This window comes from Cucurbita maxima, unplaced genomic scaffold, assembly GCF_002738345.1.
Source record: "Cucurbita maxima cultivar Rimu unplaced genomic scaffold, Cmax_1.0 Cma_Scf00004, whole genome shotgun sequence".
NCBI classification, from domain to species: Eukaryota; Viridiplantae; Streptophyta; class Magnoliopsida; order Cucurbitales; family Cucurbitaceae; genus Cucurbita; species Cucurbita maxima.
This window is the reverse complement of record NW_019272020.1, coordinates 5,680,335-5,958,526: the sequence shown is the minus strand read 5'-3', so window position 1 is coordinate 5,958,526 and position 278,192 is coordinate 5,680,335. Positions and strand designations below refer to the sequence as shown.

The following is a 278,192-nucleotide window of genomic DNA, read 5'->3' as shown; positions in this document are numbered from 1 at the left end:
TCATCTTTTCCCTTGAAGTCCTGGTCATGTTGTGAAGGTTTATCTTGACTTCTAAGGCACCATTTGTTAACTATTTTGTTTTGGGTTTTTAAGAATTAAGTTTATAACCACTCATTGATAAGTTTTTTTTTGTTTTGTTACCCCCTTTTTACCTGTGTTTTCAAGAACTAAACACAGTTAGCTATTTGGTTTTTGTTTTAAGATTTACCGAAGAATTCAAGTGTTTCTTCAACAAAAGTGAAAATCATAGTCCAGAAATTAGGAAGAAACAAACATAAATTTCAAAATTATAAGATAAAAAATGAAATCGTTATCAACAAGGCTTGATTATTTGTGGATATAATAGGATTGTTATTTGAAAATTTTCGTGCACTTCTCATCGTTATGAATACTTAAGCATTTCTACTAACTTTATTTTATTCCACATTTTTAGGGATGTAAAGACTCTTGTGGTGGAAATGCTAGAAGCTGCTAAGCCTCAAGCTTAACCATCGTCACAGGAAGATGTCCACTATGCGTTCTCTGTCTAATGCTTATATTAAACTTGTCACAACTTTTCTGAGCTTTCTCTTGACATCTTTAAGCCTTAACAATACCTCTCATAAAGTAGTTTTAAGTTATACATGGCATCTGAAAAACAACCCATACATGCAGAATTTGATTACAAATTTAAATGATCACCTGTAAATTCACTTTATTTTTTGTGAATGAAATGGCAGGGTAGATTTGTTGAGGGGCCATGATGATCATCAAACGTGATAAACATGTAAGGATTCTCCAGCCCCCTTTTTTTTTTTTGTTCAGTCATTTGTTTGATACACCTTTTTTACTCAAATTTGAGTTCTGATTTAAAGTTGAGCAATTAGATTAATTGAAAGATATTTGGCTTTCAAAACTGATTAGGTTGAATTTCAAAACTTAAGTGTTTAAGTTTTAATTTTATATCTTATAAGTCTCTAAACTTAGTTTTATATGATTTTTTTTATTTTTGGTCTAACATATTGTTGACATGTTATACTCAAGATATGCAAATTAAAAATTTATTGTTTCATTCGACAAAAAGTTAATTTGATATCAATTAATTAGTAAACTTTTAACATTTTTTGAAATGTATCGAGATTTATTAAACATTTTTAAAGACTTAAATGTAAAGTTTAAAATAAACGAATCTATTTTGAAATTTGGGATTCGGTCCGGTTTACTTTATTAAAGTTGAATAAACTTGAATATGTCAAATTCAAACCATGAGGCTGCATGCATTTTCATTCTAGTTATTGAGATATTATTATATCAAGTTGTTTAGAGAGTGCTATCTTTGCATCACTAGTTATTCTTTAATCATCTACTTGTGTTTTTTCTTATATTCAACTTCAAAGTTCATGATTATTGGAGTCATCTTAAAATCTCGGTACGAATTGAATTGTTTTGGGGAATTTATTCTACCTCGAGAGGGAGAAAATGCTCATAAACTTTGCATACATTATAAGTTTAGTACCTGAATTATGAGATTAATGTTTCTTTGATTCATGAACTTTCAAAAGTGTGTAATTGATCCTATACTTTTGAAAGTGTCTCAATTTTGTGCATGATTATAAGTTTAGTATTTGAATTTTGAGATTAAATTTATTTGGTTCGTAAACTTTTAGAAGTGTTTAATTGTTCTTACCATTTCAAAAGTGTCTTATGTCTATCTAGTATCTGAATTTTGAGATTAATACTTATTTAGATCATTAAAACTTTCAAAAACCTCTTAAATTTTTAAATTTTTTGATCTTGTGTCGGAATAAGTTCTTGACAATTTTATTGATAATTTATATATAAATTATTATTTATTTATTATTATTTTTTTTTTTTGTTGAATGGATTCCTAATTTTTAATTTTATTCTAATATATCTGTTATTTTTTTTTTTTAAATATTAAGTTCAGTAAAAATTATAAATCATACAATCTATGGGGACATTTTTATGGGTATAATTTATATGAATATATACATATTCAACATAATAAAAATGCATTACCAGTTGTTAATAATTAATTATAGCTAATCAATATCTATCTTAATCAGCATATGATATAATTATAGGTACGGCAATAGCTTAATGTATCAAAAGTCTACGTCAATTCTATAATTTAACAATTATGATATATTTCATAATAAAAAATAATAATTATAATATATAATAGACTAAATTAATAAAAATACGTTGTCTTTTAAGAAATTCAAAAATATATTTTTATTTAAATTTTAATAAATTAAAAATTCTTATTGTCAATAGATATTTTATAGATTATTTCTATATTTTTTAATGTTATTTTTTAAATTTTATACGTATTTTTGAAATGTGGTATTAATGGTTCCTGCTTAATTTAATTTAAAAAATTAAGATATTTTTTAAGTTTTTTTTTTTTAAATCGAGAGTTACTTTTGAAATTTATTGAATACGTAGATATTTTTAATAATGGTTTCCATTTAAAATTAATTTTTAATTTTTAAATTTTTTTTTTCATATTTTGTATACAAGTATTATTCAAACTTTAAAATTTAAGAATATATTTTATTTTACCAATAAAATAAAATAAAGTAGCTTCATACCATCCACTAGAGCCATAGGATAATATTTTCTAAAAAAATTCATAGGATTAATACTTTTTAAAAAAGTGATAAACATTTTATAAAAGCCTTTAATTTATAATACTTCAGGATGAGAAATTTAACTTCCATTCATTACTATCATTATTACTATGGTAATTTTCAATTTTTACCCTTCTCAATTTTCACTTTAAAATTTTAATTTTTATTAAATCTAATTTAATTTTATTAATTTACTTACCTTAAAATAGATATTAGCCTACCGAAAAATTCATATGTTATATTTGAATTTACGCTACTTTAAACTCAAGATTCTGGGATAGTTTAAATCTGTTTGGATTTAGAAGTTATGGACCCTTCTTTATAAAAGTAACTTTTTACTGTATGAACTCATTTCGGTACTAAGAGTCGACTTCAACTTCCACATACAAAGACATTCTACCTAGTAACGGGAATACGACAGATCCTGCTTGAAAGAAATAGAAGATATCGTTGTTAAATAGTCGAAAATATTGCACGATAGTTTATGCTGTTAAACCAACTCTCCTACGAGCTCCCGAGAGTCCATTCATCTGACCGTAAATTAGAGCCACTTTTGATTCTTCAATATTTTCTTCATTAATTGCTCCAAATTCTTTCATTTCCTTTCCGAAGTATATTTACATACTACTTTTCAAATACATATACTGACCTACATGAGCTTTGATTAGGAGAGTTCAAATTGTAATTTTTTTAAAAAAATTTATGATTAAAATTGTTACCCAAAAGTTTAGGAATAAACATTCCATTTTACTCCAAATTACTATGATGAATTTTCTATAGAAGGGTAATATAGTAATTTCATAGGTTGCGAACTTTCTAGACTAAGGCCCGGCCCAGCCCATCTAGGATCCAGACCCGATTCGAAAAGCCCAAATCGGACCATACATAGAAACCCTAAACCAAACGTGTCGCCATTAAATTGTTCCCGCCCCCGTTCATACACATCGTGTCCCGCCCCCGTTCATACACATCGTGGATTCACTGCAAAATTTCTTAGCAATGAATTAATTCTCTCTGTTTTTCTCTCACATTTTGTGTTCGTCGCCTGTTTCTGCAAGATCATTCTTCTAATTTTACTAATGGTTTTCGCTTCTTCGTTTTGGGAGAGAAAATGATAATGGAAATGGATTCCGTTTCATCAAATCAGCCTTCGAATAACTAGAAGGTGCGAATTATTATCAACACCGTCTGGTTCAGACAAAGGCTTACATCAATCGATCGGAATTAATATTATTCCGTTTCCGAATCTGTTTGAGGGAGTCGAACGCTTTTTCTTTCGTTCCTCTCCTAGATAGCTTCGGACATATCTCTTCCTACCCCAATATCTTTTGAATCTGCGTCTTTTTAGCTCTTTTGGTAACGAATTTGATGTGAATTCTCTTAGCTTTTTGCGAATCTAAGCTATCTGAATTGGATGTTCTTTTTTTTTTTTTTAGGTGAATGTAATCTATCTGTTGCGAATGCTTAAAACCGAATAGTGATTAAATAAAGCTTTGTAGATTAGTGATAATGGTATTCTGTAGTTGGATTTGTCCTAAGAATTTGATAGTCTTTGCGTATATGATTGTGATATATGGAGTTGATTACGTAAATGGTTTGCGTTGTTTGATACATTGGAGTTTCGTCAGCAATATAATTGGCCAAGCTTTGTTATGTTGTCAAGTTGTAGTCTTGGTTAGATATTTTGTGACTGGTTCAAAACCCACCACGGATCTTTCACTATTTGAAGTGGGTCATAATTCATGAATCTCTTTCCCTTCCATTGTATTCCAGATTTCTTGAATTATTTGATCTGATGTATTTAGTATTATTGTTCCCTATTCATATCTAGAAAAATGAATAGAGAGAGGACTCTTTTAGATTTTTCTTGCTCTATTGTTCAGTGGGTCAGTCTCTCAATTCAATTCCAATATTTTGCCTAGCATTTCACCTCAGTGGTTCAGTATTATTGGTTGTACGGGATTCTTGCCCCTCGACGACTCATAACCAAGATGAGTAAATGGGTAACAGTAGCAACATCTTTCTTGCCCATATACCTAAACTCAAACTCGGTCATAACTCAATTTTCTTTCCCAGGGCAAGTTTTCTTATATTCAAGAAATCTCCGGTCTCTGTATGAGAAATTGATGCTTTAAATACTGGAAATTGGTCCTACGATTGTGGTTTTTCCTGCTGAGATCGTCAGGAAACAAAGGATTTCAGAGAATTTTTATGGTAAACTCAGATTCAAGGCACATTTATTATAGTAGTACAAAAGTTATAAACCGTGTTTACAGGAATCACTGTATATGGACTAAAATGGTGTTCTAAGCAATAAATATTGTACTACTTTTCCAGAATGACCATAATGGAAGACACAACAAAACCATACAAGCCCGTAAAGTTCTTAGTTGAACAACACTCAGTATTTTCAGACACAGTAGGAAATCATCCAATTTCATCCAAGTAGCATTCCTAAACTATTTTTTGTTCTTAAAAGGTATAATCTTTATGTACAGACATGTTTAACTTTGAATAAATTGATAGAACTAGGTCTTGACTCTTCCTTGAGGAAAGACTCTGAACTCTTGGATTCCTTAGAGCCCATCGTAGTGGCCACCACAGGTTATGTGAGCCCATATCTGTGGACGTCCTCTTGTTGCTGTGATCGCTTCATTTAATCTAGTAGCCTGCTGAACTGCCTGCTTTAATTTCTGCAATCAAATGCAATGAAATAAGCTCTTCTGCAGTTTATGGGATAACATTTTCACTGAAATTCCTAAGAAAATTTTGCTTATTCTATTACTGTGTGAGGTAAAAGTTTCATAGAAGTTTTGAATTGCGGACCTTATCATGGGTATAGATCTGGATTCTTAGCTTATGTTGGCTGCCTCCATGAAACAGAATACAAATAGTGGCAGCTGCAACACCGAAGGAGCAAATGGCACCAATCCCATTTAAGCTCCACTTGAATATGTTTAGCCCACCGTTGGATCCATCCCAATTCATCTCGTCTTTGTTGCTTTTCTGGCTCATCAAATTCATTCTGGGCGAGTTGGTCATGTTGTTCTCTGTACCCTCGCCCCCATCATCAAATTGATAATGCCCAACATCAATTTGAGACTTTGTTCCCTTGTTACTAGATCTGGGTGAGTCTATTTTCATGTCGACGAATTCATTTTCCTTCATTTTCTTGAAGAAAACTTGAGTAACAGGATCTTGATCGGTGGCTTCCACACCTCCTTTCTGATCCTTCTCACTCATGGATGATGGCACAACACCGATCACCATGGGCTCCTTGTCTTTTTCTCTCAGTGCCATTAAATCATCTGGGACTTTGATAATTGGGGAGTCCAGTTGAATATGAACAGGAATCGGCTGTTTAGGCAAGAACCCTGAAGAACTCCTTGGCGGTTGGGTGATATGCTTAGAATCCATTGATGGGCACAGGAAGTAGTTCATGTCGAACACAATATTGGCATCAGAAGCCGAACTTCTGTTGGCCGAGACGATCTTCGTCTTCCGATCATCTTTGTAATCAAGCAACCCATCATCAGATAGGATTTCCCAGTCATGGAGATCCATTTTTTCTTTTTGTTTCTTCTCTTCCTTCCACAACAGGGGGGGGGAGTTTACACGGAAGAAGAATCAAAATTTCAAAGCCTCCGGTGTCTTGTAGCTCTTGGACAGGGGACTGCCAAAAGCAAAGAACTTGATATTGCTTTGAGTGCTTATCCCTTTTATTTCTCCCAAATAGTAATGACAAAAGGGTTGATGGGTGAGTTAGGGACCCACCAAGAACTCAAATGATAAACCTTCTTGGATTCTAGCTTCTTATGTTCTTCATTTGTGAATATATTTTTGATTCAATTCAGAGGAAGAAAGATGAATTGTTGACCATTGGAGGTGAATTTTGAGAAGAGGTGATTCTAAGAAGCCACAGCCTCAGAGGAATGGAGCCAAAACAATTAAAAAAGGGTGTCGGTTGCTTGCTGGGATTGTCTAGAAACCATAAGCAAAATAGATAAGTTTCAGTTTCAATCACTTTTTTTTTATTGAATATAATTTTTTATGACAAGGAAGAGGAAAGTTGGAGGTTTTGTGTAAATGCAGCTGTCCATAGCTCTAAGGCTAAGGCCTAAGAATCTTCTCATTCACATTACCTTTATTGATTGCTTTTTTTCTTCTCTCTTTTATTCTTTTATCTCTTCTCTTTACACTACCTTTGATAGTTTAATAGTTTTTTTAGGTTACCTCTATATTTAGTATTGAATTTTTTATTTGGTTTTTAAACTTTTGAAATTAGAAACGTCAATGGGATGAGTTTGGAAATGGTGTTCGTGCTTCTTTGCTTCCTATTTTAACTTAATTCCCTAAAAAAATTTCGCTTATTGGTTAGAGCAAGGTAAGATTGATTCTCTACCGGGATTTAGCAAGAACTCTCTCCGTTGTGAGGCGGACGATGATATGTAATGGGCTAAAGTAGATAATATCTACTAGCGTTGTTTTTGAGCTGTTATAGATAATATCAAAGTTAGTCTCCAATGATACGAATGTGCTTGAGCTGTTATAGATGTTGTCAGTCACTGGAGGGTGTGGCTTGAGCTGTTATAGATGATATTAGAGTCAGTCACTAGACAATGCGGATGTCCTTGAGCTGATTAGATGATATCAGAGTCAGTCACTAGACAATGTGAGTGTCCATGAGTTGTTATAGATGATATCAGAGTTACTCACTAGACAATGCGGGTGTCCTTGAGCTGTTATAGATGATATCAGAGTTAGTCACTAGACAATGCAGGTGTCCTTGAGCTGTTATAGATGATATCAGAGTTAGTCACTAGACAATGCGGGTGTCTTTGAGCTGTTGTAGATGGTATCAGAGTCAGTCACTAGACAATGTGGGTGTCGGGTGTCCTTGAGCTGTTGTTACAAATGATATTAGAGTCAGTCAACTGGTCATGAGCCCAATGAATTTTTTTCCTCTTTTTTATATAAATGAATCTCGCCTCTATTTGGCTAACAAGAAAAATCTTTTCTCTTTCCCCACTCTTTCTCCTCTTTTTTACATTTTTCTTTTTAAATATAGTTTTTTTTGTTATAAGCTTATTTCTTAAATTTAAAAATTGATGTCTTATATATATTTTTTTTTCAAAAATGTAATTATAAAAATAATTGCAACATGTTGTATGTTAATTATTGATGTGGTAAGGTCTGTGGCTAACATATTATAATTCTAAAATAATTACGTAAATTTTATAATATTTATTATTACAAATTTATTAATAAATGTTTAGTTATGACTATGGTTATTTCTATGGGTTACTTGTGCAACAAAAATAAATAAATAAATAAAATAAAATAAAATAAAATAAAATAAAAAAGGTCTATTGTTTGTCCATATATTATATTACTAAGTCAATTTGAATAACTTCTAAATTTAATGGGAAACACATTTTAAATCACTAAACACCCTTTGAATTGTTCTTACTTTCATTTAAAATAATAATAATTCCCAAATTTACTCCATTATTAATCATTTTTAGTATTTTCAAACTTTCATATTTCCCGTAAATTTGAGTTTGTTAATATTTCGTTCCCTGATGAAAAAGAAATCCAATCTCGATCTCTGAAAGCATTTTCCTTCCCCTCCCTTTGTCGAGCCTTTAATGGTTGGGGGAAGCATTTCCTTATCTGAACTTGGCGGGCATTCTTTACTAGCCTGATTCAAAGAAAGAGGGGTGTGAACATAGGCGATGATTTTCAGGTCTTAGGTCATGCGTTCAATACAAAAGAAAGCTGCAGGGATGACAAAAGGAGGTTTCCTGTCTTGCACTGAAAAAGAAATACGGATTTCTAGTTATCAATGATATTCCACATGATCGAGAAAATTGGATAAATCCCGTGAATCCAAAAATAATAATAATAAAAAAAATTATGTGGATCATGTGGAAAAGAATAAAAATATATATTTATAAATATCTTTTAAAAAAATTAAAAAAAAAACATTTTAATTAATCAGTATATGGACAGCTATCTCTCGAGCACAGGTTTAGGTTCGGCCTCAATGGAAAAATAAAACGGAGCACCTAACAACGTATCTGTTAACAAACCCGCTTGTAATTGCAACAAAATTTAATGGCAATGGTCGCAAAGTCAAAGCTCCCAAAATACAAACACTACTTGATTAAGCTTTTGGCATTTGGCCTCTTGTACACAAAATATCTTCAGTCACATTCATAAGCTTTCTAAACAATGGGACCGATAACAATGGGACCGATTTCGACAACGATATTGTTATGATCCGACTGACTATGAACTGACCCGTCATTTAACAAACAAAGTAGCTAACTTGGATTTAGACGATTTAGACATGTTTCGATCGTGTGTAATGTGTAATCATACCATATAATAATAGATAATTTGTACATGCCTTCACAAGAGGAGGCAAAATAGCCTACCCACTACACTCTACTACCTCTAATTGCAAGAAAAATACGTGTTTGACAAGAGAGTAAGACGATTCTAACATCAAAAGTTTCGTTTTTTTTTTTTTTGTTTTTACAAGGTTTTGGGTGAACTTATGTCGATCTCGAAGACGAGGATTCACCCAACGAGACAGATGCCAAAGACGATGCCCAAACACGAGCGTTCCTTGCTCCCTTGTGGAAGTTCTTCGTCTTGTATAGCCTTAGCTTGGCCCACGCCCTTCTAATATCGAGCATGTGAAGGATGCGTCCTATTAGTTGTCGAGTTTCGCCAAATATTTCCAAGTTCAGGTGGGGTATGTAAGATCTGCATAGATTGTTTAAGTGATACAACAAATGTGGTAATTTATAGATTGCTAGACGGAGACAGATGAAAACGAAAGAGAATATCAATAACGGTTCGTCTTCGATATGTTGTCGTTGGATAACTGGCTTTCCAATTCTCTCTATTGTAGCTAAGTCACGGTCGCTATAGTACGGTATCGGTTTTAATCCTGACATAACCAAACATGACTCGCTTTAGCAAGAGCACACACACCCACCATATATGAAAACACGAGAACCTTACCTGTTATTCGGCTATAAAAACGAACAAGGGAAAGTATATCTTTTTGACCGTGATATCGAACACGTGATGTACCGTTCACCAGCAATATAGATGGAAAGCTGTGGATTCCATATTTTGAGAGTACACTATAACATGTAAAGGTAAATGTTTAAGTAAAGATACTGTGAAGCCAAGTTATTATAATTCATTGCTCGAAACCCTGAGCTATTACAAGGAGTCGAGCAAAAGAAAATTCAAGAGACTTTTACATTGCATCTTCAAAAACTTAGCTAAAGAAAAATTTTGAACCCCGGTTTCTTAATAATGTTATTTAAACGAGTCAAGAAGATAATAGTGTGAAAATAACACTCGGAAAAGTCGGGCCCAACGTCGTTGCTGGCACTCGTTCCCTCTCCAATCTATGTGGGATCTCACAATCCACCCCTCTTCAGGGCCCAGTGTCCTCGGTAGCACACCGCCCAGTGTTTGGCTTTGATATCATTTGTAATGACCCAAGCTTACTGTTAGCAAATATTGTCCTTTTTGGGCTTTCTTTTTCGGGCATCACTCAAGGTTTTCAAAACGTGTATGCTAGGGAGAGGTTTCTACACTCTTATAAAGAATGTTTTGTTCCCTTCTCCAACGGATGTGGGATCTCACAATCCACCCCCCTTTGGGACCCAACATCCTCGCAGGCACTCGTCCCCATCTCCAATCGATGTGGGATCTCATAGTTATCATCAAATTTTTCAAAACGACTCAAGCACAATTATGACAATCGTTCATCGAAATGAGATGAATGCATTCAGCACAGAAAAACAGAGCACAAGAACAGAATTTACAATGAGAAAGAAAGTCACAGACTACTTACTTTGGTAGCGTAGAAGATTGCTCAACCAGCACGTGTTCGATTTGAGGAAACATGAAACTGAGAGCTTCAAATGTGTGTCGTAAACGGAGAGAAAACGGGCACCACGAAGCATAGAAGAGCACGGAGGTGTAGCCGATCGTCTCGTAATTAGTCAACGTCCCATCGATATAATTCCCATCAACCTATAAACCAGAAGAGGGAAAAAGAAATCAATATGAGAAGAAACAAATATGAGGCAAAGGGGTTCACAAACTTCTTAGCAAAATGTTAGTAATATGACACTCAGCACTGCCCATTTAGTTCGATCTAAACAAAAGCTACCCAAAATAGTTTCAAAACGGGCGAAACTACATGCAAAATGATTCTTCGAGTTCAAGCAGGTGAGAGATTCGAACCTCTTATCGAGATCAAAGGTACGTGCATCCTCAGTACGAGCACGGGGAGGCCCCAAATTTGATATTCATTCACTTTAAATATGCAAACTCCGACGCTAAGTAGAACAACCTAAACTAATCTAACCTAACCCAACTTAACCTGTCTTCAAATACATAATTCGAAATTGAAACTCGAATCGTTCAAATTAGATTAGGTCTTTGTATTGACTACAAACACGGGAATGCCCCAAATTTGATATTCATTCACTTTAAATATGCGAACTCCGACACTCATGGAACAACCTAAACTAACCTAATCTAACCCAATTCAACCCGTCTTCAAATACATAATTCGAAATAGAAACCTCGAATCGTTCAAATCAAATTAAGTCTTTGTATTGAAATCAAAATTCAACCCAACTCGACCCTTATCTGTTCAAAGTTCGAATGAAAAACTCTAGTCATTTCGATCGACTCTCGGGCTAAAAGAACACTAATCATACCGATTCAAGATCAATCCATCCCATTTGATTTTCAGTTAACACTTGAAAATTTCACAATCAAAAGAGAAAAGAACAAATCTGCATAGATTTCTTCATGTCCCTTCACCTTCATGTTCATCATGTTCATCAATATGGAAAACCAAACACCCAAATCTCCAAGATTTCCAAAGCTAAAAACATAAGAACAACAAGGGAATCCAAACAAAGATTCACAAACATCAACAGCCTCCACAAAAGTTGGAATTCCGACAAGAAAAAAAAAAAAACACGACAAAAAACAGGAAAATCAACACAAAACCAAGAAGATAACAGCTAAAATCATACCTGTAACGGCGAGCTGGAAATCTCAGAGAAAGGGCATTGAGATCGAACACCATAGAGAAAGAAATCAGATTCTTTAGGGCAAAATGAAGATCGGGAAAGGGATTTTGAGGACACAAACCCTAAAGAACAAAGGGCAAGAACATAGACAAAAAGGGAAAAAACAGCCATGTTTGGAGAAGAACACACGAAGAACACGAAGAACACGAAGAACAAGAAGAACAAAGAGGGTATTATAGATTAAACAAAACTCGTGATAAATCCGAAAGGAAAAAGTGAAAGAACAGACAAACAGCCCCAAAAAAGTGGGGTTAAAGATTTGTAATGTTACTAAAAAAAGGGGGTATATTTGGATCTTCTTTATCTAGATCATACGGTGCCCGTGGCAGCGGTGGCAGCGGCGGCGGCAGCGGTGGAGGGTTTTGTTGAAAATTCAACCGGCGTTGTTTCGATCTCCGTTTTATGGGTTATTTTGGGGGGTTTCTGTTCTTCAAATGTTCCAAATAAAGGCACGATTTTGAAGAAAGTCAAACCAAATCACCCATTACAGTAGCTCGCTCCTCGAACACATCCATCCAGCTGAGACTTCGCTGATTAATCTTAAAATATCCGAAAGGATTGGAACCCAATTGAGATTATGCTTTGTTTATGTCTTCCTATGAATGTGGAGTGATTTCTTGAAAGAATTTGATTGGAAAATGAAGAACTTTATTCGTTTTGGGCTTATGATTCATTGATTGTGATGGGATTTTGATAAGAATCTTGTTGAATTAAGGTGTGTCAATTAATACATTATTGATTGCATATAAAAAGCTTTGCCTAGGAATGTTTTATTATTTTCTTATTAAATATCAAATATTTAGGTTAAATTATTTTTTGTCGGAAGATTTTAACTCAATCCGAAATTGGGTTCGGGTTGAGCTAAACAAAAAAGAAAAAAAAGGGAAGGAAGAGGATCACTATGTGAGTAAAGAAAGATGATCACTTGCAATAGGGAAAAGATGTAGAAGCCAGTGCAACTGACGAGAGTGGCGATGCAAGACGACTGGCGAATGACAATGACAAGTACTCGAGAAGGAAGTAGGAAATGTCATGTCTTTGTTGACTGGGAAGAAGTACTTACTGATGTCTTATGAGGACAATCTCACTGTGTTGTGCAAGGAAGAAGAGTACAAGCAGGTATTGTGTAGTGTACTTACTCTACTAGGAGGCTCGAGAAGCAATCGGGTTGGCCTTATAAATACTATACGTGCTGGGTTGTTGTCCAAGGCAGAAGACTGTAGGTTGGGCCTGGTCTCAACTTAGTATCTTTTTTCTTTTTTTAATGTAATCGGATTAGGTCGGGTTGATCCAGTCCTTTGTACATTGTACTTGTACTCAAGCTGGATCAGATTGGGTCCTAAAAAACCAATCCAACCCAACCTGAAATTCTATCTAGCCTAACCCAACCCTTATAATTTAGGTTAGGTTGGTTCGAGTGGTTGAGTTCAATGTATACCCCTACTAAATAAAATCGAGTATTCTTTCTTGTTATATAAATTTATTCATAAAAAATTATTTAAATTATAAGAATTAATTTGTTATCATATTTATATTTATATTAATAAATAAATAATAAATTACCGCCATTAAAATTAACTCTAACGTTGTCCAACAAAAATCAATCTTAACTCAAACATGTTACATTACACATTTTTGAATTAGAGGTGCCCATTTCCTTCCTAAGGTCGGGATCTGCGTAGATTCACTCTGAATGAGGTGGAAAATCTCTGTTTAAACGAAAAATTGGAGTAGTGGAACGGGACAGAGAGTATAATTCTCCATCCCCATCTCCACCCATGAACAAATGATATGATATTGTACACTTTGAGCATAAGCTCTCATGGGTTTGCTTTGGACTTTCCAAAAAGACCTCATACTAATGAAGAGAGTATTCTTTGATTATAAACTCATGATCATTCCCTAAATTAGCCGATGTGGAACTTTCATCATCCAACACCTCTCCTCGAAAGACGACTCATTTGGAGTCTTAGTCATTTTTTACTGCCTTCGAGGAGGCTCGACTCCTTTTCTTTTGGAGTTCTTTGTTCAACATTTGAGGATTTACCAATCTATTGGCACGATTAAGTTTAGGGCATGGCTCTAATACCATGTTAGACGAACACGACTCTCCACAATGGTATGATATTGTCCACTTTGAGCATAAACACTTATGGCTTTCCTTTGGACTTCTAAGTCGTAGTCAACAATCATGTTGGTAGGTGGGTTAGTGACTTCAAACCATATTAAAAGGCTTATAATATGGGTTGGTTGGGGTAATGAAATGAAACAAAAGGGTTGGACCCATCAAAGATGATTACGAAACGATTCTCTAATTAGTTGTAAAGAGTATCGGTATTTATAAAGAGGTGGCGTTTCTCTATTGGATTTACTAAGTCAAAATGGGATTAAACGATTTAAAACTTCTGACAAGATGGATCATTTTTATACTGATAAGTTAAGACGAACATAGTGGCATCAGTTAAGGCTTCTATGATTCTTGATTTCTAAGTGGCATTATTAAATCTGTTTTCGAGGTTTCAACCTTCAATGCTCTTAGATATGTGAGTCTTTTCTCGATCAGACCGAATTAAACCTCCTTTTGAGTAAGAATAATGATTAGTTTTTCTTTCTCCCAATCTCCGAGCAGACAACCCTTGGAGAGACCATCCCGAGACAGGGTGAGGAGTCCCCATTTAAATAGAAAATGGGAAGGGAATAGAGATAGGTTGGTCTCTATTAGTTAAATGGGGCTCGAGACGAGGATTATTTCATGTCTCATCCTCGAACCGGATAAGAAATTCACATTCAAATAGAAAATGAGAAGGGAATGAAGAGAGATTTCTCTCTATTAACTAAATGGGGTCAGAGACGAGAATTATATCCCATACACGTCTCCGTCCCTCGTCCCCCGTCCCCACTTCCGACTCTTGCCAAATCTTCGCCCCTCCCTGCTTAAAATTTTATAAATAAATAATTTGCGAATCTTGTTTTGGAAAATTCCCGTCACAATTTCTATAAAAATAATGTGCGAGAGAATTGTGATTGAAATATGAGGCGAAGACGGAAAGACCCTATCTCGCTCCACCCACTGGACATCTCTAATTAAAGTACAATCGAGGGAACAACTCGCTGAATAAGAATCAACAAACAAGCAATCTCCCAACGTATCTGTAATGGAAACTTGTCTATTTTCTCAAGAATATTCCAAAACCAAAGTGTAGAAGCTGTCACACCATCTCGACTTGCATCCCCCGAACTTCTATGGTCCTTCAACGGATTAAAATAGGGCCTAACAGAGAGTCCAAACCCGTTTATTCTTTCACTAAACCCTATGCAAAATTGGATTTAAAAAAAAAAAAAAACAACTCGACAATCCAATTCAACTCAATCTAGAAAATAGAAGGTTGATTCGGGTTGTAACATCTATTCAAATTGTTCGATCACCCACCCAATCCAATCCAACCCAGCTCGTGTATACCCTTTCGGATTGTTGTACAAATTAACAGAACAACGAGCCGAGCGGAGGAAGATCCCAAATGGATTCAGAGGCCTCATGAACAGCCTCCATATACTCATGAACTCCATTCATAGCATACAAACAACCTGAAATTTGCCTCTCAACTTTCATCCTCTCAAAATCACAAAACTCCAAATCATCTGAATTCCAAAACCCATCAACAAATCGACAAGAATCCGAAGAACAACACGAACCCATCTCTGTTTTCTCCGAGCAATTCGTCATGTCTGGTTTATAATCTCCGTCCAACATCCGACCATCCTGAATTGTTGGAGCAGGGACGGCGGCGGCGGAGGCGGCGGCGGGATTTTCGAGGGACTTTTTGCTGTTTAAAAGGGTGCGGATTCTAGAGGCGATTGGAGAATTAGTGGAGATTTGTGGGATGAAGAAATTAGTTCTTGTGTTCGAACCTCGGAGAAGACAGGCGGCTTCATCGTAGGCACGAGCGGCTTCCTCGGCGGTCTCGAATGTTCCTAGCCACATTCGGATTTTCTTTGTCGTGTCTTTGATTTCCGCCACCCATCTGCCCGACGGCCGCTGCCGGACTCCGACGAACTTGTTGCCGTTGTTCCCTCTGGTTTTGCCTTTAAATTTGCTTGTTTTGACCACTGGTACAGCGGCTCCGCCGTGGGTCTCCGGCGACTGGAAGTGAATTTCCATTGAAGAAGAAGAATATTTGTTTGAAATTGGGAAATGGGGATTTATGTGAAATCGAGATTAAAAGATTTGACTTTTAATTTTAATTTTTTTTTTTTTAATTTTTGGAATTCAAAATTAGACTTTGAATTTTAAAAAGTTATTTATTTATTTTGTAAGAAGGGAAAATCAAATTGGGTTGACTAAGGCTTCTAGAAGGTATTTTATACCGAGTTGGTAAAAACGTAAGTGTTCGGTAATAAAATGATGTTTGGTTTACGTTTTGTTCAAGTTAAATAATATGATTTCTATGATATTGTCCACTTTGAGCATAAGCTCTCATAGCTTTGCTTTGGGCTTCCCAAAAGGCCTCATAAAGGCCTCATATCAATCGAGTTAGTATTTATCACTTATAAACACATGATCATTTCCTAAATTAGCTGATGTGGGACTTTCATCATCCAACAGATTCAACCGATAAAAATTGGTCAAATTGATTGATGAGAATGCAAATAGTTTATGTCCATTGAAGACTCGTCCTAAACGGGTGAAAATTCTCATTTAAAGGTGGAATAGTGAAAGGAAGAGATTTATCCTCGTTACTTAAATTAGGTCAAAGACGGGATCACACACGCACGCATATATATATAAATTTGAGTTCGTAAAAATCATACAGAACATCATATTATATCTTTGTTTATGAAATATTATTGAATTTATTAGATGTTTTAAAATTTTTAAATTATTAATTAAAAGTTTTTAAAACAAATATTTTATATATATATATATATTTCGTAGAAATAAAAATTGAAATAGGAGACGGGTACGGAATTAGGATTTCCCATTTCGCCCTTGGACAACTCTAGAATTTTGCATACAACTCATATATTCACCAAAATAATTTCACAAAGTGATGTAAACACCAAATGACTTTTATGGTCGGAGAGTCAAAGATTGACCAAGAATAATAATACAAGGGCAAGAAAGTAATTACACAGTTTCTCTCTCCTGACCTGAAACCAAGTCAAGCATTAGAGAGAGAAAGTCATGGATGCACAAAATGCTGCCATTTGGATGCCTAAGAATGAAATTTCAAAATATCTCTATAATATAATATAATATAAAATAAAATAAAAATTAATAATGAGAATAAGGATAAAGAAAATGGTACTACTTTCTTTTTATTATTACTATCGTATTAATCCATTTAATTAGATCCACGTTGAGGTTCTCTATGAAATGAGACATGGAACGGAACCACTACGAAGAAGTCCGAGAGTTACGAAGGAAACCTCGAGCTCATATTGGTCATGAATTGAGAACGAGAATTAAACCCTCTGAAACCTAATTGACTATGGTTCCTCAGTAGCTCAGTGGTAGAGTAGTCGACTATTAACTGATTGGTAGTAGGTTTGAATCCTATTTGGAGAGATTAGATTTAATCGAACTTTAGGCTATAAATTAGTTTTCTCGGGACTATAGATATAATAATTATTAAAAATAATTGAAAGAATTTATAAATTACCCATTTTTTTTAAAGTTAATATATGATATTACAATATGCCTAGCTTCCACTTTATTTAACATAAATATTTGAAATTTATTTATAATTAATGGAGTTGTTAAATAGATATTTTTGGAAGCTTTTGAAGCACCTATCAATCCTCGTTTGAAATGTTGGATTAAAAAAAAACCTCAAAATTAGAAAAGGGTAGAATCGTCATTTGAATTAATTTAATTTTGAGTCAAATCAATAGAGATGTTCATGGGGCGAGGCAGGTCCCATGTGTACGTAGTTATTCTTGTTCTTAGCCGTCATTCGGCTTGAGATAGAGAAGGTTGAACCAAAGTGAGTCATTCCAAGCTAAACGAAAGAATAGCACGTTTGTGATCTCGCAGTAGTACCTTCCTTTCTCTCTACTCACTCGTTCTCCATTTAAATTTCATATCACATTATGGGCAAGTCCCCGTCCCCGTCCCCGTCCCCGCTCACCATTATGTATTTAAATTGGGATTCCATATCCCATTGTGAGCGGGTCTCCACTCCCCCATTCTTCGTTTAAATAGAGATTCTACCTCTTATTCCGGGCAAGTCTCCACAAAACACATTGTAATAACCTAATAAGCAATTAATATAAAAAAAATTAGGTACAAAAACCAAGACATTGTGGCAAACAAATAATTTCTTAAATTTTTAGAGCTCAAAGACGTGACGCTTCGACCTCACTCTTCTCCAAAACTTCAAAGCCTCAAATAACAAATAACCACTCGACATTGTTTTGCTTGCTGCTTCACTCTTTTCCTTGAGAGTAGGAACTGGTTCACCAATGATTTCGTACTATACACAAACTATATATCAACTCTATAACGTAGCGCTCAGACCGTGCAAAATCGATGCTTTAAACAAGCGCACAAAAAATAAAATATTAAATAAATTACGGGACGATAAAAACACTCGACGCCAGTGCAGGAGCAGCAGCAGCTTTCTTCAAGGGATGACCACCACTGTGCTTGAGCAATGCAAAAAGGGATGACATTGTTGGGGTAAAATGCTTCCAAAAATACCAGAAAACACACACAGCCAACCCATTCAAGAGATGTAACCAACCAATTCAGGATTCGACACAACAATCTGGAACAAAGAATGACCTGTCTTGGCAATCCAAATTACACTAGGATGAGAGGATTGATTGAAGTGCAAGCTGCTGTTGTGGTTGCAAAGACGACCAGGTCGATGCTAGCGTGGAGGGTGGTAGAGTTTGCTGAAGCTGCCTCAAAAGGTTTACCATTCTACTTGCAGTTTGCTCCGTCGCAAGATCCTTACCCGCGCATAGAACCTAAATCAACAGCGCCCCAAGAATTGAGAAATCAAAGCATACAAAACATTCGTGTACTCGGGCAATTACTTTCACCATATTTTAAGATATAGCATACATATATACATACCTCAGCAAAAATGGAAACGATTTTGGGAAGATATTGATTGTTGGGACCTAAGAGTTCTTTATCGGACCTGTTAATTAAATGGAGGAAAACATCAGGCAATGAATTAGGCGAATAAAATTGAATGCTACAATGTCTTGTGGAAGCAAGACTTCTACCTTTCAACCATTGAACAGAGCTGATCGTGCACTATCTTTGCCTCAATTAAATCACCCTTGATAGGCAAGCAGCCTAGCCAAGCAGGAACCAACTGCCAAATAAGACACAGAAATAAGTGTACAAACTACTTATACAAATGCCGTAAAAGCGTTGTAGTTCAAAACAGGATCCATTGATGCAATAAATAGAATACGAGTTTCGAACTTGGCATGTTTTATGACAAACGAGAACACAACGAAAAGCCTAAACTTGAGGTATTTCGGTTGAGCAATCGATCCATTGGATAGCTTCGCAGAGTTTGGGGTAAATATAAACGTGTTCTTTTGAGTTACAACCTAGACAGACAATCCAGATTATGGTGTTTTGCATATTTCACAGAAATGCACGAATATAAACTGAAAAAACACCATCATAAAATCTCTATCTAAACATTTACGCTAAATGAAAAGAAAGAGCGAGTTCATTTGAAATGAATATGAATGAATTTAGTTTAAAAACTATGAAAGAGATGCTGACTGAAGACAGACACAAACCTGAGATCCATTTATGCTATCTCTGTGGAACTGACATATCTTTCCAAGAGCTGAAACAGCATTGTCATATGCCATGATGTTTTCAGAATGTTGTGCATTAGGGTGCCGTATCACAACATCCAACCTGGAAAGGGCCTCTGCACAAAAGAAAGAAAAGACAACAAGTTCATCCACCATTTAAAATGAAGGGAACTCGACAACTCAAAAGACGACGGAGGTCCTAATGAAGCCAACCTTGAACAAGTGGTTTGAACACAGATCCACCAAACTCGGCACAGACACCAATACCATAAACAGCGGCCTGTAAATAGAGTACTGGCTGAATTAGATAAAGCTTGTCAGGTAATAAGAAAATCATCGCTTACGGTTATTCAAAGGCAGAACAAACCTGACGGACATCAGGATTCTCATCATTGCAAGCCTCCAACAAGAAAGGAAGGTAGGTATCATAATACCTGATTCACATTTGAAAAATTAAGATAAAATGCTCATAAGAGAGTAAATTACGAGGAAATGATTACCTGAGGGCCGCTTCACGGCAATGCTCAACAAGATCATCAAAAATACATATTGCTATCCTCCTCTCCTCTGCTGTTCTATCCTTACCCTGCAAACCGAATATCTTGAATATTAGAGGTTAAGTACTTTCAGATACACTTCAAAAAATAAATTTGTTTCCACAACCCAATATGTCCGAGTTGCAAATCAAAAGAACACAACATTCACTTTTGAGGTCTAGCTATAAACAGTGAATGATGAAGTTGACGGAATAAATGGGAGAAGCCTCACCTGATATATAACATATTTTGGAATCGCCAACTCAAAAACAAACTATGTCATTTTTATCAAGTGATGTGATTGACTACTTTGTGCCCACAACTTGACATCTTTGTAATATATAAAAACAGAAGTCTTTGAACAAAAATCGTAAAGAATGAAAAACTCGTGTATATTCAGAATGGTGGCTATTTTTTAATATCAAAGTTATGAAACGTTATAGAAAGATGAAAGTTTTCAAGAAACTTACCCACATAGGTGTCAAATAAGATGAAAGCTCATCAAACATAGGCAAGAATGAGGCCTTGAAAGTCTTGATCAAAGTTCCCAAACAATCACCAACCTGATCAAAATACAAAAATGAGGTATACGACCTTATTCTCAAACTGATCCTCAAATAGACCTCAAAAAACTACTAAGTAGCATAAGATGGCATATCCATCACAATGAGTTACCTGATCGAAAACTTCTTCCTCTTGCTCATTTTCTTCGTCCAGCAATTCTCTCTCATCTGCATCAAAATCTTCTGCTTTTGTCCTCTCCATTCTTTCATGCTTTCTTGTTGAACTAGCAGTGATGACATGTTTGATCTCATCCACGATGCACCTTACTTGGCTTTCATCAAGAAGTGGTCCAGAGATCTAACAGAATAAAAAGGTTATATTTAGTTCAGCAATGCATATGATTCATACTTCGGGGTGAAACAAGCTAACTTCAGCTGAGTATCTTCCAAATCCCTCCAACTACCACCAGAAAAGGCAGAAAGGAGAAAAGAAATAAATGAAGTAAGAAAAGAAACAAGACCAATGAAAGAAAGAAAGAAAGAAAAACTCAACAACATGGTATAGTTAAATTGAATTCTTAGGGTATAGATTAGCATTTCCTTGCTCAATGAGAATTGGGAAAATAGAACACAAAGACCTATTTAATGGATATACATAAGCGTTGTAATCAAATTGGAGTGACATATCACATATGTATGGGGTGGCTATGAACTGTAAAGGTTTATAGATTTTGTTAGTTTTTTAGACTCAATGACTCATATTGGAGTTCCTAAAGTATTAATTTTCTTAGTGAACAACTCGAATTCCTAAGCTAGAGGAGGGAAAAGATTAAGGCTGCAGAAGCACCGAACTAGTTTCGTAACAGATATAGAAAGATTGATCATTGACTCACATGATTCTCACTCCTGCACACATTATTTCATTTTTACAAAATATATTTGACAACTATATTTGTTTAGCGATGAAGATATACATCTCAACTTCATCATACTAACCTGTATGCATTCATTCAATGCATCCAACATACTGGCACATATCTCCACCTCAGGCTCCTGTAAACCATTTGCGGAAAAAAAAACATAACTTAGCATTCCTCACTCTCGAGTACATAAGAGCACTAAATAACAAAAGGTGGATTTCAATTTGAAAGTATAAAGATCTATCCCTGCAGGAACAAATCTAATCAATAAGAACCTTGTGTAATGCCTCCACCAAAGCTGGTACAATGTAATCTGACAGCTGCTTTACGTAGGATTCATCACGACCTTGAGATTGCCCTTTCTCAACAGCCAATTTTGCTGATCGCAGGAGCTCCGGCATGGCTTTATAAATAATAATCAACAAGTGTAAAGAAGGTAATTTAAATAAAACTCTTCCAATGAATTTGAAGTAGAACAAACGCATATAGAATAAAAAGAACAAACTACCTACCTGAAACAGCAGCCCTTCTAACTTCTTCGTGGAAATAAAATTTAAGGAGTGGAACTAGAGTGGGAGCAACCTATGTAATATAGAAGAATCATTAGTACAGCAGTAAACAACAGGCTACATTAGAAGATCGAAAGTGTAATTCATTAAAGCAACCTGATCAATCCAGACAAAAAATCCTTCTTTTAGTTCATCAGCATAGCAACATAGCATGTTGCAAGCAGTGGCTTTTTCCTCCAAAACACTAGTCTTGATGCCAATCCTTTTGTCACCGAGAGTTATTGTTTCAATGCTGAAATAAAGACAATCAACTTTTATTTTTTTTTTATAAAGAAACGCCTTGATCAAAGAACTAACTGAAAACTGGTGAAAATTTGAACACACCCAAAAGAAAAGTAGCACAAAATATGACATTACATTAAACATGCTAGTTAACATAAGATAACAAGTATGCTTCCACAATGTCTTGGATGTATTCCATTTTTTAAAAAAATAAACGAGAAAAAAGGAACCTAAAACATGGATGAATACTGCAGGGTACACTCACTAGAATTTAAATTGATTTCATTCCTATTAAAACCTAAACAAAAAGTCAAAAACCGAACCTATCATCATCATCATCAATATCAGCATCTGAATCAGCAGATGTGATCGTCACATCAGGCTTCAGTTGAGCAGATTGAAGCAAAGGTGGCATCACAACACTCATGTAAGGAAGAAAATCCTGTCCCAGGCATTTGCAGAGTCTAGCCCATGCCTGCAAAAGAGGTAAGCAATTATTGTTTATCTTTTTGGACCAATAAATTTAAACCAAATTCATACAACAAATCGAATTAGAGATAAAAGGTTTACTTGCAACATGTAGCTGGTTGTAGGATCGTCTGCTTCCATTGGAGACCCTTGTAGTGACAACAAAACATCCATGACCTTCAAAATGGCATAGATGATAAAATGTTCAAGTCCACTATGTATGCAGAAACATTGATTGGAACAACCATTTGATTTAAAAGACAACAACAACAACATTCACGATAACAAAATTCACTTAAGATAACACAAGGCTAAATAGAGTAAGCAAACAACGGATAAATATTATCGAAAATAACCTGCTTGGCATCATCCTTAAACTTGTCTTTTCCAACAGCCATGCCAACCAAACTGATACACTCCATGGATTTGGCACGAAGCATACGATTGGATTTGTCACTTGCATTTACAAGAATAGCTTTTAAATAAGGCATTACAGCATCATAATACTTCTGGAAGTGCTCCTGTCCAAGTAAAAAATAAAGCTTGACATACCCACAACAAAAGAGCGACAAAATATTTAAAAAAGATTTAAGAGTAAACAAACCTGAGAAGAATCAGCAACGGATGCAAGAGCTGTCAACGCACCCTCCTGAACCATCTGCTTTCCATTCTGAGATGCAGACAAATGATTGGCACATTAACAAAAAGTATATGAAATACTAAAATCACACCATATTTGCAACAAATGCAACTACACATAAAAAATACTTTTTAAAGAAAGAACTTGAGATGCATCACCATTATACCTCAAAAACAAACAAATAACATTTCTCAGAAGCAGGAAAAGGAAATTTCAATCAAATGATTTATTTGAAGTAACAAGTAGTGAAATGTTGATCTTATAAATTGAAAGTAAGCTTCCTCCATTAGTAGAATACCTGCAGTAGTACAAGGAGTTTGCTCACTATTCCATCTAAGTAAGGCGTCAAAATATCTGGGGTGCAATTTTCACTGAAATTGAGGACTGCTGAGGCAGCATGTGCCTGTAAGATTAAAGAGAGAAAAATAGAGCAATGTTAACTCAGAGGAAAAGTAATATACTGTGCACTGTTTTCAAAAGAAAAAAGCAAGAAAAATTCCATTGAAGGACTGCTAATTCAAATAAAATGAAACAGCCAAAGGAACAAAACGTCGCATATATCCATCACTTAACCTAGTTAAAAAGATTAATTTTCTAATCGACTTCATAAAAAAAACAGAATGTAGCTCATCATGTAGTGGTGACAAGTTTCAACATAAGAAAATGTTATCTGACCACATAGAACAACAAAAGATAAAATATTCGTAGAACAAATGACTAACCGGCTGCAGCAATTCATAAGGATAGAGTATACAAACCTGTACTCGTGGATTTTGAAAATCATCCATAGCTCCAGCTAGAGCAGGCACAACTAGATGGTGAAATTTAGCTTGCAAATCTGGGCCAAGATCAGTAGACAACTGGCCAATCGCATTAATGGCTGCCCATCGTACACGTGGATGCGGATGTTGGAATGAATTCAAAACCATAGAGAGTACTTGCTCAAGATTCTTTATCATTACCTGCACAAATAGAGAGAACTATGTGGTTAGATGACAAACTAATGCACCTAGTAGCAAGACAAACAATCAAAGCTCTAAGATCACCAGATTGTAAGTAATCAACGACAAATAATAGCCCAGATGATGATAGATAGATACAATAATATAACATATAGTCCTCAAGTGTTCGAAATTTAATTGATAATTTGCAACTTAATCTATCCAATAACACCACAACACCTTAAACATATAACAATGAAATAAAGCTAGTATAATAAATGCAAACTTTAGGCAATCTAAAAGGTAAAGCAAAGGAAAAGATGAAAATTCAAAGCAAGGGCTAAAACCTTTGAGCAACCCTCTGCAATTTGTGACATTGCAATAAGTGCAGCATGGTGCTTCTGCCATTCAGGTGCAGCGAGGAAGACTGGAAACAGATCAGAGGCAACAGGAACAATAGAATTTCCACCCAATGAAATAGAAAGTCTATCCAAACACTCTTGCCCGAACCCATAATTATCGGTCTCGCCTGCATCCTCGTCCTCAGTATCTGCAGTATGCCAAGCAGGATCGTCCTCGATATCCAACAACATATTCATGAGTATCCCAAACAATCTACTTATAAACTGCGGCAACTTCCTCATCATCCCAGGAGCTCGCTCTCGAGCCTCGGCAAGCGTTATAACGAACTCAATTGCTAAATGTCTAGTGGATTCTTCAAGGGAATCCGCCTCTGCAATCTGCAACATGGAACCAACCACATCAACCAATTGCCTCCTCAAGAATCTGGGCTCAGTCCCTGCCAATTCAATCAACAACTCAAGCGCATCTTTGGCAGTGGCTTCTTGGCCTGAATTCAAAGCCTCAGTCAATGTCTGCATCATCAAGGGTAATAGATTCTGAAACTTGTCCCTATCAGAAGCACTGGATAAACATTGAATAAAATTGATCGCAGCACCCAAAGCCGCAATCCTGACATCGCCAGTCTTAGACGAACCCAAACACTGCGAAAACACAGAGTGAAGCGTATCCAAATGCGGAATTAGGGTTTCTCCAATATACTGAGCCAACTGCGCAAAAATCAACAACGCAGATTCCTGCAACTTAGAATTATCAGAAGTAACACACTGAAAAATAAACGGCATCAATTCATTCCATCCCCCTTCGGGCAAAATCCCAGAAGCAAGCTCAGCAATAGTATCACACAACTTCTTGGAAATAGATTTAGATTCCTCCGTCTGAAGTGAAGAAAGCAATACAGATTTAAGCGTAGATTGAGTGGAAGGGGAAAGACGAGGCCAGAGATAAGAATCATCGCGAATGAGTTGACGACGGAGGAGAATGGCAGACATGGTGCGCGCCTCAGGGTGAGCTGAAGGGTGGAAAAGATCGGCGAGTTTGAGAGCAAGCGCATCTGGGTGGGTTTGTTTGCAGAGGTTGAAGAGGGACTCGGCTTGTGAACGCTGGTCATTGGAAGCGGACATGAGATGGGAAATTAGGGTTTCGAAGTGGGTGCGATCGGAACCCAGAAGTACGGCGAGTTGATGAAGCTGAGCGGGATCGGCAGCCATGGATGGAGAATTATTGGAGGTTTTGGGGATGGAATTACAGAGAGAGAAAGGTGAAGAAGACGAAGGGTTTGTGGCGCCTCCAAACGAATCCCAAAGGGAGGGAAGAAGTTCGCCTTTATTGAGAAAGAAAAATAAGGGTTTTTTTTCTTTTTTATTTGGGTTTCCGGTTCGGGTTTCCATTTCGGGTTCAAATTCCGGTCCGGTTCGGTTGAGATTTTAAAATCTTGACCGAGGATATCGGAAGTCAACGCGAGTGAAAGTAGATATGGTTTATCCGTTGACTTTTTTGATATGGATAAAAGATAATAAATTAATTAAATGTTTATTTTGTTTCGTATTAATATTTTACACCATTAATTACTTTCAATCAACAAATTTTTTATTTACTAAATTTATTAAAATGTTAATTATGAATTTTTATTGAAAGATTTACATTATGGATGAAATTTTATAAATAAGAATAAAATTGTTTTTTTTTTTAATATATGGTCTAGTGAAACTAACCCGAACATTGAAATAGCATTTTATATTAGTGACTCAGAACAACTCGAATAGAGTTCATAACCCGAGATCCGACTCAACTCAAACGGTTTGAGTTTAGTTTAGTTGTCTGGTTGTTCTTTTTTTAAAAAAAAAAAAAAAATTATAATCATCTACCATATATATTATATTAATAATTAAAATCTTATAAAAAAGTAAATATCAAATATTCATCGGTCACAATATAATAATTTTAAAAAATGATCGAATTTCAGTCATGAAAATTCAAACGATTTAAATTGAAAAAATGATGATGATTTTCGCTAAAATTCATGAATTTCAAACAATCCCGACTGAAAAATCAAATTTGGTCACTTTTCAATCATAAAGATATTTACGAGCAAGGGTATAAACGTAATTTTATATTTTTTCATACTTTTAAAATATATATATATATAAAGATTTAGGGGCTATTTTTTACAATAACCCAAAACTAAACCCTTTATGAAAATTTTCGACCCCCGAAATTTTCAAATATAAAAATTTAACTCTCGAATTATGTGATTTGAACTCGTTTTGATCGGGTGCTCTCTCATCTTCTCTTCACTTTCTGATTTTCTAAAACCTACCAACAAGCACGTGATGTGAGTCATTTTCTTCAAAATGTAAGATCTCGCGTCAGTTGTAGAGGAGAACAAAACATTAAAAGTGTTTTAAAAACTATACGAGGATAATATCGGTTTGCAGTTATCTAGTTGTTACAATCATTCTAATAAAATGTAAAAATAATAATAACAATGTTTTTAATGGTAGCTGTTTTTGTTCATTCATCCAATATCGAGATCTCTCTAAGGTGTAAAAACTGATTGGATATCACAGATGGCTCGACTTTCTAAAACCCTAATTGACTTAAATTCATTACTACATGCAAGTTGATATCATTTAAAAGCGTAAGAACGGAGACATGCGTAAGAACGACAACCTTGTACATTAAAAAAATATTTAAACTTTACACCGAACACTTCAAGAATCCGTTTAAGAAAATTTTCACCTAATCCAATTCTTCCTATTGTAATTTTTTTTAGCCCAAACAATCATTTTTAAAACTTCATTCGCCAAGCAAATGATCTTCGTTTTGCAGACAACGCGTCGAGGATGGGGAGGCTGCAAGCGCTTCGGGCAGAGCTGCAAGCACTCATAGTGCAGGCTGTCACCCACGGTCAGCACTAGAAGAGTCCACTCTTTTGTTTAGATTGTTTGTCTGTAGACGCAAAGTAGGGATTCGGAAGTAGCAGTTTCAGTAGCCGTATTTGATGATGTTCCGGTTCAGGAGAGAAGTCGAGGTTCAGGAAAGAGCTAAGCCCAGATTTGCACTTCCTCCCAGATACACAGCTTACATACCCAGGGCCCGGGTACATATTCACCGCGGCATGCTGATCCGCGATTACTAGTGAAGGAGTTTACCTAGTTCAATCAGTCAGAATTCAACCATAAATTTTTTTGGATTGGGTTCGTTCGAGTTATTTTCTTTTTAGGTTTATTTAAACTTTTATTTTTAATAAAAAAAAGTAGAATATTAGTAGGTAAAATATTTATTTATTTATTTTTAGAATATATTATAAAAAAATCAAGTCGGTCAGGTTCTTTCGGAGTATGGACGCGTGAAGTTTGTCATGCACCATAGAGAGGGACGGTGGTAGGACTAGTGCGTACGCTACTAGTCCGATTTGATGTAGTATGTCGAAGGGTTAGAAGAAGCCTGGGTTCAATTTTTCCTTTCATCCAAATCTTTGGACGCCTTTCATCGGAGCCAATTTCAAGAACCCATTGTCGCCTACTTCGAATTTCAAGTTCCTACGCCTTAGGTCGACATAATTCTTTTGTCTACTTTGAGTCATGCACATCCTCGTCTTGTTCTTTTGCATGATCTCATTGGTAGCTTAGACTAACTTTCGTCCCAATAGTTCCCGTTCACCTACCTCATCGCAGCACATCAGGGACCTGCACCATTTTTCGTATAAGGCTTCGAAGGGTATCATATCAATAGTTGTCTTTAAGCTTAGAACGGTACCATATCATTTTTCATGAAAGCTGTTGTTTGTAGGCAAATTCCATGAAATGTAACTTAGAATCTCAATTTCCTATAAAATCTAACACGTATGCACGTAACATTTCTTCAAAATTTTGGTTCAAATGTTTAGTCTACAAACAACCGCTTATATTATATTTCATTTCTTGACCCAACACTGGAACTACTCACTCGGTATTTTTAAATACTCAGTCACGTGCTATTTTTTTTTTTTCCATCTAAAAGTAAGTCATCATTGTACAGACAACTTGTATTAGAGGTCAAGGGTGAGTCGAAGATGACCCCATGGAACGTCGATGCTGCATGAAGGTGATCGAAAAGATTGGGACGATCGTGGAGGAAACAAGTCGTGAATCATTTGATCAAGCCAAGAAGATGCATTGGAATACAAAACATATGTCGAGCCAAAGTTTAGGGAAACTGTTAGATGATGAAAGTTACACATGGGCTAATTTAGGGAATAATCATCACGCTTTTTGAGGAAGTACAAAGCAAATCCAAGAGAGCTTAGGATCAAATTGGACAATATCATATCATTGTGAAGAGTCATATTATTTTAACATGGTATCAAACCCATGCCCTCCAAAAGAAAATGAGTCAAACCTCCTCGAAAGCATAGTATCTACATTGGTATAGCCAAGAGAGCTTACACTCAAAGTGGACAATATCATACCATTGTGGAGAGTCGTGCTCTTCTAACATAAACGAGTTCTAACAGACAATATCATACCATTGTGGAGAGTCGTGTTCTTCTAACAAAAACGAGTTCTAACAAACAATATCATACTATTGTGGAGAGTCGTGTTCATCTAACAGAAACGAGTTCTAAGAGACAATATCAAACTATTGTAGACACCATAAAAAAAAAGTGACCCTTTTAAAACACTAGATGGATAATTAAAATATACACTCAAACAAAAACAAAAACAAAAATACAACCTCAAACACATCGACACACGACAATAAAATCTACCAATTGATTCAAATCACAGATCTTCATAAAAGTGTCTCTTGAAATCATCCATGTGCTTCTTCTGCAGCCGTATAGCTATAATCAACCCACCGTCGTTGCCCGGCGCCGGCATGATGAACGACTTCCCGTCGGCATTCAATGTCGCCGGCCCCACATAACACGGCGGCCCCCAGCCGAAGTCCGCCTCATACAATGGCAGCGACATCCAACTTCCCAAAGACAAATTGGGGTTGCCCCAAAATGGAGCTTCAACCTTAACTTTTGTGTGGTACGAGGTTCTGACCCAGCTGATGTCCTCTTGACTTGCTAGGAAGTCTAGTGCCGACCTCGCGTACTCGTCCGTGATCTTCCATGTTCCTTCTCGAATCTTTCCTGCAGCATAGCTCAATGGTTGAGATATTAGGTCATCGAATTGACACATTGGTGTCACGGCTACTAGAGTTGAGTTTCCGGTGAAGTTGTTGGGGATTGGTGTTCCAAGTCGTCGTCGTACATCGACTGCGACTCGGACCATTGTTGGTTGGGAGTTGTTGCCGGTGCTACGGGCCTTGCATGCACATACCCACATATGGCCTGCAATAGTCTCGTATCGAGTGTATGGTCGTGATGGTAGCTCGTCGAGTCGATTGACTAGGTTCAAATTTGCTCTCTTTTTGAGTTTTTCAACTTGTTCTTTGGAAAGTTTCAGCAATGTGGGTATGGATTCTTTCTTTCGCTCCTCCTGTTGGGAATATAGTAATGTATTAATATATTGAAACAAAAGTAATGGTGTTTGAATTATCATAATGGAGGTTTGACTCCTTCTCGGAGATCTATAGAGCTCTCGAATAATCTCCCTAAATCGAGATTTGACTCTTTCTCTTTGCCCGAGACCTATGGAGCTCTCGAATAACCTCCCTTTAATCGAGGCTTGATTCCTTCTCTGGAGCCTGAGAGCTATGGAGCTCTCAAACAGCCTCCCTTAATCGAGATTTGACTCCTTCTCTTGAGCTCGAGACATATGGAGTTCTTAAACAACCTCCCCTTAATTGAGGCTCGATTCTTTTAGAGCCCGAGACCTATGGAGATCTCAAACAACTTTCCCTTAATCGAGATTTGACTTCTTCTCTGGAGCTCTCGAACAAATTACATCCTTTGTTCAACACTTGAGTCACTTTTGACCGTATCTTCCCGATTCACAATTTCTGTGTTAGACATAATTTGAGGATTCTATTGACATGGCTTAACCAGGGTATGATTCTAATACTATGTTAGGAATCACGACTCTACTCAGTGGTATGATATTGTTTACTTTGAGCATAAGTACTCGTAACTTTACTTTTGTTATTTATTCATTACTTATAAACTCATGATCAACCTCTTAATAAGTCAACATGTGGGTGCGACGGTTCTCTCAATTCTCAACAAAAAGATCAAATTCTATAATAATTTATCACCATTTTTAGTTAAACATACCTTAGCATCCAAGCAACCTAAAAGAAATGGAGGGTTGTCGTATTCACGGTGGTCGAACCTCGGCGACCGCAATGGCTTCTGCGGTTGCAAAACGCTCCGGTCATGAAACGGCTGGACAATACTCTCCACCGTCTTCTCCTTCCGTGCAATGCTCGCCCACGAGTTGATAAACGTAATCGCCGAGACTCCATCGACAAGAATGTGAGAAATGCCGGTGCCGATCACGATCCCACCACAGCTAAATCTCGTCACTTGAATCAAAAGCACGGGCAGCTCCTCAATGGGAGTACTATAATCGACTTTCGGAGCGAGCTCTCGAAGAGCATCAGTGGGAGAGAAATCGCCATAATCGTCGAGCGTCGCAGTAGATGAGGCTTCAATGAGCTGAGCTCCGGCGCTGCAGCAATGAAGCTCAAGACGGCCTCCACCGATCCAGTGGAGGCGGCCAGCAAGAGGGTAGTAAGGGACGAGCATTTGGGAGAGGGAGTTTTTCAAGGAGTCGACGACGGCAGAGGTGGGGACGGCGGGGGATCGGAAGACATAGACGGTGGGGGAGTGAGTCCATGGCTTGATTTGGTCGCTCTCGGAGAAGGAGAGGGTGGTAGTGGGAGTAGGATGGGCGGGGAAGACGGCGGTGGAAGAATGAATGGTTAAGGAAGCCATTGATAGTTTTAGTGGACATAACCTTCAAGCTCCAATTCTACACTATATATAGAGATGTGGCAAGTTGTAAGCCATTTCAGTAATTTCAAAATTCTTTCCTTAAAGTCGGTGAAATGTAATTTTTCTAAATAATTAAAAAAAAAAAAAAAAAAAAACATCGTTTACCTTCCCAACAAAGGTGGGACATCACAATCTACCTTCTTCAAGGCACACTCAGCATCCTCGTGTCAATGTGGGACCTCACCAAATCCACCCTTTTGGGCATACCACCTCGTGTCTACCCCTTTCGAGGAACAACGAAAAAACTGTCACATTGTCTAGTGTCTGACTCTGATATCATTTGTAACGACTCAGATTCTCCACTGCTAGTAGATATTGTTCTCTTTAAACTTTCCCTTTCGATTTCCCTTAAAAAGAGTGTTTTGTTCTCCTCCCCAACCAATGTACAGCATTACAAACTCTATTCGAGTTACTTTTGTAATCAACTCAATCTGTGACATACCACGTTAGTTGGAGCGTAAAATGAGTACCAACGAAGATGTTAGGTTCCGAAAAGAGGTGAATGGTAAAATCCACCTCAGTTGAAGAAAAAAACAAAATATTCTTTATATGGTTGGAGATTCGTTTCAAATTACCAACCAGTAATGAGCTTAAGCTAGCTCTTACTCGTGGACCCATCTTTTAATGGCTCGAGTTTCATGTCAACGGTTACCAAGCCATTTCCTCCTCTTTAACTCCATGGGCCCCAATGCTATAACGGCTGCCCATATCCACATATTATTATTATTTATTTTTATTTTTTACTGGCTTCACCATTTGCCACGTTTATAAACTACTAAAAGAGGACTTATGAGGTGGTGGCGTGTTTAAGTCTATCAAAATTTGAGGTGCCTAAAATGCCACTAAGTCCATGCTTTCCATCTATTTGAATACTCTAACATCCTTTAATGTGCATGTGATATAACTCAGACACGTCGATGTAATTATCGTTGATTCATATATCAAGAAAATAACCACCATTACAAAAGTATTTATTTTTCTTTTCTTTGTGAAGGAGATGTTCATAAGACCCGATGACTCAAAAATCTTGTTCAACCTATCCATCCTGACCGAATGCGTATGGTTTAAGTTGGGTTAGGTTGGGTCGAGTTCAGATTGAATTGGTTAATGGGTTTCTCTAAAACCATTCGAATTTATTGTTAATTTTAAAATATACAAGTTTTTCGATAAGATTCAAGTTTTTCTGTCTAGATAAGAGACGTCACTACATATATGCCTTGACTTCCATAGTCATTCCAGCATTCACCGTCATTTGTGAATGGACGTTTTACCTTTACCTAAAAAATACAAAAGTAGCACGTGACTAGAGTATTTTAAGAAATACAGTTTCAAGTAGAGTTGGATGCGTGATACTTCTCCACACATGACTCACACACGCAGACATGGAACCATCAGACGGATTCGTATACAATGTGCGAGGTGTTTGAAAATAAAGAAATAGATGTTTTTATGAACCCGAACAACTCGAACCAATCCAAACAAAGAAATTTACCGTTAGATTAAATTTGATTCAATATTTTTTTAAAAAAGAATTGAATCGAAAAAAAAAAAATAAATTTAGACATTTTAAAATATGGAGATAAAAATAAAATAAAATTTAAAAGTATATGACAATATTTTGAAAATGTGGAGCATGGGTCACCTCAATTATTTTGCTCATCTCCAATAAACCCTAAATTATGCTCCACAATTATATTATACACTTTTTTTTTAATTATTATTTATTATTGAAAGGGGTTGGTATAATAATTATAATGTATTAAAAAAAATTATAAAATAAAATAAAATATATTTTGAATTTTGCTTATTTTATAATTTAGTCGAGTGTTATAATGTAATTTGGTAGATCTAATTAATATTTTATTAATGATTCTAAAATAAGAACTAAATAAAAGATAATTCAACCCTTAATAGTATGATTAATAATTAATAATATGAAGTCGTAGGTTGTGATATCTAACATATATATATATAGATAGATAGATATAGATAGTGGGTTGATATAAGTATCGCTAGGTTTGCCTATGAGTTAGCATGTACTCACGTTGTTGGAAGCCACAGAAGAAAGGAACGTGCATGCACGTGACCTCAAACGTTTTCAATACCAATGGAGATAGTATTCCTTGATTATAAACTCATGATCCTTCCTTAAATTAGCATTTCCCCTCGAACAAAGTACGTCTGTCCTTTATCGAGGCTCGACTCCTTTTCTTTTGGAGTTCTTTGTTCGACATTTGAAGATTCTATTGATATGACTAAGTTTAGGGTATGACTCCTATTAAGGATATTTAGTAATAAATTATAGTTTACCATATATATTATATTTGATATTTTATTATAAGGCAAATATCTAATATTTGTTTTATTATCATAGGTATCTTTCCATTTATTGTTATTTCTATTTATTACTCTTTCCATATCCTTGTAATTTATTTGATTATAAATTAGACAACTTTCACACCATTTAAGGTGTGGTGGATTAATCAAACATTCACATGGTATCAGAGCCCTTTCGGTTTAACAACTCTTCATGGCTGCCGTAGTCGGAGCCGATTGATTACTCTTCGGCTCCACCCTATTGACCTCCAAATCACCTTTCGTCATACTCTGTACATACAACCTCACCTTTTCCAACCAAATCGGTTTTCCTTTTGGCCAATATAGTCTCTCTCATTTTCTTCCCAATCAACCTTCATCCTTCACATAAACCCTAACCTAAACCTATCAACCTTTTGCAGAGATTTACCTTCGGAATCTGGGTGCCGCACTGGCCTATTCGCCAACCAAGTTGCCGCCGCCCTTCCTGCCAAAATTGGCTTCTTCGCCCGATGAGGCGACTCTTCCGACTGCCCTTCTCGCCAAAATTGGCTCCTTCACCCAATGTGGTGATTCTTCCGGCTTCAACATTGTCTTTGTCCCTTGCTCTAGATTTCCCCTTCTACTTCTTGGGGTTAGAAATATTCTCACCAGAGCCAAGGCAGCATCGTCGCTAAGCGACAATCCCTCTTCATGGGTTAGACATATTCTCGCCGAAGCCAAGGCAGCATCGCCGCTGAGCGGCGATCCCTCTGCAATTTTTGATGGCCAAGAACCGGGTTGTTAGCATCTTCATGAAAAGTGTTTCTCAACCTCTTTGAATTTTTCAGATTCAAGCTTCACGTTCGTTTAAATCCGACGCTTAGCTTGCGGTGGGGTGTTAAGGATATTTAGTAATAAATTATAGTTTACCATATATATTATATTTGATATTTTATTATAAGGCAAATATCTAATATTTGTTTTATTATCATAGGTATCTTTCCATTTATTGTTATTTCTATTTATTACTCTTTCCATATCCTTGTAATTTATTTGATTATAAATTAGACAACTTTCACACCATTTAAGGTGTGGTGGATTAATCAAACATTCACATGGTATCAGAGCCCTTTCGGTTTAACAACTCTTCATGGCTGCCGTAGTCGGAGCCGATTGATTACTCTTCGGCTCCACCCTATTGACCTCCAAATCACCTTTCGTCATACTCTGTACATACAACCTCACCTTTTCCAACCAAATCGGTTTTCCTTTTGGCCAATATAGTCTCTCTCATTTTCTTCCCAATCAACCTTCATCCTTCACATAAACCCTAACCTAAACCTATCAACCTTTTGCAGAGATTTACCTTCGGAATCTGGGTGCCGCACTGGCCTATTCGCCAACCAAGTTGCCGCCGCCCTTCCTGCCAAAATTGGCTTCTTCGCCCGATGAGGCGACTCTTCCGACTGCCCTTCTCGCCAAAATTGGCTCCTTCACCCAATGTGGTGATTCTTCCGGCTTCAACATTGTCTTTGTCCCTTGCTCTAGATTTCCCCTTCTACTTCTTGGGGTTAGAAATATTCTCACCAGAGCCAAGGTAGCATCGTCGCTAAGCGACAATCTCTCTTCATGGGTTAGACATATTCTCGCCAAAGCCAAGGCAGCATCGACGATGAGCGGCGATCCCTCTGCAATTTTTGATGGCCAAGAACCGGGTTGTTAGCATCTTCATGAAAAGTGTTTCTCAACCTCTTTGAATTTTTCAGATTCAAGCTTCACATTCGTTTAAATCCGACGCTTAGCTTGCGGTGGGGTGTTAAGAATATTTAGTATGAAATTATAGTTTACCATATATATTATATTTGATATTTTATTATAAGGCAAATATTAGATTTGATTATAAATAAGACAACTTTCACACCATTTAGGTGTGGTGGATTAATCAAACATTCACAACTCCGATACCATATTCTTCACAATAGTATGATATTGTCCATTTTTTTAGCATAAGTTCTCATGACTTTGATTTTTGTTTTCCAAAAAGCCTCTAGTATTCCTTAATTATAAATAGATATCATTCTCTAATATATATAAATATATATATTATTTCATAATTATTTATTTTTGGATCACTCTTAAAAACAATTTTTTAACAATTTTTAAAAATAAATACAAAAATATTTTATGAAATAATTGAAAACAAAAAAAAATTTGAATAAATGATCAATAGTTGGGTTCATTATTTTTTTTTACCTTAACCACTTTTTTTACCTTTACCAAATCGTTGAAAAGTAATTTTTTTTTTACACTAGCCTAGTGATCCTGTCTGGCCAAAATTAGTGCTGTCTCCATAAATGTCTACCCATGTCCTGTCATCTTTATTACCTTTTAATTCGCTTACATAACCTATATCAATCTTTTATTTTAATTTTTTTTGTAATTTTAAATATTCAAACTTATTTTATTATTAACTTTTTTATTTATTTATCATAATTTAATCTTTATTAGCTTTTTTTTTTTTTTTTTTATATATAAATTTTGGAAACGACATAACGTGAATATGTTTATGTGAGATCTAACATCGGTTTGAGAGAAGATGGAGAATTCCTTATAAGGATATGGAGATATTTTTTAAAATCGTGAGGCTAACGATGAAATGTAACGAGCCAAAATAGATAATATCTACTAGCAGTGAGCTTGAGCTGTTACAAATGATATTAAAGCGAGTCACTGGGGGTAGATTGTGAGATCCCACATCGATTCTTAAGAGAGTAGAGCATGGATAAAGAAGTCGTTCGTCGACTGCTTTCCACGCCAAATATTTGGTGTTGAGTGTTGGGAGGATTTTAACTCTCAAGTAACCCAGAGCACAACATAGTTCCATCCATAGATGTTGAGATCTAATAGATAGAGAATGTGTTATTTATGGAATATATCTTAATATTTTTTTTTATTTTTATAATTTGATTTATAGTATATTTTATTTTATTCTTAATATTTAATTAGTTTATATTTTTCTGGTCGGTAGTTATTAGTTGCTAGTTTGTATCCTATTTAAACTTATGAATATCAATGAGAATTGTAACGACCCTAAATTTCCACATATCTAGAGTCGTCACTAACGTTTCATGTTCCTCTCTAATGCAGAATATAACTATAAAATGCTATCTTTATTAGTGGAAAATTTTAAAACTTTAGAATATATTAAAACATTAGAAAACACTACCAAACTTATGTGTTTCAAACATGGGGCTGGAGTCAAAATAAGATAAAACAATTTAAATAAATGAAATGCAAACACCCTATCCTAACCAAGACTAGGAATTTTAAATATGTGACTATCCTATGCACGTGTCACAGTCTCTGATCATGATGCCGTCGTCAACCGTACATGGGCGTCTTGCCTTTGCATAAAAAACAATTTGGCACACGACATACTCTGTATGTGACCCCACTATAGGGGTCATGCTAATGCAAACACATGCAATCATGAATTAGGAACCTATCTCTGATCATCATAAGGGTGGTCTCCAGTCTCGGACAAATTGGATGTGTAGTACTTCCCTATACATGACTCACATGTGCGAGTGTGAATTCCCAGGGCGCTTGCACACCCCCTGAACCCTCTGGTCAAGCTAATTTGTAACGACGTTTAGAGGTCAGTGGAACCCCATAGTGTCATGCGCTTCATGAACACCCTCATCTGTGTACATTCGCACCTGTGCGTGTCCGTACTCATCATCTCTAAGGGAAGTAACCCTATGCTTATGAACATACAATATGCATGAGGTCTCTCTAAGTTCAATTATACATCTCTTCTGACACAACCCTCTAGTCTCATCTCTTGGTTACACTATGTAACACGTGCTCGTGGACATTTACATTAATATCATCTTCATACTCTTAGGGTTGTGTCCTATGTCGATCTAACGACATGATGCAATATGGCAAACAACATCATAATGCATGTTCAACATGGAAAACATCATCATGTTAATAATATCGTCATGCTAAAAATATCCGTAAAGGATTTTCTTTTTAAACAAATTTGATTTTTTTATAAGATATCTAAAATATAAATAATTGAAAAAGAGATGTAAGATAACTTTTCTATCTCTAAATATCATACAAGATATTTGCGTATAATAAACGGTCAAATATGATATATATGGTAAACCATAATTCAAGGCTAAATATCTTAACTACAAAGTTGATAGAATTTTAATAAATATGTGTAACACCCATATTAACGTGAATATATTCTTGCCACAAATCCGGTTATACACTTCCACTGCAAACCTTCGAGCAGCTTTCACTTTTTTGTCATTAACATCCTTAATTGGAACAAGACCGGAAGGAAACACTTCTCCATAACTTATTTTAGAACACATTTGATAGATAGTTTCAACAAACTTAATTTTCTCGTGAATACTTTGAAATTCGATATTTATAGTTGTAGCTGAACGCTACCTAAATTGATATAGTCGAATCAAATTCTTTAGTTTGAATAATGGTTGCATTGTTTTAGTCCAACAACCGTAACATATACTACTTATTAGTACGATACTTATCACTAGCTGATTGAGCTGGATTTATTCATTCCATGGATTCTTCAATTTTAAAAACCATTTGAATTAGATCCACGAGTTGAAAGCAAAGTACGAGCTGCCTAGATTGTGTGGTTACATTGAACTTTAGGCGAGGTTTTCCTTTGTTAACCGAACATAACTCATGTGGAATCTAAGCTTGTTTGATCATACACATTGTTTGTGCGTATATGTTCAATTATCTGCGACTCTATCCGACTTGTCTCTACAATAAGCCAAGTCATTTGACTCGAACTTGCCTATACTTGGGGTCAACGTCTCTCATGTACAATATCGCTTGGTTCCCAACAACATGACCTTCATGTCATGATGCCACTCCAAGTTTCGAGATATCATTGACCATTGTAGCATACTCGGACATGTTTATCGAGAATAGGCCCATGTGTTGTTCATAGCATGACCTTCTTGTATTGTTCATAGGCTCATGTGTCATGATGCAACATGAATGACAATTTTAAGCCATGTTGGACATTTCTCTATTTTTTTTTTTATTTCAAAATTCTCGATTATTGCCGACTTTAGACTATCAGAAATCTAGGATCGTTACATAATTAATTTACTATTAATATATATATATAGGACCGCTGACACTCCTTTGGAAGATAGACTAACTCACAGGGAATATTTCGACAGAGATAGTTAAATAGGATGACCCACCTTCAAATATTTCTCGGTAAGACTCACTAGATATACTCGAACCCCTGGACAACCTTTTTACGAATAGCTACCCCAATTAGACCATCTCATAACACTATCTGATGAATAGTGTAAAATGAGCTTAGTTCATGTTGGGCTCGACTAGCTATGGTGAAATATGTACTTGCCTAGATAAGCCAATCAGTTCAGCACGCTTGAAAAAAAAAACAAAAATACTTTTTTTATACTTAAAAAATGTAATTGAGATGTATAATATTTATTACATCATTATTTTATTTTAATTTTTTTGTATAAATATTTAAATTTAATTTTTGTATAGTCTAAACTTTTCAATCAAAATTTATTTTTATTAGCCTAACATATTTGATATTATGTCTTTCTCAAAAAATATTATTATTATTATGAGACTATTCCAATAAAAAAAATTAATTATATAATATTAATTTTAAGATTTATAAAATACATGAAATATATTTAAAAAAATTTAAAATTTCGTTCGAGGAAAAACATGAAGTTATTTTTAAGAAAAGGATAATAAATAATTTGATAAATTTCAATTACTCAAATAATTTTAATGGACAAAATGTAAGAATTATTATTCGGTCTAACCAGTTGAATAATAAGACTTTTAGATCTAAAATATGCCAGAGTTTCAAAACGTTAATCACCTAAGAAAAAGTTTTGAAATGAATTACTTTGATGATTACGATCGAGAGTAAATAAAATTGTTTAATTACTTTACGAGATAACTTAATCAAACAAATTAAAAGGAACTAAAAAAAAAAAAAAAATCGAGATGATAGAACCAAATCGAACGGTTGGAATTGAATAGGATCAGTCAGACAAAAACGAGATCACATTGATTGGACTTAGCAACTCACAAAGAAAAAAATTGCGGTGACATGCATGATCTTTAGCTATTGCAGATATGTGAGATCTCATATTAGTTGAATAGGAGAACGAAACATTTCTTATAAAAGTGTGAAAATCTCTCCCTAGTAGACACATTTTTAAATTGTGAGACTGACAGCGATACTTAATGGGCTAAAGCGGACAATATCTGCTAAGGGTGGGCTTAGACGGTTACAAATGGTATTAGAGCCAGACATCGGGAGGTATGTCAGCGAGGACGTTGACCCCTAATAGGGAAGATTGTGAGATCCCATGTTGGTCGAAGAGAAAAATATTTTTTTTATAAGGGTGTAGAAATTTCTCCCTAATAGACACGTTTTAAACCCGTGAGATTGACGGCAATATGTAACAAACTAAAACGAACAATATCTACTATCGGTGAGCTTGCGCCCTACGCATTCAAAAAGAAATAAAGAACCCAAGAGTTTACATTCAAAGTGGATAATATCAAATTGACGGGGATGCTTGTTGCTCTTAACGCCCCCTTTCGATGTTTAACCACCAAAGCCGCCATAATTTTTTAATAATAAAATGACGTCATAAATTGATGCAAAAAGTGACTATAACAACCAATTATTATTGCATTAACAAAAACAAAAAAACAAAAAAACAAAAACAACCCATGATAATACAATAATGACGTAGAAATTCGTTCTATTTTATTCCACTAACGACAATAAAATCTCTCAATCTTCATAAAATAATCTCTTAAAATCATCCATGTGCTTATTCTGCAGCCGTACGGCTATAACTAACCCTCCGTCGTTGTCCGGCGCCGGCATGATGAACGACTTCCCGTCGGCATTCAATGTCGCCGGCCCCACATAACACGGCGGCCCCCAGCCGAAGTCCGCCTCATACAATGGCAGCGACATCCAACTTCCCAAAGACAAATTGGGGTTGCCCCAAAATGGAGCTTCAACCTTAACTTTTGTGTGGTACGAGGTTCTAACCCAGCTGATGTCCTCTTGACTTGCTAGAAAGTCTAGCTCCGACCTCGCGTACTCGTCCATGATCTTCCATGTTCCTTTTTGAATCTTTCCTGCAGCATAGCTTAGTGGTTGAGATATTAGATCGCCGAATTGACACTTTGGTGTCACGGCTACTAGGGTTGAGTTTCCGGTGAAGTTGTTGGGAATTGGTGTTCCAAGTCGTCGTCATACGTCCACGGTGTCACGGTCCTAACTTCTTGACCGTGCGGCGTCATGATCTATACACGCTCACGACTAGCCTTAAGGGGAATTAAGCCCCATATGTATTTTTCGCCCCGACTTTGTGGCTTCGTCGGACCTTAGGCGAGGTTTGTCTTCGCCAATCGAACATCGCTTGTGCGGAATCCAAGCTTGTTCAACCACATACGCCGCCTGTGCGTGTATGTTCAATCCTCTGCGACACATCCGACTTGCCTCTACGCTAGGCCAACTCATTCGGCTCGACCTTGCATCTACTCGGGCCAAGGTCTCTCAATATAACGTCGCATCTCATCTTGTCATATCGATCCCCATCGATAGGGTCCATATGTCTTGACGCCATCCTAAGTCTCGGGATGTCGTCGGCCATCATAACTCATTCGGTCATGTCATCGAGAATGGGCCCGCGTGTCGTTCATCTCATCGGGACTTCCCGATCATCCATCCATCCGGGTTCTATCGAGGCATAGGCCCTCCCGTGCCCATACCGAGTCATTTACGGATACCATCCCGGATAGCGGGTGTATGTAGCAACCTCCAACACGCGGGCTAGGGCGCAATACCGGCACACCCGTGTCGTCCGGTACTGTCCTTCAAAAACCCATTTCAAAGGAAGTCGCCCGAGACACTCGTCTTGGCACGCTCGCCCACACTGTGACACACGTATGTGCTACAGGGTAGCTCACTTAGGCCACAGGGCCCAGGGGTGGTGGAGAGCTAACACCATGTTAACCCCTATAGTACATTTTGGGCCATTTTCATTCTACCAGGTGTAGACATGATTTTGGTGAGGTGTCATACGGTGTCGTGCATTGTCCGTCCAATGTCCGATTGACACCAACCTTGGCGAGCATTCATATTTCATATGGAAGGACTTAACTCCCGAACCGCATGCCCAAATTCCTTCCGAAACCCTGACTTTTGAGGTTAAGGCCCGGGGCCCTACCCGACCCTTCAACAAGCCTATCTTGTCCTTCATGTCTATGCTGATGTCTCTGTTATGCTTGTCTCATGCACATACCCACATATGGCCTGCAATAGACTCGTATCGAGTGTATGGTCGTGATGGTAGCTCGTCGAGTCGATTGACTATATTATTGCTCTCTTTTTAAGTTTTTCGACTTGCTCTTTGTAAAGTTTTTAGCAACATGACGGTGGATTCTTTCTTTCGCTCCTCCTGTTGGGAATATCATAACGTGTTAGCTTAAATTTTTAGATTTCGGTAAGTGAAGGATATGTAAAAAGATTATAAACCATTTATTAAAGTTCAAAATCTATAATAATTTATCATGTTCTAATAAATTTGAGACAGCAGACACGTTAAATACTCATATGTATACTATTTGCAATACAACACAGAGAATTGAAAAGTTATGTGCTTAAAGATTTTTTTGTTCCAAAGTTTGCTCCCCCCAAGTTTTTTTTTTTTTTTTTTAACTTCTTTTACTTGTTTCAGACGTATTTCTATCGTGGGTCAAATTCAACACTTGTGAATTTAATACACATACCTTGGCATCGAAGCAACCCAAAAGAAGTGACGGGTTGTTGTATTCATGGTGGTCGAACTTGGGCGGCCGTAACGGCTTCTGCGGTTGCAAAACACTCCGATCATGAAATTGCTGCACAATACTCTCCACCGCCTTCTCCCTCCGTGCAATACTCGCTCACGAGTTGATAAACGTAATCGCCGAGACCCCATCAACAAGAATGTGAGAAATGCCGATGCCAATCACGATCCCACCACAGCTAAACCTCGTAATCTGAACCAACAACACCGGCAGCTCCTCAATGGGAGTACTATAATCGACTTTCGGAGTGAGCTCTCGAAGAGCATCAGTGGGAGAGAAATCGCCATAATCGTCGAGCGTGGCAGTAGAGGAGGCTTCAATGAGCTGAGCTCCGGTGCTGGAGCAATGAAGCTCAAGGCGGCCTCCACCAATCCAGTGGAGGCGGCCGATGAGAGGGTAGTAAGGGACGAGGATTTGGGAGAGGGAGTTTTTCAAGGAGTCGACGACGGCGGAGGTGGGGACGGCGGGGGATCGGTAGACATAAACAGTGGGGGAGTGAGTCCATGGCTTGATTTGGTCGCTCTCGGAGAAGGAGAGGGTGGCAGTGGGAGTAGGGTGGGCGGGGAAAACGGTGGTGGAAGAATGAACCATTGATAGTCTTAGTGCACACAAACTTCAAGCTTCAATACTACACTATATATAGAGATGTGGCTTTCTCTAAGGGTGATCATCATTATAGTGTATGCATCCGTATTCATGATCATATATATGAACACACAAAATGCATGAGATCCCTATAGTTTTCATCTCTAAATTATCATTATGACACAACCCTATACATCGTTCACACATTACTCTAAGTAACATGCAAGCATTGACCTTCATACATTCATGATCATTAACATCAACTAGAATTGTATCTTTAAAAATCCGTTGTCATAGTGCATCGTGACATTTAATACATGCTACATCATCTTAATATGAAACATCTTCATATTAAGTCATTGCATCATCATACGTCTCACAACATCTTGTTATCATGCATCATCATCATGTCAACATCATATACATCATCACATCATCATTTAACGTCACCAAATCATCATATAACATCATCACATCATCATTTAACGTCATCACATTATCATATAACATAATCACATCATCCTATCATCACATCATCACATCATCATTTAACATCATCACGTCACCATATAACATCATCATATAACGTCACACATCATTATATAACATCATCACATCATCGTATAACATAAAGCATAAATGACACGTGCAAGGGCTATTGGGCACATGTCGTCATACATAAGACAAGTCTTCCGATCGAGCCGATAGTAAAACCACTTACCTAATTAAACTGGTGTCACTCATCTATCTTTAACGAAAGTCTGATTTTGTCTTTTAAAATTCAAGTCTAGCTACGCGAGCCATGACATCAATTTCAATTTTAAATTTCTGACAAAATATGTAGCTAAATTTTAGCATGGTCAATGTGTTAGACTTCAAGACATTAGACACTTTCAAACGTTTATATATCTCTTATAAAACAATTTTGGCGTTTAATTATAAATAGTAATTATTATTATTATTATTATTATTATTATTATTATTATTTTGTTAAAAATAAACAAATCACCAATTATTTAAAATTTTTAAGCATGAAAAATCAAATAAAAAAAACACTTTTAAATATTTTTTAAAAAAATTAAAAATATGACCAAAATTTTTTTAAAAAATTTTGTTTATTTTTTTAAGTTCGTATTTTAAGTTTCATACTTTTAAATATTTAAATTTAATCTTTTTAATTATTAAAAAATACTAATAATAAAAATAAATAAACAAAAACTTGCGTAGCCGCCTCATCATCTCAATTATTTTGCTAAATGGCAGCCTATGCTTCCACGAATTTATTTTATAATAAATATATTAAAAAAATAATAATTATAATAAAAAAAAATTAAAAGCTAAAATCATTAATTATTTATTATTCAAAGTAGTTGGTATGGGTATTAAAAAAATTATTATTTGACGTGTTCGTGGAATTAACTTTGATTAAGTACAATATTTTAAATTAGTCGATCGAGTTAGATTAGAGGATTATTGAAGAGGTCGTTTGTAACTTGTCTCGGACAAAGACTAGGTTCTTTAGGCATCTCAAGTCTCAAGTTAGGTTACGGCCCAGATCCATCGCTAGCGGATATTGTTCTTTCTAGGCTTTTCCATTCGAGCTTCCCCTCAAGCTAGTAGATATTGTTGGGCTTTTCCTTACGAGCTTCCCCTCAAGCTAGTAGATATTGTTGGGTTTTTCCTTTCGAGCTTCCCCTCAAGCTAGCAAATATTGTTTTCTGGGCTTTCCTTTTCGGGTTTCCCCTCAAGGCTTGTTCTCCTCTCCAACCGGCTTTAAAAAACATCTGCTATTGTTCTCCTCCCCAACCGGCTTTAAAACGCATATGCTAGGTGAATGTTTCCATATCCTTATAAATAGTGGTTTGTTCTCCTCCCCAACTAATGTGGGACATTACACACTGAATCTATTTCCTATAGTTCCTTATAGTTTTGCTCAATCGAGTCCCTCATCTTATAGTGATATCTCATCGCCCTGCTTATCAAACACATATACGCATCAAAATTTTGTATGAGATTCTTGAACGTTTTACCCTTTTAGGGTCTTTTCTCGTTTCACCGAGTCTAGTTCCTCATAGTCAGGCCCAAGTGGACCCTAATCTCATTGGAGTTCTATAGGTCCAACTACTATGTACCATTGTGGTCACATGCCCTTTATGGGCAGGTTTTCAACCTAGGGGATTGTTGCAGATCTCTAGGCAATACCATATGGACCCTTTTCGATCGGGATGAGTTGGCAAGTCTCACATCTGTCCTCACATTACAATCACACGATACTAATTATAAGTTTTAGTACAATGTGTAGTAAAGACAATCTTACTCAATGTAGTATCTAACTATGGAATATATGACAACGGTGGAGTGTTAGAGTATTTCTCTCTTCTTTTTTTTTTTCGCTTTAAAAGTACATCTCGGGAGGACTTACTTAAAATGTAATTTTTCAAACGTCTTATTCTAATCGGTTAATTATAGTCATGGAAAAGCCCTATCAAGATTTTGTTAATTTTAAATAACAATAATATTTGCATATTTTTTTTAATTATTTATTAGCAGTCTTTAAAATAATTTATAACTATTCCAAAAGTAATTTCATATTATAATTAAATATTTAAAAATAAATAGATATTTTACGAGTTAACATTTTAATTTTATTAAAAATAAAAATTTGAATAAATATCTCGAACTAACTCAACCTACAAAATTTATGGTCGAGTTTTATTATTTAATAAGGGTTGTTTTAGTTGAAAATTTTACCTCCCGGACAAATAAATTAAGTATAGAAAATGATCCAACCTGACCTAACTCAACCCACGAACACCTCTACTAAATAAATACAAAGCAAAATTTAGAAACTAAATTCGAGTATAAAAATTTAACACGAAAGGAAGATAGTGAAATAACATGGGGAAATCCTATATAACTTTAGTTGGTGAATTTTGGCCGAACATTTTGGATCATAGTGGATTATGATCTCCAACGTACAAAGATATTCTAAGTCTTTATCTAAACAAATACTTTTACATCTGATTCAATTCGTTAAGTGAAAATTGATTTGTTTTCGATCGTATATAGTGTTTATATGATCTTAAGCGATTTAATTTTAAGTTTAAATTTTTTTTTATAATTATAGTTTTTTTTTACTCGACCTTATAAGAAAAAATGCGAAAGAACTCAATATAATAGAGATGAATTGAAAGGTTTTATCTGAACTTACAACACTGGCTTAGCACTCGTGAAATGATAATGCTATAATTTTTTAATCTTCGAAATATGTCATCTTTTAACATAAAATATCATCGATTTGTGTGTATTAATAATGTGATAAAGTTAAAAGATGGGCCAAATTGGACAAGGGAGCGGATGAACATATTCTTATTCTTGTGTGCAGCCTTTTGGGATGGCGTACATATCTACTCGAATGGAACTTATTCCAACATCTATTACCTATAGATATCATCCACATTGTATTGCTCCTCGTATACCGAGCTAAAGAGAGGTTGACAAATGTTAGATAATGTGAAAATCAATAATATTATTAGAGACAAAGTGAAAATCAATTCAACTCAATAATATCATCCAAAATTTCTTGCAAGTTGGGTCCAAAGAAATTCCACCTCCACGTAATTTTGCGCAACTTTATCTTAGTTTTGTTGCGGGAGCAACCCCATTCTCCATTATTAATCGGTCAAAATATGTAATTCTTACTTTTTGCAGAGGATTAGATTCAGTGTCCGGGAGTTTAAGGTTAACCAATATTGGCTTAGAGAAGACAATATGATAATTAATTGAGAAGGCCCCAACTCTTGCTCACAATAGTCGAGTCCTTACAATACCACACCTATATTCTCTTAGCTCGTCACCAAAATGCTTAACTAATCCCAAAATTCTCGCCGATAAAACTCGTTTATTCAGATAATCACAAATCCTAAAGACACAACGTTTAATCTCGTAGGTAAAATCCCAACATATGCATCAAAATATTCATAGAATAATGCATGTTGTTCAGTCTTCTAAGTATCTTTGTCCCTAACACCTCGTAACTAAGCTTGTTCCTCCTTTTGTCACTAAAAGTCCTTAGCTGAACGATGCTTCAATAATCATCATACAAACGCAAGCTTGAAACTATATAGTTCCTTGAGTCAAAAGAAAATACAATATCATACTAATAGGCCATGTAATTCAGACGTAATATGCACTACATCATAAACAAAAAGCAAGCGAAGAAGATGCATCTAACTGAGACACAAGTGAGAGAAAGTGGTAAATGTCTTTAAAAAACCAATCATAATCACATTAGCAAGCTAGAATGAGCATCACAAGAGCAGAAAGAGCATAGAGGGAATCTGATTTGGAACTCACTAAGCTATTGAAAGAGAAAGAGAAAGAGAAAGAGAAAGAGAAAGAAAGGCTGTGAGTGAGTGCAGAGTGGCAAATGGGCGTGTGAGTTTGCATTATATGCTTATATTCTCATATTCACATTCTCTTCACTCAAAATCTGCATATTGGCTCTGCAATTTGATATGGATTTGGCAGAGATTGGTGGAGTAGAAGGATAATTCTTTTGGAGATTGGAATCTGATTCTTCCACTTGTTGTGTTCGTGCTGGGTTATGGTGTTTATAAATGGATACCTAGGAGGGTAGTTCATAGTTCTTCAAAACCCACTGTTCTGAGCTTCTTCTGTATCTCACCTTTTTCCAGCACATTTCCTTTCTGTGAAGGCCTAGCTTCAGCTCTTCCATTTTTGTCTCTCCCCTATCTCTAAAGCTAAATAACTCAAATCCCACAGTGTTTGTTTTTCTTGGAGATAACACTGAGGTCAGCTCTCTCTCTCTCTCTCTCTCTCTATCTATCTATCTATATATATATATATATATATGAGACAGAGTTTCCATTCAAATATGAGTAAACAAATAGCCTAAGGTTTCTCTGTTCTCAAATGGAGAGCATTGAATATTAGAAGAAGAAGAATCTTCATCCATATTTCTGATCTCTTAGCTTTCACTCTGTTTTAATACTTTATTATTAAGTATTTTTCCTAGTCTCAATATTCTTATTTATCTTTTTTGTTCTTTTCTTTTTTCATTTTGCTATGAAGTCCAAGATTCCATTCCACTGAGTGGTTTGTTGTTGTTATACATAGCAGCTGCGGATTACTCTTTCGAGAATACGACCATGAACGCACTAGCAGCAACAAACAGAAACTTCAAGCTTGCTGCTAGACTTCTCAGTCTCGATTCAAAGCTCGAAAAGAGCTTGCTCATTCCATTTAGAGAAATCAAGGCTTGTTTCTTCTCATTTCTTCTATTCAAGATATTTGTTTCAATTGGGATGGATGCTTTTATAGTTCCTTAGTTTTCTGTTTCTTTTTAATCTCTTCTTTTTGGGAGTTCATATCTTGAACAATAATAGTCTATAGTTTCTGCTAAAACTCTTCTGAATATGACAGGTTGAGTGTACCATACCCAAAGATGATGGCACATTGGCATCCTTTGTTGGTTTCAGGGTCCAGCATGACAATGCAAGAGGCCCCATGAAGGGAGGGATCAGATATCACCCAGAGGTTGGTAGTTTTTCTTATTATCTAGAGTCTCTTTTCTACAAAATCTAAGTTTCAAGGGCTCATTCCTTGCATTTTGCTCATGGTCTACTCTCCAATGCAGGTTGACCCTGATGAGGTAAATGCTTTGGCACAATTGATGACGTGGAAGACAGCGGTCGCAAATATACCATACGGTGGAGCGAAGGGCGGGATAGGATGTGATCCTGGAGAATTAAGTATATCGGAGCTGGAACGTCTTACCAGAGTTTTCACTCAAAAGATACATGATCTTGTTGGTGTCCACACCGATGTTCCAGCACCAGATATGGGAACAGGTCCACAGGTTGACTACATATACACAATCAAACTTAGTTTCTAGTAGTTGTATTATTTTACTCTTCAAGTTTCAACTTTCCTCCCTCCTAATTGTGTGTTGATTTCAACAGACAATGGCATGGATCCTAGACGAGTATTCCAAGTTTCATGGCTACTCACCAGCGATCGTAACAGGGAAACCTATCGTAAGTGACTTATAAGGCTCAACTCAGCTCCATAGATCACTATTAAAGCAACTAATCAAAGTTGACTATCACCAAACTAGGATCTGGGTGGATCTCTGGGCAGAGATGCAGCAACAGGGCGAGGCGTGTTGTATGCAACAGAGGCCTTATTAAATGAGTATGGAAAGAGCATATCTGGTCAAAGATTTGTCATTCAGGCACACTTTTCTTTACCTTTCTGCTAGAATTTCTCGTTCAAGCTAACCTTCATATATACTACAGCATGCTAAGTAAAAATACGGGCTGCTATGTTAGGGTTTCGGCAATGTGGGGTCGTGGGCAGCACGACTTATCAATGAAAATGGAGGAAAGATTGTAGCTATAAGCGATGTGACAGGAGCAATAAAGAATGACAATGGGATAGATATTCCAAGCTTACTAAAATATGCAAAAGAACACAAAGGTGTGAAAGGTTTTGATGGGGGAAATCCAATTGATCCCCAGTCTATTTTGGTTGAAGACTGTGACATATTGATACCAGCAGCCCTTGGAGGCGTCATCAACAAGGAAAATGCCAATGAAATCAAAGCTAAGTTCATAATAGAAGCAGCCAATCACCCAGCAGACCCAGAGGCCGATGAGGTGAGCACATGAATGAACAACAAGCTAAATGAAGATAGAAGCAAAAACTGGAAATTCATAATCTTTTGTCATCTGTAGATATTGGCAAGAAAAGGAGTTGTTATTCTACCAGATATTTATGCAAATTCAGGGGGAGTTACAGTTAGCTACTTCGAGTGGGTTCAGGTACAACCCTTTTGTTCATTCATTCACTAACTCCTTTCAGAAAGAGACAACAGATGCACACATATGATATATAACTCAATTGAAACAAACAATACAAATACAGAACATCCAAGGTTTCATGTGGGAGGAAGAGAAGGTAAACAATGAACTGAAGACTTACATGACGAAGGGCTTCAAAGATGTGAAGGAGATGTGCAAGACCCATAATTGTGACCTCCGCATGGGAGCTTTTACACTTGGAGTCAACCGAGTCGCCAGAGCCACTGTGTTGAGGGGTTGGGAAGCCTAAGCAACTGCTTCTCTCAGGTCTGAATAAATGGGGAGATGCTCCACTCCCTCACCTTAGTGCTGCTTCCTTTCCTGCTGTATTTCCTCCTGCATACAACGACCACTTTTTCATAGCGTTAGTTATTTTTATTGGACAAGCATGCAAGGACTACCATCTCAGCTCTAAAAAATGCCAAATAAATGGCGTAGTTTTGCTTCCTCCTGATACCTATTGATAGGAGATTTAAGGATTGATTTCGGATGAGAGGAGTCCTCTCTAGGCTTCAGCCATTCACTTGGCTTACCAACTTCTTGACAGTAAAAGAAATGAGAACAGTTTTCAAACAGTACTGTAGAACTATATGGACAATAGTCATCTTTATTTTGTTCAAAACACGCAACAATAAGAGAAAAACGACATCAAAATTTCATAATCCACAAACTCGATCCATATATTATATCGAGGCACAGACTAGAAAATTTCAGTTGCACTGATTAGTAAGACATTAAAATTAGCGGTAGAATTAAATTAGGTAGTAGCTTCAATAAAGAGAAGTTGAATTCCAAACAAAATACAGTACAAACAAAAGACTCTAGCAAACGCTTCCCAAAATGACATTGCAAATGGAAAATTGATAAAACTATAGTATTACATAATGCTAATTTAGTATCTTCCTCTACCCCTAAAGCCACCACCACGGCCACCACCTCTTGGAGGGCCACCTCTGCCACCTCTTGGACCGCCCCTTCCACGAAAGCCACCAGCCCCACGGCCACCTCTGCCGCCACCTCTGCCCCCACCACGACCTCCACCTCTAGCGGCAAACTGTCCCCTGAAATAATGAACAGAGTTATTTCTATACAGAATCTATCACAAAAACTGTGAAGCATTGCTCAGTAGTTCTTTGATTCTTTCAATTTTAAAAAAGTTATAAAACCGTCTATCAGTTTGAAACATATCAGATGAATAGTGATCGACTACCAATATTTGGATACTGAATAGAAAAAGGAGCCAATAAGGGCAAATCACAGAAGCAGCCAGCGTGGTAAATTCGCAGCAAACTAAATTGTTTCTCATGTACGCAATCCACTGAAGACGTGCAGACCACATAATATGAAGCTATGTTGTTCGTTTGGATTATGAAAATTTGGAATCATATAGAGGAACTAGTTATTAAACACACAATTTAAAACAGCAAATAAAATAAAACAAACTGGCATGAACCTAGCAACCCTATTTTCAGTCACTCGTGATTTTACTCAGTCTGGATCCCAAATTTCAACTATAATAGAATCTTTCACTTAACCACCCATCTTCATTCAAGATTCAATACAATCAAACATAAATACCATGTTAATCTGAATTTATATCCAAGCCTTACATCAAAACAATAAACGTTAGTCGTGCAGTCAAGACATAAACTACGTTTTCTAAAACCACTCAATACAAACGGACATTAGCAATCACTTGAAAAAAAAGACCTCGGTGGAGGTGGGGGGGAGAGATAGATTACGTACTTCGGCTGTGGGAGGAATCTAGCGAGAGGTAAAAGTTTAGCTGGATCAATATAAAATTTATCCCCAGAAGAATATGAGGTGGCGACGATTCCTTCCATCATTTTGATCGAGAAATACTGTAATCAGGTTTAAGAAACAATGATTTATCATATATCAAAACTGTATCCAAAACTAAACAACTAACAAAATCAAGGCCAGTGGACTCACGGATTCATTGATGGGGCCGAAAATCTCATCAACTTTACCTATCTGGGTCTTATTCTGAAGATAGATAGGGGCATTAAAGAAAGGAATCTTCTCATTTGTGAGTTTTGTGACTGCATCTCCCTCACATGCATGAAGGAAAGAAGAAATCTCTGTAACAGAAAAAATCATTGTAGTGAAAAATAAAGTAGAACAAAGTAGGGAAAACAGGGAGCAAATGTAACAAAACTATCATAGAGAAAAGTAGAGATAGCTTGTGTGTATTCAATTTTAAATTGCTAGAGAAAAAGGAAAATTTCAGAAACAAAATCCATTGTTTATACTGATTATACAAACAAAAATACCAGTAACATTCTAAATAGTTCAAGGGAAAATAGCATTGTAACTAAAACTATTTCATTAAACACCTACAGAAAACATCCTAGTAGCAAAGAAGCAAAAGATGAAGGAAACCCCAAATTAATGAATGATTGAAGAAGTAGTGGGAGATACGAACCAACGACTTCAGCCGGAGGACCCTCATCACGAAAACCTCCGCCGCCACGACCACCAAAGCGGCCACCTCCCCTGCCTCGGCCGCCTCCTCTACCACCGAAACCACCGTCACGGCCTCCCCGGAAGCCACCGCCGCCTCTTGGTGGTCGCATTCTTCTCCTCCAGCTATGAGAAAACGAGAGAGCTTTTCTTAATAATCGGAGGAAGGTCGCTTCAAAATCTCGGTTAGGGTTTACCGGGGTTTTTAGGGTTTATATAGGTATGAAATTGACCCCTTCTTCTCTTTCCTTTTCTTTTTTCCTTATCTTTTCCTTATTTTTTTAAATAAATTATCAAAAATACTCTATCAAGTCAGTTTTAATTAATATTGTAAATTTGAAATTTGTTTTAAAATAATTTTAATAAATCTTTTATATTAAATTTATAAATAAAAAAATTTGTATTTAATTATGTGAATAAATTAAAGCATGAAAAAAAAAAATATTATAGACAGGTGGCCCTTCATAAAATAACAAGAAAGCAAGTAAAAGAGATTTGGAACAAGCATGCGGTCATAGACAATATGTCCTGACCAACCAAGATCAGGGCAGCCGGCACGCAGCCACTAACAATATACCTTAAACAAGCATGACATTGACATTCTCTCTCACTCAATTGGTTGACGTCTCTATCAGCTGACTCTTCACATGCTCAGCAATGTAAGATGAGGCTGACTTGAGGAGTCTCCTCCAATCTGTCAGGAACTGTTGAAAATCACGTCTTGGTTCGTCGATTCTTCACGTTTTCTTTGTCGAAGGGAGTAATATCCTAAAGAGTTATGAATAACTGTAATGGAACTTCACAGTTGTTCGAGTAATATTCTAAAGAGTTATGATTATAAGGGTAAAACAAACTTTTGACATAGTAATTATGAACAATTCGGGAATGATTACTTCTTTGTAATGATTATATCAATAGACATAACTTGTCCTACCGTAATGGAAGTTTAATTTAATTAAAATAAAATTTGAAAGGTTCAAATTAATATTTAATTTATAAGATATATTAAAAATAGAAATATATTTATTATATTTTGATACCTTAAAAATTAAAATAATTAATGTATATTAAATAATGCAATAAAATTATATATTAGAAATTTGAATGATATTAAAAATTAATTAAATATATATTGGAATATCTTATAACATCTCAATATGATTTGAATAAGATATTATATTCAAATATATTATTTGGCGAGCATTATTAAGAGTCCGGGTAAACGACTCTTGATTGAGCCAAAATATCATTGATTTCTTGTCCCTTGTCCAATTCTTTGGGATATTTTTTTTTTCAATAACCTTGATCTTGTGTTTGAGTCACGAAGATTCTGTAGAACATGGAATAACAAAGTTCTTGCTCTCGTATTTATTGTTTTCTTTTAATTCTTAATAAAGTCAAAACAGTTTCCAATCCTTCCGCTATATGGATGAAGAGTTCATTCCATTCGATCTGTTCTTTCATTCGAGCAATATAGCCCATCTAGCTATCCTCAAACCCGGAGTCACCAACATTTGTGTCCTTGTCTTCTAGAGCCTCAACCTTAACCATTAATTTACAGACAGGCATTGTCTCAAAGCGACCTATCATATCATCGATCCTGTCGGCTTAGTGGCAATTTCATTCATACGAGATTCCAAAAGCCTCATTCCATTAGGAACTTTACTCAAGCAGAGTAACTGATTTTTGATCTCTACCAATCAGTCAGCTCAGGTCTTGCCACTTGTTTTGCAACAGACATGTTTATGTACTACGATTCAAGGAGCCAACCTGACTCTTATACCACTTGTCATAATCGCAGTCTTGTAGTACGGGACAACGATTGTACTGCACTTATTTTAATCCAGTGAACAAACTAGTCGTACGAAAGTAGAGCTTTGTGGACAACCTTTACATATGGTCGAGCCTAGGGTCATGTTTCAAAGAAATGTTTTAAAAAACGTGAGCGAGTAAATGCATTGAAAACAATTTGAAAGGAATTAGTGTTAGATAAGTTTTAGCCAATTTTGGTAACCGATTATACACCTTCGTATTCATTCGTGAGGGGACTCCTAATGGATTGAAAACCATATCATATTAACGGGTCTTCCATTTTGCAAATAAGGCAGATCTTCTCTAGGCAAAATTTTTGAAACAATACCTTTATTTTCATGTCTTCCCCCGCTACCTTGTCGCCTACTTTGATTTCACGTTTCTGTGAAATATATACACGAATCATTTCTAGATTATACTCGAACCCCCTTTTTTCTGGATCCATCTCACATCAATAACTTGACCCCTACAGCCTATAGGTAATTTTAGATAGTTTTTTTTTGAAGTGGATACCTAAATGCCAAGTATGGCTCGAAATAATCTAGCTTCGGGGGCATACTATCTAAAATTAACATTTTAAACTTTTTTGTCACAATTGCAATTTGATGGCAGAGACTTGCAATTGTGCAGCACTCACTTCACAGGAAGAGCCCACACCTACTCAGGACATCTAGTCTCATAGGAGACGAGCATAGCTACTTGGGGTTACAAACCTGAATCAAATACCAGTTACTTAAGGTAACTTACTCCTAAAAGCAGGAACGAGACAACCCTAGGAAACCTCCAACTGTACATGAGTTCCATAGCACTAGCTGCCTAAACTCAACCGCCAAGAATAGCTACCATGCCTCAACACCATGCCTCAACAAGTTAAGCCTATTCGTTCTGCCTACGGCCAAGCAACATATACTTGATCTACTAATTCTTTGATTCCAGTTAGTAAGAGGGATCTTGAACTAAGAAATAGATTCTAGAAGCTAAACTAAAAAAGGGTATCCTGAGCAATCACACATACAATCATACTCAAGACGAAAGTTTCAAATTTTAATAACTAACTTGTAATTTAACCACGTTTATAATGTTCTAGTATCACATCTAACTCAACTCACTTAATCACAACTTTTGAACGTTCGAAGTTTCTAGATACTTTAGATCTCCAACACGTTATCAAAGAAGGTATCGATGGAAGCGTAATCAGGCAATTTAGCACGAACGCAATAAGTTGAAACGCTCCAAGCAAAACGCAAGTGAACGATAATCATCCGTGGAAGCCTCCAGCCCCTCATCTATACAAAATTGAACACAAATGCTACCATGTTTATGAAACAAAGAAAGAAAGAAGTGAAAATGGGTAATGAAATAATGAAAAGAATGAAAAGAAGCCCATTTTTAATGTAAGTTTAGAGGAGGACTTTACATGGTAAGTAAAAGATTAGAGAGGTTGCAATCAAGTTGTACAAAACTTCTCTTTTTTGGGTTGTTTTGTTTCACTTAGAAGCCATTATGGAAGGTGCCATTATGAGCACAAGAATAGCTCTCTGTTTTTCATGCCATTCCAACAATCATCCTCTTCTTGCATTGCTTTTCCACCACACCATTACAAGTTAAACCAATGGAATGGGGCATTGCATTGCTTTTCTCCCTCTCCCAACAAATCCCTTCTTGAATCATCATCATCAACAACTCTCAACTCTCTCAGCTTCCACATTTCTAAAAAAAAAAAGGTTTGTTCTGTTTTTCACTTTTTGCATCCCCTTCTGCTGGGGCACATCATACCAAAATATACAATCAAATTACACTGTCCATCAATCATAATTAGCAGACTGTTCGCCCGTAACATATCGATGCAATATAGAGATTCTTCGACCACTTCTCCTGCGATGATGATACAACATATATTGCAGAAACCAGCCATCAATACTAACTTAAAAATATTGCCAAAAAAGAAACATTGGGTTCAGCAGTTACCACAAGATTGCTATGAATGTATCACGTTTGAATGAGGTAATCGTTTCGTGGTCTGGTTTTTATCGATGTTATGGTTGAGTACTTCGTTTTCAGAAAGCATTTTCTATTCTCATATGATCGAAAAAAGTTTGATGCAAGAAACTCAAGATTTGAACCATTAGGAAAAGGCCTGGTGAATTTTCTAGTTGTGCTATAAAACGTGTAGGTGTATGATAAATTTCGTTATGAAGGTGGGTTCGTACCTTCACATGGGTGCTGGGAAATGCAGACGTTCGCAGAGTCTCCTGAGTTTCGTCCATCAATTTGCGTTTGGGTATGCTTAATATGAAGGCAGCCTGATCTGCAGTTGCTGCCATGCATGTTATCCTGTAGCCACTTTCCCATCTGCGGTGAATACCTTCGCTTGGGTATAAAAAATCAAGCTCCACAACCTTAAGCGATTGAGTTCATACAGGACAAGAACCAAGAAAGAATTTTCAGAAGACAATCACAGAAAATTGTATGCAAAAGTAAAAACAATTCATAAATTAATACGAAATCGTACCTGATCAGAAAAGCCAGCATTCCTAGACATAACCACGCCCCAGCGACTTCCAGCGGTGGTCATGGACGTGACGTGGAATCCTTCCTTCCATTTTTTATTTATCCACTTGAAAGGAAAAGATTCACTAACTTTATAGGATTGCTGAGTATAAGGTGTTCCTGCAAGATTACGCCGAAGCTCAATAAGAACACAAAATCATAAGCGCCTATTATTGGATCGTGAATGGACGATCAAGAATTCTCCTGATAGCTATAATATCTTTTATTGAAAAAGAAGATTAGCACCAATTGAAGAGAAACCCAGAAGAATCGGGGGAATGAGGAACTAGAAAATAACTTTTAGAAGGTCTCGATGGAAGGAAAAGCAAGGAGTGCTCAAGCATTCTCTCTATAATTGGTAACTCCTAGCGTCACAATTGCACTCTTGCAATAGCGGGATAGCGATTATGCGGCACTTGTTCTAAGCAAGCGAACAAGTCAACAGTGAGAAATTCAAACGTCGCGGACGTCAGCGTATGTTCGGGTCTTGAGTCACGTTGTGAGAAAATGTTAAAAAAACGCGTGCGAGGAAATACATTTGAAAACGGTTTGAAGAATTGAAGAAAACAACATTACATGACTCTAAGCAAATTAAGAAATACCATGGCTTAAATAGCACATATAACTCAGGGTAGGAAGAAGTGACAACTAGTCATATCCCCTATAGTACATTTTGGGGGCTTAGCCTTGACGGGTGCATACATGGTTTTGGTGAACGGTCATACACCCCCGTATTGACCCAACGTGAAAATGTAAAGGCCTATCTAGGATGAAAGCATGTAAAAGGGGTTTGAACAGGCATGCAACCATGGACAATATGTCCTGGACTGGCAAGACCGGGACACTGTCATGCATTCATAGGCAACATGCCTTGGACAAGCATGGCCGTGACACCCAGCATGGAGATGATAGGAGTGTGGCTGCTAGATAAGGGGAGTACGTTTTTCGCTGGAGTCCCATATAAATAAACTTAAAGAAAAAGAAAAACTACGTGCAAAACAGTTGGCACAAAGAGAAGAAATAGAAGAACCACAGGTTCACTAATATCTGAATTAAAATGCAAAAATTTAAGTGCGAAGCCACTGACCTTTTGACATGACAACCAGGGAACTACCATTAGCTGCTCCAGCAATTGAACTAATATAGAAATTCTTTTCCCATTGTTCCATAATCCAATCCTGACAAGAATCCAATTTGATCTAGATGATTTAACACGGTAAAATTACATGGAAACACTGTAAGATACGACGAAAAGTTATCAGAAAACAAAGCACTGTAGTGTTATGTAACCTTGTGAAGGAAGACCGACGATAACTCGTAAACCTGGGAAGAGAAACCTGTTCCAGCATCCATGATTAGGGCCCAGAGATTCGCTGCAGAGGCCACACAACTTATAAGCAATCCATCTTCGTTGCCCTTTTCTATATGTTGGCGCAATCTCGAGTCTGCAACATTGTAGTGATACCTACAGGTCCAGCAACTTACCATGTAAATATAATAAAAAAAACACATTGTATCTTTTCTCTATTGTTTTCTTGTAGAACAAAAACACACACTCTGAAGTTTCAGTATTATTTGAAATATTCAAACTAATATGGTAAAGAAACCATTTCTGGTCAAAGACATTATGCAAGATTATGAAAGCCCCCTAGCAGCGTCAAACTAATCCATAAAACATGATTTGGACCGTGAAACATGTAGCGTCTAAGAGTGGTTCATTTATATTCAAGCATTGTTGAGCCAACGCATTCTTCTTCCCATTGCTAATATACGGTGTTATATCATTTTCTTTACAATCAGAAGCAAAGATTGATGCATCAGCTCCAGCAAAATTGTCTTCGATTGCTACGAAATGTTTTAGAAACAAGAAATATAACTTTTTTCTTCATCACAATAATATCTTTATGCTCCTTTTTTATCAGTGTCAAATTAACCCAATTATGTAATTTCCTTGGTAGCTCATGAATTGTGATTCACGATTTTTCCTCCGGGAAGTTTCATTGACTTCATTCTTTCTAATGTAACATCATTCCAAGGTATGACCAAAGAAAATGGGCCCCCCGTATAATAACTATTTGGTTTTAGGTTTTTTTGTTTTTGAAAATTAAGGTTGAATGGTCGAATATGTAACTAGGATTGCCCTTAACTGTGAAGAACCCCAAATCCTTTTCCGTCTGAAACGATTGTTGAAAAAATAGAAAGAACGTTATCGACATGGTCGTCATATTATACTTCCAAGAGCGAAAGGCTCACCTTAATACAAGCCAAATTGTTCAACCTTCCCACTTAATGCATGTATCTATTCGAAATGCAACAAAAAGTGACTATGGAAATAGAAAGATTATTCAGAAACTATGGGTGGAAATCACACATCTTGTTCGATTGAATACCATAAACCTACTGAAAGGAGGACTTGGTCTATATTTGATAAAGGAGAAGAACAAACCTCTCAGTAAATGGATATTGAGATATTATCAAAAAAGCAAGGCCTTGCAAAAAAACTTATAAAAGCTAAATATACTCCTAGATTATGTACAAATAGACCCCAGACCTTCTGCAAAGGGGTCATAGAAATATATAAAAAAGCACCAATCACATTTACCCTAGGGTGGGTGATGGAGGAAGCACACCTTTTTGGACTACCCTTGGATTGACAATACCACACTAGCCTTGTGGTATCCACTTTTGTATAGACTCTCATGGAAAAACGGCCACATTAAAATAAATAAATAAATAAAAATAAAAATAAAAAATTTGGGATCTGAAGCTTGGCAGGAAAGGAACTTAAAGGATAATAAAGCTATGGAATGGGCCGAAGAGACACATTGAAATGGCTTCCTAGTGCTAACGGAGTTTTCTCTACTAAATATTTGATGATGGACAAAAGGGAAGGTAGAAACAATAAAGCTCACTAGCAAAGACAATATATGGAAAGAAAATCCTAAAAAAGTGAAATTTTTCTAGCTTAAAATAGCGATAAAGCCATAAGCACAAATGAAAATCTACAAAAAAAAATAAATAAATAAATAAAAATAAAAAAAAAAACCTACATAACTCTACTTTCCAAGTTGATGCTCATTATGCAAGGAAGACAATGAATCACAAAACCACTTATATAGGAAGCGCACATACTGATACGCTCATAAGTTGTGGACAAAGATTCTCAATATCTTTGAATAGCATCTCACTTTTCCTAGGGAGGTAAACGAGCTACTAGACATGGTCTTAACGTACCACCCTTTCAAGAATGCAAAAGCTCTGGAATGGAAAAACTTCATTATGGCTTTCTTTTGGAATCTATGGAAAGAAAGAAATCAAAAAGTATTCACGGAAATGACACAAACTTATACTAAGCTCTTCGTGTTGTTTATCACACACTATCTTGGTTTAAATTGTCTAATACATTTGCTTCCTATAGTCATACTTCTCTCTTTGTTTAGGAAGGTCTTTTGTAAGTACCTTGGATAATGCATCACTGTAAGTTTGAAAACAAAAAAAAACAAAAAAAAAAAACCGTTTCTAAAAACATGTTTTTGTTTTTCAAATTTGACTATGGATGCAAATGTTTCCTTAGGAAAGATGGAAATCATAGTGAAAAGACGGTAAGAAAACCAGCCCACATTTTAAAAAATGAAAACGAAAGATCATATAATTATCAAACAGGGCCGAACAAAAGAATATTTTTAATGCAAATTAGTACGAGCTACTTGATACAATGCACAGCTTGGTAGTTCAAAAGTCAAACCACAATACCACTGAGATAAATTCATTAAAAATGGGGTAGATATGAAAGAGGGTGATTACTAAGCAATAAAACAAAAGCAATGCAAGACCATGGAACATTCAAAGTAATCAACGAATAAGAAGAACATCAAACGCACCTTTGCTTCATGGGCCTACGTGCATTATAAACCGAAATCCATTGCGTGGCTGGACTACCTAACCTCACTCTCTTCTTTGGTTGCTCATCTTCTTCCAGATTTATAAGCAGCCTACCACGCTTTTGCCCAACCTAGTACAGCAAGGAAACCGTATAAAATGAGGAAGTCAGTTCCCTACAAATTAAATTCCAACTTGTGCACACATTGGTGGAAAGGAAATTGTCAAAGAGAGGTAAGGTGGGAAGGAATTAGAAAACGATAGGCCACCTTTAACGCTCCATCAATTCGAATTGGCCTGAGTGGTATACATGGATCAATCAGGCCTTCAAAAAAGGATATTAGTTTTGAATAATTTGGCTCCTCGTCGAACTTCATATTTATTACAGCTTCAAGAAATTGCTTGAATGGTGCTGGGCAAAAGCAGCACATCAACTCTGGAGAAGTGACCATCTTTTTCTTACATACAAGAAAACTCTTGTTATCACCCTGCATTTATTTGTCCATGGATAAAGGGGTTAGTTCTTTAATTTGGAAATTTCGAAAATGTCATTGGTCTATTCATTTGTCGGTTTTCTTCCCCAGATTAAATTGCATGTCCTTCTAAATTGTATGCATAAACAATAAATAAAACAAAACAAAATAAAATAACTCATTGTTCAAAATTTTGTTAAACAAATGGTTTTAATCATTAAACTTAAAGAAGATTATACTAGTGCATTAAGAAAGCTGATCGACCTGATATCCTTGCCAAGGTAATCTTCCTTTTATAAGGAATATTAACGTGTAAGCCAATGACTCGAGATCATCTCTCCGACTTCCAGTTCTACCTAAATGTGCATGTACACTTGCATACCTTATCGTCCCCCTGGTGGAAAAAAATATATTTACATTTAAACATATAAATACTTTTTAAATAAATATACATGAAAGTGAAAAGTCCCACAAACCTGAATATGTCAGGCCTTTGATCATATTCAACATGTTGACCACTAGCTACATCTTTCCATTTAGAAGCTGAACCAAACATGATCGTAGAACGAGCAATAAAATAGAGAATGTCAACTATCAAGTAGTGAACTTTCGGTCAAGTACAAGAGATTCATACTGGGAAAATAGGTTGATGCTATGATATTGATGAGAGCATACCTAAACCAAGATCAATAAGATACAGTTTTTTCTCATCTGCTGTCCCCGCTTGACCAAGTAAGAAGTTCTCTGGCTTCACATCTCCATGCACAAACCTTTATTTACAAGACAATAAACGATTGTAAGAGATAATTAGGAGCTTAAACGAGAATGAACGTTCGGGGCTTAATTGGGAATAAATTGTACTTTAGATGTAGTCATGGTTTAAATTATAAAACAAATCTGTAATCCTTTGGAAGTTTTTTTTTTTTTCCCCTTTTTTCCATCCATTTGTTTATTAATTGAATATTTTGTTCTTTTATCAAAAATAATTTATGTTTTGAAGAAAAAGTTCTGGTAATTATATGGAGTTAGGGAACTCACCCCTTCATGTGAAGCTTCTCAAGAATTGATATTGCCTCCACTGCAATGCAAGCAACCATACTTGGAGACATCCTGTTGAAGATGCAAAATTAAGAAGGTTGAACAATAGGCCAAATCTGCATGAATAATAAAGTTCAAGACAGAAATGTCATTTATCTTACGATTGACCAAGAGTGTTCCAGACATCCCACAGGCTTGGCCCGAGCATGTCCATGACCTGGTATCCAGTTACAAAATGTCAGACATAAATACATTTGAAAACTTAGCTGCAAAGGAGCAGTCTAGTTCAAGCCTCACCAGAATGTAGAAATCGCCTTGACGACCCTTGTAATGCACCCAAGGAATTCCATAGCATCCATTTAGAGCACTTAATAAGACAAAAGACGAGAAAGCCATAGCAGTTCAGTAACGTAAAACAATATTGTTAGCTTAATACTAAAACTTAGAAAAAGGTTACCGAATAACTCTTACCTATACACTTGCCATTCATAAGGAGGACCATAACTGCAACCTTTACTATTGTGGTGCTCAAGCTTCAGAGCAACCTGTAAGTTCATTTTAATCAGGAAACACGCTTTGACACGATTAATTCATCAAATCATTGCAATAAGGATTCATGTAGTGATCGATACCTCAATTGCATCCGGACCTGTCTGATCAGTTCCACCACTGACTCTTCTACCAACAAAGACTTGGCCAAAACCTCCCTTGCCAAGTTTCTTTTCAACCTTATATACAGGAGAATTGCCCACTTGTACCTGCAGAGATCAAACGAAACACATCAGTCAAATACTTGTACATCCCAACCACTATAGACTTGGGAGAAGTTGTTAAAAAAAAAATTGATAGTAGAATAAACAAGACAGTGGGCAAATATGTTAATGTAACTGATAGTGAGCCTCCACATTGATGTAACCGAATATTCTAAAATGACATACAACAACGAATGCACGAGGTCAAGAAGACAAGGGGATACCCTGTCAGGAATAGGAGCTGTGCCTGCTTCCTCTTCAACTCCTATTACTTTATCTGGACTTCCACCCTCTATGGCCATATCTTTATTTGCAACAGCCTCAACTCGATTGAAAACAGGCTCTGCTGCCCCAAGGGCACCAGCTTCAGGAAGAACCTCACAAGGTTCAGGATCTAAATCTATCAATCTGATTCCGCGTCCTCTCCGGGCAGCCGTTGGCCTTGCAGGAATTGCCACTGAGGGACCTTTCGCTACGGCTGCATTACCACCTCTTCCTCTTCCACCACCAACCCTTCTTCTGGTTCTATTAGGGGCCGGCACTGCCAAATTCTCTCCTTGATCAAGTGGTTGTGTACAAGGCTGAAGATCATCAAGCCGTCTCGATCTCCTGGCTCCACTTCGCAGTTCAGGCATTGTCACCCCATACACATCACATCCTGCTTTATTTACCCGATACATAGAAGTTATCCAAAAACATTACAAATCCAATAATACTGGAGGAAAAATGATAAACATGTTGCATAAACATAACCTTATATATTGTAACCAATAACATCAATTCTAGAAAAGGAATCTCTGACAAAACAAAAGCCAACAGAACGAGACTTTCTTCTTTGACGATTACATGTACGTTAATATCAATCAGAGAAAGAAAAACAACATAGCAAAAATAAAATACCAGAAAATTGGGGAAATATACATTCAAGAGTAAATGGAGTTGAAAAGTTTTGTTCATCAAAATACCAAGAAGTATGAACAAAATGTACCTAAAAAAGATTGCTTGATCCCGTTGCAAAATTAACACAGGTCCCTACGCTTTCTTGACCCTTCATAACTTGATAAATCATAAACAAAGTCTGATAAGAAAAACAACACAAATCAGGCAAAACGTCGGAGCAAAAGCGAAAATTACAACGAAAAAGGTTTCATCGGGCGATCATACATGAAAAGAAACCCAACACAAAAAGGAAAAAAGAAATCATAAAAATAACAAACCAAACAAATGAAAACCGATCATCACAAGAAAAACACAAAAACACAAAAAAAGCCAAAATCAGTAATGATCCGATTACGATGGAAGTAACGAAAACGGACAAATGGGTCTCAAAAAAGCAAGAAAATCAGAGAAAAAACTTACAGATGGATCCGGAAACAGAGAAACTGATGATCGGCGATGAACAAAATCGGATCTGATCGAAGATTTACCAACAAAAAAAGGAAAAAAAAAAAAAAAAAAAAAAGGGGGGGATGATGAGTCTTTGATGTTGGTGAGTGAAAGGAGAAACACAAAACTTGCTTTTTGATCGTTTGTGTGTATTTTAGAGTTATGGGGTTGGAATCAAAGATAAGCTCTGGACATGGAAAACGCTGGTAAGAAATTTATCCTGCTTGCCCTAAACTTTGGTTTTTTTTTTTTTTTTTTTTTTTTTATATACTTTTTAATATTTTTATCAGGTGGAGATTGAGATTTTCAAGATTTTTTTTTTTTTTTTAATTTGTCGAAAAGGTAAAATTTAAGGAGAAAAATAAGAAATTGTAGAAATGAAAAAATGTGAGATTGTGAATGATGATGATGGTGATGATGATGGTGATGATGATGATGATGCTACACATTCATGTTTTCCCCTTTCTATCCTTTCTCTCTCTCTTTCTCTCTCTAAAATTGTAATTTTTTTTTTTCATTTTTAAAATTTAAATTACAGTTCGGTCCTTTAACTTTTATCTATTTTCACTTTGGTCCCTAACGTTTTTTTTTTAGAATTTGGATTAGTCCTTGAACTTTTTATCTATTTTCACTTTGGTCCCTAACGTTTTTTTTTTAGAATTTGGATTAGTCCTTGAACTTTTTATCTATTTTCACTTTGGTCCCTAACGTTTTTTTTTTAGAATTTGGATTAGTCCTTAAACTTTTGTCTATTTGCATTTTGGTCCTTATAATTTTTGAACTTTGAATTTGGTCGTTGAACTTTGAATTTGGATTAGTCCTTGAACTTTTGTCTATTTGCATTTTGGTCCTTATAATTTTTGAACTTTGAATTTGGTCGTTGAACTGTTATCTATTTTCACTTTGGTCTCTAACATTTTTCTAGAATTTGGATTTAGTCTTTAAACTTTTGTCTATTTTCACTTTAGTCCCTGAAGTTTTAAGTTTTTGAACTTTGGATTTGGTCGTTGAACGGTTATCTATTCTCACTTTAGTTCCTATAGTTTTTTAAATTTGGATTTGGTCCTTGAATTGTTATCTATTTTCACTTTGGTCTCAAAGCCTTTGTGCATTTCGCTTCTAATCTCGATAAATCTACTCAGAATCAATTGGCAAGAGGTCAACGATTACGTGAGTTGCTCAAACAATCTCAATCAGCCCCTCTCACAGTAGAAGAACAAATAATGACTATTTATACCGGAACGAATGGTTATTAGAAATTGAACAAGTAAGAAAATTTCCCGTTGAGTTACGTAAACGTAAAAATGAATAAACCTCGATTTCAAAAAAATAATATCTTCCACCAAGACATTCACTCCTGAAGACCGTTATCTATTTTCACTTTGGTCTCTATAGTTTTTTAAATTTGGATTTGGTCCTTGAATTGTTATCTATTTTCACTTTGGTCCCTAAGCTTTTTGAAATTTGTATTTGGTCCTTGAGTTATTATCTATTTTCATTTTAGTCCCTAGGTTTTTTGAAATTTAACTTTAGTCCTTGAACTCTTATCTATTTTCACTTTGGTCTCAAAGCTTTTTGTGATTTAGATTTGGTCCTTGAACTTTTATCTATTTTTCATATTGGTCCCTAAGCGTTTTGGGATTTGGATTTAATCCATGTGACAACACGGCTAGATGAAAAAAATTTATTCAATGAAACTACTTTTACCGTTTCTCTATCATACATTTAATGGTTCAAAATTGTCGGTTACATTATAACGACCTTCCTAAATAATTTTTCATAAACGAGGGAATTTCTCTTATATTTCTGTTTTTATAATATTACGATACAAATATGGAATTTGTAAATGTAAACACACGAACCCTTAGATGAAATATTTCAGATGAATTTTGAACGGGTTGAAAAATATTGAGTATTATAAATACCTAGTATGTGATTGAGTCAGAAAATGCAAACACATGCAACATGAATCAGAACATTCATTCACTATGAGACTTAAAAAACTATAGTCTCGGACTCGGTTCTTTCTAAATCTATAAAAACCCGTACTTAAAAAACTACCCATCTGCTTATTCTATATGAGAACGAGTCAATTCCACCTCAAAAGATTATGTTATTAGTTTTTTATTTGATTAGATGTTTTCACGGGTATAAGTTCATAACTCACTTAATATTAAGATTAAGTCGTATATAACGACCCTATAAAATATTAATTTTCTCAATTAAAAAATTTATAAATAAAAATTAAATATTTTGTGATCTAGTTTTATACAAACTCATTGTATAGAATATTCACATCCTACATGTCTCCACATGAACAATTTGGATCAAATCACTTTTAATAATTACAAAGTAGATCGTATCAATAGCGTGTTTATAAAACACTTAAGTTATTACTTAAACATGATTCTCTCATATGTCAATCACGTATTGTAAAAGAATATACTGATAATGCCTGGTATGTACACTTTCATACGTAGGTGATATCACTTCTATATGTCCCAATCTTATATTAAATTATTTAATGTAGGTAAGGACCCGAGAAAAGTTGAATAAGAGAATATGAATACATACATAAATGACGTCCCACGACTATAAAGCATCTGTTTTAATACATGATGCAACATCGTAAACATTCTTTTCGTATTTAGGGAGGAGAACAAAACATTATTTATAAGGATATGAAAGCATCTTTCTAACACAGACGCATTTTAAAAACTTTGAGGGGATGCCCGAAAGGGAAAGCCCAAAGAGGACAATATGTGCTAGTGGTGGGCTTGGGCTGTTACAAATAGTATCAGAGCTAGACATTGAGTAATGTGCCAGTGAGGAGGTTGAGCCCCGAAGGAGAGTGGACATGAGGCGGAGTGCTTGTAAGGACACTAGGCCCAGAAGGGAGTGGATTGGGGTGGTCCCATGTTGAATGGAGAAGGGAACGAATGTCAGCGAGGACACTAGGCTCCGAAGAGGGGTGGATTGTGAGATCCCACGTCGGTTGGAGAGGAGAACGAAATATTCTTTATAACATAAGCGTTTATATTTTAATTTGGTAATATTGAATTAAAAATTATTGTTAAATTAAATGTGAAAATAGACTTGTAGACTCATTATTATATTTGAATTGTTGAACAATTAATTTAAATAGCCACCTAACCTCTCAACAAATTATTTTAATTAATTAATTTGGTTTCTATTTTTTTTTTTATAATTATAGCTTAGCCAACACGAGCATTATCATCTTAAAAGCCGATAGTTACGATACTTACTCCTCGTTCTTAAGAGTCAAAACTATTTCCTAGACCAACCCGAATCCTTCTAACATGTTCGTTATAAAGGGTGTTTCGTTCTCCACCCTAGCCGATGTGAGATCTCACAATCCACCATCATTCGGGGCCAGCGTCCTTGATGGCACTCATTCATTTCTCTAATTGATGTGAGATCTCCATCAAATCCATCCTCTTTCGGGGCCCAACGTCCTTGCTGGCACACCACCTCATGTCCACCCCCTTTGGTGCTCAGCCTTCTAGCTAGCACATCACCCTGTGTCAGGCTCTAATACCATTTGTAACGATCCAAGCCCACTGCTAGCAAATATTGTCCCTTTTGGGCTTTCTCTTTCAAGCTTTCCCTTTCGGGCTTCCCCTCAAGTTTTTTAAAATGCATTAGAGGTAGGAAATTCTCAGGAAATCACTCAACATAAAATTGTTCTAAGAACAAACAAAACACTTAGCTATGGAGTTTCCATGACTGAGTCACGAAAAAGGAAGGTACAATTTATTAGTATAGATAGTAACTTTCATTTCTTTCGAGTATTTTTTAGATATCCTATCCTTAAAACCGCTCTTATTTGAATGTAGTATCATCAGTTCATTTATGTACCTCTCCTTTACTCGGGTGTCACATGAACCCAACTCAACATTAAAATTTTTTGTTGAGTTGGTTCAGGTTGTTCGGGTGTCGAAATTTAGTCAATTTATCCTTAATTAATCGTAACATTAGTCTCTACCGTTATTTATGGTTATTTTTTTATTCCAAAAAAATAATTAGTGTATGCCAACATTTTCTCTACAAAATCCATTAAACCTACCTACAAGTGATTATAAACTTACACAAATGTCAAAATCCGATAAAAAAACATCGAACGTGATCAAAAGAACGAACAATCATATTTAAGCTGAATTAATAAAAATACATTTGAAATTTACCGTTTGTCACAAAAGTACCCCTAGATTTTTCAGAAATTCCAATAATATCCTTAAACTTAAAAAAAATGTCTCAACAATACTCTTACCGATATTTTTTTTTTAATTGAAAACATTAATACTTTATTTTAAAAAAAAATTGAATAAAAAGTGTTAATGTTAATTTTAAAATTTTAAAGGTATTTTTTAAAAGGATAAGAGTATTTTTAAATTTTTTTTAAGTTAAAAAATATTAAAGTTTTAAGAGAATTTTTTTCAAAATAAAGTACCAAAATTAATTGTAAATGTATTTTTTAATTTTTTTTTTAATAAAAATATTTTTGGGTATTTTTTATTTTTTTTATTTTTATTAATTTAGCCTTCTTTTGAAATATAATCAATTTATAATATGATATTTTTATCATTTATACTTTCTAAATTAATTATAGTTTGTAAATCTTTTATAAAAATATATTTTTATTTCAAATAAGTAATTGCACACCATAAATAATATCTTTATTATCTCTAGAGAAAAATAGGAATATTATTTTATTTCTACCATTTTTATTTTTTTAAATAGAGAATTAGGAAAGACGTTATATTCTCGACTAACACGTAAGAAATTTAAAACCACACTATGTTGAGCTAAAATTTAATTTCCCGAAAATTTTAATACTTAAGAAGTCGTTTAAATTAATTGAAACAAATATTTAGTGGAAAAAATTAATTGTCATTTTTAAATTTTATTAGTTTAAACGGATCAAACTTAAAAGTTTAGGGACTAAAATGAAATTTAAGATACGTTTAAAATGACTTTTTAAAAAGTTAAAAATTATTTTTAGGCCCTTAAAAAGACACAAAAATTTCTTTTTGGTCCCTAGACTTTTGAATTTAATTATTTATATTTAGTTTCGAGTTTTTAATTATTGCACTTTTATTTTTGAGTTTTAAATTTATTTATTTATTTTTAATTTTTAAGTTAACTTTATGTTTAGCTTTCATTTAGCCTTTAATTTCAATAATTTATATTTTTACTTTTCATTAATACTCACTTTTTGAGTTTTGACATTAATTTAAAATAATTAAAAATTAGTGAAAACTAATTAATTCTTTTAAATTAATTAATAGGCATTAACACTATGGACCAAAATTGATATTTAGTGAAAAATCAATGCTAAAATTGTAAATCTGAAAATTTATGGGCCAAATAGAAATAAAATTCAAAATTCAAACGGTTATAACATTTTGTAACCTATGAATCAAATAAAAATTAAACTCAAAACTGTAATATTTTGAATTAAATATGGAAATAGACTCAAAATCTCGGGACCAAGTAAAAATTAAACTCAAAATTCCGGGTTAAAAGTCATTTTGAAACCTCTACCAAATATGAGAGACCGGCCAAATGAAAACTAAACTTAAATTTAGAGTAAAAATCCAACGTTTGAAGCCTTTAGATCAAATATGGAAGCTAGACCTCAAAACTTACCGACCTAAGACTTAGGGTAAAAATGTAATATTTTTTGAAACTTTAGGACCGAATATGAAAAATGTAAGATCCCATATTAGTTGGAGAGAGGAACGAAACATTCCTTATAAGAGTGTGAAAAACTCTCCCTAGTACACACGTTTTAAAACAGTGAGACTGACAACGATATGTAATGAATTAAAGCAGACAATATGTGTTAGCAGTGGATTTGGACGGTTACAAATGATATCAAAGCCAGACATCGAATAATGTGATAGCAAGGACGTTGGACCAAAAACCTCTCCCTAGTATAGAAACTACAAGCCTAAAAAAACTAAAGGGTAAATGGTAAAAGTGTAACATTTTAAAGCATCTCACCAATATATGGAAACTATACTCAAAACCTACTAGGGTTTTGTCTCATGAATCTGAAATCGAACCGAGTCAGTTCGAGTTTAGAAAAATGAATCCAAACCAACTCAAAAAGCTAACCCAACCCTAATAATTCGGATTGGGTTGATCCAGGTTGTCGGGTTAAATGTACACACCTAAATCCTAGTAACTAAGAGGATATTTCTCTTTTATTCTTAAAAGGGTTGAAAAGTTATTCCAAACTAACTCACGAACTCTTTTTACTCGCTTGCACCAACTTGAGCCGATGATAAGAGCTTGGGCTAATAAAGAAACGTCATAGAAAGCACTGTTAATAGTCTAAAACGCCCCAACCTTTACCCAAAGAAACATATTTAAAACTAAGCATTAAAACTATCTAGCAAGTGATCCTACTTTTGGTGTCGGAAAATGCATACACATGCAATAATCACAAACAACAAAGAAAAAGTCGAGTATCAAAGACACCGAGTAAGTGACTAAATAAACAAAAAAATTATAAACAAATGGACCAAAATGAACTAAACTCGAGACTACACCTCAAGAACGTGAGGATTTTCCAAATCCATCTAATAGATTTGCTTTTGATCTAACTTCTAAAGCCAATTTCAGGAGAGGCAAGAACACTATGTTGGCACAAGATAGGAGCCTTGGGCACGATCATCAATCCACAGCAATGAAGTGAATATTGTGAAAATAAAAATTGAGAACCCACAGACCAATTTCAAACCAGTTTTCTTATATGCCATCTCAATGCCTGTACATTGAGGTTTGAGTTTACTATGACAAGCCACTGCCACAGGTATAGCAGCTTGGACATCACCATGGGCAGGGACACCATCAGTTGAAGAGATTGATTCGGAACCGCCGTGTGATTGCTTGCCATTATTGTTGTCGTCTAAGCTGTCTCCCGCATCGTCTTTGCTCAGTTTCTGATCATCTGGAGAACTCCATTCCAAATTGCCTGATGATAAACTCCTACGTCTGTGTCTGCAACTTTTGCTAGCACAGTCAGAGCTCCCATCGTTTCGATCCTGAAGGGAATGGATGAGCTTTTGAGGAGTGTTGAAGATCGTGTTTTCGACATCTATGTTGTTTCGAGTCCGCTGAGGTACGAGATAGGAAAGATTGGTATAAGCTAATGAACATTATGGAACTAAACCAGAATTGACATGAACTAAATCGCCATCACAATACAAATGGAACATAAACTATCATCATTCTTTCAGGACACGTAACAGCCCAATCCTACAACGAGCAGATATTGTTCTTTTTGGGCTATTCCTTTCGGACTTTCCCTCAAGGTTTTTAAAACACATCTACTAGGGAGAGGTTTCCACACCCTTATAAAGGGTGTTTCGTTCTCCTCCCCGATTTAGCCATAAGTATTAAATGTAAAAGAGTACTGAGTTAAGAGAACTTACAAATGGGCTGGTTGAAGTACTTCTTGAGAGTCTGCGTTTAAGAGGACTCATTTGAAAAAACCCCGTAAAATCATCCGCATATTCTTCACCGTTATGGCCAAATTTGTGATTTCCAGAGTGCACAGACATTGTGTCGGAAACGTCGAATCCACGAGCAGCATCCGAGAACAAAGGCAAGCCATCCTTGAGGGATATATCAACCCCACCATTCTCATAACTCCAAAGCTTACGATTCACGCTCCCACGGTCGAATCCTGAGTTACGAGAAGCTTGTATGGATGAAAAAGGTGATCCAACAAGCGAACCATAATCAAAGAATGAATCAAGCGTCCGGGATTCAGGAGACTCGGACGAGGGAGTTCGGCTTCCACCGTTCCTCCATGGACTTCGCCTGCCATCAATGAAGTTTGATCCAGTCACTGAGCTTGGAGATTTATCCATTTTAGACACTTTATCAGCGGATATCCTCTTAGCCGTTTGTAGAGTTTCATAAGCTGCACCTTTGACATAGGCCATTTGATCAAACTGACAATTCTCCATCTCCTCAATTATAGCCTGAAGCTCAGAAAATATACTCCAAGGATCTAAGCATTTCATCAAGAAATTGATCATTTGAATAGCAGACAACCTTTTCTGAGAATTCTTCTCTACTACCCCACACTTCAAGATCCGCAGCCCTGCCTGCAACAACAATCTAGCATACGGTTCGACGATCCGAGGATTTCTCTTAGCTAGTGTCATAACAAGCCCCATATGAGAATTGGTCTGTGTAGATTGCTCCTCAAGAGCTCCAGCAACATTCTGGCAAACCTTGTTAACCATCTCATTGGAAGCAAACCGCCAATTATCCGAATCCACCAGAGCTTTCAAGCAAAGGGCAGCCCCATAAGTAAGGCTCTCTTGAGAACCCAACAAAGATTCTGAAAGTGGATTGCAAAGAGAGTGAATAACATGCTTTTTCTTATCATCAGGAGTGGTGGGGTCGATCCCATATCTTGCAATCGCTGGAACAACCTTTGAACAAGCCTGCTGAAGAGGGAAAGAGCCAGCACTTGAAGCCAAAGTCTTGATAATAGAACTCATGATCCGATCAATCTGTGGCACGATATTAACGCCATGAACACGAGCTAGAACTTCATAGAGAGAAATGGTGCACTCCCCTGTTAATGCACCAGTTTCTTTGTTCGCAGAAACTTGAGCAAGAAAAACAGGGATAGCCTTGGAGTCCAGTTCCTTCACGTAAGTTTTCAACGCCTTCATCGCAGATCGACGAGTATCAGCATCTTTATCAAGATTAGCAAATTCCCGCCGAAGGATTGGACTCAAATTTTTGCTCATAAATGACCTGAAACAAATCAAAACAAACGCTTCAGACTAAACTACCCTACAGTTTCAGTCAGGATTTTAAACAAACACCTGATGGGCACCTCAAAAAACCAAAACCAAAACCAAAACCAAAACCAAATGTTTGCTCATAAAATACCTGAAACAAATCAAAACAAACGCTTCAGACTAAACTACCCAACAGTTCAGTAAGGATTTTAAACAAACACCTGACGAGCATCTCAAAAAAACAAAACCCCGAAACTAAATCTGTACAGAACAGTTGAAGAAACATGAACTGGAAGCCAAAAATGAAGTGGTTTTGGATTCTGAGCAAAAGGGTATCTGAAAAAAAGCATCAAATCGAAGAAAAAGAAAGAATACCTTTGAGTTTCTGGGGTTGCTTTTATGGCGTAGAGATGCATGACTGAACAAAAACCGTGGAAGATTATGTTGAATCAGTAGCAAAGATGAAGAACAAGAAGAAGAAGAGTGAAAAAGAAAGAAATTAGGGATTTTGATGGATTTGAATTTATGGGTTTGGAGCTGTCTGATTTGTTTTTGATTGGGGGAATCATTCCTTTTCTGGGATTTTGCAAAGGCGCTCTTATTCCTACTATGAATTCAAAATCTTTTCATCAAATTCCACCGCTATCCTTCCTTCTTCTGTGGGTCCCCTTCCTCAGACTTTTCTTATGGACCATATTGCCCTTCCTTATAAGAATAAATTCAATTTTAAAAAAAAAAATAATTACTCTTTTTTTTTCCTTATAATTTGAATTTAGTTTGTTTAATCTTATTTTCCCTTAAAGTTTTGGTTTTTTTTTAATCACATTTAGCCTTTAATTTAAATAAATTTTTTCAATTATATATAATTTCAAATCATTTTTTAGCGGATAATTTTTATTTTTCAATATAATTTTTGTTAAAAGGTAAAATGTTGTAATAAATTTAATAATATTTTATAAGCAAAAATGTAATATAACGTTCAACATAGTTATTTAATAGGTTAATATATTTTTTAATTAATATTTTCTTCTTCCTTTTACTTAATTATTCATCATTTAGATTGAACAAATTAAATAAAAATAAAAAATATATAAATAAGAAGAAAGGTGTTAATTGGAAAATATAAATTTCATAAAATAGAGATGAGAGGGGTAATTTAGTAATTTTACTCTTAGGATCTTCCCTCCAAACCATTATTGGCGCCCATTCTAAGGATTTGAATTAATGTGCGCCCATTATTGGTAATTAATAATAAATACATTTAATTAATGTCAATTAGTGAATAATTTATCTCAATTAATATTAATCTCCCTAATTAATTATCTTTTTTTTTAATGCAAATTTACAAAAATGACCTTGAAGGAAAACGGCAAATCGGTTTATGAAGTTTGAGATTCGGTTGACTTTAACTTTAAAGCTCGTTTGACCATTGGTTGACTAACGGTAAAATGAATTGGCAGTGGACAATTAACTGTTGCTCTTCTTGTCATTTCCTATGTCTGCCTGTCATTTTCTTTTTTCTCCAAGTTTTTGTTGCAGTAAAAGTGTCACAAATGGAGTTAGGAACGAAGAAGAAGCTCCCCGATTGAAAAAATTGTACTTCTAGGGAAAAAAAAACTCGATAAGAATACTGAAAATATAATTTCTAAGAAAATAGACGTAGAACATGACATGGATGTTTTCTCCCTTATTACGTGACTCGTACATCGTTGGGTATTAAAATACTCAATAATTAACATCAGTTCCATATACATCAATCTCATATATACAATGTTTGTACACGTTACTTTCATGTAGTGCATCGTTTTATCTCTAAATTCATGACTTTCCGATATAAAAATCAAGTAAGCACAATGAAATATATTTAAATGAAGTTCAAAAAACGCAACAAAGACCATTGATTTATTGGGTAGATTTGAACTCGAAGATCCAACGTTGAAATATAGTAAATATTTTATTTGAAATCAATCAACTCCAGATGTTGCATCTGCTCATTAGAGGTCGAGACAACTGGGCATTAGAAGAACTGGCAATGGAAAAGACGTCGTAATCACATGCAAAATCTGATTGACAGCTACAGCAATGCTACAATCAAGAGTTTAACCTTCTTATTTTATGACAATAATTAGTCATCATGTAAGTAATACAAAAATCTTAAAACTTAATAAAATACACCGATCAAATACCATACATCTAAATTTCAATCATTCAACGTACATTTGTAACCATCTTAAAAACAAATGAAGCTCTTACTTAAAGTATCAGCAACATAAATGAAGCTCGATACTTCTTAATTGTAGCATTAATTACAACTTAAATTCAACTTCAATCAAACTTGACTTCACTTAATATAACTTGAATTTACCTGATGATAATATGAACAACATCGGTTGGTTTATATTAGAAGCGTACCGCTTGAATTTTCCCCAACTGACCTCTGAAATTTTTGCCTGTGCACCTTCGTTATTGACATTGTGGTAATACTTTGCAGGTTGGACAATACCACTTTCCTTTAAATCTTGTTTCTGGAGTTAGTCCAACGCAGGAATAATGAAACCATTCACCTCCTTGACACTGTCAATGGCATAAAAGTAACCATTAAGATCTCATTTGATATCGGTTTAGTTTTTAGTTTTTTTTGTTGAACTTTCTTAAAGAATATTTGATTTCTTAGTCTACAAAAATAAGTTTAAAAACTATTTTTTAAAATATTGGTAGGAAGTGAACAACACAATAATACCAGAGAGGACTTACATTTTCGTTGTCACAGGCAATCATATCTCCAAATGACACCTACAAAGACAGATAATTGTGGTGCCCGTAAATATATCAGTACCCAGCCATCTAAGTTATAGAAATTACACAAATTTATCTGCTTTGGCCCATTACATATCACCGTCAATCTCACAGTTTTAAAACGCGTCGACTATAGGGAGAAGTTTTCACACCCTTATGAGGAATGCTTTGTTCCTTCTCTAACCGATGTGGGATCTCACAATCCACCCCCCCTTGGGGCCAGTGTCCTCGTTAGCACAATGCCTGGTGTCTGGCTCTATACCATATGTAACAGACAAAGTCCATCATTAGCAAATATTGTCCGCTTTGACCCGTTATGTATCACCGTCAGCCTCACGATTTTTAAAACGCATCTGTTAGGAAGAGGTTTCCACACCCTTGTAAGGAATGTTTCATTCCCCTCTCCAACCGATGTGGGATTTCACAGATCGTAGCCTTGTCTCCGACACAAAATCCAAATCTTTTTTCTCCCTCACATCTCCCTCCTTATTTATAACCACTTACTACATAAAATTCATCTAACCAACTCTAAATATCTCATATATGCACTAACTAATTCATACTCATAACTAGCACTACCCAATCAAAGGTATCACATTGTGTAGATCGAATTTGGTGTTCCATTGTATTATCTCCATCAAACACCAAGCGAAGGAGGAAGATGACAAAAACCCTATAGCTTCGGTCTTTCCTCTCTCTTATTGATCTTTGAAACTAATTCTTTCTGTTTTGCTTTGCCCTTTTTGTTCCCATCTCTTCACTCCGTAATTTCTTGCACCACTCAAGGTACATTATAGCTAAAACCATCCCTCTCTACAATTTCATTCTTGAGCTCAAGACTTGGCCTCCAACTTCCAAAATGTAATATTTTCTGATATGGATTACCAATCTATCTCCCCTGCTTTCTCACTCAACTTTATACTGAAATTCTCAAAAACAGCTATATTTCTTCATCCAATAAGGTCACAATGCTATTAAATATATAAAACCAGAAATAAACCTTTTTCCTTTTACATAGCAAAATCTACTTTTTTCCATAAAACTGTATCTCTTGCGGAGTGGTTGCATGAGATTGAAACTTTCAATTTAGTCCATTTTTCTACACTTTCCCCCAGTAATTATGTAGATAGGAACTCTAGGATGAAAGCTTTGCACGAGGGCTACCATTCTCTCATGCATTACCACTAGACCCTGATTTTTTTAACTAACTCTAACTCATATACCCACGAACTAACCATAGTCTTCCAATCCCTAACAAAATAAATGAATCGTTTAATAAAATAAGTTCAATTTTCAAAAAGAGGCATGCATGAATCCAAAATCAGAACCTGATGACAAATGCAATACGTAGGTTCATTTGGATCAATGGGCTGATCTACATCAAGTGAAGGTGCAAAGTCCTTTTTATGGCTTCCTGGAGGAGGCATGAGCTCAAAATCTCGATCACGCTCCCTATCCCAATCCCGGTCCCTGTAATCTAGCCTCTTAGATTGAGGTACCATATATATTGATTTGCGCTTTTCATTTTTCAAAACTAGTGGCAATGGTGGAAGAATTGCTGGTTCGTCTGGTGAAATTTTTCCCTCTGAAAAATAGTAGGAGGTCATGCATTATCTAAACAGACAAACTGAATGGAAGGAAAAGCCGAAAAGGTAAGCAATTCATAAAAGCATCCAACAATGTAATATTTGTTTGTTTGATAAATTATCACAAATGACTTTGAGGTGTACCAATAATTTGCTCACCTTCAACTCTTCAGATAATAAAGAAATCAACCTTCAAACGTAACATTGTAAAATGGCTTGCATTTCTCAGAGATATCCAAGCTTCTAAGTCTGTGTACCTTGTTTCAGATCTTCTGCAAAGTTGTTTAGATCCTCATCCAGTCGTTTAATATGGCTATCTATCTGGAAAAGTAAAAACACATGAAGCCCTGTAAGATAAGCCTAGAAAATACATACTAAAAAATACATTCTAAAATACCAATGGCATGTAGCTACGTGGTGAACAAATGTTTCAGTACAGCACTTCGAAAATATCAATGATTCAACGTAAAATAATTTCACCATCTCCACGTCCATATCTTCTCAACAGGAAATCTTGCAATTCGAGGTTGCATGAAGATAAGATAATTGAAAGAAACAAGGAGAATTAACAGAGGAAATTGAAAATTGCGGTCCAGACCAAAAATGGAGAAACGAACAGCAATTGAACCAGGCAGTCTGAAATCAGCGATAATTGAGAGATAATGAAATAAATTAAGTATGCCATACCAGGTCGCCAGCTTGACGTGCCAACAAAACCTTCTCAGTGCACAAACTCAATGCGTTATCCTGATTCGCCTCAATATCCTTCCGCAATTTTTCAAAGGCGGTCTCCTCGTCCTCAGCATTACTATTATTAATTCCTTTCTTCCAACTCTGTGTCGACAATCCAAGACAGTATTTCGTCTGCTGCCTCGTCTGATCAATCATCGCTACAACCAAATATAACACAAAAACGCAAAACAAAAGGAAAACTTCAGACTAACGAATCCGAGTACAGACGATCTAAAGATTGGATCAAATCAGAAAACGAGGTTTTTACACTGAGATCGATCGTCGAGTTCTCTAATTGTGTTGAGTAGCCTCTGAAGCTCAGCAGGCAATGTGCTGGCATCTACAAATATTGAAACGAAACAAAAGCAGAAGCAGATTAGAGAAGACAGGATGGGGGGAAAAGTGGAAGCGAAAAGGAAACATACTACATACATTCCAAATAGTCATCGACGTAGACTCCTGTTCGAGCAATCGCCATGATTAAGGTTTGAGATAAGGTCTCGGATCTAGGGCTTGATCCCGGAGAGTCCCCAAATTGGTTCTGACTTTGTGAAAAATTTTGAAACAGAAAACGACGTCGTATTTTTGTATGAATATGATAAAAACTCAACATTGTCACGCTCCTAACTACATACGAGTCCTTTCAACATGTTTTATTCTATCGAGTAGTTAAATTTTAGAATTAGTAGGCGTATATTGTTAGACGACTTTCAACATGTTTTATTCTATCGAGTAGTTAAATTTTAGAATTAGTAGGCGTATATTGTTAGACGAACACGACTCTCCACAATGGTAATAATATTGTATACTTTGAGTATAAGCTCTCATGGTTTTACTTTGAGCTTCCCAAAAGGCTTTATACCAATGGATATACGTATTCTTTGATTATAAACTCACGACCATTCCCTAAATTAACCAACGAGGGACTTTCATCATCCAATACCTCCCCTCGAACAAAGTACGTCTCTCCTTAATTGAGGCTCGACTCCTTTTCCTGACATTTGAGGATTTACCAATCTATTGACACAATTAAATTTAGGGCATGACTCTGATATCATGTTAGACGAACACGACTCTCCACAATGGTAATAATATTGTATACTTTGAGTATAAGCTCTCATGGTTTTGCTTTGAGCTTCCCAAAAGGCCTTATACCAATGGATATACGTATTCTTTGATTATAAACTCACGACCATTCCCTAAATTAACCACGAGGGACTTTCATCATCCAATACCTCCCCTCGAACAAAGTACGTCTCTCCTTAATTGAGGCTCGACTCCTTTTCCTGACATTTGAGGATTTACCAATCTATTGACACAATTAAATTTAGGGCATGACTCTGATATCATGTTAGACGAACACGACTCTCCACAATGGTAATAATATTGTATACTTTGAGTATAAGTTCTCATGGTTTTGCTTTGGGTTTCCCAAAATGTCTCATCCTTCCCAAGAGACTTCATACGAATGGAGATATGTATTGTTTGATTATAAATCAATGATCATTCCCTAAATTAATCAAGAGTTTCATCCTCTAACATATATATTAACTTTTAATTTTTTTTAACGTCTCGATTTATTATACATATTTCATTTGTTTCAGAGTATCATAATTTTAATATTTGTATGTGATCATAATATTTTTAATATTCCATTTAATTTAGTTTATATTTTAATAACTCGCTTTAAATTAATAAAAATACTTAAATAAAATTTAACCCATTAAAGATTTTAAAAATTAAATATTTTGTTAAATATAAATATATGGTTAAATTAATAAAAATAACTAATATTTTGTATTTGTCAAAAAAAATATATATTTATAATTTAAATTTTTGAATTAAAAAAGGAAAAAAGTATTTAAATCCAAAATTTATTAACGGAGGGGTTAGAAAATCCAGCGTCTACAATCCTCTCTAAAACCCCAAATACCTCGAGAAGAATAAATCTCAAGAACCCCATGGGTCTCGTCTTCATCTCCGCCGGCGAAAACATGAATTCACACAGTCCAAATCTCATCAGCGACGGCGTTCAAGATCAAGATCAAGATCAAGAAAGCGTCGAGGACGACGAACGTCTTTCACTAATTAAGCGAAAGAGGAGTCCAAACAAACGAACTCCAAAGCGGCTCAAACTTTTAAAAGAAAGATCTCTTAAACGCCCAATCGTCCAATCGATCGCTTCTCCAGTCCTCGAAGCATCAGCGGAACAACCGGACATCATATTCGACACTGAAACCGAAAGCGATAGTGATGTGAAAGACGATCTAGGTGATTTATTGATCGGTTTTAAGCAGGATGTATACGAATTTGATAGGATATTAGCGGACGGTTTACATCAGGATTACAAGAGTTTGATGATTTTCATGGGAGCGTCGTCGAATTCGAGCCCTAGTTTTTTGCTGCAGAAGCGATTGAAGAAGGGAGATGTGGACGAACGGCGGAATCGGCTTGTGATTCCGCAGAGGAAGATGAGAAATAATTTTCTGGATCTGGAGGAGGAGGAGAAGTTGAACATGGAGAGATGGTGGATGGTGGAGGTCATCGAGCCGGATTGTTCTGTGAGTTTGATGACGCTGAGTAAATGGGAGACGCCGAGTGGGGCGGCGTATGTGTTCATCACGGAGTGGAATGGACTGGTGGAGAGAAATGAGTTGAAGGAAGGAGACTTGATTCAGCTATGGAGTTTTCGAGTTCACGGCGGCGACCATGGGAGGCTCTGCTTCATGCTTTTGGAGATATGTGAAGGAGATGAAACTGATTCTTGAGGATTTTCTTGAGAGGGGTATTTTGGTAATTTCAACTGGATGTAGATATTTTGCCTTTTTTTTAATATATGAGCATTTTTTAGGCTGAATTACCAAATTAGTCCCTAAAACTTTTAAAATTTATAATTTTGGATCTAAAAAGCTTCAAAATTACAAATTTATTTCTTAAATTTGGATATTGATTTAAATACTGTTCCAATTTTTACGGTTTAATACATTTTTTTTCCTCGACGAAAATTATGGGATTTTAATAAAAATTATTATAATGGATTTTGTTGAAATTTCAAAATTATTTGATTTATTTATTCAAATTTTAAAATTTGTTTAAGTTGTTTGAATAAATCTTAAACTTTTTCAATTTTGTGTTTAATTAATAATTTTTTAAAAAATAAAACTTTTTTTTTTTTGTTTGGTTAAAATTACACGTTTACGAGTGTTCACATTCACCACTTAACTCTCGAGGGAAGCATATTTATAAAAGAGAGAATTGGATGTTCAAATATTAGAGATCTCTTGGTGGGATCGTTATCCAAAAAAGTTCTTGTTTGATAACTCTACTCCTACTAAAAAGAAAGAGTCAGACCCAAACCTAATAGTGATATCTACCGTAATAACACACAAATGACAGGACTATATCACAAATAGACGCACAAATGACAGGACCATATCACAAATAGAAAGAAAATCAATGTCTTAATAAAAGCAGGTAATGAGAGAGATCATCAAAATAGTTACTTGAAAAGTTAGATGTAGACTCGAGAAACTAGTGAGTTGACTCGAACAACTACAGTCAAAACCTACCACAACATTTCACACTTACGAAACTGGTGAGTTGACTCGAACGACTACAGTCAAAACCTACCACAACATTTCACATCAGTCATAACAAGGGAATTGTTGTAAAGAAAAATATCGAGCTGAAGGATTGGTATCGTTGCAAAGAAGCGTACCGACAAGTAGCACATCAACTTCTATTATAAGTTTAACTTCGTCGATCGATACTGGAAGCATCCTAACTAGGAGGAAGGAAGGAAAAAAAAAAAAAACTAACCGTTGAAAAAAAAAAGGAAACTAAACGAACTCTCCATAACACCGTATGATCATTCACCAAAATAATATCTACCTGAAAAAAGATTGAAAATGCTTCAAAATGTACCCTAAGGAGTGAGAGGCATGATGTTAGCTCTCCACCATTTTGAGGTGGCCCAAGCAAGCTACTATGTGCACACAATACGTGTGTCTTAGTGAAGGCAAGCATTGTAAGACGATTGTTTTGGGCGATTTCTTTTGAAAGAGATTTTCAAAGGACATTACGTGCAGAGTGTGCCATTATTGTACTCCAACCCAATGTCATGGGTTGGAGGATCATACACTCACTATCTGGGTTGGGTACGGAGTCCATAAACAACATGACCATGGACATAGGAGAGTCCAATACCTCAAACTGTGCCCTAGAGAGGGAGATGTGCATGATGTTAGCTCTCTCCACCATCCCTGGGCCTGTGACCTAAACAAAGCTACCCTGTGCATACATATGTGTGTCACAGTGAGGACGAGTATTGCAAGACGAGTGTCTTGGGCAATTTCCTTTTTAAAGAGATTTTCCAAGGACAGTACGGGAGACACGAGTGTGCCATTATTGTGCTCCAACCCATATGTCAAAGGTTGGAGGATCATACACTCACTATCTGGTACTGAGTCCATGGACACAAGAGAGTCCAATACCTCGATAGAATTAAGATGAATGGATACACGGGATGTCCCGAAATTATGAACGATACATGGGTCCGTTCTCGATGGCATGATCGAGCGAGCTATGATCGCCGAGACACTTCATGACAAGTCACAAGTAGAGGTAAGATCGAGCCAAATCAGAAATCAATCCGTTCTCTTAATACAATTTCAAGAACTTCCAAAACTAACACCAATAGGAACAACAACAACCAAAATAATCAAAAGCAATAGCAAAATCCCCAAACACATACATTTCCTACTACTCCTTTGCAATTCCTTAGCACTCTTCAATTCCTTTGTTCCATCCCTAACATACTGCGAAGCATTCATCACATGATGTTCTATGTTATCCATCTTCTCCCCTTGTGCCTCCACCATCACCGCCATGTCCAAGAACACTTGGTGCAGCTCCAACAAGCTCTTCTCTATCTCCTTCGCCGCCCCGTGTCGGTCCTGTATCTCCTCCACCGTCTCCGCCACCACCACCTTCCCCCCTTGCCCGTGCTCCTTTATCACCCTCCCCAAAAACTCCTCCACGCCATCCGATATTATCTTCTCTATCACCTCCTCATTCGCCTTCTCCCCCGTCACTGTAAAGTATCGCCGTCCTACCGTCTCCTTATACTCCGTCATCATCCTCTGCCTCAAGCTCTGAAACTCCATCATCAGCTCCTTTAGCTTCTTTCGTAATCCGTTCGTCACCGCAATTCGTGTTCTGTAAAAAAAACTAAATTTACTATAACCCATTAACTTAAACGTGTAATTAAGTATGGTAATTCGATCGTACCTGTAAATGGCAGTGCCCTCTTTACTACCCGAGAGACGTTTCTTTGCAGCATTGGCACGGTCCATTTCCTCGAGGTGGGATCGGATGGATCGAGCCTTTTTCAGAACTGTTACAATGTCGATATTGATCGTATTCCGAAGCGATTTGAGGGTTTCAGGTTTATGAGCCGATTTGGTCTCTTCATTGGCTTGTTGAAGCTTCAATAAAATCTCTCTAATCGAACCCATCTCGGTTTTCACCTTCTCGGCCTCTTCGAGAAAGAGACCCATGTCGCCATTGTCGCCGGGAGCGGACGATGCCATTTCTAAACCGGCTTCGAGGTCGATATCTTTCATGGCGGCCTTCTTCAAATCGACATAGCTCGTGAACGATTTGGTCATCAAGTCGTTCATTTTGGGGAATTTTCAAAGAATAAGGAAAGTTTGAGATTTTTCTGAGCTTTAGAGAGAAAAAGGAAGATTGTGAGTTTGGAATGGCTGAAGCTTAGTTTAAAACTAGTTGCAGAAAAAGAAAATATAGTCGTTGTGTTTGAATTTGTAACGGCTATATTTTGATATAGCCGTTGGGTTAGTAATTATTATTGGGCCGGATTCAATTCATTTGGGCCCATTAAGCAGACACATATATATATATATATATATATTTCTATTACTCTAAATAAATTAATTAGAAAAAAAAACGGCAACATAAAATATCAAAAAATTAAAAAGTATATAATTAGCTTTTTATTAAGTTGACTAATGCTAGAAAAGTTTGTGAAATGACGCTTATGCCCTTACATTCAAATGGCATGAAAGTGTTAATACTTTTGTGAAAAGGCATATATGCCCTTACATTAATCTCCGCTTTATAAATTTGAAAAATATAATTAATATTTTTAGTATTTAACTAATTATCAAATTAATATTAAGGATTAATTATAAAATTTATTAAAATTATATAGATATATATTTGGTTGTATAATACCAAATTAAATGAGATTTTAATTATAATATTTATTTATTATAATACCAAACTCAATTATTTATTTATTTTCTAAAAAAAAAATACTAAATTTATGAAACTTATAATATTATTTATGCTTTTTTTTAGTCTTAACATTTTGATTCCCATCCAAAGATTTCATTAAATAATAATAATAATAATAATAATAATAATAATAAATATTAAATTACAAATGGAGTCCTTAAAAAAAAAATTAAATTTTTTATATAAATAATTTAAAAATATAAAGGATATTTTATATAATAAAAATTAAAAAAAAGTTAAATTATAATTTTAGTCCGTAAATTTTGAAATTTGTATCTATACCATCATTGAATTTTTAAAATTAAAATAATTAGATTTTAAATCTTTCAAGAATATATTAATCATAAAATTAAAAAAAAATTGAGATATTTAAATATATTAGACATTTTAAAACAATTTAATGAATAAATAAAAAAATGAACTTGTAATTTAATATAAAATAAAAATAACAAAATATTTTTCAAACACCTTAATTTGAAATACTATTAAAAAAAAAATAATTTTTTTTAAAAATAAAATATTAATGATTTCTATCCAAACTAACAAATAAATCCTAAAAATAATATTTTTGAGATGAAATAGAAAATTTAAGAATATTTTGATTAATTTTAGTATGAAAAAAAAAATTAAAAGACATAATTTTAAAAATGTGATAAATCAAAAGACAATATTTGAACATTGAAGCAACCGAAATCATCCATTTGGCGAAAAATTTCCGAGAAAATCCGGAGTTAGGTGAATGGCTCGGTATCCATGAATCGTCAACAACAGTTGTGATTCTTATCTTCCCCCCAATTTTTCCTTTTTTTTTCTTTTTCCAGATCATTTTTCTTATTTAAGCGCTGTTGATTTCGTTTCCATCTGAAGCGAACCCAGATTCTGAAGAACCAGACGAGAGCCCTGAAGAAATCGAAATCTCCCCTCACAGTTGCTGACCTATTTCCGGCTGCACCTCCGATTTCCCTTTTGTTCAAGTATTTTCCGGTGATAATCATGATCGATGCTATCAAGGCTGCGATCGGCGATGCCGTTCTCACTTCCATGTGGATTTTCTGCGCTTCGTCTCTTGGAGTTCTTACCTCCGTCCTGTACTCGGTTGCCGGTGTTTATGGCATTCCGCTTCACCCGCTTTTTATCACTACTGCTCTCGTCTTCGTTCTTGTTTTCGTTTTTAATATAATTGGCGCTGCCATGGGTGGGGCTAGCTTTAATCCCACTGCTACTGCCGCTTTCTATGCTGCTGGCGTTGGTCCGACCTCTCTTTTCTCCATGGCTCTCCGTTTCCCTGCTCAGGTTGCATTTCTTCTCTGCTTCTCTAGTTTAGTGTGGAATTTTATGGGTTGTCTTGATTGGTTCCGTTTTTCAATAGCATTCTTTTTAATCTGTGGGGTACTTGATGGCATGTACGTATTTGTTGTGATTCCTGAGAGGTAGATCGATTTTCCATGATCGTTAGGGATGAGTAGGGTTTTGATGGAGAAAATTTAGTGTTTTCTTGTGGGTGATGATTGAGGAAGACAGATTGCTCTATCCTTAGAAAGGAGTTAGATACTGGCTTGTGAGATCCCACGTTGGTTGGAGAGAGGAGAACGGACATTTTTTATAAGGATGTGTAAACTTCTCCCTATAGACACATTTTAGAAACTCAAAGGGGAAAGTCCAAAGAGGACAATTCTTGTGGGTAAGGAGTTGATGCTTGATGCTGACTTGTGAGATCCCACATGAGAGGAGAACAAACATTCTTTATAAGGGTGTGGAAACCTCTCCCTAGCAAACCTGTTTAGCAACCTGAATGAGAAAGTCCAAAGAGGAAGACAGGTTGCCCTATCGTTGGAAAGGAGTTGATGCTGGCTGATAATCAAGAAGGTTAGGATAGGTTGTGTGCTTTACAAACTGGATGGTTCTTGTGAGATCCGTGTTAGTTGGAGAGGAGAACGAAGCATTATTTATAAGGGTGTGGAAACCTCTCCCTAGTAGATGCCTTTTAGAAACCCGAAAGGGAAAATCCAAAGAGGACAATTCTTGTGGGTAATGATTGAGGAAGATAGGTTGCCCTATCGTTAGAAAGGAGTTGATGCTGACTGATAATCAAGAAGGTTAGGATAGGCTGTGTGCTTTACAAACTAGATGGCTCTTGTGAGATCCCGCGTTAGTTGGAGAGGAGAACAAAACATTCTTTATAAGGGTGTGGAAACCTCTCCCTAGCAAACGCGTTTTAAAAACCTTGAGAGAAATCTTAAAAGAAAAACCCCAAAGAGTACGATATCTATTAGCGGTGAGCTTGGACTGTTATAGCTCTTCACCCTGGATGGAGCTAGAGATCTTTCATAAGGTTGGATGGGCAAGATCTTAGCTTCAAAGGAGTGGAAGAACTTTAAAATCTCTAAATGCTGACTGAATGATATTCTCCTAAGATGGAATAATGTTGTTGAGAATTGTATTATACATAGAATTCATTGTTGGCAGGCTGCTGGTGCGGTTGCTGGTGCAGTGGCGATCAAGGAGGTGATGCCAATACAGTACAAGCACATGCTTGGTGGACCTTCTCTAAAAGTTGACATTCATTCTGGAGCCACAGCTGAAGGAGTTTTGACATTTCTAATCAGTTTTGCTGTTCTTCTAATTGTACTCAGAGGCCCCTCCAGTCCAGTTATTCAAACATGGTTGCTGGCAGTGGCTACCGTAGCGTTAATCGTTGCTGGTTCCGATTACACAGGACCTTCCATGAATCCTGCAAATGTGAGTTCGCCACTTCGACTAAGCTTTATTCTTTACGCATTCTGATTTGATTACGATTATTGATAATTCGGTCTGGTTTAAAACCGCCATGATTCTATTTTGTGTGCCACTGATGCCTTCATGATTGATGTGTTGGGGGATGGATTTTTCATTCATTGAAGCTGTTGAATTAATGGCTGGTTAAGTTGCTTAGACTACTAGACCTCCTTTGAATCTTGTTGATGCTACTTCAGGCCTTAGCATCTCGAGCCCCAGAGAAGGGCTTGGGCTCTGGAACTTTGACCTTGTTGGGTCGCATTCGCTCGTTTGTTTGTTTTAAAGTTGCTAATCAGCTGGCTTGAGAATTAATCAAGAGGTTAGGTGACATATTTGAAATGGTTAAAAGCATCCTAATTTGAATGCTTCTAAAGGAGGACGGGAATCACCAAGAAAGATTCACTTTTCCCATTATGTCTATTCCATATCATCTTTTTCGAGGTCGTGCAAGTCTAGGATAACAGAGAACTCTGTAGGAGAGCCTTATAATCAGAAACAGTATAGATCTTCCCATCTTTTAACAAAGCAAACACCAGTTTGGATTAAAAAGTATGCCTTGGCCACCTAGTTTTCGCCTTATCTACTGAGTTTTGGGAATGTTTTCGCCCTAAATCGCTAACCGAGCTTATATTTTCACCCAAAGTCGAGTCGATGACTTTGAAACTTGAACATCCAAAGGGCTTTTTGCCTAATTGGTTTTGGCTACAATACTTAGAGCTAATCTCAGTTTGCAAACCTAACTCATTTCTCTCATCACATACCTTTTTTTTCCTCATTGACTTGTCCCGCTGCACCCTCTCCGTTTGTTTCTGTGAGTTCATAACTAGGTTCACGAGTAAGTAGCTTGACTGTAAAGCCAGCTAATTCATTTATTCTTGAACGGTAAAAGAGAATGAATCTTGAGTCTCTTTTCCTCTCACTAAATTGTTTCTACACATGAGATTCTCTCATTAATATGTGTACATAAATACTTCCACTAGAAATATGTACGGTTTCTTTTGTTAATCTTCCTATGCACCTACTCTACTGATCACTATGTTGTCGGTACATACATGATCTCTTTGTGTAAGATCCCATATCGGTTGAAGGGTGTAGAAACCTCTTCTTAGGTGACGCGTTTTAAAACCGTGAGGCTGATGGCAACGTAATGGACCAAAGCGGACAATATCTACTAGCGGTAGGATTGGGCTGTTACACCTAGTGTATATTTTTTTTTTTTGTCACCATTCTCTCTCCACAATAACTCACTTTTCCAAACAAAGATTCTCTCAGCAATTTCTCTCCTTTCACTTATGTTTTTATAATGAAAAGAATGTCGTTAAAAAGTTTAAACTCGAAGTAAACAAAAACATTCATGAATAATCATGTGAAAACCTTTCTTTTTTATCCTGAAACACTAGAACCAAACATGCTGAATGGAAGAAAGCATGAACAAAGATTCAACTCAGCAATCATGGTTGGCTTGATGGTCATTGGAAACAAATATTGAAGGGTCAGACTCATTGTCTTATAAGATTAGCAAGAGATGGATGGTAGGCTTTGGTAACTGAACTATGGAATGATTATATAGTCTGAATTATTGCTTCATCTTATTTGATACTCATTTGTCTGGCTCCTTTGGTTCTTCCCTCGTATATACTAATGTTCGGTTAATGAACGGGTTAAAGTTGTGTTATGAATGTGCAAATTCGAGACCGTAAAAATGATGGAGAAGTCGATATATGTTATTTTGTTTCGAAATGCAGGCGTTTGGATGGGCATATCTAAACAACATGCACGATACATGGGAGCAGTTGTACGTGTACTGGATCGCCCCGTTCATAGGAGCCATTTTGGCTGCTTGGCTTTTCAGAATCATCTTCCCACCACCAGCCCCAGCCCCAGCCAAGCAGAAGAAAGCTTGAAATCGTAGTCGCAATGCCGCTGCTGCTGCTATGTTTCTTTAGATATGCTTTGATGAATCAAATGTAGCAAGAATCCTTGCAGTTCTGTTCTTAAGATAATTGGTGCTGTTTAAAGTTTATACTTTGCAGCTGCTTCTGGATCAATAATCCTTCAATCAAGTTCTTCCCCTCCTTTAGTTATTTATGTTTCAACTAATTTGTCAATGGCCACAGGTTGCTGTTGCCTGCCCTTTTCAGGTTTTATTTTTATGTTTCTGAAGGTAGTTTTATGTTATTTTAGAGTTTTACTATTCAAACAAGGTACTCCAAGATGTGTTACCGTTGTATCCCTAGTAGATGATCCCACATCGATTGGAGAAGGTAATAAAACATTCCTTAGAGTGTGGAAACCTTTCCCTAGTGGATGTGTTTGAAAACTATGAGGCTGACGGTGACACGTAATAAGACAAAGTGGATAATATATGCTAGCGGTGAGTTATGGTTGTTACAAATGGTATTAGAGACAGACACTGGGTAGTGTGCTAGCGAGGACGCTGGCTCCCAAAGAGGATGAATTGTGAGATCCTGTATTGGTTGGAGAGGATGTGAAAATATCTTCCTAATAGACGAATTTTAAATTTGTGAGGCTAACAACAATATGTAATGGGCAAAAGCGGTGAGTTTGGGTTGTTACAGTTATCCTTACGTCAACTCTTATAGTTAGGGGTGTACATGGTCCGGGTTGAGAGATTTTTTGGTGTACATGGTTTAGTTGAGGGATTTTTTTGACCCAACCCAAAAGTTTGGGTTAGTTGGATTGGTAACCCAACCCGAAAATTTTCACCATCCAACCCAACTCTCTATTATTTTCGAGTTTATTTATTCACACTTTATAATTATTTGGATACAAATCTTAAATAAAATATATTATTAAAAGTTCACACACAAATCAATCTATTATTATTTAATAATAATAATAATAATAAACAAATTATTCACAAAATAAAAAATACTAAAAATACTATTAAAATATTTTAATTGAAATATATTTTGTGATAAAAAGCGGTATTAGAAAAATAAAAATATATATAAATTATGATATAATAATGTTGCAATAAATAGAATTTCTTTTCTTGATTTAATAACAAAATCTTTAAATATATTTAAATTAATTTTCTATCGTATAATTTGTATACACTATTTTAAGTATTAAAGAATTTTTAAAATAATTTAAGAATATATTTCGAGTGTGAGTGTCGGACCTAAAAGCAAACCCATTAATACTGAAAGATTTTTATTTTTTAATATATTTATATATTTTTATTTGGCTCAGGTCAACCTAAAGGTTTTGCCCCACAGAACTGAAACCGAACATTCGGGTTCAGAAAACTGAACTCAACCTTACCCGAAATACTAGTTCAACCCAACCCAACCCTTATAGTTTAGGTTGGGTTGGTCCTAGTTGTCGGGTTGGATGTACGCCCCTAATGTAAGTGGTTAAAAACATACATTAGTATAGTTCGACTTAAGTTATTCCAAACACGCCCTTTTAGTCAAATATTACATGTAATAAATTAAAATGATATGTTTTTTCACTTTTTTTTTCTTTTTCTTTTTTTTTTTTTTCCTTCATGTTATCATGAGAATCTATGATACTAGATTTGAGAATATATGCTATTTAGTACACACTTTTTTTTATATTATTTTATCTAAAGGTCCCTTTCTATACCTCGTAAAATAAAGTTACAAATTTCACGTCCATCCTAAATATCTTATCCACTCAATTATATATAGAGACGTCTGTTATGCTCGTAGACATAATTATTCACATAATTATATTTAGAGATGAACTATCCACTTAGCTACGCTTTGAGTTCAAAAACGTAATTATCTACTCAGCTATGCTCAAAGATGGAATTATCCACTCAGGTATGCTCGGAGATGGAATTATCCACTCAGGTATGCTCGGAGATGGAATTATCCACTCAACTATGCTCTATGCTCGGAGATGGAATTATCCACTCAGGTATGCTCGGAGATGGAATTATCCACTCAACTATGCTCGGAGACGGAGTTATCTATTCAGATATGCTCGGAGATGGAATTATCCACTCAGGTATGCTCGGAGATGGAATTATCCACTCAACTATGCTCTATGCTCGGAGATGGAATTATCCACTCAGGTATGCTCGGAGATGGAATTATCCACTCAACTATGCTCGGAGACGGAGTTATCTATTCAGATATGCTCGGAGATGGAATTATCCACTCAGGTATGCTCAGAGACGGTATTATCCATTTAGCTATACTCAGAGATAGAATTATCTACTCAGGTATGCACATAGACGGTATTATCCATTCAGCTATACTCGAAGACAGAATTATCCACTCAGCTATGCTCGGAGACGGAATTATCCACCCCCAACTATACTAAAAAATGGAATTATACACGTACTTGAAAGGGGGAATCATTACCTGCTTAACTATATGGGCAAAAAGTGACATGATTTTTCCCAATAAATATAGGAAGAAACTTACATTATCAAACAAAAAATAAGAAAAATAAATAAATAAATAAAAAAGCCAAAGAACCGTCAAGTGGAAGCATTGATCCGAAACGTAGAATAATGAACGAAATTGTGGCATTACTTACGTTGGATTTCTCGTTTTGGGTTGCCGCTCTGTGAAGCGAATTCGCTAACTGCTCTATTTCTGAATCCAAATCCGCCATTGTTGACACTCCCTTCAATCCATACTTCAAATCCCTTCTTCTCCCCTTTTCCCCTGACTTCGCCATTTCAATTTCTTCTCTTCCGCCGATTTTTTGTTTGTTTTTGCTTCTTCTTCAATCCGAATTTCACTTCAATTCGGCTCCCAATCGACCCCATTTCCTCGATTTTACTGACGGATTCCACCCAGATCCGTCCTTGATGCTGTTGCGAGAGAATCATTAGTCAATTCATTGCGTAAAATTGTCGTTGTTCTTCAGAATAGGAGAGCTGGATCCGACTCCCGAAACACCGCAGTCCTTGAAGGCTCCCGCTGCCTCCAATTCCACTGGAAACGGTCAGATCCGTTACCGATCTCCGTCTTCCGCCGAGCTTCTTGACGGCCAATCGGCGTCTCTTCCACTTCAAGATCAACAGAAACTACTTCAGTTGGAGTTTGACAAGATGCATAAACGTCCCGGGAAGCAACAATCGGAATCATTGTCCAACAAGATCTATAGATTCAGAGGGGTGTTATTGCTCACCTCTCTTTCTCTTTTCCTTATCTTCTTTATTCTCTATTACATGCCGGCCCGTGAGGATTACTCCTTCAACCACCGCAAAGTTTCCCCTGATCACAGGTCGTCTTCTTCTTCTAAGACCTCTTTTGCTGTAATTTTTGATGCTGGTAGCTCTGGGAGTCGCGTCCATGTTTTTTGCTTCGATCATAATCTCGATCTCCTCCCTGTTGGCAAGGACATCGAACTTTTCGAACAAGTACCAATCTCTATCCCCTCCTGTATCTACATTTTCACTTTTTGTTCTTTGAATTTCTATTTCTTTCTAGATGGGTTGTGCTTATTTTCTGTTCTTGTGATTGTTTTTGCATTGAATTTTGTATTTGAATGGACTGCATTCAGTTTATCTCGAGATTGGCTGTGTTTTTGTTTACTTTTGTTTGTTTTCTTCTTCTTTAGCTTAAACCAGGATTGAGTGCATACGCTGACAATCCCAAGGATGCTGCAGCATCTCTACTTTCCCTATTGGAAAAGGCAGAAAATGTGGTTCCAAAAAGGCTGCGGCAAATGACCCCTGTTAGAGTTGGGGTTCGTTGATCTGCTTTGAATTTTTTTTTCTCTGTTCTTAAGAAGAAGCTATGTCCGTTCTTAAAATTTGTTTTTCATGTTGCAGGCAACTGCAGGCTTGAGGGCCCTGAAAGGTGATACATCTGATAGAATTTTGCAGGCGGTAATGTTCCTTTCTTGTTCTTTGGAAGCAATTTTTACGTTCCCTTATCTTGTGCTAATCGACGCAAGCTTTTATTTTCTTTAAGGTTAGGGATCTCCTGCGAGACAAAAGTGACCTCAGGTTGGAGGGAAATGCTGTGTCTGTAATTGATGGAACTCAAGAAGGTTCTTACCTTTGGGTATGTCTATTATGGCTGTGATGCACTCTGTACTTTGTATGTAATCTGGGCCTCAGCTGCCGCTTCTTTTTAGTTTCAATCCTCAAATGCATGTTATTCGTAGCACAATCATGTAATTATTTGATGTTCTTGCTAATTTCTCTATTTTCCTCTCTTAAGTCGAATAATATGAAGCCGTTAGGATAAACTATCATGTTTTTCATTCACACATCTTGCTTCCTCTACAGCCATTTCTTCAAGAAAATCCCCTTTGTTTTTGGTCTTAAGTTAGATTATGTGACATCCCACGTCGGTTGGAGAAGGGAACGAAACATTTCTTATAAGAGTGTGGAAACCTCTCCTTGGTAGACGCGTTTTAAAATCGTGATGTTGACGGCGATATGTAACAAGCCAAAACAGATAATATCTACTAGTGGTGGGCTTAGGCTGTTACAAATGGTATCGGAGCTAGACATCGGGCGGTGTGCCAATTGAGGACATTGGGCCCCCAAGGGATGGATTGTGAGATCTCACGTTGGTTGGAGAGGGAAACAAAACATTTCTTATGAGGGTGTGGAAACCTCTCCCTAGTAGACGCGGTTTAAAACTGTGAAACTGACGGTAATATGTAATGTGTCAAAGCGGACAATATCTGCTAGCGGTGGCCTTGGGTTGTTACAGGTTATGTGTTGAAAACCTACAAATCTTCAAAGCTTAGGATGTGCTGTTCTCTCTCTAGCCCTCATCATTTTTTTTCTAAGTTGACGATGGAGTTGGCATATATGCATTGAGATCACATTTAGCCTAGGTGCTGGAATAGCAGTATGAATGAGGTTACTTAACAGAAGAGGATAACGGAACTTGTCAGCACAATTATTTTTGTGGGTCGAAATGGAATACGGAAATAGTAGTAGCGACATGAAGAGGTTGTCAATAAACTACATACGAACGTTAACCATCAAAAGAGTATTGAGCACAATTTGAGACAGATAAGTTCAATTGGAGATTGTTAATCATTGAGATCTTGCATGTTCTCATCTATTAACATATTACAAGCTTGGCTATCATTTTCCAGGTGACGTTAAACTATCTGCTTGGGAACTTGGGGAAGAAATATTCGGATACAGTTGGAGTTGTAGATCTTGGGGGAGGATCTGTTCAAATGGCATACGCTATCTCAGAAAAGGATGCTTCTCGGCTATCAAATGCAGAGGGGGTATACATCAAAAAGATGTATCTGAAGGGAGCAACTTATTATCTCTATGTTCACAGGTATACATTGTCTCCCTTGTCTCGTTGATTTTACCAGTTGGTAAATTTTAGGCATGACAATACGACTCTGCTAATTCAATCTTCCCCTACTCAATTCATCAATAGCTATAGTTTAATCTTGTGGAATCCCACTATGAGATCCCACATCGGTTGGGGAGGAGAATGGAGCATTCTTTATATGAGTATGGAAACCTCTTCTTAGTAGACGCATTTTAAAACTTTAAGGGAAACTCCGAAAGGAAAAGCCAAAAAGGACACTATTTGCTAGCGGTGGGCTTAGGCTGTTACACCCCCCCCAAGGCTCTAGTGAATGCTTATATTTTTCCTTTCCCTGGATTTTTGAAGTTCTTTTGTATCAATTCTCCTTTGTGATTCGCTTTGGGTTTCCACTAGTTGCTGATGCTTGGACTTTAATGATTGTTTTTTGACTGACTTTATTTGGTTGTTTGTGTTTTGAATTACAGTTATTTGCATTATGGGTTACTAGCTGCTCGAGCTGAGGTTTTGAGTGTCTCAGAAGATTCTAGCAATGATTGCATCCTATCTGGCTACGAAGGTTTGTGTTTTCTTTTCTTCTCTTCCAGATGATAAATGTTTTTTCAATCACCATTTCCTATCTTCATCTCGTGCTGACGTAAGTTGCAACTGCCTGTCTTATTGAGTATAAACTTCTTGTAACTTACCAATTTTGTTGTAAATACACATCTTCATCTCGTGCTGAGTATTCTGGTCATTATTAAATCATTTTTCTTATAATGGGCAATAATTCTGAGTTCCCACGTTGATGAGAGGGGAAGAAACATTCTTTATAAGGATGTGAAAATTTCTCCCTAACATACGTGTTTTAAAAATCTTGAGGGGAAGCCTGGAAGGGAAAACCCAAAGAAGACAAATATCTGCTAGTAGTGGGCTTGGGCTGTTACATATGGTATCAGAACCCGACACCGAGCAGTGTGCCGAGGGTGCTAGGCCCTCCAAGGGGGTGGATTGTGAGATCTCACATTGGTTGGAGAGGGGAACGAAACATTCTTCAGATGTGTTTTAAAAACCTTAAGGGGAAGCCTAGAAAGGAAAGCCCAAAGAGGACAATATTTGTAGCGGTGGACTTGGGCGGTTAGAGTAATACATATTTGAATTTGTAAAAAGTTGCACCAGAAAATCTCTAATAGAAACAAAAGAACCAATAAGAAATATGGAAGGTAAAACAATGCAATAATCTCAAAGATTTTGAGGTACTTTGAACCTCCTCTTCTCGAGTATTCTCACTCGAGCTTAAATCAACTAAACCAATGCCAGCCGTCCTTTCCCACTCAGTCTATTTGTAACGAATTCCTACCACCAAACTTGTTAACAAATTACTAATTTACCTTATTACCCTAATATTATTCCTAGCTTCCCTGATAGCATTCTTATCATCCTCATTCTCCACAAGTAGAAGCATGTTAAGATTCTTATGTAGCTTGGAGGAATGTGTATATAAAACTGTATGTAGTACTTGTGCATTATACATATCTGAAGTATGGTAAGGTACCAGTTCCATTAATAATCATAATTCTGCATAATTTTCTTTTTTCAGCTATAAGCTTTTTCTTACGACCAACAGATCGTGGGTCGGGTGTGTACAGTAACGATATTTTGGATATAACAAATATTTGATAGAGCCTGTTTATTTATTCTCACGAAACATACTCGGGGAGAATTCAAGAGCTCCTTTATCTCTCCGACACCTATAAGACCCGAATAAGTACCCTTTCCATCATAATTGAACTCCAAAAATACTCCCTGACCCACGCCCTTCCCCTCGAGTCTAACTAGCTGGTTATATGGGGTCCCACATCTTTACATTTAAATGCTAAGCTGTTTGCGCGTAAACTACTTGTGATCGATCGGAATTCCCTTGTTCCAATATGGTGTTTATAGGTTATGCTCTTTGAATAATTCCTATGTTCTTTACTACCTTTCTGGATAACAAATGGAGCTTTGAACTGAAGTAGTGTCAATGCTCTCTCTTTTTAGGAGCATACCATTACGGGGGAAAGGACTACAAAGCATCGGCCTCTTCATCAGGCTCCAGCTTGAATGGATGCAGGAGGACAGTTTTGAAGGCCCTCAAGGTTAATGAATCCTCATGTACTCACATGAAGTGCACTTTTGGTGGCGTTTGGAATGGAGGAGGAGGAGACGGGCAGAAGAATCTCTTCGTTGCTTCGTTTTTCTTCGACAGGGCGGCTGAGGTATGATTGGATCATCTAAGTAAGGGTGTTTGGAAATTGTTATGCTTGTTTTTGCACGAACCACTGATCAACCAGGTAAACATGTAGGCTGGTTTTGCCGACCCCAATAAGCCCGTCGCTAAAGTTCGCCCTTCAGACTTCAACGATGCAGCAAAGCAAGCCTGCCAAATCAAAGTCGAAGACACCAGTACATATCCGAATGTCGAGAAGGATAACCTGCCGTACTTGTGTTTGGATCTTGTGTATCAGTACACACTACTCGTAGACGGATTCGGTAGGTTGCATTTGCATCAATACTTATATTAGATGAATGATCGATCAATATATGACACTAACGTGTTTGTTTGCTTCGGTTTGGCGTAGGCTTGGATCCCTGGCAAGAGATCACATTGGTGAAGAAGGTTAAATACCAGAATTCCTTAGTTGAAGCAGCATGGCCTCTAGGCAGCGCCATCGAAGCTGTCTCGTCGTTAGCCTAAAACGTTATTTGGCGAAACCGTTCATCGGAATCTAGAGTGAGCTCTTCTTCTTCGTTAGCAAGGCGTTGATTTATCGTTCATAGGTAAAAGGGTAAGTTTCATTTAGGTTGCATTCTGAATTTGAATTTTGGTTGAGTTCTTGGGAATAATTGGAATATAATGGTTGAATCACAATTTTTTTGTGTAATAACTCACGTTCTATGCCAATTTTATACGAGTTGAGAGAGAGCCATTCTTTTAGCAACTTATAACACACATGGTTGTAAAAGAACATATTGTTGTCGACCAGGGCGTTTAGGTCACCGATCTCATATGAGAAGATGAGGTTTGAAAGTTCGAATCTTTGTTAAGACATCTATTTTAAGGTGTCGGAGGTTCAAATCTCCACCTTCAAGTTTAACCTATGTTTGAATTATTCGTAAAATAACCCTTGAAATGTAACTTTATATGCTTGTGTTGCATCTCATCGTGTAATAGTCCAAGTCCACCGCAAGTAGATATTGTCTGTTTTAGTATGTTATGTATCACGGTCAGTTACGATTGCTAGGGAGAAGTTTTCGTATCTTTATAAGAAATGTTTTGTTTTCCTCTGTACTTTCCAAACAACGTGGGATCTAAGTTGAAACCTAAAAAATGTTATTGTCGTAATATATAAAAGAAAGAACATGTGATCACTTCATCTTTAATGCCGACTCTCTATGTTGTCAAATACCACTGTACTGAATAGAGTTAAATAAGACATGTCAGCGGTTCGAGTCCGCTTATCTCCAACTCGTGAACTTAGCCGATACAAAGCTATATGATAGCACTCCATTTTTCTGATTCGGCAGTTCGATCTATGATTTATCATTCATGGACGTTGATAAGATCCTTCCATTTAGCAGCACCTTAGGATGGCATAGCCTTAAAGTTAAGGGCGAGGTTCAAACGAAGAAAGGCTTATAGTGGAACGGAGAACAATTGTTTATTGAAACTCCGAGCTTTCATCATTAAAGTCAAGTGTGTGGGACCGAGCCTTTCATTCAAACGAAACAAAATATACCAACCCATTATTATTATCATTTCCCACTTTCTTGTCCCTATTTTAAATTCCTATTTTTTTCCAGAAAAAAAAAAAGAAAATTAAATAATGGTATGAATTATTCTAACTAATTCCAATTATATCAAATCAAATTAATTAAGATATTATTTTGTCTCCAAACTTTAAATTACATTTGCTCTTAGAAGTGATATTATAAATGGTGGACAAATTAAAAATCAATTAAAAAAATATTTTTAGGGTTTATTAAATTGGATATAACCAAAATATACGTGACACCATTAAGTGTACATGAATGAGCCGACTCACATTCGAATAAGAGCGTTCTTGAAAATAGGATGACCAATAAAGACTTAAAAGTTACTGCGGTTGAAAGTAACTTTTGTTGAAGTTACTACTTCAATGACTCAATCATAGAAACTCAAAAGTTAAAACATGTTTCGTTTACTTGGAGCATTGGTGTTGTTGAGTGGGAATAATATTTACTATTAAAAGCTAGCATTGAATAATGTGATCATGTCACAGGAATAGTCGAAGCCAGATAAATTTTGAAACTCGTTTTTATATGATTTCTAGGTAAGGTTGACTGTTAGTTGATATACCCAAACAATGAACATAAAATTTACGACTTTATTAATATGTATTATTTTTAAATGAATTGGGTTTTCTTTTACTATCGAGAGATCAAATAAAGCTAATTTCTAATTTGAAGGACCAATTACTATACCACTCTTTTTACGAGTTCAAGAGTAAGCTCAATTATTATTAATATTTTTTTAAAAACTGTATTATAATTTTTTTCAATATAGATATAGCTTAGTAATAATTTTTTAAATTAAAGGACACGAGTGAGAGAATTTGATTCTCTACCTGCACGTACATACTATATAAATTTAGGTCGTATTTTGAAAAATAAGAAATTTGGTAAAAAAAAATGAGTTATCTTATAATATTGAATATAAAATATTAATAACTAATTTATGGACATATTTTTAAATTTATATAATCACTATTTTCCAATATCATATAAATTTTAATACGTATATATATATATATATAATTTAGAACAATGAATTGGGGGTTTATTAAACCTATATTTATTTTTGAAAATTAATCTTTTATAATTATATATTTTTAAATTTAAAATTTAAAATTAAATACTTAAATATATTTTTAATATGACACGTGTATTTAAAATTTTATTTATTTATTTATTTGGCAATAGTTTCTTAGCATACACGTCATTTACAAACGAGGTGCTGGAATTCTAGAACCTACCCATGAAAACGACACGTGTCATAATATTATTGGTTAAATTCTCAATTAAATCACACTAGCAGTCGGTAAAGGTCAGCCCGGAGAAACCACAAAGATCGGAAAAAATGTCCTTCCCGTTTCATCACCACCATCGCCGTGACGACGAAGAGGACGACGAACGTCGTTATCCTCCGCCTGGATACCGTCCTCCGTACTGCGATCCACCGCCGCCAGTGGTTCCTTCTGTCTACCACACTCATTACGACGGGGCGCCACCTCCGCCAATGGTTTCCTCCGTCCACCACACTCACTACGACGAGGCACCGCCGCCGCCTCGGCCGTCTTACGCTGCTTTCAACTCCGATTTCCCTCCGGAACCGCCCGTTCCTGACTACGGCTACTCTTCTGGACCGCCGCCGGCGGTCGTGCACCATCACTCTCACCATTCACACTTCCCCTCGGTTATTCACCACCACTCTCATAATTCCAATTCTTCCTTCTCCAACAAGCCGACCGTCAAGGTCTTCACCAAAGCAAACCCTAATTTCTCCCTTGCCATCCGCGACGACAAAGTTATCCTCGTCCCTTCCGATCCCGACGATCCTGCTCAAGTATGATCGATTTAACCCTTGATCATTTCCAGTTTTCGCCTTAATTTGTAATTAGATCATTCGATTTTTGAAATTCTTCTTTACTCTTTGATTTTAATGGCGTTGATCAATCGTGAATGTTTCAGCACTGGTTCAAGGATGAGAAGTACAGTACGAGGATTAAGGATGAGGCAGGGTACCCCTCCTTCGCTCTGGTCAACAAGGCCACCGGTCAGGCGATGAAGCATTCCATCGGAGATACTCATCCGGTAAGTTTTGCCTCTCATTCTATTGCCGCTGTTCGTCGTAATTTTTCTGGAAATTGAAATTCTCTGTGATGTTACTGAAAGATGGATGAATTTACAGAACCCAGAAAATCATATATCCTATGGTGTAAACTTACCGTGCTTTTTGAAATATTCTATGTATTAATTGATTAATTATTCCACTAGAAGTCAAGATCTTATATTTTAAGTTCTAAGAGATTTTGTCCTTAAATAAGAATTATTATTATATTTATCTCATAATGAAGTGAAACGTGTTCTTGATCAAAATAAAATAAATCTGGGTTGAAATTAATTAAAAAAGTGGATCATATATACCTGAGAGGATAAAAGGAAGTACTGTTATCTTTTCTAAAGTTGAATGTGAGATATGTTCAAAGTAATGATTATAATCAAAATTTCTCTAATTCATTAGCTTAAACTTTTTGGATGACCGGTGATTTAACTTAGTATCAAAAGCAAGTGGTCTTGTGTTTGAACCTTTGTAATATCATTTCCTTCCCAATAAATATTGGTTTCCACTTGTTGGGTTTTCTATAAGTATTCAGATGGGAATTGAGCATGGTGGTATTTTTTGTATCTGTCCTAGAAGAGTTTTTTTTTTTTTTTGTTTTTTTTCCTGAAGTTTTTGAGTCAAAACTACAATAAATGTGGCTATAAGTATTTGAATCATCTGACTTTATGAGAATAAGTACATGGCAATTACTACTTAGCTTATGCTTGTGTTGGTTCCAATTTTATCAACCCAAAGTCTACCCCTAGCAAATATCAAGGGTTTTAAAAACTTTGAGGGGAAGCCCGAAAGGGAAAGCCCAAAAAGGACAATATCGGCTAGCAGTGGGTTTTGGGTCGTTACAAATGGTATCAAAGCCAGTCACCGAAGGATGCGAGGCACTGGTCGGAGTAGGGGCTAGATTCTCTTCGTAGTAGACACATTTTAAAATCCTTGAGGGGAAGCCTAAAAGGGAAAGTCCAAAGAGGAATATTTGCTAGCGGTGGGCTTTGGGTCATTACAAATGGTATCAAAGCCCGTCACCGGAGGATGCGAGACACTAGTCGGAGTAGCGGGCTAGATTCTCTTTGTAGTAGATGCGGTTTAAAATCCTAGCCTGAAAGGGAGAGTCCAAAGAGGGCAATTTCTGCTCGAGTTGGTTGAGAGTACATTACTTTTGTAGGTGTATTGAGTCTTTGTTTTGGTTAGTTTGGCTGTAATTGCTATTTTTAATTTCTGCTTTTGTGGTGGTTGAGGGTTAAGATGTTTATGTTGCCTGGGTTCGGCATTTTTTGTGATCAAGTTTCATTGGTTGCATCTTGGGGATTTAAGATTTCTCGGTAAAGCTTTTGAATTTAGTTTCACGAAAGGTAACAAAATGGAATACCAAAATCCTAACACCCAACCAAACTGAGTGAAGCAAAGCAACTAAACTCGGTTGGATAGTGAGGATGACATTAGTTCTGATTGGAATGACGTTAGAAAGTCACTTCAAAACGGCCCCTACAATCGAAATGGACTAACGAAACGAACTGACATGGTAAATTCAATGCAGGTACAGCTGATACAATACAATCCTGACGTGGTGGACGAGTCGGTACTGTGGACACAGAGCAAGGACTTTGGGGAAGGGTTCAGATCCATAAGGATGGTGAATAACATTGGGTTGAATGTTGATGCTTTTCATGGGGACAAATATTCTGGTGGAGTTCACGACGGCACCAAAATTGTCCTTTGGAAATGGAAGGAAGGAGAGAACCAACTATGGAAGATCGTACCCTACTGTAAGTTCTTTTTCTTGCCCCTACTGCCCTTTTTTGCCAAATAAAACTGTGCTTGCATTGATTTGAAATCATTCTCTCGTTTTTCTTGCTGTTGAATTTCTGGATCTGAAGCCTAATCAAGAATTAGATTGCTCGTTCTACTTAGTTTAAATTACAAATAGAGTTGGTAAGTTCATAAATTCTTTTAGTCAGAATGATCTACTAGTGTCCCAAAATAAAAAATTCAAGGACCCGTTCAAAGACTAAACTTGTACTGAAATTCTTTTTTATTTCTTATCTAGGACGGATTTTGTATATTTATCTTATGATATAGAAGAAAAATATGAGATCATTCATGTTGGTAACCTTACATTAGAAAGATGGGAAAACTTACATGTTATTCTTCACATTGTTAATTGATTTTGAGATAAAACTCCAGATAGCATCTTAGTCCATGATGCCCAAACTAATATTTGGCCTCCAAAAAAATCGAGTCCGACTCGAGAATATGATGAAGCGAAAAAAAAAACACCATCTTGAGAGGCATGTCGAAGATCCCACATTGGAAAGATGGGAAGATCTTACAATTTTTATGAACTACATGAACAATATATCATACGTGTTTAAAGGAGGTTTAAACTAGCTTAGCTTAGTGAGTTGACTTCATTCTTGAGCTTTGATTTTATGAATTGAAGCTAGTAGTCTTTGATTAGTCCAGGGTTTTTAATAAGTAAATTTAGAAGATTTTTGTGACCAGCTATGAATTCTTTTGTAGCATTTTAAAAGTGAATTGGGTGTTTTGTGGCTAGGTTCCATTTGCATCTATGATTGATACAAAATTGAATTTTTGACTTTAGATATGGTAATCAGTGAGTTAGTCACCGAACTATGCTTGGATTGACGTTAAGAACAACCCGAACTTGATTGATATTTCGTTTAGATATTGAAAATTTGAAACTTTGACCGATTACTTTTATCTTTTTGGGGTACAAACAGGAGGGATGTGACAGATAAAAGGAGGGAGGGTATGCTATGCAGTGGAATGGGTAATGTGACCTTGAAAATAAAGGTATTCTCTTGGGTGTTGAGAAGCCATATTTTATGAATTTCAAGTGTGGAATATGAATATAATTTGGGCTTTGGCTTTAGCAATTAGTATGGATTTGGATGCCAGTTTGGTTTTGGCCATGTTCTTGTAAAACCCCACGTATCTTCTTCTTATGTTTCATTTGATGGAAATGATATCAATCTACGTCCATGTCCTATTTTTTCATCTTCTTATTCTGAATATAATGTTTTTAGCTAGTTGAAATGCAAAATAGTTGACGAACACACGACCATACGTTAGGATATGTTATTATAAGGGAGCACACAGGAGTTGTGTTAGATTGGATTGTTGGACCAACTCGAAATTTAGTTTGGTTGGTGTCCCGAACAAATAGAGTAGAGTTCAGGAATGAACATCATCACCTAACTCTACTCTTTATGTCCAACTAACTCGTTGGGTCATTCTTTTTAATAAAATTATTGAAATTGATTAAGAAATTTCATGAAATCTATTTTTCAATCTAACTTTAGTTAGGAGGATGGAATGTATTTTCCACCTTGACCTTGTTTCGGTCTCGGTCTTGGTCTCCCGATCTTTTATTTACTTTTTTGTATGGTTTATTGAGTTATGTATTCTAGCACAAGACTTTGTCTCGGTCTCGTGTCGATAGATCTTGTTAATTGAAACCGACTCAGCTTACTCAAATTACTTGAAATATAATTTTATTCAAATATTTTATTTATTATTATTTTTTAAATTTCTAATTAACCAACCATTTAAGTTTGGGCCTAGATTGGGTCAGGAAGTATTTAATTTTTTAAAAATTTATATTTTTAGATTGTTTTAATTAAATGTTTATTAAAATTATTAAAATTATTTTTCCATTTAATTTATTTTAAAATTTTGATATTTATTACTTTAATTTAAAAAAATCATTGATATTGTTAAATTTCATTTAGTATTTGATTTTTTTTTTTTAAATTTTTATTAGTTTTTAACACAATTAAAAACTTTATATTAATTTAAAAGCTATGATATCTAAATTATAAAAATATATTTTAAAAATTAAAAAAATTACTTTTATTAATATATAAAACTACATAATACACTTTCGATTTGGATTGATTCTACTCAACTGATACAAACATGACTCAAACATGTTAACCCACGAGTCGGTTTAATATTTAACACGATAATTTATATTTAATTCAATAAATATATTCTTGTATTGTCATATATGAATGATGTGATCATAGGTCACATCTTCCTTTGTTTTTCTTTTTTATTTAAAAAGAAAAAAAAAAGTGGATATTAGCTTTGAAGTTTCATTGGAGTGAATAAAAAGGTGGGCAAGAAAGAGATTACAATATTATATATGAAATAGAAATATTGAGAAGCCGGGATGTTCGTAGGTTGGGTCGGATCGAGTTTGATGGTAAATTTTTTCAACAAAAAAAAACATTTATTGAATAATGAATTATTTATTTATTTATTTTCAAATATTTAATTAAGATTTATAACTTAATTTAAATATATATTTAAAGAAAAAAACTTTTCAAATAATTGAAAATTTATTTTTAAAAATAATCGGAGAATAAATTAAAAAAATAATAATGAAACTAAATAAAAATAAAATAAATCTACCGTATATAGTTGCATCATAAGAAAAAAAAGTATTTTTACAATTAACAATAAAATTACGTTTGTTCTATTTAATTTGCAACTCATTTGTCGAGCAGGGACGAAAGTCAGCCTTGGTGATTCGACAGTGTCGTGTGGAAGAGTCGTCGCACAATAGATAAACTTTACTCTAGGGATAACAGGCTGATCTTCCCCAAGAGCTCACATCGACGGGAAGGTTTGACACTTCGATGTCGGCTCTCCGCCACCTGAGGTTGTAGTATGTTCCAAGGGTTGGGCTATTCACCCATTAAAGCGATACATGAGCTGGGTTCAGAACGTCGAGAGACAATTCGATCCATATTCGAGAGGACCGGGAAGGACGCACTTCAGATGTACCAATTATCATACTAGTTTTAGAAAAACTCATAAACCAATCTAATAGATGAACTTTTATTTTATTTAAACCAAATCCGACTCCAATTGAGTTGATTGAGTTTTCCAAGTCATCGAGTGTTTTGAACACTCTTATTATGAAGTTAATCTTTATTAAAAAAAAATCATTCCATCCGATTCATTAGTTCATCGAGATACTTACACGATTACAAATATTTCCAAAACACTTTTTTGTTATTAGGGTTCGAAAAATTCTATGAAATTTCATGGCTCGAGAATAAGACTTCAAAAGTTTCGTTATAGCGAATAGTATCTCGATCAAATAATTCTATTTATTTGAATTTATAAGAATTCGAATAAAAATAAATTATTAATAAATAAAAAGATTCTATTTTTTTTATTTCACACCGAAAAATTCCACTGCCAGGTGGGCGTGTCAGTGTCCCCACGCGTTTTCTTTCTTTTTTTTTTTCTTTTAATTATTCTTTTCAATCTTATCATAATAAATAAATAAATTTTCACACTTTATATATATATATATATATATATATATTAAGAATATGTTATTATTTATATAATTTTTTTTTCATTTTTAGGAATTTGTAGCATTTTTTAGGAATATATGCCTATTTCCTCTATTTAGAAATTTCAAAAATAAAAAAATAATTTTTTAAACATTTAAATTAATGTTTATATATTATAATTTTTTAATAATAAAAAAACAAAACAAAAAAATTCATAAGCTCTTTCATTTTCAAGTTTGTTGTTTCATCCCGGATACAGCACAACACACGACACCGCAGATCATTTCCAACAAGTCTCTCGACATTTTTTAGTAGAGAATACCACTTGTCCAATAAACCGTACCTTTTATTATTTAAAATCATATCGAAAGTTGCTATACCTTTAGCTAAGATTCCACTCACGTGACTGACTAAAGTCTAATGTCAAATTGACATGACATTTCTCACGCGTCAAATTATTATTATTGTTTAAATCGCATTATGATTTGAAAATAAAAATAAATTAAATTATTTACCAAAAAAATAAAAATATATCCCTAAAATTAAATTATTTAAATCCCATATGGTAACCAGTCAAAAGGAAGATTCTTAACGCTATTTATTTATTTATCCAATTATATTTCTCCGTCCCCTTCTATGCTCCGTTCCACTTTTATATATATTATATATATGTTAGATGAAAGTTCCACATCTGCTAATTTAGGAAATGATCATGAGTTTAATTAAGAAATACTATCTCCATTGCTATGAGGCCTTCTTGGGAAGTTAAATAAAGTAAAGTCATGAGAGTTTAAGCTCAGAATGGACAATATCATATTCGGATAGTCGGGTTCATCTAACCATAAATATATATATATATTAAAAAAAATTATTTTTTTATACCAACCATTTAATTCAACAAAAATAAATAGAAAAATTCATGGAAAGTTTTTCTAATTTATTTTTAAGTTTTGGTTAAAATAAAATTTTAATTTTTTTTTGAATTATGAAAAATTCTTAAATGTTAATAATTGTATTGAAAAATATATTTAAAACTTCAATAATGATATCTATTTATAATTGATTTCAAATATTTTTAATGAAATAAAAAAACCTAATAATTAAATTTATTAATATATATATATATATATATATATATATAATATAGTATTTTAATTCTCCTATGGTCCCATTTTTTAAACTATTTTTCACATTTCAAATGATTGAATACTACAAAATTAATATGATATAATAAAATGGTTGACTTTAATTTCTTGATTTTGTTATTATTTCAAAATAAAAAATAAAATTTTTCTATCTCAACGACCACGTTGTTATCATTAATTGTGTCTCGTTTAAAATGTTATCATTATTTGACTAACTTACCTTCTAAAAACAATTCAATATTTTGATTTGACGGTTGAATTTTATCATTATATCCTCTCGATTTTATATGGGGTAGTTAGAGATATCCACCAAAGAATTGAACAGAGTCGGGAATGGGACGAGACCAACGGTGGTGAGAGGAACGAAGAATATAATCTTTATCGCTGATTCCATTTAGCTAACGTACTCCCTCTTACATTTTTCGCTTGAGCGAGAATTTCACGTCAGTTCGAGTTGAGTCGTCGACCGGATAGGTTAAATGTGTAATATCCCACATTGGTTGGGAAGAAGAATGAAACACCTTTATTAAGGTGTGAAAATGTTTCTCTAATAGATGCGTTTTAAAGCCTTGAGGAGAATCTCGAAAGGAAAAACACAGAGAGGACAATATCTGCTAGCGGCTAGCGGTAGTCTTAGGCCGTTACAAAATGGATATATCTAAATCCAGTACATAGATTATAAATTGGCAAACTCGTAGTTTAGATCAAACAAACCCGTATACTATAAATTGTAAGAATATTCCGTACCTAAAAAGGGAGGCTATGAACTATGATGAGTATAGATATAGCTAACTGTTTGGTTTTAAAAAGGTAAAAAATGGTGACGAAAAGTCATACAACTTTTGGTGTTTAAAGAAATATATATGACATAAAAGGTCGAAAATTAGAATCTTTCCAACCCCACATACTATTGAACTATCAAAATTGACGGAAATATTAATAATTTAGAAAATTTTAACGACGGAGCCAACCGTTTAAAATAATTGCAAGTAGGGTTTTCATATACCACTCTTTCACGTTCCAATCATACGAAATATGTTGAGTTAAATACAGCTCATTATGATCTGTAATACTTATAAGCTAACTTCGTTACTTACATTTTATCAGTCAAACTCAGTACATCTTAGTTGATCACATAACAGTACAAGCCCACTGTTAGCATGTATTGTCCGCTTTGACCCATTATGTATCATCATCAGTCTCACGGTTTTAAATGCGTTTGTTAGAGAGCATACTCACTGACACACCCTTATGTTTCGTTCTCTTCTCACAATCCACTCCCTTGAAGACCAGTGTCCTCGCTGGCATCGTCTCATGTCTAGTTCTGATACCATTTGCAACCATCCAAGCCTACCACTAACAGATATTGTCCACTTTAGCCCGTTAGTATTGTCAACAGTCTTACAATTTTAAAGCGCCTCTATAGAGAGCGTCCTCGGTGGCACACTCTTATCGACATGAAATCTTACTAATCAAAACATATGTCTTTAAATAAGAGGTCAAAAGTTTGAATCCCTATAAATATTTTATATTTGAAATTAAAATATTCCACCGATTTATTAGTTCATAGACTAATATATTAAACAAAATTAATAAAATAAATTAATTATTTATTCGTTAACAAAATCATTTGAAATTTAATGGGTGGATATGTCTTTTTCTAAATTATATTAATTATTATATTTTAATATATATTTTATTATTAATTAGTGGAGAAAAAGTAAAATTTTGATAGAAAATTATTTGAATTTAAGTGAATTAATGAAGGGTGGATTAGAATTTATTAAAGTTAAGAAATTAAATTATAAACATTATTACCATAAATATGTTTTAATTGCTTTGTCTTGTTGGGAATTAATATGTCTATTTTAATTTATTAATTTTTAAAAAGAAAAATTATAAATAAATTTTAAAAACATTTATTGCAATTTTTTACAACTTACTCTTGAATATGTTTGTATTTTATAAAATATCAGAAAAAATAAATTTTTTAATAGAAATAATATTGAAAAATATAAATTATACATTAAATAATTATTTGAAACAAATATTCTTTTTATAAAAAGAATATTAAAAACGAAAAATTTCTCCCACAGGGAACCTGATGCCCGTGAAGAATCGGGATGGTGAGGAAAGACTTATTGTCCTTGTCTCTCCCCGCTCCACGGGCATCTCTACTTACCATATATATCTATATATCTATATATATATATATATATATATAATATAAAATATTTTTTTTTAGTTTTTTAATATTGGAAAAGTTTAAAAAGTAAAAAAAGTATTTTAAAATTATTTTGTTAATGGATTTGCTTTCAGTGTCAGAATTTTCCAAGCATCCTTGAAGTATAGGAAGTTTCTTGGAAACCAAACATTTAAATTAATTAATTAAAATAATTGCAATATTTTTCTTCATTTTTGACTTTTATTTTTATTTAATTTCTCTCTCTATTCACTTGGTCCTTTGCAAATGTTCATCCTTATCCATACAAAATTAATTAATACTTTATAATTTTCAATTTTATCTCGTGAAATATTCTAACCTCTAAATGCAGTCCCGGGTATCAATTAGAAGCAAAAAAGATTTATAATATATATATAATTCAAGGTATTTTCGTTAAGTTTTGGTAATCTGTTACTGAGCTAATAGTCGGTCGTGCAAGCCTCCTGTTGGGACCCGCTATGCCATAATGCCATAAACGAGAAATAAGCAATTTTATCGAAACAAATGTATAAGTAGAATTTTGTTAATTATTTACTTTAAATTATCATTTTTAAATTTTATTTATAATTATATTTTTTTTAATACTTTAGAGATTAAAGTATATATATATATATATATATATATATATATATATATATATATAAAGTAATTAATCAATTATTCCAAAATGCTATATTTTAATACTTTAGACTTGGTCATGGTGACATATAATAATAATAATATTGTTATTTTTTCTTATTTTTCTTATATTTTAAATTAGATAATGAAATTCTTGGAAGGTTTTGTTTAATTAAGCAAAAGGTTAGGTGGGTCCCATTGACATTGGAAACATTCTAAGCCCTCTCTTAATTTCACCTATTTTTTGTAATTTAGAAAAATACAAAATAAAAATGATTTTTATTTTAAAAAAAAATATATTTTTTTAGAATAAAAAGCTTTTTTTATTAAGAATAATCACACACCCCGACACCCCCTCGTCTTTTAGCTCAATTTGATGCGCGAATGTTAAAAAAAATTCGATAATCTGAAGAACCCGATCAACTCAATCTAATTCGAATTTATTCTTAATTAATTTTTTGTTTATTACATATAAATATTTTATTTTGCTTAAAAATAAAAATTTGAATAAATCGAATAACGATAATCAACCTGATATTTTATAGCTGATCCCGAGAAAAGGATTCGATCTTTCTAACACCTTTATACGAGCAAACAAATGGTGTTTTTTTTTTAAAATAAAATTTTGAATTTCATTAATTAATTTTATTTAATATTTTAGTTCAATAATGGTAAGCTAGGAAATTTGAACTACTCAGATGACGTCATAAATAAATATATATATATATATAAAAAGACAATTTCATAGTAACACCCAATTCAAAGCTTCGATCGAAATCTTCCTTGGTGGCCACGGAACCTTCCTTATTTAAGCGTCTCTCCGCTCCCCTTGATATACTTTTTATTCAACAATCTCTCTCTCTCTCTCTCAACTTCCGATCAAGTCTCTCCGCCGTCTTTTCACCGGAGCTGACAATTCCGATCATTTTTTGCTTCCCTTAAATTTCCGGCATGGAGGAACCACCGCCAAACGCCTTGGATTTGCCCCCTGGCTTCAGATTCCACCCCACCGACGAGGAGATCGTCACTTATTACCTGATACATAAGATCACCGACGCCGCCTTCACTGCCACCGCCATCGGAGAAGCTGACCTGAATAAGTGTGAACCTTGGGATTTGCCACGTGCGTCTCTTCCTTCTTCTCTGAATTTCCATTAATTTGAGATTTATTTCATTTCCTATTTTTTATTTCTTTTATTTTTTTAATTTTTTTAAATTTTGATAAACATTTCATGTTGGGTTTTTTAAAATCAAATTATTTAGTGAAAATTAATTAATTAATTAATTAATTATAGGGAGAAAATGGGTATTTTTTGAATTTTTTTTGTAATAATTTTTATTTATGATTTTGCAGATAAAGCTAAGATGGGGGAAAAAGAATGGTATTTTTTTTGCCAGAGAGACCGGAAATATCCGACCGGGATGAGAACGAACCGGGCGACTCAGACCGGTTACTGGAAGGCGACCGGGAAAGACAAGGAGATTCTCAAGGGAAGAACGGTTCTGGCTGGTATGAAGAAAACGCTGGTTTTTTACAAAGGAAGAGCTCCCAGAGGTGAAAAGACCAATTGGGTCATGCATGAATTTCGACTCGAACCCAAATTCTTTCAGTTTCTTGGTTTTCCCAAGCCCATTAAGGTAATTTCATTGGCTTAATTTTGATTTTAGCTTGTTAATATTTATTTGTTTAATTAAAAACAATTCATTTGAATTTGAATTTGAATTTGAATTGCTTATGAATTTCGACTCGATTTACAGGCTGATTGGGTTGTATGTCGGGTTTTTCACAAGAACACAACGAACACGGTCGGAGTAGTGAAAAAGATTCAAACTTCTGATTTTTCTTCTTCTCTCCCACCTCTAATAGATCCCACAACTGCTCATACTCCAATCAGTGGCAGATTCGATAATGGTGAAGTCAACTGGAGGTTATCAGTACCATTCGATAATTATGCAAATGATTACCATTATCATCGGCCTTTTTCAGCGACGAATACTGCAGTGACAATGATTTCGTCGTACCCATCGTCTGTCCCCGACGACGAATTCTTCTCATTTGATCAACTAGACGTCGGTGGAACAATGTCAATGGCGGCGGCGACGACAACAACAACAACAACTATGGAGTGCAAAATAGAACAAGTTTCATGGTCAACGATGAGCGGTGTGACACCGGAGATATCATCGTCGATTGACAACGAGGCAGCTCTCGAGTTCTGGGACTACTGAAAATTGAAAGTAGATGTTATGATCGAACAATGGCGATGCTTTGTTTTAAATGGGCATTTCCCATATTGAACGTTTAAACAATGATTAATTGATTGCTAATTATTATTATTTTTTTTTTTGGTTACATAGTCCTTTTTGGGAAGGAATATTAGAACTTTCATGGGTTTGGTTTGTTGATTGTATTGATATGTAGCAATGTGACATTGTATATAGCTTCTTTATCTTTTATTTTAACCGTTGTATTTTTTGTGTTATAAATACGATAGAGGAAAGTTATACAGATGTTCGGGTCGTGTTTCTTGTCTTTTAGTTCTTTAATACGTGCACGGGTTTAGGTTTCGAGTGCCTAACTAATAACGTTGTGAAATTGAAAGGTCCAAAAGACTAAGCTTTACTCAGTACGCACCTGCTTTAATAACGTTCTGTTTCTCGATGGGGTAAGGGAAGGGGGTTTTGAACCTTCTGTGAGTGACTGTAAACGATTATGTCTTCGAGGTGCAAAAGTTGACAAATAAGTCATCCTTATTGCCCCTCGACAGAACCGTACATAAGACATTGACCTCTACCCTTGTTTTGTTAATACAACAATTTAAGAACGGTGAGATTCGAACGCTTCTCCATCCTTTCCTTGTCCCTGCTCCCGCTACTTATTTCCGTCCCCACCCCTAAAAAAAATTTCATTCATTTATAAGGAGAATTCATGGAAATTGAGTTAATCACAAAAAAAAACATGTCGATACCAGCTACAGATCAGATATGACCGGTATCCGAGTCTTGCCCATTTAAGGAATATGGAGGAGGTATGTGTCCTCTCGCTCGCCTTGAGCAATCACAGATCAACCCGACTAAAGGTCGCTTTTTGTTTCTGTCTTTTGTTGAATCTTTTTCATGGCATATGCGACTGGGTCATCCAGGTATATCCGTTATGTATGGATCGACTGTGTATGGATCACTGGCTTAGATGGGCTTGATGGACTTTTTTAATAAATAAATAATAAGTTAGTTTTGTATATTAATTTTAATATATATATATATATATAACTCGTAGGGCGGGTCCCTTATTCATTCAGAGTAGATCTCAAGTGCATAGGTTAAATGAACATCTTTAGTTGAACCAAGTTCATGATAGCGTGGAGTCGAACTCCAACTAACAAACAAAAACGAAAAAAAAATGTGTCAATTGGTTATATGTCTGAGCTATGCAATCAAATAACTCACTCCGACAATTTATTATTATTATTATGAGTATTGAGATATGAAGATTTGAATTTTTTACTCCAAATAAATGAGTACTCCGGACAGTAAAGTGGTTAAATATATCAAAAATCTATTAGATACAAAATCAGATAAGTGAATCTTCTATCTTATTTGTAGTCAAAACTGTATCACCCGAGTAAAAGAGAGGTACATTAATGAACCAATACTGCAGAAGCAAATAGTAGGTAACGTGACCATCTCGCAGGGGATACAGAAGAATGTCGGGACCATTAGTTACTAAATCCTGATCTAAATTCTGGGCATGAGTCGTTAAAAAAAAAAAAAAAACCTTATAAATTCACATATTTTGGGTTATTTCAATTATACCCTCGAACTTTTACAATTTTTATTATAGCCCTAAAGTTTGTTTTTTTTATCTTTTAAAACAACTTTTGAAAGCTTTTATCGTTAAATTCATGGACATCTGTTACACATACAATTCTAGACGGGAAGTAAATTTAAAAGCCATAATCGAAAGAACAGAAAATTAGACATGTAGCTTTTACTTTTCCACGCCCTCTGTTAACTTTTGGGAGGCCTAACGTAACGGAACAGAAGTACAATAAATACAAGCTAAACTGTGAAACAAGAGCGTTACTAAGAGTTTAAATCTTCCCATTCTCGTTCTTCATTGTATCTACCAGTTAGTTCAATTCAAACACAAGAACAGTGCTTTCGTAATTTCATTTTTTTTTTTTCTTTTATATAAGTATCGAGACGGGTAACCTATGTCAATGCTCGTTCAAAAAAAACCGAACCGAACCAAATCGAACCGAACCAATGTAAGAGTTGAAAATAAGGAAGAGAGAGATAGAGAAGAAAGAGGAATATAGAAGAATTTGGAAGTTTCCATTAAAAGCAAAGCACCGGTTTTTTTGGGGCTGAAATTCTTACTTTTAGGTCAAATAAACCGTCCTCTGCGCAATCCTGGCCGGTTTTTCTTCAATTTTGTAATTTGAAGCTTAAGAAATTCGAGTTAATGGCTGTGCTACTCCCATTCCATCTTAAGCAATCTCCATTCCCAAACACCCCCATATTTATATTGCACCATAATTCCAACCCCACCAACCAAAATACCACATGTTTTTATTATTATTATTATATATATATTTTTTTATTTTTAAATCTTATCGTACCAGATACGAAGTCGAAAGCTTAAGAATCCCTATCAAACACTACCCTGAAAGCTCGGGAGTTAAATTTTGTAATTTAATTCAAATTGTCGATCTAAATCGATATTTGTCCACTACTGTTTCATTTATCGAGTTCCTACCCTCCGACCTTCTTCTTTTGTTCAACAATATTCAGAAGTGAGGATCAGAACCTCGATCGATGATATAAATCTTAACCCATTAAGCTATGTCCACGTCGGTAGTTTCTAACCCGACTTGAATATTTCTCCTTTAAGATTGTCTCGAACATTTCGTACCGGGTTTTTTAATCACGTTAGCTCAATTCCCAACCACCATAGGCAATATTAAAATTGGGCATTAGGTCATGGTGAAGCAAGCAAGAAAATGCAACTAAGTGACATAATATTGCATAGCTGACATGTTACCTATCAAAAAATAAATAAAATTAAAAATATTATTTTATAAATAGAAAATTATTATATTTATTTTATTAAAGTAGTTTGCCTAACTTATGGTTTAGGTTTGACTTTTAAGTCTTGGAGTATTTGGTAGACATGAAATTCATTTTTAGGCTTAATTAATAAAAATACTCGAAAATAATTTTTAAAATTTTCAATTATACCTTTAAACTTTCGGAAAAAAAAATTAAAAAATATTTTTATTATTAATTTTCTACCGTTTATTTCAAAATGGTATATTAAAATTTAAAAATTATATTAAAAAAATTACATTTTTTAAAAATTTAAAATTATATTAAAAAAAGGGGAATCCTCTTCATTTGGGACGGCTCGGCAGATAAAGTGGATGTGAGATCTCACATGGGTTGCGGAGGAGAGGAGAACGAAACACTCTATAAGGGTGTGGAAATCTTTTCCTAACACACTTGTTTTAAAAACGTTGAAGAGAAGTCTGAAAGGGAAAGGCCAAAAAAGACAATATTTGTTAGTTGTGAACTTGGGTCATTACCAATGATATTAGAGACAGATACGAGACGGTGTGCCAGTAAGGATACTGGCCCCGAAATGGGTAGATTTGGTAGGGGTCTCACATCTGTTGTTAGATGAAAGTGTCCGACATTAGTTAATTTAGGGAATGGTCATGAGTTTATAATCTAAGAATATACTCTCCATTAGTATGAGGCCTTTTGGGTAAGCCCAAAACAAAGCCATGAGAGCTTATGCTCAAAGTGGACAATATCATACAATTGTGGAGAGTCTTGTTCGTCTAACAACATCAATTGGAGAAAGAAACGAGTGTCAGCGAAAACGTTGGTGCCCAAGGAGGGTAGATTGTGAGATCCCATTACAGATAGAGAGGGGAACAAAACACTCCTTATACAACATCAATTGGAGAAAGAAACGAGTATCAGCGAAAACGTTGGTGCCCAAAGAGGGTAGATTGTGAGATCCCATTACAGATAGAGAGGGGAACGAAACACTCCTTATACGTAACGTGGACTTGGATTGTAACAATTTATAAAATCGATTAGAGAAAAGAATGAGTGCGAACATGTTGGTCCACCCTTCAGAGGGGGATGAAGCACTCCTCAAAGAGGGTGTGGAATCCTCTCCCTAACGGTCGGTGAAAAGAATATAGTGGTAGCTGCTAAGCTTGAGAATCATGGGCGCATGGGACTGATCATTGCCTTCAATTTCCCAAGTATGCAGAGCTTATGGAAGCGAGGTAAGTTCCTCTCCTCCCAAACTTTCTCTCCTTTTCAAAATCTTCAATTCTTTTCAATCTCTCCCTCCGCCGCATACAAATCTCTCCGCCACTCTCCGCCGCCGCTCTTAATCTCTCAGCTCATCAAATACGCCACATCCCACAAAGCAACCCAACAAATTCGCTCTTTCATCATCACCTCCGGCTTACTTTTCAACGCCACCGCCAATTTCATCCTTCTCTGCAACACATTGCTCCATTGCTACCCTCTCTACCAGCCCCTTCGCCGCATTCCTCACACTCCCCCCTCCTACGATACTTTTGCCTATTCCTTCCTCCTCCATTCTTGCGCCGATTTGGAGCTCACTGGACCTGGTCTTCAACTCCACGCTCTCACTCTCAAGGTTGGCTTTCCTTCCCATGTTTATGTTCAAACTGCAATTGTACGTATGTATGCCGCTTGTGGGTTTTTGCTTGATGCTCTCAAGGTGTTCGATGAAATGCCTGACCGAAACTCTGTCACTTGGAATGTCTTGATTACTGGTTTGGTTAAGTTGGGTGAGCTTGGACGGGCTCGTGCGGTGTTTGATCAAATGCCTATGCGTAATGTTGTGTCTTGGACTGCCATAATCGATGGCTATACTCGTCTAAACAGGCATGAGGAAGCTGCGGATTTGTTCTGGAAAATGGTGGCTCATTATGGTATGGAGCCTACTGAAATAACACTTCTAACGATTTTCCCTTCCATTTCGAATCTTGGGGCTCTTAAGATTTGTCACTCAGTCCATGCTTATGCAGAGAAGAAAGGGTTTAAGGTGTCTGATGTACGCATTGCTAATTCATTGATTGATTGTTATTCAAAATGTGGTTGTATTAATAGTGCATCAATGGTGTTTGAAGAAATGTCAGCTGAAAGGAAGAATCTGGTGACATGGACGTCGATAATCACCGGATTCACCATGCATGGAATGGGAAAAGAAGCTGTGGAGAGCTTCGAAAGGATGAAGAACGAAGGCCACGAGCCGAACCGGGTCACGTTCTTGAGCATTCTAAGTGCTTGCAGCCATGGAGGGCTAGTTGAGGAAGGTCTAGAGTTTTTCAAGAAGATGGTTGAGGAGTATCAGATAAAGCCGGATATAATGCACTATGGGAGTTTAATAGACATGTTGGGAAGGGCAGGGAGGGTAGAAGAAGCTGAAAGAATAGCTTTGGAGATACCTATGGAGATAGCCAATGTTGTTATTTGGAGGACACTTTTGGGTGCCTGTAGTTTTCACAGTAACGTGTCGATTGCGGAGCGGGTAACACGGAGGATATTAGACATGGAGGGCGCGTATGGAGGTGATTATGTGCTCATGTCTAACATTTTTGCTGCAGCTGGGAAATATGGTGATGCTGAGAAATGGAGAAGATTGATGGATTCTAGCAAATCCTCTAAAATTCCAGGACAGAGCCTTCTCTAAAGCTAGCTTTGACAAGGAATTCTTATATGAATGAGGCTGTAAAATATAGGAATGCATCCTGGGAACTGTGAATTTTTATGGATCTGCTACAACGATGGAACGGACTTCTTGGACTCGAGAAATTATGGGGTTAAATTACAAGTTTAGTCTTGAGGTTTGTGTCTATTTGATCTCTAAGCTTCTAAAAGTATCTCATAGGTGTCTAAACGGGATATCGTATCTAATATGTCTTAGAAAATTAGAGACCAAATAGACGTTAACTTCACGGATTAAATTTATATTTATAGTATAACTAATTATTGTCTATAGATCCCACCTCTTATATTTATAGTATAACTAATTATTGCTTATAGATCTCACATTTGTTGGAGAAGGAACCCTAAAGAATGCCCGAGCTCAGGAGTGTTGTGTGTGACACATCAATGAGGAGATTTATACATATCAAGAAGCAAGACAAATCTCATTTGTCAAGGACTTGAGGTGGCTGTAGGCTCAGATGAACAGAAGGTGTACCAGGTTGGTACCATCTAAAGAGCCCTTCACACGAGAGGACTAATGTCAATTGTGGCAAGCAAAGAAATTGGGAGTCAGTTGAGACATATGCCGGCCAAGTGCCACATTGAGCACAACTCATGTCCATAGGGGTCGGCGATGAAGCTGCAAATGAGGCAACTGAGTTAAGTTGTGTTCAATCTTTGATAAATTTATTTTTGGATTTTAAAAAACCATTATGATGATTACATCATAAGATTAAAGACCGTAGCGGGTAGCACTTTGGACTTTAAATCCAATGATCTGGGTTTAACTCTCGGTAGGACTTTCACCTTTTAGAGTTACTCAATCAAAATTCTAGTTCAATTTGGTGTGTTCATTAAAAGATTGATATTGAGCATATGGTTCTATCATGCAATAGTTAGCACTTTAGACTTTGAATCCAACTGCTTGGATTTAACTCTCAGTAAGACCTTCACCTTTTAGTATTACTCAATCAAAAGTCACTTTAAATCTAGCCTGATTACCTTTTAGAGTTACGGCCCTTAAGTGATTTCATTATAAATTAATATTAAACCTTTGGTTCTATGGTGTAATGGTTAGTACTTTGGACTTTGAATCCAGTGACCTAGGTTCAACTCCTGTAGGACCTTTCACTTTGAAATCTAATTTTTGGTTTTATAACACTCCCTTCGAAGTTACTCAATGATAAAAGTGTGTCCTTAAGCTGATTTCATTATAAGATTGATATTATTGTGTAGTGGTTAGCACTTTTGGACTTTGAATTCAGTGACCTGGACTCTCGATAGGACCTTCCTAGCTTGAGTTTTTTCACCTTCTAAGAGTTACTCAATGACAAAGGAGACCTAGGTTCAACTCCTGTAGGACCTTTCACTTTGAAATCTAATTTTTGGTTTTATAACACTCCCTTTGGAGTTACTCAATGATAAAAGTGTGTCCTTAAGTTGATAAAAGTGTGTCCTTAAGTTGATTTTATTATAAGATTGATATTATTGTGTAGTGGTTAGCACTTTTGGACTTTGAATTCAGTGACCTGGGTTCGACTCTCGATAGGACCTTCCTAGCTTGAGTTTTTTCACTTTTTAAGAGTTACTTAATGACAAAGGTGTGCCCTTAAGACGATTTCATTATAAGATTGATATTAAACATTTGGTTCTATGGTGTTGGGCTTGACTCTCGGTAGGACCTTTCACTTTTTAGGGGGTTACTCAATCAAAAGTGAGTAGGACCTTTCACCTTTAGGAGGTTACTCAATGATAAAGGTGTGCCTTAAGATAATTTCATCAGGTCTAAAGTGATAAAGGTTGCCCTAGGATGATTTTAGGTCTAAAAGGTGAAAGTCCGACCAAGAGTTAAACATTTGGTTCTATGGTGTAGTGGTGAAAGTCCGACCAAGAGTTAACATTTGGTTCTATGGTGTAGTAGTTAACACTCTTGGACTTTGAATCCAAAGTTTAACTCTCGATAGGACCTTTCACTTTTTAGGGGGGTTAATTATAAAGGTATGTCCTTGAGATGATTTCAGGTCCAAAAATAAAAAGATGAAAAGTCCTATCAAAAGTTGAATCCAAGTCACTAAATTCAAAGTCCAAAGTGCTAACCACTACACCATAGAACCATATGTTTAATATAATTTTATAATGAAATGATCTTAGGCACACCTTTATCGTTGGGTAACTCCAAAGTATAAATATCCTCATTGATGTGTCATATAAGCTTGGGTGTCGTTGATGTGTCATATAAGCTTGGGTGTCTTTGATGTTAACAACATCCATCTGCCATATCCATACCAACATTATTATGTTCATCTAGCACCGACAATACTATCAATTTTGTTCAGTTAACTAATTACTCTAGCATATACATTTTAAAATATAAACATTTTAAAATATAAAAATCATGAAGAGAATCTAACTCACCCGTTTTAAAAACAAAATCTTTAGGGGAAGTTGATCGGAACTAAAAAGCTTTGAAGAAATGCCCGAAAATGAAAGCCCAAAGATGATAATATATACTAAGAGAGAAACTCAAGAAGTTCTCTATATGCTAACAAATTACTAACAATGATCTCAATTTTTAGTTGGGAAGCCACTCGAGCTGCCTCATCCCATATCAAACAACAGCGTCCCACTCCACGAACAACCATGAACGAGAGAAGAGTAGAGACAAGAAAAAGTTTGTGCAAGAAAAGAATTAAGCAACAGCTTAATGCTTGCCAAACTTTTTGGTGGTTGAAAATTACAGTCCACAAAAGGGTTAGAACCGAACCACATATTTTAGAGGCTAAACAAACAGGGAATGAAGTTAACCCCCGAAGATGGGCTATTCTTAACGCTTAAATTCTGCTGGAACTGTTCATAAAATATGCAAATGTATCAACTTTATTCAATCTTTGCATCATAATACATATACACCATCTTCACCTAACAAGAGAAACGAAAGCCACTATAAATCCATGACCCAATGGCCAACACATTCCAGTATAATCAGATCACCACTCTAAGCCCAATCCAAAACCAGCCAGTTTTGACGTAAAGATCCCTCAAATACCTAAGTTAGACATACATATTATAAGTCATCTTCTTCAACTACGGTTTCAAGAGAGATTGAAACTGGATTTCTGTATGAGAAAGTTCCTCGAGTCTAATCAGCTCCCCAATATTCAGAGTTTGAAGTGATCCGGCTAGGCGTCCTCCTAAGCAAATAGTTGGCCCTGAGAAATTTTTCCAACAACAAGCCACTATCTTCTCCAACCAGTCATAAATCAAAAACTTGGTAAAGGCTTTTACGATGACTATTAAAAGTGGTTTTACATGCACCTGAAATGGGGTGAATCTTCATGATGCTAATGAATATTCATAAGAAAACCATTCCAAATGACTCTGAAAAGACTGGCAATGACCGCATCAATCAGTTTTCAATACGAAACAAAAATCATGTTTCAAAAATTGTGTTCCACATCTGGTAATAGCAGAAGAAAGACCAAAAGTAAGACAAAGACTTCATTAAAAAAAACAATTAGGAAATAAAATAAAGCGAAACTTTCAAATTACTCCAATTCAAAAACGGTATTACTTTCAGCTTACATAAAATTTTCAAAACTAGAAAAATCTGTTCAGATGGAGAATGAGAATTCGGGACGTAGATCGGATTTTACTCACAATGTGACAGTGTTTGGAAGCAGTTACTACCGAATTATTTCAGGTAAAATTGCAACGAATAATAAAGTTCAGGACATTTCATTGTAACTTACAAAGAAAAATAGAAACCTCCAAATTAGATTAATTGAACCTCGAAATGTAATGTAAACAACATAAAATTTTCTTCAAAATCTCAACGCAGATCATAAACCTAAAGTATAAAGAAGTGATAATCTCTAGACTGCTGTAATCGAAGACGGAAATAGAAAGGAAAGGAACACCAAATCAGTTCATAAACGAATGAAGAATGGAAGCTTATGAGCATTGCAAACAAAGAACGGAAGCTAAGCCTTGGAATCAGCACTAAAACACACATAAACAGAGAAAGAACGAAAGAAAAAAGAAAAAAGAAAAGCGCAAAAACCAAAGGCGGTGTTGTTTATGGTACAAGCCTGCGAAGCCATCATCGCCAAGTCAAATAGAACGGAGGCTCCGACAGCAGGCAGTCGTCATTGCTGGAACAAAAGAGAGAGTGAAATCAGGCCGACTAAATACCAAGAACTCACCATGGATCTCTCCTCTTCAGCCATAGTAAAGCCTCCAAAGCAGCCCTCGCAAGAAGGGAGGGTGGCTCCGCCATGATCGAGAGGAAGAGAAAGGGAATCGAGGCATTAGCCATGGAACCGCCATTCACAATTTCTCAGTCCCAGCTCTGATAAGATCAAGTAGTTACTGAACCCTAGGGTTTTGGTTCCGTCTTATTTATAGGGTCTTATTAGGGTTTTTTTTTTTTTTTTTAAATAAAAAATAAAAAAAATTTAAGCGTTTATTTTATTTTTTTAATTTTGAAAAATAGGTTTAAATGTTTTGCTCCTTGAAAAATATAATTTCGATTAAATATAATTTTGGGCTAAATTAACATTCTTTTATTTATTTTTAAATTACAAAATCGAGTCATTTAATTTTTTTTTTTTTTAATCATTGATCTCTACATTGCCTCGTTCCTGACCCTAATTCACGGGAACGTAAAATTTCTACTCTTCCTTCTCCGTCTATGACTCAAATAACAAAGCATGTGTGACAAGTGTCACAGTCATACTTATCCAAAGCGTGGTGCCTATGAGCCCATGTCGGATGTCTCGGTTATGTTTGTCTAGGATGTGTTGTCCATGACCACATACTCGCTCCAAACCTCTTATGCTAGATAGGCCTTTGTTATTCTTGTTGTGTCAATATGAGGTATATGACTGATCACCAAAATCATGTCTACACTCGTCACGGCTAAAATACCAAAAATGTATTATAGAGGAATGTAACTAACAAATTCAATAATATTTGATAAACAAAAATATAATATAACACGGAATATAATTTCTAAAAACTTAAATTTCATTATTAATATAAATATATAATGTTAAGGATATTTAGTAATAAATTATAGTTTACCACATATATCATATTTGATATTTTATTTGTTACCAGAGGTATCTTTCCATTTATGGTTATTTTTCGTTTATTACTCTTTTCATATCCTTGTATTTTATTAGATTATAAATAAGATAACTTTCACACCATTGGATTAAGCAAACATTCTCGTATAATAGGTTAGTTTTGAACCTTAGTTGTACGGTGACATATATTATATAAAGTGAGTAAGGTGAGATAGAGATTTAGGAGACAAAAAAATATAATCTCTGTCTCAACTCCGTTTAACTAACGAAAAAAAAAATTATCTTCACTTACTCCCTCGTTCCTAGTTTAAACAAAGATTTCTCAACTCTATTTAGGACGGGAAATAGAGATCTGGTAGGGATGGAGAATATAATGTTTGCCCCGACCTTAGAAGGAACAGAGAATATAATCTCTACCCCGACCCTGGTAGGAACAGAGAATATAATATTTGTCCTCGACCCTAGTAGAAACATAGAATATAATCTCTAACCCGACTCTCTTAGAAACAGAGAATATAATATTTTGCCCCGACCCTAGTAGGAACAGAAAATTTAATATTTGCCCCCAATCCCATTTAGCTAACGAGACATCTCTCCTCACTCCCTACCTCATTTTTCTTTTAAACGAAAATTCCTTATCTGTTTGTGGCAGATCCTGAGATAAATAACGAGACATCTAGTAGGGATGAAGCTATATAATCTTTGTCTCGACACTAAAAGGAACCGATAATATAATATCTGTCCCGACCTTGGTAGGAACAGAGAATATAATATCTACCCCTACTCTAGTAGGAACAGAGAATATAATATCTACCCTCGACCCTAGTAGGAACAAAGAATATAGTCTCTAGCCCGACCCTGGTAGGAACAAAGAATATAATATCTGCCCCTGAGCCCATTTAGCTAACGAGACATCTCTCCTCACTCCCTACCTCTTCTTTCTTTTAAACGGATATTTTTTTTATCTGTTTGGGGCAGATCTCGAGATAAATAACGAGACATCTAGTAGGGATGGAGAACATAATCTTTGTCTCGACCCTAGAAGGAACAAAGAATATAATTTTTGCCCCCAATCCTAGTAGGAATTGAGAATATAATATATGCTCCCAACCCGAGTAGGAATAGAGAATATAGTCTCTAGCCTGACCCTGGTAGGAACAGAGATTATAGTATCGGCCCCCGACCCTAGTAGGAACATAGAATATAATCTCTAGCCCAACCCTGGTAGGAACAAAGAACATAATATTTGCCCCCGACCCTAGTAGGAACATAGAATATAATCTCTAGCCCAACGGAACAGAGAACATAATATCTGCCCCCGACCCTAGTAGGAACAGAGAAAATAATATTTGCCCCCGTCCTTAATAAGAATAGAGAATATAATATATGCCCGCGACCCTAGTAGGAACAGAATATAATCTCTAGTCCGACCCTGGTAGGAATCGAGAATATAATATTTGTCCCGACCTCCACCCCCCCCCCTCTCCTCCGACCCCATTTAGCTAACGATCACACTCTACCTCATTTTTCTTTTAAACGGAGATTCTTTATCTGTTTAGGGTAGGTCCCGAGATAAATAATTGATATAGATATTGATGGTATAATGAAAAATAATAAATAAAAATACGGAAACTCACCCAAATAGAATCTATTTAATAGAAGCGAATCTAAACCAATGGTATAAAAGGGATTCAAAACCGCATCATACCCATAATAGACTCAGCCATAAAACGCTGGCAAAATCAATTAAAAAAAAAAAAAAAAAAAAAAACTGTAAGAATATTTAATTATTATTATTTATTTTAGGCCGTAAAAAGAGACGTACATGATCTTCATTCATCTTGAACCAGAGCCAACAATGGAGCTGCCCACCGATGCTGTAGAAATCCCTCTGCTCCATTCTTCTTCTCCGCGAACTACTTCCACACTTCAAGCTCTTGGCAATATCATCGTCTCCGTCGTCGGAACCGGTATCTTAGGTTTGCCTTATGCTTTCAGAATCGCCGGTTGGGGTGCTGGATCATTTGGCGTCGCACTCGCCGGCGTCGCCACCTATTACTGCATGCTCCTCCTGGTTCGTTTCTTCTTTTCTTTTGTTTGTCGTTTAGATTGATAGAGATAACTGGATTTTGGTAAATGATCCACCTGTTTGGATGATGAAATTGCTTAGGATTCATTAGCTTGCGTGATTGCGGTACGGTGTAGTATTAGCCTGGTTGACGAGTTGATTTTCTGAATCTGAGAGAGTGTTTTCAGTGCTTCTACTGCGATTTCTTTCTTCCTTGTTAACTAATGAACGGTTTGAATGTTGTTGTGTGCCTAAATGTGGGAGTTATGGTGTTTGATCTCTCGGAAAGCTATTGTCGTAAGGTAAGGTGTTAATTTAACCTGTTAGGCGAATTTATTTTAGGAGTCTGAGAGAACGTGTTCGTACTGCGAGTTTCTTTTCTTTTCTTTTTTTTTTTTTTTTTTTTTTTCCTTTTCCTCTTCTTCATTGTTAACTAATGAAAAGTTGGAATGCTGTTGTATGTGTAAATGTTTGAATTGTTGTTGTTGATTCCTCGGAATGCTATTTTGAAGTTAAATTTTAATTCAATTTTCTCGTTTATATAAGGTGATCAACAGTTCGGATGATGAAATTGATTAAGTTCATAAGCTTTCATCGTTACGTTAAGGTATAATGCTGACCTGTTCAGCGAATTAATTTCTGAATATAAGAGAACCTGTTCGGTGTTTCTACTGAGCTTTTATTTTACGTTGTTAACCAATAAAACATTTGAATGTTGTATGTTAAATGTTTGAATTATTGTGTTTGATGCCTTTGTGAAGATTTTCTGAAGCTGTAGTTCTGTTCAATTTTCTTGTCATGTAAGGTGAAATGTAGGGAGAAATTGACGTCACAAGGAAGATCCAAGGAATCAAGAACGTTTGGGGATTTGGGATACATATGTATGGGAAGCAAAGGTCGATACCTTACAGAGTTTCTCATTTTCTTTGCCCAATGTGGAGGCTCGGTGGCATACCTAGTATTTATTGGTCAAAACCTTTCATCTGTATTTCAAGGTCATGGCCTCGCAATGTCATACTATATATTTTTAATAGCAGTAGTTGAAGTTGTGTTGTCATGGATTCCAAGTCTGGCTGCTTTAGCACCCTTCAGTATCTTTGCTGATATTTGCAATGCAATAGCAATGGGAATCGTGGTGAAGGAAGATATACAAAAAGCAATAGCCGGCGGAATTTCATTTGATAAAAGAACAGCTATTACATCGAATATGCGAGGTTTGCCGTTTGCAGGAGGGATGGCAGTGTTCTGTTTTGAAGGATTTGGTATGACATTGGCTTTGGAGTCCTCTATGAAAGACAAGGCTGCATTCCCAAAGGTTCTTGCTCAGGCTTTTGTAGGAATAACCACTGTGTACGTTTTGTTTGGGTTCTCTGGATACATGGCTTATGGTGATGAAACCAGAGATATTATCACTCTGAATCTCCCCAATACTTGGTCAACAAAAGCAATTCAGGTAAACATGGTTATGGATGCATTACTAATTTCTCAGATTTGATTTTTCTTTCATGGAAATGTTTAGATTACTTTTTATTCACCTTCCACCATATCATCCTTGAGATGAGGTTGCAGCATTAGGCAAGATCAAGCCCTGTATGCATTCACGTCTTTGAGGGTTAATTTAAATTTATAACAAGATTTCCACAAGAGAATAAATTATAAATCATTAGCTAGCTGTATGTTTTATCACTATGTCACATCACATGCTACTCTGTTGCAAGTTGGACATTTGTTACATTTTCATGTGGTTGTTCTCTCTTATGCATGTGCTGCTGATTGAATTTATCTATTTTGTTATTTTGTTGCTGCTTGATTAGTTTTTTTGATTTGACGCATTGTCAATGATTTATAGGGAACAGTGCCTCTTTTTTGTTCAACAGTTGAATCATCTGTTGGCCTTTAACACTACCCTTTTCCCAAACATATTAATGAACGTCCAAAATTGTGCAAAAGCAACGTGTCAAAAGAATCTTTCTGATGCTGTTGAATCTTTGAGTAGTTTCTCCTCCTCTTCTGCTCCCCTGCTCTAAAAAACATGGATTTTAGAATGCTGATCTGTATTTCTCTGTGTTGCATTGCATCTGAATGACGTTGAATCTGTGATTAGAAATGTACATTTAGGAATTAATCAAACTCTATCTTTTGTTTATGCTGATAGTTTCCTCCCTAAAACTCGTGAAAAGAGATGTGTCAACTTGAACCATGCTAGGTTTTTGTACCATAGATGATAGATGATTGTCTAAAGATACTAATTGGTGGAACATAGATAATTGTAACTTTCAGACTACTCACTAACCCATGGGAAATATGACTAGACAAACAAAACAAAATGATACAAAGAATTGTAGAAAGCTAATGATTCGTTCCTAGAGAATGTCCCCTAACAGATATGAATAATCGAAACTGTTTCTCCTAATGTTGGTTAATTAACAGCTACTTTAAGTTTGTAGATGTCTTTTAAAGTATAAACTGTTAGGCCCCCTATTGTGAATATGTACGTTAAAAGGGTGTAATGAGGGAAAAGTCCTATGGAAGTTAATTAGAGGGTCTATTTCTGTTAGTGTGATGTGTTGTCCGTATAGCTGACTGTAGGCGTAATTTGGCTATGTTTTGTGGGTATTAATATTACCTTGTTAGTGAGGGAAGGTTGGGAAGTATTCTGTGAAAAGAATAGCCTTTTGGAAGAGATTACCAATCCTCTGGAATTGGCTGGGTGTTACAATCAAATAGATAGAACAGGATCATTACATAAACCTCACCGTAAGATAGATCTTCGAGGCATGGAAGTTTATTTGAAAAGATTTTCAGTCACTTTATAATCCAGTTAATGGGTCTTCCCTTCACTAGAATTTGACTTCAAAACCTTATTATCATTTAGTTTTTCTTTGTAGTTTGTTATAATACATCTTAGTTGGCACGAAAATGAAACAAATTTTCTCACTTGAATCTTAAATGTGCTTCAGGTTGGATTATGTGTGGGGCTGGTTTTCACATTCCCTATGATGTTGCATCCAATTAACGAGATTGTGGAGGATAAGTTGAAACAAAGCAGCTGGTTTGAGAAGATTCAAGACAGCAATAATGTATTTTCAGGTAAACAACTGAAGGTAGCTACGTACATCAGTCGGGCAATCATCGTGCTCGGATTGGCCATGTTGGCTTCATTTGTTCCAGGTTTTGGTCTCTTTGCCTCGCTCGTTGGCAGTACTGTATGTGCTTTAATCTCATTTGTTTTACCCGCGATTTTTCACCTGAGGTTAATGGGTTCTTCTCTAAGCTTCGGCCAAAAAGTTTTGGATTCTTTCATTTTGATATCCGGATTGCTTTTTGCCGTTTATGGTACGTATAATTCTCTGGTTGGTATCTGAGCTGCTGTTTATGTGTAACTTAAACCACTTTTTATAGTAGAATGGCTGTTTTTACACTATTGCATTTCTTTTTATCACTTTTCATGTTTTTTTTTGGGGGGGGGGGGGGGTAGATTAGGAAACTCTCTCTAAGTTTGAAAGATTAGTACGTACATTTGTTCTCAGGTTTGCAGTTTAATCCCTTTTTTGTGATTTCGCTTTGATTTTATTCATTAAAGTCATCTCCCTCCTGGTTTGTTTTGGTGTTGGTTATAGTGTGTTTGGTAGGGGTGAAAGGAATCAAGCTGGTAGTTCGGTTCAGTTTACAGAGCTATTCAGGCCAAACCGAGTAAGTCCTCGGTCGTAACTGAACCGACCAAATTGTAAGCCTTGGGGGCAACTTGCTCCATCGTCTTGTTGGTTGGAACAACATTTTGTTTATTGAGTCTATGCTTTCAATTCGTTGTATTCTTGCCCAACTTAACATGCATTTCATCGTGCCATGTTGGGGCGATAGGCGGATGTGTTCATGCATTCGAATAAGAGCTTTTGAGTTGCTAGGTAAATATAGGGTTGGAAGGAATAAGTGCAAGACCCTCAACAAAAGAATAGATTAAGGTGATAGAATATTATAAGGAGACAAAATTGTTTTACCGAGTGAAAGAAGGGGAAGGAGTGAAGCAGTCAGACTATAAAAGAGGTATATTTTCTTTCTTTCAAGCGAGAAAAAGTTAGCTCCTTTATCCAAAGATGAGGAGAACTAGAAGCCAAATTAAAGAGGTTGGAAACTCAATAGGTTTACACTTATATTTGGTAGATTTTGGTTGCATTAATTCTAATTGTTGCCTTAGTTGTGGTTTGCCCTGGGGTTGGTGTTCAAAAAACTCTTCGAGCGAATTTTTACAGAATGAAAATAGGATATGACTTCGTATATCAGAGTGAAAAATTGAATCATAGAACTTTAAGATTTTAATTTATACGGTCGGACCTTTAACCTTTAAAAAACAACTATTAACAGACAACATATAAAAAATATAAAATAATCATTTTTATATAAAGTAAATATGATTATTTAGAGATTTTTCTAATAGAAGGTAAGATAAAAAAAATATTTTATTTTAATTTTTTTTTAATAAAATGTTTAGTGTATAGTTAACGAGCAAGCTTAAGACTTTCAACGCTTTTTAAGAAGGTTAAAAAATAAACGATGGTTTAACTAATCTCCCTTTTCTTCTACTTGCTTCACATGTTCTCTATTTATATAAATTATCTTCTTTAAAGAACCATTTAGTGGCCATGGCTATTTCTCGCTATGAGAGTCCCCTCTTTCCCGTTCCTTGGGTCGTGTTGTCGTTGTGCAACTCTTTTATCTTTGATTGTAGAGTTTACGAGAAGGGATGTTAGTGTTCGGAGTCTTAATTTGTCCAAAGGCTTTCTCTATAGTTCTTTCTTCCATTGTTTGGTTGAAACTTTCTAAGGTCAAGTTCTTTATATTGCATGTTATACAAAGAAGAGCTAATATATCTTGGATTCAATCTCAAGAGGTCCACATCTAATTACATTTCCATTGGCCTTCTCTGCTTATAAAGCTTCACATATATTTTCAAGATTAGAGCACATATCCCCTCTAAGCCTAAAAGATTCCCTTGAAAAATACAACACAAAATGAAATTAAAACCGAGTAAAAGTGAAGAAAATCCTGTGTAGTGAAAGCCATGGCATGAGCTCAATTATACTTGGTTGCAATTTTCAACTACTCCTGCAGAAAATCATTAGTTGCCATGGTTAGCAAAGTACACACCAAATCAGAAACTACTCATGAATTTTACACTAGTCATGAAAGATAAACCTTTTGGCTCATAAGAATTTCAACGGCTATATTAACGTCCCCATCCGCCGCTGCTAGTGCAACTTCTACCTGGGTCTGTAAATATTCCAAAATATTTTGAGTCAAAGGCTGCCACTGAAATTGTAACAGTCCAAACCCACCGCTAGTAGATATTGTCCTCTTTGGGCTTCCTCTTTAAGGTTTTTAAAACGTGTCTGCTAAGAAGAGGTTTCCACACCCTTATAAAGGGTGTTTCGTTCTCCTCCCCAACCGATGTGGGATCTCATAGAAAAAGCATTGGTTAGCTATGTTTTACACTAGTTTATACATGTATTTTTCCAAAAAATATACAGAAATGTAAACCATGTGTTAGGATACAAGTGTATTCACAACTTTTAGAAACAAAACATTCAAAGAAGTTGATTGAGTTGTTAATGTTATATAGCCTTTAAGAGTAAGAAGTTAGAGAATCCAATTGAACTTAACAGACACCTAACAAAGAATTTTGCAGATTTGAAAGGCAGGTCATACATAAGAGAGAATGCAGAAATGTATGCTTTTAGAGGCAAACGGAAACTCCAACTTTCTGAAATCAATGATCAAATTGGCCATTCGTTTAGCTACGGTTTCTAGAATAGAATCTTCTATCTTGATTGATGGGTAAAATGAGTTTATATGAGGTGTCAACATCTAGCATGTATAAAGAAACGAGAAAGCTGAAAACAAACTTCTAAGAAATACCTGACCAGTCTGGCGAAAAAAGTGTGAAGATTAGAGGTATAAAATTAAGTCTACGCACATATGGCACAAAATCCTCTATGTTATGAGTAAAGAAGAAAGCCCTTTCCTAACAAAAATGGATCAATAAATGTAATAGTTCAAGCCCACCGCTAACAGATATTGTCTGCTTTGACCAGTTACGTATCGCCATCAGCTTCACGATTTTAAAACATGTCTATTAGGGAGAGGTTTTCACAACCTTATAAAGGTTTCGTTCCCTCTCCAACCAATGTGGGATCTCACAATCCACCCTCCTTGGGGTCCCAGCGTCCTCACTGGCACACCGCCTGGTGTCTGGCTCTGATACCATTTGTAATAGCCCAAGCACACCGCTAACAAATATTGTTTGCTTTAGCCCGTTACGTATCGTCGTCAGCCTCACGGTTTTAAAACGTGTCTATTAGGGAGAGGTTTCCACACCTTTATAAAGAATATTTCGTTCCCCTCTACAACCAATGTGGGATCTCACAATAATCTTGGTACGAACTTTAGAATTATACTAATAATGATGGCAATGTAAGTATTAGAGCAAAGGGGAGTACGAAAAGAGAGTACTTGCCCATATAGTCACGCAGTTCAGAGAAGTATTTTAAAACAGTAATAAAAACGGGCTATTGCAATGACATGGAGTAAAAAAGTTACCTTTTCAAAACCCATTGATACTAATTTTTGAATCGCTGCATCAAAGGCAACTGGTCTCTGCAACAAGTTCACAATTAAACCAAAGACTCTGGAAAGAGAAAAGTACGCAGGAAGACGAGACGAACCTGGTTTTGTATTGGGGTTGCCCGATCTACTACCGCGGTATTGTTTTGCCTAACAAAATCATCAAGTAAAACCCTATAAGATGTTGGGGTAAGAAAATCATGCATGACACTGCATTATAGGCACTGATTTGTGTATCAACATTTATAAAATGCTTCTTGAAACAAAAAATAATAATAATAAATAATTAAAACATTCTCAAACAGACCCATAATATAATTTGTTTCCTGGGAAGGAAAAACATAAATAAATCTCCAGCTTTTCATAGTATTAGATTTCTATAGATTTGTAATACCAACATGGGCACGTTTCATTATTAACCATACAGCATGCCAAAACTTTCACTTCGACAAACTTCAAAAGTCAATACAGCACAGACAACATCTAGAATTGCTCGAGTGAACTAGTATTATAGAGCTTCTGAACCTAACAAAATTGGCTTTAAATTCACATTATAGTTCTGATTATCTCTCAGGTCAAGATATACATCATAGTATAAATGTAAAAAGACCCTTAGAAATAATTTAGTTTTTTATCTCTAGACTTTCAATTTCATCAAATTATACCCTAGACTTATTTTTTCCAAAATTCATAAATTTTGGCAAAAATTTAGCTCCAATATCGTTTTTCTTTAAAAACCCTATCAATTTTGGACCATAAATATGTTTTTATAATTCATTGTATATGAGAATACTTTTTCTTAATGAATTTTCAAATGAATACTTATGAGAAGGTAAAGATTGCAACAAATTATCTATGCTTGGGGTGCAATTTGACTAAATTAAAATTTTAGGATTAGTTGATACAACTTGACAAGTTCAAGAATAAAAATCGATTTTTACCCCCAAAATCTTATTACCTTCCATCAGATGACTGATGGTCTGCAGCACTCCTATCCAATAACCTGGTCTGCAGATCAAACTCTGAATCATCAACAGGAACTGTTTGGTTTTGAACGGAACCAAGTGTTCTTCCACGTCCAGGAAATCTGCTGTCTTGTTGTGGCTGTAACACGTCAAATTTCCAATCATAACAACGCCAACATTGATAATAAAACAAAATATTTAATGTTTTTTTGTTTTGGTTTAACCAAGTTCACTTTGAATGATGTTGTTAGTAACCAAAAGAATAAGAGATCTTAATGATCTGTTCACAACTACTACGAGTTTCCACAAGCAACTACAGAAGCTTGCACTGCCCTCCTCCTGTCTTCAATCCTCAGCTACACTCTCTTGTTAACTCTAAACAGATTAGCTCAGCAAGTTATAACTCCCAAGATAACTAAATCACCCGAATTAATGGTGCTAATTATCAACCTAACCACACTGCCAAGCGAACTAACTCAGCAAGTTCACTCTGAATGATTTTTTTAATAACCCGAGTCTATATTGGTGCTAACTCATGTTTTCCTGTTCTATCTACTTCCCCTTTCCAACTCTATTCTACATCAAAAGCCGAATCATATATGTACGAAGTAATTTTAACCATTTTAAGAGAACAAGATACCTCAGTAACTGCATCTCTACGCGGCATCCATGAAGATAAGTTTCTCCAGACATTAGGAAAGGCGAGGCCACTGTGAAAATGGATGGAAACGTACATAAATATGTAATTGGATAATATAATACATATGATCAGGGTAAAAATTTACTTGGTCATGGTATTTTGGCCAGAATACGTTGGAAGCTGGGCAGAAGGATTTCCACCAGTGCACAAAATAAATTTTGGTCGCCTCACACAAGATGACTACAAAAAAATTACCATTATGAAACCAAAATCAAGAAGGTTACACCAAAGAATGCAACCAAATAAAAATAGATCATTTCCTCAATAAAAATAAAAAATGACAAAGGGAAAGTGGCTACATATATGTACAGCAGTGTTTACAGTCAACTGATAACCAGACTATGAGGGACTATTTATATGGTTGTTTATATTGCTTGGACTATTCAATACCGAAGACACGTTCATCATACTAATAAACAAGGTTTAAAAACATTTCCTCAAACTCTTGATAGTTCTTCAGTTAGATGATATTAGAAAACTCAAAGATTGTCAATCGTAGTTTTATAAAATGTATCTTCATGGTTCTGGAACCTTTTCTTGGATTTATTGTTAGATATGAGGACATCTATCTCAACCCTTCCAGTGTTCAGGCAATGAGATTGGCCAATGCAGAAACTAGTAGAGGTACAAAGTTTCTTTGGTCTAGCTACATTTTATAGGAGATTCATAAGAAACTAGCTACATTTTATAGGGGAGATTCATAAGAAACTACTTTTTCCCCTTCCATAAAAACATGATTGAGACGGTAAAAACCTTCGAAGGATTCTCGAGACAAAATATCAATCTCCAAAAAACAGAGATCATGGGCATCAATATTAGCACAGAGATCATTGAAGAATTTGCTAGCATATATGGTTGTAAAAAGGGAGAATGGCTGAATATGTACCTAGGACTACCTCTAAAAGGAAATCACAAATCCTTTTCCTTCTGGAAGATTATTATTGAGAAAATAGAAAGAAGGTTGTCAACATGGTCATCACGTTATACTTCAAAAGGCGGAAGACTTACCCTAATACAAGCCACATTATCCAACCTCCCTACCTACTATATGTCTCTATTTGAAATGCCACAAAAGGTGGCCGCGGATATAGAAAGACTTTTCAGAAACTACTTGTGGAAAAATAGTGCACACCTTGTTCGTTGGAATATTATAAACCTCCCAACAGAAAAGGGAGGTCTCGGTCTTCTCTTGATAAGGAAGAAGAACACAGCTCTCCTCGCCAAATGGATATGGAGATATCATCATGAAGAAAAGGCCTTAGGGCGAAATCTTATAAAGGCTAAATATACTCCTACATCAAACAAAGATCACCTCCCTCCATCTTCTACAAAAGGGCCTTGAAAGTACAAAAAGAAACATCAAAATCTCATCACCCACCGAACTCGCCATAAGGTGGGGAATGGGGGAAGCACATCATTTTGGACCAACCCATGGATTGAAAGCACCACGCTAGCTTTGAAGTATCCACTTTTGTACAGGCTTTCTCACAACAAAAAAACCATAATTAAAGAAATGTGGACTGTTGTCAACAAATTTTGGGACTTGAAGCTTGGTAGGAATCTAAAGGATAATAAAGCAACGGAGTGGGCCGAATTAAGCATTGACCTTGCCCCTGTGGTATTGTCAAACAAAGAAGACTCACTAACTTGGCTCCCCAGCGCTGACGGAGTCTTTTTTACAAAATTCTTGATGATGGACATGGGGGAAAAAGTAGAAGCAATAAATCCCACGCTAGCAAAGACAATATGGAAAGGACATCAACCTAAAAAGGTGAAGTTCTTCCTTTGGGAAATAGCGCATAAAGCCATCAGCACAAGTGAAAATCTTCAAAAAAGAATGTCTTACATCACTCTCTCTCCAAATTGGTGTCCACTATGCAAGAAAGCAAACGAATCACAAAGTCACTTGTTTATGCAATGCACATACACTCAAAATTTCTGGACAACGATTCTTAATATATTCGGATGTCATCTCACATTTCCTAGGGAGGTAAAGGATTTTTTGGATATGGCCTTAACGTACCATCCTTTCAAGAACGCAAAAGCTCTATTATGGAAAAACCTCATCATGACTTTCTTTTGGAATCTGTGGAAAGAAAGAAATCAGAGAATATTTGCAGAAACAACACAGACCTACACAACTTTTCGACAATGTTGTTTACCCAGCTATATCCTGGTGTAAATAGTCTAATATTGTTACTTCCTATAGTTATACCTCCCTCATTGCAAATTGGGAAGGTCTTTTGTAAACATCATGGATTATACATCCCTCTTGTAAATTTCACTCATCAATGAAATTGTCTCTTATAAAAAAATAAAAAAAAATTTATAAGAAACTGCTCGAAGGGAAATTTTCCAGGAAAAACAACAAACCAATGGGTGCTCGCTCAGATGGATTCTTGGTAGATATAAGGCTAGGAAGGTAGCAAAGCAGTTCACTAAATACTAGGAAATTGATTACCATGAGACCTTTGCCCTCATAGCAAAAATGAACACTATGGTTAACCCACTTTTTTCTTGTTTCTTATTATGGGCGGAAAATGCAGCAATATGACACTAACATGTCTTCACTCGGACGTATTAGTACATTCAGCTTGGAGGCTGTATAGATCTGCTACCATAGTTTATGCCCTCTAATAACTTCACCAATCATTATGACGGTCAAGAACACTAGAATCTTAACGTGATTACAAACAGAGTTATAGTAACAATCTCATTCATCATCCATTGCAACAAAACACTTACAAGCAAAGAGGAAGACTCCATAGTAGAATAAAAGGACGTTCCAGGTGAGAGAAAGTTTAATAATCCATAAGTATCTGCAATGTTGATATAAGAGAATCAGCACCCTCAATTCCTCGATATAAAATAGAAAAATTGGCTTAAGAGATAGGAAAAACTGACAGGCAAATCCAGATACTATGCCACATAGGTGCCCTAGAAATGAGACGTTTGTCATTAGAAGCTGGAACACCACCAACAAAATCCACACATACCTAAACCAGGTCACAGGAATTCAACCAACTATTAACATGAATACACGGGATAGTTGAAATTAATTTAAGCAAATTAATAAATATTACCATTGAGCAGGAACACTAAAGAGGCCAAAAACACTGCAAGTCAAGAGATAGGAAAAAGAAAAACACGTTAGTTAACCTAAACGCATGTATCTATAATGGAAATCAACATATTATACACCATATTATCAAATATGTTTATACAAAAGGATTATCCTGCATATAATGTATGCATAAGACTCATTTAGGAAAAATTGGTCATGTAAGGGAGCAAAGAAAATAATCCAATTTTGAGGCCCAAAGGATGTTCTCCTTGCTATCTAGAGTTTCACTGAACATGATGCCTTTAGACATCAGAAAACCACAATTTTTTTGTTTCAGTGTTCAAAAGACAAGGCAAAGACAGTAAATATCATGTACTACGAGTCATCAGTTTAAAAGACTTACCTCCTGGATTGAATACCACTCAAACTTGTCTCTATAACAATCAATGAAAACAAAATTCCAGAGAATCCTATGGCACACTCATTCATAGGATTGTCATAATGATGAAGGGGGTTATGAGCCATGACAACAGCGATGAAAAGATGAATAATAGCATTGCTTATGGCTAGGAGAATTGTCAGGTAGAGCATGCGGATTGATCCCATGATTCTTTCTAGTTCAGAACCCAAAGGCACTAAAGCCAACATGTTGAATAAAACATGAAGTAGCGAGCCGTGAAAAAGAACGGACGTAAAAATCCTGTAAACTGCATGATAGAACCAAATAGCATTAAGTACCTTGAGAAGAATTGGCCAACTTCTATGTAACAAGTAGCAAAGTAATAAGGGAAAATCACAGGATGTGTATATATGCCATGTAATCAAAAAAATCAGAAATTATAAACTAAGGAAGGAACGTAGGCCACATTAAATGTGAATTGTTAGTACAAATTATGATACAAAGTATCATATTTTGGGTACAAATACTCTAATTTGGTTTATTTCCATCACAGACACAATACCAATTAGTATACTCAGTTTTGTGGAATGCTATTTGCAAGTTTCTTATCCAAATAAAAAGTATACCCTGAGAGTAATCCAACTGCACAGTCCATCATGAAGAAAGATTGACCTTCATGAAAAAACTATAGAATCTAATTTTTTAAACAAATATGCTCAATCATGTAGGAGAATACTATATATATTGCTTGAAAGAAGGATCGTAGGTAGGTGTTGGCTGGCTCAAGATGGTTGTCCGTTATAAATTCCAACAAAACATGGTGGCACCTTACAACTGGGGTTAACATTACAATATTTAATTCAGTAATAAAAACAAGCAAATTTTGTTGAAAAGCAGTTCCGATCTACTTGTTCATTACAAGGTCCCAGCCCCAGGTCTACTATTGTGGTTACACGAAATGATCAGAATCCTAAAAACCTCAACTTATGCATTGGTTAGATTCTGACACCCTAAAACCATGTCAGGAGCATGAATAGAATTACTACAAAAATAAACTAAAAGAGAGAGTCAATAATAGATTCGATGACACAAAAAAACAACCACTACATATTGAGGAAAGGAGAAATATACCTTGGAACTGCGATAGGATTGCCACAGGTAAGAAACATACTTCGACAAATGAGTCATATCCAACCAAGAGACACACCAAGTAAATGGTTCCACAGATAATCATAATAGCTGAAGTAAAGAATGGAATGCCTTCCCACCATTGCCCCACCCTTGTTGGCAATCCTGCCTATCAGCCACCAAAACAAAAAGTGAGGCGGTCTTCTTTATTTTCTCTTTTCTTCTATACTCGGAGAAACATAATGATGCTAGTATCAAGCTTATAACTTAGCTTTAATTATCACTAGAAGTCTATTTAATTGATTTTCAAGTCTAATTTTCCAACTTGTATAATTATAATTCAGCTATCCGCAGTATAAACTAGCTGTTTACCACTGGCCTTAGTTATTTAAATTTGTTTTGTCACTATTATCATTAATGTAAATAATTCAGTAGGACCATGCTTAAGGTTATGGGTCACAATGCAAGGAATTGGGTTAATTTGAGGTTGCAACCCTATAGACTCGCCAGAAGGATTTGAAACTACAGCAACGGTGGAAAAAATAGCCATCTTTCAACTGCCTCATAATTCTCGTATTCATCCTCCCAGTCCATATGTATTATTATTTACTAAATAGTAAGACTGTCAATAATGCTACTCTCCAAGCACAATTTCCACAACCAGAACAAATGGAAGTGGAGCTTCTCCCTACTCCATAAAGATTCATTGGACAGCAGGAAAAAAGAAATGGAAAGGAAATTGCCTTATCCATTAGAAGCAGCATGGAAAGAACATAAACATGGTGGTCGGGCGGTTTTAAATCTCACCCATTAGGGCAAAGGTTCACTTTGAGGAGGAGGAAACTAAATCAAGCTTTTGACTTAGTCCTAATTCTTACTTGAAGTTTCTTCAGCATTTGTCAGCTGAGAAAGCTGTAATTCAGCTGCTTGACATTGGCATCAGTTATCTAGAATTGTTCTCTCACATTACGTGTGTGCAGCCGAGTAAGCTGAAATAAGGATTAAAGATACGAGCTAGCTACCTGAAAACTAAACGAAAACACCTTTGGAGGTGGATCTCTCAAGGAATCTAATCATTTCTTTACATCGGCAGTTTTGGGAGTGCATCCAGACAACAAATCAAACTACGACAGCATTTCAGATACTTAATTAACTCAATTTTTGAAGAACTTCACTGTTATTTACGCTCAAATTCAAAGAAAAACAATCAATTATACACACAAAAATAACTCTCCAGAACCCCAGAACACTTATTTTCCTCCCACTTCACATCAACGAAACAGACTTCGACGATTTTCTTTACCAAGCTCGAATTCCTAAACGGAAATTCAAAGCTCTGGACAAAATCAAGCCAAATTGAAGCTTAGAAAAAGAAAAACGCTAATCAAAAGTTTACCTCGGTGACGATGTTGGATCTCATCCTCTTCGTTGGAAATTCCTGCGACTTGGTTGAAAAGCAAGTCCAGATAGTTCTTGAAGCAACTGCAAATGCCAGGAAGATGGAAGAATTAAAATTTAACGCATTTTTATCTAAGCGGGTGTGTTCATTCACTCGAACTGCTTTTCCCCTTTTTTTCTTCTAAAATAAGTTTGCTCATTGTTCCAAATTAACTCCACCCTATTAAAAGAAAAATGCTAAATTAATCAAAATTATTGTCAAATTTCCAATTTATTTTTAAAATATTTTAATCAAAATTAGTGGGATATTTTTTAAGACCGATAATAACTGTAAGGGTATTTTTGAACTTTTTAAAAAGTTGGTGCTACTAGCAACCTTAGGGCTTAATGCATTGCGGACTTAAAAGGAGTTTGATGTTACTTACCAACATGCGTAGAGAACATGTAACGGTAACGGCTTAGGTTCACGGGCTTCCTCTCAAGGCTTTAAAACGCATCTGCTAGGGGAAGGTTTCCACGCTCTTATAAAGGGTGTTTAATTCTCCTCCCCAGCCAATGTGAAACATCACAATCCACCCCTTTTGGGGCCCAACGTCCTTACTGGCACACCGCCTCGTGTCTACCCCCTTCGGGGAACAACGAGATGGCTGACACATCGTCCGGTGCATAGGCTTTCCCTCAAGGCTTTAAAACGCATCTGCTAGGGGAAGGTTTCCACCCTCTTATAAAGGGTGCTTTGTTCTCCTCTCCAACCAATATGAGACATCACAATTCACCCTCTTTTGGGGCTCAGCATCCTTACTGGCACACCGTCTCGTGTCTACCCCCTTCAGGGAACAGCGAGAAGGCTGACACATCGTCCGGTGTCTAACTCTGATACCATTTGTACGACTCAGGTCCACTGTAGCAGATTTTGTCCTCTTTGGGCTTCCCCTCAAGGCTTTAAAATATGTCTGCTAGGGGAAGGTTTCCACACTCTTAAAGAGTGTTTAGTTCTCCTCCCCAATCAATGTGAGACATCACAATCCACCCCCTTTGGGGCCCAACGTCCTTACTGGCACACCACCTCGTGTCTACACCCTTCGGGGAACAGTGAGAAGGCTGACACATCGTCTGGTGTCTAGCTCTGATACCATTTGTAATGGCCCAAGTCCACCACTACAGATATTGTCCTGGACTTCCCCTCAAGGCTTTAAAACATGTCTGCTAGGGGAAAGTTTTCACGCTCTTATAAATGGTGTTTTGTTCTCCTCTCCAACCAATGTAGGACATTACAAAAGAGAAGTTCATGGAGTTAACAGCTTCCTTGTTAGATTTGTATGATATATGATGATGCGTACTTTGTGACCCCTATACATGTCATGACTATGATTGTTGGCATGTTTTATGTGATGTTACACTATGTTATACATTATTTAATGTCATGTTATGACATATTTATGTTGTGCTATAATATGCTTGTGAAACTATGTTAACACGTTCACTTCATGCCTATGAAACATGAGGAAGTCACATATGTTAATTATGAAAGATGTGACAAGCATTACGTATGCATGAATCATATGCTCATTATGTCATTAATGAATGAATGTAAGACTTCCATCATACACTCATGCCATGATTTTAAGTTGTGGGGATGTAGCGTCCCTATAGCACGTGGCCTCAATTATCCTTTAAAATTGTAACATGAGCGTAATACTCAACAAGTCACTCCACTGTTGAGGTTAGTAACGCAATCACACACATTTAATGATGGGACCTATCCTTTAAAACTATAACATGACTTTGGGCTCTTTTCAATTCCGGGCAGGAAGTCTGGTATTTCCCCACACACGGTCCACGTACGTACACATGGACCCACCAAATAGGCTCGTATACATATCCATGAGTCTTACTTGGTCGGGCACAACGCGTTTATGCGTCACCGAACGCAGCAGAAATGGAAAGACTCGAATGATATCATGGATAATGTAAATATCAAAGATACACGCCTAGACTAACATAATATAACGGGAAAGTATCACGGTGCACATGACACACATACATGCATGAGGTCCCCATGATTTTCATTCATAGCATAACATTAACATCATTTTATTTTTCCTTTCATCCATGACATAGTACATATATGCATCATGTATACGCGGTAGTCATCACATAATTCATCAAATAAATTTACATGGTAAGACACGACACGACATGACATACATAATATTTCATTTCCTTCCCAATATAATGTAATAGATATCTCATGCATACATAGTATATCATCATATGTCATGACATAAAACACATAAATATAGCATTCAATAGCATGGTGCATGCAGGGGCCACAGGACATGCACCATCATACATCATTCAATTATCTAACTTCAATAGTAGAAGACCTTGCAAATGTGTCAAGAGTGCCGAAATAAGCAGGACAGTTGCCAGTCAGAATTATAAGCTGTCGGGGGTTGAATCCAAGACTACCCGAGATTCATTAGTGTCGTTTGTTGACACCTCAATATGGGGAGATCTACTTGTCAAGCAAAACTAAGCTCACCTGACAAGAGCTTGCAGTTCCGAAGTAAGACAAGATAGATGAAACAGAAAGCACCATGACGGTGCCTTCTAAAGAACCATTCACATTAGAGGAATAGTGTCAGTGGTTGCAAGCAGAGAAGCCGAGAGTCGAGAAAAGACAAGCGTCGGCCAAGTACAAAAGTCGTACACAATGTAAGTCCTTACGGGGGGACAACCTTGCTGCAAAGAGGCAGTTGAATTCGAGTGGGGAAGAGCAACATCAATAAGTCTCTCACAAATATAGCATTCAATAGCATGGTGCATGCAGGGGCCACAGGACACGCACCATCATACATCATTCAATTATCTAACTTCAATAGCAAGGTCACTTACTTGATTAGGTCAGGCTAGTGTCACTAATTTGTCCTTAATGAAAGTTTGACTTTGTCATTTGAAATCCAAGTCAACCCATAACATTAGTTTCAAGTTCAAACTTCTACAAAATTATTTCTCTCATTTACTGTGGTCTATAGGTTAGACTTCATAAAAATATTATAACTTTACGGACTTAGAATGTTTATATATATATATATATATATATATATATATATATATTATTTTTATTAAAAATCTCATTTTCTATGGTCAGAATTATCATAGAGTTATCTTGAGAAAATAGGAATGATTTTTTTCTTTATTTTTTTAATTAGTTAATTAATTAACTTATTTTTACTTTATTTTATTATTTTTAACCGTTGTTACACGGGACCTCATGTTATATATGTCGTGTGCATTAAAGATATTTTCTAGTTATGAATAGTGTATGGATGCATACCTTATAATATTTATGTTCGTCATGATATTATGTAGACCATTTTCTTAATATTTTAAAAAAAATTCATGAATTTTTAAAATTAATATTAATTTTTTACCATTTTAGAAAAAAATTGAAATTTTTTAAAAAACTATTTTTGAAAATTTTTTATTGAAAAATATTTAATATAAAATGATATATATATTTAAATTAATTTTAAAAAAAATCGAAATTTACAGAAAATGCAGAGCTCCTTCCCATTGAGAACCACGTCACCGGCGTGGCCCACAACTCAGAGAAAGCTGAGAGACTGAGCGCTGAGGGAGCCGTCTAGTTCTGTCCCGTTGTTTCGACTCTAAATCGGAGCTCTCTTCCCCTTTCCGTGAACTTCTATGCTTTCTTCTCGCCAATGGTAAACTCGATTTCAATTCCTTCTCTCTTCAGTTTCGTTAGATCCAACTTCAGTTGTTTACTGTTCTTCGGTTTCTGTGGCTTTCATTTGTTTTGTGAAGCCATTGCTCTGTGATCGAAGCTTGTCGTAGAAGTTTTATTTGTCTTCGTTTCGTTTAGTACTTGTTAACTCGATGATGTTGTCAATTATGCTTGAATTTTGTTCTGCTATGAAATTGTGCATTGATGTGAGAGTATTCTGCATATTTTGGCCTGGTCGATGTACTTATGTTTATGGAAATTGCTCAGAGATTTGTTCCTTGAGAATTTTTATAGCTGTTGTCTAACGGCGGCTCCGTTGAAGTTTTTTTTTTATTTTGTGGCGTCTTCTTGTTGTTTTTGTTTCTTTTTTTTTTTTTNTTTTTTTTTTTTTTTTTTTTTTTTTTTTTTTTTTTTTTTGCCGCGTTATAGCTGTTGTGTTGATCTCCACTCCCTTGGTCTTTTTGGTTCGTGGATGTTGGATTCTAGAATTGGATAATTCGCTAAATGTAAGAAAATAAGACGTTGATAGATGTAGCATCTACTTCTGCACCTCTACCATTGCAGATTTTAATTTTCATTCTAGTCCTTAAACAGAGATGATTTAACTTTCCTTGATTAGTTTCAACCAGCACCTTTAAGTTGCCTTGCACCTGAGGAAGAGATAATCTAACTCTTCTCCACTATTTTTTGAAAGGTAGCACCAATTTATTAGCAAATAGAAGTGCAGATTCTTCTTTTTAACAATATCTTGATTAAGAAACACTGATTGCATTACAAACTTGACAATTCTAGGAGTTGTCTTATCAGTCACCTCGAATTTCCAATATGATATCCTCACAAGTCACAACCACCCTCTGAAAATTGCTGATGTGGGAGATCGTTGATGTAGTTGAAAAAACCTGATATTTCAAAATTCGTATCCTATCTTCCTGCAAATTGGGCATCCAATCCAACTACCCAGAATAAGATAACAATTTCATTCAGAAACTTGGTCACTATCATCTGTTTCCTTGGTGAAAATCCCAAGAGCCAACCTCTTCATTTCAACAATTAGCCATTGAGTATGCATTTATAGGTGACAAGTGGTTGGTAGAACTTAGGAAATTAGAAATTAGTTGATGAAGGTCGAGGATCTGCTTTGATGTTTTCTAGAAGCTAATATTGGTATCCTGAATCACTTTCAAAGCATAGAGCCTCATGATTTGTTCCTAGCATCTAGAAACAAAAGCCCAAGGATTCCTTTTACACTTCCAAGTCCACTTTACTTTTCCAAGTCTAACTGAGAGTGAGCCAACCCTTCAAAATTTTGATATTTTGTAACAACCCGACTTATTAAACTGGACAATTAAGGGTCGCTACTACAACGTGCAAGACATGAAGTTTTGAAAACAAGTGGAAGCTCAAGTAAAGCATAGAGAGCATTTAAAACATAATTAATGGATCAAAACTTGATGATATTTAAAAGTTTGGAATCCCATTAAAACAATAAAACAACTTGAGGGTAAATCAACCATTTATCTTCAAATCAAGTTTGCAAAGAATAATCAAATAACAATAATGTTTGTAAAAGAAATGAGTTGAAATAAAAAACCAAAAGCTCCTAAGACCTTAAGCAAGACCATGTCCCATCACCATCTCCATAGCCTCGCTAGATTTAACGCAAGTTCAAGTACCTTCAAAACAAGAAAAGAAAGAAGCATAAGTGAGTATAAAAATACACTTATTAAGTAGCTCCACTTTCCACTTGAGGGTTTGAAGTTGCAGTCATATCTAAAAATCATAATATTGAATACATGCAGGGTCTGATTGTGCAACACAAAGTCGTTCAATTAGATAAGGGCCTTAACTAAAAAATATGGTAACATTCTATCTCGTGAACAATTTATAGATTCCCAAACAATACAATTATGGTGACTGTGTGGGTCAATCATGTAAGACAAAGCACCACTCGAGGTTAGTTGGCAAGTCTCTAGTGTTGTAAGGCCTAACCCAACACAGAACCTCATGAAAAAGATTCTTGATCACCAATTATGGTGCCCAAGTGGGTAATTCTTGTAAGACCAAGCACTACTATAGGTTAGTTGGCGACTTTCAAGCAGAACTAGGTCTATCCCATCCGAGCATAATACCTCATGAAAACATACATGGAAACATATGTAACAAGTAGGGGAAGGTAAATGTCACTAATAATCTCATAAAATTGGGAATAACATACATTTAACTGGGGCTCTTCAAACATGCTAGAAATCATAACAGTCATCACTAGTTCATTCCGTAATCAGAACCCCTCTACACACTATTCCTGATAACATAATTAAGCAAACCTCATACTTTAAGAAAATCACAGCGTTCTTAATAGAACATCCAATAACCATCATGCTAGATCACATACTTAATACTTAAGAGAAACACATATCATCCAATCAAACATGCATTTCAAATTCCATGTACTTCTTATCTAAGATTTCAAGGAGTTGATCCAATCAGGCTACTTATCTTTAAGGGAGTTTCAAGTAAAACTAACTTCTCCTAAAAATGTCCTTGCCCGTACTGAACAAATTTCAATAACAATTAAGCACCTAAACTCCCAAATTGAAAAATCAAACTCTCTAGGACACCTAGCTTACACAACAGTGACCAAAGAGTCGCCTAAAAGATTCCTCACCTTGAAAGAGCTCAAACCTTGTTGGTTCGTCTTCATAGACCCACAAACGCTGACCATATGCCCAAACTCTATGGGTATCCTACAACAGAACCTAAGAAATGTGTGGGTTATGTTCAAACACCAAAAAAAACACCACCAATCAAAACAAAATCAATGATCTCACCTGCACTAGTTGTTGAACCCACAACCCTTGACCAACACTCATGGAATGGTCGCTGGTTGCATGAAGAAGAAGACAGGAACCGGTCCATGAAGAAGAGACCGGACACCAATTTTGATCGGACAATGAGGAAATCTCCTTTGCCTAACTGATTGCACAAAGCAAAACAGCCTTCACTAAAAATCTCTAGGAATCCATGTTGACGATTGTGAAACCATGCTGATCACTCGTTTTGCTATGGCACTGGCGGAAGCTGGGGCACGATGTCGATCAAATAGAAGAGGAGCACAACACTGATTTGAAGAGAAGCAATGGAGAGCGAGGGAGATAAGAAAATGAAGGCAGGCAAGAGGGATCCAAGAGAGGGAGATTGGGCAAGAGAGAAGAGAGAGCTAGGGAGCTAAACGAGTGATGCCACCAAGCTTGAATAAAGAAAGTGAAGCCACAGATCCCTAGGGCTGCATGCGGCTTAGATAGATTTTTTTCTTTTTTCACGATCGTTACATGCATTTGCGCTCATTTAACCATGTGTTGTAGACTATGATCTTCCAAAGTGGACCTCCATGCCCATTTAACAATGTGCAACATGTTTTTTTCTTTAATTGCTCGACCACAGACCCTTCTGCAAAGAGCTTGTTTGCTATTTTCTCCATGAGGCCAACTTTGAAGGGGCCATTCTAGAATCTTGTCTTGTTGGTGGGTTGACTAAGGAAGTTAATGTGCTTTTGAGTGAAGGAGCATTTATCTATGTTTACATGCAACCTATTCTTTCCATATGTAAGCCTGATGTCCCTTAAAGAGTGGGGTCGTAGATTATGATATTTTGTGAATGTCCAGTTCCTAAAGCCACATGGAAGTCATCCATTTATATTATAACAAAGTTAGTAGCTCCATTCTAGGCTCCTAACTGGCCGTTCACCTTTTTTGTCATTCCAACAATGATGATAAGGGCATTCGAGTTCAGAACTTGTATTGTCATGGATCTTTCTCAAACTTGATCCCTTGTTGATGAGCCTCTATATTATAACATAGTTAGTAGCTCCATTCTAGGCTCCTAACTGGCCGTTCACCTTTTTTGTCATTCCAACAATGGTGATAAGGGCATTCAAGTTCAGAACTTGCATTATCATGGATCTTTCTCAAACTTGATCCCTTTTTGATGGGCCTCTGATTCAGTAATGAAGTCGTGGGTTGCATTGAATCAATATTACTGCTCTTTCAAATTTCTTGTGACCTCTAACATCAAAATGCATGAGTCCCCTCTATGGAAAACTCTTGGCCCCATCAATTTTCCCATGTAGGGCTGACAAAATCTTGATTCTTCCATCCTTGGTACTTCACATATGTTAGGGGCAACCTAGTAACTTGGAGAAGCAAGAAACAGCCAATGATATCCACAAGTAGTGTAGACAATGAATTTAGAGTTGTGACTCATGGAAATTGTGATTGGTATAGATAAAAATCTGCACTGAATTAAAACTAAGTCAAAAGGAACCTATCTTGAGTTTTGTGATAACCAAGATATCATTGAGATTGATAATTATCCCAATATTATGACTGATTGAAAATATGTTGGGATAGATCATCCGGATGAAGGTTAGGTTGAAGTAAATTTCATTTCTCTCACCTACATGCCCACAAAGACGTTAGGTTGTAGATATCTTCACTGAAGCTCTGCCAAGTATTGTTTTTGATGATTTGCAGGCCAAGCTAGGTTTTGTCAATATTTACAATCCAACATAGGTGTGCGATACAATCCTTTTTGGCCTTCAAGCCTGTTGCTTATCTTTTTTTCCTTACCTCTATACTTATCCTTCCTTCTATTCTCCCCTTGTATACACTAGTGAAGTATACCTCATTTCTTCATCTTACCTTTCGATTTTTCTTTTACCTTGTGAAGTAAGAATCAGGGACAGGAATACTCTTCTTTCTTTTGAGATCTTTTTCACAGTTTTTTTTTTTTTTTTTTTTTTGGCTGAAATTGCATTCTAATTCAATTCATGACGATCATAAGTAGAACGTTCGTAGCAGACGGCTAGGAACAAGAAAGGGTCAGTAGTCTCTATCGTTGCAGGTCCTTCCTTCTCCTTCTCTTGAGATGGCCCTTTTGTTTTTTACCGTAGCACGAAATCATGAAGAAGCTGGACTCATTTTTCTTTTATTAATTCCTTTTAAGGGTTTTAGACTGTTGGGCTTTCTTTTCTGATGCATACAGCCAGCTTTTCTTTAATGTAGGGCTCTGCACTTTGGTTAACTATGATGAAGAAAGAAACTTGCATAAACCCTTGACCCTAAATTCTAACCCCTGAACCCATTGTTTCAGATCTTTGAATGCTCTTGGGTTTGTAATTTCAGGGTTAAAAATAATATCTTCAATTTACTTTGTGGTCGCGAGTTGAGAGGAAAATAGGGGTGTAGGGTGTTTGGTTTGGCTCAGTTTGAGGGCCAAAAAAAATATAAAGAAGATGAAAAAACTGAGCCAAACCACCCTTGTTGCATAACCAAGCTGTCCCAAATCGATTAACTGAAAATTTATCAGTTTGGTATGATGGTTTGTCGCTTTGTTGATTCCCAGCGTGCAGGATACACTTCGTGGCTTGGATCGTTGGGAGTTAGTCAGTAGGCTTCCTGTTAGAGTTGTTGGGCTTAGGCTTGGGGATTGCATTATGTGTCTGTTTAATAATGCAAAAAAAAAAAAAAAAAAAAAAAAAAAAAAAAAAAAAAAAAAAAAAAAAAAAAAAAAAAAAAAAAAAAAAAAAAAGCATTTATGACATCCTAACTAGGCTTAAACTCAAGACCTTGCACATTCCAAATAGGTATTAACGTTGACCCACGGGCTTTTTAATTGACAAACTTACGATTCTTAATATATATGTTATTGTTGGTCGGCTTATAACCGGTGTGACTTTGCCTGACCTGAACCCTACCAAGTATAACCATTTTTTATTATATAAACCGAAATTGCGAAACAAAACTGGTCTAAACCTGAACAGACAGCAGTTTCAGTTGTTTTTTTCAGTTTCTCCTTGCACTCCTAGAGGAAAAAAGTTTTTATGGATCAACATTGTCAAATACGTAGATTTGGGTATTTGGTTTAAAAGGAATTGTCAAATTATTAGCCTTAAGTTAGGAGATATTTTTGTAATTCATTCTCAGCTTGAGGGGAGTGTCAAAGGATACTTGTGTAATCCCATTAAATGAGGGAAGTAGTTGACCTCATTAATTTATCTAGATTTATTTAGATTTAGTTACAAAAGATTATTATTTAAATTTAGTTACCTAGAATCTAGGAATTAATTTAGATTTATTGTTATGAGTGTCTAGATACTTATTTAAATTTGTGTCTAGTTACCTAATATCTAGTGACAAAGTTCCATGTGGCTTCTTCGACTGCTCTTTCCAAAGATTTAGCAATTGCTCATTTTATGAGATAATATCTTGTTGGAGAATTTGCTTGTAATTATTATTCAGACTGTGTTTAAGCTTTAGATGCTGCTCTTATTGCTTTGGGGGACTTATATATTCATACGTAATGGAGTCTTTAATTTAGAACTTTTCAAATATCAATAAAGGGTTTGTTTTTTTAATGAAAAAGTACTGGAAAATGATTGTTGTCAATTATTTTTGTTTATATATTTTATCCTACTACATCTACTGAACTTTTTTCTGCCATGGAAATTTCAATTTTCTTCAACAAAACTGATTCTAGCCATGAACTGATTAGATTCATAGGCATCCTAACCTCCCGGAAAAGAAATCATATGGCCTTTTGTTCTATGGTTTCTCTTTTTTCTTCATTGCTCCTATCGTGCTGTGTATAAAATAAAACTTTTCCAACTTTGTGAATGTATTTTTAATTTGTGTTTTGAATGACCGCAATTTTTGTCTTTCTGTTAAATGTAGGCCCTTGTTAAACCAAACACTGAAGGATGCATAAAATGAATGCTCATTAGCATATAATGCTTTGATGGACGACTCTGTAAGTTGTATATTCGCAGCAGTTAATTGTTATACTCAAGCTCTTATCTTCAATTCTTCACTTCATTTATATGATTGAACGCCATATGATACTTGTCTTCCCCACTCAACTTCCCCTTTTTCTGCAGCTGTGTTGATTCACATTTCTTTAAACGATTCATTGTAGTCTAGCTTCTAAGATAGAATTTTTAGTTTAATATTGCACATTCTCTTGCTATAACTCCTCTCCCCTGCAGAGTAATAAAGCTGGATCATGCTGCCAGGTTGGTGACCGATCGACCAGTGACGTTGTTGTGCGGCTTAGAACAAAAGATGGTCGAGATGAATGGTTATATTGCCACTCCCATATCCTAACCGAACAGAGCAAGTATTTTGCTGATCGACTTTCTGAGAAATGGCCAACATGTCAGATTCTTGACTCGCGAAACTGTGTTGAGGTCTTCTGTCTAGAAGCAACCTTTGATTACCACGTAAATCTTCTGCGCCTTCTCTATGTCATTACGGATATCCCAACAGATGACTTATGGAATGATGTTCGAACTGTTCTTGGCATCCTCCGTGTGGCTTTTGATCTTGAGTGCAAAAATATTATTAGTGCTTGCGTGAATTACTTGGAAGCGGTACCATGGGAGGAGGATGAAGAGGAGGAAATTTTGAAGGTGATACCTCACATGGGATCAGAAGTTGAGCCAATTCTTGCTCGTCTTCAACCAGTCAATTCATCTCTTGTCAGACAGATATTTCTTTCGGCTCTTCGAGTGGCTACATTATCCCCCTTTTCTAACATAAACGATCTCAAGCCTTCGGCCCAGGAACAGCTCGAGTACATGCTAGTTGAAGATGATGATGCACCACTATTGATGGCTGATGCTCAAATAAAATTAGAGGTAAACGAATGTGTGAAGAGCCTATTAAAAACTTTCAACAGTCTAATAGAAATAGTACTTGATCCTGTACACTCGGATGGGAAGGAAAGGAACATGCAAGTTTTAGTTTTTTGTTTGACAGATTTAGCTTGGATGTGCCGTATTCTAAAAAGGTTAGAAACTATGAAGGAGTTTGTCTCTAATTGGATTGATGCATCGAATAAGATAGTCAATGTTGTTGAGCAAGAGAGTGTAGCATCAGAAATTATTGACACAAGGGTAGGGATTATTGAAGTGTTAGCAAAGGTTTTAGAGGCAATTAAACACGGCTCAGTGATCCTCCCAACTTCAAAACGGCTTCACATGGTTAAGGTTTGGCTTCCTTTCGTAAGAACAACCAAATCCTTGATAGATAGTCTTGCTAACAATGGCGTTGATGATCCGAAACTCAAGATCGACAGTGACGTTTGGGAGTTGCTAGAATCGGCATTTGTTTCGATCATCCTTGCATTGCCATCAGGGGAGCAAGCAGAGATTATAACCGAATGGTTACAGAATCAACATGTTATCCGTTATCCTGATCTAACCGAGGCATTCGAAGTGTGGTGTTATAGGTCGAAAGTGGCGAAAAGGAGGCTATCCTTGGTGGGGGATAACCCTGGCACAACAGGTACAAGCTTCCAGCCCTCGGCTTGAACTTGAATGGTTTTGTAATTGTATTATGAATTATCATCCTTTAACCTACAATTGCTAGCGCATGGGTTAGAAGCATTATTTTGTGGAGGTTTCTGGCTTAGCCTCCCCTTTTGTTTCTTTGTAAAATCTTAGTCTTAGCTGATGCAAATAGTAAGTTGGAGGCATTGTGCATTGAAGAAATCAACTAGCTTCATGTGTATTTATTGTGTAGCTCTCATTGGAAAGGTACAATTCTATATTGTAGTTTGGCTGCACTTTTGTTGAGTAATAGCTGATCCTTTTGCCTCTCAGTTTCTAATGTTTTGAACTCTGGATGAGATTTGGCTCAACGACTCTAGCTATTAGCTTTGACAAATTATTTTTCAGATATTAAAACGAGATTAACCAGGAATGTTTTGTAAATAGAATGAGATAGAATATCGATTTACTGAGTTAGGGAAGAAATATGAACTCTCATGTACGATATTATGCATGTGCATATAGTGTTATGAGTTCTTTTATTTCGAAATTAAAGTCAAAATTATCGAATTTAAACAATCCGTACAACTATGCTGAAAAGTAATGGTTATTTGTCGAACAGTTGGAAACTCTGTATGAGATTTGGCTCAAACAGCTTAAGCTTTCAAATATTAAAACAAGATGAACAGGAAGGTTTTGCAAATAGAATGAGATTGAATATCGATTTACTGAGTTGGGGAAGAATTATGAACTCTCATGTACGATTTTACGCCCGTAGGTAATGTGCTATGAGTTTTTTTATTTCGAAATTAGAGTTAAAATCATCTATAGCTATGTTGAAAGTTATTGGTCGTGACTTAAAACTTCAATAAATTTATAATTTTGGAGACAACATTTATTTTTTCATTAGATATTTATGCTTTAATTTATAAAAGCGTATGATTCTTTTTAACACTTATTTACCCTCCACCGTCATAAAAAAAACATACCAAATTCCCGAAACTTTAAATATGTATAAGGTCTGAAATCGTCTTTTTACTCTTAAAAATTAAATCATCCTTGGTTACATTGATTCAATTACTGGCTTTAGTTTCGAAAGAAAGATTAATTATTAAAATAAAATATGTATAAAGTCTAAAGATAAGGTATTTTTAAAATAAAATATTAACCATTCTAATTTTTTTAAAGTTTAAAATATATTATTTTAACGTATTTTATAAAATTTAGGGTTATTTTTATTAATTAATTCCATAAATAAATAATACATTAATTAATATTATAATTAACAAATGATTTACACAAGAATGAATATGTACCAATTTTTTTAATATACAAACCAATTTCAATCAATTGAAATAAAGAAAGTTTTGGGGGCAAAAACAAACCCTAATGTGGAAAAGAAGATCGCAGACTCGAAGGCAGACATGAAGAATTCCGCCATGTCCGACCATGAAGCTTCAGAATCTCTTTCGCTTTCTCCTTCGCTTTGCCTCCGGCGCCGACGACTTGAAGCAGAAAACAGAGCTTCGTCACAACTCCGAGCCGCATCATTTCCTGGACGACGCTTTCGCTCGCCGAGAATCTCGCGATAGAGCACAAGATTCCGACGGCCTTCTCGCTTCCGAGAGTCGAAACTCTCAGAATCTTCTTCGATACAACAGCGATCCCTGCCGCGTGATTCAGTACCTCCGCCCTGCCGTCGGCGCAGCGGCAGAGTAGATCGAGCGTCACGAGAATCATCTCGCACGAACGCTTCTCTGACGAATCGAGATCGAGGAGGAGATCGATCAGAACCGGAATCGCACCTGCTTGGACCGCCTTAACTCTGTTTCTGGAACTCGAACAAAGACCGATTAGCAGTTTCAATGCCGATTTCGAAGCCTGTTTCGAGATCTGATCCTTCAGAATTTGGACGATTTCGATGAAGAAATCGGTGTTTAGGCTGAGGATCTGAATCTGATCTGCAACTTCGAACATCGAAGTTAGAAGCATTACTGAATATGCTCGGGAGCCATAGGTTCCGTTTTGCAAGATTTTGGTTAAGGTTGAGACGAAGATGCCGCCATTGTTGGCGAGTAGAAATTTCAGGCCGGATTCGGAGATTTGAAGTTTGTAAAGAATGCTCAAAGCCTCATCGCCCAAATTCGCGAACTGGTCGTCAATCAAGTAAGCGTAATCTGCTCAACAATGTTCATCAAATATTAGATTCTCAACTCTTACTACACAAATTACAAATTTAGAATAAGACTTCTAGGATTGAAATTGAAATTTTCGTTCGAAATCGCTCCTAAATCGTTTAAATTTCAGTTTTGATCTAAAATTCTAAACGATTTAGACTCGTAAATCGTTTAGATTTCAATTTTAGCTTAAAATTTAAATGATTTAAGCTCGAAATTTTTGGAACCCTAAAAAAAACGTAAGAAAACGTTTCAAATTTTAAAATTAAAAATGTATTTTTGAAACGCACACAAAATTTAAAATATTTCTTATAATTAGTTTTAAATTATATTAATTTAATAGATTTTTAAACTTTTCATTTATTTATTTAATAAATTATTGACATATTCAAAAATTTTAAAAATTAATTAATTTATTAAATATAAAATTAATTTTTATGTCTAAAAAAATTTAATAATTCGGTTTAAAAATGTTAAACCATCTACTTATTAAAATAAAAAATTAATTAGATAGCGTGTAAGAAATTTTTAATATTAAATTAAAAAAATTATATTTTTTTTTAAAATTAAAAACAAATCCAATTTTTGAAAAAAAGACCTAACATTTTAAAAAATTAATTATTAATAAGCTTAATATTCAAAATAAAAAAGAAAATTCAAATAATTATATATAAAAATAAAATAAAAACTTTTTAACCTTTTGAATTTAGTATAATAATAATACCTTCTAAGCTGAATTCCACGTTGGTGGAATTACACACAATTCCGGCCAAGAACTCCACAGCTCCAGCTGCTTCCATGCAACGTTTATTAGATTCACTTGCGGCTGCAATAGATCGGAGTCGTCGGAGACAATTCTGTTGCGAGAACGGAGACAATTTGGCATCTGCAAGAATTCGAACCACTTGCTTACAATCAATCGGTGGCTTAGGCGTCGGAATCCTCTCAATGCCCTTGCAAGCATTGATAGTGCACCAAGCTTGAATGACTCGTCTTATAGTATGGTTGGGAGTGATGTCGAAGCTCGACAAGACAACCTGCGTGACAGGGCACGTCTTGTGTCTATCTGAAAACAACCATCTCTCAATGCTTTCGCGGTCGTAGGTTATGCCGGAAGCGACCGTGACGGGGTCTTTCATGATTTGGAGAGAGATGGGGCAAAGAAAGAAGGGAGGAGGATCAAGTTCTTGATCTAATTCTGCCATGAGAGAGAGAGAGAGAGAGTTGGGAAGTTGTAAGTTGAGGCCGTCGGAGAGGAGAGGATCGTGGTTGTTAATTTATATACTTTTTTTGGTCAAATGAGAGATAAAGTCAAACTTGGAAAAACAAAGATATGAGAGAGTGAGGAGAGAAAACTTGGATATTATCCACATGGCCAAACAAAACCACCTATGGTTTGGTCAAAATAAACCATGATATACACGTGACAAATCACGTGTTGTATTACATATAATTAATTGTTTTCCGTGCCCGTAAAATTATTCGATCTAATTACGCTACGTAAAAAAAGTAAAAAATTATAGGTTAAATTACAAATTGATTAATCCTTGAATTACTTTCATATTTGAGTCCGATAGTAAAGTATCTAATCCTAAAAGTATTTAATAAGTCGATAATAATGAACAAGTTTTTAATTTTGTATTTAATAAGTCGACAATAAGTAACGAAACCTTCATTAGCTCAAGTAGGTCTGGTTTGAGTCAAGAAGTCGAAAGCGTCAACCCTCCATGAAAGTGGTGAGGAAGCCTTCTCGAGACCTTAAATAGGCTCTCCTGATTTTCAATAACCCAGAAACTTGTTTAGTGAGATCTTATTACGTGAATTCATAGAATAACCAGAAGCTTAATTATTCGATTGATCTGAATATTTCAACAGACTTACTCGAGACATAACTAAATCATTCAAAAATGCCTCTCGTAAAGATGGGTTCGTTGAGTTTTTTTTTAATAAAAAAACGGAGCTATTTCATTTTATTAATACTTTTAAGTTTTTGAGTCTGGTCGTTAAAATATGGATAAAAATATTATTCACCTAATTTATATATAATTAAAATATTGACGTGTAAATTTCATTGGTTTCCTTTTCTTTTTCAGCTGGACTTCAGCACATGTTTTTTGAATGGGGCAATGGCGGCGGCGGCGGCGGCGGAGAGTGGATAAGATTGGCAATAATTTAATTGTTTTTGTTTAAAGTTTGTCTTCCCAAAATGTCAACGGAAAGGATCTTTGTCTAAGAACACATAAATAATTTATTATTTCACTTTTAAAAAAATGGGGGTGGTTTCAGTATTTATTAAGGTTGATGTGACACTCGAGTAAAGAACGAGTACTTGAATGAATTAGGACCACGTCCAAATGAAATGACTCAGAAAGGTTCAAATGTTGTTTTTTTTTACTCAATCCTAGTAACTTTATAGTTCAAATGTTTTATTTGAAGCAATTCTATGTTTGGTGTAATAGCTTAAGTCCACCGCTAACAAATATCGTCCACTTTGACCTGTTACGTTTCGCCGTTAGCCTTACGGTTTTAAAACGCGTATGCTAGGGAAAAATTTTCACACATTTATAAGGAACAATTTGTTTCCCTTTCCAACCGATGTGGGATCTCACAATCCACTCCTCTTTGGAGCTCAATATCCTCGCTGCTACACCACTTGTTGTCTGGCTCTAATACCATTTGTAACAGTCAAACCCACCGCTAGTAGATATTGTTCACTTTGTGATATGAACCACGACCAAGGAATTTCCATACCTCAAGGTTCAATTACAAGGACGATTGCTAAGAAGCTACAACAAACCTTATATAGTTATATTCGAAACTATGGTGAGCTTATCAAAAGAAATTCTAAGACGTTGGAGACCTCCCTTATATGTTGTGCAAAGTTGAGCTTCAAAAAAGAGATGAATTAAATGCACTTTAAGTTGCATTTAATGAACTCCGCTGAATTTATGAAACTAGTTGAAGGATGAGTCATAAACGCATTTTTATTAATTGCATTATTTAATTATAGTTTTAAATATAAAAGTTAAGGTTATATTGTAACCCACCTACGTTACTATATTCCACCATTAACTACCATTTTAATACGGAGGTTATGGTTATTTTTTTATTTACTAGCCCATTTAATTTGGGAGTTATATATCACATACGTTAAGGTTGTAAGGGCTATATAAAACCTTTTTTTATTTGATTAAACATCCGATTTTGAAATTAATAATAGAATTTCTATTTTAGAGCTAAATTTTCTTGGCAAATTCTTGTGTTTAGAACTTACATGTAAAGTCATTCAAGTGGTATTGATCAAACCTCTTGTGGAGTGATTCGAATCACGAGTTTAGAAACGAGTTTTCTTTACTCTTGATCTTGATCATCAAGATAATCCGTTCCATATTTTCCCTTGGGTTGATTCTCCATATCACTTTGGCTCGTTACATATAGTCTGTCAACTTCACTATTTTAAAACATGTATGTTAGAGAGAGGTTTTCACACCCTTCTCAGAAATGTTTTGTTCTCCTCTCCAACTGATCTTACATTTGGTGACTTCTTAGAATTTTTTTTGAGATGAATATAAGTGAGGAAAAAATATGCTACAAAAACTCGTGTTGGTCTAATACCAAACTGAAGAATATATGATATTTGTAACGGATATTAATGATGCATAATTTATGAATATTTTTTATAAAATTTTAGTTATTAAAATAATATTTATTGTTGATAAGTAAGTTATTTTTATAAATAATTAAAAAAAAAATGAAGAATTCAACGACCCAAATTTATCCCACGGGACAACAGTGGGTTATAAACACTATTCGGATCATTCGGGTCACTAATTCAATTAACTCGAAATTCGAGTTGGTCGAATTTTTTTTAATCCAACCCGTATACATCCATATTCATCGATAATATTGAAAAAAAGACGTAAAATAAGAGCCAAAAATTATCATTAAAAAAAAAAAAAAAATAATAATAATAAAATAAAAATAAATATATATATATATATATATATATATATATATATATATATATATATATATATGTGCCGACCANCCGTATGTAACGGTCAAAAATGCTCAACTGCGGCTGCGCAACCGGTTTGGTTTTGATTGTTTTATTTGTATATTTATTGAAATTGGTTGGTTTTTCAATATTTTAAAATTCCAACAATCTTTCACAATCCAAACCATGAAAATAAATTACTTTAGTGAGTGAATTTTAATTAAAATTTTTGTTTAAATTATGGATTTATCCCTTAAGATTTTTTTTTTTCGAACATGAACGGATTAACTATAGATCAACTCACGTGCTAACACGTTTTCGTAAGTCACGAGGACGTGAGTAGTGTATTGCTCGAAATTACCTTTCACATCGGCTTATTGAAACAGATCCACTCGACATCGGCTTTTGAGTAGGTTCATTGTACTCAGCTCTGATGAATTGTTCTCTACGTAGGTTAGGAAATGCAATCACAGACAATCATGGCCTTGATCTCTACTTTCCAGTCTAAGTGAAATTGGATGTGTAGTATTTCTCGTGCACACGCTACTCACGACCCACACACGCGCTCATCGAACCACTAAATGAGCTCGTATACTTATCTCATGGGTCTGCCTTTCAGCTAGCGTACACTCATGTTGATGAAAATCACAGAGGGAAAAGAGCGTGCACAATATTATGGTGTACAATGCGTTCAATTATGTCAACAATGGCTTTAGAACGGTCCAAAATAGTAAAATGATATCGAGAACGACTTAGAGTTGCACGCGAACAAGTGAGTCGAGGGATGCCAGCCAACCACAATTGAGGCCGTTGAACACATTCTGCATGGTCGACTTGGGGAGTCGAGGTGGCACCACAAATTGTGTGAGTGAAGTTGAACTAGAGTGGGTCAAAGGGTTCGTGGGTTGATTGCTCCAAATATGGCTCCAAACCTGAGGCTTGAGCGGTTAGCCTCTCGAGACTGTGGTTGTGGTTTGGTTTCTGAATCTAAAGCTAAAAATTTAAGAGTATTTTTAAAATAAAATCTAAGTAATTTTTATTTTATTATTATTTTTTAAAAAGTTTAAATGTGTTTTTATAGTAACAATATTTTTATTAATTTAGTTTAAAAATAATAAATAAAAAGTAAAGAATTTTAATGCTTTTTGCATACTTAGATACGATTATTAATGAAGAGTATCTGTAATTATTAGATATAAATAATATAATTTTCTAATATCTTTAATTTCGTTTATTAGATTATAATATCATAATTACATTTATTAGTTTTCTTTAATTGACCCTTTAACCCTTTAATAATCTATGATTAATAAATAATGTATCACTTTATTAGGTTTAACAATCCATTTATATAATTAAATTTAGGAAAAATAAACAAAAATTTAAAAAAATAATAATAATTTAACCATAAATTAAAAAGAAAAGAAAAACACCAAATCCATCACAGGTTCATGTTCTTCCCACTCGCCACTGCTCGTACTTTCACGCACCAAATCCCTCCGAACGCACTTCGAGGAATTCGTATCTGATCCGTTGCAGTGAGCGATGAAACGGGAGAGATGAAAACGAAAACCATTGGGATTTCTAAGTTCAACGACAAGAACGGTTAATTCTTCGGGATTACTGGAGAGAAGTGTCGTATATCATAGAATTTTGATGTATAGTTCTTGTTTCCTGATCTGTATAAATCACAACTCTGCTTGAACTCTAGCGGAGATTCTTTTCCCTGCCCTCGTAATCAATTCGATAAGAATAGGATAATCGCAGAAGGTGGAGGGGGGAGGGATTTGGGAAGAGGAAGATTATACATTATCGATCAATAGTGGAGAGAGGATAGTGTGGCGGAGATGAAGGGCGGCGGCGGTGTAGGGAGCGGGGGTTCTGCTTATGGATTTCCGGCGAAAAGACGATGGAGAGGACTCGTGATCGGAGTTCTTGGCCTCGTTATCCTCTCAATGCTTGTGCCTCTTGTGTTTTTGCTCGGTCTCTACAATGGATTTCACTCTCCGGGTAACTTGTTTGCTCTTCTCATTTGTTTTAATCGAATTAGTCCTTAGCTGTGCTGAATCTGACGTTTCTTGATCGGATCTGTTCGTAGCTTTTACTGTTGTACACTCTCTGTTCTCTTTGTTTAACGCTCTGCTAGATCTCGCGTCCCCCATCGATTTCACCCTTTATTTGGCTCGTTCTATTTGAAATTCGATGATGTTTCGAATCGATTTTCTTGTTTCTTTCGTCATTTTCTTGTTTAAATGTCTCCTTCTCCCTCCATTCTGATTCTTTCTGGGATTTCCTTCGACAAATGCCGCGTGAATTAGGATAAGAAGCAATTCAGGCCTTTTCCCTTTACTATAATCTTTCATCTGCCTGTTCTCTTTTGCGCCAATGCCCCTATTGATATTCCCCAACATAGTCGGGCTTGTCAGCATTTCCCATCCTCAGTTTCTCCTTTTCATGAAGAGATTTTTTTTCCACTAATACATATTTTTATTTAAGATAAGTATTTTCCCAACACCATTTCTGTTCTTCTTCTGCAGGATACGGATTTGACTCACAAAATTCAGAACCAGTAAGGACTAATATTTGTCGCTGCGACATTTGTTTTTAGAACTCATATTATAAATAAATTACATTGGTTTTCTAAATTTCTGTACTACTGGTACCATTCTGTGTATTTATGGTAAGGGAAGAAAATGTTCTGAAAAGTGATTTTAGTTGGTTCGATATGGGAAGAAAAGGATCTGAATGGATTAGATCCTTCTCCATTGTGAAGGTTACTTCGATTGTCCCGTTATTTTAGTTTTGTGAACGTTTTTTTATGACAGGGGTTTCAACCTAGTCATGTAGATGAAGTCATCAGAAAATTTGGACCAACTCTTCCCAAGGTATGATATTCTCTTAGTTCTCTTCGCATATTAATGTTTTTTTTCTTTCCTTTGTATCAGCAGTAGATAGTGCGTGGTCAATTCTTGTAATGTATTTATTTGTTATTGACCAGTTGTGGATACGTTGACCTTTACATGAATTTGTTGTGCCAATTATTTGGGGATAGGTCTTTGAAAATTCTTTCATGAAAATGCATGTAATATATTACCCAAAAGTGAAGGATTTGAAATTGTGATTTTCTTAATATGAGTATAGCACAATTGAACTTGTGAATAATTGTGCAACTTATCAGCCCACCTGAAATCCAAGTTCCTATAAAGTTTACACTTTACTGCCACACCAGACGACAAAGGCCTTCTATTTTGCAGAATTTTTATTTTCTCTGTTTAATCTGCCCTTTGATACTCTGAGCTCTTGCCTTCTCTAAAGTTAATTCCTTGGTTTGTTGACTTTTCCTTTTCCATTTTCCCTTCAATGCTTTAAATCTTTCAGAGACAATGAAACTGATAGAATTGGAGGTTCAGGGAAGGGACTTGATAGCATTAGATTTTTTAGAAGTACAGGCATTTAGAACACGATTCATATGGCTTCACATAAGAGGCCATTTCTTATGGAATGGTTCTACTTCTCCACCATTTGTTGTACCTTAATTTTTTTTGCTCATGCTATTTGAACCAACAGATGAATTCATGATTCCCTTTATCTGTATTGTGCTTTCTTCAATCACTTATGGGGTATTTGTTGTCCGTCGTGACAGCTCATTGTATACCTTTTTTTTTCTCTCTCTAGAAACTTCTCTTGTTCAAATGGCCAGTGAGCTCAAGGTTGAAATGAAAATGGAAATCTTGATGTAGTTCACAGCTGAAATCCAAATTCCCATAAAGTCCTTCTTCTCAACTATGCCAACAACAGTATTCTGAATTTTCTTGGGGTTTTGATGTAACAACCGAAGGAAATATTATCCAGTTGCTTTGCTGCCATGAACTTAGACGACCTTAATTTTGTTGGTAAGGGTTCTGAGGCATCTACAAGTGAAAGGGAGTGGAATGAGAGCTTTTGATTTCATTGGTTGTTCAACAAGGGGGAAAGAGAATGGAGTGGAGATTTATTAATTGGGATGAGAACCACATTAACATCATGTTGGGGCCTTAAATGACTTGTTGCTGGGGATGAGAACTCCAATCTGTTCCACCATTGGTTTGAAAAGGCAAGAACTTGATTAATTCCTATAATTCTTATAATTTGGATCCTAGCAGTTTGGTATTAGATCATCAATTTTGGCCACAAGTCCTGATTTAGAGATATTATTGTTGAAGGTGCAGCAATTGACTCTAGTAAAACATATTGTAGAATAAGCAAATGTTGTTGGCAAAGTTGTGAAGATGGACTTGAAGGAATTTGGAACTCTTATGATTTAAAGATGAATGGAAGAATCTGTTTTAAAGAAATAAACAATCAAATAAGAGCAATGAATGAGATAAAAGAACATAAGTTAGAGGATGAAGGCTAATTGAGTTTGGTTGAAGCAGAACAAGGATCATCGAATGTGGAAAATGACAGGTTGAATCAGATTAGATCAACATGGCGTCAACCGATTCAGAAGATATCAGGCGATTGCAAGCGAAGGTGAGTTTTTGACTAGATGGTGGCAAGCAAACCATAAGACACTAGCTGGAATCAAATAAACCAATCATTAGTCGAACAGGCATTTGCAATCCTTTGGAGCCTTTGGTTCAAAAGAAATTCGATATTTTTTCACAATCAAGAGTCCAGCTGGGAGTTTTTTTTGGGAATTGGTTACTTTATTTGCTTCTACTTGGTCTACTTCTTCTAATTTGTTTTGTAGTTATAACCTAATTCAAATATCCACTTGTTGAATAAACAATCCCTCTTGGCAAAATGGATATGGCAGTTCCACATCGAAAAGTAGTCTGTCTGGAGGAAATTGATCATGTTAAATATGGCATGTCACCTAGATTTCAAATTGGGCACGAAATCTATTGAACTATCAAAGGGCCCTTGGAAAAGCATTGACAAAGAGAAGAATTTGATTTATAGCCATATTTGAACAAGTTGAATGGGGGGGGATAAAACTCTCTTCTAGAAGGACTTTTGGATTGGGAGGCAAGCACTTAATTATGAATTCCCCAACCTCTTCACATTAACTCTTGAAAAGGAAGCCTCCACTCCATTGCCACCTTTTGGAATGCTGAAGGGATTGAGGAGAAATTTCAAAGAAGATGAAATTGATGAGTGGGTTTGCCTCACTTTTTTTTCACCAACTGACAGGGCCGACTTTTGGGGATAACATTTAGAAAAAGGTGGGTACTTTTTGTATAAATCACTAGGTGCTAAACTTGCCTCATCATCTGAAGTCATCGCCAACAATTTTTAGTCATATATGGACAGGAAAAAACCCAAAGTGAGTAGAGTTCTTTATTTGGAAACTTAGTCACGCGGGCATCAACACAGAAGATAAGCTGCTGGAGCTCCTTGGCTTTATCTATCGCCCATTCAACAATACAAGGGATAGATTTTATTGTAGGAATAGCCACCAATTGAAGGTGGTGGTATTGCCAAAGGGGAGAAAAAGAAGGTGAGATTGGTGTGGAATCCTTTGAATTTGGAAGTTTTGTGAAGAATATTAGAGAAGGGAAAAGGTAGAGAAAAGTACTAGGGCAGTAGGTTGAGGAGAAGCTGGAGGAGGAAATTGCAAACCTATGTGTAAATGGAGAGGGACCTTGAAGTTTCCAATGGAAGGCTACAAGAGACTCGTGAACACATTGCCAGAATTGCAAGAGTAGACAACGAAGAAGTTGCAAAGAAGAGGGTGTCAGAGATGGAAACCTAAAATATGTGCGGGAGAAAGAGTTTAGAGGTTTGGCTTAGGGATGAAGTGTGAACTTGTGTGTGGGGTGTAATTGAAGCGTGGGAGACCAATGGGCCTGTGGATTGTTTTTTTTTGAAAAGTTACGTATGTGGCAACCACTAATTTTCTTTTCTTGACTTGGGGCCAATTTTCTTTGGTGGGATCGTTTTCTTTTGGGGTTCTTCTGGAAAGTCTTTGACTTATAATAGGCAGATAAGGCCGAAGTTATTTTTTTTGAAAAAATGAGAAAGAAAAGAACCTAGACATATTTCTATGAGTGTGGACAAGGTCGGCTGACCAGGGCAGTGTAATATTAGGAGGCTACATTAGGAAGTTTATGGAGTGGCATATCTGTAAATACCTGGACAGGTTGTTGGGGTGGAATTAGAGAGAGATATGGAGTTTGGGAGTAGGCAGAATTTTGAGGAAGTCTTTTGTGGAAGAGAGAGAGCCAAAAGTTTATAATTTATGTAGTTTCTCTTTATATTGTAATATAATTTCGGTGTTTTGTTCTTATAATTCAGATCCTAATGAACCATTTTCTCTTTGAAAAAGACAAACAAAAAGAAAGAAAAAACTTGATACCAGCAAAAAAAAAAAATAGAAAGTTTTAAAACACTTGGATCCAAAAGTTTGAGGAAGTCTTTTGTGCAAGAGAGAGAGCCAAAAGTTTATAATTTATGTAGTTTCTCTTTCTATTGTAATATAATTTCGGTGTTTTGTTCTTATAATTCAGATCCTAATGAACCATTTTCTCTTTGAAAAAGACAAAAACAAAAAGAAAGAAAAAACTTGATACCAGCAAAAAAAAAATTAGAAAGTTTTAAAACACTTGGATCCAATTATACAGCTGCACCAAGTAGAAGATCACATTTACTAACCATCTTAAGGTGAAAAATTAGACCTTTTAATAGACTGAAGGGAATGTGAGAATTTACTCCTTTTGGTAGTCTAAAGTGAATGTGAGGGCTTAGTTCTTTTGATAGTCTGAAGGGAACATATGAAACAGTCAACGACTTTGAAAATTTTGGTCATGAAGACCTGAATCATGAGTTTCTGTGTGAAATCCGTCTCTAACTCTTCTGATATTTGTTATCATTTTGATGAAGTTTTGTATCTACTTTAATCATTTGGGTAAGTTAATTTCTGGTTGATTTATACCTTTTTTCGGAATCAGGAATATTTCATTGGTATGATGAGTTATTAAAAAGATAGTTCAAGCTATAACTTGTAAATGTATGTATGCCAAGATACAGCATGAGAGATAACCTTACCTACAAAAGGGAGCGTATCTTTCATTGAAAGAGCAGTTGTTTCTCTCTTCGAAGGTTCCCCTGCCAGGATAGTCGAAGCACTCATATTCATAGGAAGAGCCACATTCCACCTGAAAGCATATAATCAGTTACTGATATATGCATGGTTGGTAGATTATAGTGTGTTCACTTCTTAGATTTTTTTTACCCAACTGGTTAATTGATACCAGTTTCATGTAAACCAACAATATACACTAATATCATTCACCAATAAAATAACAGATAGTAGCAGCAGACTTGGGTTTCAGTTGTCATATTTAGTTATTTATTTTTCTTATTTTTTTCATGAATCTGGTGTTGTCCTACTTCAGTGTATGTATTGTTCATACATACATCCACATTAATATGTGTGTGCTATGTATTCACTTGTTGGTATTATTCTTTCTTAATATTTATCTCAATCTTAAAGATTAATAATAGATTGGCATTTTGATGTATGTGCTTTAATATTCTCTTATGCAATTTATGTTTAAGATAAATTATTATGATAAAGGGTCGTCATTTTGGCATTTAAAGATAGTGCTAGGGTGATTGCTTTGAGTTGCCTTTGGTCATATTGTCAGGACGCATTTCAGAAACATGCCACTGAACCTAAGAAGGACATTAAAGATTTCGTACACGAGAGTCAGGAAGCAAAAGGTTTGGTTGAGTGAATTCTTTCATGCAAGTATTTAGACAATAATATTTCTTGTGTGGCATAACTGTAACTTAAATCTTATTGTTTGAAAAATCTACAGGTTTACAGCCTCCAAAAGTGGATGCCCTACCAACGCATACCCATGAAAATGTATGGATGTGTTAATCTGTGATGGAAATTATATACTGCTTCTGGATTTCAATTGGTTTTTGTGGTTAATTTTTGTATGCCTTTTCAGATTACCAAAGTTGGTGGTAGAGTTCAACCTGACCCACATATGACTTCCATGGACGAAAATGGAAAACCGTGTGAGTGGAAGTTTGGGAGCTATTGTATTTGGCAACAGGAAAATAGAGAAGTTATTAAAGACACTATGGTAAAGAAATTGAAAGATCAGCTTTTTGTCGCGCGAGCATACTATCCTAGCATTGCAAAACTTCCAGACCAAAGCAAGTTGACTCAAGAAATGAAGCAAAATATTCAAGAGCTGGAACGTGTCTTGAGTGAATCAACCACAGATCTTGACCTTCCACTACAGTAAGTTGTGGTAGTGTTTATGATTTTATTGATGAAAAGGGTGAAAAGTGAAAAGTTACGACACTGGATCCAAACCTAAAATTCCTCTGAAGAGGAAATTGCATGCAGAGCGAAATTTACCCTGTTAATTTTTGAAAAGGAACGGGATATTAGTAAAACAGACTAGAGAGAGCAGAGCGAAAAGAAACAAAACAAAGAAACAAAAATTACACATGATAAAGAAGCAAGCCCACAACCTTGAAACTTACCCCCTTGCATTCAAGATGGACCACCTTAATTACAAAGGAATTTGAACGGCTGAGAGATTTATAAAGTGAACACCAATAGAAGAAATGGAATTTTAGCCAAATCAAAACTCTTTTATCCAAAGAAAACTAGCCTGAGCATCCCTTATCCAGAAAAGCTTGAATAAATAAAAAGACGTCAATGCTAGTTTTCATTAGCAAGGGAAGTCTATTTCTTTTATTATTTGCTAATACTTGTTAATTACGACTATAGTCTGGCTTTACAGTAAACAATTTTTGGTATCTAATTGAGTTTGCTGAGTGTAGTTTATCCTTAACCTTTGATTCCCTCTCATTTTATGAAGATAAAACTACATGACCTACTAGCTTCAAGCGTGTAGATGGCTCCAGGAGTTCTGTTGCACACATAGAAGAATGTGTCAAAGAGCTAGATAGTTCGAACAAGACCTTGTTAAAACTGTTCAACAAATTGACTTAAGGCTTTAGAGAGGCCATAGATGCCATCAAAGTAGAGATGGTCGAGATGAATACTCGAATGAATGTGACCATGGAGGTTGTAGATATCATACCCTAGGTCAAGCTCAATAAGTTGAAGATTGCAGAACATGGGGCTTTCAAAGGGACTGTGATGTTGAGGAACTAAGAAATTTAATCTTTGATGTTCAGTAGTACTTCTAAGGCTTCAGGGACTTGTTCAGAAGAGCTGAAAGTTACCTTAAGTGTTCCTCAAGTTGACTTAAGGCCCCACGTTAAAACTGTTCAACAAATTGACTTAAGGCTTTAGAGCGGCCACAGATGCCATCAAAGTAGAGATGATCGAGATGAATACTTGAGTGAATGTGACCATGGAGGTTGTAGAGATCATACCCTAGGTCAAGCTCATGTCAAGCTCAATAAGTTGAAGATTGCAGAACATGGGGCTTTCAAAGGGACTGTGATGTTGAGGAACTAAGAAATTTAATCTTTGATGTTCAGTAGTACTTCTAAGGCTTCAGGAACTTGTTCAGAAGAGCTGAAAGTTACCTTAAGTGAAGGATTGAGTTTTTCCCAGAAAATGTTGAAATTATAGCTAGGCGAAAACTGCATGAACTGAAACACATTGGGGTATAAGGGACTATGGCAAGAAATTCTTGACTATGGTGCTGGATATCCTAGATATATATAAAAAGACAAGATATTGTGCTTTGTTGATGGATTACAACCATGGGCAAGACCATTATATGAACAAAAAGTTCAAGATCTTGTCACTTAATTGGCTGCCACAAAGAGTCTCTTAGATTATGGTAGCAATCAAGCTATCAAAATAAACATACACCACTTTAGAATATTGAGAGCAAATCTTTCAAGCCTATGGGTCAGAGGAACGAGGATACGAACAGAGGAATTGATAGACCAAATGGGGGAACGAATAAACGTTTCCATAACATGAAGCCCATCTCGAGTGTCTTACCCCCATGGAACTATCAAACATGGCCGCCCCATAGACTTTACGCATGCCCTCACCGAGTTTTCCTTACAGCCCTTCAGGCCTTGGTATAAGGCTGTAATGACCTTAAGGTTGACACTGCAGTAGAGAAGGAAGAGGACGACACTGTAAAAATTGGAGCGTTGAAGTACTCGTCGGCCATACAAAAAAAAAAAAAAAAAGAAGAAAAAAAGGCGAACCAAAAGAAGTGTTTCAGAAGGATTGATGTAGTAATCAATTCTCAGTCGAGTAATAACACCTTGATCGGTTCAAGTGCGACTCACAACTTCATATCCAGCCAAGAAGCCCGTAGACTGAGATTGAAGATAGAAAGAGACATTGGGAAGATGGAAGAAGTTAGTAGGGGTCTTCAAGATGGTCTCTTTGAATTTGGGAATATGGTCGGAAGAGATGGGCTTATGGTAGTTCGAATAGACGACTTCAACATCATACTTGGGATGGACTTCCTCCTAGGACATAAGATCATTCCAATGCCACTAGCAAAGTGTAATCCCACATTGTTCTCAATGAACATCAAACAGTACAGTGGCATACGAATGATTTCAGTCTTGTAGTTAAAGAGATCCTCATGGCCATACCGATGGTCCGATACAACCAATACATAACCTATCTCAGTTGAAATCCAGAAAGTCTTGCACAATTATGCTGACATAATATCTAACAACTTACCAACTACGTTACCCTCCCATCAAGGGATTGATCACGAAATTGAGCTTCTACTTGGGGTTAAACCCCTAGTGAATAATGTGTACCAAACCGCGCCACCTATGCTTGCCAAACTAAGGAAGGTTCATCTGCCTCATGAAGTTGCCTTATGGAGCCTGGATGCCATTCCAAAAGTAGAACAATGGAACTTTACGATTATGTATAGACTATAGGGCACCAAACAAGGTGACAGTATGCAGTAAGTATTGGCTATCGATAATATTCAACTTGTTCAATCATGTTCATGGAGCTAAGTATTTCATGAAGTTGGACCAGCGATTAGGAAATTAGCAAGTAAGTATCGTTGAGGGCAATGAGCCCAAGATCACCCATGTGACTAAATATGAGGCTTTTGAATTCCTAGTAATGCCTTGGCTTGACCAATCCCCCAACTACATTTTGTACCTTGATGAACCAGTTTTTTTCATGAACATCTAGATTAATTTGTCATTGTTTACCTCGACAATCGTACACAATGCCACTTTGGAGGAACACAAGGTGCAATTACGCCTAGTCTTTGAGTAGTTGAGATAAAACCAATTATATGTGAAGAAAGAGAAATGTGCTTTTGCTCAACAATGTATCAATTTCCTCGAACATATCTATTGAATGTGACAAATCAACATGGATAGTGATAAGGTAAAAACTACTCAAGAGTGGAAGAAAGCCCCCACTACCATGACAAAACTACGATTCTTCTTAGGATGGACTAATTACCATCTATGATTTATCGAAGGATATTCTAGACAAGTCGCCCCACTAACAGTGTTGTTCAAGAAAGACCACACATGGTTGTGGTCGGCCAAGTGCTAGAGTGCCTCTGAAAAGTTATAGGCAACCACAACGAGGGGCCCTATCCACAGATTTGTCAACGTGATGAAGCCATTTGAGGTAGAGACGATGCATATGACATCGCTTTAGGTGGTGTTCTCATCGAAGCCTCATCACCTAAGGAAGTCAAAAGTTGAACAACGTTGAGAGGAGAAACATTGTCTCTTAGAAGGAAATGTAGGTTGCTGTCCATTGTCTTAAAGTCTGGAGATAATATTTCTTGGGGTTGTGTTTCATTGTGAAAACGAACAACTGTGCCATCTATCATTTCATTGATCAACCAAAGTTGATCCCAAGGTAAGCTCGATGGGAAAAGTCCTTAGCCAGGTTTGATTTCAAGTTCAAATATAAGAAGGGAAAGAGCAATCAAGTTGTCGATGTCCTAAACCACATCCATGCAAGTGTAGTCAATGGTTCGATGCACGCCATCATCCAAGAACATGTACAAAAAGACTCTTCAGCCAAAGTTGTTGCTGAGTTAGTCAATGCAAGGTAGACTAGACAAATCTGGGTCGAATGAAACTTATTGTTGAAAAAAAGAAAATTAGTTATATGTACCTAGAGCAGAAGACCTAAGGATAAAGCTGCTACATGGATGTCATGGTACTTAAAGGGCTGACCATTCGAGTGGAAACAATCATATGTGCTATTAAGAATGGCTACTTTGAGTCGAATAACGAGACAACGTTATGCAGTATACCAAGATTTGTCTCATTTGCCAACAAGACATGTCGAAATGGTCGAGGTGTTGGGACTCCTCAAACCTTTGTCGGTCCTAACTAGACCTTGGGAAGGTGTCCTTGGTCTACCTTGCTTTGACAAACTCAACCCTTTTGAAGGTAGGGGGACAAAAAGTCATCTTGATTATCATAGATCAGTTATCAAAGTATGCCATCTAAATTGTGGGGCATCTCATCAAGTATTGTTAGTGATAGAGAGGGTAGATTTATTAGTATGTTATAGATAAAGTTGTATACGGTTTTTTGGATGACCATGAATACATCTTCAAACTATCACACCCTTAAATCGATGGACAAATAGAACAACTACTTGGTCGAAGAATATTTACACCATTTTGTTGATGCTCATCAAAAGAATTGGCTCCAGTAAGTGGATGTGGCCCAATTTTGTTTTAATTGTTATATTGATTCATACACTAGAAAAAGCACTTTTGAGATCGTGAGTAGAAGACAATCATCCTCGCTCATATCATTGATCATTCACATGTTGGAAGAATCAAGTGCAAAACTTTACATAAGAATGGAAGCGAATTACAAATATAGCTCGAGCTTATTTAGAGAGGGCTTCCAAACATATGAAAAAGTGGGCAGGCAAGAAGTATTGTCCCCTGGAATTTTAAACTGGAGATCAAGTCTTCCCCTGGAGTTTTAAACTGGAGATCAAGTCTTCATCAAGCTAAGATTAGAACGTACCTGATTTACATAGCTGTAAAGATAAAAAAAAACTTATCACAAAATATGAAGGACCAATAGAAATTCTCAAGAAGATCGAAGCTACTTCTTAGAGGGTGGTGTTGCCTACATGAATGAATATATTCAGCAACCCGTCTGAGTAACTTAAAGATGTATCATCCCGATCCTAACAATTATGGTTGCAATTCCATTGTCATACATGCATCGACCTAAAACAAAGAGATTTCAAAGATATTGAAGAGATCCTTGCCAAGAGAACTAGGAAGGTTGAAAGACCCATACGGGTTTAAGAATTCGTTGTCAAGTGGAAAAACCTCCCAATGAAAAAAACAAGTTGGGAGCATTGAAGATTTGGAAGCTTGGATGCAGAAGATTGAAGGGTTCAAGCTTCGTCTATTGATAGGGTCGTCGACTATTTAAGTGGGGAGAATGTCTTGGGCCTGCCTGTCGATAGTGATGTCGATAATGCCTGCATGCCGAAACCATCCGAAACCACCCAATGTCAATACTGCGTAATTAGTTTTTGTTTGTTTGTTTGTTTTCATTTGCATGTCACTTTGTAAGTGTATGGCTCCTCATTCTTTTCCATGTTCATGCCTGCTAGTTTGGAAATGCATTATAATTTACTTTAAAGGGGCTAAGTAGTTATTGAACCTCTCTCCGACCAAGTGTTATACATTCTCTTACCTACATATTTTAATGCAATTGTCATCTACATGTTTTTTTTTTTTTAATGTTTTCAATACATTCTCTCTCAAGATTTATAAAATAATTTTCTCTCAAAACGTAAGGAGAGGCTCAACATATTGACCACGTAAGTTCGATTTTGAAATGGCTTACTTTTCCCTGAAGGCTATAGCATGTCTGCTTACATGCTTGCACATACTTTGAAGGAGATGAAAATTCATATATATTATGCAAACTAAAAAACTACGTGCACATTGGATAACAATTTAGCCTCTGTTGTATCTGGTTGCTTCACTTTATAACACCTTTTTTTCTTTTCTTTTTTTTTTTTTTTCCTTTTAGTTTATTGAATCTTCGTTTAAGAAATCCTCATATTTCTGTCTTGGAAAACTTTCCATGTCTCCAATTTCTTAATCAGGATAGAGAAAAGGTCACTGAAGATGGAAGCTACAATAACCAAAGCTAAATCATTCCCGTTGGAGTGTTCTAATGTGGACAAAAAGTTCCGACAACTATTTGATATGACCGAGGATGAAGCCGATTTTCACATGAAGCAGAGTGCCTTTCTCTTCCAACTAGCTGTTCAGACCATGCCAAAGAGCCTGCATTGCTTGTCTATGCAGCTAACTGTTGAATATTTTAGGATTGATTCAGCCAATTTGGAGCTCTCACAGGCAGAGAAATATGCAGATCCCACTTTGAACCATTATATAATATTCTCGAATAATATACTTGCATCATCAGTAGTTATCAATTCAACCGTTTCACATGCAAAAGTGAGTTAAATGTTTATTTGTACTATTAGCCTGTTTATTTGCACTATTAGCCTGTTTATTTGCATTACTTATCAAAATGACACTGATAACTACTCCTTCATGTTTTAGGAAAGTGGAAATCAGGTTTTTCATGTATTGACTGATGGGCAGAATTACTTTGCCATGAAACTCTGGTTTTCGAGGAATAGTTATAAGGAGGCAACTGTTGAAGTATTAAATGTTGAGCATCTTAAACTTGACGATCATGAAAATATGACTTTCGTTTTGCCTCAAGAGTTCCGTATTTCATTTCATACTTTAACTCACTCTAGGACCGAATACATTTCAATGTTTTCACATTTGCACTATCTTCTTCCTGAAATATTCAAGAGCCTGGATAAAGTTGTGGTTCTGGAGGATGATGTTGTTGTCCAGCGAGACTTATCAGACTTGTGGAGCCTTGATATGGGAGGTAAAGTTAATGGTGCTGCACAGTGTTGTCAAGTGAGGTTTGGTGAGCTGAAAAGTTTTCTGGGTGAGAACGGTTACAATCAAAATGATTGCACTTGGATGTCAGGGTTGAATGTAATTGATCTGGCAAAGTGGCGAGAGCTTGATCTTTCTCAAACTTTCCGTAGTTTGGTCAAGGAGGTAAGTCCCATGAATGTTAATCTTCCTGATCATGAATCTTCCATTGAAGATTCTATAATATTTGTATTGCAAACTTAAGCCAATGCCCAGCCTATTTTATGTTTGTCATGTCTTTTATATGATATATCTGCTGATAATTTTTGTTTCTTGCATCGTACTCAACAGTCTTTCAACCTGTGCCTCTAATATTTTTGGTGATTGATCAAGGATAAATTTGAAAATTGAGTTGTTTTGAACGATGATTTTACCTGACTCTTCCTTTTCACTCGTAACATCTATTGACCAGAAGCTGATGATGCAGGACGGATCAACTAATGCGGATGTGTTGCGTGCAAGCTTGCTTACTTTTCAGGGGATGATCTACCCCCTTCATGATTCCTGGTCTCTATATGGGTTAGGTCATGTCTACAGGCATAATGTCCAAGACCTCAAAAAGGCTGCAACATTGCATTATAATGGCTATTTGAAACCTTGGCTGGAGTTGGGTATCCCAAAATACAAAGCTCACTGGAAGAAATTTCTAGACAGAGAAGATCTGTTCTTGAGCAAGTGTAACATAAATCCGTGATGAGTCGAAGATTCTACCACCGTCTACTACATATTTCATGAAATCTGGGGCTCAACTCATCAAGCATAATTTTCGTTGACAAATGGGATTGCCCGCATAACAGAGAACTCATTTTTTCGGTAAATAAACTACTAGCTTCATCCTGATCAAGTTTGCTAGTGGTGATTTCTGATATCATGAGTTTTGTGGTATTCTTTTGGTGTTGTTGATGAAGAAGAGAAAGCGATTGAGGTTTCTGTTTAGTCTGCTAGTTGGTTTGTTGAATGAGAATCTGAGTTGGAAAGTGTGGCAAATAAGGCAAAGACACCCAAAGGCTACAATTAATATTCATCCGGCAAGATTCGCTTGAATGAGAATATCTTGTTGTCCTATGCCTTAACAGGATTATTTGTCAGTTGATGTCATTCACATTAATATATAAATATACATATATAGTTAGATTAGGTTCTCACGCTTCTACTGAAACTAAATTCTTTTGACAATTCATATTCAATTTGATTATAGAGTTATTTGGAAGGCACTTTACCTATTTTGTCAAGCATTGTTTCTTCACTCTGATTGTGCAGCACAGCTATAACGAATACACATTGGAAGTTGTGGCAGCTACAATACTCTCTTAATCATTCTTTTCAGCCTATATCACTACTTCCAGCTTCCAAGCCAGGTATTTTATTCTCCTCCTTTGTTCCCTTTAAAGATGATATATGAGCTCAACTTTGATTCTGCTATGATAAGAACTTTCTTTCCTTCTTCCAATGATAAAAAATTAGGGTTTTGAAGTAGTTTTTCTAAGTTTTCTTTTGTGTTCCTTAGTTTATTACTATGGTTGGTGCATTCTGGAAATAACTGGAGTTTGATTTTGATTTTGAAAACTACAGATTCGTTAATTGTTCTCCAGTGACTTTGAAGTGAGATAGTTCGACCCTTACTAGAAATTTAAGTATAATTTAACTAGTTAAGGTTTATATATTTTTTACCAAGAGTTTGGATGTTCAAATTCTTTGACGAGATGCCCATATAACACTCCTGATAGAATTTTATATATAATATATATATATATGATCTGGAAGGTAAATTTAGACCCAAGAACTTATTTCTTGAAAGTTCTTTACAATATATATTCTACTAGCAACTAGATTATCATGATTTATAAGAATTCAAATGTCATTTGACCTAGATTTTGAAATTAATGAAGTGCCATTCAAGTGTGAATTTGTTGTTGTCTCACGTGGGATTATGAATTGTGAATTTGATTCCACTTAGATGTGAATAAATAGTTCATTATGATTCGATTTTATCTTATGAAGTTTGCGCATTGTTGGTCATGTGTTTTCGAATATTGGATCAGTTGTGATCACGAATATTCTAAAACCCCGCGCTGTTTGGAGAATGAGCAGAAACGGGGTGAGAAAGTAAGTTATCTACGTTCATTTGTAATGATCAAGATTTAGAGTATAATATGAAGCATTATAGAAAAACTACAAAAATGGACATGTTGACTACCTCCAACTCTTTTCTTCATTAAATCTAGCCGTCGATATTAGGTGGTTGACGTTGCTCTATTTGACCCACGTTTTCACATCGATCATATTTGAAGGATAGGCAATGCTCTTTAGAATTTATGTCCTAAAATCTTGTAATTAATAAATTAATTTAAATAATAATTTTAGTTGTAATTTAATACTAGTCCTTGGCATAAAAAAAATCCAATATTATTACTGTAATATGGATTTGCAATCATATTATAAAAAAATAATCTAAAATATCTAAAATGTAGGATAAGATTAGGTGCCTTATCCATGTAACGTTAGTAGTATGACTCACTTTGTAATTGTTTCAAATAATTTGATTCAAATCATTTAGGTAGTACTACGTGAATATGTATATTTTATATGATGAAGATTGAACTATAAAATATATATATTTTATAAATCGATCTTAATCTAGGATGAATTATGAACTCTTGATTACAATGTTTTTTTTTTTTTTTTTGTATGGATAAGCCGACAGATACAATGAACCTACTAGTTTGGAGATTTTACTAAATTGAGAGCGGAAAACATAATTTTATGAATTATAATTCATTCATTCCTATATATGGATAAGTAGATAAGAAGTAATTTCAAGACTTGAACAATGGGTCACACCTCTCACTTCGCCCAAGAAGAACTTAGTTTATAGCTTCATTATAAACAAATTGTTTATTATAATATAGTGGTATTTCAAAAACGATCTTTTGTAGCTGTAATTATAATTAATTTATGAAGAATCAACTTGTTTGTAATTATTATATTCATGAGCACAACTTATCCTAACGTACATAAAGTTGTAACTCTTAACGTACATAAAGTTGCAACTCTTAACGTACATAAAGTTGCAACTCTAGATCTAGCAAAGTGATTTATAATTAATAAATAAAATTTGATTAATTAAATAGTTTAACTAAACTAACTATTTAATTAATTGGGTTCAGATTGAAACGAATATTTAATATATACGATGTATTAAATATAAAAGAAAAAATATTATTTCTAATATTATAATAATTAATGTATATATATTTGAAATTTTAAATATATATTGAGATTTTTTATAATATTTAAATATGGTTTAATTAAAAAAAATTAATAAAGAAAATGTTAAAATGTATTATTCCAGATTTGACATTCTCCTAAATTGGAGTAAATAGGTGGTTGAGCTTTGTTGGATGAAATCCTTTGTACCCTTTGTTTATAAACTTTAGTCACTTTTTTTGGTGACCATCTCTCTCATGGAATCCATAATAATCCTAAATTGGCTCGTTACGTATCATCGTCAATCTCACTGTTTTAATGAGGGTGGATTGTGCATGGAAACCTCTTCTTATCAGATGCGTTTTAAAATCGTGAGGCTGCCGACGATACATAACATGCCAAAGCAAACAATATTTACTTGAACTTGGATTGTTAGAAATAGTACCATAGCTAGACACTGAGCGGTGTGCCAACGAGAACGTCAGGCTCCCAAAGGGGTGGATTGTGAGATCTCACGTTAGTTAAAGAGAGGAATGAAGCATTCCTTACAGGGTGTGGAAACGTCTCTCTAACCAACACGTTTTAAAACTGTGAGATTAACGACGATATCTAACGAACCAAAGTGGATAATATTTGCTAGCGGTGGGCTTGAGCTTAGGCTACTACAAATCTCTCCTCACTCCCTCTTTTATTCTCAATTTTAATGAGGATTCTCTGCTTCATTCGCGTATATCCCGTGAGTTAAATGAACCTCTTTAACCTTAAGTCAAATCGTCTCGAGGCTTCTTACCCGAACACAAACATTATGGTACAAAAAAAAAACACCACATGGGTAAGTTCATTGATTAGTTGGATATAGTGGGAGTAGGTGCATAAATGAGTCTCCCTCTGGTGCGAACATAGTCCTTTTGTTTTGTTGTCTTCAAGTACATACAAATACAAATACATTACGACAATTTCATTTCAATCAAATCTCATTCCAATAAATATATTAATTACTTTTAAATATGGTTTTATTATGTTTTAAGACTGAAAATTGCAATAGTTATGGATCGGTTTAAAAGTAATTAATATTAGGTATGACTTTATAACTCATTTAGGATTACTTAGTCATTAGCGTTCGGGTTTGTTCAATATCTTTATCTAAGCATTTGGATTGGATTAATAAACACATAGCAACATCGAAGAAAAAAACAAAAGGAAAGCTTTTGTTTCGGTCAGTAATGAACATTCAATCGTGTTAGTTTACATATCATTGTCATTGAACATCAATTCTATTCAAAATTCTTCAAACAACGTAATAAATGTTAAAACGAAGATGACAATTCCATTTATATCTAATTCGAACAATTAAATATTGTTGTGACTCACTTGACTTAGGCTTGAATTGACATAATTAGGAATTGATATGCTATTACATACTTGGTATGAACATACCTCAATTACCTAAGTTGTTATTTTTTCAACTAAAAAGTCAAATGTTCAAACAGTCACGTACATATATTGTTAAGCTAAAAGCGGGGACCTATACAAGCCGTGGAGCATGTGGTTTAATTCGATACAACTCACAAGACCTTCCCTACCCTTGACATTGAACAACAAAACCTATCTTTAACAAGATGGTAATTTCATACAGGTGTTGCATGGCTATCATCAGCTCATGTCGTGAGACGTATGGTCAAGTTCTATAACGCAAATGTATGGTCAAGCTCTGTAACGCAGACGTATGGTCAAGTTCTGTAATGCGAGAAGAGATACATTATTATCGAGCATCACTTGACAACAACGATCTCCATTAAATGCTCGTATATATTGTCCACCATAGTCTCATAATTTTGCATACTTCATATTCTTCAATCATTTTTCTATAGTATATTCCTTCAATCATTTGAAGGACCCTCATCCTTCCTTTCTTTATGCTTTATATCCAACAATGTCTCTCTCTCATACTTAGAACCTTTCTATTTCCAAGATGCGGGTGAAAATCATGCGCAATTGGATAGACAAAGTCTAATATCTAGAGAACAATAATTTACATTATGATCCATTTATATATATACACATTATGGTTCAATTTCACACTCATCTAATCTCGAGGCAAAAAGAGAATTATTTAAGAGGCGAAGATAATTTGGTATACAATGGACATGGTAAAAAGTTTATAATCATAACAAGATGAATATCAAAAGCGTCATTATGGTTGGAAAAGGGGGAAATGAAAATAACCATTATGATGATATTATCGAAACAAAAACCAATAATATATAGAATTTTTTAAAAAATAAAGAGAAAGAAAGAACTTCAGTACCGTGGAATGTGGTTGTTGTTGGTGGCCGGTGCAGCAGCAGCAGCGGCGGCGGCGGCATGATGATGAAACGGCGGCTTCCAAGCTGAGGCAGTGAGCAAACAAAGATCCTTCCATCCAAGTTTCAGAGTCCCATGATCTTCAACAAGCGTATACCCATCGGAAGGGAACATTCCGAGGAGGAGAGTGGCCTGAGTTGCAGCATTTCCGGCGAGAGAAATGCCCTTAAACCCAGATTGCTGTAGCTTTTCTCTCCAGTTTTGGAACTTTACTTCGCCGGTCCTCGACGGCCCACCCACGGCCAGCACGTTTCTGATCTCCCTTGACAAAAGTTGCTGCTCCACTAAGTGTCTCTCTTCACTCTCTTCGCCATAGCTGACACCCAATGAGTCAAACAGTGCGGAATAGTAGTGAATGGCCTCTACGAATCTCCCCAAGAACGAGCCTGTGTGGCTTAGATCTTGTTCCACCACCGTCACCACTTTTGGGGCCAATCTGATAATCAATTTCAGACATAGATACAGCAATGTTTGAGTATGCAAACTAATCAATGAGAAGAAATGCATGAATTATTCAGTCAAATGTCACAGTTTGAAAGGCTGCACAGCCTTTTAACTGTGCATTGCAGAGATCAACAATGAAATTAACGTAACCCATTTACTATACCCACATGAGAGATCAGAAACAAAACGTAAAGCGGTCATTCAAACCAAGTTTATGAAGACTATTCATCCTAGTGAACAAACGAGAAGGTAAAGATTAAGACTAAGAATCAGTAATTAATGGCGAAACCCCACGAAAGATAATCAAAATTTCATACCTCTGCAAAAGCCATAGCGTATTGGAATCAGAACCAGTGACTTCATAAAGAGAGTGCTGCATCCAATGAACGGCAACGGCTTCCCTTTTGCTCACGTTGAGCCTCTCGAAGTCTAAATTGCCAATTTTATCAGCCACAGGGAAGAAATCGAAGGGAAGGCCTAGCTTCTCGGCGAATTCAGTGAGGCGCTTGCCAGTGGCCTCAAGAACTTGCTGAGAGGTCCCCAGCCCTGTAAGGCGGACATACGGCGGCCCGCCAGGCCTAGACGCCAAGATGTGGAAGAGGCCAGGCCATTGAAGGCCTTGCATGATGTCTAGATCTATGATGTGAACTCTCTCTTCCCTTTCAAAAGCTTCTTGTATGGCTTGATTGGCAGTGAAGTGTGAGAATTTGACAAATGGGCTTATGCCATTGAAGACCTGGAAGGCTGAGGCTATTTTCTGGCTGTGCGTATGGGGCATCAACGATGGCGGCAGAGCTGCATATATGCCTAAACAAGAGCTTACAAGCCTCGCCGACATTGCTTCTGAGAAATACGCCGCTACCCTCTGTGCCGATGTGCCGAAGGGTGTGGACAACTCGGAGATTTCCAAGAGCATCTTGTTGGCTTCTTCTAAATTATCAGCAGAAACGGCTTCGGCACATTGAAGAAGTAATGTCAAGAGGTGTAACCCTTCTTCGTCTCTCTTCTGTTGCCTCATCTCCTCTTTTATCTCTCTAATTAGCAAAGCAGTGGCTGAAGGGTTATTACTCGGCTGTGGCGCTGCCGCAGCCGCTGCCGCTGGCGCCGGCTGTGCCACCGCCGCCTTTACATTCACCGGACAGGAGTTCTGATGTTCTGATTGTGGCTTTGAAGGGACATGGTTTAGAGAAACAAGCGACGACGGTGTAACAGAAGAGAGATTAAGTTGATGATGACCGGGGAGCCGCTGTAAGACATCGTCGCCGGAGGGGGTGGGGACTGGCGGAGTGGTTGCTCCCCAGTGAAGATACGGCTCATGAAACGGTGGCTGAGAGGGGAAAGTAGGAAAATTATGCAGAGAAGAAGAATCAAGATTAAGCTTCAAACCAGAACAATCATGCTCTTGCTCATGCTGTTCTTGATTGAACTGCCTCTGCTGCAACCCCAGCGCGGCCACGGGCAAAGTGGATTTCCTCAGTCGATGATCCTCAGCAACGAAGTTAGGAACACTAGGTTCCGTCAAAGTACGAAGACGAAACTCAAGAAGGTTCGCAAGATTGGGGTTACAGGGGTAGATAATCTCACGTACGTTCTGAATAAGTTGAGGAATGGATATGGCGGTGGAGCTGTGGATTAAATCCTTAATGATGCCGTCGATCCAAGCGGTGGCGGAGGAATCATCCATGGGAGAAGAAGCGGCGGCGATAATGGAGGTTGTTGCAGTAGTGGGAGGATTATGAAGAAGAATCTGAGATGGATTAGGAAGGGGGAAAGGATTACTCCGAGTATTTAACTTGTGGTGGTGATTCGATTCCGGTGGGAACAACGGCAAACCAGAGAAACCACAGACTGCAGGATTCTGCAAGTGATGGTGGGGCTGCGGACGAAGAACAGGAAGAGTACTATCAAGAAGAGTCGCGTTGTTGTTATTGTTATTGTTGGAGGTAGTGGAAGAGGCCGTAGCATCAGAAGCAGAAGGAGGATTTGATAAATTTGTCCCTTCGATTACACCTGACGTCAGAGCGGTTAAATTATGCACAGTGGAGTGGTTACCGCCATGGCTAGGGTTTGAAGAAGAACAATAATTCACATTCCCTTTAATTTCTCCACAAGCAAAAGGACGATCAGAACCTAAACTCCGCCGCGAAAGCCGAGAATGAACAGATGCAGTGACTCCACCGCCGTCGATCTCCATCTCCGACGCGATTCTCTTCCGCACCATTTTTCGCGATTGAATAACCTGAACTTGAACAGTCTGTTGATGATTACGTTCTTCACTGCCGTTGCTGTTCGTCGATGCACTCGTCAAAGGACTATCATCAAAACCGCCATTAACACGTCCGGTGGAATCGCCGAGCAAAGCGTAGGCAGCCATTGGAGGAAGGAAGGAAGTAAAAGATGAAGGAAAACACAGAAGGTCTGACAATGGCGGCGAGTGATACTCTTCATAAAGGAAGAGGAGGTAGCAGGATCAATGGCTACCACCATTAACGCGAGTTTTAAGAGATTAAAGAACAGAATGAATACAAAGCGAGATCCAAACAGAAAACGGCACCAAGATTGGGACAGCAAATTAAGGATTCTTCTCTCTCTAAATCCTCGAGGAAGAACACGAACACGAACACGATCACGAGCCCCTATGCGCTCATGCTTTTGAATAATGCAAAGTACGCGGAAGCCATGGATTTTGGATGCATCTGAGAGTGAGAGAAAAAGCTTTATTTAAAAAACAAAAAACAATATCGAGAAGAGGAACTGAAAAGGAAACAGTATTAAAAAAACATGGACGAAGAGAGAGAAGATTGAGATGAATCAGACCCACAGAGAAAACACGGCTGAGATTTTATCTTCTCCTTTAGGGTTACACTTCGAGGTGGAGCTTCTTCACTGTCGCATCCATGGCGGAAATGGAGAAACAGAAACGACCCACCATTGTTGCAGCTTCCAATTCCCAAATATCTCTTTGAAAAACACTACTCGCTTCCCCTGCCCCCAAATCTTTGCTTTTCACTTTTCCATTTTCTTTTTTCTTTTTTCTTTTTTTTTAGTTCAAATATATATATATATATATATATATATATATGTATATATTTCTTCATGAAAGGTCAAAAGTAAACAAATCATAATTAAACTTTTAATTCTATAAATAAAAAATACTTATATTATACAAATATCTCAAAACGTTAAAAAAAAATATATTAAATAAATATTATTTCCATTAAAATGATGAAAAATATCTAATTTATAGCAATATTCGTGTAAATTAAGTAAATAATGATATACTTCAGCCATAATATTTTTAAGAGAGTATATTTTAAAAATAATTTAAAATAAATTTAATTTAACAAAATAAAAACAATAATTTGTTATTTATTTTTTTAAAATACTATATGTAAAGTTGCAGAAATATTATTTCAAGAAAGAATTATGGGTTTGACTTTTCAAAAAAGAAAAAGCATAAAAATAATAATAATAATAATAATAATAAAAAAAAAAAAGCTTCCAATTGCTTCCATGAAGCCAATGATGATAGAGCAGACCAAGAACTGGCCTACTCAACAATTTTCATTTTTATTCTTAAATTTTAATATTTATTTATAAAAATATATAGTTTTATAACTTAATTAATTTAAATTTATATTATGCTCCTAATTCAAAATTTAAATTATTTATTTTAAAATTAAATTTAGCTATTTAAAAATGTATTGGGATTAAAATTATATTTTAAATTAAAAAATTAAAGTAATTTAAAATTTAGAACTTACTTGAAATATGTACTTATAAAAATAAATAAATAAATAAATAAATAAATTGAGGCATTGGGAAACCAAGGAAAAGTGCATTGGTAAAATCCCCATATAAGTTTGAAAAGGTTGAAGAAAAGGGATAGGTAAAAAAGGTGGGATATTAATTAATTAATTAATTAATTAATTAATATTATTTTTTTAAAAAATAATAAATAAATAAAGGTGGGGGAGGTGATTGGAAAGCGAGAATATTGACATTTTATAATATATAATAATATTATTATTATATTTATCCCAAAAAAAACGGGGTAAAAAAGTCAATATATATGGGGAAATGGAAGCCAAAAAGTATGTTTCAAAAAATATATTTTAAATTCTATATTTTTTGTAGCTATAAATTTAATTATTTATATAATTATAACACTAATTATAAATAATTAAAAAAACAAAAATAAAAACCCTAATAAATATTGTTTTATTTTGGTTTCTTTTTACTACTGTGAGCTGCTTGCATATATAACGGTCTCTTTCAAAATCTCTCTTTCCCTTAGTATTCTAAAACTTCTTAAACTGAGGTCAGAGACTCGAGCATATATCGTTTGACCGTAGGCGACGTAAAAACAAATTGGCTTAGCTCACTTGTCTTTGAGCACAAGCTCTCGTGACTTATACAAATGGAGATAGTATTCCTCACTTATAAACACATGATCTTTCACTAAATTAACCTTTTAAAAAAATTTAAAACGGGTTTATTAGGGAGAAGTTTTCATACTTTTGTAAAGAATATTTCGTTCTTCTCCTCAACTTATGTGGGATCTCACAAGTAGGAAAGGAGTATATGAATGAACCGATATCATATTGGGTGACCTCATATAAATTTTTTTACTCGTGTTGGTATGTAGAGATAGTTTTCAGTTCTAAGAAGGTAAAGTAGGTAGGTAACGTGGTGACTATGTTACACGGGAATGCTAGATTCCAAAGCTCGATCCGAATATTGGAAATGGGTCGTTATAGATTTTGTCTAGCCAGATATAAAATTGAAAATTGAAAAAAATATTTAATTTGACCGTTTGTGGTGGAGGGGCGGAGAGGCGGGGGCGGGGGGCGGCGGTGGGATCGAGGCGTGGGGCGGAAGAGCTGTCGTCAAGTGGTGCGGTTCCCCGATGCCAAATTGAATGCCTTGTGTTTGACATTTTGCTTCCCATTCCCCCATTTTCTTTTCGCCCTTTTCCTCTTGATTTTTTATGCATGTGAATTCATTCTTTTACCCCCACCACTTTTTTTTTTTTTTAATAATTCAAAAATAAATTATTTTATTTTATTTATTTATTTATTTATTTATTTACACAAAAGTGAGTTAAATTCCCAATCAAAGTTGTATCGTCCTTAGCTTCACAGTTTTAAATCTCTCTCCAATCGATGTGAGATCTTGGTGATTGACTTTGATACTATTTGTAACAGCTCAAACTCACCGTTAGTAATATTGTTTATTTTGATCCGTTACATATCGTTGTCAATCTCACAGTTTTAAAACATGTCTCTTACGGAGAGGTTTACGGAGACGTTTTCACACTTTTATAATAAATGTTTCGTTTTCCTCTATAACTTATATGGGATCTCACAATCCACCCCTCACATCTTTTAGTGACTGACTCTAATATCATTTGTAACAACTCAAACTCATTACTAGTAAATATTAGACTCGTTACGTATGGTCGTAAAGTTCATGGTTTTAAAATACGTCTATTAGAGAGAGGTTTTCACATTATTATAAGAAATAATTCCACATTTTTCATAGTTTAAAAAAAAATATATGGTAAAAATGAGAAACATTCTCGGTAAAAAACGTTTTATTTTGATATCGGTACTTTCAAATATTCAAATATGACAATTATTTAAAAAATTGACCCTATAATTTTAAAAGGTTTTATATGGTCCCTATAGTTTAGTCAAATTTAAAATAATGTAACACATTTTCGATTTACGTGACAACGAGATCGATATTTGTTTTAAGCTTAAGGCCAAGTAAAATAATAAGGTGAAAGATGCAGGCTTTTGGGTCGGTATATAAGGTATATTTATAGGTTTAATTATATATATATATATATATGCACCGGAAAAGTGATTACTTGAATTTTAGATAAAATTAGTCGAGAAATAAAAAAATTGACTGTCATTTTTTGCACACACGAGGTCAAGTAATTACCAGAATTTGTTCATACATCTACAAGTTCTCGACATCAACATGAGCGATGAATCGACATTTTAATCACGTTGTAGAAAAATTGAAGAATTATCACTTATGATAGTAATATTAAAGGTTGGACAATTACCGTACCCGACCCGACCCTTGTTATATCTAAGCAAGATTTTCTCGAGCTACGTCCTTACATATTAAAGTATAGGAATCATTACTAGATCGATGAAAGTACCGGGACCAAATATATAATTTTTGAACATATGTAATAATAAGGGGTTTGAAAAGAAGTATATATACAAGGAAGGAGAAGAGATTTTGGCGTGTAAAAAGTGGAAGCTCTTTTTTCAGGCGGCCTCTGCGGCTTCTGACGCTGTCGCCGACGTTTCCCTGAATACCCAAACACGTGAGACTGCTGATAGGGACCTCACATTTATTTTATTTGCAAATTGCCCCCTCATCCCTACCATTCTTTTTCTTTTCACCCCCCATTTCCTCATCTTTTTCAAATTCTAAAAATTAATTAATTGCAACTTTTAGTCCTTATTTTTTAATTTTCTCACAATTGTGGATCTATTAGACATAAAATGGTATTTGAGCCCGACACCGAATCGTGTGCTGGTGAGGATGTTGGGCCTCTAAGGGAGTGGTTGCAAATGGTATTTGAGGCAGACAACGGATGATGTGCTAGTGAGAATGTTGGGCCTCCAAGGGGGTGGTTACAAATGGTATTTGAGCCAGACACGGGGTGCTGTGCTAGTGAGGATGTTGAGCCTCTAAGGGAGTGGTTACAAATGGTATCTGAGTCAAACACCAAGTGATGTGCTAGTGAGAACGTTGGGCCTCTAAGGGAATGGTTGCAAATGGTATCCGAGGCAGACACCGGATGATGTGCTAGTGANAATGTTGGACCTACAAGGGGGTGGTTACAAATGGTATTTGAGCCAGACACGGGGTGTTGTGCTAGTGAGGATGTTGAGCCTCTAAGGGAGTGGTTACAAATGGTATCTGAGCCAGACACCAAGTGATGTGCTAGTGAGAACGTTGGGCCTCCAAGGGGTGGTTACAAATAGTATCTGAGCCAGACACCGAGTGGTGTACTAGTGAGAACGTCGGGCTTCCAAAAGGGTGGTTACAAATGGTATTTGAGCCAGACACGGGATGCTGTGCTAGTGAGGATGTTGAGCCTCTAAGGGAGTGGTTACAAATGGTATCTGAGCCAGACACCAAGTGATGTGCTAGTGAGAACGTTGGGCCTCCAAGGGGTGGTTACAAATAGTATCTGAGCCAGACACCAAGTGATGTGCTAGTGAGAACGTTGGGCCTCCAAGGGGTGGTTACAAATAGTATCTGAGCCAGACACCGAGTGGTGTACTAGTGAGAACGTCGGGCTTCCAAAAGGGTGGTTACAAATGGTATCTGAGCCAGACACTAGGTGGGATGCTAGTGAGGACGTTGGGCTCCAAGGGGGTGGATTGTGAGATAGGAAACTGTAACAACTCAAGCTCACTACTAGTCAATATTGTCCTTTTTAGGCTTCCCCTTTCGAGCTTCCCTCAATGTTTTTAAAATGCATCTGTTAGGGAGAGGTTTCCACACTCTTATAAAGAATGCTTTGTTCTCCTCCCCCAACCGATGTGAGATCTCACTAAAACATTTCTTGTAAGGGTCTTGGAAATCTCTCACTAGCAAATGTGTTTCGTGAGCTTAACGATGATATATAACGGGTCAAAGTGGACAATATCTATTAGCGATGGGCTTGGATTGTTACGAATGATATGAGAGTCAGACACTGCGCGGTGTGACAGTGAGGACGTTGGCCCCTACAAGGGTTGTATTGTGAGATACGAAACATTATTATAAGGGTGTGGAAACCTCTTCTTAGCAGACGCGTTTAAAATCGTGAGCCTAACGTCTATATGTAACGAGTCAAAGCGGATATTATCGGCTAGTGGTGGGCTTAGGAGGTTGCAGAATTTGTCATAAATATTATATACATTTGAAAGCTTATGGACCATGTTCAAGGATTAACCCGGTAATTTATCAGGAAAAAAAATTATAAAATAATGTTAGTAAAAATTCATCTAAAACTTTTAACTTTATCAAATTACACTTTTACCCTTTAAATGATAATGATCTTCATATGTAAAATGGTCGATAAAAGTTTCGAGGACGATTGTTAGGAAACATGATGAATGAAGTTCAAAATTATATTTAAAACACTATGACCATCATGGTGATGAGATGAGGTCGGCTCCAATGACGGGTGGTGACGGTCGGTGATGGAGTGACCAATGGTGGCAATGATGATTGGCACCAACTGGCAGTGCTCATCTACGATAGTCGTGGTGGAGTGAAGGTGGAGACATTTAGGAAGGGGAGGAAGTGACACTCGACGAGTAAATAAGTGGTGGATGAATAAACTGAGACTCTATCTGAATGAGAGTGATCATGATGACAAAATGGTTAAGAAAGTTTTAAGAGATTTGAAAGTTATTATCTATATCAAGAAGGTGCACCTTCTTTTTCGGCCGCTCATTCATAATAACTTTATAGTTAAATGTGTTTTACTTAGAGTAATTCTATGAAATGACTCGGGTTGGTCTCTAGGGATAGTCTTCACTCTTAGAAGCAAGGAGCAAGTAGCTTGGTCCGAGTTTTCATGTATTAAAATGCACCACGTGAATATATTTTCAAAATTTACAAAGAGAATGCTAATATATATATATATTTTTTTTTAAAAAAAATCATCAATAGTAAACCTAAATTTGAAATTTATCGAAAGTACGAAAACAATATTAAAATTGAAAATTGACGTGATATTGACGTATTAAAATCGAAAGACCTATGTGACATCATTTTCAAATCAATTTTAACTTTATATTTGATTAAATTAGATAATACCATTTATTTCGACTAAAATAATAGTGTTTTTTTGTACAACAAACATGGTAACGACGGTTAAAACCAACTATAAAGTAATTAGATAGTTTGAGCTATGTTCATATTAACAACTCAAAAATGGTACTATAGCTAAACTGCGGGTTGGTGAACCAACGAGGATCTTCAAGGGGAGTGGATTGTGAGAAAAGAAACATTCTTAAGGGTGTGAAAAACTCTCCTTCAACAATTTTAAAATCATAAGGGGCTAAAACGGACAATATTTTTAAATAATGAACGGTTGTAATGGTTCAGGTCCACCGCTAGCAAACATTATCCTTTTTGGGCTTTCCCTTTCGGGTTTCTCCTCAAGGCTTTAAACGTTTCTGCTAGGGAGAGGTTTCCATACTCTTATAAATGGTGTTTTAGGGCCCAGCGTCCTCGCTGACACTCGTTCCTTTCTCCAATCGATGTGAGACCCTTACCAAGTCCACCCCCTTTCAGGGCCTAACGTCTTCGCTGACACTCATTCCTTTCTCCAATCGATGTGGGACCCTTACCAAATCCACCCGATTTTCATACTCTTATAAAGGTTGTTTCGTTCTTCTCTCCAATCGATGTGGGACATTACAATCCACCTCCCTTTAGGGCCCAGCGTCCTCGTTGGCACTCGTTCCTTTCTCCAATCGATGTGGGACCCTTACCAAATCCATCCCTCTTCAGGGTCCAGCGTTCTTACTGGCACACTGCCTCGTGTCTACCCCATTTGGAGAACAACCTCCTTGTCGACACATCGCCCGATGTCTAGTTCTGATACCATTTGTAACAGCTCAGGCTCATCGCTAGCAGATATTTTTCTCTTTTACCTTCTCCTCAAGGCTTTAAAACACGCTACGGAGAGGTTTCGAGATCCTTGTAAAGGGTGTTTCGTTCTCCTGCACAATCAATGTGGAACATCACACGATCGACTTGAATTTAATGATAAAATATGTGGGGAAGAAACAAAGGCAAGCAAAAACTATGCATAAAAACAAATAAGAAGAGGATTTGGAGAAGGAAACAAGTGAATGGGAGTTGAATAGAGTTGAGCCAACAAGTTTGCAGCCAAAAACGTCTTGAAAACATACCGACCGCCGTGCTTCCTATTTTGCCTCCAAAATACCAAACCCTTCTCCAATGTTCTTTATTTGTACCTTTTTTACCCCTTTCTTCCAAGATTCACATGTGGACCTCTCTCTCTATTATTACTCTCTTTATGGTACCCCCAAAGTTTGTATTATGTTTTTGAAAGTTTTGGGATTAGGGGTATTTTTGGAATTGGAAAAGATCGATGAGACTGGTCGAGTTCTACTGCGTTGGTTCGATTGATTTGAACTGTATTTTTAGGTTTGATCTAGTTTTCTCAAGGATTTAGAAAGTCGGTTCAAGTTGGCTTTTAGTCTCGTTTAAGTTGTTTTGATTTGAACTGTATTTTTAGGTTAGATCAGGTTTTCTCGAGTATTAAAGTGAAAAATGTAGAGGACGCTGTGTTCAACCTCTTAGAAAGTCACTTCAAACCGACACTTGTCTCGTTTGGATAAGATCTGCGTAAGTCGTTTTGATTGATTCAATTGGTCATGCTTTTCGCTGGTTTTTTTCAAGGTTGAAAAATAATTGCAGTTTGATTTGGCTACACTCGATTGTTTTGTATTTGTTGGTTTATTCAATTTTGTCGGTTTCGAATAATTTAGTTTACAAATATCTCGATCTCGATTTTCTTTTTCGTTTCCCATCTAAATTCAGTATGTCAGTTAGCAATGAGTTCGACCGACAATGCAAGTTCACCACTAGTAAATATTGTTCTCTTTAGGCTTTTCGGGTTTCTCCTCAAAGTTTTTAAAACGCGTCGGTTAGAGAGATGTTTCCACACTCTTATAAATAATGCTTCGTTTTTCTCCCCAACCGATGTAGGATCTCAATCCACCCCCTTCGAGACTCAACATTCTTGCTGACACTCGTTCCTCTTTCCAATCAATGTGGGATCTTATATAGCTTTAACAAAAGTTTATGTATTTTAAGGTTGAGCTATGCTCATATTGGCATATAAATTTCTTTAAGTACATAAAAACGATAATATGTTCAAACCCATCGAAAACCTTAAATTTAGCATAATCTCGAACCACTCGAGCCCCATCATCCTTCTTGATTTGATAGCATGATAGTTCCAATAATATATATATATATATATATATATATATATATATAAAGAATTGAAATGAAATACAAAGAAGAAGCTAAAAGGCAAAGGACAAAAAGAAAATTCAAAAAAAGGTAAGAGAAAAGGAAGACAATCCCTAAAACTAGAAGTCCTTTCTCTCCATCACTCACTAGGGAGCATCTTCTTCCATTCATCAAAACAAACAATAGCTCGGTAACCACGTGTTCGGTTTCTACTCAAATCTGAACTATGACCTAGCTCGGTTTTACTATGACTATTATGATTGAGGCTAAGTTTAGATTTTGAACTTCGCACATTATGATTGTGCTGCAGTATTGATATACTTAGATATACCGTAACATATGAGTTAACTTTCGGGTTGATTGGTGATTTAACATGGTACGAAATCAAAAAGCTTTGTGTGTCGATCCATTGTAATGTCCTTTTCTACCGTTTTAGGTCATTAGTATGTAGATACGCGAAGACAAGGTTACATTTATAGAAAAAAGTCGGGTGGCTAAAATTATTGGTTAAAAAAAAAAAAATAGTTATTTTTTCTATTTATTATTAATTAAAAAATAGTTATTTAAAAATTTTTATTTTTAATTGGTCATTTTTATTAAAAAATTGTAAAAAAATCATTATATATATATAATATTCTACAATATAATTTTTAAAAATTTAAAATTTAATTCTAAAACGTAGTCTTTTAACAATTAAAAAAATATATACATAATCGTCCGTTTATTTATTATTATTAAAGTCTCAAAATTAATTAATTATTTATTTTTATTATATTCTTTAGTCTCGAGTAAACAATGTTCTCCACTCTGTCACTCGTGAATCTCTTTTTTCAAGTGATGTTATTATCTCTCAAATTTTAACTTAATTAATTAAATATAAATATATTATTTAATTTATTAAATTTTAACTAATACAATTATAATTAATATTTTACATTATCTTTAATTATTTCTAATTAATTTATCCTTGTTCAATTATCTTTTTTACAATTAAATTAAATTGTTTAATTATCGCTAATTTATTTTGATTTGAATTGATTAATTAATTAATTATATTATATATTACATCGTTCTCTTGTATTTAATTTTAATTATAATTTTTATCAAAAGTCGTAAAAATAAATTACATATTAAAGTATTAAACAATTATTACATTTTTAATATTTTATATGCAATTATTTAATTTTAGCTTAACGAAATCCTTTGATTTGCTCAGTTCATTGATTATCACTCCGTTTTTGCAATCCATTGAGTACAAGAAAGGATTAAAGACGGTAGCGGAGGCAAAGGCGACCACTGGCGGCGATGGAGGAAACAGGAAAAATTTTCGAGTCAAAGACGTGAGAGGCATGAATTCTTTCACAAAATTTGCTGATGTGAGGTCAGGATGATGTTGTAGACCGTTGTTTTGGATTCTCCAAGGTTTCGATTGACGGTTAATCGTGTATTTAGGCATTTCAGCGCCGAACGCCGGAGCTACCTTCAGGTAGTAGTAGTAGTTGTTGTTTTTTTGGCGTTTTCCTCTGCTATCGCATCTATTTTCTTCCTATTTCTTTGGATTTTTATGTGATGAGCAACAGTTCTTCGTCGATTCTTTATTTTCTTCTTGAAGGTGTTGATAATTTATGCGATGATTTTGGTGCTGTTACTGTGATGTTTTCAAATTTAGCATTCTGAAGCAGATGCATCTTGGTAGTGAAACTGGTATAGATTATAGAGTGTACTTAGAGTTAACTATGGCGACAAGAGAATGAAAACAGCTGTACTAGACAGAGCTAAGAAAAAGAATGACAGGAAGAAGAATTGTGATTTCATCAACCACTACTGATTAAGTTGTAATTACAGACTCGATGCGCATAGAAACAGAAGTAATTGTAGCTCTTCTAATTTACTCCGTTATAGTGTACAGCCTTCGGCATGTGTTTACTTATGTTTCCACTACAGTTTGAAGATATGAGAATTCACCCATCATCCACACTACAAGTAGGAGATATTCTTTGCAAGTGTCATTATTGTCCTTCCATGGTGGCCTTCCACTTGAGCTTTTGCATATAGTGGCTGAAGCATTGCTAGGTACTCTAGTCTAGGTGTGGCTTCTGTGAAGGGAAGAAAACTTGTGTTCAAGAGACACCAAGTATGGGTCTAGTACTGGACTATGAATTAAGTATTCTGTAAATTTTTAAACATTGGGCTCTTAACCTTTCCTTCCTTTCTGTCTGTAGAAACATCATGCACAAATAGACTTGCCTGTAAGAACCATTGATGATCTATCTTAATTTCTCCGTATTGAATTTTTCTAATTGATTTAGTAACCGTTCCTAACCGTGTTTAGTTGGTTTCTAATTGAAGAGAGATTTTCATAGGTAAACTTTTTTTCTGCAAATTGAGCTTCTAACCCCAGAAGAGGTGCAATTTATACTTCATCTTTTGGATTCCCATGGAGAAAACATTTTTTTACTTGTATTGATACTATAGTTGACTCTAATTGAAACTAGATAGAACATTTTTTAGGGTGTCCATTCGGACTTTTAGGGCAAAAGTTTAATGGAAATATATTCCATATGTTTGGATTTATCTTGTTGGAGAAATTGTGATCTTATATTTTTCGGCTGATTCTTATCTTATTCGTTTATTAAATTTATCAACTTTGAACTTCACATGTACATCAAAAACTCATTTATAATCTAGATTCAAATAAGACCAGTAAACCTCCAATTAAGTTTATGAATGAAAGGAGGGAGCATGGGATATTTAGCATGTCTAGGTAGTTAGTTATATGGAATGGGTATCTTTGGTAAAAAAGAGTAGTATATGCCCCATCAAGTTCACAAGATAGTATATAATAAATGAGTGATCTTTAGGAGGCACTAAACTTCTTGGATGGAAATTTATGTTTTCTTTTATATGAGTTAGTTCTCAGAAACAGTAAAGGGAAGTTTATTGTTTGTTCTATGACGAGAGAGGAATTCATTTGTTTTAGTTGGAACTTGGACATGTATGTGGTGATGTAGGAAGAATTGATGTATGTATGAAAGTGTTAGTTGGATAATTGTTGAATAAACTTGATTTAATTGTAGAGGGGAACTTCGTAAATGGGCTGAAAATAGAGTTACTAGCTTTGTTATGGGTGCTCAAATCATTGGGCCAGTTAGATAAAATGGAGGCAACCCAATTAGTGAACCTTAATATTACGTTGGAATAGTGAGAAGGGTATGATTCCATAGCATATTGGCCTGCACGGGTGGAAATTTGTTTGGTCCGACTTTGCCTAGACACAAGTGATAACCGCTAAAACCAATGTCATATTAGTTGGACAACTGTAGAATAAACTTGATTTCATTGTGGAAGGGAACTTTGTAAATGGGATGAACATGGAGTTACTGACATGGTTATGGGTGCTCAAATCTTTGGCCAAGTCAGAAATGAAGGCAACCCAATTTAGTGGACCTTCATATGACGCTGGAATAGGGGGGGATGATTCTGTAGCATATTGGACTGGGCTGGAAATTTGTTTGGGTCAACTTTGCCTGAACACTCCTTTCTCTAACCACGTTGCATCAACGTTTGCTGCTATCTGGAAGAGTAAAATTCCAAAGAACGTCAATTTTTTTGTGTGGCATGTATTACATTGTATGGTTAACACTATAGATCAGATCAACGTCACTCTTCCTTGGTGATGACCCGCATTAGTGCATTCTTTGCAAACACTAGGAGGAGAACCTTCACCACTTACTGTAGGGTTGCCATTTTGTGTAGTCGATCTGAATTAGATGATTGAGCTATGTTGGTTTACAATTGACGTGGAGGAGCGATTGATATTCTATGATTGAGGAGGTGCTCTTGAGTTCGTCTTTTTGCAAGAAAGACAAAAGTGTTAGTGGCAAGCTAGTTCTTTTGCTGTTGATTGGGGTATTTGGATTGAGAGAAAGAACAAGGTTTTTAGAGAGGTGGAGAGATCGTGTGAGGATGTCTAGAAGAGGGATAGGTATAATGTCTCTCCATTTAGGCATCATTTAGTGGGCTCTTTTGTAATTTTGATCTTGATTTGATTTTGTTATATTGGAGGACCATTTTGTAGTTGGTTTTCATATCCTTTTTGCATACTTGTATTTTTGGTGGGCTGTTTTTTTGTATGCCCTTATATTTCTTTCATCTTTCTCCATGAAAGCTCAGTTTCTTATAAAAAAAAGGAAAGGACAAAAAAAAAAAAAGAAAAAAAAAATTGCCGAGCGCAAGTTGTTACTCCCATAAGAAATTCGCCTGCATAATAAAAGGTAATATGATGACCACTAAACCCAAAATTTTTAGCGGATGGGTTAATAATTTAATGAGGGTGCAAAGTTATGAAGCTGCCTTTTAGGACTTGTGAAGGCCACTATAAGTTCTTTGTCATTCTATTTAGCGTTTCCAAAGTACTGTCAACCTTAAGCCTACTGACCAAAATAAAGAAAGGAAGTTTTGTATAGAAAATGAATAAGTAGCGGAGTGCATGAAGTGTTGGGTGAGGGGGTGCAAAATGATCCTCCAAAATCCAAGCTATGCTCACTTGGCTGGCTATCTCCAAATTCCAAATACTACTAGACAATTTGTGATATATCATCATTCCGGTCAAGTTTAATACTTAGAAATTATATATAAATGAAATTGCATTAGCTATAACTGCAATTTGATCTACTAACGAATTGATGTTTGATGGAACCATTGGACCATTGGAGAAGCTGAGTTCTACTTCTTAGAATTTCTATCATTAAAGGTTTAATTGGAAATGATCATCACCTTCCTAGCTGTTTTACATATCAACTAATACTAGTTGTAACCAAAAGCTGCAGTTATTTTTGTTGTAACTAACAACGATATTGCTAACTATCTTCAATTGTAACAGTGATCATTGTGTGCACATGACGTTGTTGTACAAGAGTCTGAGTAGGAGAGTCCTACTTACATATGCAGCTATGAAAAGAAGAATCACAACAGATGCCCACCAGATTTTAGTGTCTCCACCTCTCAAATCCATTGATTTTCCTGATATTTGGACTAGTTTCAGCTTTTCTGATTATTCTCCCATCACAACATTGTATGGTACATCACCATTTCGCTTCAACCCTCCTCACATGTCATCTCCTTTTTCCCCAGTTCAAATCCAGATAGTGTCACCGTATAGGTTTATTATATTATTGTGTTCATTGAATACTTTCTTATCCGGGTGTGCTTGGTATCTGATGATCTAACGTTACTTGCAGATACCCCCCAGACTGCAACAGTAATTGATGGTAGGGCGATTGCTGAGGAAATTACATCAGGAATAACTAGTGAGGTGAGGAGGATGAAGAACTCTATTGGAAACGTTCCTGGCTTGGCTGTAATCATGGTCGGCCAAGGCAGGGACTCGCAGACTTATGTTCGCAAGAAACTAGGTGCATGTGAAGAAGCTGGAATCCAGTCGAAGATTTCTACTTTGCCTGATAACTGTACAGAAGATCAAGTTCTGAATGCTTTGTCATGTTTTCATGAAGATCCATCTATTCATGGTATACTTGTGCAGCTTCCTCTACCGCAAGTAATTTCTAAAACTGGATCATGATTAGATTTAGTTTTGCACGTTTCAATCTAAATACCACCAACATGATTGTGATGCTTATCTTCCTTGGTTTCCAGTTATTGAGGAAGTATTTTTCATCTATTATCATCTCCATGCGGCTTTTATTGTCTACCATACAGCTGTTTCAGATATGAGATGGTTCTTGTCTATAAAGTACTTCACAATATAAATTAAACAAAGATGTTTTGCAAATCCTGATTTGGTAATTCTTGTCTGGCATGGTAGTTTCTGTAGGCGACATGCTTTGTGAGATCCCACGTCGATTAGGAAGGAGAACGAAACATTTTTTATAAGGGCATGAAAACCTCTCCCCAGCAGATGTGTTTTAAAAACCTTGAAAGAAAGTCCAAAAGGAAAAGCCCAAAGAGGACGATACCTGCTGGCGGTGGGCTTGGGTCGTTACATGTTTTGCTATAAACATGAATTTAGAAATCATTGGGTTTCTTTTGGGACATGCATGGAGACTAACAATTCAATTCTGTGGAACAGCATTTGGATGAGGGGAAAATCCTGAACTCTGTGCAACTAGAAAAAGATGTCGATGGCTTTCATCCAATTAACATGGGGAATCTTGCTATGTGGGGTAGGGAACCACTTTTCTTACCCTGCACTCCCAAAGGCTGCATCGAGTTGTTGATCAGATCGGGTGTAGAAATCTCGGGGAAGAAGGCCGTGGTGATTGGAAGAAGTAACATTGTTGGATTGCCCACGTCCTTGCTATTGCAGGTCCACATTCACTTTCATGTCCAAATTTTCTTGTGCCACTTTGTTTGTTGTAAAATTATATTGGTACTGAAAAATGTTCAGTTTTCTGCAGAGGCACCATGCTATTGTCAGCGTTGTGCATGCATTTACTAGGAATCCTGAACAGATTACTCGCGAAGCTGACATAGTGGTTGCTGCTGCTGGAGTTCCTAATCTGGTTCGTGGTAGTTGGCTCAAACCTGGTGCAGTAGTTCTTGATGTGGGGACGAACCCAGTTAAGGTAATTAATTGAACTTTCTACCTTTTATGGATCCTTGAATTGAATTTACAAAGCGTTTTGATTTTCGTCCTTTCAACTTTATATAATTTTATAAATATGTCGATATGTAACTTCTCGACATATTTTCCATGCATAAAGTGGTGTTCGACTCTTTTGGCCTTGGCGACTAGATTGGTAAGAATACATAACCATTTAGTTTTTGGTTTTTGAAAATTAAGTTTATAAACAGAATAGTCCTCTATCGTTTTCTTTATTTTGTAATCTATTTTCACGGATGTTCTTAAATCCAAGCCAAGTTTTGAATAAACAAAAGTAGTTTTTTAGAAACGTGCTTTTATTTTTAGAAAATTCGACTAAAAATTCAAATGTTATAAGATAAAACTTAACAAAGAAGGTGCAAGAAAACAAGCAAAACTAACTGTGATGCATTATTTGATCGGTTTATAAGGTTTATAACGTGTTCACCACCATGGATTGACAGGATCCTAGCTGTGAGTATGGGCATCGACTAATTGGAGATGTTTGCTATGAAGAAGCATCAAGGGTAGCTTCTGCTATTACACCCGTTCCGGGCGGAGTTGGACCGGTGACAGTTGCTATGCTCTTACTTAACACGCTAGAATCAGCCAAACGAGCGTATAATTTTACCTAACTCGATGTTATTTCAACATGCAGTAGTTGCTATGCTCTCACTGACACTATAATCAGCCAAATGAGCGCAAAACTTTACCAAACTCGATGTTATTTCAACATGTGACAGTTACTATGCTCTTACTCAACACATTAGAATGAGCCAAACGAGTTATAACATTACCTAACTATTTTGACATGATGCAGTCGACCTTATAATGCAAAACCTATAGCACGGCGAGAAATCGACATGTGAAGCTTGTTATCAAGAGCAATTCATCTAAACTAGATTTTATTATGAGATCAGAAATGTGCAAGCAATTATCCTTATTTGCCGAACAAATGGACAAAACAGAGTATGTAGTTTTGTTCGAGTGATTTAAGGTAATGAGCAGAATGTTGTTGAACACGGAAGCGATGTCGCTCTTCTTAGACAGCCATAAGAGGGTATGAAGCATAATGGAATTCGGGTAGCAAAAGGACTGATACCACTAAGTGTAGTATCGATGTTGAACCTTTTATCGTTGCAAATAATTGATTATACAAGCAAACAGATCTCTAAGCAAGAGATCCTGAACCACTTTGGGGTCCAGTGTCCTCGCGGGCACTCGTGCCCTTCTCTAATCAATGTGAGATAGTGTCCTCGCACTTATTCCCTGTTTTAATTAAGGTGAGACTCCCAATCCATCTCTGTGGGATCCAATGTTGTTGCTGACACACCCCTAAAAAAATGTATATGTTGTTGCTAACACACCCGATTCCCATCTTGATACTCACAAAAATAATTGGAAATTTCTTAGGGATGGGGACGGGCAAAACTTTGTCATCCTCATCCTATCCTGTGGACATCTCTACGAATTTCTACTCCAGTTTTGAAATGTTTATGAAAGGTCAAGAATAATGTCATAACTTAAAAAAGAACCCGACATTACCGATATAAATTTGTAAGTATTATGATATGTATGCAAAATTAATTTATGATCAAAAGTGTAATGCCTAATAATGCTATTTCACATAATAAAAACATTTTTAAACCATTTGAAGAAATTATGTGTACCTAACAAATAGGAATATTCGACTAAAAAGAGACAAAAATCCGCATATTCCTAATTTCTATAAAAAGGCTTACATTTAAGATGCGGACACCTTTTCCTTTTAAATGCCCTTTCAGGTTGACTTATGTAAGCATCGGTTTAGTTGGTGACCTACATCGACTCGAACACGGTTTATGATCTAACCAAACTAAACCTAACCCAATCCAACTCAAGGGTTAGTTAAATTGTCGGGTTGTTTTTTTCTTCTTTTTAATAATTAAAATTTTATAAAATTGAAATATCAAACATTTACAACACGTCAAATATTCGAGTAGATTTGATTGACCCGACCAAAAAGTTACAATTGGCTGAATGGTACATTGTTAACATTATAAAAAAAAAAAAAAAACACTAGAGATTAGAATCTCGAGTCTCGTATATTCATAAACTAAAAACATTAAAATAAACCTACAGTTGCTTAATATGGTATCCGAGCCTCGTGATTGATGAAAATTTTTAAATGGAAACCAAACTCTAATACCATATAATGAAAATAAACGGAAACAACGGTTGGACCGACTAGAGAACTAACAAATTATGAGCTCTTTTACTTGCTTCACGGTGAGGCGTTCTAAGCTCTATCATTGGCAGGTTGTTAAGCGAGCCTGCGTAGAAATTATGCTGAATATTATATTTTATTTTTATATAAAAATATTATTAAATTTATTAGGACATTAAAATATTACTTATATTTTTTTTTTTGTCTCTATCTCCACAGCGTGTTCTATGACACAACATGTAGACCAAATGATTTTGACTTAAATCATAATTTATTTTTTATTATTTGTTAATCAAAATTATAATTTTTTATTATAGTTTCTTTATAATATTTTTTTATACATTCTAAAAATATATTTAAAAAGCTATTGAATTTTGAAATTAAAAAAATTATAAATTTAATATTTAAAAAATAAAATATTTATTAAATAGAATTCTAGAACTTTCCATTAAAATAATAGAGTGATGGTTTAGACTTTCAAGCTTTAAAATATATTATTATTATTAATATATATATATATATATATATATATATATATATNTTTTTTTTTTTTTTTTTTTTTTGTAAGGGATTATGAAACAATAATTCAAAAAATTCAATTAATTTAGTTCAAATAAATGATTTTTTTTAAATTCTAAGAGTAATACATTTTTTACTTGCATTATATGTATTTTGTTTTAATTCAATATTATAATTATTATTTTTCATTTATTATTATTAAGTTTTATTAAAAATAAAAAGAAATTGAATTTGTTTTTTTGCAGCTTTGCTGGGACGGATCGAATCGGAGTTTCCTTAGATAGTCACAGACCTACTGTTCGTCTTAAACTTTCGTATTCGATGGAGAAGACGCGAATAAAGGTATGGTCGTTTCCTGTTTTCTACTACGAACTGGAATCGTTTACCAATTAAATCAAATTAACTCGAACCTATCTAACTAAAAAATTTATGGTTGATTTGGGGTCGAGATTATTATTTTAATAAAAGCTTAAAAAAATTGATAATTATTTTAATAAAAGCTTAAAAAAATTGATAATTAGAAGAATTGAGAGTAAAAATAAGAAATTTATAATTTAATTAAAAAAGAAAAAGAAAAAGAAAAAGAAAAAGAAAAATAGTGACGTGTACTTGTAACTTGTAAGGCTGTGGTTCAATCCACAGTATTTCTAAATCAAACGGCACGAAATCCACTGCGTTCTAAAGGCATCTTTTTTCCCCTTTTTTGAGCATCTTCCATTTTCAATCCCTCTGTTCTTCCTTTATATACCGCATTCAGCTCGATTAGGGTTGGTCTTGTTCGGAAAAAAGTTGGGTTCTGGATTTTACCTCTCCCTCTGGTCTCTTGATTCGCTGCTGATTCTACATTCTTCGTAAGTTGTTTGTTCGATTTTGCTTTTGATTCATAGATTCGTTTCGCCCTTTTCTGTAATGTTGTTCTAATCTCGGATCTGGTTTTCCAGAGGAAATTTAATCGAAGATCGATGGGGAGTTCTGGATTCTCGTGGACATTGCCTGATCATCCTAAGCTTCCCAAGGATAAGACAGTGGCTCTTATTGTTTTAGATGGATGGGGTGAAGCTAATCCAGATCTCTACAATTGTATCCATGTCGCCGAAACTCCCACCATGGATTCCCTTAAGAAGGTAGGTTGATTTTATGGATTCGTTCTTATCGATTTATGTTTTGGGGATCCATTTCGTGTTTCCTGAAAAGAAATTGTGTTCGTCGAATTCATTCTTGAGGATCTTCCCATGCATGCAGATTTTGTAGATCGCATGTGATGCATGCGTTTGATCACGAATTTCTCTGGCGGTTTTACGATTTCTATGAATATATTGATGGATTATGTTCTGCTTCTCATAGGGCGCCCCCGAGCATTGGAGGCTGCTCAGGGCACATGGTAAGGCTGTAGGACTTCCTACTGAAGATGACATGGGAAACAGTGAGGTCGGACACAACGCGCTTGGTGCTGGACGTATTTTTGCTCAAGGGTGAGCTTATCTTATCATTGTTTTCATTGTTTTACGCAGTATACCGATTTGTCCCCTTGAGGACATCCGATAAATTACAACGACTGTGCGATGATAACATGCACAAACGGAGAAATGGTCCAAATTTCAGGGAAAAAAACGTCTTTAAACCAATAAGAATATGTATAATATATCCATTGTGATTATTAGGAACCGTTCAGAGAGATCCTTTCCGGAGTAGTTGACCCTTTTTTAATTTGAAAGAAAGCATGCATGGTTAAGGAAGCAAGGTTAGGCTGACCCTTGGCAAGATGTGGAGATAAGGAGTTCTTTAAATTGCGCCATGCATGTTTAAACTTAGTTATAAGCAATAGAACAGAAGAAAGAATTTGATCTTATGGCATGCCATTTTTTTTCTCCATTACTGAAACCTGAAATTAATTTGTTTTGAATGCAGTGCAAAGCTTGTTGACCTTGCTCTTGCCTCTGGAAAAATATATGAGGGAGAAGGATTCAAGTACATCAAGGAATCCTTTGCAACTGGCACTTTGCATCTTATAGGATTACTGAGTGATGGTGGAGTACACTCTAGGCTAGATCAGTTGCAGGTAAGCATTGAAATCTTCTCCAGTTTGTCATAATTCAGTCTTGATATAATTTAATTGTAAACCTTTTCCTCTTTGTAGTTGTTACTCAAAGGAGCAAGTGAGAATGGTGCTAAAAGAATCCGTGTCCATATACTTACCGATGGGCGTGATGTTTTGGATGGTTCGAGTGTGGGTTTTGTAGAGACTCTTGAAAATGACCTTGCCAAATTACGTGAGAATGGGGTTGATGCACAAATCGCATCTGGTGGTGGTCGTATGTATGTGACTATGGATCGTTATGAGGTACATCTTTGTTCGTGTAATCTTACTGATGGTTTGTTGTTGCTTCTTGATCACCGTAGCTGGAATCGGTTTACCTTCAAAAGGGGTTTTATTGATTCATTAAATTCTAAAAGTGGCTTCTGTTATTGTAGCTTTAAAGATGCGATGGTTATACATGATGTGTTATACTTGATCGGTATTATATAACGAATGAAAAATGATAGATAAAACAGTTTGATCAAAAGGATGCTAGTTTATATTTATTAAAAATTGATCAATTCCACTACCTTGTTGATTAAATTTTGCAATCACCATAGAAATTCAATGCATGAAGTTTTTAGACTGTTGGAGTGGTTATTGATATTATTTTAGAGGAAAGCATGTGTGATCAATTGTTTTTGTTTCAAATTATAGAATGACTGGGAAGTTGTGAAGCGTGGATGGGATGCACAAGTGCTTGGCGAAGCACCACACAAGTTCAAAAGTGCTCTTGAAGCTGTCAAGAAATTAAGAGAGGCACCGAAGGCAACTGATCAATATCTACCTCCATTTGTCATAGTTGACGATAGTGGGAAGTCTGTCGGCCCAATAGTGGATGGCGATGCTGTAGTTACCTTCAATTTTAGAGCAGATCGAATGACTATGGTTGCCAAAGCCCTTGAGTATGAAGATTTTGATAAATTTGACCGAGTTAGGGTCCCTAAAATTCGTTATGCTGGAATGCTTCAGTATGACGGTGAATTGAAGCTTCCAAGCCGATACCTTGTTTCTCCCCCAGAGATCGAGAGAACATCTGGGGAATATCTTGTGCACAATGGCGTTCGAACCTTTGCCTGCAGGTGAGAAATAGCCAAGTTATCATGCATTGTTTCTTTGGCTGGTACTAAGATCTTATTGCTAGATGCATCTGTTTATTTCTAGATTGATCGTTTATTACTATTTTTTAATGAAACATTACCTTTCATACTTGCCAAAATTTGATATGAACTATTTTTTTCCCTCTAAAACAGTGAGACCGTCAAGTTTGGTCATGTTACTTTCTTCTGGAACGGAAACCGGTCTGGATACTTCAACCCAGAAATGGAGGAATATGTGGAGATTCCTAGTGATTCTGGGATCACCTTTAATGTTCAACCAAAGATGAAGGCCTTAGAGATCGCTGAGAAGGCAAGAGACGCTATTCTTAGCCGGAAATTCCATCAGGTATACAATAAACTTTTCACAAATCATCTTTTTAGCTTGGTTGGATTTCGTTCTGCCTTGTCAGCTCGTCGGTTTGTATATACAGGTACGTGTTAACCTTCCAAATGGTGACATGGTGGGTCACACTGGTGATATTGAGGCCACAGTTGTAGCTTGCAAGGCTGCTGATGAAGCTGTAAAGGTATGTGCTAGTTTTTTTCTCAGTACTTGATTTTATTATTACTTGAGACTTGGATTCTGGTATTTTGTTCTCGGGGATGCGAGGCTTTACGTTTCTATACCCAAGTGAACGAACGAGTCATGAGTTATTTTGTGCCTGTACCCCGATTATCTTTTTTGACACCCTTTCCTGATTTGCTAACTTTTTGAGACCTTTGGCTGCAGATGATTCTTGATGCAATTGAACAAGTAGGGGGAATTTTTGTCGTAACTGCAGATCACGGAAACGCAGAGGACATGGTGAAGAGAAACAAGGCTGGGCAGCCTCTTCTCGACAAAAATGGCAAAATTCAAATCCTCACTTCTCACACTCTTGAGCCAGTAAGCTTCTTGCCTCTTAGTCTTGCCAAAGAATTCTCATACGAGTAGTAGATTACATGTAGAATTAGATCGTACCGTCCAGCAAGCTTTTTTCTCTGTGTTGTAATGTTGTTTTGGTTGAATCTCCGAACGTGCAGGTTCCTATTGCAATCGGAGGTCCAGGACTGGCCTCTGGAGTCAGATTCCGTAAGGATGTTCCTGATGGAGGACTGGCCAATGTTGCTGCAACTGTTATGAATCTCCATGGTTACCAAGCTCCGAGTGACTACGAGGTGTCCCTAATTGAGGTCGTCGATAGCTAAGGCGGTAAGCAAGCAAGAAAACTAGCAATGACTATGCTAGGTTGCTGAATAAGTACTCTCCTTTTTTTTTTTTTATCCTTGCATTCACATGTTCCTCATGGTCTGTCTATGTGGGGATATGGTTGATTTGAGAAATTTTGTTGACTCTTTAAGATTTTAATGGCTATTTGAGGGTTGAAAACCCCCTCCAATTTTCAAGTTCGCTGAGATATTTTGTTTAGTTTCTGATGAAGTTGGAGCTCTGTTGTTTGATGAAGTTGAGTTATTCTATTTACAGTTTCCTTGTTGGATTCAGTATGCATAAAGTTGTTATAACCACAATTCTACAATTGTAAGTTAGTTAAAAGAGTGTTTGAAGTTGCAATACTCAAACACAAAAGTAAGTAAGTTTTTAGCTTTTGATTTTTTTAAAACTCAAATCGAGAATGCACATTCCCTCACTGATATGGGAAGGGAAAGTATGAAATTGATTATCTTGATGATCCAGAGTACAGAAAATTCGTTTCTAAACTTGTAATTCAAATTTGAATTACTCCACACGATGAGCCTTTATAAATTAGCCTTTATGACTAGTTATAAGTATATAGTTAATGGTGGAATATACCACTTTAACTCCTATAACTACCTTAACTCCTATAATTTAAAATGACAAACAAATAATTAAGTTACAATGAATGAAATAGTGCAAGGAATGAAATGACAAACAACAAATAATTAAGTTATAAGTTATGACAAACAAATAATTAAGTTATAATGAAATAGTGTAATGAATGAAATTTGCTTATAACTTAAAATGACAAACAAATAATTAAGTTATAAAATAGTGCAATGAATGAAATGGGCTTATTAGTCATCATTGGACTAGTTTCATAAATTCAGTTGAATTTCATTAAATGCAACTTAAAACGCATTTAATTTATCTCTTTTTTGAATCTCAACTTTGCACAATAAGGGAGGTCTCCAACGTCTTCTAAAATTTCCTTTAATGAGCTTATCATATAGTTTGAATATAAGTATATCCTTTAATGAGCTTACCATAGTTTGAATATAAGTATATAAAGTTTGTTGTCTCTTTTTTAGCTCTTGTTATCGTGGTTCATATGAACATTATATGGTGTTAATAAGACATTATGGGTGAATGTCATAATTTATAGGAACATCATATAGTGTTAATAAGAGGAAGTAGAGTGAAAGATCCATAGGTATTAAATCCCAGAGGAAATTTCGGGTCGAAGAAAAGACAAATCTAAATATGATAGCATAAAAACCTAGCAAGGACCATCCTTTTTTCAACCTAGAAGTATAAAAACAATAAATACTTTAATAAAATAATTAATTTTTAAAAAGTTCTATTCCTTACTTTAGAAAAGAGATATGAAGTTAGATTATAAATTATCTCCAATAAATAAAAGCCCTAAAGAGACATGAAAATCAAGAATACATTTCTGGGTAATCATTAAAATTATACTCAAAAGTTTGTCACAAGAATCACAAGCAAATTGATTTCTTGGCTATTCCATAAAGCGAAGGAAGATGATCTTTACAACAACATACATAAACACCTTAAAATCTATTAATATTACAATGGCAACCAAGTTTTTCTATTCAACTACTGTCACAACCTATATTTAATCTACCATCCAATCTGTCTGCATCAAGGCTGACCATATGAACCGAACCGAACCGCCTTTCATCATATCATTAAATCGTCGGTTTTGATCGATATCAAAGCAAACTTCAGAAAAAGAAAAGGGGGAAAAAAGAACAAATAAAAAAATGAGGTCTTCAGTTAGACCACACATGTACCAAACCGTTCTTGTTACCGGTATATATCTCGTTACGCTCTTCATCGTAGAAAAGTGCAGTAATATCTTCCAAAGCCTCTGCAACTGTGTTTCTCATTTGTGCAGAGTTGCACTGATTTTTTGAGCTGCCAGCGCAACTGCAGTCGTTGACCTTGGGGTTTCCATTATTTGCATTGATCTTGGCTAGACATTTGCCAGTCAAGATGTTGCTGATGTTGATCGAACCAGCTGCATCGAAATGTAAATAACACCAAGTCAAGAGATGATCCGACAAAAAAAGACTAGTAAATTCAAATCTCCAGAAATTCCTGCTCAGACAAAGGCCACCTGAAACTGAAATTCAAGGAGAGAGAGAGAGAATCCCTAGAAATAATAAGGACAGATGCCACGGGCATAAACTTTGGCAAGGACTGATGATAAAGATAGGAACAGTGCTCCCAAAAGAAAACCAATAGCCCATCTTTGACAAGGAACCTTACACAGGAATGGATTTCCATGAGTTACTGAAAGTGCCTTTCACCCCCCAACAATTGGGGACTCATTTGATGGGTTTCAGGGGGAAAGGTGCAAGGAAGGCCACATTCCAAAGAAGCGAGTTATACGAATCCCCTCGAAGAAGGCTTGAAGCTATCAAAACAGACAATACCCCACCCCTTCTCACAGGTAATCCTTCTTCTGAATCCAGGCACCCATTGAACAGGGAATCCTAAATAATGACAGGTATTTCCCAAAGACAGTCATAAAAACAGACGTCACCATATCGCTCTAAGTTCATAACATTCCTAATCCACTAATCAATGATTATCATACCACAAAACTGACTGTCCTGACAGAAATAAATATAGATTTATCCTCAGTGAAGTGACTTGAGTGAGAAAAACACTAAAGCATGCAAAGAAATAAACAAAATAATCCCAACAAGTGTTCTTTTCACTACTATTTTAACATCCATACGTGATACGACACAAATCAGGAAACAATTTCTTGGCCAAAGAAAACAAATTTATAGCTCTTCAAATAACCACAGAAGCTATGTATTGATCAATAGTGAAACCAAAGATCTATTCTTGGTGCAAATTAAACTTTAAGAATTACCATTTCCTTCCATCCAATGATCCTCAGAATCAGCTTTGCAGTAGGATATAATGAGATCCTGATCACTAGTAATGTAAATGTTATTGGTATTGCAGTCTGGATGCCATAATAGGTGATCGTCAAATGATGTTACAAGCTCCCCACGAAAGTTCCAGACAGCCACGGTTCGGTTTCTAAAAGTCAGAAACAATTGGTTTTCATACAGAAAGATAAATGCTGATGGGGTCAAGAATTCAGTTCTGCTAACTTCCATCAATTCAGCATTACGAACCTACAAAAAGTGACAAACATCCATGAAATTAATTCACAGATAAGCTCAAGAAGTTTTTCATAAACATTACCAATCAGAATTTTTACTTACATCAAGTATTTGAAGATTTTCATTTTCTTGCTTCACAAGAAGTTTTTCATTAAATTGTTCTATGAAGTCCACTTTCTTGTTCCGATGAAGTAGATGGTTGAAAGCTTTGAGAACTGTGCCATCTTCTATTGATAGAATTTTAAGAGGAACGTGGCTACTGGCTCTATTGAAAATCAATAACATGATCCCAGGGCTATAACAATGAAAGAAAAAAACATCGTTAAATAAACACATAATGACTGTCTCCAACAAATTTATAGCCCAAGAGTTGCTGGAAAGTTTGAAATTCTATAGTAAAAAAGACTTTTGTAATCAATTTAATTACACGGACCAGAATTGTTTTGAGAATCAGCTGCCACAGTCCATCCAATTCATATGAGAAAGAGAGTGAGGGAAAAAGAAAAACTTAATTAATTTATCATTTTCTTATAAGACCAATTTATTGTAATCACTTTCTACTAATTATGTTTTTTTAGTGCAATAAATGGAGGTACTACATAATATTTACTGCAACGAATCATGCCAAAAACTTTTTGATGTCAAGTTCTATGAACTGTTCTGTAGTTAACATATGATGATGTGTTTCACCCTCACCAAGTTCTCCAAGGCAATTATATAGAAACCAACTTGGCCTACGATGAGTAGCCCCACCTTTGTACAGGGGATAGCTTCTTTCACCCATAACGAGATAGCTGGAAGCCTGGATGATTATCCCTTTTATACAATCCACATTAAGAATACCAGAATGTTTGACTAATGTAAAAAGATGAAGGTCTTAAAAATATGATAACTTAACGGGGGGGGGGGGGGGGGGGGGGGGGGGGGGGGGGGGGGGGGGGGGGGGGGGGGGGGGGGGGGGGGGGGGGGGGGGGGGGGGGGGGGGGGGGGGGGGGGGGGGGGGGGGGGGGGGGGGGGGGGGGGGGGGGGGGGGGGGGGGGGGGGAGGCTGACATCAATACTCAAAAATCAAGGTGAATATTGCTATTTTAGCTCTGTTTTTGACATCTATACTAAAAAATCTGATCTTAAATAATGAAGGCTCCTCCTTTCGTTCTAGATCTGTTCTTGGACAATGGGAGCATCTCCTATCCTTGATATCATCCACAATGGTGTCAATAGCGATGGCAATAGATGTAGCAACGAAGGAGGAGATGGTGGTGCACAGTAGCCGACACCAATTGAGAAAGATGGAAGAAATAAAAGAGAGAAGGGGAGGAACGATGGGCACAAACACCTCATTGGAGGAAAATGCAAATAAAGGAAGGAAAGGAAACAAGAATAAGATAAACAACTCACATGTCCCATCATCAAAAACTAACTTGCTAGGTTATCGAACTAGTTACAGCCACATTCACTGACATGTCTAATCATTAAAAAAAAATTCAAAATAATTTGCTAAGTCAAACTAGTTAATGTCACATCAAAACCGAGTGCTAGTGCTTCCTATTCACCACCTAAAAAGCACGGGCAGAATGTACATAAGGAATCCCATTGCAAACACACAATAGCACCATCTTAAAATTCAAACAAAAAATATAACACACACACACACATAACAAAGATAAGTTCATAATATAAGATTTATCATATGCATCTAGGCGGAGGGTGCATAACATGGGTAGAAACACTATCTTCTAAAAAAGATAAATAAATTTAATTCAAAAATTAATCAAAAAGCTAGGTATTAACTTCCACGCACTAATTTATCTTCAATTTTCAATAATTCTCACTTGTAATAATCATGAAGAGTCATCTAAAGACTAATTCGCTCATTGAATTATATTTGTTCCATTGCACAGAAACCAGGGATAGAAAAGTAGATAGATTTACCTGATCTTGATTTCTTGAACATGTTTATCTGATATAGAGTAAAGCATGGTATAGTTTTTCAGGTCGAACACCTTGTATATACTGGTGGAAAAAGATTGGGAAAAAGAAACGAGTTACAAACAATAATAAAATGTAACAAATAGGAAAAGAAAAAAAGGGGCATAACTTACCTATCCTGTGCAGAGTAGGTTAGAACTTTCCCATTAACATCATCAAACTCGACAAATCCAGGCCACTTCAACGATTCAGACTCAAAAAGTGCAAAACCTGCATCAGGCTTGCCCCTTCGAATGTATCTAGTAGATTTCAGGAGGAAATGTCAGCAAGAGATAAATATAAGCGTTGAATTGAAGAAATTGAACAGTCCATAATACACAAGCAATGGAATTTTACTCACTCAATCCTCGTAGATCTGCATTTCAAAGAGCTGAAGTTATCAGAAGCATAGACTGAAACTGTGATAAGTGAATCATTGTTCTTATTGTAAAACAAACTTCGAATGACCTCGTCAGGGCTGACATTCAAGAAGCATATTCTTTCATTTGTCTCTGTGCAAAAAATAACCACCAAGTGTCATTCTGGAATTTTCATTTAATAAGAATCATTATAGAATAAATAATGTAATTACCTCTGCTAAAAGCTGCACAAACACCAGAATGTGCCAGAGCAAAAACAATATCACGTGCAGCAACAATTTCTATTACTTTGGTCCTCTTCATCAGAAAAGGTAAAACTGGTGAACAATGTCCCTTTGGATCATGAGTATCGTATTCCTCCTGATACATTTAAATAGTTAAATAGAAAGCACAGCTAAATTTTACAAAGAAAACAACATTCATGACATTTATGTTCAGTTCAAGCTTAAAGCGGAGACTTGAGTATAATTTTTTCCAATGTCAAAAAATCAGCATTTTTTTTAAGTATAAGCTCAACGGCTACTTGGAGGGGTGTCATATCAGCCCAATGTTATATACAAATCTCAGAAAGCATAAGGTTAATTTCTTTGAAGAAAAAATACTATTTTTATACAGCCCACAAAAAGGAGGAGGCAAACTAAGAAAAGGGTCTTCATCAACTGAAACAAGACCTAACGGGTAACTAGAAAAAGAGACATTGAACCTAATGAAGGACCAATATTTCTCAAAGACCTCTCGAGCCCTCTAAAGACTTTGTTATTCTCTCCCCAAAGGTCAAAAAGAACAGCATACACCTTGGCGTGCCACAAATACTTTCATTACCAAAAGGGGTATACAAAAGAAGGGGAGATAAGATATCCCCACACACCAATGGGTTACAAAAAGAAGGCCAAACTGGTGATGAGATAGGATGTTATCACAAACCAACTCAGAAGTAGACCAAGNTAATAGTTATATGTCAAAAACCGACAATATCTAGTAGTAATGGACTTTTAACATCTATCGAAGGTAGACTTTGGTGGTTTGAAACGTGGGTTAATTGTGATACGGTGAAAAGAAAGGTGGTAACTGGTAAGGAAGCAGAGGGAAATTATAAGGGGATGGATGAGCAGGTGTAATATAGCCATGGCTAGCAGGCTCCATGGCGTTATAGTTGGAGGTGTTGCATCAGCATGATTGGCGACTGTCCTTGTGGGTTGAATGATAGAGAAAAAAGCAGCTCACGTGGTGTCTGAACCAAAGGGGCTGTCCATTGTCCAACCCTCCATCAAACCTTCACCGTTTTGTTATGGTAAAAAAAACACATTCAGCTCTCACTCGCATTTCCCTCATCATTTTTTCCTCTTTGTTTTTTAAGGAAAAAAAAAAAAAAAAAAAAAAAAACCCTGTTGGCACTGGATTATGTGAGCCTCCAAATGAGGGCAAATACCCCAATGGACCAAAGGATCTTAGCTTGACCCTTGAAAAAGAATTCTACATAGGAGTAGGCCATCTGAAGCTTTGCAAGGCCAACATCTCAAGAGGCATAAGGTATATTATGACTTATGGCAGATTCTTCCTGCTATTACATATTTTCTATACAATTTTACCATCAATCAATTGCCAAAATCTAGGGTCTGTTAAAGCTGTGAATTATAACCGTCACTCTCAGTGTTTAACCTAAAGCAATAATAAAGTCATCCCTTGTGATTGAATCACAGAAATCCAGCCCACATCAACATATACAATCCATCTCCAATGAGAAGTAGGAATTTTTGGTGGTGAGTGCCTATCATTCCCCAGCAACAACATAATATGGAAACGAAAATATTAGTTCAGTTCATCTGTAATAGAGACTCTAGAACAGAAATACAAAGGAACCATTAGCAACATATCAATTCAAGCAAACTTCATATTTCTTCTATTTAACCAGCTAAGGTATAGTTTTAAGACAATCAAGATCAAGAAACAACACTATGAAGTCATTTAATTGGTTCCATCGTCGGAAGGGGAAGGGCACTAAGTAAACTCCTTTAACCAAAGATAACACGACGCCACCATCTAAGACATCCTATAAGCAGTTGAGTACTTACGTAAAAGAATATTTTGTCTAATAAACAGAAATGGAAAGGATGAAACAGGCAACAGCCAAAGAACAAGATATCCCACGAAGGAGGAAGAACTATAAGGTGGGCTTAGGGTTAAAAAAAAAACAACATCTAGTAGTAGTAGCTAGACGAAATGAATCAGCAACGAGCGAGACAAGTATGTATCATAGGAAAGAACAGCCAAAAAGCACAAAATACAAAATGAAAAACAACTGACCATCAAACGCATGTTGCGAAATCTCTCTTGGGCATTACTCATACTAAAAGCACGATCGCGCTTCGAGCAAATCTCCCGTCTCTGCAGCTTCTTCACACTATTAACAAACCCATCAACCCGAGTCCGTTTCTTAGCCAAAATACGCCGACCAGAACAAACCCGAGGACTCGCCGAAATCCTCCTCCCTTCCATGAGTTTTCGCCCCTAACAACAACCGCCAACTTCTCCTCGTTCCAAGTAGGAACGAAATTCACATAACCCTCAAAAGAAATCCCCAATTACCAAAACAAATCGGGGTAACCAGAAGTTTTAAACCCAGGGAGGAATTCAATTGGACAAAAGAAGCCGAAAACGCGGCGCGATCGAGGCAAATACAAGAGGTGGAATTGTGAAATCTTGAAACCCTAGAGCAGAGAAAAAAACTCACCGGGAAGTAAAAAGGGAAGATGAAGGGGAGTATCTCCGGTGAGGCGGCGGAGTGAGGCCGCCGGTGCCGGAAGTTGGAGAGTGTCAGTAGAGTCCAAGTGAAGTCAGATTGGATTGAACACCTAACATCGTTAGGAAGAAACGAGAGGCGATGGAGAAGAAGAGGGGGAAGAGGGAAAGGGAATAATAAGAACAGGATTTAAAATTCTAAATTAATATAAACACCGTATTTATCCTGCACGTGATCTGCACGTGATCTTCTCCCAAAAAAATAATAATAATATCAATCATTTATTTCATTTGGTCTCTCTCCCTGTAAAACTCTGAACTCACTACTACCAGATATTATCTATTTTGGGTCTGTTTCGTATCGCTGTTAGTCTCACGATTTTAAAACGTATTTACTAGGGAGTGGTTTCCACACCTTTATAAATAATGTTTCGTTCGCCTCTTCAACCGAGCTGGAATCTCACAATCCCACCCCTTGGACATGGACAGGCTCTTACACCTTTTGCAAATATCGTCCGTTTTGGCCCGTTACATATCGTCATCAGCCTTAGAGGAGTATCGACCGGAGGTATCAGTTAGATGTATTCTTTTAGGGTTGATTTTTTATCCTGTTGTATCTCGTACCATTTTATCCGTGGGTAAAAAACATAGAAATTTTTATATTAGTGTTATATGTCTTTTACGAAATTTTACCGTTACATTTTCAATGTTTTGTTTTATTTTGTTTGGGTTTGATTTCGTCTTTATTGGGAGCGAAAAGTTTTTATTAGAGAATATTATTGGTGTAATATTAATATTTTCATTAATGTATTTAAACGATTTAATTGGAACTTTAATTCAGCTGGATAAAATAAAAAGAATAAATATTTTAACTTTTAATTGCTAAATAATTTTCATTTTTTGTCAAACTAACAAAATAAATACATTTATTATATACCTAAATGTTTTGACAATAATATCATTAATTTACTGTAAAATTAATTATTAATAATTAATTTAAAATAAAATTAAAACTACAACTAGGAAATTACAATATTGTTAATTATTACAATTCTCATTAGCACTTGATCCTCTCTTCAATCCATTCATGATCTCATCGTCCACCCCCTTTTGGACCCAACGTCCTCGCTCCCACACTACCCCGTGTCTATCCTCTTCGGGGCTTAGCATCCTCATTGACACACCGCCCCGTGTCCACCCTCTTCGGGATCCAGCGTCATTGCTGGCGCACCACCTAGTGTCCATCTACTTCAGGACTCAGTGTCCTTACTGGCACACCACCTAGTGTCTAACTCTGATCCTATTTGTAATAGCTCATCTCCACCACTGACCAATATTATCCTCTTTGTATTTTCCCTTTTGAACTTCCCCTCAACGTTTTTAAAATGTTGTCTGGTAAGAGAAGGTTTCCACACCCTTATAAAAATAAATGGTTCGTATTCCTCTCTAATCAATATGAGATCTGACCCAGTATTAAAAAATATCTATATATATATATATAAATTTTTTCAATTGGTTTTTTTTTTTTTTGGGTCAATTTTGTATTTCACCCGCACAAAAAATTAATTAAAAAAGTTATAATTTTAAATTTTTTATTCATTTATTTTGTTAAATTATAAGTTTAATTTTGAAATTTGGATCAATTTTAAATTTTAAAATGTTTAATAAAAAAATTAAAAAATTAAATTACCCATTACCTATAAAATTTGAATTATTTATGAATAAAATTCGTGAATTTTTTAATTAAAAAGTCAAAGAATTTAATTTCATTAAGATAATCATGTGGCCATCGTGAGTTTTTTCTTTTTATACATAATTTAATATATTTCTCACGTTTATAATAATAGAACATTCTAGTAGTTTTCTAAATATTTAATTTAATTTTTAAATATAGTTTTAAAAAATATGAATAAAATAAAATAAAATAAAATAAGTATCTTAGTATTACATGTTGATCGACACATGGGTCAGTTTCCAATGGACGTGTTCGAGCAAGCTAAGATGGCTATACATCCCGAGACATGGGACGACACCACAATGCATGGATCGTGTTATTGGGAACTGAGATGAAAATAAGATCCGAACATATACGCACTAGCCCTGTGTGGTCGAACATGCTTGGATTCCACACAAATAATATTAAATTGGTGAAGACAAATCAGGTCGACGGTCTGACAAACCCACGAAATCGAGCTAAAAAATGTGAATGAGACTTGAGTCTCACTCACTGGTCTCGTCGTTGTCATATAATATTTAAAATTTTAATGATATTTTTATTAATTTAGCTAAAAAAAAATTGATTTAAAAGAGGGAGAAGAAGAACCAAATTAAAGATGGGGAGTTTTTTCTCCATCAACTCCAATTAATTTCAATTAGTTGAGAGTTAGATCCCAATTTCAATTGCACCATAAAATCTCCAATCTCATCTCAATTTCTCTCCCAAAATCCGAGCACCGCCATGGAAGTTGCCTCCTCCTCCACATCTACCTTAATCAAGGATTCCAAATCCACTAAATCCGTCGTCGACGCCACCGCAAGCTCCCGGAGTCGCCGCAACCTTTGCATCGGAGTCTCCGTCGTCGTCGCCGTCGTCCTCCTCGTCGTCGTTATAATCGTCATTTTAGCCTTCACGGTGTTCAAGCCAAAGCGCCCTATCACCACCATCAATTCCGTCTCCATTGACGATTTCGACATGTCGTTGAGCGTAGTCAGAACCTCTGTCGATTTCAACATCACTCTGATTGCCGATGTCGCTATTACGAACCCTAACAAGGTCGGATTTAGCTACTCGAATAGCACCGCGTTTTTCAATTACAGAGGCGAACTGGTTGGCGAGGTGCCGATTCTGGCCGCGCAAATAGATGCAGGTCAGACCACGCAGATGAACATTAGGTTGAGGATTTTGGCAGATCGGTTTGTGAAAACGTCGACGGTGTTCTTCGATGTCGTAGCCGGATCGATGCCGTTGAATGCGTACGCGAAAGTTTCAGGTAAGGTGATGATTTTGGGGATTTTCAATATTCATATGGTTTCTACAACATCGTGTGATTTCAGTATTAACATATCGGAGAGAAATATTAAAGATCAACAGTGTAATTACCATACTAAGATCTGATTAATTGTTTTTTTTTTCTTCTTCAACTGATTTCGAGGTTGATTTAGGGCTGTTTTTACACTGTTCTTCTAATTGATTGGTTCGCCATTTTTGTTACTATTTTTGAACTTCACATCTCCATCCCTTACAGTTTGTTTGCCATTTTTTTTGGACCTTTATAATTGTGTCCATAGTCCATGTATCTGTATAGTTGTGAATATATTTTCTCGTTCACGTTTTGTAAAACATTTCTCTCAAATGTGATACTTTAAGTTCATGCATATGCCAATATTATATGTGAAACTCGAATCTCACCCGACTGGCTTGGGATTAGAACTTCAACTTCCAAGTGTTCGTAGTACATCGACCATCTTGGATGTCTATGATTTGGATTTTCGCCACAACTTTATATTATCAACTAGATACATTATTATCAATGTATTTCCTCACTCTTGTTTTGTAAAATATTTTTTTCAAATGTAACTCATACTCGAACATATTTATCATCAGAGCTTATATTATACAACAAGTGTCGCACAATCGCTGTCTCTTGTGATGCAATTAATTAATTAGTTTTTGAAAATTCTAAATGGAAAAGTTCCGATATTTAATGTCATTTTTTTAGTTCCATGATGATTCTAGTCTAATATTTAATGATATTTCTTTAATTCCATAAGGATTTCCTCTTTAATTTTTTATTTAAAAAATCATCTTGTTGATTACTTACAATATATATATATATATATATATATATATTTATAGTTTTCAGATGTTTTCTTTTTCAAAAAAGAACTTTTTTTTTTAATTAAACTTATAAATACTATTAATTGTGTATTTTTAGAGATAGTTTTGAAAATTTAAAGAAAGATTTAAAAATTTTAACTTTTAACTTTTTTATTATTTATTTTTTTTATGAAATTTTAGATATAAAGTGAAATGATTTCTTTAAAAATATGAAAGAAAAAAAAAATTCAACCCAATTGTTTTAAAAATATAAAAAATTTAGTTTATCATTTAATGTATATAATATTTTAAGTTGTGCTAATAATTAAAATAATTTAGTAAAAAACTAAAGTAAAAAATTACAAGAAAACATTTTCTGTTAAAAATAAAATCATTTAAACTGAAATTTAATAATTTGAAACATTAATTAAAATTTTAATGGGTTGATGTGAAAATAAAGTTAGATTCAAGTTTATTAATTTTCTATTTATAATTATTTCGTTAGTTATCGAACTAAAGGCATATAGATTAGGATTAAGACTAGCTAGCAAATATTGTTTACTTTAGCCTCCTCCCCGGGTTTTAAAAAGCTGTCTATTAGGAAGAAGCTTTCGCACCTTTAAGGAATGGTTCGTTCCCCTCTCCAATCGAAACCTAATTATAGTTATAATTATACATAGTTGGGACGGTGTTTAACACAAAAACAATATAGTGAAACAAAACCATTCTTCCCTAATCATGACGTAACATTGAACGCTTAAAACTTTGTTGTGTTGCAGCCATGGGAAACACAAAAAAAAACCATCTCTTATAAGTACTAGTTTCGTTCTCTTCTTCCGAGCTCTTTGGTATTCGGGGCCCACTCGTGAGTGCTCAAGTCAGTTTAAGTATTCAACTTCGTTGTCATAAAACTCATAGGACTTTTTCGGTCGATAACTCGAGTTCTAAGTTCTAGGCAGATGATCACCAATAAATTCGAATCCATTCCCACAAAGTCTTTACTTCATCCCCTCGCTATAACGACTACTAAACTAAGCCAACCTCGAGTAGTTTATTTCGAAGTCAACATTTAACTCAGCTAGATAAACAAGTAACCTCCAATGAAAAGTAACTTAGAACTATCAAATCTCAAAAGTTAACGAACTTTCAAGGCCATAACTATACCCATTGCTGACCATTGCTACTTTCTGTCTGCACGAGAGAAGCGAGCAACGCCTATGAACGCCTAGGAAAGAGAATCCGACTGCCACCAATCCCTCTTCTTAGTTCTTTGCTGTTAAAAAGAGGCAAGCCATCAGGTTTTAACAATGATAAGTAACAAAATGATAAGGCAAAGAATAGGCCTTCACATACCTTAACACTTCTCGTATCAGTGCCCCATCATTGTTAATGTAAGCATCATCACTTTCTTCATCTTGTTTGCATCAATCCATTTCTGGAGGACCTGAAGAACAATTCAGTTCTAATATTCTACAACAGAATCATCCTGGGAGTTCCAATCATCATTCATTTTCGAACACCGGATGCAATCGAGAGATATCAAATGATGAATAGAAAACCGAGTAGTAATCCTATGTCAATTCATATGCTCGAGACTAGCAAACTGTCTCAATTCTCACCAGCTTGATGGTAGTTTGATTCCCACAAGCAAATGTGTGAAATAGCTTAAGGTTTCAAATTAATACGAAAAACTGAAGAACGTTTGAATCATTAAGGAACGTTCAATGTAAGAGGGTGGGCTAGAAATGGTACAATCCTGATAGAACAAAAGTAAACCGACTAGTAATCCTATGTCACTTCATATGCTCGAGACTAGCAAACTGTCTTGATTCTTAACAGTTTGATTCCCACAAGCATATTTCAGTCTTGAACTAATTTGTGATGAAATTGCTAAAGGTTTCGAAGTAATACAAAAAACTGAAGAACGTTCAGATCATTAAGAAACATTCAATATAGTAACTAATTCAGGACGTTCAAACAGAAGAACGTTCAAATCATTACGAAAAACTGAAGAACGTTCAATATACGAAACACAAAAGTGATTACCAGTAACCAATTCAGGATTTCTATAAGTGCATCTTTGCCTAGGAGCTAAGAGTTTCGAAGTAATACGAAAAACTGCAGAACGTTCAATAAACGAAAAACAAAAGTGATACCAGTAACCAATTCAAGATTCTATAAGTGCATCTTTGCCTAGGAGCTAAAGGAAGAACAATGCCATCATATTAACAACTTGCTGATTAGGTTAACAAAAGAACAAAAGAACTGGCTTATTGGTCAAGATCACAGGACTTCATCCAACCCGACAAGCATGTTCATCAAAAAAAACAAGACTTCCAAAATTTACAATAATCGATCTGCTTCAGCAGAGATTATGCCAGTCATATAATTCAGTACAGAAACGTCAGACGTTCGAATTAGCAAGTAATTCATCTCAAGAGTCAGTTACCTACATTCTTCAATGCAATAATCATCAGCAGTCAACCAGAAGAGCACCAAGATTCAGAACTCGAGCTTTCGGCACAAACCCAAGTCCAAATTGCGCGATTTTCTCGAGGGCTTAACAGGCGCAGCGGGACAAGTTTGAGCAATCCCAGTTATGAATGAAGCAGGAGGGGTATTACAATCAAGAGAATCAGTATGAGAGCTTGTGATCATAGCAAGAGAAGATTCAGCCTGATGGGAGATAATCAGTTCCAAGAGATTTTCATAAACAGCCTCCAAGAGCTCACTATCAGTAATGGTTTGTTCTTCTTCAGATTCCACGAACTGCAATGAAGAAGAAGAAGAAGCAGAAGAAGAAGAATCAAACTGAAGGCGACGAGCAACAAATCCAACAGAGCCACTAAAACACTTTCTACAGAGAGGAGCTAAAGCCAAATGAGCAGGGCCAGGGGAAAAGGGATCAAAAACACCATCCTTGGGAGTGCGAGGGCTACAAAGAGGAGGCTCTAAAGGATCAGAAGAGCTCAATACAAGAGCTCTGCTAGTCACAACCTGAGTGAGTGGGGATTTCGAATCAGAAGGAAAATCGCTACTCTCTCTATCGGCATCAGGCGTTGAAGGCTCAATCGGAGCTCGTAGCTCAACAATCTCCGGCTGAGCTTCGTCTTTACTGCAACATTTGCTCGGCGACTGATCCGATTCCTTAGATTCATCAGTACATCGCGCAAAATCCATCCTGAACAATCGCGGAACAAATGAAATAAAAAAAAAAAAAAAAAAAAAAAAAAAAAAAAAAAAAACCCTAATCACAGCTAGAGAGTGAAAACGGAGAATCGCCGAACAAAAACGCGAAAACATATCCGCAAGAACAACAAAAACAATGAATACGATCGAAAAACGCAATGAAAATGGCGAAAAACTTCTCGGAAATCGAAGATTTCATATTCAAACAACATCAACGAGGCAAAAAAATAAAAAACACTGAAAAATCATATAAAAAATGAAAGAATAGAGAGAAAATTACCTGGCGCTGCTGATTAGAAGGAATCAAAGTGAAGACGGCGATGGAAAAGGGACGAGGAAAGCTTAAAGTGGGAGATTTCGGCTCGAAAAACTAGAAAAACTTGAAGGGAAATGGAAATGGAAATGGAGTCTTTGAAGAGTGAAACTGGAAACTGTAGATCACAATCCATCGAACGGTCATCTTTAATCTTCTTCCTCTTCTTCTCTCTCTTCCAAAATCCAAAACGGTTGAAAGAGGGAGAAGCTTTCGATCGATTCGGGTGGGATGAAATCTTGATTTTTGGTAGAGTCGAAATTTTTTTGGAATTACAAATTGTTATCTCCTCCATTACAATTTTCATTTTAACTCTCAAAATAAATCATAGCTTCTATTATTAAATTATAAATTTGTATATGAAATAAATTTGGGATTAGGGTTTGTAAAATTACCAAATCATAAACCAAGAACAGAGAATTAGGGCACAAGTTCAATAGAAATGAAGAACAGAGAAAAAATAAATAAATAATATATGGTTTGTAAAAAATAAATAAAAATATTTAAAAAATGTATTTCAATTTTTTTTTAATTTTGTAGGGATAAATTTATTTTCTTTTTATAAATATTTAATTAGTGGAGTGAATTTAGCCTGAATTAAAAAATAATTTTAATATATTAAACATAAATTAAAAGTTTTAAAATATATTTTAAAAGAGTTTTGATATTGGTAACCGATAATAACAGTGTGTTGTAGCTCGTGAATGTTTGATATTTGAATATTACCAGATTTTAATCATGAATGTAATATGTATTGTAATTATTTAGCTGAATAAAAGAATAATTCGACAACCCAATTTAACCTGGATAATCTTTTTTACAAGAAATTTCGGGTTGAATTAGTTGGTGCATGGAGTAACTCGAATATAGTTCACAACCCAACCGAACCTATTTGAGTTACTCTGGTCTCCGACCCATCCAACTCAAAAACTCAAAATTTCGGGTTGGTTCAAAAGATTCTCAAACCCAGATGTGTTCGAACTATATTCACTCTAAATTCTACAACAAACTTCCAAAAATTGCATTTCATTAATTTGTTTTAATGAATGGGCAATTTGTTTTAATGAATTTCATTTCATTAATTTTCTTACTCATTTTTTATATATACATAAAAAAAAAATAAAATTTATATAAAAAAAATTTGGAGATGAAATTTACTATTTTCATGTACAGTAAATAAATAGATGAGTATTTTTAGAATTACCCTAATAATCTCACAGTAATTTTAAATGGTAAATAAAATAATTAAAATTATTATTTAAAATTAAATAATTAATTATGAAGTTTTAAGACATAAATTCCAATACTTTAATTATATTATTTAAATATTAAATGACAATTTCAACCACGTCTTAATATATTCAATAATTAATCAAATTTATAATTTTTAAGTTTGATTTATCGGATTATTTGAGTAATTTATTTATAATAAAAAATAATAGGTTAGTTCGTAAAAAATTATTTATTTATTTTTAAATATTTATCTAAAATTTTCAATGTTGGTATATTTTAATTTTAGAGGGTGAGAATAAATAATAAAAAAATAATTATGAAATTAAATGAATATATGTATTATCTTAAAATTAATAATAAATTTGAATTTGTTTTTTCCAACACAATCAATCCTTATGAACCTAACCCAATCTAAACTCATCACCTTTAATTAAAAGAATAAAATAAAATAAAAATTATTGGGCCAAGAAGATGGGCTAAGGTTCAGAAACAAATGGGCTCAGCCCAAGCCCAAGCCCAAGCCCAAGCCCAAAAGGTTATTTCAATCTTTTTCATATATACCATTTTAATTAATTAGAAAATAAGGGAAAATTTTATTTTTAAAAAATAAAATAGAATTAAATATATATTTACAAATCTCAATTAAATATAAAAACAAAAAAAAAATATTTAATTTACAAATAAATATTATGACACTTATTCAAGTGTAATATTTATTAATTTATTTTAATATTTTGACGACGACTTTACTCGATGCTTCTCCGTCAAGGAAAGTCATGAAAAGGAAAAGAGATAATAAATAAATTGAATAGACGTAAGAGAAAGAACCGTTCTTATTATCCATCTTGAAAAATAATAAATGTAGCTAAAAAATATGGTATAAACACGAGAAAAAAAATTTATGCAACGAAATTATTTTATTTATATCCATTATAAAATTATTTTATTATTTATTACCACATTAAATTTTAAGTAAACGTTAATTATTGTTAAATAAATTTAGTTGAAGTGTAATTATTACATTAATAATTACAACTTAATTAATAATTAAAGAAATGAGAGATGACGTCTTTATTTAATTATTTAGCTGGCAAAATTCATGTGTGGAAAGAGGGAAGGAATCTTACTATTATATTTATCATATAAAATAAATAAATAAATAAATAAATATATAGTTGGTTCATAGAATCTAGACATTATAATTATTATTTTGTTTATAGCTTAGAGTTCGATTTCAAGGATATATAATTTTTTATTATTATTATTTTGTTTATATTTCTTAGACGCTCGAGTTCGATTCCAGGGATATATAAATTTATTATTATTATTATTTTGTTTATATTTCTTAGAAGCTCGAGTTCGATTCCAAGGATATATAATTTTTTTTTATTATTATTTTGTTTATATTTTTTAGACGCTCGAGTTCGATTCCAGGGATATATAATTTTTTATTATTATTATTTTGTTTATATTTCTTAGAAGCTCGAGTTCAATTCTAGGGATATATAAATTTTTTATTATTATTATTTTGTTTATATTTCTTAGGGCTCTTTAACATCTATCTTTAGAAATGTTTTGTCGGTATTTAGGTGTCTTTAGTTTTATGACAATGTTGAACTATGTTAATATGTTACCGTTTTCGCTTGTTGTTTTTTATTGATTTTTTTATGTGAAGAAGAACTAAGAGTTCGACTCCACGGATATTTATAATTTTTTTTATTATTTTATTTATATATTTTTAGGGCTTCTAACATCTATCATGTCAGTATTTAGTTGTCTTTAATTTTATGACAAAATTGAACTAGGTTAATATGTTACAATTTTCGCTTGTTGTTTTTTTTATTGATTTTTGTATGTAAATAAGAACTATTATGTTAATATATTACCATTTTCACTCGTTGTTTTTTATTGATTTTTTATGTAAATAATTATAGATCTATTTGTGTTTGTTTGTGAAGTTTTAATATATTTTATCTAAGATGTTATCACAATAATTATAAATTATGGATAAATAAAACTTTAAAAAAAAAATTTAACAACTAGACACCCTAACCCGAAAATAGAGGGTTGGGTTGGGTTACCAATCCAACCAACCCGAACTTTTGGGTTTGGTCAAAAAAATCCTTCAACCCAACCCAACTTGAACCATGTATATCCTTAACCTAAAGCAAATTCACAAGAACTTATGCTAAAAAAAGGACAATATCATATCATTGTGGAGAGTCGTGTTCATCTAACTGCATTAACCCGAAAATTTAAGGATATTTTAAACTTTTTTTCCTAAACAGAATCACGGAAGTCTTAAGGACAAAACTTGTAATTTAACGAGAAAAAAAAGTTCGGTTTTTATTCTCGGGAATATTCCAAACACATCACCATCATCAGGTGGTGTACATCAGTGATGTGCCCAAAACCAATTTGAATACGCAATCACACTCTAATTACCCATACAAAAGAGATATCATAGCTTTTAACGTTATGGTAAATTTACATGGTTCGATTTACATATTTATGATTGACACGTCTTATGAGATTGAATTTATGTCGTTTGTGGGACGAAGAAATCTTCTAGCTTTGATTATCGATTCACAAGGTTAATTTTGAACATAAAATTTTCGCTCGACCAATTTAGGACAAATACTGTCACAATAGGAATTTTGCCTTTTAGAGAAATATAGCTGCATTTTGGAACATTTTCTTCACGTTATCCAAAAGTTATTAACTCTTATAAAAATGACTCTTTTGCCCCTAAAATTATTACATACCACAAGATGACTACGAGCATATGATATTCTCATGTATACTTATGATCGTTCACGTGCACGACTCAAAATTTGCAAGAAAAATCTTAAATTCAAAGGAAAATATGCATCAAGGTGATGTTCACACCCCTAAATTTAGATCATCGTTTGTTTTTTAAGTGATAAAAACATGTATTTTTGAGTTGAGGGTAAGAAAGTCTTTTAGCTAACTGGCTACGAAGAAAACGTGTAAAGGTGTTGATGAGATATTGTACGTTCAATTTTTTGTTTTTGGAATGAAATTTTATGTGTTTGCTGAAAGAGCTTGAAATTTCGTTAGCTACCGAGTCTCGATCACAAAATAATAAGAATGTTTGTGGGTCGAGTTGAGACATTTTTTAGGCCTAATCCAATTGTTCAGATGGTAAGTTTCTTCAATCCAAACGACCTTATTATATAATGAGCCTAACTTAACCGAACCCAAATTTTTTTGAGTTGGGTAGGTTCAGGTTGTTCGGATTATTTATTCGAAGTGTTTTTTTTTGCACGTTTATCTTTCTTGAATATTTGTTGGTATCCAAGTACAATTATTTCCCTTTGCCTTTAGTTACCTTCTTTCAATTCAAATTGGTTATTATTTGCTCTTGTATATGGATTTTTTCTTTGGTCGGATTACGAGCTTTAGTTCTATATTTCGAACTTATTGAATCAATAATTTTGGCTGATCACGAGTATCACGTTATTTCTTCAATTAACGAAAATATGAGTTTAAGACGTATGAACTGCACTAAACTTAAAAAAACTTCAATCGAATCATAAACCAAATCAATAAATTAAGGGTTGATCCTACGTACTAGATCAACAAGTCAAAGGGTAATTCAATACATGATCAACAAGCAAAATTTGCTCGAGAACATCAGTTGGAAAGGGAAACAAAGTATTCCTTATAAGGGCATGGAAACCTCTCTCTAGTGGACACGTTTTAAAACTGTGAGGCTGATGACGATACGTAACGGGCAAAAACGGACAATATCTATTAGCGGTGAGTTTGAACTGTTACAAATGGTATCAGAGCCAGACACCGAGTGATGTGCCAACAAAGATCCCACATGGTTGAAGAGAGGAACAGAACATTCTTTATAAGAGTATAAGCCTTTTCCCAACCACAGTGTTTTTTTAATTATAAATATTTAAATATGATATTATTGAGGGAAGGAATATGAGTTTATTTAAATGATTTAAAATATAATAATATTAACATAAAATAATTTTAGGCACTATATTTTATTTGGTTATTTGCTTTTAGGCCGGGAGTTACGAAGGAAACCTCGAGCTCATATTGGTCATGGGTTGAGAACGGGAATTGAATTCTCTGAAACCTAATTTATCGTTGTTCCTCAGTAGCTCAGTGGTAGAGCGGTCGGCTGTTAACCGATTGGTCGTAGGTTCGAATCCTACTTGGGGAGATTTGATTCATTCCGAATTTTGAATGAAAGGGTTCGCTTTGACCGTTAAGAGTAGGTAACCCGTTCCGTTCCCTGTGTCTTTGTTTCTATTGCATTCTATCTCATCGTATCAAATTCTGTTCTGCGATATTTGAGAATCACCGTCAATACCTCGGTGTAGGTCCGGGATAATCCTTTGTTCCACCGTCTGGGTCTATTTACAACTAGCCAATTAAGATTTCTCAGATGTATAGTACCATTATATTAAATTTCTCAGATCCACCATAAGAGAGAAGTCTAGAATTAAATTATCTCTCAATATCAAAGATCTAGAAATAAGATTTGGAACATTGTTCTATCATTTCATAATATCCGACCTTTTTCCATTGCAACAAATTATGAAATTAAAATAATAAATAAAATTTTCTAACAAATTACTACTAGTTATAGTAATCTCATCTGCTACATGTAACACATGAAATAACGATTGAAGCAAGTCTATCCAATTTTGTATTCTCATCTGCTACATGTAACACATGAAATAACGATTGAAGCAAGTCTATCCAATTTTGTATATAAAAGTGAATGTTTGTTGAATATTCTTTGTTTTTTTATCGTGTAATAGGTCAAGTTTGAATATTTGTAACAATGTGATCCTTACCGAGCGTGCTAATATAACTTTTAATTATATTATTTTATATATTTTTTAAAAGTGTAAAGAATAAAATAATGATAAAATGTCACTTATCACTTATCAGCTGTGGTTCTCATTGACAGTCCCACAAACGACAGACATTATCACCCACAGGTTGCTTAATGTCTTCTATCTAAGGACAAATTTGTAATTTCCTATTTTCTATTTTTATTTTTATTTTTATTCACCTTTTAAATTAGTGCAATTTTTAATTTTATTGCATTTCTTGAAAATAATCTCTTTTTTATGTGGTTGATGTGACAATTTTCATTATTATTGTTATTTCAATTTTCTCATATTTTTAGTTTTAAATTTAGTATAATTTTTTTTTATTTAATAAATAAGATATTGTTAAGCTAATAATTTAGACGGTTCAAACGACCAAAAATAAAAAATAAAAAATAATTATTTTAGAAATTATTTTAATTTTTTAAAATTATTAACGAAAGCATATTCTTTATCTATTTATTGTGTTCCCTTTTTGTCGCTATCTGTCTTTTATTAAATTATTATTTTCTTTTTTAAAAAAAAACATAAAGTGAAAGTTTTTAATAATTCAATTTCTCGGGTACACGTGTACTATTTCCTTTGGCTTCGGAAAGCATCTTTTATATTTTATTTTTTAATTTATTAAAATAAAATATATTAATTTTTTTTAGAATTGATAAAGATATCATTTTAAATATGCAATTATATATTTACTTTTTTTTTTAATCTAGTTATTATTTAAAATTATATAAATTAAATTTCTAAAAATACCCTTTAAACTTTTTAAAATATAAAAATATAAAAAATTCAATAAACTTTTAAAATTTTAATTTATTAAAAAAAATTAAAATTTTAAAAATAAATTAAGTATTATTATTATTTTAAATATTCCAAAATAGTGGAGTCGTATTATTGTTCTTATTTTGCCCTTACGTTTAATAAATTTTTATTTGACCCTTCGATATTAGTGACTCTTCGAGTGTAGTTGTTTGTTAAGTCCAATAAATGAAATTGATGTTAAAAGAGACAAAACTATACCATCGTTGAAAAAGTTGACAATCCGAACCATTGAGTTGGGTCTAAAAAAATGTTTCAATGTGACCCAACACAACCCACGAACACGCCTATCGTTGCTAATGAAATATGCGACTTGAATCAGCGCACTTTGACGAGATGCCACTATTTGACTAGAGGTGACTAAACATTGAATTGGTGTATCCTTTACCGTTCCTCTTCTGCCCTTTAAGTTTTTAGTAATTTCTTGTAACAGCTCAAACTCATCACTGCCCGAGTCCACCGTTAGCAGATATTGTCCTCTTTGGACTTGCCCTTTCTTATAACAACTCAATCGTAGCTTGCCTTTTCTTATAACAGTTAAAGCCCACTGCTAACAAATATTGTCCTCTTTCGACTTTCCATTTCGGACTTCCTCTCTAATGGTTTTAAAACGCGGGTTCCACACCGTTATAAGGAATGTTTCGTTCCCCTCTCCAACCGACGTGAAATCTCACATTTATAATTTATCCTTTGTTGATGGCACGTTGCTTGAATAGGTGCAATTTATACTATGAAATATATTTGCTCGTGCAACCCTTCACATTCTTTTTTTGCCCTTCCGTTTCTAATCGATTCTTATTTTTTTCTTTTAACAATGAAACGTAACTCTCAACGTTATTCACACAAATCGAACGTTATCGGGGTCGAAAAATTATTTAAATATAACAAGATCTTTTTAAAAAATCACTCAATAAACTACATAAAATAAATAAACTTCAATCCAATTTAATTTTGGACATTTTTTCTCTGAAATATTTAATATTAATTAATGAATTCCCATGTTCTTTAAAGCAACTAAATTATTATCATAGGTCCACGTGGCAGCATAAAGTTTTTTTTAATATAATATTACAATTAAAACATTAAAAAATTAGTTATAAAAAATAAAATAATAGTTATTATAATATACCTTTTCCTTTTCTTTTTGGTTGTTGGTTTGTTCTTAGTACACATCATCTCATTCGAGTCATTCACTTAGCTCAATTATTATTGCACTTTAAGTTTAAAAGCAATAATTCAAATAAAAGGAAATTACATTTTTACCCCTAATTTTAAGATAATAATTGTATTAATTTAATCCTTTATTGTAATTTTGTATTAATTTTAAGTGAAAATGGGTAACTTTTAGTACTATTTGAGCTCGAATTGAACAAAACTAATATTTAGGACTGCAAAACTAAGCTCGAAATCAAATAGGTCGAGATCAAGACATACCATGGACCCAAATGTTCGTGAGCTTGCCTCGACTAGAGCCGACTAGGCTGAGTCCTAGGTGGGCTTATCAACCAAAGGGCGTGTGTTCATGTTGTAGATATTTTGTACGAGATTGACGTGATGAGAGAAGTAAGACACATATTACCTTTTTCGTATCTATATCCTTCACTGAAAAATCAATACTAAGATAGGAGCAGGGGTTTCGTGGAAAATATAGCACGTTTCTCGGATTGGAACCAATGACTTACGTCTATTTCTTAGGGCGTTTAAAGAGTGTGACTCTAACGTTTAGTTAAAAAAAAGGGTCGGAACTAATCGAGATCAATAGGAAGTCCCGAAATTTATTGACAAAGTTCATGCCACGACGATCCATATGAAAGGCAGTTTTGTTGATGCATTCTCCAACTTCGAATGAGTTTGAAGCCTTAGACACATTTTTTTGAAGACTTTTCGTTATGTTTCTCTCTCTATCGGTCTCGCTACTTCGTTCCTATCTCTAAAGGGTTAGGGTGACAACCTTGATTGGGTGCCCCACTGCCCCTCAAAGATCTCCAGTAAACTCGGGCTCAAGGAGGCCTTTTCGTGAATTTCTTGAAGAGCACGAGTCACCTCTTCATCAAAAGAAATGAACGACAAAAAAAAACATCGTTCAGTCCCACTCCCTATCCTTTCCTCTATACTGAATCCTACCGAGAAGTTTAGGAAGTAGTTTTTAACCGAGTCCCTTAGTCTTCCATACACTGCAACACACCCAAAAAGAAACGAGCTACGCATAAATTAAACTTGGAGATGAAAGTCTTCTTTCATTTCTCGACAGTGAAGTAAGACTAAGCTCGTGAGCTTATTATCCTAGGTCAAACACAGTTGGTAGATCCCATTTTTTACGTCCCCATGTAAACTCATATATCGTTCAGAACTTCCAGAATAGGTACATCAACGACATCTTAAAACCTATAAACTAATTTAGACATGAGAGCTGGCGTTACAAGTATCAAATCGATATCACAAATATTAATATAATAAAAATTGAAGTTTATTTATTAATTTAAATAATTTAAATAATTTAAATATTATAATTCCATTGGTTTGAGTTTTTAAGCTTATATTAAGTTTGACACCTATCTAGAAGATTTCCTGACGTAATATATTTGTTTAAAATATTATTATGAACCATTTTTTATTTATAATATAAAGAAATTTATTTATATTTTTGGCCCACAAAATATTTTATTATTAATATAATATGGTTGAAACTTTGAAAATAAGTTGCTAATGTCGCTTTTATTTATATTTTAAAAACCCCATAATATTTATTATTAATATATTTATCATTAAAACTTTGAAAGTAAATTATTAATACGAATTTTCAGTAAGCAAAAAATATTTATTATTATTATTATTTTTTGTTTCTTATTTTTTTATTTGAAATATAATTGAGTAGATAAAATGTAAAATAAATAATTATGTGATATTCGTTGAAATAAAAAGAACGCAATTATTACAAATTTGAATAAATAATACTAAAAGCATTAAATTTTTGCTGACATTTCATTGAGTATTAATAAAATTATAAATAATATTTATAATAATTAGTTTAAATTCGTCAAAGAGGGTATAATGTATATTTATTAATTTAAATAATTTTATTGAATTTTATTACGTTAAATTAATAAAAAAAAACTTTTTAACTAACCAAAACTCTTAATTCTTTATAAAATATCTCTAAAATAAATAAAAGTATTTTTTTTAATTTTTTTAAAATATTTAAATGTATCAATAAAACCTTTTTATTGCGAAAATTTTGATTAAACATTTTTTTTTTAATTTAAGGGATATTTTAAATTCTTTTTAAAAAGTTGCCAAATTTATTTTTTATTTAAAATTAAAAGTAAATATATTTTTTAATTTTTTTAATTTAAAAGTATTATTAAAATTTTTGAAAATTTCGAATATTTTTATTATTATTATTTTCGAAACTGAAATACAAAATAAAGAAAGGAGTTAAAAGAGAGTTATAAGTAACGTCCCATCAGAAAAAAGGAAAGAGATGGAACGCAAAATATCCTTTTGGTCCTTACATTTTACCATAATTAACATTTAGCCTCTAAACTTCAAAATATTATGTTTTTTTTCTTCTTATAATTTAAATTTAATTTTTATTTAGTCCCTAAAATTCAATTATTTTCTTTTGGTCCTTAAATTTTAATATTTACAATTTTACCTTTTGATTTTTTTTCGTTATGTTAATGTCTATAAATTAATTTAATTAATTATTAGATCATTTTATTCTATATTAAAATTAATTAAAAAGTCACATCATAATTATTTTAAATTAAAACGTCAAATATGAAAATTAGGGGTAAAAATGTAAATATTCAAATTTTTGAACTAAACGAACTCTCTGAACTCAAAATTTAGTAAGTAAAAATGTAACATTTGAAAACCGAGAAACTGGATAAAACTATAATTTCTCTAAATTTAAGGATCAATTAGAAACCAAGAATTATCGAATAAATTTATTGATTAAAAAATAAAATATAAAAACCGAAAAATTTTGAATGGTTGGAAGCATCGAATAACGTTCGATTAAACGTGTTTATGGTGGTTGGTTTGTTCCTATAACATTCTCTCATTTGTCTTGTCAATGTTTTAGGTTCATTATTGGAGCACTTTGGAAATAAAGAGAAGAAAATAAAGCATAAAAATACAAATTAGAGAAAATTGATGTTTTTTAAAACTTTTAATATTTACATTTTTGTCTCTTCGTTTTAACATTAAAACAATACAAAAATAAACCTTTTTACGACAAAACGTAAAACGTGACCTTCACTGTATGGGATGAATTTCAGTACTGTACAAGACATAGAAGTTACAGTTATAACTATCTGTTGGACGTTTTTTCGAACTGAAACAGTAATTACTGATATTGAACTACTAAGACTGAACAGTAAAATGGTATGGACTCTTTTCATTAGGTACGACTGATATGAATCTGCAGTAGTATAGGAACTATTAATATTTTTTATAAGGGACGATTAATTCATGTAATAAGTAGACCTTAACCTATGTTGGTTAGTGGTCATTTAATAAGGTGACGTATTTTTAACAACCCTCATCTTATTCATTACATATATTATTGAGAAGGGTCGTTTTTTTACGAGGGCATCGCTAACCACAATCACAATGACGTGGTTCGATCGTTGTTATAGAAAAGTCGATTCTAACTGGGTAGAGTGTAGCTAGCGCGTTAGGTTTGCTAAAGACTATTCGAGACTGAAGTCATTCGTGGGTCACTAGAGAAGATAAATACTCGTGTAGGGTGAGTAGGGTTGTCACTGTTCGTAATTGCAGTCACCGTGGTGGGTTCGATGTCGTCATCCATATTGAGGGTCCACAAAAGATAAAATTTTAGAGGAGGGTGTATTCTTCAAATTATTAAAAATTGAGGGCCATGGATAGAAATTTTTTAAAAATTATATATAAATAGGAAAATAAAAGTTTTTCCAAATATTTAGTGAAAAAATAATTTATGAAAATCATCCACTTTGATCGGTGAACTTACCGCGTAAGGAAGTACGTCCAAAATTAAATGGAAAAGTAAACGAAGTACAGATTAAATTAAAATTTTGATCTGGGCGGATTTTGCTGCGCCAAGTGTTGATGTTTGGCGACGAATTGGATTGAAACCCAGACAGTTCAAGAACAGATTCGAGATTTTCATGAACAATCGTAAGTAAATTCGTAATTCAACCGATTAATTAGTTTGCTTTATTAAGCTTGTGAAATCGTGCATCTGTGGCATATGAGTGTCAAATCGCGCAGTCGTTTTCGACCTACGGATTGTCCGGGGCTATCCTTAGAAAGATTCGACTTCAACGTCAGACAGTGGGAACTCGGCAGCGCAATATTTGTCGTGCGATTGATTTATTACCAGGTTGCGCAAATCGCCATTGCCAGAGCTTGATTTTATTTTTTGCAGATTAGGATCTGTTCTTGTTTCCGAGTTCGGAGGCTATCTTCTTTATGTAAGTGTTTTCTCGTTTTTATCTTTTGGTTTGATGAATCTTTATATTCAGTATCAGAGCATAAACGGTTTTTTCAAGAAATTTCTGTCGCTATCAGCATTTCTTTATCGGGCATTCTATTTCTGGGTTTTGTTTACCGATTAATGATTATTTGTTCATGATGCTACTTCCGAAGTGGTTTTAGGCTGTTGTTTTGATGCTTAAATTCGTAGTTTGGATTATGTTTTATGTTCAGGAAAAACTGAGAAACAATTTGCCGAGCTTCTTGTTTCGATTAAGCCGCGGTTTTGAGAACGAAACCTGTATTGGATTTCACCCTCCCCCGGCGGAAGATCGGAAGATTAGGTGAAGAACAGATAAGGTTAACGAGGAGATAAGCATGGAAAGATTCCTCTCAGCCATCGTCTCAGAAGCTGCGGCGAGTGGGAACTCTCTGCTCGTCACTATAAAGATTGCAGTGCTACCCATAGCCAAAGTTTTCACCATGTGCTTTCTGGGTTTTCTCATGGCATCCAAATATGTCAATATCTTGCCTGCGAGTGGAAGGAAACTTTTGAATGGGGTATGCTTACTTAAATTCCATCTAATCTTTACTATGAACAAACTCGCGAACTGATTTCCAGATGCATAGCTTATGATTAGTATTTAGATGAACTCATATGATTTGTTCTGTTTCTTGTGCTGCAGTTGGTCTTTTCGCTTTTGCTTCCATGTTTAATATTCTCTCAGCTCGGGCAAGCTATTACTGTTGAGAAAATGCTTAAATGGTGGGAGCTAAATAGAGATATGTACACATTTTCCTGTTTTGATTTGAATCTTTTTTACTGAGAACATGTCATCCAACTTGTGAATCAGGTGGTTTATTCCCGTAAATGTTGTTCTGGCTGCCACTTCAGGTTCCATAATAGGATTAATCGTTGCATTAATTGTTCGTCCTCCATACCCCTTCTTCAAGTTCACGATTGTACAAATTGGAATTGGTAAACCACTTGATCTTGGAACAGTTCTTTGACAGTATGTGTTTGTTCCTATTTCTTTCACTTGGCTGGCTGGTTATTTCAGACATCTGTTAGTCCATTAGTTTGCAACTAGCTCCCTATGGCCTGTTAGTTTGTAGTTGTAAAACTAGAATAATATTTCCCTTCTCCCGAGTTGTGCATCAGTTTTGTATGCACTAACTAAATGGCACTGCGAGGTTTGTGCTGCATGCGACACAAATCAATCGTGTTGGCCAGACATCAATACACGATTGCAGAGAAATAAGTTAGGAGAGTTGTTCGAATGAGTATACGTTAATAATAACTTGATGGATCATGGGATGAATCTGAGTGCTCCAAAATAGCTAATTCAATCAAGGCCAACCTAGTCTAATAGGGAATCTCCAATGAATTGCCTTATATGATGATGCTAGCACATACTATACAACCTGATATGTTTTCCTTGCCTACCTAAAACTCAAGCTGAGTTTCTTTTTAGTGTGGGGAGGTGATGTAGTAAGTTTGAGTTATATACTGCATGTGTGAGCGCATTTTCTTCTCCCAATTCCATAGTAGTTTCTTGTTTTTGTTATCTTTTTTTTTTCCCCCCCAGATACCCGGTATTGAGGGTCCCACCCCAACTAATTTGGGGTACCCATGCCTGCTCCAGGCCTGGACACAGTCTTGTTTCTAGTTAGAAGTTAGTTAATATCTAGTTTGTAACCAAGGCTGCCGAAGGCAGTGTACAACTTGTATAAATCATGTCATTAACATTATGGAGTTAACAATGATTGAATAATAAAGNNNNTCCCCCCCCCCCCCCCTTCCCTCTCTTGGACTGTGCATCATACTTGTATTTTAGAATCAGTTTTAAGTAATAATAGTCAATAAACACTTCCTGTATTGTCAAAAGTTGCAATATCCTTAACCATGTGTCTTAATTCATCCCTCTTTTCTTTTTCCTTCTTTGTGTGAAAGATGAAGAATGGATCGAATAAATCATAGCCTTTCTGTACTTTGTAATACTGTACTGTTTCTATGTTAGCGAAAATGCTTACTGAACTTTATGATTTGGTTTCCTCACATGAATATACTATTTATGCATCCTTGTTACAATTCTATGTTTTGTTGTTGGTAGGGAACATTGGGAATGTGCCTCTCGTTCTCATTGCAGCTCTTTGTAGAGACGATTCCAATCCTTTTGGTGATTCAGAGAAGTGCAGCACTGATGGGATTGCTTATATTTCATTTGGCCAGTGGGTGGGTTTTTCAGCACTTTTGACTCATTAGAACCTGTGCATTTATCTAAGTTGGATATTAAGTATTTAATAGATTAAGTACCATTGTTCCAATTGGTTTTCTCAATCAAATTCCTTTTTTACTTACTCTCCCATGCAATTAACTCAAGATGGGGTGCCTTTTCTGTAACTCTTTCAGGAACTTTTTACCTTATGAATGGCTTTGTTTCATGGGCAAAAAAAAAAAAAAAAAAAAAAACAACGTCCATTCCTAGCTAAGTTTACTTAATGAAAATACTAATAATACTCATTTTTTTTATTGTGAAGGTTGGTGCTATTATCCTCTACACCTATGTTTATGCGATGTTGGCGCCTCCTCCGGAGGGTACATTTGACATCAAAGATCAAAATATTCCAGTTAAGAACCTGCTAAAGGATAATTCACCTGCGCATGTACCCTTGCTCGTTCAAGAGGTAGCTCCAACATATCCAGATGCTTCTAAGAAGGACGAGGTGAGACTTTATTTTGATTTGTTGTTTGTATTGTCATATTCAGTTGAAGGGATTCACGCTGAGGTTCATTTTCATTAGTCAGCTTACAATAGCATGTCTTATATTTCTGAGAATTCTAAGACTAAAATGGAATATGAATTATGGATGTAAATGTTATCATCTTCAATTTCGAGCAGATACTCTGTTTTTGGGTTATTTATTGTTGCCTTAGTTATGGTTTTATGGAAACAAATTTACTCTTAGTTATGAAACTAATGTTTTGTTAATTTGTCGAGAGTATTTTGGATCAGTTATGTGACAAATTCTGAGTTGCCTGTCATAATTGATTGCATAAATTTCCTTTGGATGCAGACTAAGGGCTTCCTTATGTATTGGTTTGAGAAATTGAAGCTCAAGCAAATTTTTCAGCCTCCTATTATTGCTTCGGTTAGTACATTATCCGTATTTTAATGTATTATAGTCTACCACTGATTCTATGAAACATATATAATTAGTGAATACAAGATAAATTTCATGTGAGCATTTTGTCCATCCTCCTTTGAAATTGTGAACTGAAATGATGTACTCGAGAAAAATGAGTTGGGTTTGTTCTCTTGTAAAGGCAAAACTTGTGAAGGGGAAAAAAAGAGAGCATAAAGAAGAGCACGAGACTTTCATATGATAACATATATATCCCAAAGTTGTCTCTTCGGGATCATCTGCTCTTGGGGTTCTTGTTAAATTGATGAAGTTTTTGAACTTCCAGATTCAGATATCTTTCCACATTCTTTGTCATCGTTCTTAATTGGTTATGCAATCTGTTGTAGGTCCTAGCTATGATATTGGGTGTAATACCATTCTTAAGGCGATTGATCTTTACCCCGGATGCTCCACTGTTTTTCTTCACTGATAGCTGCATAATGCTCGGGTAAACACTGTTGCTTATTATTTTGTATTATAACTCTTTCGCTTTGCTCACCGATGAGCGTGCACTGAGGTTCTTTTCTTGGAGGGTTTCTTTTAGGCTATTGTTTAGAATAGCTGCGAGATGCATAAACTTAAATTTCTACATACCTGTGATGATCATGTCATAAGGATTCAAATTAGACATCAACAGAGGATTCCATGTATCTCTTTGGCTTTTGTTTCCTTACTTCTCGTTGAGGATGCCAACATAGTTACTAATCACAATCAGGTTGAAGTGGAGAAGGTTTTGGTAAAGGCAACATTTTTATTGGTAGAGGGGTTTGTAGACAATCCAAAAACTAAACCATCTTGGCTCAAAGTGGGCAATATCATACTACCTTCGTAAAATGTTGAGAGACCTACTGTCCTAACACATTCTTCACCAGCCTCCTTGTACTTCCTTCCTAGGCTGTTATGGTGTTGTGTAAGTTACAGGCCCTTGGTGCTCTGAAATTATAGTTCTTGCAGCTGTCAGGTTAAAAACGAAGTCTTCAAGGTGGCACTTGAAGAAAAATGCCGAGTAGCTTGTATCGAGATTTCAATATCGGAAAACATGAGATTTTTCTTTCCTTTTTGGACTAGTTATCCATGTCCTCCAGGTAGAAAAGATTGGATACCCTTGGAGCTTGTTTTGTTGAGATGACAACATAAAAACAATGGTTAAAAGGATAGTAGCGTAATGTTGTTTTGTGCCTCTTAGTTAGTTTTTATCGGTCTTTCGTACTTGTTGCTCGTGCTCTGATGTTCCTTTTTCTTCTAATGCTCCTTTTGGTTTACTAGTCTTGGCCGGTCAGGAGACTCCTGGGACAGTATTACTATTATCACTGTTAAGAGTTGCATATTCGACATGCCACTAGCTCTTTAGGAGATGAGGCTAGATGAGGCTAGATTATTGTGCCTGATAAAAGGATCATTTGTTCGTATGCATCTCAATCATTAGCCCCGTGCAATATCCCAGCATGTCGAGTGTGCTGTGATTTTTATGATGGATTTACTAATGGTTTATGCACATAACTATAAAATTTTAATTACCACTACAATCTAACAGCGCTTGTGGTTGTCAGGGAGGCTATGATTCCATGCATCCTGTTGGCATTGGGAGGAAACCTCGTTGAAGGTTAGCGCCGTTCCAATGATGATAATTTTCTGTTATAGTTGAAGAGATATATAGCTTATTTGCAAATAAGATCAGGAATAACTTTACGTTAAAATTTACTCATCAACTTAAGCTTTTGTATTAGCATCGAAAGTGTCTTGTGTTCAAACCTTTGTATTGTCATTTCTTTTCGATTAATATTGTTTTTTATTAAGTTTTTTAGTTGATTAGTGATCTAACTGTTCCTTGATAGAGCTCAAGTAAACTCGGACTACGGACAGAATTTATTAACTTCAATTTGCTTTGCAGGTCCTGGAAGTTCAAAACTCGGGCTACGGACTACTGCTGCTATTATTTTTGCACGGTTGGTTTTGGTGCCTCCTACGGGACTCGGCATTGTCATGTTAGCTGACAAGCTTGGCTTCCTTCCTCCCGATGACAAAATGTTCCGATTCGTTCTTCTTCTCCAGCATTCGATGCCAACATCTGTCCTCTCGAGTAAGTTTCAAAGAAAGTCATTCCAATGCTTAAAAAAGGATTTACACACTTGATAAGTCATTCCAAATAGACCATAGACTGTAATAGAAGAGAACCGAATGTTGGTTTTAATACAAACCCATCGAACTTACGAAACCAATTCTTATTTGTAGGCGCGGTGGCTACTTTGAGGGGTTGTGGTAGAGAATCGGCTGCAATTCTTTTCTGGGTTCATATATTTGCTATCATCTCAATGGCTGGATGGTTCATCCTCTATTTCAGGATACTGTTCTAAGGAAATTGCAACCTTGTGAATACGTTTCATATTCCAGTCCTGCATATTCTTTATTAGAATTGTCACAAGAGAAGAACAATATCATCTAGGAATAGTATTTTTTTGTTTGAGATGATTGTATCATCATAAGGCTAAGCAAATTAATGGTTGTTTCTATACCGTATGAAGAGATTTTATATTAATGAATAAATTTTGACTGCCTTATATTTTCAATAACTTACAGAAATATGTATTAAAAATAAAACGTTCTTTAGTGGAACTTTACCTTTTCCTGGTCATGACCAAGAAACCATCTGTTTTACTTAGTGGGTTGGGAATGCTCGAGTTATCGTGTAGCTCATGTTGGATTAATCGTACTGGAGTTGGGCCAGAGCAATGAACTTATTTGAAATGGCTCATTTCAACCTGAGAAGTCCATGTATGAACAAGGGGTTCGATTTTGTTGATGATCATTAAAAAAAAATCAAACAAATATATAGTTCTATTTACATAAATTGTAAGAGGTATACATTGACAATCGAACCAATTGGCATGTGTTTATTACTGCCCCATTGTGTCCACAAGCAAGGCAAAATTTGCTTTGTGGGTTTAAATCAACTCTTCTACTTCCAACACTTGAGAAAAAAAACTGAAACTTTACTGAACTAAATGCCGAAAACCTTAGATTTCAATCCTGGGAAATTAACAAAACAACACGCATTAGTTCGGTTTTTCAGACCGAACCTGGCGATCGATTGCTAGACAACTTACCACCATCTCCTGGTTCTGTTCTCTCTTTGGTTTGATGAATCTGCACCGCGTGTATCAAGCTGCCTTCTGTCAGTGATTCGACCTCCGGAGGGATTTCCAACCCAAAACATCAGGGCAATACCTACGAGACCAACTACCGGAGCTGCGACGAATAGCCAACTTCGTCGACCTCTCCCTGAATTGTAACTATTACTAACAGCAGGGTCTATGTTGCTCAGCTCCTCTCCTTGGCTGGTATCGAACTCTGGATTTGCTCCAACTCCGTTCAAGTCGCTGCGACTTTCAAGTCTAGTTACTTGATGCTGAAGTCGTTGGATCTCTGCAGCATTGGTACTACTTTGCTTTCCCTCTTCGTAATCATGATCATCAGTTGGAAGCTCATATCGACAAAGGGGACACGAATTCCGTGCAGACAACCATGGCAAGATGCAGGGAGGGTGGTAGAGATGAAGACAAGGCAGTTGATTCACTTCAACCCCTACAAGAAAGAAATCCTTGCAAATTGCACAAGATATAATGTCATGCTTCAAATGTTCTTTAGAAATCACCAAACGTGAGAGATTTTTCACAAAAGAGATGGCTGCAGGAGGCGCTCCACGTCTTGAAATGGTCGTCTCGGCAATTTGCTCGAGCAGTTCTTCAAAGCTTTGTCTGTCAAGATAGTCACCAGAATCCCCAACGTAAGATACTGATTCCGATTGTGCGTAGTTGGTAATCGAATAAAATCGCATGTTCCTCCTGATTTGCCCAGGAGACGAACCCTGTCTGTCGAGGTAGTCACCAGAATCCCCCAACTCCGACTGTGCATTGTTGGTAATTGAATAAAATTGCCTGTTCCTCCTGACTTGCTCACGAGCCGAACCCTCGTATTCGGACGAAGAAAGTTCTTCATTCCAGTTACCATAATTTCCTCTCCCAGTAGCACTAGAAACATGAAAATCTTGAAGTGCATCATGCTCTGTGTCAGCTTCCGTTAATTCACCACGATCATCCTCCTCGTCGCTCGAGTCCCAATGGACGACACCAGCACGCATTGGATCAATGTCTGTATCAGTATCAACATCGGATCCCCCATCTGGAAGAACAAAATTGTCTGTATCCAAGAAACTATGTCCATCCAGGGAAGCATCCGAGTCACCCCCATAAGTTCTATAGGAAACAACATCACTATCACCATAAGAATGCCTGTAAGGTCCAAAACTGAAATTTGATTCACTCTCCCCAAACATAGAGTCCAAACTATCTAAACCATCATTTTCAGAGTCGGAATATACTTGCCGCCATCTTCTAGATTGATTAGGGGTCGTATGGGAACTCGAGTGCTGCATGAAATCAGCAGCACTGGAACCATTGGTATAACGATCACCGTGACCAGAGATGCTGGATTGCCTTTGCCTCACCACCAAGTTAATCATCTGGGTAAATTCCTGTGAAAAAAGATTTTCAGCAGACACCGAACTACCATGCCTTGTTCTTCTTCCTCTTGGCGTTGTCCTGTGAGACGAATCTCGTAAAGGGGTTTCAATATCTTCAAATAACAAAAATTTACAATCGCCACATATACCAATGGCTTCAGATTCAGCAGTGGCATCGTTATCAGGTTCTAGGACACTTCGGCAGAACGCACAAGTTAGCGGCTGAACTGGACCAAGTTCGTTGACTTGTTGATTACTGTCCATGATGATGTGAGCAGTGGATTGAGAAAACTCCTCCAAGATTCTTTGCGAGTCAATGTCCATCTAAAACGAGACTAGCGAGCACAAATAACGAACGTTAGAAAACCAATATGATGTTCAAGAAGTGATGAAACAGTAGCCTAAAAGTGAGACCAAATCAGATTACTGTCATGTGAGATCCCACGTTGGTTGGAGAGGAGAATAAAACATTCCTTATAAAGGTGTGGAAATCTCTCCCTAGTAGATGCGTTTTAAAACCTTGAGGGGAAGCCCAGAAAGGAAAGTTCAAAGAGGACAATATCTGCTAACGGTGGGCTTGGGCTGTTAAAAATAGTATCAGAGCCACACACTGGGTGACGTGCCAGCGAGGACGCTAGGCCCCCCAAGGGAGGTGGATTGTGAGATCCCACATCGATTAGAGAGGGGAACAAAGCATTCCTTCTAAGGGTGTGGAAACATCTCCCTTGTAGACACATTTAAAAACCTTGAAGGAAAACCCATAAAGGAAAGCCCATGAGAACAATATTTACTAGCGGTGGGATTGGGCTGTTACAAATGGTATCAGAGCCAGACACCGAGCAGTTTTCTAGCAAAGATGCTAACCCCCCAGAGGGATGGATTGTGAGATCCCACATCAGTTAGAGAGGGAAACGAAGCATTGGTTCTAAGGGTGTGGATGCCTCTCCCTAGTAGACACATTTTAAAACCTTGAGAAGAAGCCCATAAGGGAAAATCCAAAGAGGACAATATCTGCTAGCGGTGGGATTGGGCTATTACATGTTAGTACACTGACAACTACTCCCCACCCTCTACAAACTCTAGATGGGAAAAGATCAAAAGAGAGAACAACATCAGACATGCAGTATTACATAACATCATCACCCCTTCATTCTCAACCTCACTTCACTCTCTTCATTTCAAACTAAACCATATTCTTATCTCAATCTAAATTGAACTGCCCTTTAATCAATAGCATGGAACAGTCCAATCTCCCTCCATTGATCAAAACTTGAACTGTAAGAACTCCTAAAGCATGAAAGATAGTGAACCAGGGAAGAATCTTCTCAAACCATGATGGGAGTTAATAAAGAACTAATATCAGCCACAAGTTCCATCCCCAATTTGGATACTAAAACCTTCAACAATTGCTAACATAGATATCAAGGATTCAACGAATCATACAACAATGGTACTCCCTCCGATACCAAGTTAGCAAGCCAGAGACCAAAAACCCCAAATCAGAAACCAAACCATATTCTCAGAGACACAAAAACGGCACTACAAACAATTAGGGCAAACGAAAATAATGCATAAAAGATATCAGAAAAGACGAATATGGGACGTGATTATTACCAGTGAGTTTGCTCTCAGTCCTTCAAAACTCCAACACTCGGCTCAAGCTCATCCAATCGAAGACAACGAAGAAAATAAGACAATCCGCGGAAAGAGCAAAGCGAATGAGGCAAATAATTGAAGAACGCTGTTCAGAATCATCCGTCGTGTGTCGGTTAAAATGGTACGAAGACGAACAGAAATCAGAGGGTAAAACGGAAAACAATGGGGATTTTCAGGCGGAGGTCAACGGAGTTTTTCGTGAAAAGCGATTTGTAGGAGTCGCGGCCGCCATTGGAGGATGGAAATCGAGAACTTCCAAAATCAAAACGCGCGGTGTGATTGACATTGACCCACCAACATTCCTCGAACAAAGAAGAAAAAGAAATCAACAAAAATTAGAGAGTGGAATTGAATGATTCATTCGTGTATCTGAATGTTGATCAAACTTTGATCTAGTTGGTTTCTTTGCGCCAAGAAAAAGTTGGATTTCTAGATAAAGTGCCTGAAATGGGTCCGATTGATTCGCCGCTCTTCGAATGTTATGGGCCTCACTCAGAGCCTCCCATGGCTCAGCCTATCCACCACTGCGCCCGGCCCTGGTTGCTCCTTTTAATGGGTAATCTTCGTTCTCTCATATAATTTATATTATAAAATGTAAAACATCGACCGATCGTAGCTGCCTTTAGGTGGCGATGGTTGTTCATGATCATCACCATAGACGGGTGGTGATAACTCATCGATATTAATTGCATGTTAATTGTTTATAATTATTCATATTGTTATGATAGGACTGATAGAAAAGTTACTACGATCCGTATTAGCATACGAATAGCTATACACTATGGTTTATTGGTTTCATTTGATCAGTCATATAATAGTTTTGTATATCTAATCCGAACGGATAAACTTTTTTACTGAGTATTTTTAATATTCACCTTGTTTTCAAATGATACCTTTTCAGTAACGGTTGCGATCAGTTATTATATGAAAAGTCGGATCGTTAGTAAATTGCATAAGAACAGACTCTCCGCTCGAGTTTTTTTTCTACTTTTATATTTTTAAAATTAAATATATTCATTCAAATGAATAATTTTTATTTGCTAATTATCAATAAAGTCGTGCATGAACCAAAAACGTATGAAAGCTCCGTATTATTCTTGTAACACTTTGCTCAAGCTCATATTCACCCGTAATTTTTATTTTTAAATATGAACAAAATTGTGTTTGTACACGGGTTAAGTTGGGTTAGGTTGTGTTAAGGATATTTAGTAATAAATTATAGTTTACCATATATATTATATTTGATATTTTATTATGCCTTATTATCGTAGTTATCTTTCCATTTATTACTATTTCTATATCCTTGTAATTCATTTGATTATAAATAAGATAACTTTCACACCATTTAGGTGTGGTGGATTAATCAAGCATTCATATGGTATTAGAGCCCTTTCGGTTTAACAACCATAATCCTTTCTTTTCAATGGCTTTTGAATCCTCTAATCTTCTTCTCCACCACCCCTGCTGGTTTTGACGCCACAGTGGCAGTCTTCATGGCTGTCGTAGTCGGAGCCGATTGATTACTCTTCGACTCCACCCTATTGACCTCCAAATCACATTTCGTCATACTCTGTACATACAACCTCACCTTTTTCAACCAAATCGGTTTTCCCCTTGGCCAATATAGTCTCTCTCATTTTCTTCCCAATCAACCTTCATCATTCACATAAACCCTAACCTAAACCTATCAACCTTTTTGCATAGATTTACCTTCGGAATCTAGGTGCCGCATTGGTCTATTCGCCAACCAAGTTACCGCCGCCCTTCCTGCCAAAATTGGCTTCTTCGCCCGATGAGGCGACTCTTCCGACTGCCCTTCTCGCCAAAATTGGCTCCTTCGCCCAATGTGGCGACTCTTCCGGCTTCAACATTGTCTTTGTCCCTTGCTCTAGGTTTCCCCTTCTACTTCTTGGGGTTAGAAATATTCTCACCAGAGCCAAGGCAGCATCGTCGCTAAGCGACAATCCCTCTTCATGGGTTAGACATATTCTCGCCGAAGCCAAGGCAACATCGCCGCTGAGCGGCGATCCCTCTGCAATTTTTGATGGCCAAGAACCGGGTTGTTAGCATTTTCATGAAAAGTGTTTCTCAACTTCTTTGAATTTTTCAGATTCAAGGTTCACGTTCGTTTAAATCCATCGCTTAGCTTGCGGTGGGGTGTTAAGGATATTTAGTAATAAATTATAGTTTACCATATATATTATATTTGATATTTTATTATAAGGCAAATATCTAATATTTGCCTTATTATCATAGGTATCATTTAGGTGTGGTGGATTAATCAAACATTCACATGTTGGAAAAATCTTTTGAACCAACCCAAATTTTTCGGGTGGGTCAGATTAGATTGTCGGGTTGTTTTTTTTTTTTTTTTTAATTATTTTTGTTAAAAAATTATCTATCTACCATACATATCACATTAATAACTAAAAATCAAATATTGATCGGTCCCAATGCAACAGTAACATCAGTTGCAAACGCTAAATATTCTTAATCTTCATAATAATTTTATTTTCAGGTTGGTCGGGTTGATCCGACTAAAAAATGTCGACCTGCACACCGACTCAAATTTTTTATTTTTTCAAAAACTTAATTCAACCGAATCAAATTGAGTTAAGTGGTCCAAATTAGTCAAGTTTTCGAGTCATATGAATATCCTGACTCGTGATAGGTACGTAAGAAAATAGTTGCTCGGAGTTTAAGAGGCAAAACAAAAGAATGGACAAAATATCCTCATAGAAATGAGTTGTCAAAAGTATTATTTAGTTTGATTTGGAAGGTTGTAATGAGGGCATAAAGGTCATTTTTTATTTTATTTTATTTTATTTATTTATTTATTTTTAAATCATAGAAATTTCAATTTTATTGAATTTTTGTGTTTTTTAACTCGTTTACGTGTATTTAGATAATGACACTCGAAAACGTTTTTATTTTACGTCATGCCCACATTTTTTCAAGTTTACGTGTGTTCGTGGATTGAGTTGAGTAAGAATGAGACATTTTTTAGACTCAACTTAATTGTTCGAGTTGTAATTTTTTCAACTCAAACCGCCCTAGTTAAATCATGAACCTAACCCGACCCAACTATAGTTTTTTTTTGTTAGGCTGAGGATATAAGGTGCCCTGTTTTTTCAGGTAAAAGAAGGGTAGACAAATACCTCGGGCCAATGTGCTAAACTACCGTGTATACACTCAAATTTGAAATATATAAAGAAATTACGAAAAAAAATAAAAATAAGTGTATGTATATATATATGTATGCATGCATGTATATGTATATGTATGTATATGTATGTATATATATGTATATGTATGTATGCATGTATATGTATGTAATTTCTCTATTTTTTCTACCTTCTTACTCTGAAAAAAATATATATACACATATATATGTATGTATGTATGTATATGGATGTATATATATATGTATGTATATATTAGCCCCAATAATAATAAAGGGTTTTAGAAATAATATTTTAAATATTTTTTAAAATAAATTGATTTAAAAAAAAGAGCCTAACTGTCAAAGAATAAGAATAGCGCGCGCTATATTTCTTTTTTTCTTTATTTATTTATTTTTTAATAATTAAAATTGTTGAGGAACACGAAGGGAATATTTATATTTCTAATTTTTTAAAAAAGAAAATGCAAAACGAAAGAAGTTAGTTAGAGAAGAGAGAAAGAAGAACAAAGCTGCCAATTCTCTCGGCATTCGATTCATTTTCGAGGCGGAAGCGGTTGCAGTTCCGGTGGTGCTGGCGGCGGCGACGGCGGTGCTGGCGGTGGGAGTCGTTTTGTGATTGTTCTGCAACTACGACGATCACAATTCGAAGACAAGAAGGAGAACAGCATCATCATCCACAATAGTTTCGATAATGGCGTATAGGAGGAGACAAGCAATCACGAGGGCTTCCACTTTCAAAGAAGAGATCCATCGTCCTGCCGACGATGTTGATCATAATTCCATCTCTTCTTCCTCTTCTTCCTCTTCTTCTCTTGCTGTTCAGGCGATCCGAGCTTCTGCTGCTCATCGAGATTCTTCGAATTCCTCTGCCTTTTCCGGTTCCTCCTCTGTTTTCTCCCCTGGCCATATGCGATCCAAGGTTCTCTCTCTCTCTCTCTAACCTCTACAATGTTGAATTGATCGCTTTGAGTGTTTGTTTGATTGACTTGGATAATGATAAGAAATAAGAAATTCAGCGAAATCTCAGATTTGATTGTGTCTATTGTTTTGTCTCCATCGTTGAATTTAGCTATTTCATATCAATACGATTTGTTTAGCATCGAATTCTTCCGAGGAAGTGATTCATCAATTGCCGTGACCTCCTCTGTTTTTGGCAAATGTTGCGATTTCTGACCTAATCGGAATTTTAGGACGGCCTTTTATTTTTTATTTGTTTAATTGCCTAACCTATCGGAAGAATGATGGCGTCTGTTGATGATTCATTGCCGTGTTCGAATTCTTCAGCAAGCACTATTGTTTTTGTTGGTCATTCAAATATGCCTTTATAGCGGCCATGTAATCTGTATCTGATGCTATGCCTCTATTTCCAGAGTTTTGCTGGCGAGAATTTGACATTCAAAAGTGAGTCGAAATCCGGGTTTTGGGGCGTACTTGCTCGGAAAGCTAAGGCAATTCTCGAAGAAGATGACATAGCCATAGAAGAGGAAACTAGTGGTTTCCAGCCCATTAATACCTCAACCCTTAGCCAGGTGAGTATCTCTTTGGGTGATTTAGCCATTATCGACAATGCCTTGTCCACTGAGCTATCTGGCGTCAATACATTACATAAATATTGACACAATTTGTTGTGATAATGATTTATCTTAGGTATATGCAATCTTTCTAATTTGAAACTCCCTTGTTTATGTATAAGTTATCAATGGGTAAGAAATTAGAGTAACTCCTGGAAATGTGATGTTGAATTTTCAACAACACAACAGCAAAATCTCATATCAGCACAGAGATTTTAACTCATATGCAATTCGTTTATCCCTACTGCTCTGTTTTCTGATTTTCATATGAAATGGTATCAGGAGGCATGTCAGTTTACTGATCACGACTCGAAGAAATCGGATAATCCAGCAAAACCGAAGGGTTTGGATGCAATCACAACTTCGCTTAATCAACTTGGGGACACAAATCAAAAGGCATCTAAGGTAAGAACAGAACTTGGTTTTATTGTATTTTCATATCTTGTTTTTTTCTTGTCTCCAAGTTAGCTTACTAATTAGCTGTCCATTTCTCAGATTAATCGACCTTTTTGTACTTGAAATATAGATTAATAGTATCTCTGCCTGATTTCAATTTGCAAGATGGTAAAATACATTGGAATATCTAGAGAACATCTCTCTCGATCATATATTTTCATGAAAATTATCACCTCACATTTCGGAATTTTAAAAATTCAAGGCCTCCTACTCTAATATACTATGATAAATAAATCTTACAAAATCCAAAGACTTGACAGCATAATCGAGTCTGATTTAAAAGAAGTTGGAAACTCTGTTGAGGATTATGAAAGGAGTAATCCCACGTTGGCTAATTAAAAGGAATGTCATATAAGTAAGGAATACTATCTTCATTGGTACGAGGCCTTTTGAGAAAACCAATAAAGCTTATCTCAAAGTGGACAATGTCATACCATTATGTAGGTTCGTGATTCCCAACAAACTTCATTCAAGAATATCTTCGGTATGGCTTCTTAGTGAACGGATATTCGAAATTAGATTTGGTCATACCATTTTCAACACCTCATCTTGGTTTGCAGGAAGGTCGCCCAATTGTGGAAGCTAAGACTACAGACATCATTCATGAAACTCGCAAACTGCAGATTAGGAGAAAGGGCAACAAATCTGAAGGATTATTTCCTACTGTGAATAATCCATGGCAGCAACCAAATCTTCTGTCTCCGGAACCACAGATGCAAGCACATCATGAAACTCAACTGAAGGCATCTCGAGACGTAAGGTGCCAACTTTGTAATTATGTATCGTAATGCAACTCATTGAATTTTTCTCTTTCTCAAATTAAAGTCAAAATGGTTGGAGTTGATTCATCGTCTTAGCTAAGTTTAATCTGACAAAGTAAGTTGAAACTGTTTCCTAAGCTTGAGATTTCCAATGTGAATGTCATCAATTGAATTTAGATGGTTAATTTTACTCGTACTTGCTCGAACTTCAGTAAAAAATACCTTTGGTGATGAGTGCATCAATGGCATAACAATGTCAAAATTACCTGTGGAATGTAGGTGGCGATGGCTACAGCTGCCAAAGCCAAACTATTACTCCGGGAGCTGAAAACCATTAAAGCAGAACTGGCTTTTGCTAAAGAAAGATGTGCACAATTAGAGGAAGAAAACAAAATTCTCAGGGAAAATCGAGAGAAGGGAGACAATCGTGCAGATGATGACTTGGTATGTATTCACTAGAACATCAATTCAAAAACACGGTTTGTATGTTCTAACGTTCATTTGGACCATGAAAAGATTTTTGAACTGTTTCTAAATCCAGATTCGGCTTCAACTTGAGACTCTTTTGGCTGAGAAGGCTCGTTTGGCGCATGAGAATTCGATATATGCACGCGAGAACCGATTCCTAAGGGAAATTGTGGAGTACCACCAACTGACAATGCAGGATGTGGTTTACCTAGACGAAGGAATGGAAGAAGTGACAGAATATTATCCAAGATCCACCTCTCCAGAGATCACCAGAATGCTTTTTAATTATGGTTCCCCACATTCCTCAACTTCTCCAACCTCACCTTCAGCAGCAGCCATGGAAGATCTTCCTGTTCCTCGTGTTCATCCAAAAGAAGAGAAGGATGATGATGACGACGACGATGATAAAGAAGACAGTGAGGGAGACCCATCTCCCACTACAGTTTCTGAGGAAGAAGAAGGTACAGAAAACTCCCCATTGCCTTCAAGTACTTCTTCCTAAGGAGTTTGCTTAACTGTTCTTTCAACTAATAATCTGTGAAAAGCAAAAAAAAGAAAAAAAAAAAAAAGGCAGGGTTTGATGTGGTTTGATTCTTGTTTTTTTTACATTTATTGACCATTTTTTTGCTACTGAAATTAACAAAAGTGAGAATTGTAGAGTATATGCCAAAGCCAGGTGATAAATGTTGCAAAATAATACACTATCAATTCATTCTTTTTTCTTGAGCATGGAATTACATGTTCATCAATATTTTGATCTGTTCTTATCATATCTTTTGTGGGTAATTGCATAATTGAGATTTCTATGGAGTATTTAACATATATATTTCAGAGCTATCGTCCCACTAAAAAAATATTCTTGTCATAGGGCCCGTTCCTGGTGAGACATAAATATAGTCAAATCACCTTTAACTAAGCACCTTTTCTATTCTTTTCTGGACCTATAACTAAGCGCACCTTTTCTATTATTTCTCGGACCCGTAACTAAGCGCACTTTTTCTATTCTTTCTTGGTTCTTGGACCCACAACTAAAAAAGATGTTCACTCCCCGTAACTAAGCGCACCTTTTCTTTCTATTCTTTCCAAAACTAAAAAAGATGTTCACTCCTTAAAATATACGGAAATAGGGGAAGGGGTAGATTTATCCAATAATAATGTTTATTATATATATAGATAATTAAGAGATATCTATATACTAAATTGTATTCTTCGTTCTAATGGAAATATAAATGTTATATAAATTAACATTGTAATTAACACATTTACTTATTTTTCAAATATGGATCGAATAAAATTAAGGGAAAAATCAATTTATACGTCTGGAAATTATTAAATCAATTAAAACAAATTATTACATAATTAAAGCTGAAAATTACTTGTATCTATTTGATTATTTTAGAGTTATAATTATGAAAGTTTTTAAGATTTTAGTGGAAACATTTATTAATTTGAGGTTTTAAATGATAAATTAATAAATTATAAAGAAATTGTATAATTGTACAAGTTTAATTAATTTAATTTAATTTAATTTAAAGACAAATCAATAATCAAACTGGGTATTATATGTAACAATTTCTCATTTTGGACTAATTTATAAATCAACACAACAACTGACTTTGGTACTACTAAATTTACACTCCAGACTCAGCAATTCATTAATTTTGCATGTGTGGTTAAACCCGTCCTCCGCAACACAAAAGGGACACTATTACGTATACAATCCGATACCGAATTCGGGTTTCCGAGCACATTCTTCTTGTGCGCGCAGTCTTTGCTACACAAAATGTACATCTAACTACACAGGCCATTAGTTAGATGTACATTTTGTGTAGGTAAATATGTGATGAACCACAAAGCCTCTGATGGGCTGCTGGAAGTAAATGGCTTAGAAAACCTGGAAAAATAGACTGGTTGATCCATCACCAAATGACCTGAGATCTGCAGGTTTAACCAAAGCCCTACACAATGGACATGTTCGTTCCCGCTCGAACCTGCGTGTAGCACCATCCAATCCAAAATTGGTATCGAAATGAACAATATATTAAGAACACTAAAGCAAGTTACACAACACATGCATGTACATATGCCCCCAACATTTCTCCTTTCTTCGGCCCCTTTTTGTTTCGACGTTCAGGTTAATAAAAGCGGGACAAGAAATGGGAGTTTCGATTGAGATCTCCTTAGGAACTAGATACCGAGACTCAAAAGTCGTAATGAAAGATAAAATATAAGAAATGTGATGTAATAGCCCAAGCCCAAACCCACCCCTAGCAGATATTGTTCTCCTTTTGACTTTCCCTTTTGGGCTTCCCCTCAAGGTTTAAAAACACGTCTGCTAGGGAGAGGTTTCCACACTCTTATAAAGAACGCTTCGTTCTCCTTTCCAACCAATGTGAGATGGGATCTCACATGTGAGTTTCATTTGAAATCTCCAGACCCAAAAATCAATGCAAGTTTCGTTTGGGATCTCCTTAGGAACTATCTCTATCCCATATTGCCTTTGTTATCAAGTCCTAACAAGATCCTCCATTATAAAGTCTCTCATCCACTACGTTATACTTCGATCTGACTATAACATGTGACTATTAAACACACAAACACTAATATTAAAACTATTCCAGCAAAGACTCAAGTATGCTTCAACCATAAATCGAAATCATATCCTCTCCGAAATGTTCAGTAGTTTAATATGATGTAGAACACAGATATGGGAGAATTTCATGCAATAAACTTACCACTCTGATACACAATCTTCACAAAATATGTGTTTACATCGGAGTAGGATAGGAGCATGCATCTTCTCTTGGCAAATAGCACACAAATCACCAGCTGCATTCACCTGCATTACCCAAATAACACTATTGCATTAAAACGTTTCAAATGGATCGCCAGCAAGCAGTAATTCCCTATAGGAGAAGTTTGAAGGAAGCCCTACAGATTACCGAGAGAAACGAGGCCAAAAACATTACAAATATAGCCCCCCAAATAGAAGAGATGATACCAACTTGAGTACAGTTCAATTGGGCGAGACACTAATTTCCGACAAGGCATTAAAATGAAACGTACATGGCATCCAACGGCAAGAAAGTTCGATTAATTGGAGAAAGGCATGGACAAATGAGATACAATTTACCTGCTCCGACGTTGCATATGCCCCATAATGCACCTCTTTACGTGACAGTGCTTTCAAAGCAGCAAAGAAGGATTGCACCTAAATTCGCATAGAAAAGAGAGATAAGACAGGGAAGGGAGATAACAAATAAGAGAGACCATCAATAGTGAAGAAAAATGAGTAAAAAAAAGGAAGAAACAATAGAAAACATACCTTTTCAACAACAGATGTGAGTTTGAAAGTTAAGTACAGTCCCGTCAATAGCGAAGAAAATAGACTCCCGTACTCTTTGTTCAAAAAGAAGCGATACCAGACAGGAGTGGGCAATAAGGCACGGTACAGTAGTAGTAAATATTCGACTAAAGTTAGCATTTGACCCTGGAGATAGTGTGAATGTTAATAGTGCGTTCTCACAGACCGACAAACTAAAGTTACCACTTCATTCACTTTCTACATGAATATTTGTTATTGATTCAAAAAGAAGCTTTATGAATAAACAAGAGTCAACTTCTATATTACCTCACCTGTTTACGATAATTGCGGCCTCTGCTGTTCTTGTAATACATCAATAGAATGCACTTCACCACCATCACTGCTTGGCGGACCAAAGTGTCTGAGAAACCAACACAAAAGCATACAATTCACCAAACCAGCGACAACATTTACCATTTCCTTTTGTAAATTGTAAGGAATAATTGCAGAAAAAAGCCCTGCTCAACATATAAATCAGTTTTTAATTCAATGAACATATACTCATTACTTTACCTTTCAAAAGCCAACCATTAAGAGCTTCTAACAACCATCATCAACATACCGAGGGAAACACATGTTAATCCTATAAACATTGAAGATTATTTCCTTTATCTTTCAAAAGCCAACCCTTAAGAACCCTGAACTCCAAATCCTACGGGTATATTAACGTCAGTTAAGAATTTAATGATCACTCTAAACTTTCTATGGAAGGAAGCAGATGCAATAAAAGGCAGTCATTTAGTTAGGTGGGGGCAAAGTTAAGGTTCCTCGTTCTTTTGGGAGGCATGGGAGTGGAAGAAAAAGATACGCTTTGGAGGATGGTCATGAAAAGAAAATTTGGAGGATCTTTATCTCATCTACTCCTCATTGTAGTTCCAGAAGTAAAGTTCGGGATTTATTTGGAAATCAGTTTGGTATTCGATGGTGCACGCCTAAGCTTATTGAAGATTGGTTCTTGGGATCTCTAAATAGCTGGTGTTTAATTGGCAAGAGGTGCTGTGGTTCAACGTGGCAAAGGCTATATCTTGTGGTCGTTTTGGAAGGAAAGGAACAATAAAATTTTAAGGATAAGTTCAATTCTTTTGGTTACTTTTGTGATCTCACAGTATATGGCTTTCAATTGGTGTAGCCAACACAAGTCTTTTTGTAATTATTCCACTTTGATCATCCACTTAGGGAGGAGACGCCTTTTGTTCTTTGTTTCTCGAATGAAGTGGTTTAATCTTATAAAAACTTTTAAAAAATGAAGCAAAATGAAGAACTAAATGATCACTCAGCGGAAATTTAAGAAAATAAATGAATTGCAGAAAATTATGTGACTAGCAGCCTAGCATAGTAAACAACTTCTTTGCTACGGTAACGCTTATAGATCATGATCAGCGAACATACAGTAACAATCAGTAATAACTTCAACAGAAGGTTACCATTCACCATGATGATGAAAATAGCATGCCAAAAAGGAGGTATTGCTCTAGGAGGAAGCATGATCAACGGATATAAAAGGCCATCATTTTGATACCACCAGTACACACCAATAACATGAATGGTGAATGCAAGAGAAATGCCAACCAAAACAGAGATTTTTCTCTCCCCCTGCACGAACCAATTAATTAAGTTTACGATTAGAAAACTGTAATAAACAAAAAAGAAAACATCTAACCAAGTTTGATCACTGTCATATATAAAGTGATTAGGTTTTAGCCAAAAGAATAGGGAGCGTGATTCAGGACGCAATTTCTGATAACCAGACGGAATGTATTTCAGGAGGCAAAATTTACGCCCGACCCTAACTGGAAGCATTGAACGACTAACTATAAGAGAGCCCGCTCAGTGAACTGGCCGGCCTGGTCTCTATCAATCTTAAGAAGGCAAATGAGTGTGACGACCGGGAATTTCTGGGTGCAGAACTAGTGAGAAACTGGCCAAATAGCTTTAGATAGAGGAAAAAGAAATTCAACCATCATGTAAATATGTAATGTCGACTGTTCTATTGTTCTTAATGGCCAAAAAGGGAAGATTTTGAATCTCACCATTTCAATATTGACAAGGCAACAGATATCACATCAAAAGTAAAATACTTTTGTAGCTCTAGATGCCCACATTTCTCGAATATAAAAGACAGCTCAAGATGCATGTTCAATCATTTGATATAAAGGGAAGATCAGGTTCATTAAAGTTCTTCTGTTTAAGGTAGCTGAAGTGGGAAGGGGGTGAGATTTGAGGATGTCTTGGGCTTTGACTCTCGTGACTCTTCACGATGTCTAATAGTAAAGGTTAACTTATCATCGACGTGTGGACAAGCAACAATTGCGGTGTGCTCTTGAAGTAGGCCTATATATTCCCTATAGGTGACTTAATCAACTAGCAGACCTTCTTGTAATCTCCTAACATCAACTATTCTCATAGAACAACCACCTAACTCTATCACGTTTGGTTGTCAAGTCACTCAAACTATATGGATCTCAATCGTTAAAATATACCATAACACACCTTTAACGCTGTTTGTTTTCGCAAAATATCGTTCGACTTGTACATGAAAGCAGCAATCCATATTGTCACAAAGAAGCCTGTAAGTAAGTTTAAGATGCAAATATCAACACCAGAAGGAGAAAGATTGCAGAGAAATATACATGGAAACATGTGATATTAAAACAATGAGAGCCTTCTTAAATACCTTGCAAATGCTGTCGAATGAAGACCACCAGTAGAAGAAAACTAAATGGGAGAATCTGCTCAATCCCCCGAGCAGCCTGTTGAATATCATACCTTTGATAAGAAGAATCCCTGCTATTTCCCCCAGCTGCCTCCGAGGCATCCCCATCAGCGCCTGCATTTATCGATTGAGGAATGCCCTCTCGAGCACTGCGTTCAGTAGCAGAATCTCCCTGGCTAAGCTCCGATGCCAAGGTCACAGATTGCGAAGACGCTGCATTCTGACCACTGAATTCCCTCGCTTGCCCAACTACTAGTCCAGCACCATCTCTCCCATGTTCTGGTTCCCCAGCCCCAATTATCCTAATCGAAACCTCTCCATCATTACTGGCACTTGAAGATTCGTCAATCTGGCTGCGAAGATGGCCTCGAAAAGCCGAAGGCAGTCGTGCACTTATCAATGCCTCAGGTTCTTGATGACTTGGGCGGCCACGAAGAAGACCCGAATACTCTAATAGAGCAGAAAGTGGAGCCTGAATAATATTCGAGGCAGCTAACAATCCAAACCTTCTTGAACTACCACTGGTAGAAGCAGCTCTATGAGAGTCGGGGTCGATACTAGACCCTTCCATTCGGGTGAATGGCCTAACCCTAATCGCCATAACATTCAAGACAATCAAAACAACAACAACAGACGAAAATTTCGACCATGATATAAAGAAGGAACACAAATTTCCGCGTAAAGAAGCAAGTTAAAGATCAAGAAGTTCAAAGCTACAAGAAATGATCAATAAAAACAAGAAAACGAGCTTAACTACCTTCTCCGCAAACGAGACTCCGTGGAGAACCTCAGATGAAGAAAAATCACGACATGGCAAGAACCCAGATAAGAAAATCCAATCTACAGTAGTTCTAGCTACAACAAGAACACAAAATCAAGAGTGAATCAGAAATCGAGCAAGTGGGGCGCGATCATCGGATTAAAAGGTCAAAGAAACCAGCCGATCACGAAAAGAGGACTTGATTGAAGAGGTTTGATGGGGTTTCGACGGCGATAATGATATAGAAAAATGGGGGAAATTTGAGCCCTATGAATGAAGCTCTCGAGCGATTGAGGACAAGAGAGCGAACCAGAGAAAAAGGGGAAAAAGAAAAGGTATAGAAGGAAGATCAGCTCTCTCCAAGATCAATATCTGATCGCAATTTCAGAGAGAGCTTCAATTTATTACCTTTGTTTCAATCTATTCGTTTGAATACAACCTAGAAAATCCAAAACAATGGGAATTTTTCTTTAATTTTGTTATTACCTAAACGGATTTTGTTTATGATATCAGAGTCAGACATCGATCCAGTGGTGTGTTAGCAATGACGCTAAATCATTAGTGATTAGTGTAATTTACTCCCATTACACTAAATCATGCTATTTTTACTTAATAATTTACAATGGGCCTTATATTCACAAGCCCATTTATCTGTTCATGAACTTTAATTGGGCCCATTTGAGTTTGGGTCTTATCTGAACTGCCAATTTAAGTGGGCTGAAATTTTAGCCCATTAAAGTTAGTAATGGGCCGAGATGGTCCACTAACCCACTTTTCATTTGACGTGGACATACAAGGGTGAGAAAATCGATGTGGGTTTCTTTTATTTTATACTGTTATTTACTTTAAATAACCGTATAAAAACCAAACTATATATATATATATATATATATATATATATATATATATATATATATATATTATTTAAGAAAATAAATAATTTAATTTAGATAGACTAAGCTAAGTAAATAATGTAATATTTAATAACGTGACAATACTTTCTAATCAGTTAAGTTATGCTCAAGTTTAGAACACGATTCAAATGATTAAGTTACCATTAACAACCTATTTTGAGCGTTTTAAGATGAACTAAAAATCCTTTATATTTACCGTAACACGACAACGTGAGAACACATATCTAAACTTCTCAAGTGCTTAAACAATTTGTAACCCGAACATATCCTAAGAACGTGGGAAGTGGTTTGAGAAAAAAAAATCAATAAATTCAACGAACAGATAATTTTTCACCATAATTCAACTTTTAGCAGTAATTTTTGTTATATTTACACTTGTATATTCAACTAATTCGATTATCACCATTAGAGTATTAACTCATCGAACGTGGAATCAACCTAAACTAAACGACAAAAGATTATCACCATTAGAGTATTAACTCATCGAACATGAAATCATTCCAAACAAAACGACACAAAAAAGTGAATTTGATTATCCCCACTGGAGTACTAAATTTATCGAACGTGGAATCAACCCGAACCAAACGACGCCAAAAAGTGAATTCGATTATCACTAGTGAAGTATTAAACTCATCGAACGTGGAATCAACCCGAACCAAGCCGACACAAAAAAAAAAGTGAGAGTCGGAGGGCCGGGGGGCCCGACAAGTGTCAGCATTTGAAGGAGAAATGAGGGAAATAAAAAGCAGGAAAAAGTTGAATATATAGTTGGAAGTTTGTGATGATTTGAGCATTTTGGGAACAAAACGACGGCGGTGTGTCACGGGACTGCGCTTTCACATGTCCGAACCCAAACCCAACCCAATTGCCAAATCCCACACTCCCTTTGGTCGGCCCCAAATCACCCAATCATTTCCCAATCGTAAGCACGTTGGTTTGGCTCGGTTCTAGCTAACTCGAAAATTTATTATAACCGTCTAATAATCATTCGTTGACTAGATGTACCGTCACGTAACCTTTTGTATTTCATGAAATTTGATTGAACGAAACTACTTAAATTGAGTCGATTTCGTCAGTTTTTTTTTTTCTTACTAACAGGACACTTTAACCCTTAACCTCGAGATTTTACCCTTCATTTATTTAAATCAAATTCATAACATGTTGCCCTCCATATCCTCGAGCACGAGCCAAGCTTCATTTCACCTAAACACCGCTCAAATCTTTGTGAATTTTCGATTGCATCAACGTGTTGCCTTCCATAACCTCGTTATATTAACCGTTAACTCTATTCAGATAGAACATAAAAAAAGGTTTAGGTGGTGAAATAATTACGTTTTTACCCTTGTTATTTTTTTTTAAGGAAGGCTCGTTCAGAAGGGTATTTTCGAACTAGCTCTTGATTTCACTGATTACAAATGTAAAAGTTTAAGGAAAAAACTTAGCTCTTACTGATTTTGTTTAAACCCTAATTTTTTAATCCCGGACCATTTCTAAAATGACAAATTTTAAATATTAAGTGGCTTTTAATTTACGTTTTTACCCTTGCTTTTTATTATTTATAAAGAATACTTGTTTAGAAAGGTATATTCCGGCCGACATCAAGTGGGTTATAATTTACATTTTTACCCTTACTTTTTATGAGAGTTCGAGAAGTATATTCGGGCTGGTTCTTAATTTTTAAACAATAAGTGGATTATAATTTACGTTTTTACCCTTGTTTTATACCATTTCTAAGGAAGACTCGTTTTCAGAGATATATTCGGGCTAGCTCTTAATTTCGCTGATTACAAATGAAAAAGTTAAAGGAAACAAACTATCCATTTTGTTTAAACCCTAATTTTTGAATCTCGAACAATTTCTAAAATGAAAAATCTTGGATTATAATTTACGTTTTTATCCTTTCTTTTCATTTTTTTTTTAAGGAAGACTCGTTTAGAAAGGTATATTCGGACTAGCTATTAATTTCGCTAATTACGAATGAAAAAGCATAAGGAAACAAGCTTAGCTCTTACTGAATTTGTTTAAACCCTAATTCTTGAATCTCGAACCATTTCTAAAATGACAAATCTTAAACATAAGGGGATTGTAATTTACATTTTTACCCTTCCTTTTTCATTTTTTTAAAGGAAGGCTCGTTCAGAAACGTTTACTCGGACTAGCTCTTAATTTTGCTAATTACAAATGAAAAAGTATAAGGAAACAAACTTAATTCTTACCGAGTTTGTTTAAACCCTAATTCTTGAATCTCGAACCATTTCTAAAATGACAAATCTTAAACATTAAGTAGATGGTAAATTACGTATTTACCCTTACTTTTTCATTTTTTTTTTAAAGGAAGGCTCGTTCAGAAACGTTTACTCGGACTAGCTCTTAATTTTGCTAATTGTTTAAACCCTAATTCTTGAATCTCGAACAAATGAAAAATCTCGATTTATTTCAAATTTAGACCAATTTTAATATTTTAATTAATAATTATATAATCATAATTACTTGACCAATAATTATTAAAAAAAAAATCTAATTATTTTCTCTCTCTTAATCATGGTTTTGCGTGCTAACCACCAACTTCAATTTTCACGCACATTATAATATTAGCTTTCTCAAACACATTGATTTTATGACCAAACCATAAAATCAACCACTCATTAGGGGCAAAATGGTCATTCCATTTGCCCCCCCTACCTTCCATAATTTCTCCTATTTATATCATTTTTTTAATTCAGAATATCTTTTAATACGTATTATTTCTTCTTCCAAACATTTTTTTTTAAAAAATAATGTATTATTTCTGGTGTAGTCTGTCAGTATCAATAATAATAATAATAATAATAATAATTCATAATTATTATTGTGAATGAAACTATTTTTTTTATTAAATTATAAATTTTTGGTATAGTAAATGAAAGATAATAAACTAATTTAGTATTTAATTTTAAATTTTTAAAAATTAAATTACTAACCGTTCATTTACAAATATATATATATATTAAAGTTTTAAAAATTAAATTATTAACGGTTGATTTACAAATATATATATATTAAATTTTTAAAAATTAAATTATTAACTGTTCGTACCAATAAATAAATAAATAAATAAAATAGAGTTCTCGTTCATTTACTATAATTGAATCGTGTATAAAATAGAGTTCTTGTTCAAATTGAACTTCAATGTTTAATTTCTCCGAAAGTATTTGTAGTTTGCTTGGTACTTATTCATCATTTAGCATTACTAACGTGACACCAGTCATCACGTCTAAAATCATATTTACGACATACCCGTCTGTCCTAGTATTGGGTAGGAGTGCGACAGTTACTTCTTTTCCTTAAACCACAACTAGAGACGATGGCATCGAAGTTGATTCCATAACCTTAGCTTTGTGAGCATTTTTGCATGTTTAACACGATAATGACGGAGAGAACGATTATATAATTTGAATATATATATTTATTTATTATTTTTTAAATGAAAGGCACCAACATTAAAATATTAAAAAAATCCATGTAATCTCTAATTATAACATGGGATCCATGAACCAATAATAATGAAATAATTAGGAAAAAAATTATTTAAAAAAGGGGAAATGTATAAAATGCAAATATATAATACTTCTTTTTTTTTAAAAAAAAAAGAAATAAAAAGATAATAGAGTAATAATAGGTTTGAAGAAATGGTTTGACCGCGTAGCGCCACGTGGCAGATGCAGCCAGTNTCGAAAGCGACGTTTTTTTTTTTTTTTTTTTTTTTTTTTTTTTTTTTTTTTTTTTTTGTGGACTTTTTACCTTCTTCGCCGGTTGGTTTCATAATGCGATACCGAAATCGAAGCTAAAAAGGAAAAATCTGTAGCCGTTCCCTAAAATATTTCTTCGATTTTCAGTTCTTCAGCCCACCATTTTCTGCTCCCTAACTCACCCGAGTCCTTCAATCCCAGTTCATAAATCATTCAATTTGTTCATCTCTTTCTGTTTTTTTCGCCAATTTCTTTGTGGATTTGTTGTTTCGAGCTCTTCTTTCACCTCCATTTCACGTTTTAACGCCGCCATTGTTGCCGTTTTTCATCTCTTCTTCTAATTTCTGTGTTCCCTTTTGATTATTTGCTCTGTTTTTGTTGGAACTTGGAGGAGTGGGAGAAGGAATTTCGTTGTTCTTTTGGGTTTTTTTTTTTTTTTTTTTTCCTCTTGAAATCTGTTTGTTTAGTTTCTCTTTTGGATTTTGTGTTCAATTTTTGAGAGATGAATCTGTATGTCTCTTAATCGGTTGTTGTTTGATTCTTTTGATGCTCTGATCGATTCCCCAACTCGTTCGCTTGATTTTGGGTTTTTTTGGGCGATTTTGATTGTTGGGTATCGAGATTTGGTTGGGAAATGCGGGATGTTCTTTGATTGAGTTTCTCCATTGCCGTTATGTGCGGCGTGGTTCATGCGGCGCGTTTGATTTGAAGTTGTGAATCATGATTTTCCTCAAGATTCTAGGGTTTATGCTCTCGTTTGCGGCTGATTTCTACTGCGATTTTCAAGTATTTGTATGGTGATATGGGTTCTTTGCTCATCTAAGCTCTGCAAGTATCTCACATTATCGCCATTGGAGCTAATTTAAGCAGGTACTTGCTCGTTCAATAAAATTCGCGTCAGATTTAGAATCCGCCATCGTTGTTGAAGAATCTGATTTCTCTGTTTCTGTGAGATTCCATTGATTATTCCAAGCTTTTTTGTTCAACGATTCCGAAAGGGAAAAAAGTAATATCTGGAAAAGAATAAGGATCTTGCAACGGTTCAAATTTGTATCCCTTCCTTCATTCAAAGCTGCTTTTGATTTATTGCCCATTTGAAGATCTTTATAGCGTATCCGTTATCACTTTGTGGTAATTTTAACTCTCATTTGAGTATTGTTCTGTTCTCTGGTTGAGCTGAAATCTACGTGCATTGCTGTGAATTGTGAGATTTCAAAGCATCCATGGGGCTTCCTAGAAGTCTCGTGATGCTGATTGTTCAAATGTGGTTCTTGTTTTTGGCTGATCTGGTTATGGTTCGATCAACCGATACTCGTTCATCGGCGCGTTCTTTGGATCTTCTTCTCCAGGAATATGCTTATAAGGCATTGGTTAACCCGAAAACTGGTATTCCTTACGATGCAGCCGCTCCCTCGAACTTGACTGGGATTAGCATTAGAGCTATGAGGCTGAGGAGTGGTAGTTTTCGACGGTATGGTGTTGTTTCATTCGCGGAGTTCGATATCCCGACTGGTGTTATCGTGCAGCCATATGTTGAGAGGCTTGTTTTGGTGTATCAGAACTTGGGGAACTGGTCTGAGGAGTATTATGCATTGCCTGGTTATACCTTTTTAGCACCAATGTTGGGTCTTCTTGCTTACAATGCCTCCAATCTCTCGGCTACTAATCTTCCCGAACTCAAAATGAGAGCTTCCGGTGACCCGATACATGTCAAGTTCGACAATGTCAAGTCCCTCCCGGATGGCGCCGTTGCAAAGTGTGTTTGGTTTAATCTTCAGGGAATAGCCAATTTCAGCAGTGTGGAGTCTGGTAACACATGTTCAACAATCGAACACGGGCATTTCTCTATCGTCGTTGAATCCATTGCTCCTTCTCCTTCACCAGTCTCCCAGTCGCCCCCGGGGGCTGTGATCCCAAATGCACCTCCACCTTCAAGCAAGAAAAACACCACCAGAGTGTGGATCATTGTAGGATCTGTGGTGGGTGGAGTGTTGCTGTTGGTGTTGCTATCACTCCTCATTTGTTGGGTTCATAAGTTAAAGCAAAGAAACAAAATGGAACAGATGGAGAGGGCAGCAGAATTGGGAGAACCTCTACAAATGGCAATGGTGGGCAACACAAAAGCACCCACTGCGTCCGTGACACGAACGCAGCCAACTCTTGAGACAGAATACGTCCCTTGAGCTCCTCCATCGACCGATCACTCGTCACGGTACCAAGATATTCATCCTCTCTAGTTCCTTTACTGATCTTCTCTGGTTTTGATGGTATTCTTGTGAGTAGTAGAAGTTTTAATGATGATTTTTGTGTAAATGCCGTTTATTTCTGATACCTGTATGATGAATGATTCATTGTTTCGCACAAAAAGTGTTACTGAGAACTGATTCTTCTTCATCTTCTCCTTCTTGTTCTTCTTGTTCTTCTTGTTCTTATGTATCTGCTGAATTTGGTTTTATGCAATTTCGAAGGTAATAAAGAGAGATTCTTAATGAAATGTTTTGTTCTGAGTTCTTTTTCTTTTTCCTGTTTGTGATGTTAAGATTTCGTCGGTGGCTTGCTTGTGTGTTTGACTAAATAAACAATTTTTTTGTTCTCTTCTGCTTATATATTTTAATATTAAATGTTTCGATTTGGAATATAGTCAATCTCGTTATTACGGTTAATATTATACGTCTCCAAGTCTCCAAGTTGTTAAGAGGAAGGTCGATCTAAGACTACCACGATGATGGTTTGATTCCGAAATTAACAAAGTTAAGGATTTATTAAAAAATAAAAACTATTGAACATAAGGTTCATTCATTCCCTTAAACTTTTTAGAGCAGCTATTAACTTTTAGAACAATATTAAAAATTTAAACCAAAACGCAAAAATACTTTTAATTTTTTTAAAAAAGTTCAAGATATTATTTAGCGTTTATCACCATATCAGATACAAGGGTACGTTAAAAGCCTATTTACCTCGTAAAATCACCCTGCCATTCTTGTAAGCGTCACCTGTAATCCAATGCCTCCCTCCCGTCTTTCTGTTACCTGGGATTCCTCTGTTATGAGCCTCCCTCGTAAAATCACTTGTATCCGTTCTTGCATCTTTCTATTACTTGGGATTCCTCTGTTATGAGTAAGGCCTTAGAATACGTCCCGAAGAAAAGAAAGTAAGTCAGTAAAATTATACTTTTATATTTTTATATTTTTATGAAATTAACCTAACAAAAATTATTATTTTGTGGATGATTCATTCAATCTAAGCTCCTCATAACTTTAGGCTTTATTTATTACAAATATGTTTTTTTTGGTTGTTGTTGACATTGACATGTTGGATTTTTGTCTTTCCTTCCCACTATAATTATTATTATTATTATTATTATTATTTTGTTAATTAAATATATAAATAAGAAATCCCAAAAGGTATTTGATTGAGAATGAAGTGGTGGGCCATGGAGGAGAGAAAATGGAATTTGGGGGAAAAGCAAATATAAATTATATAAAAAACAGTATTTGTATTTATTAATTGACCATCTTAGACATCTTCTGTACTAAACGCTGCGTTTTGGTTGTTTGAACAGTAAGCATTCAACACCGGAAGAAATCCAACTCTAAGAGGGACAAAACAGTAACTTCCAGCCCAATATTATTATTATTATTCCTTTAATTTCTAAAATTTTCAAAAAGTGTTGTATAATATGGGCCTAATACAGGCTGTAGAACAAGCTAAAAAGGGCTGCCTTTTGTTTTTGTCTTTGCCATTTTTTCTAATTATTTTAATATTTTTATTTATTTATTTAATAAATAAGTAATTTCTGCCCTTGGGAAAGTGCTTTACATTAAAAAGCTGAAATGGAAATTGAAGAGAGAATAAATAAAGGCAGGCAGGCTATTCTCTACTTTAGTTTAGTAAAGGCAAGTGTAGCTGAAGAAAAACAAAACTTGGTCTCCAAACGATTCATCATACCATAGAATCAACTTTTAACTATAAAACCCGTTATAAAAGTAAGTACATAAACCAAACCAAACCAAACCAAACCACACGGGTATAATAAGTACATAAACCAAACCAAACCAAACCACACGGGTATAATAACCCGGATAATAAGTCCAAGTCCATGATTAGTACAAGAAGAGGTGATTCATTCGGAGATTGAATCAAATCCTCAACATCAAAACTCGGAGTCTTTTATCTCCTTTTTTGATGTTATCAATTCTGGTAGGACTCGTCGTAATGTTGTGCCTTTTCAAACTCTTCTAATGTCAATGACTCGACCATCTCTACAATTGTTGGAACTCAAAAATAAAACTCGACCATCTCCACAATTGTCAGAACTCAAAAATAAAAAGTTTTGTTTGACTAAAAGTCGACACTAACCTGCGTTTGGAGGCCTAAGTGTGGACGAGTGACAATATTCCTTGGCTACTAAGTTGGTTTTCCTTGGGTTTCTAACCTCAAAAAGTAAAGAAAAACGGCCTAAATGTTGGGTTTCCAAGCCAGTTTTCGCATTGTGATTCAAAATGCACCAGCTATAACTTGTACAGTTGCCACCATGTCCCACTTCCTTTGGGACCTTTTCAGGGCAATTATCACAAGACCTGATGCATTTTTTTCAGCTAAAGAAAGTGGTCAGAAAGGTGTTCCTATGGAATAGTAGTATGGCCAGGGTCTTACTACACCTACTACTTACTTACCACCACATGCTCGAACTAAATGGGGTGTTGGGTGCTGCCAATATTTCACCAACATTTCCACCACTATTTAATGCAAGGTCCACTTATGAACAAAAACTCAAAACTACACAAACAAAATCATTATTTCAGTATCAATGTCCGTAGATTTATGGCTGTCACCTTCTCAGTAAACAGCTACTGCCATTAGCCTATGGGAGATATGGAGAGTAGCAGCACAGACATTATGGCACATGATTCAGACACATAAACTATCAAGCCTTCTACTACAACTCTAGTTCTTGTTATTATTGCATCAAAATCTATATCATCAGTTCCCTATGGGAAAAGGGTGAACAGAAAACAAAAACTTACATGGATTCAAAGCTATCCATCATCATTTGAGTACAGGGTTTCCTCCTGCTCAAAAAGGCAAGAGCTAGTTCCAGAAAACAGAAACTCAAAAGTCAACATTCAGGAGAAAATCTACTTTGATATAAAGAAGCAATTCTTGATGACCGATTATACTTATGTTCATATAAACATAGGAACAATGAAACAAATTGATAATACACGACAGTGATCATCATCGCACAGACATCTGCATTCTGCAATAGAAACTTTTATTCCTTCATCAAGAGTGCATCCGTGACAACTCCTGCACCTAGGACAACATCAGCGTTAGTTCTAAAGTCGAGAGTTTCTTAAGTACAGTGAGAAATAAAAAGATAAAGAAAAGAACCAAAGAGCTTCAGATGCAAAGCTGAGAATCCATTTAATATGCCTCCTTGCTCACATGCATACTTAAATAGGTTTTATGCAAGATTTCAATTTGAATTCACGAGCACCTTTCCTTCCAAGCTTATGTATCAGGGAAAGGGTTTTCACATTGTTTAGGTAAACTTAAAGCTATTACAGAAGACAAACTTGTAATCACCACAACTTTTTTTAAATAATAAAGAGGGGAAATTTTGTGACAGTGAGGACTGCTGGGAAAAAATAAAAAATAAAAAAGCTATAATCCTCGATTAAGGAACCGCAAGAGAAGGAGGGCACTTGGAATTGAGTGGAGGAGCTTGCGTCACACGGTGAGTTTTCCAAAAAATTCCTATACCTAGAGAGCTCCGCTTGATTACCTAATGAAACTTCACGACTCCGATGTAGTTTTGAGGAGGCAACGTCATGGACTACAGAGACAACTGAAGAGAAGAAACACGCATGGGCAGGGCTCCTGCGTGAAGTAGAAGAAAGGGGGGGAACCGATCTGACTGAACTGGTTCCAGCCTGTTCACTTGAACCGGACACAACCAGTATAGTTGTATCAGGTCCAGTCGATTATTGGACCGCTTTTGGTCCAACCAAACTGGAAACCCTTATTTTGCCTGGTTTACATCATTTTAATTAGAATTTCACCTCGATTTCAATAGTTCTAATATTTTCCCTTAATGTAGAACCCAACTAAGAACTTTTGGGAAAATTTGGAAATTCTCAAAGACCCGAACCAAATTTGGGAAAGTATACAACAAGTAGCCACATGGATTATTTTTAAGCAATACTTGTAGGGGTCGATTAGGACAATGGACAAATTAATTAGAAAGCATGATGATAAACCTAATTGATCAAGTTGCAAATAGTTAAGCCTAGAAACTCGTTCGTAATCTAGTTTAGCGCAATTTTATGTTTAAAGCTTCCACTTGTACGTTGTGAACCCCTATTAGTCCTAACTTTATAAGGACTTCAGCATGTCTGGTATGTTTGTAAATTTGTTGATTGAGCATGTTGGACACCGTTATATATGCATGGTAGTACGTTATAGGGATTAGACACCCTGACTGGATATTATATTGGATAAATGCTATGTGCCCTAGAGAGCCTAGATGAGTCTATGCATGATCATGAGCAATTATTGCATTCCCTTAGTCCTAGAACTTACATTGGGTCCCACAGGTATTTTTGGGTGACCAGGCAAATCAAGTAGGGACGACTGAGACGCAACCCCTAATCGTAAACTTACCTAGCATGGTTAGAGTCTACTTGATACATAGAGGTTACTTATCACCCATAGAGGACGTTAGAAGTCATCGAGGGTATGGGTAAACCAAGTAGACAGTTCATATGGGTTTAGGTTACCTCATACACAAGAGACTTACCCATGAGCCCATTATAGGACAAGTTGACCCATGTGCCAATAGCAAAGGGTTAAGGATAGACTTTGAGAAACATAAACAAAAGGCTAAGTACATTCAAACCCTACATTATGGTCCAAGGGACATAGTTATACACCTTAGAGTAGGAGTATATAGAGTGTAGGTACGTATAAGCCTTATTGGGCCAGTACAGATAGTAAGTCATGACATTGGCTAATGCTAGTGTCAGAATATGAACACATAGTTTAAGAGACCATTGTAAAGATGAAGTCCAACGAGATCCTACAAGTAGGTTGCTTACTAAGTATTTTAATACTCATTACATATTATTCTATTTTTTTTCAGATAGAGTGTAGACCACTGTTGGCAGCAGGAGCATGCAGAGTCGTGCAGCTGCAGGGAGTCGATCAAGTCATCCTCCATCTTGCCATATTAATATTATTTTAAATGCGGCTTCTTGAAATTTGCACCAATTAGGAGACACCATGACTCATGAGCCATGGAGATCTTCTTTGCAAAATATTATCGCCTCCGTTTTATTTTCCTACACTACACATCCTCCCTCTACTTCCCAGATCTCAACCAGCCCTAGCTCACTCATGCCATGCTTCATGCCTCCGATTTTCCCTCCCTCTCAATGAGCATCCCACACCCCCAAATGCACAACTGTACCTCTCAGTTCTCCATCTCTCAGTCTCAGCCCTCTAATACAGCAACTCTTACTCTCTAAGTTTCAATTCTCTCATGCATTAGCCTTTATCTTAACTTCACCAACTCTTATTTAATTTATCAGTCATAACATCGCAAGCCATCATTGCCTTCACCGTTATTAGCCAGAGGAATTCCATCTCATTTTGGTTTAAATAACCAGAACGGAACCTACTAACCAGAAGGTTGAATAATTGGTTTAAATAAATTGCCTGAAGCTGTCATTTTACCCTGTGTGATGACTTATAGCCAGTTTTTGGTGCCAGGTTTGGACTCAACCTATTGTGCATCCCGGTTATTCCTACAAACTTAGAGATTTTTGTCGCAAATACATGAGGTAATAAGTCACTGCAGTTAGTTACCCAACCAACTAACAGCAGATTATCAACAACGGACTCAAATAGCATAGCATCACAATGGACGCATAAAATAGCGCTGAAGTACTACATCATGTTTTGTTGGAACAAGGAATAGAAGGGCTTTAGATGGTACAGATAAGAATTTTTTCCTAACTTAGGACCTCACGGAACCTGTGGCCTCGTTCATGGGGTAACTTTTCATGGATTCTTTGATATATGATTTCCTTCACCAGTTTGGGAGAGTGTGTTTTTTCTTATACCGCATTCATCGATAGAGTTTTGATTCCTATAAACATAAATACATACATACTGAACCACGAGCATCCAAATCAATAGCTTGCAATCACTACCTTCTACTATTTTTCAAAATGTCACAGTAAATGTACGGATGCCTGAAATAAAAAATCATACTAGATTTAAAATTTAACATTCTCCAAGTCCAAGAGATAGACTAACTACCCATCAAGAAAGAGGATTGCCCTAAAAATTCCAGACCCCGAGATTAACATTCCCAAAAACTGAAAAACAGTAATAAGAACGCATAAAAAAGTACCAGGGGATGCAGGTCAATAAAATTAACTATGCGAACCGGCGGGGACATTCTCCACGAGCTTCTTGTCCCTGCGTTCCATGGCAACGTCCCACATATCATTACCGATGTGTTTCGGCTGCACAAACGCAAACAACAGAAATCAAAATCCAAAAACTGATTACAGAGATCGATGATCGGAACTCAGAGAAAGGAGATCCGTCGAGCAAAGAAGAGGGGGAAAACGCTAAAATCAAAACCAGCACAAAGTTAATTACCCGGCCATTCGCGGCTTTGTGTATGTGATATTGAGCATTCCCCATTATACAAAGCATTCCGGCGATGATTCCCAGAGGAAGTGCCGCTTCCAGCCATCTCCATCCCATTTCTCTATCTGCTGTTGAAATCTCGGGGTTCCTCCGATGGCTACGAGCTCGACGATATATCTCGCAGAGCATGTGGGCCTTAGCTTGGGCTCGTATTCGACGCATTTCCAAGGTCCAATTATTTAGTGGGCCAGTCTTCGAAGACGGCCCATTAAAATTTTTAATTAATTAATTTAATGTTATTTTAGCGGTTGATTTTACACCGATGAATTACAAATTTAGTCTACCAACTTATATTATCATATCTATTGATGATCGAGACCAAATTCCCGACAATGAGCCCATATTGGGAGAATAACTTCTCATATGTGGTAACTTGATTCGAGGTACTATTACTCAACCCGAACCATAAAGGTTCAGTCGGTTGGGTTGGGTTAGGTTTTTTAGGGTTGAATTTTTGGAAAATTAAAAATTCAATTTAGTCGTATCCTCTCTAATACATTTTGGGACATTTTAGCCTTTGCAGGTATAGACACGATTTTAGTGAATGGTCATACACTCTCGTATTGACCCAATATGAAATGGTAAAGACCTACTTATCTAGCATGAAAGCATGTAAAATGGGTTTGAAACGGGCATACAACTATGGACAACATGTCCTAGACAAGCAAGACTGAGATATCTATCATGCGGCCATTGACAACACGGCTTAGACATGCATAACTGTGACATCCTCCCTCACTTAATTAGTTGACGTCCCTGTCAACCAACTCAGACATGCAAGACTATGACATTTGTCATGCTTTAGGCAAGTATGACCGGCGCGTAAAAAGTTTTTTTTTTTTTTTTTTTTTTTTTNTTAGGCAAGTATGACCGGCGCGTAAAATTTTTTTTTTTTTTTTTTTTTTTTTTTGGAAAAATAAGGTCACAATTCAACCCAATGCCTTCCATAATGCTTTGTGATTTGTAAATATTTGATATTTGAAATTTATGAGATTTTAATTATTAATGTTATATGTACAGTAGATAAATAGAATTTAAAAAACAATTCAACCATTCACCCGAACCAAGCTTGAAAATAAATGGTTATATTGTACCAACCCAACTCTCAAAAGAACTTAGTCTATCATACACATCCCTATCTATTATTTCGAGTGTTACTTCGTCGTTTGAAATTTGCATACAAATGCAAGATAGTGTAACAGTCTAAGTCAATCGCTAGCAGATATAGTTTGCTTTGGCCTGTTACGTATAGTCGTTAGCATCACTAATTTAAAACGCGTCTTCAAGAGAGGTTTCTATCTCATTAAAAGGAATGTCATGATACTCCCCTTGAGGGCCCTAACGTTCTCACTGGTGTCACAATCGCACTCTTGATGACAGTGGACTTGCAATTGTGGGCCACTCACTTTCCAACGACAAATGAGCTTAAGCTAATTCGTTCTTGCGTCGCCTACGGCGAAGCGACGTATGCTCGAGCCTTTGGTCTTGGTTTTAAGAGAAGATTTTAGAAAACGAGAGTAGAGAGAGATTTTTGGTAAAAAGATTTTTGAAAGAAACGTTATATAAGCAAATAAGAGAGAAATAACAACGGCTCACTGTACATTCTGAGACCTTTCATGTCTGACAAGCCTAGACATGATATTTCTGAAACTTCATATTTACTAGAAATACAAAAATAAAACACTAGAATATGAAAAGACAAAGGGTTGGCTTGTCATAGGCATGCGGTCATAGGCAACACGTCTTGGACGAGCATGACCATGCAACTGGCACACGCCTGTTGTCTGACTCTAATACCATTTATAACAGCTAAAGTCCACTACTAACAAATATTGTCCGCTTTGATTCGTTACTTATGGTTATCAGCCTTATGAGTTTAAATGCCATTCTACGGACTCTATTTATTTACAATCAGACCCTTTTACTTCACGATATTTGCAAAGAAGGTCCACTTTCATCTCAATTCACTCCCTTAACGAAACTTCATTATGGTGGACACGTGTCGTCCATGTAGAGAATTATAAGTGATAAATAATTATTTTATTACAACCGTAAATGAACAAATAAACAATGAAGGCCACAAATTATTTTTGAAACCACCGACTTATTTTATTTTATTTTATTTTATTTTTTTTAATACTTCTTCTTCGTTCTCTCTCTTCAATTTAAAAAATCAGATGTTTAAGCCTCTAATTAAGTAATAAAAAGTAAAAATATAATTTCTAAAAAATACCTGTATTTTTTTAATTAATTTAAATTTAAAAAGTCCTTAAAAAAACTATAAAATATGAAAGGAAATTTTAATTTAGTTAATTAACTAAAAATATAAATTATATAAAATTTAAAATTTATTATGATTTATTAAGATTAATTAACACTAAGATATCATAGTTTTCTCTCATTTTCTCACATTTTCTATATATTATTCGAATTAAATTGCATTATAATTAATAATATTGAACTACAAATAAATAAAATCAATTCAATATAAAATTGTAATAGATAAATAATCATATATTTATTTGATTTTTTTTTTGGAGGTAAATATTGTAGGCGCCTCCGTCTCTAGAGCTTCCCACATTTTTTTTCTTATTTTTTTAATTTTTAAATAATATAATTATAAATAAAAATTTGACAATTTATGTACATTTTCAAACCTAAATATAAAAAATCTTATGTTAAAAAATAGTTAGTTTTTTAAAGAACATTATTAGTTTTTATTTAAAAAATACCATTAATATCCTTCCGCTAAAAAATATATTTATCATTAGTACTAAATTAAAAAAAAAAAAATATATATATATATATATATTTATAAAAATTTAAAAATAACATTAATATTCTTTATAAAAAAAAAATTTACCGTCAATATTATAGACAAAAACTGTCTTTCGACCCCTCATAGATTATATCTAAACATTTTAATATTATTTCATAAGATTTTTTAAATGTGAATAATTGTAAAAATCTTTTAAAATTTTTTCTAGATTTGAAATGATGTTACGGTTACAGAAACTTTGAAATATATATACATACACCTACAAAAAGGACATAATCATGTCGCATTTCATTGTCATCTCGGTTTCCAACTATACGATTCATACATCGTGATGCCATTCTATGTCTTGAGACACATTGACCAAATAGGCTTGCTCGGACACATCAGTTGGGAACTGACCCATGTATTGATCGTCTCATTTGAACATCTCGAACATCCATCCATCCAAATTTTCTAGATCATCAGAGTCTCCCATGTCCATACTAACCATTTATGACATACGTTCCAGATAGTTGGTGCATAATCCAATCTCTGACACATGGACTAGGGTGCAATATCTGTACACCCGTGCCGTCTGGTACTGTTATTGAAAAAAACCATTTTTTAAAAGAAGATGTCTCAAACACTCGCCCACGCTATGACACACACATGTTTCACAAGGTAGCTCGCTTAGACCATAAGGTTCAAGGGTGATGGAGAGCTTGAAACATAGGACGACATCACGATGCATGGATCATGTTGTTGGGAACCGAGATGACAATGAGACATGATTGTGTCGTGTATATATACCAACTTATTTCATATTAATTTATTTCTTTCCTCACGGATATTCACATCCTTCGAACGCAAGCTCATAAGCTACAAACTCCCCATTAATCGTCTCGGTTGAATTTTATGTCCACTAAAATCCTAACGTGTCAAATTCTTATTTAAAAGTTTAATTTATAATTTAAAATTTTAAAAAATAAACTTATAATAAAATCATTATAACCACTTAACATATTTGCTTTTTTATTTGTTATTTTTAATTTAACCTAATTTCTTAAGCTTACTAAATTTGAATTTAGTTTCCATTATTTCAATCACAAAAAAAAAAAAAAAAAATAATAATAATAATAATAATAAAAATAAATAAATAAAGAAAAGGAAACGACGACCATTTACAATCATAGATTTTCCTCATTTCAGCTTCCGTATACTTACAGGCGTCCACCCTTTTACTCCTTACCTCTGCCTCCGCCTCCCTCGTCGGAACTGTTCTTATCCACCGTCTTCTCCGGCGACATCGCCGTCTCAATCTTCCGACATCCCTCTTCCATTTCCCAATCCCCCGATTCTCTGAACATCCATTTCTGCTCACAGTTCAATAGCCAAAGGCCATGTCCGGTATGTACGGTACCAACTTCTCCCCTGCAAGAACTGCTTCGCCTCACATCAGGACTACTCCTGATGGAGACAGGTACCACCTCCGATAATCCACTTCCGAGAATTTTCCTTCTGTTTAATTTAACGTTTCTAGAGTTTGCTCAGCTTTAACAAGCTGAAATCACTAATTGAATAATCAATCCACCTTTGGTTCTTTGTTTTTTAATCTTTAGTCAGTACTTGTCGGAGCTACTAGCGGAGCATCAGAAGTTCGGCCCCTTCATGCAAGTTCTTCCGATCTGTAGCCGACTTTTGAATCAAGGTAGTGCTCTTCTCTGAATTTTTGGTGTTCCTGAATTTATTTCAGTGCTTAATTGTTGCGGCGGTGTTTATGTGTATGTCTAGATCGGTGAAGCTGGTGAACTTCTCCTTTTCCTCTTTAGTATCATTAGCGATTGCTCTCTTTGCCCTCGGGGTTGACTGTTGAATTGTGCATATGTTAGTCTTGGATAATCTCTTTCACTTTCTTGAATCTGGTTTTGTGGAATTCTGTTCTTTTGGGTGCTGGAAAAATCTTAGCTACTCTTGTTGGGTGCTTAATTCTTCTAGTTCATGATGTTCTACATGTTATCCATTCAGTTAGATTTTTCTTCTTAAGTTTTGGAGAGTTATGTATTCTTTATACTAATATCTTGTACAAAAATCTCTTCTGATGTATCACTGTCATGAACTAATATACCATTGAAAGACCAAAAGCCTCGTGCATACATTAAGCTTCGAAGAGCGATATTCAAGCTTTTTGTGTTATAAGAATTGAAGGTTTAAGTCATTAAGTTTGGTTTAGAATGTTATTAGATATTTATTAGTTCTTGTTATGTCAATACGGGAGTATATGATTGTTCACTACAATCATGTCTACATTTGTTAAAGCTAAAATACCTCAAAATATATTATAGGAAATGTGTCTAGTTGTTAATTCTTCCTACCCATATTATACGCTATCAACGATTTCCAAACACTTTCTAAAATTTTCTCTATATAACCTTTTTCTAATTTTTTTTTATGAGAAATGAGACTAGATGACCCAAGTTCTAGTGGGCTGACTCTCGAGGGTGAGAATAAGTGATGCACAATTACATTGTGAGTCCTGACCTTTCATTTAACATTTTAACGATTTTTCTACTCTAAAAGTAATTTTGAATTATTTACAAAAACGTGTAATTTTGAAAAAAATAAAGATTATTTTTGAAATAGGGAGTAATTATTTATAATTTGAAAATATTGTAAAGAATGAAACAAGTGGACTTCGTCTTCAAATCTTAGCTGTATCATGAAGTGGTGGTTCCATTTGGACCCAATATTTAATCTATTCATCAGTAGCGGAGGTTTGAATTCATCCAAATTGGTGATGCGGCAATCTCATGCTGACAATCTGTTCTTTTTTGGTCATTCACTATACCTTAGTCTTTGACACAAGAACTGAAGGCTGGATGTTGAATGTGGAAAAGCTTTTCAAGTGAAGGTTCATCATTTAAGGCCCTGAAATATGTAGTAGTTTTAGAAATCAATGTGCGAATAAAAAAAATGGTGCTCGTATTAGTACTTGTGTAAGAGCTTCCTCGATCAGGATCTATTCTTTAGGTTGTACCTCTTGCATTTTTGAGTTCTAAGTCTAGTGCTGTTCGAACTTACGGAGTTGTCCTTGGATTCTTTGGCGTTTGATAGTCACGTAATGCTCCAAGGCTCAAGTTTCGACCTCCATTTAAATTGCCATATTGGGTGTTGATGAACTTCATCCTGCTCTGAGCAGCATAGTATTTATTTGCACTTCCTAATTGATCTTGTTATAGAGTTCGGTTTTGTTTATAAGTATTATTCTCTGTACTTAATGCGCAAATATATTTCTATATCTTCCTTTTGGTATGTTTCTGCTTTTCAATTCTGTCGGTAACTTCTAACTGCAAGCTCTTTAAATGCAGAAATATTGCGGGTTTCTGGAATGATGTCCAACCAGGGTTTCTGCGACCTCGATAGGCTTCAGCATAGAAGTCCTAGTCCAATGGCTTCTTCAAACCTTATATCTAATGTTAGTACCACAGGTTTGAGTGGCTGGAATGGTCTTCCTCAGGAGGTAATTACTATTTTAGCATCAAAACTCCATTGGTAACTCCTGATACCTGTTGATCTCATCATTTTGAGTACAATTTTAGTATGTTTTGATATATAGGCTAATATGCCATCATTGTTACTCGATAGTTTGAAGGTAACATTGTAATTCTCCCTCTAAAGTAGGCTCGTAGCTTGAGGGATTGGGGCTGCAATAAATGTTGCAGTATGCCATTATTTATAGCTAATTACAAAAGTTTGTTTGTCATTTTATTTAATATGAATTTTGGGAATATATGCAGTGAGAGAAGGAGCGGACTTGAATTTGTCTTTAACTCGGTATTTGTTCTTGAGTTGAACACGTCTCATGAAATTGATAGTTTCTTTTCCATTTGTTAATCTTCTTATTTTTGTGTGTTTGTTCGTTCGTTCGTTCTCAATAAGATTGTAATAATTCTAATTAATTTGCTTATGAAAGAACTAGATCTACCAGGGAATACAAAAAAAAAAAAAAAAAAAAAAAAAAAAAAAAAACCAAACCAGCCAACAAAAAGAAAAGATACCTGGAGAAATTACAAAAAGTGGAACTTGCCTATTGTAACGACCCAAGCCCACCGCTAGCAAATGTTGTCCTCTTTGGGCTTTCCCTTTCAGGCTCCCCTCAAGGTTTTTAAACCGCGTCTGCTATGGAGAGATTTCCACACCCTTATAAAGGATGCTTCATTCTCTTCTCCAACTGATGTGGGATCTCGCTTATAGCTTTGAGTACTTTTCTAGCATGTAAACTTCCAATCTTGAAAATCTCACTCCAATGACTTAAAAAATAAAAGAAGTGTGAGAGGATTTCTTTGGCTCCATGTTTAGGCTTGTGATAATGAATATATTTTATTATTTTTTTACTTTCTCGTTTGAGTGGCCAAAAAATTCTTCGCCATTCTTGAGGATTGCCTTGCACGGGTTACGCTTATTGGTTCTCCACTTTAAAACTCAACTGAAAGCATTATCTATAAGACAAAAGAAGAAGAAGAAAAAAGAAAAAAAGAATTAGTAACAAATCTGGATAATCCCAATGTTTCTAACAAAAATTGGCCTCTTGATGTAACATTATTCGAAGTTATTACAAGAACTATTGAAGAATGTTTCAACAATATATAGATGGTATTATGATAATGTTTTTCCAGGCTACTTTTTTCTGTTGCAGTTCTTTCATCTTCATTTTGGACCCCATGATTGATTATTTGATCGTTGCATACTGATATCTCCTGCACTCCCAGTCCTCATATCCTGTTATATTCATACAGAATTCTTTCTATGTTAATTAGTCTTCAGGATGGTTTTGTTTTAAAAAAGTTGTATTAATATGGTAGAACCTTTTGAAAAATACAGCAGAGATTAAGTAGAGCCACCGGAATGACAATGGACTGGCAAAGTGCACCTGCGAGTCCTAGTTCGCTCACCGTGAAGAGAATTCTACGTTTGGAAATACCTGTGGATACTTACCCCAATGTAAGTTCTGTCGAATTTCAAATGTCTTTTTATTTGCTGGTCATACGCTAGCCGGTCTGTACGACCTGTACGTACGCAAACCCATATATTAATACTTGAAGTTTCTGCTCTTTGTGGATGTCAGTTCAATTTTGTAGGGCGACTTTTGGGTCCTCGGGGCAATTCCTTGAAACGTGTGGAAGTTACCACAGGTTGTCGTGTATACATTCGAGGGAAAGGGTCGGTAAAGGATCCAGACAAGGTACTATAAGGGTATCTCTAATTTGGAATCAATGTATCACATGATGGATCTCTCAAGAATCAAGACTATTGTAGAGATATTTTGCTTCTCTCATTGGATTGTTATCATTCTGTTGAGCATTAGTATTGGTTATAAATTGTATTCGTACTTAATTTGTTTTAACTTTTACATTGTCTAGGAAGAGAAGTTACGGGGACGACCTGGCTACGAGCACTTGAACGAACCACTGCACATCTTGATTGAGGCAGATTTACCAGCCAATATTGTTGATATAAGGCTCAGACAGGCACAAGAAATTATTGAAGAACTGCTCAAACCCGTGGTATATTTTTTTACCTTGGATACTTTTTTCGAGCAATTTTGGCTGGCCAAAGTCACTCTTTTCTTCATGCTCGAAAGTACATCCCACTAAAATCATCATTTTGTGGAAGAAATTTATAAGCATACACCTTTATATTTATTTTACTCAAAGCCTTGTTCTATTAATATTAGTAAAACATACCGGTTTAATTGCAACTCATTTACTTGTTTATGAAACTAAAGTTGCTTTCAAGAACCTTTCTTGAATCAATGGGCCAAGTTATCATTCTTACCCATGTTAATCATCAACCCCTCATGGATTTTTTGCATTCCTCATCCTTTGACACAATCGATTCAGATTTTTCTTTTTTCTTTTCCCCGAACACGCTGTGTTCTAACAGACTTCTGATTCTTCTGGCATATGAATCATCAACTTGCAGGATGAGAGCCAAGATTACATAAAAAGGCAGCAGCTACGTGAACTCGCTATGCTAAATTCAAGTTTCAGAGAAGACAGTCCAGGACCTGGTGGTAGCGTCTCTCCATTCAACTCAAGCGGAATGAAACGTGCCAAAACAGGTCGTTAAGTGCTCATATCCTTTCTTACCTTAAAGAATTTCTACCCCAGTCCAGAATTCAGTCACTTGTATAACTCGATGTGAATCTGACCGACCGTGTGACGTAGCTAGGAGTAAGGGGAGGCTAACTTCAGTTCCAGGTGAGCCTTCTCTCTGTGTTCGTTTAATATTCTTGACAAAGAGACTGGAATTAGTAAAAAAAAAAAGAGAGTGAAAAGGAAAAAACAGTAGGGGATGGATTATATGTTGAGTGTAGGTTTGATAGGTCAGTTTTTCCAACAAAGTTAATATATTCATTGGATTTATTCTTGTGTTAGGGACTGCTGAGGAGTGTGTAGTTTTACATTATTAATGCAAAAACATTAGGAAGTGATGAATGTAATATTGTTTGATATTTCTTAGGTGTTGTAATGTAAGCAATGTCAGTGTCAATTATATTTTTGGAATGATATGTGAAAGAACAGTGCAAAAACTCAATCAATGTGCTGCTCAGTTTGTGTTTGCTATCAAGTTTCAGAATATGATTCTCCTCTCTTTTTTTCCATTTGCTGAAGAAGTTGTGAACATATGCCTCGACTTTTCCGACATGTACTGTTTCGTTGTTCTCGATGTACTTTTTGCTATGTTTTTGGACCATTAAGAGTGTAGGTGGGTCGGTTTGGATTGACTTTTGAATAGGTTTGGATTGACTTTTGAATAATGTTGTGATTGAATTGAGACTTCTATTCAAGGAAAGTGAACAATCAACTGAGTGGATGAAGTTTGATGGATAAACTCACAAAGGTAGCATAAATAGGCATTGATCTGTCTCGAGGTTTGAATTGTGGAGATATGTTTACTGTCACTTGTTAGCTCTATCGGCCCCGTGCTTAGTTGTTTTGGATGCATTTTTTCGCTATTTTTTCTTTTTTTTTGGATGATTTGGAGTGTACGTGGGTTGGTTTGGATTGACTTTTAAACAAAATCGACAAAATTAATATATATAAAAAAATTAAATTAATAAAACTATTCCTAAATTGTTAGTAGTTTTAATAATATTCTTAAACTTGGTCGGAGGATATTTGATGACTACTTGATTCTCGTATTGTACATTTTGAGGCATTTCATGTCGGAGTACACATGATTTTGCGAGTAATACACACAGTAAATATAATAATAAAATAATACAACATGAAAGTAGATAAAACGGTTTGACATAACATGGGTATGCGGTCGCACGCAACACGTCCTGAATAAGTATGACCATGGCACCAAGCAGCTTCTTGCAATCTTTGCGAGTTGTTTCACTGGTCATATGTTTGAACTCGATGCATTCACAATCTTAGATCGAACCTTTGTTTTACAAATGAACCATCTTTGTAGCGTTGGATTAGCAACCGAGATCGTTGGGATTAAACCCTCGAATGGCTTGATCAAATTGAAAGAAGATGGATCTGAAATTCGAAACACTCAACAAGCCACCTCCCACATTGTTGAACGCCATGACTCGGGGGCTAGCAGTAACTTTGATTGGGAATGAACTCATGTGGTGTTGAGACGTTTGACCAATGTTCTCGGTAGCATGATGTTTAGTTCGTTGAAGTCTCACGTTGACTAATTAGAGAAGAAGATTATGGGTAAGTAAGGGACATTACTTCAATTAGTATAAGACATTTTAAGAAAATTAAAAGCAAAATCATGAGAGTTTGTACTTAAAATGGACAATATCATATCATTATGGAGATTTCATGTCATATCGCTGGTATCAGAATCATGTCTAATCATAACTTAGTCATATCAATAGAATTCTCGAGTATTAAACAAAGAAATTATGACGTTTGAAGTTGTAGTGATGTATACTCTTAAGAAGATCAGTCGTCTAGGTAGTGCTAGACGGATATATATCATTATTTAAAGGGAGACTCAATGCTATATTTATTCGGGGAAGATTGCTAAGGATTGTTGGAGTCCACGTTGGCTAATTAAGAGAAAAATCATGAGTATATAAGTAAGAGATACTATTTCAATTAGCATGTAACATTTTGGGAGAATGAAAAAGTAA

The 278,192-nt window shown here is 35.6% G+C and overlaps 35 protein-coding genes, 3 long non-coding RNA genes, 2 other non-coding genes and 1 pseudogene across 63 annotated transcripts in view; 23 read left to right on the top strand and 18 right to left on the bottom strand.

The window, feature by feature from the left end:
• LOC111478273 (glutamyl-tRNA reductase-binding protein, chloroplastic-like) overlaps window positions 1-739 on the top strand; it is a 4,496-nt gene extending 3,757 nt beyond the window's left edge. Inside the window, exon 12 of the mRNA XM_023122456.1 lies at window positions 434-739. Within this exon, the coding sequence (XP_022978224.1) occupies window positions 434-488 (55 nt within the window). The 3' untranslated portion in view covers window positions 489-739. The remainder of the gene's footprint in view (window positions 1-433) is intronic.
• A 3,037-nt stretch (window positions 740-3,776) lies between these two features.
• Window positions 3,777-3,940, top strand: LOC111478913. Its single transcript, XR_002717579.1, has one exon. It is a non-coding gene; the product is annotated as a small nucleolar RNA snoR138 (small nucleolar RNA).
• A 916-nt stretch (window positions 3,941-4,856) lies between these two features.
• On the bottom strand, window positions 4,857-6,320 carry LOC111478290. Its single transcript, XM_023122482.1, has 2 exons — window positions 5,460-6,320; window positions 4,857-5,326 (listed from the first exon to the last, which is right to left on the bottom strand). Exons 1-2 carry the CDS (start codon window positions 6,195-6,197, stop codon window positions 5,210-5,212), a joined length of 855 nt encoding a protein of 284 aa, XP_022978250.1. The 5' UTR covers window positions 6,198-6,320; the 3' UTR covers window positions 4,857-5,209.
• Window positions 6,303-6,801, top strand: LOC111478352. Its single transcript, XR_002717453.1, has 2 exons — window positions 6,303-6,390; window positions 6,519-6,801. It is a non-coding gene; the product is annotated as an uncharacterized LOC111478352 (long non-coding RNA).
• Window positions 6,802-8,996: 2,195 nt separating this feature from the next.
• On the bottom strand, window positions 8,997-12,416 carry LOC111478288 (5'-adenylylsulfate reductase-like 5). The gene is made up of 4 exons (XM_023122480.1): window positions 11,720-12,416; window positions 10,519-10,700; window positions 9,669-9,793; window positions 8,997-9,594 (listed from the first exon to the last, which is right to left on the bottom strand). Exons 1-4 carry the CDS (start codon window positions 11,885-11,887, stop codon window positions 9,194-9,196), a joined length of 876 nt encoding a protein of 291 aa, XP_022978248.1. The 5' UTR covers window positions 11,888-12,416; the 3' UTR covers window positions 8,997-9,193.
• A 2,379-nt stretch (window positions 12,417-14,795) lies between these two features.
• On the bottom strand, window positions 14,796-15,953 carry LOC111478312 (ethylene-responsive transcription factor RAP2-11-like). The gene has a single exon (XM_023122510.1). It carries the CDS (start codon window positions 15,933-15,935, stop codon window positions 15,258-15,260), a length of 678 nt encoding a protein of 225 aa, XP_022978278.1. The 5' UTR covers window positions 15,936-15,953; the 3' UTR covers window positions 14,796-15,257.
• Window positions 15,954-18,079: 2,126 nt separating this feature from the next.
• LOC111478165 (importin-5-like) lies at window positions 18,080-25,937 on the bottom strand. The gene is made up of 20 exons (XM_023122309.1): window positions 24,714-25,937; window positions 24,184-24,387; window positions 23,724-23,828; window positions 23,390-23,455; window positions 23,142-23,306; window positions 22,888-22,962; window positions 22,641-22,792; window positions 22,192-22,327; window positions 22,039-22,108; window positions 21,802-21,929; window positions 21,603-21,659; window positions 20,779-20,964; window positions 20,574-20,666; window positions 20,068-20,153; window positions 19,935-20,001; window positions 19,781-19,847; window positions 19,547-19,683; window positions 19,013-19,104; window positions 18,858-18,924; window positions 18,080-18,748 (listed from the first exon to the last, which is right to left on the bottom strand). Exons 1-20 carry the CDS (start codon window positions 25,935-25,937, stop codon window positions 18,584-18,586), a joined length of 3,342 nt encoding a protein of 1,113 aa, XP_022978077.1. The 3' UTR covers window positions 18,080-18,583.
• A 3,381-nt stretch (window positions 25,938-29,318) lies between these two features.
• Window positions 29,319-31,610, bottom strand: LOC111478230 (spermidine hydroxycinnamoyl transferase-like). The gene is made up of 2 exons (XM_023122398.1): window positions 30,935-31,610; window positions 29,319-30,200 (listed from the first exon to the last, which is right to left on the bottom strand). The coding sequence occupies exons 1-2, from the start codon at window positions 31,595-31,597 to the stop codon at window positions 29,493-29,495; spliced, it is 1,371 nt and encodes a 456-aa protein (XP_022978166.1). The 5' UTR covers window positions 31,598-31,610; the 3' UTR covers window positions 29,319-29,492.
• A 9,173-nt stretch (window positions 31,611-40,783) lies between these two features.
• On the bottom strand, window positions 40,784-43,480 carry LOC111477727 (annotated as a pseudogene).
• Window positions 43,481-47,872: 4,392 nt separating this feature from the next.
• LOC111478253 (glutamate dehydrogenase 1) lies at window positions 47,873-50,947 on the top strand. 4 transcript variants are annotated; one of them, XM_023122430.1, is made up of 9 exons: window positions 47,873-48,285; window positions 48,609-48,753; window positions 48,920-49,033; window positions 49,134-49,355; window positions 49,459-49,533; window positions 49,614-49,730; window positions 49,828-50,154; window positions 50,233-50,319; window positions 50,423-50,947. In XM_023122430.1, the coding sequence occupies exons 2-9, from the start codon at window positions 48,646-48,648 to the stop codon at window positions 50,606-50,608; spliced, it is 1,236 nt and encodes a 411-aa protein (XP_022978198.1). In that variant the 5' UTR covers window positions 47,873-48,285; window positions 48,609-48,645; the 3' UTR covers window positions 50,609-50,947. The 4 variants fall into 4 exon arrangements, with proteins under 4 accessions (XP_022978198.1, XP_022978200.1, XP_022978199.1 ...); XM_023122432.1 differs by having other exon boundaries at window positions 47,873-48,288; window positions 48,614-48,753; XM_023122431.1 differs by having other exon boundaries at window positions 47,873-48,288; window positions 48,569-48,753.
• Window positions 50,948-51,016: 69 nt separating this feature from the next.
• Window positions 51,017-53,046, bottom strand: LOC111478321 (putative H/ACA ribonucleoprotein complex subunit 1-like protein 1). The gene is made up of 4 exons (XM_023122524.1): window positions 52,805-53,046; window positions 52,312-52,460; window positions 52,105-52,220; window positions 51,017-51,419 (listed from the first exon to the last, which is right to left on the bottom strand). The coding sequence occupies exons 1-4, from the start codon at window positions 52,953-52,955 to the stop codon at window positions 51,251-51,253; spliced, it is 585 nt and encodes a 194-aa protein (XP_022978292.1). The 5' UTR covers window positions 52,956-53,046; the 3' UTR covers window positions 51,017-51,250.
• Window positions 53,047-55,915: 2,869 nt separating this feature from the next.
• On the bottom strand, window positions 55,916-64,989 carry LOC111478183 (casein kinase 1-like protein HD16). Of its 6 annotated transcripts, none has more exons than XM_023122333.1 (18): window positions 64,706-64,989; window positions 64,335-64,424; window positions 63,571-64,007; window positions 63,227-63,352; window positions 63,066-63,139; window positions 62,892-62,961; window positions 62,756-62,811; window positions 62,595-62,666; window positions 62,232-62,326; window positions 62,033-62,099; window positions 61,821-61,950; window positions 61,353-61,571; window positions 61,086-61,216; window positions 58,495-58,669; window positions 58,292-58,382; window positions 57,167-57,324; window positions 56,865-57,053; window positions 55,916-56,529 (listed from the first exon to the last, which is right to left on the bottom strand). In XM_023122333.1, exons 3-18 carry the CDS (start codon window positions 63,979-63,981, stop codon window positions 56,470-56,472), a joined length of 2,124 nt encoding a protein of 707 aa, XP_022978101.1. In that variant the 5' UTR covers window positions 63,982-64,007; window positions 64,335-64,424; window positions 64,706-64,989; the 3' UTR covers window positions 55,916-56,469. The 6 variants fall into 6 exon arrangements, with proteins under 6 accessions (XP_022978101.1, XP_022978105.1, XP_022978100.1 ...); XM_023122337.1 differs by having other exon boundaries at window positions 64,335-64,402; XM_023122332.1 differs by having other exon boundaries at window positions 63,571-64,004; window positions 64,706-64,988.
• A 6,125-nt stretch (window positions 64,990-71,114) lies between these two features.
• On the bottom strand, window positions 71,115-74,115 carry LOC111478192 (protein SINE1-like). Its single transcript, XM_023122350.1, has 3 exons — window positions 73,903-74,115; window positions 72,196-73,540; window positions 71,115-71,877 (listed from the first exon to the last, which is right to left on the bottom strand). Exons 1-3 carry the CDS (start codon window positions 73,941-73,943, stop codon window positions 71,398-71,400), a joined length of 1,866 nt encoding a protein of 621 aa, XP_022978118.1. The 5' UTR covers window positions 73,944-74,115; the 3' UTR covers window positions 71,115-71,397.
• Window positions 74,116-75,692: 1,577 nt separating this feature from the next.
• On the bottom strand, window positions 75,693-79,183 carry LOC111478300 (PHD finger protein ING2-like). The gene is made up of 7 exons (XM_023122497.1): window positions 79,074-79,183; window positions 78,910-78,981; window positions 78,597-78,799; window positions 78,167-78,230; window positions 77,652-77,908; window positions 76,282-76,320; window positions 75,693-76,101 (listed from the first exon to the last, which is right to left on the bottom strand). The coding sequence occupies exons 1-7, from the start codon at window positions 79,117-79,119 to the stop codon at window positions 75,991-75,993; spliced, it is 792 nt and encodes a 263-aa protein (XP_022978265.1). The 5' UTR covers window positions 79,120-79,183; the 3' UTR covers window positions 75,693-75,990.
• A 1,352-nt stretch (window positions 79,184-80,535) lies between these two features.
• Window positions 80,536-81,498, top strand: LOC111478299. The gene has a single exon (XM_023122496.1). The coding sequence runs from the start codon at window positions 80,603-80,605 to the stop codon at window positions 81,407-81,409; it is 807 nt and encodes a 268-aa protein (XP_022978264.1). The 5' UTR covers window positions 80,536-80,602; the 3' UTR covers window positions 81,410-81,498.
• Window positions 81,499-83,265: 1,767 nt separating this feature from the next.
• LOC111478280 (syntaxin-related protein KNOLLE-like) lies at window positions 83,266-84,396 on the bottom strand. Its single transcript, XM_023122467.1, has 2 exons — window positions 83,931-84,396; window positions 83,266-83,858 (listed from the first exon to the last, which is right to left on the bottom strand). Exons 1-2 carry the CDS (start codon window positions 84,320-84,322, stop codon window positions 83,312-83,314), a joined length of 939 nt encoding a protein of 312 aa, XP_022978235.1. The 5' UTR covers window positions 84,323-84,396; the 3' UTR covers window positions 83,266-83,311.
• A 1,265-nt stretch (window positions 84,397-85,661) lies between these two features.
• Window positions 85,662-89,867, top strand: LOC111478308 (aquaporin SIP1-1-like). The gene is made up of 3 exons (XM_023122506.1): window positions 85,662-86,252; window positions 87,426-87,698; window positions 89,480-89,867. Exons 1-3 carry the CDS (start codon window positions 85,953-85,955, stop codon window positions 89,636-89,638), a joined length of 732 nt encoding a protein of 243 aa, XP_022978274.1. The 5' UTR covers window positions 85,662-85,952; the 3' UTR covers window positions 89,639-89,867.
• Window positions 89,868-92,184: 2,317 nt separating this feature from the next.
• On the top strand, window positions 92,185-97,983 carry LOC111478226 (apyrase 2-like). The gene is made up of 9 exons (XM_023122394.1): window positions 92,185-93,102; window positions 93,303-93,431; window positions 93,517-93,573; window positions 93,659-93,751; window positions 94,806-95,002; window positions 95,467-95,558; window positions 97,019-97,236; window positions 97,324-97,510; window positions 97,600-97,983. Exons 1-9 carry the CDS (start codon window positions 92,791-92,793, stop codon window positions 97,713-97,715), a joined length of 1,401 nt encoding a protein of 466 aa, XP_022978162.1. The 5' UTR covers window positions 92,185-92,790; the 3' UTR covers window positions 97,716-97,983.
• A 2,113-nt stretch (window positions 97,984-100,096) lies between these two features.
• Window positions 100,097-103,917, top strand: LOC111478294 (ricin B-like lectin R40G3). Its single transcript, XM_023122491.1, has 4 exons — window positions 100,097-100,622; window positions 100,748-100,870; window positions 102,433-102,661; window positions 103,637-103,917. Coding segments are annotated over exons 1-4 (840 nt in total). The 5' UTR covers window positions 100,097-100,136; the 3' UTR covers window positions 103,639-103,917.
• A 7,121-nt stretch (window positions 103,918-111,038) lies between these two features.
• LOC111478281 (NAC domain-containing protein 92-like) lies at window positions 111,039-112,683 on the top strand. The gene is made up of 3 exons (XM_023122469.1): window positions 111,039-111,338; window positions 111,570-111,853; window positions 111,974-112,683. Exons 1-3 carry the CDS (start codon window positions 111,167-111,169, stop codon window positions 112,442-112,444), a joined length of 927 nt encoding a protein of 308 aa, XP_022978237.1. The 5' UTR covers window positions 111,039-111,166; the 3' UTR covers window positions 112,445-112,683.
• Window positions 112,684-116,387: 3,704 nt separating this feature from the next.
• LOC111478217 (pentatricopeptide repeat-containing protein At1g09220, mitochondrial-like) lies at window positions 116,388-118,735 on the top strand. 3 transcript variants are annotated; one of them, XR_002717422.1, is made up of 2 exons: window positions 116,388-118,113; window positions 118,334-118,735. XR_002717422.1 is itself a non-coding variant. In XM_023122385.1 (1 exon), the coding sequence occupies exon 1, from the start codon at window positions 116,463-116,465 to the stop codon at window positions 117,957-117,959; it is 1,497 nt and encodes a 498-aa protein (XP_022978153.1). In that variant the 5' UTR covers window positions 116,388-116,462; the 3' UTR covers window positions 117,960-118,267. The 3 variants fall into 3 exon arrangements, 1 of the variants encoding a protein (XP_022978153.1); XR_002717421.1 differs by having other exon boundaries at window positions 118,313-118,735; XM_023122385.1 differs by lacking the exon at window positions 118,334-118,735 and having other exon boundaries at window positions 116,388-118,267.
• Window positions 118,736-124,881: 6,146 nt separating this feature from the next.
• LOC111478243 (amino acid transporter ANT1) lies at window positions 124,882-128,573 on the top strand. 2 transcript variants are annotated; one of them, XM_023122417.1, is made up of 4 exons: window positions 125,066-125,137; window positions 125,678-125,738; window positions 125,937-126,584; window positions 128,092-128,573. In XM_023122417.1, exons 2-4 carry the CDS (start codon window positions 125,694-125,696, stop codon window positions 128,494-128,496), a joined length of 1,098 nt encoding a protein of 365 aa, XP_022978185.1. In that variant the 5' UTR covers window positions 125,066-125,137; window positions 125,678-125,693; the 3' UTR covers window positions 128,497-128,573. The 2 variants fall into 2 exon arrangements, with proteins under 2 accessions (XP_022978183.1, XP_022978185.1); XM_023122415.1 differs by lacking the exon at window positions 125,678-125,738 and having other exon boundaries at window positions 124,882-125,137.
• A 1,405-nt stretch (window positions 128,574-129,978) lies between these two features.
• Window positions 129,979-139,585, bottom strand: LOC111478257 (rhomboid-like protein 15). Its single transcript, XM_023122436.1, has 13 exons — window positions 139,403-139,585; window positions 138,010-138,175; window positions 136,882-137,185; window positions 136,498-136,530; window positions 136,319-136,410; window positions 136,160-136,233; window positions 133,500-133,594; window positions 133,355-133,424; window positions 132,708-132,853; window positions 131,851-131,899; window positions 131,726-131,782; window positions 130,325-130,399; window positions 129,979-130,234 (listed from the first exon to the last, which is right to left on the bottom strand). The coding sequence occupies exons 1-13, from the start codon at window positions 139,424-139,426 to the stop codon at window positions 130,229-130,231; spliced, it is 1,191 nt and encodes a 396-aa protein (XP_022978204.1). The 5' UTR covers window positions 139,427-139,585; the 3' UTR covers window positions 129,979-130,228.
• A 3,421-nt stretch (window positions 139,586-143,006) lies between these two features.
• On the top strand, window positions 143,007-151,816 carry LOC111478236 (BTB/POZ domain-containing protein At3g05675). 3 transcript variants are annotated; one of them, XM_023122406.1, is made up of 3 exons: window positions 143,007-143,135; window positions 149,884-149,959; window positions 150,222-151,816. In XM_023122406.1, the coding sequence occupies exons 2-3, from the start codon at window positions 149,948-149,950 to the stop codon at window positions 151,518-151,520; spliced, it is 1,311 nt and encodes a 436-aa protein (XP_022978174.1). In that variant the 5' UTR covers window positions 143,007-143,135; window positions 149,884-149,947; the 3' UTR covers window positions 151,521-151,816. The 3 variants fall into 3 exon arrangements, with proteins under 3 accessions (XP_022978174.1, XP_022978173.1, XP_022978172.1); XM_023122404.1 differs by having other exon boundaries at window positions 143,008-143,135; window positions 150,195-151,816; XM_023122405.1 differs by lacking the exon at window positions 149,884-149,959 and having other exon boundaries at window positions 150,195-151,816.
• A 973-nt stretch (window positions 151,817-152,789) lies between these two features.
• Window positions 152,790-154,902, bottom strand: LOC111478249 (E3 ubiquitin-protein ligase PUB22-like). Its single transcript, XM_023122424.1, has 2 exons — window positions 154,380-154,902; window positions 152,790-153,655 (listed from the first exon to the last, which is right to left on the bottom strand). Exons 1-2 carry the CDS (start codon window positions 154,858-154,860, stop codon window positions 152,865-152,867), a joined length of 1,272 nt encoding a protein of 423 aa, XP_022978192.1. The 5' UTR covers window positions 154,861-154,902; the 3' UTR covers window positions 152,790-152,864.
• Window positions 154,903-159,085: 4,183 nt separating this feature from the next.
• Window positions 159,086-173,793, top strand: LOC111478193 (probable galacturonosyltransferase 7). Its single transcript, XM_023122351.1, has 9 exons — window positions 159,086-159,662; window positions 160,190-160,221; window positions 160,478-160,537; window positions 165,284-165,359; window positions 165,458-165,507; window positions 165,596-165,894; window positions 171,700-172,057; window positions 172,166-172,687; window positions 172,989-173,793. Exons 1-9 carry the CDS (start codon window positions 159,500-159,502, stop codon window positions 173,253-173,255), a joined length of 1,827 nt encoding a protein of 608 aa, XP_022978119.1. The 5' UTR covers window positions 159,086-159,499; the 3' UTR covers window positions 173,256-173,793.
• A 3,397-nt stretch (window positions 173,794-177,190) lies between these two features.
• Window positions 177,191-181,615, bottom strand: LOC111478173 (protein SCARECROW-like). Of its 2 annotated transcripts, none has more exons than XM_023122319.1 (4): window positions 181,394-181,615; window positions 178,894-181,272; window positions 178,077-178,568; window positions 177,191-177,453 (listed from the first exon to the last, which is right to left on the bottom strand). In XM_023122319.1, exons 2-4 carry the CDS (start codon window positions 180,948-180,950, stop codon window positions 177,447-177,449), a joined length of 2,556 nt encoding a protein of 851 aa, XP_022978087.1. In that variant the 5' UTR covers window positions 180,951-181,272; window positions 181,394-181,615; the 3' UTR covers window positions 177,191-177,446. The 2 variants fall into 2 exon arrangements, with proteins under 2 accessions (XP_022978087.1, XP_022978088.1); XM_023122320.1 differs by lacking the exon at window positions 177,191-177,453 and adding an exon at window positions 177,484-177,505.
• LOC111478356 lies at window positions 177,373-178,043 on the top strand. Its single transcript, XR_002717457.1, has 2 exons — window positions 177,373-177,440; window positions 177,491-178,043. It is a non-coding gene; the product is annotated as an uncharacterized LOC111478356 (long non-coding RNA).
• Window positions 181,616-190,797: 9,182 nt separating the features above from the next.
• LOC111478264 (bifunctional protein FolD 1, mitochondrial-like) lies at window positions 190,798-197,413 on the top strand. 4 transcript variants are annotated; one of them, XM_023122444.1, is made up of 7 exons: window positions 190,798-190,995; window positions 191,072-191,105; window positions 194,860-195,176; window positions 195,708-195,944; window positions 196,036-196,203; window positions 196,685-196,875; window positions 197,033-197,413. In XM_023122444.1, exons 1-6 carry the CDS (start codon window positions 190,969-190,971, stop codon window positions 196,853-196,855), a joined length of 954 nt encoding a protein of 317 aa, XP_022978212.1. In that variant the 5' UTR covers window positions 190,798-190,968; the 3' UTR covers window positions 196,856-196,875; window positions 197,033-197,413. The 4 variants fall into 4 exon arrangements, with proteins under 4 accessions (XP_022978212.1, XP_022978215.1, XP_022978213.1 ...); XM_023122445.1 differs by lacking the exons at window positions 190,798-190,995; window positions 191,072-191,105 and adding an exon at window positions 194,559-194,732; XM_023122446.1 differs by lacking the exons at window positions 190,798-190,995; window positions 191,072-191,105 and adding an exon at window positions 194,603-194,693.
• A 2,224-nt stretch (window positions 197,414-199,637) lies between these two features.
• Window positions 199,638-203,517, top strand: LOC111478204 (2,3-bisphosphoglycerate-independent phosphoglycerate mutase-like). Its single transcript, XM_023122366.1, has 10 exons — window positions 199,638-199,796; window positions 199,887-200,069; window positions 200,290-200,417; window positions 200,854-201,004; window positions 201,083-201,286; window positions 201,680-202,104; window positions 202,276-202,468; window positions 202,554-202,649; window positions 202,853-203,008; window positions 203,146-203,517. Exons 2-10 carry the CDS (start codon window positions 199,908-199,910, stop codon window positions 203,308-203,310), a joined length of 1,680 nt encoding a protein of 559 aa, XP_022978134.1. The 5' UTR covers window positions 199,638-199,796; window positions 199,887-199,907; the 3' UTR covers window positions 203,311-203,517.
• A 1,224-nt stretch (window positions 203,518-204,741) lies between these two features.
• Window positions 204,742-211,732, bottom strand: LOC111478225. Its single transcript, XM_023122393.1, has 8 exons — window positions 211,121-211,732; window positions 209,029-209,176; window positions 208,798-208,948; window positions 208,571-208,696; window positions 208,401-208,481; window positions 206,572-206,764; window positions 206,211-206,481; window positions 204,742-205,343 (listed from the first exon to the last, which is right to left on the bottom strand). Exons 1-8 carry the CDS (start codon window positions 211,310-211,312, stop codon window positions 205,096-205,098), a joined length of 1,410 nt encoding a protein of 469 aa, XP_022978161.1. The 5' UTR covers window positions 211,313-211,732; the 3' UTR covers window positions 204,742-205,095.
• A 2,281-nt stretch (window positions 211,733-214,013) lies between these two features.
• On the top strand, window positions 214,014-214,670 carry LOC111477726. Its single transcript, XM_023121606.1, has one exon. The coding sequence runs from the start codon at window positions 214,014-214,016 to the stop codon at window positions 214,668-214,670; it is 657 nt and encodes a 218-aa protein (XP_022977374.1).
• A 1,282-nt stretch (window positions 214,671-215,952) lies between these two features.
• On the top strand, window positions 215,953-224,519 carry LOC111478353. The gene is made up of 3 exons (XR_002717454.1): window positions 215,953-215,964; window positions 219,255-219,259; window positions 224,182-224,519. It is a non-coding gene; the product is annotated as an uncharacterized LOC111478353 (long non-coding RNA).
• Window positions 216,273-219,189, bottom strand: LOC111478311. Of its 4 annotated transcripts, none has more exons than XR_002717432.1 (4): window positions 218,842-219,189; window positions 217,822-218,553; window positions 216,726-216,816; window positions 216,273-216,645 (listed from the first exon to the last, which is right to left on the bottom strand). XR_002717432.1 is itself a non-coding variant. In XM_023122509.1 (2 exons), exon 2 carries the CDS (start codon window positions 218,550-218,552, stop codon window positions 217,875-217,877), a length of 678 nt encoding a protein of 225 aa, XP_022978277.1. In that variant the 5' UTR covers window position 218,553; window positions 218,842-219,189; the 3' UTR covers window positions 217,523-217,874. The 4 variants fall into 4 exon arrangements, 1 of the variants encoding a protein (XP_022978277.1); XR_002717433.1 differs by having other exon boundaries at window positions 217,826-218,553; XR_002717434.1 differs by having other exon boundaries at window positions 216,726-216,807; window positions 217,826-218,553.
• TRNAN-GUU lies at window positions 224,243-224,314 on the top strand. Its single transcript has one exon. It is a non-coding gene; the product is annotated as a tRNA-Asn (tRNA).
• Window positions 224,520-230,766: 6,247 nt separating the features above from the next.
• Window positions 230,767-237,028, top strand: LOC111478252 (protein PIN-LIKES 6). 2 transcript variants are annotated; one of them, XM_023122427.1, is made up of 12 exons: window positions 230,767-230,975; window positions 231,226-231,271; window positions 231,507-231,833; window positions 231,959-232,038; window positions 232,127-232,251; window positions 233,387-233,508; window positions 233,814-233,999; window positions 234,351-234,425; window positions 234,806-234,906; window positions 236,009-236,061; window positions 236,350-236,538; window positions 236,691-237,028. In XM_023122427.1, exons 3-12 carry the CDS (start codon window positions 231,651-231,653, stop codon window positions 236,810-236,812), a joined length of 1,236 nt encoding a protein of 411 aa, XP_022978195.1. In that variant the 5' UTR covers window positions 230,767-230,975; window positions 231,226-231,271; window positions 231,507-231,650; the 3' UTR covers window positions 236,813-237,028. The 2 variants fall into 2 exon arrangements, with proteins under 2 accessions (XP_022978195.1, XP_022978194.1); XM_023122426.1 differs by lacking the exon at window positions 230,767-230,975 and having other exon boundaries at window positions 230,983-231,271.
• A 43-nt stretch (window positions 237,029-237,071) lies between these two features.
• LOC111477725 (E3 ubiquitin-protein ligase Praja-2) lies at window positions 237,072-241,166 on the bottom strand. Its single transcript, XM_023121604.1, has 3 exons — window positions 240,592-241,166; window positions 237,563-239,312; window positions 237,072-237,217 (listed from the first exon to the last, which is right to left on the bottom strand). Exons 2-3 carry the CDS (start codon window positions 239,299-239,301, stop codon window positions 237,208-237,210), a joined length of 1,749 nt encoding a protein of 582 aa, XP_022977372.1. The 5' UTR covers window positions 239,302-239,312; window positions 240,592-241,166; the 3' UTR covers window positions 237,072-237,207.
• A 3,128-nt stretch (window positions 241,167-244,294) lies between these two features.
• On the top strand, window positions 244,295-247,642 carry LOC111478244. The gene is made up of 6 exons (XM_023122418.1): window positions 244,295-244,736; window positions 245,188-245,346; window positions 245,671-245,793; window positions 246,405-246,599; window positions 246,885-247,049; window positions 247,147-247,642. Exons 1-6 carry the CDS (start codon window positions 244,509-244,511, stop codon window positions 247,573-247,575), a joined length of 1,299 nt encoding a protein of 432 aa, XP_022978186.1. The 5' UTR covers window positions 244,295-244,508; the 3' UTR covers window positions 247,576-247,642.
• A 975-nt stretch (window positions 247,643-248,617) lies between these two features.
• Window positions 248,618-254,338, bottom strand: LOC111478227 (E3 ubiquitin-protein ligase RNFT1-like). Its single transcript, XM_023122395.1, has 9 exons — window positions 253,908-254,338; window positions 253,112-253,740; window positions 252,928-253,004; window positions 251,862-252,030; window positions 250,710-250,798; window positions 250,399-250,563; window positions 250,207-250,284; window positions 249,809-249,912; window positions 248,618-249,064 (listed from the first exon to the last, which is right to left on the bottom strand). Exons 2-9 carry the CDS (start codon window positions 253,719-253,721, stop codon window positions 248,959-248,961), a joined length of 1,398 nt encoding a protein of 465 aa, XP_022978163.1. The 5' UTR covers window positions 253,722-253,740; window positions 253,908-254,338; the 3' UTR covers window positions 248,618-248,958.
• A 4,294-nt stretch (window positions 254,339-258,632) lies between these two features.
• On the top strand, window positions 258,633-261,046 carry LOC111478277. Its single transcript, XM_023122463.1, has one exon. It carries the CDS (start codon window positions 259,776-259,778, stop codon window positions 260,733-260,735), a length of 960 nt encoding a protein of 319 aa, XP_022978231.1. The 5' UTR covers window positions 258,633-259,775; the 3' UTR covers window positions 260,736-261,046.
• A 10,173-nt stretch (window positions 261,047-271,219) lies between these two features.
• On the top strand, window positions 271,220-276,661 carry LOC111478291 (KH domain-containing protein At2g38610-like). Of its 3 annotated transcripts, XR_002717428.1 has the most exons (8): window positions 271,220-271,514; window positions 271,654-271,742; window positions 273,400-273,551; window positions 274,913-275,032; window positions 275,157-275,273; window positions 275,452-275,595; window positions 276,014-276,291; window positions 276,469-276,661. XR_002717428.1 is itself a non-coding variant. In XM_023122485.1 (7 exons), exons 1-7 carry the CDS (start codon window positions 271,435-271,437, stop codon window positions 276,158-276,160), a joined length of 846 nt encoding a protein of 281 aa, XP_022978253.1. In that variant the 5' UTR covers window positions 271,220-271,434; the 3' UTR covers window positions 276,161-276,659. The 3 variants fall into 3 exon arrangements, 2 of the variants coding, with proteins under 2 accessions (XP_022978253.1, XP_022978251.1); XM_023122485.1 differs by having other exon boundaries at window positions 274,916-275,032; window positions 276,014-276,659; XM_023122483.1 differs by having other exon boundaries at window positions 276,014-276,659.
• Window positions 276,662-278,192: the final 1,531 nt, after the last annotated feature.

What these genes read in the sequence shown, in the direction of transcription:
- LOC111477726 (XM_023121606.1), top strand. Translation starts at nt 214,014, where the DNA reads ATGGAAGTTGCCTCCTCCTCCACATCTACCTTAATCAAGGATTCCAAA.
- LOC111478290 (XM_023122482.1), bottom strand. Translation starts at nt 6,197, where the DNA reads ATGGATCTCCATGACTGGGAAATCCTATCTGATGATGGGTTGCTTGAT. An exon ending in AGATCTATACCCATGATAAG is followed by an intron (nt 5,327 to 5,459) that starts GTCCGCAATTCA and finishes ATTTGATTGCAG; the next exon opens with AAATTAAAGCAGGCAGTTCA.
- LOC111478311 (XM_023122509.1), bottom strand. Translation starts at nt 218,552, where the DNA reads ATGGATTTTGCGCGATGTACTGATGAATCTAAGGAATCGGATCAGTCG.
- LOC111478277 (XM_023122463.1), top strand. Translation starts at nt 259,776, where the DNA reads ATGGGGCTTCCTAGAAGTCTCGTGATGCTGATTGTTCAAATGTGGTTC.
- LOC111478244 (XM_023122418.1), top strand. Translation starts at nt 244,509, where the DNA reads ATGGCGTATAGGAGGAGACAAGCAATCACGAGGGCTTCCACTTTCAAA. An exon ending in ATACCTCAACCCTTAGCCAG is followed by an intron (nt 245,347 to 245,670) that starts GTGAGTATCTCT and finishes AAATGGTATCAG; the next exon opens with GAGGCATGTCAGTTTACTGA. An exon ending in AACTGAAGGCATCTCGAGAC is followed by an intron (nt 246,600 to 246,884) that starts GTAAGGTGCCAA and finishes TGTGGAATGTAG; the next exon opens with GTGGCGATGGCTACAGCTGC.
- LOC111478308 (XM_023122506.1), top strand. Translation starts at nt 85,953, where the DNA reads ATGATCGATGCTATCAAGGCTGCGATCGGCGATGCCGTTCTCACTTCC. An exon ending in CTCTCCGTTTCCCTGCTCAG is followed by an intron (nt 86,253 to 87,425) that starts GTTGCATTTCTT and finishes CATTGTTGGCAG; the next exon opens with GCTGCTGGTGCGGTTGCTGG. An exon ending in CTTCCATGAATCCTGCAAAT is followed by an intron (nt 87,699 to 89,479) that starts GTGAGTTCGCCA and finishes TTCGAAATGCAG; the next exon opens with GCGTTTGGATGGGCATATCT.
- LOC111478321 (XM_023122524.1), bottom strand. Translation starts at nt 52,955, where the DNA reads ATGCGACCACCAAGAGGCGGCGGTGGCTTCCGGGGAGGCCGTGACGGT. An exon ending in TCCTCCGGCTGAAGTCGTTG is followed by an intron (nt 52,461 to 52,804) that starts GTTCGTATCTCC and finishes TTTCTGTTACAG; the next exon opens with AGATTTCTTCTTTCCTTCAT. An exon ending in AGATTCCTCCCACAGCCGAA is followed by an intron (nt 51,420 to 52,104) that starts GTACGTAATCTA and finishes TCATTATTTCAG; the next exon opens with GGGACAGTTTGCCGCTAGAG.
- LOC111478294 (XM_023122491.1), top strand. Translation starts at nt 100,137, where the DNA reads ATGTCCTTCCCGTTTCATCACCACCATCGCCGTGACGACGAAGAGGAC. An exon ending in ATCCCGACGATCCTGCTCAA is followed by an intron (nt 100,623 to 100,747) that starts GTATGATCGATT and finishes TGAATGTTTCAG; the next exon opens with CACTGGTTCAAGGATGAGAA. An exon ending in CCATCGGAGATACTCATCCG is followed by an intron (nt 100,871 to 102,432) that starts GTAAGTTTTGCC and finishes AATTCAATGCAG; the next exon opens with GTACAGCTGATACAATACAA.
- LOC111477725 (XM_023121604.1), bottom strand. Translation starts at nt 239,301, where the DNA reads ATGGACATTGACTCGCAAAGAATCTTGGAGGAGTTTTCTCAATCCACT.
- LOC111478193 (XM_023122351.1), top strand. Translation starts at nt 159,500, where the DNA reads ATGAAGGGCGGCGGCGGTGTAGGGAGCGGGGGTTCTGCTTATGGATTT. An exon ending in CAATGGATTTCACTCTCCGG is followed by an intron (nt 159,663 to 160,189) that starts GTAACTTGTTTG and finishes CTTCTTCTGCAG; the next exon opens with GATACGGATTTGACTCACAA. An exon ending in GATCTTGACCTTCCACTACA is followed by an intron (nt 165,895 to 171,699) that starts GTAAGTTGTGGT and finishes TTTCTTAATCAG; the next exon opens with GATAGAGAAAAGGTCACTGA.
- LOC111478312 (XM_023122510.1), bottom strand. Translation starts at nt 15,935, where the DNA reads ATGGAAATTCACTTCCAGTCGCCGGAGACCCACGGCGGAGCCGCTGTA.
- LOC111478257 (XM_023122436.1), bottom strand. Translation starts at nt 139,426, where the DNA reads ATGAGATCCAACATCGTCACCGAG. An exon ending in TGGAGTCTTCCTCTTTGCTT is followed by an intron (nt 133,595 to 136,159) that starts GTAAGTGTTTTG and finishes ATTTTTTTGTAG; the next exon opens with TCATCTTGTGTGAGGCGACC. An exon ending in GGCCAAAATACCATGACCAA is followed by an intron (nt 133,425 to 133,499) that starts GTAAATTTTTAC and finishes CCATTTTCACAG; the next exon opens with TGGCCTCGCCTTTCCTAATG.
- LOC111478281 (XM_023122469.1), top strand. Translation starts at nt 111,167, where the DNA reads ATGGAGGAACCACCGCCAAACGCCTTGGATTTGCCCCCTGGCTTCAGA. An exon ending in TGAACCTTGGGATTTGCCAC is followed by an intron (nt 111,339 to 111,569) that starts GTGCGTCTCTTC and finishes ATGATTTTGCAG; the next exon opens with ATAAAGCTAAGATGGGGGAA. An exon ending in GTTTTCCCAAGCCCATTAAG is followed by an intron (nt 111,854 to 111,973) that starts GTAATTTCATTG and finishes CTCGATTTACAG; the next exon opens with GCTGATTGGGTTGTATGTCG.
- LOC111478183 (XM_023122333.1), bottom strand. Translation starts at nt 63,981, where the DNA reads ATGCCTGAACTGCGAAGTGGAGCCAGGAGATCGAGACGGCTTGATGAT. An exon ending in TCTTATTGATCTTGGTTTAG is followed by an intron (nt 62,100 to 62,231) that starts GTATGCTCTCAT and finishes TGTTTGGTTCAG; the next exon opens with CTTCTAAATGGAAAGATGTA. An exon ending in CCTGGTTGTCATGTCAAAAG is followed by an intron (nt 57,325 to 58,291) that starts GTCAGTGGCTTC and finishes GTAATCTTGCAG; the next exon opens with GAACACCTTATACTCAGCAA.
- LOC111478300 (XM_023122497.1), bottom strand. Translation starts at nt 79,119, where the DNA reads ATGGCGATTGCTCGAACAGGAGTCTACGTCGATGACTATTTGGAAT. An exon ending in CGTCGATGACTATTTGGAAT is followed by an intron (nt 78,982 to 79,073) that starts GTATGTAGTATG and finishes CAATATTTGTAG; the next exon opens with ATGCCAGCACATTGCCTGCT. An exon ending in ACTCGACGATCGATCTCAGT is followed by an intron (nt 78,800 to 78,909) that starts GTAAAAACCTCG and finishes ATTTGGTTGTAG; the next exon opens with CGATGATTGATCAGACGAGG.
- LOC111478280 (XM_023122467.1), bottom strand. Translation starts at nt 84,322, where the DNA reads ATGAACGACTTGATGACCAAATCGTTCACGAGCTATGTCGATTTGAAG. An exon ending in GAGGGCACTGCCATTTACAG is followed by an intron (nt 83,859 to 83,930) that starts GTACGATCGAAT and finishes TTTTTTTTACAG; the next exon opens with AACACGAATTGCGGTGACGA.
- LOC111478173 (XM_023122319.1), bottom strand. Translation starts at nt 180,950, where the DNA reads ATGGCTGCCTACGCTTTGCTCGGCGATTCCACCGGACGTGTTAATGGC. An exon ending in ACGCTATGGCTTTTGCAGAG is followed by an intron (nt 178,569 to 178,893) that starts GTATGAAATTTT and finishes ATTGATTATCAG; the next exon opens with ATTGGCCCCAAAAGTGGTGA.
- LOC111478291 (XM_023122483.1), top strand. Translation starts at nt 271,435, where the DNA reads ATGTCCGGTATGTACGGTACCAACTTCTCCCCTGCAAGAACTGCTTCG. An exon ending in ACTACTCCTGATGGAGACAG is followed by an intron (nt 271,515 to 271,653) that starts GTACCACCTCCG and finishes TTTAATCTTTAG; the next exon opens with TCAGTACTTGTCGGAGCTAC. An exon ending in CTGTGGATACTTACCCCAAT is followed by an intron (nt 275,033 to 275,156) that starts GTAAGTTCTGTC and finishes TGTGGATGTCAG; the next exon opens with TTCAATTTTGTAGGGCGACT.
- LOC111478249 (XM_023122424.1), bottom strand. Translation starts at nt 154,860, where the DNA reads ATGGCAGAATTAGATCAAGAACTTGATCCTCCTCCCTTCTTTCTTTGC. An exon ending in CGTGGAATTCAGCTTAGAAG is followed by an intron (nt 153,656 to 154,379) that starts GTATTATTATTA and finishes ATTGTTGAGCAG; the next exon opens with ATTACGCTTACTTGATTGAC.
- LOC111478264 (XM_023122444.1), top strand. Translation starts at nt 190,969, where the DNA reads ATGAATTCTTTCACAAAATTTGCTGAT. An exon ending in AACGCCGGAGCTACCTTCAG is followed by an intron (nt 191,106 to 194,859) that starts GTAGTAGTAGTA and finishes CGTTACTTGCAG; the next exon opens with ATACCCCCCAGACTGCAACA. An exon ending in CCACGTCCTTGCTATTGCAG is followed by an intron (nt 195,945 to 196,035) that starts GTCCACATTCAC and finishes AGTTTTCTGCAG; the next exon opens with AGGCACCATGCTATTGTCAG.
- LOC111478288 (XM_023122480.1), bottom strand. Translation starts at nt 11,887, where the DNA reads ATGGCTGTTTTTTCCCTTTTTGTCTATGTTCTTGCCCTTTGTTCTTTA. An exon ending in TTTCCAGCTCGCCGTTACAG is followed by an intron (nt 10,701 to 11,719) that starts GTATGATTTTAG and finishes TCTGGTTTATAG; the next exon opens with GTTGATGGGAATTATATCGA. An exon ending in CAATCTTCTACGCTACCAAA is followed by an intron (nt 9,794 to 10,518) that starts GTAAGTAGTCTG and finishes TACATGTTATAG; the next exon opens with TGTACTCTCAAAATATGGAA.
- LOC111478227 (XM_023122395.1), bottom strand. Translation starts at nt 253,721, where the DNA reads ATGGAAGGGTCTAGTATCGACCCCGACTCTCATAGAGCTGCTTCTACC. An exon ending in TCACATCTGTTGTTGAAAAG is followed by an intron (nt 250,285 to 250,398) that starts GTATGTTTTCTA and finishes ATGCGAATTTAG; the next exon opens with GTGCAATCCTTCTTTGCTGC. An exon ending in GAAGATTGTGTATCAGAGTG is followed by an intron (nt 249,065 to 249,808) that starts GTAAGTTTATTG and finishes TGCTACACGCAG; the next exon opens with GTTCGAGCGGGAACGAACAT.
- LOC111478243 (XM_023122415.1), top strand. Translation starts at nt 124,889, where the DNA reads ATGATCTTCATTCATCTTGAACCAGAGCCAACAATGGAGCTGCCCACC. An exon ending in ATTACTGCATGCTCCTCCTG is followed by an intron (nt 125,138 to 125,936) that starts GTTCGTTTCTTC and finishes TTGTCATGTAAG; the next exon opens with GTGAAATGTAGGGAGAAATT. An exon ending in GGTCAACAAAAGCAATTCAG is followed by an intron (nt 126,585 to 128,091) that starts GTAAACATGGTT and finishes AATGTGCTTCAG; the next exon opens with GTTGGATTATGTGTGGGGCT.
- LOC111478252 (XM_023122427.1), top strand. Translation starts at nt 231,651, where the DNA reads ATGGAAAGATTCCTCTCAGCCATCGTCTCAGAAGCTGCGGCGAGTGGG. An exon ending in GAAGGAAACTTTTGAATGGG is followed by an intron (nt 231,834 to 231,958) that starts GTATGCTTACTT and finishes CTTGTGCTGCAG; the next exon opens with TTGGTCTTTTCGCTTTTGCT. An exon ending in ATATTTCATTTGGCCAGTGG is followed by an intron (nt 233,509 to 233,813) that starts GTGGGTTTTTCA and finishes TTTATTGTGAAG; the next exon opens with GTTGGTGCTATTATCCTCTA.
- LOC111478165 (XM_023122309.1), bottom strand. Translation starts at nt 25,937, where the DNA reads ATGGCTGCCGATCCCGCTCAGCTTCATCAACTCGCCGTACTTCTGGGT. An exon ending in TGGTGGAGGCATTACACAAG is followed by an intron (nt 21,660 to 21,801) that starts GTTCTTATTGAT and finishes AATGGTTTACAG; the next exon opens with GAGCCTGAGGTGGAGATATG. An exon ending in TGCCGTGAAGCGGCCCTCAG is followed by an intron (nt 20,002 to 20,067) that starts GTAATCATTTCC and finishes AATGTGAATCAG; the next exon opens with GTATTATGATACCTACCTTC.
- LOC111478226 (XM_023122394.1), top strand. Translation starts at nt 92,791, where the DNA reads ATGCATAAACGTCCCGGGAAGCAACAATCGGAATCATTGTCCAACAAG. An exon ending in CATCCTATCTGGCTACGAAG is followed by an intron (nt 95,559 to 97,018) that starts GTTTGTGTTTTC and finishes CTCTCTTTTTAG; the next exon opens with GAGCATACCATTACGGGGGA. An exon ending in ACTACTCGTAGACGGATTCG is followed by an intron (nt 97,511 to 97,599) that starts GTAGGTTGCATT and finishes GGTTTGGCGTAG; the next exon opens with GCTTGGATCCCTGGCAAGAG.
- LOC111478225 (XM_023122393.1), bottom strand. Translation starts at nt 211,312, where the DNA reads ATGGAAGGGAGGAGGATTTCGGCGAGTCCTCGGGTTTGTTCTGGTCGG. An exon ending in TGCAGATCTACGAGGATTGA is followed by an intron (nt 208,697 to 208,797) that starts GTGAGTAAAATT and finishes GAAATCTACTAG; the next exon opens with ATACATTCGAAGGGGCAAGC. An exon ending in AAAATCTTCAAATACTTGAT is followed by an intron (nt 206,482 to 206,571) that starts GTAAGTAAAAAT and finishes CACTTTTTGTAG; the next exon opens with GTTCGTAATGCTGAATTGAT.
- LOC111478192 (XM_023122350.1), bottom strand. Translation starts at nt 73,943, where the DNA reads ATGCATCTCTACGCCATAAAAGCAACCCCAGAAACTCAAAG. An exon ending in GCAACCCCAGAAACTCAAAG is followed by an intron (nt 73,541 to 73,902) that starts GTATTCTTTCTT and finishes GATTTGTTTCAG; the next exon opens with GTCATTTATGAGCAAAAATT. An exon ending in GTACTTCAACCAGCCCATTT is followed by an intron (nt 71,878 to 72,195) that starts GTAAGTTCTCTT and finishes CTCGTACCTCAG; the next exon opens with CGGACTCGAAACAACATAGA.
- LOC111478299 (XM_023122496.1), top strand. Translation starts at nt 80,603, where the DNA reads ATGGGTCTCGTCTTCATCTCCGCCGGCGAAAACATGAATTCACACAGT.
- LOC111478230 (XM_023122398.1), bottom strand. Translation starts at nt 31,597, where the DNA reads ATGGCTTCCTTAACCATTCATTCTTCCACCGCCGTCTTCCCCGCCCAT. An exon ending in TAGGTTGCTTGGATGCTAAG is followed by an intron (nt 30,201 to 30,934) that starts GTATGTTTAACT and finishes TATTCCCAACAG; the next exon opens with GAGGAGCGAAAGAAAGAATC.
- LOC111478217 (XM_023122385.1), top strand. Translation starts at nt 116,463, where the DNA reads ATGGGACTGATCATTGCCTTCAATTTCCCAAGTATGCAGAGCTTATGG.
- LOC111478253 (XM_023122430.1), top strand. Translation starts at nt 48,646, where the DNA reads ATGAACGCACTAGCAGCAACAAACAGAAACTTCAAGCTTGCTGCTAGA. An exon ending in TTCCATTTAGAGAAATCAAG is followed by an intron (nt 48,754 to 48,919) that starts GCTTGTTTCTTC and finishes TGAATATGACAG; the next exon opens with GTTGAGTGTACCATACCCAA. An exon ending in GGATCAGATATCACCCAGAG is followed by an intron (nt 49,034 to 49,133) that starts GTTGGTAGTTTT and finishes TCTCCAATGCAG; the next exon opens with GTTGACCCTGATGAGGTAAA.
- LOC111478204 (XM_023122366.1), top strand. Translation starts at nt 199,908, where the DNA reads ATGGGGAGTTCTGGATTCTCGTGGACATTGCCTGATCATCCTAAGCTT. An exon ending in TTAGCCGGAAATTCCATCAG is followed by an intron (nt 202,469 to 202,553) that starts GTATACAATAAA and finishes TTGTATATACAG; the next exon opens with GTACGTGTTAACCTTCCAAA. An exon ending in CTGCTGATGAAGCTGTAAAG is followed by an intron (nt 202,650 to 202,852) that starts GTATGTGCTAGT and finishes CTTTGGCTGCAG; the next exon opens with ATGATTCTTGATGCAATTGA.